We start from the raw sequence: 203483 nt of genomic DNA, 5'->3' as shown, positions 1-203483 counted from the left end.
GTCCCTCCACTGGCTGTGGAATCTGGGCAGGTCACAAAGATAATAGGTTATGGATTTCATAACCGGTTAAGTACCACCGGGGCGGGGGACGGGGGGGAGGGGACGTTGCTGCTACTGCTGCCGCTGCTGTTGCTGCTGCTGCTGCCCTCCAGGTCTCAGTTCCCTGCAGTCCTAAAATAGAGTTCTAACTTCACAACTGTAAACAAGCTCTAGAAACTAAAGCGCCCTCTGCAGATAAAAGCATCTAAGTCGCCGTTTTCCTTTTGTGCCTGGTTACTCAGAGAGAAAGGCTAGGATGCATTCATTTATCATTAAATTTGGTGAGTTATTTTAATCCTTTCAAGCCGAATAAAGAGAAGGGCCGGCGTCTCGTCTCGATTTATATTTCCCTCCAGGGGACAAAAGAGGTGGCCCCAGGAATCCGCCGCCTGTAAAACGCGCTTCGGAAAACAAACCTTCGACGAGCAGAGACTTAACCCCTTACAGTCAGCCGGACTGGACCGACTTTTAAGGGCGTCCTCGTTGCCTCCCTGTCCACTCGTTCCAGTTTACTCTAGTGGCCAGATCCCATCTCTCCCCGTCATCCTCCAGTTCTGGTGTCCCCTCTGGAGTTCCTAGGGGATCGATGCACAGGCTTCCGTGGTGGACCCTGGGCCCCGCTCCCCTAACTTGCGCGGTCCTCCTTAAGGAGCTTTACGGCGGAGAGTAGAGGCGGGTGTTTTGTTCTTATAAGGAGGAAAAGTTTGTGACATCCAGGAAATGAGTAACTCCGAACCTCCTTGAGCCCGGCTGATGGAGGCTAGAAGGCGGGAGCCGGTCGGGGTATCTCCGCCCCCGACCCTCTAATTGTCCAGCCGGAGGGTGCACCGCAGACGCAGCCAAACCGCAGCGTCCGGGCCCTGGGGACTAGCGAGAGCATCCTGGGCCCGCGCGGTCCTCCCCGCGACGGCGAGTGGGGACGAAGGCGAAACGTAAGTGTGGGCTAGTGGCCGCGAGGCTCTGCGTCCTCCTCGTGGGTGGGAAGGTAAAAGGAGGCGATGGACCCGAGGGGCGAGGCGGAGCTGCGCCCGAGATGGCGGCGTGGGGTGGGCGCGCAGGGGCTACAAGGGGGACGAAGGGGCCTCCTCGGGCCCCCAGGTTGGGGCTCACTCTGGAGACCCCTCCTCAGCGCCGGGGCCAAGATGGGGCGCATTGTCATCTGGCTTCCACGCCCGCACTCCACGCTCGGCTCCAGCACTGGCCGCGGGTAGCGCCTCTTCCAGGCGTCCGAATTGGGACCACGTCTTTGTTCCTGCTGCCCCGACGATCCGTTACTTTTCACCGTCTGAGCAGAGTACTCGGACTCAAAGACGGGCCTGAGGTAGTGGGTGGGAGGCCCACCTCTTTATCCAGCTCCCTTCTCGCCTTCCTTCCCCTCCTGGAAGGAGGGAGAAGGGGTGAAGCTTACTTCTTCTTAGTTTAAGGTAGTGAAGCTATGAGGCTGCTGGGGGCGAATAAAGCCCCTGCCGCTTCCTCTTTTGGAACTGTTAGTGGAAGGGACCTGACACTGTGCAAAACTTTCTGTTGGGACTGTAAATCATCCCCGCCCCTGGCCCATAGCTCACTCCATCCCCAGCCATTTCTCAGCGTCTCCATCTTTCCGACTGCCTGCTAAAGGGACTCAGAAGCCCCAGGGCTGGGCTTCCCATTTTAAATGCTCCTTCTCTTACAAAAAAAAAATGCTGCTGCCCAGGAAGGGAAACTATTTTACAGAGCCTCTCAGGGATGGCATTTTGCCTTTTGCCCCTCTGCCTGTTGTGAGAAGGACCCCCCACCCCCACCCCTTCAACACTAGGAGAGCACCAGGTACTGACAGAGCCTGTCTTCTGGATCTGAATCCGTTTCGGAGCTGTATTCAGTTTTCTTGTTCCTTTTAAAACCACTTCTACCTTGGAGAGGCTGCCAGGTGACACTAATCGATAATGGGTGCCCTGTGCAGTCACAGGTCCAGGTTACCCACAAAACAGGCGTGGCACACGTAGGTAGGATTGCTGCCATTCACCCCTTTACTGATAACATAATAGGCTGTGCTTTTGAGTCCTCCTTCCAGCCTACGTGCCTAAGTGGCTTTCATTGTTTGCTAATTCCATGTGTCTGCTGCTGCTCCAGGCCATTCTGCCCTCATATTTTCCACTTGTGGGTAACCGTGAAGTGGTTATACTGACTCTCCTCTCTCTGGTTGGATGGAAAGGCTTTTGTTCAAGTGCCATCCTCCAGCTCCGGAATTGTCAAAGATGCAGCAGTTTCAAGCTCTGTCTTTGCCCCGGGTTGGGGGGGTCAGCGGGGGAGAGGAAGGATCTGAAATTTAACCTGATGCCATCATCCCAGAACTTGTCACTACCAGAAACACGCTCTCAGCTTCTGCAGCACCCATGAGGAAAACAAAGAGGAGGGTGTGTAGGTGACCTTTTTATCTGAAGGCAAGTTCAGGGAGGAATTTCTGAGTAGAGGCTTCTGGTAAAACTGCCCACCTGAGAAGGTATGTCTGGGAGGAACCTGGTGTTGTATTTTGCCCTCTTGAATTCCCTGAGTTCAATAAAGAGAAATAAGGGGGAGGGGTTGTCTCGGATGGAGGATACCCATCTTGGTGGGAGGCCACGTGACAAGCATCCTGGGCACAGAGCCCAGGAAGAGTAGAGCTGGACGGCTGGAGCGCAGAACCCCTTCTTATTGGCTCTTCTTTTCAGGGACACCAGTGCCGAATGGGGTTGTGTCCAGAGGGGAAGGGGTAAAGTGGTATGGAGGCTTTGCAAAGTGCGCTTGTGAGGCAGAGGGGAATGAACCTGCGCTATTTCCCATCAGCATGTGAGGCCTAGCGGCTCGGGGCTGTGGCCTTGAGGAATCTCAAGCATTGTCCCTTGAGAAAAGAAGGCTTGTTCTGCCTGGCCTCCAGAGACTCACTGGTTAGGAGAAGCAGGGAAATGGCTCCTACTCAGAAGTCAGAAGGAACCTGCCAACAGCCAGAGCCCCTCAGTAGGTAATGTGCTGCCCATCAGTCTGCAGAGACAGGTGGCCATCGACACTTACCAAGGAGAGGGTCCTTTCAGATCGGAGGCTGAGACTCTGACGACTCCAGGTCTGGGGCTGAGAGTCTCCTCACTGAGGATGAGGTAGTACTGTTAGCAGATAGAGGCCTGGTCCTCAGTGGGTCTGCCTAGGGCCAGCGGTGCTGTGTGGGTTCTTGATTTCGTGTAAGAACAGGAGTCCAGGTGACTGTGAGGGTATGTTTATTAAAGCTGGGGACAGTAAAACAAGGAAGGGCCTAGCATAGAAGAAGCAACAGGAGAGGCCAGGCCAGGCTGCCCTGGCTCACTGGGAAGTCAGAGAAAAGGGAGCCTTGGAGGCAGCTTCTGGGGATCAGCCTGGACAAGCCGCCAGATGCCCATTGCCTTAGCGTTTAGGAGCCACGTGTCTGTGGAGAAAGAAGTAGAGGAAGAAGAAAGGGGAGGGAGTGGTGAGGGCTGCTCTCCAGAGGGAGACAGCACTGTGTCCTTTGCCTTGAGGCTTTTTTCTCTTTCTTGCGGGTGGGAATCTTAAGGGTGGTCCCTGGGGAGGGTTTCAGTAAAGTATTCATGAGTTTTCCGAGTGTGCCCTCTCAGGGTCACGGTCTCCACTGATTGGTCAGTGCCAGGGCAGGGGTCATGTAGTCATTTAGTTGGCCCCAGTGCCATCCACCTGGTTTTGCTTCTCTTCTTGGCCTGGAGCTGAAACTCAACTGAGGCCTGGATGTTGTCTCTAAGAGGTGACCTTTTGTAACTGGCCATTGTGTTCAGCTTTCTGTCTCAGTTTCACTATTCCAGTTGCCAAGGAATTTTCCTAGTTTCTTACTTCCTGTCTCAGCAGGGCAGCCTGTGGGGCTTTGGAGGAAGGTTCAGAAGTGCTATAGGTGGGGGCAAGTACCCCAGGTGTGCTGGGGAGCTGAGGAGCAAGACCTTACGTATGGCTGAGACCAGTCTATCTTGGACTCCCCTCTAGTCCAGTCTTGCTGGGAAGGAGGACTAGCCAGGAGAATGCTGAGAGCTGATAAGAACAACAGCCCCGGGGCTGCTGCTAGCCTGTTCCATCCTTTGTGTGATTTAGCATAAGGTGCTCCTTCTAGCAGGAAGCTAGCACCTGGGTGCCATTTAGGAAAAGGAGTTTCACCTGGGTGGACATCGACAAGGCACGTAGCTGGGCAAGCGGCATGTAACCTGGATCCATCCTCACCACCACCCCGAGTAGGTGCTCTTGACCAGTCCAACATCTGGACAGCCATACACAGTAGCCTTCATAGCCAACAGTGATTGAGGACTTAACATTCCCCCAAAACCACATCCCCTGTATTAACTCATTTAATCTTCACAGGAGCTCTATGACGTAGGTATTGTTATCCCCATTTTACAGACGAGGAAAGTAAGGCACAGCAAAGTAAAATGTTCAGGAGCCTGGAAGCTGAATCCCAACCCCTGAGAATTCCCAGCACAAGAAGCAAATGAAGCTTAAAAATGTAGCTTGCTCGGGGTCCGTCATGGGAAAGAAGAAAGAGCAATTGCCTTTTTCTTTCTTTGTCAAGGGAAGAAATACCCTCTCTCACTCAGCTCAGATGGAGGAAAAGATGGAAAACTCACCTGGCAGAGAAAGGTGCAGAAAGAAAGGCAGGCCCGGCCTCCATAGCTGACAGGAGGCCAGGCCCAAGCATCAGCTGACGTTCCTTCTCCATAGCTGGGCGGTGTGAGGTGGCAAATCCAGTTTTGGGGCCTGGCAGGAGGGTGATGAGTAAGTGCCACCTGGGTGTGCCCCTCACCTGGGCAGAGAACTCCCCCAGGAGTGGAACAAAGCGGGGACCGTCTGGACATGCTCTTCTGACACGTCCTGCCCCCTGACTCCCCACCCGTGTGTCCAGGGCCTGTTCACCTGCAAACACCCGTCCCAAGCTCCCATTCACAGCTCCGTCTTTATGATCTCTTGTTTCCCATACTGTACATTTCGGCACTTAATTAGCTGGAGCAGAGCACTTTTTACCATGTACCTACATATAGACAGATAAACAGCATTTAAAACAAACCAGGCCTCTCAGCCAACGAGGAATTCTCCGTGCCTCAGTGTCTCCTGGAAAGGGCTGGCTGGCGCCCAGCAGATTTCCCAGACACATTGAGTGGTATTTGCATAAGTTTAACTACTAGACAGGTGGCCTGAAAGGGTCAATGGGAAGCCACGCTCAGAAAAGAGGAACCTGGTTCCTAATCCGCATGGCTGCCTGGGGAAGTGGAAGGGACGGGACAGGCCACCTGCCACCTGCGGCGGCCCCTGTGAGGGTGGGGGTCGGGCACTCCCTGAGGCCAGTGACTGCTTTGGCTCCCTCAGCCACACGGCCTTCCTGGCTGGCCTCTTTGCATTTAAAGGGCTCTCTGTTACCTCTGTCCCTCGTGGTGGGCTTTGGAGGAGGGCAAGCTTGGGTTGCATCTGGGCTCCACTGCCCAGTAGCTGGGTGTTCTCCATATTGGGGTAAGTGCCTTGACTTCCCCAAGCCTTGGTTCCATCATCAGTAAAATGGGGAGAACTTGTCACAGGGCAAGCATGGAAAGAGCTAAGCACAGTGCCTGCACAGACCAGCAGTCTGGCTGATATGAGCTCTTAAAGATGATAGAGGTCGATTGAGAATCTATATTCTCTACCAAATTCTCTGCAAAGGGCAAGGTCGCAGGGCCCCAGGCCGTCCCAGACGGTGAGAAGGAGGTCGACAGTACCCTTGTGTGGAGTGTGTTCTAAGTGAGGGCAAGGCTGCTTGTCCCGCCATTTCAGCCAACTCGGGAAAAGGGAAGGTCAGGTTTGAGGCTTGGCCTTTCACCGGCATCCAGAGGGGAGGGAAGGGTGAGAAAGTGTTCAGGGAGAGAAAGAAGGTCATTTGGGAGTGCCCAAGAGGTCTATAGGATCCTCCCCAGAGTCTTGGGACCTGTGAAATCTTCCCATAGAAAGCACATCCCCCTCCATTCAGGTGGCCCACCCCGTGACATCAGTGGAATGGAAGCACCCTGCAGGTGACATCACTGTTGCCCAGGGCAACACCTCCACCTTAAGGTAGACAGAGAGGAGCAAGAACCTCCTCAACTGTAAGACACAAGTTGCGGGAAGGGGCACAGAAGGCAGAACTTCCACAGGTGTGTTTCTCAGAGGATGGGCAGGAAGAGGGAGGGGCTGCAGGTCCCAGGTCTGGGCCGGGAGGCTGTGGGAGGCTGGTCTGCACTCGTGTTTGGCCCCAGGGAATACAGAGCCTAGTGCTGACAGCTGTGGTCTTGTCTTGTTCTCTGAGCTGTGACGGGGAGCAGAGAGCGTGGTTCCTTCCCCGGGGCTTCTTGCAGCTCCCCTGGCCCTGGGCCTCCCTTCTCCGGCCTGAATCCCAGGAGATCAGAACCGGGGCTTCCCTCTTCTTCACCCTCACTCCCAAAAGAAAGTGAGGAACAAGGGTGTCCACATCTTTACTGTGGGGAGCCTAAGAGGAAACCTTCATTCGGTGATTGGGCGAGTATGTTTTGTGCACCTACTGTAGGCACGGCGCTGTGCTAGGGATTCAGTGGCCGCGGGGAGCATTGTGATCCAGTGCACACGGAGAGGAGGAAGGTCTGGAAGCTGCTGCCCCTGAATAGGAAATAGAAGCGGGATCTCACCAGGCACCGCTCACCCAGCTCCAGCCTGCCCCACAGAATTCCCATGGTTCAGTTAAACCCGTGGAATCCCTTCCCCCGCTGTGGTTCATGCAGGAATTCGGAGGGGTCTGAGATGCCACCTGAGACTTTGGGAGTGGTGATGAGGAGGACAGCCGTGGGTGTCTTCGGTGTCCCGCCCAAGGGATGCCCTGGGCACAGACAGTAGTGTTTGTAAAGCCGAACCCAGTTGGGCATTCTGATGCTCTTCACTTGGTGGCTTGTGGCTTCAGCCGCCTCTCATAAGGTGATGTTTCCCGCTCTCCTTAGGATAGAAGTTCCTAAGTAAGGACTGTTAGATGCCAGCACAAGAAATGAAAATTGCAGGAAAGGAAGAACACTTTGCCTTAAAGAAAGGGTGTCAAACTCACTTTTACCGGAGGCCACATCAGCCTTGTGATTGCCATAGAAGGGCCGAATGTAATTTCAGGACTGTATAAATGTAGCTACTCCTTAACAAGTTAGCAAGAGCTCAGCGCTGCCACCAGGTAGAAACAAGGTGCCGGGCCAGATAAAACATGGTGGAGGGCCGGATTCGGCACATGAGTCTTGTGTTTGCCACCTGTGCCTTAAAGAAAGGTACAAAAAACTAGGTGACATGGTAGCTGTCTAAAGAGGTTTCAGAACAGGGATCTCCTTGTCTTTCAACTTGAAGGTGTCTGATTAGAGTTTTTGCCTTGTACAACTGGCCACAACCTCAGGAGCTCTGACATAGCTGCCCGGACTTCCAGCGCATCAGTGTCTAAAGACATTACCCTAATTTTTTGTATGAATATAGCTTTTTCAGGGTTGTGGATGAAAATTAGAACATCATTAGCAGAGAAAATTATTTGCAAATTGTGGTTAGGAGTCTGGTCCTCAGATCACTTGTCAAGACCTTTTGTTCACAGAAGTTGAGTAGCTTTTTTTAAAAAATGGCTTCATCCACGGAGTGCCTGCTCTGTCTGAGCAAAGCCCCATCTTAGGGGCTTGTGTACATTTATTTCTTTTCTTCACAACAACAGTTCTATAGGTGAAGAAACAGGCTCAGAGAGGCCAAGCTACCTGCCCAGAGTCACAGAGCTGAGAACAGCAGAGGCAGGATTCAAACCCAGATCCCTGCTTCCCAGGGCCTTAGACTCTCCTGCCACCTCAGGCCTCTGCTGGGCATGCCAGCCCGGTGAACGTGAAGGTAGCACGCAGAACCCCAGAGAATGGAAGTGTCAGAGCCGAGAGAACAACAGGCAGATCCCCACTCCAGGTTCCCTCTCGCTGTGCCGTGCTGTGTGATACCAGCTGACAGTGCAGTTTCTTCATCTGTTTAAGGAAAATAGCAGCAGCCAGTATCAGATAGTATTCAGAGCACTTTGAAACCCTCAGATGGCAGTCCCTAGAAAAAAGATAAAGCCCACAATTTTCAAATGACTCACTTCCAGGTGGATACACAGTGGGACACTGGCTACCGGGAGGAGGGCTCCCTTTGAAGCCACCCTGGGCTGCTCCTTCTCCCTCCGGGTCGTCCCTGCCGCGGACGCAGGAGAGTCTCCTGTCAGCCTGGGTCAAACCCAAGGGAGGGCGTTGTCATGATCCTGGCCCTACTTGTTGGTGCAAAACCATGTGCTCATGACAAAGTGTTCTCCTGGGAGCCTATTTCAATAGCCCTCTTAGTAGCAGACAGGGGACCCGCCTGAAGTTCATGAAAGGGTCCTTTGTTTGCTGAGACTTTGTTCCAGAGTCCCTGAGGAGACAGGACCACAGCATGCCTGGGTTGGCGGGCCTGGACGGAGAGTCGGGGACGCCCGACACCCCTGTGAGCTGCTGCAGAATGGCCCCAGCTTCCCTGATGTGGCCCGCCCTGACATGCCACTTCCCTGATGGCCCACCCCAAAACGCACTGCCCGGTGTCAGAAGAGCCTCCCTCCTTTTTCCTAATCCACTGAGGAGAGGGCTTCCCCATCCTTTTGGCTGAAATCCATTTCAAATGCCCAGTCACCCTCCCAGTATCTCTTCATTAAGTCTAACTCCCTGGGTGATGCCTCAGTTTCACCCAAATTGTCACCTGCCTTCCCTTGAACATTACAGGGGAGGAAAGCCCATAGGTGCATGTCTGATGTTGCACGGAAACCAGGTCACGGGGCAGCATCATGGGAAGACTGAAGACTTGAAAGTTAGAGAGTCCTGGGTTCGAATTCTGGCACAACGATGTTGAGTGAGTGGCCTCACGTCTCTGAGCCTTGGTTTCCTTGTCTGTAAAATGGGGATGGTGCCTCCCATAGAGCTTTACTGGGACATAAAGAATCTCCCACAATGCTTAAATCTCAATAAATATGGCACCTTGGTTGCTTTATGCTAAACCCTCCTGTGGGTGACAGGGCCATGCGGTTTGTCGGGTTTTCTCCAAAAAGGGGAACTGCTTATCACTCTGTCTACGGTCGCCTCTCTGCTCCTTCTCTTACCTAAATTGCATCAAACCCTGTAATCTTCCACTTACCTTCCATGTCAAGGAGGTGGGTGCCGGGGAGAGGCAGCTGGGGGTCAGAAAAACTGACCCTGGGGTTCACTCCTGGGTCATTTTCTTGGTAAATGTTGGTGATGAGTCAGTCTGCAGTTAGGCGAAGGCCGTCCAGGCTGTGGTCTGTCTCTGGGGCGGCATCCGGGAGGCTTTCCACTCACATTTCCCAAGACACTTCCCACTGTTGGCACTTTGCTTTTCTGACCACAGGGTGCCTCCTAGGGGAAAAAAGCCTCAGAAGCTACTTCATTCAGAACTTTCCACTCTACTCCCATTTCAGATTCTCAGTCCTGGGAGAGAAGATAGTAAAGTTCTTTCCCAGTCCTGCCTCTGTTCGTTCATTCATTCATTCATTCATTCAGCAAGCATTCACAGAGCGCCTGCACCTTTAATGCCGGGCGTCAGGGACCAGCGCTGGTCGTCCTGCTAGGAGCTCAGAGGAGAGGGGAAGAGGCTGGTCGGTTGGTGCTGCCAGACTCCGAGGGGCAGCTGTGAACGTCCCTGGTGCCAAGCCTCCTGCTCTCCCTCTATGGCAGTCCCTGGGGCCTTTAGAATAATACAAAGAGGTGTAGGGGGGACAATTTAACCATATCCCCAGACTTCTGGAGTTGCTACAAGGATGTTGGTAACCCCCCTCTTTGCACAGGAGCAGGGTTTAACAAATTAAAAGGAGACTTGGCCTAATTACCAGGTCCACAGCCAACAGCAATGCCCTTTACGGGGCACAACCATGTGCCTGCCGTGCCGTGAGTAGGTGCTCTTCCATCCAAGTGGGAGAGCCGGGAGTCAAACACGGGCCTTCTGATTCCAGAGCGTGGCCCCTTGGCTACTACGGGGAAGCCTCTGCAAAGTGTAAGCTCTTCTGAGCTGAAGCGCTTTGGGCTGTTTCTTTCTGGATGGCCTTGGGGCAGGAGTATGCGTCCTGGTGAATTTGACAGTGTGGTGGCTGTTTGCTGTCCACCCCACTGTGTACGTGTTGTTGGTTCAAGGGCACCTGTTATGGGCCACATGCCACCTCTGGCAGAAGCCAGGGCCAAGCGTGGGCATCACTCATCATCACTTCATCCCTGTGGCCGGAGAACGAGACGGTTATAGGTCAGTGTTGTTCCGTGTAATTCTCAGGGAGCGTGACTCTCTGCGGTCAGAGATGATGATCCTGGGCATGAATTTGCTGCTGCACCTGGCCTCCCGGCTGAGGCCTGTGCTTTCCTGGGAGGACACGGACTGGGCTGCTGTGACTGGCGAGGCCCTGCTGCCGGAGGGCAGGCAGACACCGGCTCTGTCGTTCAGCCCCAGGTTCCTGCAGCAGACAGCACAGCCAGGAGGCCAACCACAAGCTCTTAAGTTTTTTTACAACTGGCTTGGCCTCCCCCTTGCCTTTGTGGCTCTTGCTGTTCTCCTTTATTAAGATGAAAGGGGTTTTAGATCTTTGCAGACACAGAGCCTGAGTGTGTGTTTGTGTGCGTGTGCATGCACGCCCGTGTGCAAGTGTGCACAGGAGGCACACAGCACTTCCTCTCCTCCCCACCCCTTTCCCCCTCTCCCCAGCTGCCAGCTGGGGCCCAGGCATTGTGTCAGGTACCACCCAAGTCACAGCGGAGCAGGGCGGGAGAGCAGCCCAGGATTTCTCAGGGTGGGGGCCAGAATCCCTCTGAGCCAGGACGTGAGTAAGAGGTGATAGGGTGGAGGGAGTGGGTGGGGAAACTGGCTTTTCTGTGGCCTCGGAAAAACCCTGGGGGCCCCGTCACCCCACGTTGAGAGGTCAGGTTGCTTCCTGAGCCGGTCTCTTTGTTCTCATCTAGAGATCACAAGGAGTGGGGTTTGCTGGGTACCAGCAGCCTATTTCATTTCATCCATCCCCAGCTCTTCTGTGGGAGGTGGCAGTGAGTATCCAGGGGAGGGCTCCGTGTCTCCTTTGTTGTCCTTTGTATTACGCTCTGGTTCCTGCGCCTCCCCCTCTGATCTCCTCCCCAACAAGCCAGTATGTTTGCTGTTGTCTGGAACCTGCTTTCTGTCACTGCAGCCTGCCCTGCCAGCCCCACAGAGAAAGTGTGGCTGGTTCTGAGCCTTCACTGTTCTGCTTGAGGCTGGGGGTGGGGGTGTGCAGAGAACACAGGGCACAGGGAGAGACGGGGCAAGTTTGGAGTGACCTGGATGCCTGCCCTGAGATGGGTGTTAATGGTCCTTCCTGCAACCTGCAGGCTCTCTTGTGGGGTGCAATGGGTCCCACAGACAGAGGGAAATTGTGAGAACTACAAGCTGAAGCCAGACCAACTGACAGCCTATGAGAGCTGCTTCACCACGGGAAATGGTTAGCACCGTGTTCTATTGTTAGCACACCCTTGTGATTTCAGGTCTAGAAATTTGAGATGGGAATGGGGGAGGGTGGTCAAGGGAGACCCTGCTTAGGAAACTCTCCTTCCTACGGTGGAGCAGTGAGGCAGGCCTCCTTTTGAAAGGGGGTGTGTCCAGCACGCAGGGTGAGCACACTGGTGCGTTCCCAGGATCACACACATCCTCAGTGTCGCGAGCCGGCAGCCCTGCGTCAGCCTCTGCCAGACTCCCTGGGGAACGGCGAGACGAACAAGCCCTGACCAAGGAAGGCGGCGGTGGGGCGACTCAGAACTCAACAGCGCATTCTGATGAAATGGCAGCGTCTGCAGCCTTAGTCCGGGCCTGCCCTGGGTTTCAGCTCTTCCGTTCTCTTCCTGCTTGTGTGGCCTTGAGCCATTGCTCGACCTCTCAGAGCCCTGGGCTCCTGCCTGGGAAATGGATGGGACTGCAGCCCAGGCCAGAGAGCTGAGAATGAGACACTGCCTGCACGGGTGGCTGGCCAGGCGCTGCCTGCACTCACAGGGCTTCCCAAATAGTCCATCTCCCTCCATTGGTTCTTGCATCCCTTTCAAGAAAGATTTGTCTCAGGAGTGTGGGGCAGGGGAGCAGGAAGGAGATCAGGAAGGCTCCTGGAACCAGTTTCTGAGATAGGCTTGCTGTGAGCACCAGTGGGCGGGGTTTCACTGCAGAGACTGGAGGTGTGCACGTGGCAGAAGCAATGGTGGGCAGATAACCTGAAGTGGCCGGGTCAGGCTGCAAGGGAGCCGAGAGGTCCCCTGGAGCTGCCTAGGGCCAGGCCCTGAACATCAGGCTTAAAGCTCAGTCCTGTGCGGCATGGACACAGGAGCCCTCTGAAGTGGGAAGACCTCCAGAGCCAGGGAGGCTACCCAGGGTGGCTGGGATTAGGGACGGGTCGGAGAAGCTGTTTCCAAAGGTCCACACCGGCTAGGCCAGTTAGTGTGGAATCCCCAGGCTTTGGTGCAGAGCAGAGGCTGTGACAGAGGGGGCTGGGGCCCTGGAGGTGCCCAGCAGAGATGTGAGCACTAGTGGGGGGCCGAGGCGGGGAGTGCAGGGTGCACTGAGCTTTGAGACCCAGTTAGTCTCCTGGGGCTGCTGTAACAAAATACCACACACTGGGTGTCTTAGAACAACAGAAGTGTATTCTCTTTCAGTCCTGGAGGCCAGATGTGCGAGAGCAAGGCACCTGTAGTGCCACACTCCCTTCAGATGCTCCAGGGACGAAGCCTTCCTCGCCTCGTCCAGCCCGACCTCTGCCTCCCGCTGCTGTCCCCTTCTCCTCTGGGTCTTTTTTCTCACTTTCTGTCTCTATAAGAACACATTGAGTTTAGGGCCCACCTGGGTACTCCAGAATTATCTCAGCTCAAGATCCTCAGTTTAGTTACATCTGTAAAGACCGTTCCTTCAAATGAAGTCACACAGACTTCTCTTTCTGAGGACCACCATTCCACCTGCTCCAGTGACTGACTGCTGGGCTGCAGGGGACCTGCGGAGGAACTGGGGTGTGGGCCTGGACTCCGGGCTGGCCGGGGAGCCCCTTCCGTGTCTCTGTGACCTGCAGACCTCCCTGTCGTCTCGTAGCCTCCTCCCCTTCCACAGCTCAGCCTAGTGAGCCTGTCAGTCCGTCAGTCAGTCTGTCTGCCCTGAGATGCTGTGATTTTCCGTGACGCCCTGCGGGTCAGGACCTCTGCTGTGTGGAGTCAGCGTGGCCGGGTGGAAGGACGCCATGTCCTTCCTGGGAGATGGATGGCCTCCCTGCCTTCCACATCCTCTGGGACAGGAAGGATGTGGGCTCTCCCACCCACAGCGGGGAAGTCCAGGTTGCTGTCCTTCCTGTGCCTGGACTGGGCAGCCACGTGACCCCAGTCCAGAGGATGGAATTGGCATCCTGGTGGCTTTCCCTTCGTAGAGTATGTCTTGGGGAAACTTAATGCTGGGACAGGTGTGATGGGGCGCCCTCTGCGAACCTGGCCAGTGTGGCCACGTGTGGCGACAGCTGAGCTCACCTTGGTGAGACGGCCGCTCCCCTCACAGTGCATTTCCCAGGCCCTTGTCAGTAGGCCCACCTCGGCCGGGAGTGGGGTGGCAGCCTCTCCCCTCTGCTCACTCATTCTCTCCAGCCCCCCCATACTCACCAGAGCCCAGCCCTGACCCCTGGCTCCTCCTGAGCTCGGGTCTCTGCTGTGTCTGTCTGGGGCCTTCCCTGGGTTTAGTGGGGAGCGGTGGGACTCTGGTCCTCGGGTTGTGGGAACCACAGACTTCAGTCTGTGATACCAAAGCTCCCTAGGGCAAGGTCTCTCTTTCCTGCTAGTCCCTGGGAAGGACAGGGGAAGGCCGTTGCGTAAGCCCCAAACACAGGCCTGGCCCGCGGTCAGCCCTCATAAGTGCTGGTTACGGTTATCCCGAGGGTGGCTGCTGGGGCCAACTGGGAAGCACTGGAAGGAGCCCAGAGGCCAGGAGGGCGGCAGGTCCGAGGAAGCCGAGCCTGGCTAGAGGCCGGGGCAGAGGCCCTGCGCAGCGGGGGAGGAGGAAGGTGACCGAGGGATGCGAGAAGGGTTGCACAGATGCTGAGAAGGGGCAGTGGTGGGGACCCAAAACTGCACCCCTTCCACCCACTTTCTCAATTATTTTTGTTAAGCCTCTTCCTTCCTATTTCCCCACTTCCTTTTTTTGCCCGCCCCTCCCTCTCCTACCACACACGGCTTGAGGCCTGCCAGGACTCAGGACCCAGTCCCCACCCCCAGTGCTGCTCAGCCCCTCTCTGCACCCCCAAATCCTCTCCTCCATCCCTATTTGGGGAGCAAGTGGAAAGAAAGCAGCCAGAGATGCCCCGGCGGTGGCTGTATGACCTTGCCTTTGCTGGGGCATGGGTCAGCTCTGTGGGGACCGCTGTTCTGAAAGGGTGGGAGCCCATCCCATTGATAGCAGCATGTTCAGAGCTCCTCTTATCCAACCACCTGGGCGGGCGGAGTCTGTCTGTCCCCTGGCCTCGAGTTAGGCAGAGGAAGAGGAAGCAGTTTGTGGAGACATGTCACTCCCACAGCCGATCATGCCCTCCCACACTCATGACCAGCCAACAAGCACTGCCATCCTGGGTGCCGGCACTGTGCCCAGCCCTGAGCCCGGCGCCCTGTGGGAGGCAAGGGCACGTCAGCTTCTGGGCCTTGCTGGACCTGTAGGTGGGAAGGCAGGGACCACCTGGTAGGTGAACTGATACAAGTGAAGAGCAGGAAGGTGACCCGACCTGCCGCAGCTCAGACAAGGGCGAGGCAGACAGGCACCGAGGGGCAGGCTCCCCAAACACCGGTGCCCTTGGACTCAGTGGGGAAGCTCAGGCGTGTGGGCTCCGCTACACAGAAGCGTGGAATCATGAGTGAGGCAGATAGGCCAGACCACAGGAGAGCCTCACCAGGGCTTCGGACAGACGGCTCCTGGGGCCCAGACTCCAAGTCCAGACTCAGGGTCAGGCTCGTGCTCTGCATTCAGCCTGTCCTTCCTCACAGTCCTGTTTCTCCAAGCCCTGGGAAGCCTGGGGGACCACCGGCCTGGATGAGTTGGGTGGTCGCCACAGGCAATGTACATCAGGCAGAGGGAGGTAACAGGGCTTTCGTCCCCTAGGGGAATGGAGGGAGAGCACAGAGAGGGGGGCAGACTACAGACAGGGACTCTTAGAAGCCACCCAGTGGATCAGCCTGACCATCAGTCTCTTCATGAGATGAGGATGTTGGCACTGGCCGCTGTTCTGAAAATTAAAGGACGAAGTACATACAAAGTACGTAGCTTCCTAAATGTGGGCCGTTGTTGAAAACATCATCACTTTCACGACTACCGTCTGTGCGGGAACCCCTGTGAGGGCCACAGGGTGGTATCCGCCTGCCTGGACCACCTCTGCCTCCTGCCCTCCCAGTCAAATGCATCTCCTCGCTAGGCCTCTGTTTCCTCATCTGTAAAATGGGCTTAGATTGGTATCCCTAAATCTTGACACTAAATGTGTGGTTTTATTGCCCCCAAACAACCACGTACCTCTTTAGCTGGGACTTGTAAAACTCCAGCACAAGGCCAGGTGCACAGTAGGGGTTTAGCCCAGACTTATCAGCAGTTTGGTCCGCCCTTGGCCCCTTCTTTGTCAGAGGGCCCAGAACCTAAGCAGTGAAAAAATGACCCAAGTCACCCTTGGGGACAAAAAGGGCGCTGCCCTTCCGTCAGCCCACCTCCTGGATTCCGTTTCGCAAGAGAGTACACGTGCTGCTCCCTTGGCTCAGGGGGCGACACCAGGGTGAGGGCTGCCTTTGCTGTTGTAATTAGCAGAGCTAATTGCACCCCACGGGCTGGGTTGGGGGCAAAGCCTTGGAGAGCTCCAAAATCTGGGCTTCGGTCACGCTCAGGAGCCCCACCCTCCTCCTCCCTGGAGGCCTTCCCTGCTTGGGCACGGGAGACCTGAGACGCCAGTGGGCATTGGAACCACCTGGAGGGCTCGTGAACACGCACGTGCTGGGCCCTGGCCCTGCAACTTCTGATCAGCAGGTCTGCAGTTGCACCTGAAAATTTGCGTTTCCACCAAGTTCCCAGGCAATACTGGGGCCGCTGTGCTGGGAACCACATTTTGAGAGCCGCTGTCCCAAGGGGATCGCTGGGCTGCCAAGAATGGGGTCCTGGTCACCCCTACTGTTGAGGCTACAGTCAGCCAGCCCTGGGCACGGGGTAGAAGGCACATGATGAACACATCGTGGGGTGGACCCAGGCTCCCACTGCTCCAGGTTGCTGTAGGGATTCTGTCTGGAAGGAGGCAGGGAGGTGGATATGGAGCTGAGGGGGTTCACACCCTCATCTCCCCAGCAGGCGGGCACAGGGAAGACCTACAGATAAGGGTCCTCGATGAACAGGCATGAAACTCTTCCTCTGCCTTTGCGTGGCCTGTTGCTCACACACCATGTATGCCCACAGCTCATCTGTCCTGTGATCAGCTGGTGGCTGTCTGCTTCCGGATGTGGGCTGTAGTGCTCTTACTGCCGAGGGTCTTTGTGGAACATCCAGCGTGTTCCTTGCGTACAGTAGGTGCTCTGTGAACAAAGAATTGTGGGAAGGACTTGGGCTTTACAGGTAGATGCAGACAGAACGGGCTGGGTCTTAGCCAGACTGTGCCTTTTGTAGCCCTGTGGCAGGAAAAGTACTTCCTCTCTTGGACTCCGGTTAACGCATCTGTTAATAGGGATAACCCACTGCTCGGAAAGTTGCGGGGTCCCTGTGTACAGGACCCAGCACATCACAGTGAGGACCTGATGAATGGCACTCGTGGTGGCATTCGCTGGAGTAAGCTGTGGTGGAGGTGCTGTAGGGCTCTGGGGGGGGATGCAGGAGTGAGGGACCCCAGGGAACGGGGTTGCCCCTTGGGGTTTCACCCCGACGGTCTGGCTGGGCTCGGAGTAACGGTCTGAGTAAAGCACTGGCTCTGGCCAACCACCTGCAGGCCTCTGCCCTTGTGACCCTGGCCCTTTGCCAGGCTAAGTTTAGCTGTGACCTGCACTGGCTGCCATGCTCCGTGGGCAGGGGCTGGGGTGGAGAGGAACTCAGCAGGCTTCCTGCCAGCTTCCTGGCAAGCAGATAGACACAGCCCTGGGGGTGACCCAGGTTTATTTTCAAAGCCAAATCCACCCACTAGGTATCTCAGGTCGCATGTGTGGGGCAGCCTCAGAGGTGAGAGCTCTGTGCAGAGGCGGAGGTGAACCTCCCTGAATTGGGGAAAGGGGTCCTTTGGGAAGGGGGGTGAGAGAGAGAGTTTGTGAGAGGCTCCAGCTACCTGTCCTGTCTCCACAGTCTGGAAAAGTCTAACAGCCCAGATTCCCTCTCCTCACATTTTTAACCCCAAGGCCCCCAGGGCAGTGCTCCCTCCTGTGACTTGGTTGGGGGGGGCGGGTAGCGGAACCTTCCAACTCAGCCCCGTCTAGTACTCAATGAGCCCGCCCATTCCCCCCCACTGGTGCTGGAGGCAGGGTCAGCCGTGGTTAACGAGGAACAGAATGACCAGGGGGATCCCACACTATCCCTGGGAGGATGCTGAAGTTTTAAGTAATCAGTGAGTCAGCGGGAACTCTGCCTCCAGGAGAATCCAAGGCTCGGAAGGCTTCTCCCCTTTGCCGGGGGGCAGGGTGGGTGGACCGGCGTTCCCAGGGACAGCAGTACTGAGGGAGCATTTGTGCTTTCAAAGCGCTTTTGAGCGTGTGTTCCTCCACACCCCTGCGACCCAGGCAGGGCTGGTGTGCTTAACAGATGAGAAAATAGGCTGATGAGGGCGAGATGGGGAGGCGCTGGTGTTGTAAGGGCCCTGCTCTTTGCCAGGCACTGTGCTAAGCCCTCGAGGTAGATCTGTCTCACTTACTAACCCAATCTCCCTGCAACCGAGCAAACTGGGGCCCATCCACATGGCGCCTTGGTGAGTGACCCAACAATTAATGCTGGAAGGAACAGGTCTTTATTTACCATATTCCAGCCTTGGAGGGGCTCACAGCACTTCAGCTTGGAGTCCTCTTCTCCCATGAGACCCAGCACTGCCCTTGCTCCCCAAAAGGCTATAAGCCAAAAGCCCCAAAAGTTCCTCGTCTCCTTATCTGAATTTAAGCCAGCTGCACAAACAGTCTCACAGCAGCTCCCTCTCTCCTTCAGGATCTGGGGTACACTGTCGTCAGCCTCCACGTAATAGTCTAGGAAAGCGTGTGCCGTGGTGCGCAGGATCACGGGGAAGTTCAGGAAAGACGGACCGTATTTGGCTCTGTATAATCTGTTCCCATGTATAATGCGCACCACGTTTTGGTGCGCATTATACTCGGAATTATTATGCCTGTAGTATGTAATCATTATACCCATGTATAATGCACATCCTTATTTTCCCCTCAAAACTTTGGGCAAAAAAGTACGCATTATACGCAGCAAAATACAGTAAGCCCCAGGAGTCCAGACAGAGTCGGGGTTTGCAAGGCTGCAGGTCAGCATCTTGCAAGAGACAGTCTTCGGAGTTGGCTGGAGCGGGCACAATTAGAGCAGAAACATGCCTCCCCCCTCACTGCACCAGGCTGCGTGGCCAGGTCCTGGCCACCAGCTATGTGGTTGCTTGCTCACTTCCCCCTGTCACGTGGCTGCTCCATCACTGCTCCCTCATGGCTCTTCTACTCCCTTCCTGGCAGCATGGCTGAGTCTCCCTCCCCTGCCAGCTGCCCCATGGCTCCTCCTCCTCACTCCTCACTCCCGGCAACACGGCTCCTCTCTTCATGGCTGCCTTCCCTTGCTTTAAATCCCGACCTGGAACCTATCATTGTGATCTCATCTCCAACTCCTCCCACAATAAGCTACAGTGACCAGTTCTCCTGTATCATTTACATTTATTCAGCAGCCATTCCCAATCAGGGCAACAGGGACTCAGTGGTCCAGGGGGAACGCGCCTCCCCTGGCTACTTAAAGGATATGCCCTTAAAGGCACACGCACCTTGCCCTAGGCAGTAGCACGGCTATTAAACTAGCCTGTTATGAAAAGCATCTTAAGCCAGTATAGTCAGCTCCCCCCATCCTCCAACCAAGGACTGTGGGGGTTTTCTATTTTCCCTGGGCACACCCCTCATCCTACACCCCGTTACATCCCTTTGAAGGATCGGCTGTCATTAGCTCCATCTCACATGTAAAGCAGTGGAGCCCCAGAGAAGCCATGTGACTCCCCAAGACCACTCAGTGAGGAGCGGGCCAGTCAGCTCCTACAGCCCGGGCTCCTTCCACTGTGCTTCCCTCGTGCTCCTGTCCAGGTCTTGTGTGTAACCCTACTCGTTCTGACCAGTGTTACTGCGGGCTGCCTGCATCCTGCCAGGGCTCCTTGTAGGGCGCCTGGGCGGCCCACTCCATCTGAACCGCCCACAGGAAGGTTCCTTTGCTATTCCCATCCCTTCACAGCTACTTACTCTTATGAGAAAACTTGCTCAGGGGCAAGCATTTTGCTAAGTACTTTATATGAATTCTCTCCATCAAACTTTACAAGGGAGGGATACGAACAAAGAGGCCGAGGTTCTGAGGAGTTCCGTGATTTGTCCAGGGTCACATCCCTAGTCAGCACAAGTGCTGGGTGTTAACCCAGTCTGTCTCCTCCAGAGGCCATCCTGTTACCTCTTGTACAGGGAGTCAGTCCACTAGTTGGTTTGGAGTTTTGAACCTTGCTGCCCCAGGACGAGGTAGCCCTTGCCACCCTCCACCCTCCTGCAGGCCCAGGGAGCCCTGTGGGAGCCCCCAGGCAGAGGACTTTGTGTAGTTGTCGGGCTTGGCAGGGGCGCCACTCCCCAGTCGGGGCATCCTACCCCGAGCTGGCACGGAGACTGACCTGCTGGACTGGGAGCTGCCAAAAGCTATTACTGTGACTTGCCAGGGCCTGCTGTGTCCGGAGGTGGCTGCCCATAGTACAGAGGCCCTGAAGGGACTCAAACCCTCAAATTATCTCCTACCTGGCTGCTGCCTGGTATTCTAATATTAATACTCCTATAACTTAAAGCTCTGATTCAGCCCTGGCTGGCATAGCTCAGTGGATTGAGCTATGGGCCTGTGAACCAAGGGGTTGCCAGTTCAATTCCCAGTCTAGGGCACATGCCTGGGTTGTAGGCCAGGTCCCCAGTGGGGGGGGGCATGTGAAAAGCAACCCCACATTGATGTTTCTCTCCCTCTCTTTCTCCTTCCTTTCCCCTCTCTCTGAAAATAAATAAATAAAATCTTTAAAAAAACAACAACAACTCTGATCCACATTCGTCAGCCAGTCCCGTGGCTTGTCCTTGGACCACCGTGGCAAAACTTTCCACTGGTGGTTCTCTAATGTCGTAACCAGGGCTGACCTGTTTCTGCAATTATCTAATGAGCTGCTCCTTGTCTTGGGCAAGAAAAGCTGGCTAGCTGCCCCCCTACTTTTTCATCACCCCCACCCCCTTCCAGTCTGACTTCCTTCACTTTCTCCCGTCCTTTCTCCCTTCCTCAGGCAGAAATACACGCTTTTGAATTCACCTGTCTGTGAGGCCCGACCATGTCTGCACACGGAATTCTGCCCCCAATGGCCCTCCCTCCACACCAACCGGTTGGGTTCCTGCTGACACGGCCGTCTGTGTACAGGGCGGAGTCACATCTGGGCAGCAACTCAGGTCATTTACATCCTGGCACTGCCAGGTAGAAACTGCAGAGGTGCCTTTACCTGATGACAAATACCTGCTGCTTGGCACCCCTAGGGTTTGACCCAAAACAGGTGGTTTTCAGGATGCAAACTCAAGATCAGGGAATGGGCTCAGGCTAAACAAGACGCTCCCATCAGTACTGTGGGCCTGCGCCAGGGGGGTGGTGGGAGGAGCCCTCCGTGTTCTCTTTGTTGTTCAACAACAATCTCGTTTGCTTATTTGCTCTCCTAGCTGAGGTCTCAGGCAGGAGGGTGACAGGGCAAGTGTGGGAAAGACCCATTGTTAACTCCCAAGGCTTCTTCCAGGGAGAAAAGCAGGCGCAATGTAAGGCTTACACTGTAAGACAATGCTTCTCAGACTTTGATGTGGACAGTATTGAAATGCAGATTATGGTTCAATAGGTCTGGGGTGGAGCTGAGATTCTGCATTTGTAACAAACTCCCAGAATATATTGCAGCTGCAGAGTGTGAACAGCAGTGATAGTCAAGGGTTAGCTCGTCCCCAAAAGTCCCTTGAGACCTAAAAATTCATTTATCCTGGAGGAACAGAGTATCTCCTTTCACAAATAAGAAGTAGCATTTCGCCCTGGCTGGCATAGCTCAGTGGATTGGCTGTGAACCAAAGTGTCGCAGGTTCGATTCCCAGTCAGGGCACATGCCTGGGTTGCAGGCCACGTCCCCAGCAACCACACATTGATGTTTCTCTCTCTCTCTCTCTCTCTCTCTCTCTCTCTCTCTCTCTCCCTCCCTTCCCTCTCTAAAAATAAATAAATAAAATCTTTAAAAAAAAAAAGAAGTAGCATTTCAAGGTCAGATGACTTGTGGTAGGAAAACCAATGTTTGGTTTGTCTCCAAGATTGTCCTGGGAAAGACCCGGGAGATGAATGTCTGACTTTGGGGTGGGGTCTTCCAGATCAGAAGGAAAAGTTTACTGTAAAGGAAGGTAAGGGCTGAAAACAGCCTCAGAAACATCGCTGTTCAGTGGAAACATGCTGCGCACCGCTCGCTGCTGTGTCTGCAGTCTGCACGGGTCGTCACGTCCATCGATACGAAGTCCCCGTGGGCACTGCGGCTCCCCTGGTGTGCCATGAGGAAACGGGCTCAGAGATGTGAGCTGGCATGCCCAATGTCACAGCGAATCAATGACAGGGCTGGCTTTGGAGCCCAGCCCTCTTATTCTTAACCACTAGGCTCTGCTGCGTTGAGAAAAGATGCGTTTGCCACACATAATTGACTGGGGGAGAAGCAGATGTCTTATTCAAGACTTTTTAGGTTTCAAGTGATGGAAAAACAACTCAAACTGATTTCATCATAAAGCAAAATTTATTGATTTATATGACTAAAAAGTCCAGAGGTAATGGCTTCGGGCATAGCTGGATCCACTTTCCTTTATGTTGGCATCTTAGACAGACCCTGCTTCGAGGTAACTAGAGAACCAACAGCACAAGTAGTCCTGTTCCCATTGGTCCCAACAGATCCTACCTCTGTCTCCCATTGGACCAAATGGAGTCGTGTTCAATCCTGAACTAATCACCGTTGCCTGTTGGGGACTGGGGTTGGGGGGACTAGTCTTGAGCCTGGGCTGTATGCTCCCCTAGAGCTGGGGGTGGGTTCATCTCCACCCAAGCCTTAAGGACTGGCATTAGTAAAGAGTTGGTTCCCAGGGAAAGGGGGGTGTTACTATCAGAAACTGTAAGACATTCCCCAGCTCTTACAGGGCAGGGGTTGGTGGGAGGGTTGAGGGAAGCTTGGTGTGACCGTCAGTCTCTTTGTGTCGCCAGGTCAGCTCCAACCATGGCACTGGGGCTCTTCCGGGTGTGTCTCGTGGTGGTGACAGCCATCATCAACCACCCGCTGCTGTTCCCACGGGAGAACGCCACGGTCCCCGAGAATGAGGAGGAGATCATCCTCAAGATGCAGGAGCACGAGCAGAAGCTGCTGCTGGAGCAGCTGCGCCTGGAGGAGGAACTGCGGCTGGCGGTGGAGACGGAGGCCCCGGAGCAGGTGGCAGAGGAGGGCCAGCAGCAGATGGAGAGCCACACAGCCTGGGACCTGTGGAGCACGCTCTGCATGATCCTCTTCCTAGTGATCGAGTTGTGGCGGCAGGACCACCAGGATGGGCTATCGCCCGAGTGCCTGGGCGGGGATGAGGATGAGCTGCCTGGCCTGGAGGGCGCCCCGCTCCGAGGCCTCACCCTGCCCAACAAGGCCACACTGGACCACTTTTATGAGCGCTGCATCCGGGGGGCCACAGCTGACTCGGCCCGCACCCGGGAGTTCGTGGAAGGCTTTGTGGACGACTTGCTGGAAGCCCTGAGGAGCCTGTGCAACCGGGACAGGGACATGGAGGTGGAGGACTTCATTGGCGTGGACAGCATGTACGAGAACTGGCAGGTGGACAAGCCGCTGCTGTGCCAACTCTTTGTGCCCTTCACCCCCCCTGAGCCCTACCACTTCCGCCCAGAGCTCTGGTGCTCCAGCCGCTCGGTGCCCTTAAACCGCCGGGGGTACGGCCAGATCAAGGTGGCCCGGGCTGACATGGATGCACTGGGCTGTATCTGTGGCAAGACCAAGCTCGGGGAAGACATGCTGTGTCTCCTTCATGGCAAGAACAACTTGGTGCGGCCCAGCAGCGAGGTGGAAGACCTACTGTGTGCCAGAGGCTCCCCGTACCTGGACACGATGCAGGTCATGAAGTGGTTCCAGGTGGCCCTCACCAGAGCCTGGCACCGCATCGCCCACAAGTACGAGTTCGACCTGGCCTTCGGCCAGCTGGACACCCCGGGGTCCCTCAAGATCAAGTTCCGCTCTGGGAAGTTCATGCCCTTCAACTTGATCCCTGCGATCCAGTGTGATGACTCAGACCTCTACTTTGTCTCCCACCTCCCCAGGGAGCCGTCCGGGGAGACCCCGGCATCCAGCACTGACTGGATTCTGTCCTTTGCTGTCTATGAGCGACACTTCCTCAGGATGACAACGAAGACACTGCCCGAGGGCGCCTGCCACCTCAGCTGCCTGCAGATTGCCTCCTTCCTGCTCTCCAAGCAGAGCCGCCTGACCGGCCCCAGCGGGCTGGGCGCCTACCACCTGAAGACAGCGCTCCTGCACCTCCTGCTCTCCCGGGGGGCCACCGACTGGAAGGCCGGGCAGCTGGAAGCTCGTCTGCACGAGCTGCTCTGCTTCCTGGAGAAGAGCCTGCTGGAAAAGAAGCTCCATCACTTCTTCATTGGCAACCGCAAGGTGCCCGAGACCATGGGACTCCCCGAAGCTGTGCACAGGGCGGAGCCTCTCAACCTCTTCCGGCCCTTCGTCCTACAGCGAAGCCTCTACCTGAAGACAGTGGACTCCTTCTATGAGATGCTCAAGAATGCCCCGGCGCTCATTAGCGAGTACTCTCTGCATGTCCCCTTAGACCACGCCAGCCTGCCCCAAAAACCTGTCGTCTTGTAGAGCCACCGGAATCTCGAGGGCCAAGATGCAGGGCATCCCACGTGCCCACCCCACCTCCACAAGAACATCTCAGGCCCTGTCCTGAGGAAACGGCAGGCTTTGTTGGGAGCCGTGGCTAGCCTGCCAGAAGCCGGGCCCTGTAAAGTGGAGGAAACAGAATTCCAAGCTGGAAGGCAGTTTGCTTTCGCACATTGGGGCCGGCCGGTGAAGCTATTATCTGGGTTTGGGGCCTGAGCCTTTGCCGCCTTTACTTTTGGATCATCACGAATGGCCAAGATGATGATGGAACACTCTCTGAACACTGAGTTTGAAATAATGCAACATCACTTAGGTGTAATTCTTTTTACACCGCAGGTCCAGTCTTTACTTGAATATCGGCAGAGAATTGAAGGGATGCTGATAGGGATCCGTGATAAGACTGCACACCCCTATTTCCAGGAACCCTTGGCCCCCGGCGTCTGCCACCAAAGCGCTAATAGGGACAGATGGGGGGATTCACAACCGTCCATTCGCAGCCTGCACAGTAGGGGTCCCACTGCGGCTGACGTGTTTTTGTACTATTCGGAGACAAGACCTAATAGAGAGTCAAGGCCCAAGTGGCTAATGTCTCTGTTGCACAGAAGTGGGTACTTGGTGGCAGAGAGAAGTTGAAGTTGACCACTTTTCCAGCTACACACCTCATTCAGGGTACACCCCCTTCTCCCTGCCCCTTTCCCCAGCTTGGTGCTGTGTCCCTAGCACCATGGATGCCACATACCATGCTGGGTACAAATTCAGTTGTCCCTCACCCCTCCTTTTTCTCTCCACAGCTGGTGTGGGAGGGCAGAGGCCGAAGGTGGAAGCCGATAGAAAAGGAGAGGCACCGGGTGACTGGGGTGAAGGGCAGCCTGGTACCTGGGGTCCAGGGGAAGTTGCAAAGCTGAGAGGTGAGGAGTGCTATTGCCCTGAGTGCTCTTCAGGGCGCCGGCCCTAGAGCAGGGTGTCCTTGGAAGCAAGAGCAACTGCGGAAACCCAGCTCCTGTCTATAAGCCCAAGACCCCCCAGCTATTCACTCCAGCAGTTTCCTCGCTACACAGAACGCCTGTTCTGGGTGGGTCTTGCTGGCCACACAGATGACCAAAACCCCAAGAGCCCAACAGCTCGGCTAACTAGGAACACACAGGGACAGCACTGTGGGCACAGCTCCCAGGCCTCAGAGAGGCCACCTCGCTGCCACCGGGGCTGCGGTCACTTGGCAGGCACCAGAGCCTGTGGTTGGAGCTGGCCCCTGTCTCCAGACCTGGTTCGGAAGGGTTGGGAAGCACTCCCCCTCCACTGTGGCTTCACTGGTCCTTCGGGATTTCCTCTCTCGGCATTGCCTCAGTAACCCTTGCAGAGGGCCGAGGAGGAGGCAAGGATGAGTGTGTGCCTTCCGCAGCACCTGGGTCCTCCCTCCAGCGTGAAAGCGGGTGGAGCCTCCCAGACGGCACACCCCGTTCCACAGGCTGTTAGACTCACTGCCAGCTGAAGAAAGGATATTGTCCCTGCCCCAGGAGTGCCCTCACCTGGCCTCAGAGTGCTCAAGATGGACAGTTTGCCCAACAGGGTTAATTCAGGTTAAGGGGGGGCTCAGCTGCAGTGGGGCACTGAAGCCTGCAGGAAGCCTTCAGTGTGAGCCAGAGTTCAACAGAGCAGTGCTGGGGTCTGCCGCTCCCCAGGCCCACAGTGGCTGGCCTTCCAGGGACCAGTCCTGCCCACGTGGTCTCCAACAATAGCCTCGAGCCCCTCATTCTGCTGGGCTTTGTTTCCAGAGTCGGGGTGAATTTCCTTATTTATTATCCCCTGTGCCTTTCCTTTCCCTTCTTCATCTTTATCTTGTGCTTGGAAGAGACCCCTCTAACCAAGAACCAGCCTGCAGAGGCCAAGACCAAGCCTGACTCTCCCTCAGCTTCCCCTTTGCTTCCAGGAGAAAGTCCAAGGAAAAAATCGCCTTGTTTGTACAGAGAGGACAGAACTCAGCGGGGAAACGGGGATCTTTTATGCACCGAAGCGGCTTCTGAAGCAGCAAGGCTCTTGGTGTTCATGCTGCCTTATTTATATTAAAGGAAGAATTAAATTCCTGCAAAAACTGGTCACAGTGTTTGTTTTTAATCGCTGGGGTTCCCAGGGCAGAGTTGGGAAGGGGGGTGGACTTCCTATTGACAAGCAGACGCTTTCACCCCTTTTTATCTTATGCTTTCAGGAAACTTTTTTTTAAATTAGCAAAATAGAACATCCCTAACCCATCTTTGAGGAAGCCTGCAGAGTTTCAGAAAGGGCCTCAGAAGTACACTGCAGGGTGGGGTCCAGCCCGAGACCTTACTTGACGGAGCTGGATGTGTGCAAAGAGACGCAGGAGCTGGAAGTGTCAGGACGCTCTTGGTTTTTAAGGAGAGAGGTTTTCTTAGGTGGAAGAGTTTGGGCCCTTTGGGACACGTAGGCCTGTCTACTAAGGACAGTCCCGCCGTTCTTCTTTTTCCTTCTCCAGGATGCTCGGCTTTACTCGGCATCTGCTCACTTGCTGTGCAGGACGCTCCCAGGATGCACTTTGCTGAGCCTCCTCATAAGGCTGAAACGAGTAGGGTTGGCCCAAGGCCCGGAGGTTCATTAGGTTGGGGCAGGCCCCACACCCTCCTGTGCCTTGCTGAAGCACAGCCTGGGTTAAGAACCTGGGACCGGGCCCTGGCTGGCATAGCTCAGTGGATGGAGCTCGGGCTGCAAACTAAAGTGTCACAGGTTGGATTCCCAGTCAGGGTACATGCCTGGGTTGCAGGCCATGACCCCCAGCAACCACACATTGATGTTTCTCTCTCTCTCTCCCTCCCTTCCCTCTCTAAAAATAAATAAATAAAATCTTAAAAAAAAAAGAACCTGGGACCAGCACTTTGGTTCATAATTAAGTTATCAGGAACACCTGGAGAGTTTGGTCAAATGCCCACACCCCACCTTGAACCTACATGGTGCCCAGGTAAGGATTTATTTCTAAAGCTCCCCCTAGTAACTGATGACACCCCTAGTTGAGGATGGCTTTTTATGTCCTTTCCAGATAGAACATGGAAGAAAACTCAAGGTCTGCTTCCCTGCAGAGCTTATTGGAAGACAGATCTGGGAGAAGCCAATGAGCCTACTTGGGATCTACCACCCAAGTGGCATCAGCTACAGCACAACTTCCCACGAGTACCCCCACACTCACACCACTGATAGGAGGAGCAGAGAGGATGGGGGGAAGCTGGTGGGCACGTCTTTCTAGCAGGCCATTAATAGTCTGCAATTGCTTATTGGGAGCCTAATATGCATGAGACATTGGGGGAGATAGGAAAGTAGGAACAAGCCTGGACCCTGGGAAGGGCAATAAAGCGGCCTCCCAAATGCTCACCTGTGAAAAGTGCTGCAGGAAAGACGGAGGTGTGCTGCTGGTGGCGTCAGAGGGGAAGCCTAATTAGGGCTGCCTCTCCAGTGTGGCCTCGACTAACCACTGGTTATCACCTGGTGCGGGCTGTCACCTGGAGCCATGCCACAGACGTCAGTGGGAGGCAGGAGTCGGGCTCAAGAATCTGCACCTTGCCAAGTTCCCCCAGTGATTCTGAAAGTTCAAGAACCACTGATGACCTGGAGGGATTAGGGCAGGCCTCAAGGAAGGGTGCCGCCCGATACAGCTTCCGAAAGACGGGCAGCACTGGTCAGGAAAAGCATTCCAGCCAGAACTGTGGAGTGAGGGTGGGAAAGCGTAACTGATACAGGCAGCACTGAAGTAGCATCTACTGTGCGCCAGGCACACTTCTACATGTCTTTTCAAAAAGTCATTTAATTCTTCTTTCAGCCCTGTGATGCGAGGGCTGTTATTTTCCAGATGAGGAAACGGAGGCAGCGAAGGGGGAAGTGGCTTGTCCAGAGTCACACGGTGGTGAGTAACAAAGCCAGGCGTCAGACCCAGGCAGTGCTAAGTGTGTGCTGCTATGTGCTGAGAAATCACAGCAAATCAGTCTGAAAAATGTTGAGTGGGGCTGCCCACGGCCTTGCACCCTATGGTAAATTAGAACCTGATACATTAAGTTATTTCATAATAAAATGCAGACTTAGCGCAATGGTGAACTAGCTCTTGGTGATCTTTGAGTGAGAGAGCAACTCCATTCGCCCCAAACTAGGAAGCCCTGAACTGTGTGCTCGGCCCTGTTGAGGGCCGTGGGGGTCTGTGGCTGGCTGCCCGAGGGGCTGGTGGCAGCTGTGGCAGCAGTCAGTGAATGTCCCAGAAGTCCCAACCAATGTCACTCTGCAGGCTGTGACTGAGAACATCCTCATGCCCCGTCCTGTCTGCACCTCATGGGAGGGAGCTGGAAGGCTGTTTGGTTTGGCCAGTGGACCTCCAGCAGACACAGCCAAGAACCACACAGTGAAGGGAGTGTGTGCCTTTGACTCCTTGAACTTGCCTCACCCCCACCCTCTCCATCCTCTGCCTTGACCCGTTCTACCACTCGGGAGGGGCATCTTTTAGAGGTAATTTTTCTCATTGCTGTCCGAAGATAGCTTGTTTTCCTAACTAGTTTTTTTTTTAATACAAACAATACAGTCATGATAAAAAAAAATGTTGACCAGGGGCAGAAAAATTAAGTAACAGGTAAAAGCGCCCGCTCCTGACTTCTCAGTCCATTTCCTAGCAATCCCCAGTGAGAAGTTTCTCGTCTGTGCTCCCTAAATTTTTCTGTGATGTGTCGCATGTGTGGATACATCGCTTTTGTTCTTGTTTCCATAAATTGCATCGCACCACCTAACTTCCCTTGGACGTCTTTTTTGAACACTTGGTTGTACCATATTCTTTCAAACAGCTGCTTACTATCTCTCTGTATGTACGGATGGCTGTCCCCTAGCTCACCCAGCCTCGCCTACTGAGGAACACTTAAATGCCCCACCCACTCCCCCCTTTTTTTTGCTATTTTAATCAACACTGCAGTGAGCATTGTGCATCGAAGCCTGTTCAGAGTGATTGATCTTCCCTCTCCTGATAATCGGTACACACTGTATCGACAGCACACTGTCCACTGATTCACACCCAAGCACCTGGCCATAAAAATAAACTTGTGCAGGATTTAGTCAGTGCTCATGACGCCGGAGTGAGGAGAAGCCTGTATTTAACCAAATGCGGCTTGTGTCCCACCCCAGCCAGGCCCTGTGTGAACATCAGGAGTGCGAGACAAGGGCTGTGTCCCCGGGGCATCTGGGTCTGTTAGCAAGGGCAGACCAGTGGCCACAACAACATAAGCAGTGAAGGGCGGTGGTGACCGAAGGTGAAACGGGGTGGCTCTGGTCCCCGCGTGGCACGAGGGGAGCAGAAGCCATGTCCGCTGTGGGTTTCAGTTTTAACAGTGTCAGCTCCCTGATATGTGGGAAGATGCGAAGAACCTCCCCAAAGAAAATCCACTTGAGCGAGTTATCCTTCTGCCCCAGATGCTGTGTCTCATTCATCTGGGCCCAGGACCAGTGTGTTGCCTCCTGCACAGCGTGGGGTCCTTGCTCTGTAGGTGAAATGCATTTTCCCATCACTGATGTTCCTCCAAGCCCCACAGAGGACCCAGGAAATAAAAAACTGTCAACAGATTATCTCCTAAGGTGTAACCGCATAAACCTCAAAAACGTTCAAAGATGTGTTTTTCTACTTTTCTTGACAGGAAAACAGGTCTTGAAAGTGGAAGGTGAGATTCGCTGGGCAGGAGTGGGTAGGATCCCATTGGTTTCTTTAAAACCCACCAATCAGTGATACATTAGGTTTCTCTTTGGGTAACTATGTAATACAGAGATAGAAATTAAAGACCCACTTCCTGCCGCTTCTCACAAGCCACCCTTGGGCCTGTCTTCCCAGCTGGCCAGAGATGACTCACCCAGCCCCCATGGCCTCATTGCTCACTTATGCCTGCAGAGTGAACTTAGCTATGCTAGACCCAAGGTCTCTTGAGACAGTGGTTGGACCCCGAAAGGCTGACAGCAGCCTTGGTTCTCAGCCAGAAGGCATAGTTAGTGCTGAATCAGCCCCCCAGGAATTGAACCAGCGGGTCAGCCCTGATATCTCCCAGAGAAGGACATGAGTCAGCCCATATATACTCCTACCCCAGGGAGTCAGTAGCAGAAGCTGAAGTAGAGCCAGATTCAGGGCTGTGGAGGTTGGTGGTGTTCATTCCCTCTGATACATGCAGCTTTGTCTGGAACTATTCTTAAGAAATCCTCTCCACACATTTGTTTCCTCCTTGCAGCCTTTTATAATCCCGCTAAGCAGGGAAGCTACTGAAGCTCCACTAGCCCAGAACGAGACCAGACTTCAAGCAGCAGCTTGCTCAGCCTGGGTGTTGAATGATGCAGAGGGAGAGACAGGAGTAGGTCTCTGCCCTGTCTCCATGTGCCCACTCAAAATGGGGGTCCACGGGGGAGTTTCTGCCCACTAGACTCTCCCGTGACAAAACTGGGCAAAGACCAATGACACTGAGAGTCCAGAAAGTATATGGCTAGGGCGAGGGTCCCAGGTAGGACATCACTTCTCCGGAGACGTGGGTGCCTTCTGGACAGTGAAGAGGGTAAAGAGCTGTGACAGCTGCCTCACGATGAGCTGCCTGGAAGGGGTCCAGGCTTCTGGGTCATCTGTACACCCACTCATTCTGTCATTCATCCAATCATGTATCTGCTTATTCTCAAAACACTTACTGAGTGGCTGCTATGTGCTAGGCACCGTGCCAGGTGCTAGGAAAACAAAGTTCAAGGGAGACACTATTCCTGCCTTGAGGGAGCTCCTAGTCATGAATTGCCAAGGACCACTTAGCTTAGGATGGAATTTTAAAAATACCTCCTGCTCTTACCATTTACAGAGTTCCCCATTATGCCTCTTGGTACCTTCTCCGTATGGCAGAAATGCACAGAAACACACACACACACACACACACACACACACACCTTCCGAGGGTTTTTCTAAACCCCTGAGCATAACCCATATTCCAGGTTTTGCAAAGGCTGCCCCTGCTAAGAGACACCCACCCCCCTCTCTTCCCAGCCCCCCAGTGCTGTGCTGCTGGAAGAGGCTCCCCCGGGTGGGCAGCACTGTCAGAACCTGCCTCAGTTGCTTAGTCCTCCACTGCCTGACAAACCCACAGATGGCTTGTCCCAGCTGGCTCCCAGCCAGGGGGCTGAAGAGTACTCTCCACCAGCGCCCTGGGGAGGGAGGCTGCCTGCCCCTGACCAAGTGGGCCAGGGACCCTTGCATCTGCAAGGCGATTCTTAGTCCTGCTGGATCCTTGGGAGGAAACGACAGGGCAGCGGACCCCACAGCTCTTGTCCAGAGCACATGCGCAATCGTCCTTTCCGAGAGCAGCACGGGCCTGGGGCACTTGTGGGCTCCACGCAGCAGCCACGCTACCCGGTAACCGGGCAGACCTGTGGGCATTTCCAATCCCCTACACGGTAACCCTCCAAAAACAGTTAGTGCTCTCCAAGATGGCAGAAAAGGGACATTCTGCGTACTCCTGCATAACATGGAAGACGACACTGATTTTACCATCATCAAGAACCCAGTAGGATTTCAGGATTCACCCTTTTAAACTGGGGGTGTGAGGAATGGGGAGGGGAGAGGGACAAATGTCCCAGCTTCCAAGAGCTCATGGGTCATTTGAGATTAAATCTCAGCACATGAAACAACCAGAAAAGTCCAAACCGTGAATTAACCTAAGTATAATGTAGTACATTTTATTCCCAGGTGATGGGAGAAGGAGCAGAGTTCAAGTGTGATCATTTTCGGAAGCCTTGTCGCAGTCACAGAGTTGCTCTATGATGGGAATTGAGCACTTCCCCGGCAGGCACTAAGCCCTTACCTGGACAATCCCGTCATTTCTCAACAACCCTCTAAAATAGTCACTCTGTGATCCCATTTTATAGATTAAAAAACAGAGGCTTAGACTGGTTAAGCATCTTACAGAATTGAGTGGCACAGCTAGAATTTGAACCTGGTGTGCCTGAGTACACAGCCCTGCTCTTGTTTACTAGGTGTACCACCTCTTTGCACAACGAATTTTGACCTGAACTTGGCAAGAGAAAAAGCTGGTTGAAAAAACAAATCCGAAAGGCTGCTCTGATGAGGAAGATGAGAGAGTGGAGGAAACAGCATTTGCAAAGCCTCAAGAGCTCTGGCAAGCCACATGGGAGAAAAGGGTTTGAAAAAACCAAATGCCCAGCCTCCCAGGGATTCACGAATGGAAATGTACGAGCGATGGGGCTCCTGAGTGGCAGTGCTCAGTGTGGCAAGGAAAGGGGGCGAGGGGCTGGAGACGACCCCCCGAGAACCCCCGTGGGCTGGATATCTGGTTATTTGTGAAGACTTTAGATAACCAGTGGGACATAAACCACAGGGGGGTCAGGCTTGGTTCTCGAGCTGAGCAGCACAGTCCCCCTCCATCCAGGCCGTTGCCTTTGACAAAGGAAATGCGGATCAAGCAGGACATGAAGCGGAGAGGTGTAAGGGAAAAACTCTCCCCTGCCCCACCCACCACCACAGCTTTCAAGGAGCAACGTGGCCGCACAGGCAGGCAGACCCTGCAGCCCTGAAGGGACCGCTCTAGCTTACACCTGATGATTTGGAGTTAATCCACTTCAACACTCACAGCAGCTCTGTTGCCTGAGATCAGAGAAATTCGGAGCTAAAAGGAATTTCAAGTAACATTTAGTACCATCTCCTCGCCCCACCACCAAGCACCACCACTGGTCACCTCTCCAGGCCACCTTCACACCCCCCGCCCCCCACCAGTCCTGTCAGGATATAACAGGACTCAGTCCGGGTGGCTCCAGTGCAGAACTTCTAGGGAAGGGAGCTCTCTCAGCCTGCTGTGCCCAGGGATTCGGGTGTTCGTATCATCTCTGACAATGAGGCGCTTTCAAGTGCTGTCCTTGGTTGAACCTTAATTCCTTAAATTTAACATGCTTTTGTAAGATATACATCAATTATTAAAGTGCTTCTGAGACATGAGCTGATGGAATACCTCCTGTTCTTTCTCATTGTGTTTTTATTACCCTGATACATTATTGCTGCCACCCCCGCCTCCACCCCCCAATAAAAGAAGTGGTATTTTCAAAAGCTCCTCATGGAGCATTATTTAATTTCCTCTTTTCTCCAGGCTAAATCCAGGATTCACCCAGAGACTGACAGCCCATGTTCTTCTGTGGGTGGCAAAAAAAAAAAATGAGAAGAAAAAGTGGAGGGTGGAGGGCGATGCAGGTGACCCTGGCGAAACGCTGAGAGCACCGCTGGCGGGAAGGCACTCAGATCCCGAACTGGGCTGTGGGCGGCCGGCCGGCACCCTCGCCCACGGGCACTTTCCCCCATGCTTTGTTTCCTGGCTCTCCGAGCTTTCTAAATTACTGTGTGGGGCCCCAGAAGAAAACATCTTTGGTCTTGGCCATCAGAGTCACACCATTATCTGTTGTGCTGACAGCGATTTTGGCCCCACACTCAACACTCGCCAGCACACAGGATTTATACCTGCAAGGACTGATCAGCCCCCTCGTCCCAGGAGACGCCACAGAAGCCAGGCACAGATCCCAGGGAAATGTGATGCACAGACCTCCCTCTGCATTGGCTTGGGCACCATGGCAACAGGATGCCCCATCCTGAGCAGATGGCACAGCAGACGCGGCCCCTGTCCTCGCCCTTGTCACGTGGCACCTGCTACAGCCGACCAGGCCACCTGACCAGGCAGGCTTGCTTCTGTCCAACTGTCATGGAGTCACACTGGTAACTATGCACATGAGTCAAAACCCACGCAGAGGCAGCAGATGGCCCGGCCAGGCTGAGACATGGGGAGGAACGGGGCCGGTTTGGGCTGAGTCAGAGGCGGGGGCAGCAGACAGCTCCCCAGGGGACACCGACAGTTAAAAACATCCCTCCTGCTGCTGCCTGGTCTCTCAGCCTGGCTAGAGGCTGGCAAGAGATCAGGCCTGAACAAAGCTGCAGGGGTCACAGGCTTACCCCTCGACTCTGAGACAAAACGGCATTGGAGAAGCCCGTCCTGCTCCTGAGGCACCGGCCAGCCCACCAGGCCATTCTTCTGGGCCCTCCGACACCTTCCACAGTCGCAGCCAGCAGGGGGCCCTATCGAGCTGGAACAAGCTTCCCCACAGCGAGATGAGCACCTCCAAACCACTAGGTCTAACACTGCGACCAACATGAGTGGAGCCATCAGGGGCTCCTGTGTCTTGGTCATCTTTGTCATCTCTGCCACACAGATGTCCCACGGCGTGGTAAACAGTGGGCGGCCAGAGGCATCTGCTGTGATAAACTGAAAGAGTGTGTGACGCACATCCAACAGAGTGGCCTTTGCCCGTGACTGGGTTTGGGACATGTGTGCTTTTTAAGGCAGGATGTCAACCACAGAACATTTTGTGAGCCACCCTGAGTTCCGACAGCACCGGTAAAATTCTGGCGTCACTGTCCAGGGTGAGGACGGGCGTTTCGTTTCCTGCTTTGGAATTCTTTCAGTCATGAGACCCGTGGTGTCAGCTGGGCCCACAGCCAAAGTGTGAGTGAGAAGGGCACTCATGCACACTCACGCGGACTGAAGCTTTCATTTGCCAAGCAGAGGGAATCTGAACTTGCAGTGTTTTCTTCTTTTTTTTCCTCTCTAGTTTTCCTCCTACCGGGGAAGTCGTGGAGGATGCCAGTCTACAGTGGCAAATGTCAATGGCGGGTAGGCCCTTAACCTCAGCATCAGCATCAACAATCTGGAGGTCAAACTGGGCCAAAGGCCAAGGGGCCAGGTGGCACACAAGCTCCCATAACGTGCTTGGACGTTAGCACTGGGTACCGGATTTCTAAACAGTCCTTAGAACCTGCGGGCTAGAGGAGTCACACAAGCGATTATCAGAAAGAATACCTTACCTTTTCTGTCTCCTTGTTTATTGGGAACTTCAAAGAAAATGAACAAAAACTAATTGATCCACCCAAACACTTCCTGATACAGAATCACAGCATGGCTGAGAATTCTGGGTGGTCACGCTCAGCAACTGAGCCCATAGTCAAAGGCCTCGGGGTGGTTCTGAAAATAGAGGTTCAAGAAGCCCAGGAAAATGTTCTTGTCTATGAGGAGGGCGCACACGGTGGGGTCCCGCTTCATGGCCGCGATCCAGAGCCGCAGAGCCGGGGTGTGGTTCACGCAGCTGCAGGACAGGAAAGAAGCGTTAGCTCACCTGAGGAGGAAGGCGGCAGGAGAAGTGGCAAGGCCTCACTTTTTAGAGTTACAAGATACAAACCATGGGTTTCTTAGGACAGCAAAGTCATCCTACTCACCTTCTTATCAACTGAGCATGATCACTCACCAAAGGAAAATCTGATTTTTGAAATACCTGCATGTGCTTCTGAATTGTATGGGTCACTACTGATTTTGGCAATGCAGTTACAATACTTTCGGGCTGCTTGTTCTGGGGAAGCAAGGTGACCACCCCTCACCGTTCCCCAATGAACTAGACAGCCCCCTGAAAGAGACATCCTTTTGTCATTCTCGGATTGTGCTCTAGGGGGTTTGAAAAAAACAAAAACTAGGCATTTCCAAACTTTTTTTTTAATGAGTAAAACAATCATCAAACTTTGAAATAATGGAGATGACTGGGCTTCATTATTTCAAAGATGGATCAGGAAATCTAGGTCTAGAATATGTCAAGTGACGTGTTCAAGGTGTGCAGACGGTTGGTGGGGGTCCGGGACCAGAGGTGAGGGCTCCCGGTCTGTGGCTCACTGCTCTGTCCCCAGAGGCGGCGGCTCTTCCTGATGTTTGTGTTGAGACAGAGTTTAAAATACCTAACTACGTGAACTTGGACCCTCCGTCCGAGACAGTCACGGGGGAAGTGCACAGGACCGCTGCATCGAGTCAAGCCCGACAAACTCGGCAAACGCATGGGCTTGGTGCAGCTCCGGCTGGGCAGGACCAGGCTCCCAAATGCCAGAACTGCCCCGCACCCACCCGGCGGCTGGCTGGGACTAGAGCAGGTGCCAGCCTGTGTCCTCTCAGCGCTGTGACAGCAAAGCACGTGCTCTGCCCAGGGCCCCTACACGGCCCCCTGAGTCTCCCAGGCAATTTCTTCTACTGGAAATACCCCAGCACTTCCATGGCGGCCATTTCATTTGTCTGTTTTAACATCAAGCATCTGTTGCTCTTAAAATAATTTATTTTTTAAAAATTCCTATCCGGGGAAGATTCCTCAGAACTGAGGTGTGAGTAACGTGTATGGTGTCCACTGGGGGACTCAGGAGGTCTAGGTGCACGGCCACCGAGGGCGCTGAGACAAGTCACCGAAAACCCTGTGACCGGGACTCACCGCCTGCTTTCACCACTGGCCCGCGTCCACATGGGCTGCTGAGGACAGCGACTCCGGAGCTCTACGGAGGCCTTTGGACACAGTGTCCTTCTAGCAGACACATGGGGGAAGCTTGGGCCCACAGACAGTGGCAGAAGAGCACAGACGTGTTTTGGACAAGGAGACAGTTTGAAACCTGATTTCGCTTCACAGGGTCACGAAACACGCCGGAAAGACGGTGAATGGCTCCCAGACCGTTTCAACCGCTGTCACCCAGTCTGCCCCCAGGAACCCGTGACCACACCGTCGAATGTCTTACTCAGCTATTCCATATACATCCAGTCGCTCAAACCAGGGCCAAAAGAGGTAATCAATCATGGATATACAGGGTCCACCGAAGAAGACGGTGTTCTGATAGCTAAGAATCTGAAAGGTGAAACAGAACAAAAGCAAGTTAATTCACTGGCCTGCTGGCAGAGTTAGAGACCCTAAACACAAACATCAAATTAGTTCCCACAGAGGCAGAACTTAGGCTTTGATGCTCCTTCTGATTTGTCAGGTAAGTGTTCTCCTCCCTTCCCTGGAGTTTCCTCCACTCCCTTTAGGGCAGTACTCCTGGCCACACTCAGCCCCCTCCCCGCTCTGAACAAGGCGTTGGTCGTCTGACTGGAGAATCTGGAAGGACACCCCAGGCAGAGGGAGAGCCCAGCCCTTCCCTGTTAGCCTGGAGCGGGCTCCTCGGGGTGCTAAGCTCCCCATGGAGCAGCTCTGCCCCTGGAGAGGGGAGGCCCTGCCTCAGGCCTGTGCCGCCCATGACTGGGACAGAGGAGGGCCACAGTGGGACCTCTACATGCTGCAGCTGTGACCCCCGTCCTCCAGGATCCGCCTTATCTGTGATCAAGGGGATGCTACAGTCTCCGTGTGCCTCCCTCTTTCACCTCAACCATTAAAAACAAAGGCAGGGAAGAGCAGAGCTATTTAATGGGCTCCCTCCCTTTAATTGCAACATTGTCTTTCTACCACATTTTCTTTTTTATTTGAGCTCTTTCACCTTCACATTTGTTGGCCACTCAACATTATCAACCTTTTTTCTAATCCTCACCCAAGGATGTATTTTTGTTACTGACTTGAAAGAGAGAGAGAAGCACTGAAGGGAGAGAGAAGCATCAGTCAGTTGCTGCCCGTACACACCCGGATGTGGATTCCATCCAGGCATGGAATCCACAACCTCTGTATGTGCCCTGACCGGGAATCAAACTCACAACCTTTTGGTGTACGGGATGATGCACCAACGAACTAAGCCACCCAGCATTAAAACATTATCATTAAAATAAAATTTCTCCTTCTCACCTGGGACAAATCTACCCAGACAGAAAACAAACTCTTAACAGACAGATAGCAAAAGTGCTGAGTAGAGATTATTGTTGGGCCAGTTCTTCCCAAAGAGAAAGGTATGGTGTCAGTTACCGACTTAAGTCAATCAGATGCCTCTCTTTGACCCACATAACTCATAATCAAGTAAATACTTCCTACACCTGTAGATCTAGCTTCCTATATTCTTAATCCAGATCTTCATTTTCCTCTCTATATCCATCAGGCTTGATGCTTCGTGCTCCAGACCAGCCGTTGACTCTATGGCATAGTCTAGGTCTGTAGTGAAGAAGGTAAATTCTGGAGCCAGCAGACCTGGTCCCGTGCTGGGCTCTACCTCCAATTCAACACGGAACCCAAGGCGACTTAGGTGCCTCTTCCTCCAGGTCTCAGTTTTCTCATCTGCAGAATGGTGGTGACGTCAGTGCCCACCGTGCACGAATAAACATGAGCTCTTATGATAACAGAGCACAGAAACCTCCGAAGGTTACACCTACAGAAAGTAAATCCACCCCTGATACACAGATCAATGGGATCCCACCATCCTTCTCAGAGGAAAAGCAAATCTCGTGCCCCAAAGTCCAAGTCTCCACTCTGTCCCAGTAGCGCATAGACCAGTCCCCTGCTGGGCGTCCTGAAAGCCTGAAAAACTGCGAGGCAGCATCATGTTGTTCAAAGAAACTAACAGGATGGTCCAAAAACACCAGAATCTGGCCAATCAAAACTCAAAACAGAGGCTATTTTCGGCCACGTATAAACAAGATCGGCCTTACAGAGTAAAGGAACAAAGAGTTCCAGAAAGGCTCGAGCCTTCTTTATGTTCCGGAATAAAAGTAATAACTACCCAAACTTTTATCACTGTCTTTGAAACACACACCTCCAGCTTATTACTGGCTTTCACGGCACAAATCAGAACCACCAAATCCACAGGATCGACTCTGGCATTTCTGTATAACTCCCCTGCTTTCCAGAGCAGAGGTGCTGTGCTTTTGGGAAAATCCTTGTCGAAGCAAGTCACATGGAGATATTTAATGGAACCCACAATAGACCCCTTGGTAAAGTAATAAGCTATTTTGAAAACAAATAACTGCTCAGTAATTAATGTGTATTTAGTATATGTTTTCAAAGCTTTTCATCTACTTGAAGTAGGAGTATGCCTTTAAAATATTTGTGATGTTATAGATATGATCAATTTGTATATAAGCACTCATAAAGTAATTTAAGCCCTATCAAGGTACTTTCTATAATAAAAAGTCAAAATAAATAAGCACACGGATGAAATGAAAGAGGCATCAGTTACCAGCATCTGCCCCACCTCCCAAATACATATACACATTCCCTGGCATTTTTCTTAAATTCAAGTGTGACTTGGGACCATTCACATCAAAATCCTCGGAGTTCTGGATTCTGCTGCAAATTCTTGAGCCCTGCCTCCAACAGGCATTTCTCCACCAGAGTTCTCCCAAGGCAAGTCTAAAGCTCCCAACAGAACATTATCTTCCTGTAAACAAGCACAGCGTGCCAGCTCCTTTACAGACACCGCAGCCCAGTGATGCAGGAGGACACACGGCCAGGCCTCCTCGGAGGTTCACTGAGGCTTTGGGACCTCCAGAAAAGTCTGAATAGGAAAGTTCCCTTCAATGCAAACCTGGTAGCTTCCCAACATGTGAAAGAACCTTTCCCCTTGGGATCACGGAACGTCACGCCAGAAGGGCCTCTGAAGCTCATCTGGTGTGACCTGCCCCCTGCCATCCCTTTTACCATTTTTAATACTATGCTCATCACACAGAAGATTAGAGGTACAGTGTAAAAGAAGTATACAATAAATTATTAAATATGAAAAATAAGAAAATGCTAAGATCTGGGAAAATAAAAGTTAGAACAAAAGGTCAAAACCTTGCCTTGGCCTGTCATTTACACTATTGCCTAGGAAGGAAACGGTATCGAGATATCAAGCCAGGAGTCCTGCAGGGCTCCTGCAGCTTTGAACTTGACCTGTTTCCTGGCTGCCCAAGTGGGGAGGAAAAGACGCTGGAGAGCTGACTCTGGTCTCTCACGTGGAAGCACAAGAGACTCTCACTTTCAAGGAAGGAAACTCAGTCCCCAGGAGGTAAAGGGACCCCCTGCCAGAGCTAAGACAAAAACACCATTCTCATTTTTAGACGAGGGGCCATCCTGGTGTCATTCAGCTTCACAGACATGGATGTATGAAGACTCTGATCACAGAAGCTTCCTCAAGCCTCCTTGCTGTTCTTAAATTTAAGTGATAGAGGGAAGCTTCGAGTCAGCAGATTCTGAAAGCCTCTCCTCCTCTCCAGCCGAGGACTGGCCCAGCTCAGCCACCCAGTGCGAGTTCCTCCTCACCGCTGCCCTTCCTCACCCTCTCTCAACCAAGAGCACCTAGCTGAGCGAGAGGTGAGACTCGCCAACATCCTCCTGGCGGGGGAGCTTGCCCAAATTCTCTCCTTCCTGTTTTATTCCATTGGTAAGAAGGTCCTCAGGCAATGTTACTCAAATAGCTCTTCTGTGTTCTCAGTTTAAACTAGTCCCTTGCTCACAGCCATATAGCACCCCCGACAACTTTTAAGAGAGAAGTAAAATAAACTGGCAGTCTTAATTTCTAATGTCTTATCTTTCTTACGTTTTGTCATCAGAAAGTGAATGGGAAGCTGCTGCTGCTACACCTGGATATATGTTAATATCCAATGTCATTTTTATTTTTATTTTTTATTGATTGATTTTAGAGAGAGAAGAAGGAGAGGGGAGAAGGAGAGAGAGAGAGAGAGAGAGAGAAATAGATCAGTTTGTTCCACTTATTTACACACTTACTGGTTGCCTCTTGTATGTGCCCTGACCCGGGATCAAACCCACAGCCTTGGTGTATCGAGATGACACTCTAACCAACTGAGCTACCCGGCCAGGGCCCTAAGGCCATTTTTTAAAAATTCTGTTTTGGGTTCTTTCTGTCCCCTGCCTGCCACATCTAATGATGTTGGCCATTCTTACTGTTGAACAGCTTCCCTCACAATGGAACCCCTGGCTTCCAGAGCTGTTGTCCCGGGTATCACCAGACAAGGCAAAGGGGCCTGCTTGGAGCAGACGGCTGTTCCCAGGCCCCAGACCAACGGCGCGGGGCCACCCCTGGGGAGGCAGCTGAGGCTCTGGCTTCTAGCCCTCAGGCTTTCCTAAAGTATTAACACATCTTTAATTCAGGGGATAACCCTTTGATGTCCTGGAATAATAGAAAGTATATATTTTTTAAAATTTCTGTTCAACAGTTAACTGAAAAATGACTACAGAGGGCTCTCTTGCTTTAGGCTGCGATAAAGGATAAAGAGTGAGCAAGCAAATGAAGATGATGGGACTGTCTGGTTTGACGAGCGTACACTTCCCACACCCGCTGGAAGGTGAAAACCTGGCAGGCAGGTTCCCTGGTCCTCTGCAAAGGGCTCTCGGGCTCCCCCACGGGGACGGAAAAGAGGTTCGCTCTGGCGCGCAAGTGGAAGGAAAAATAGTGCACTGGGCTCCCCCTTGTGGCCATCTGTGGTGAGGCGCACGGACTGTGGCACCCCCGGGAGGTTCACCAGGGAGGAAGAAGTCTACACGGTTTTTGCAGACAAGCATGATCATAAAGAGAAGAGAATCCCAGACTTTCTCAAACCAGACATTCTAAAAAGCTTCAGTCTGCAGCCCTGGACTCTCGGATTCAGCTTCAATAATTCCCTGCCCGGCACCACCGTCTTTTACACTATTGCCAAGAAATCATCCCCTGGCCTCTAACAAGGACAGACAGCAGGGTGGCTCACAGTGGGCGCTGCTGCTGGGGCTGGAGGAGGAAGAAAGCGGTTTTCCTTGATGGAAAGAGTTCTTAAGAAGCTGAACCTCCACCTGCCAAAAAATCAGCAATTCAGACCCTTATCCAAAAGTGACAGTAGAGTACTCCAGAACAGAAGCCTTTTGAGTTCATAAAAGGGGGTATTCTCAAAATTTTGAATTTCAGGTCCCTGCTACACTGAGATACAGCTGAGGCTGAGCTAATGACAGTGGACCGGTTCCCTGGAAAACAAACCAAGGGTATGGAACAAACAGAGCACAGAAAAAATCATTTCTCCTCGAGAGAGAAGCCTTGGAAGCAGTGTCTGGTAGAACACACACGCAACCTGCAGTCCCCTACTTAGGGCCTACAGTCCCCTGGGAAGAGTCAGAATGCATCCTGCTGACATTTGGGGATTACAGGACTACCCTGAAGTTTCTATCCTGGAATCCTTTTAATGGAATTAATTCTTTGTCAAAGTGTATTTGTAAAATAGTGGGGGGTGAAGGGGATGGCAGAGCTAGTAGACCAATGCTTGACAAGTCAAACATCTTTAAAGTGATGTTTTCATCCACTGAAGAAAAGATAAATGAATATTTACCTAATCTCTGAAGGGGGAAAGTACTTCCTGTGTATAAAAACAGTGGAAGAAATCACAACAGGAAAGACTTATGGCACAGTATGTTTAATGTTATATTTCTATATGTACAAAAAAATAAGCCCAGTAAAAAGTTATAACAAAAGACAACAAAAGTTAAAAACATGCAAATATCCTTTATATATATGAAACTCTTTAAAAGGAAGTTTTTCAATCTGCAAGGAAAATCATTAAGACCTTGGCAGACAGATGGCTAACAGACCATTGTCACAAAAAGAGCACTAAGAGACAGCATAGTTTGGGGTAAACACCCCACTCCACTAGCAATCAAACAAATACACATTACATCAACAATGAGAAACTACTCTTTCTCTCCAAAACAGGCAACTGTCTTTTTAAATGAAATCTGCGGACAGTGAAAAGGGCAGAGAGCACAGGGCATCTTTATATGCCGTTGGTTGGGGGTGAACGGCACAAGTCTCTGGGAAGGATGTACAGCTCCAGCCCGTGAAGTCTCTGTGCCCTTCGACCTGGAAATTCCATTCCTGGGACTTCCACCTAAACACGTTTTCTGCAACAGGGAAAACACTTTTATGCAAAGCAGCTGCTGTTCCCTGCAGCATCATTCATAATGGTAAAAAGGGCTGGATAAATAACTGTATGGTTTATACACATGACAAATTATACAGAATGAAAAGTTATGGTGTTTTCCACTAAAAATTTACACACATGGCCTTCCCATAAGTAGCCTGAAGTGACCTCTAAAAATGGTTCACTACGCACTTGACCCAGAAAACCCCATAAAATCATGCAAATCTAAAGGTTCAAATCTTCATGTCCACTTTAAGACCACTCGTGAAACTGCCCAGGCATATCTGAAAAGCCGCCCAGTATCTGAAGGATGCCACCTTAGAAAAGCAGTGTGTGCCATTCTGTCGTTACAATGGTGGAGTTGGTAGGCATGCCCAGGCCAAACAGTGGGGCTGGACACAGGGTCAGTGGCCCAAAAAGAGTGCTCAAATTTTGCTGCAAGTGCTTTAAAATGCAAAGAGTACTGCTGAACTGAAGGCATGCACATTCTCTGGTCATTGAGCACACCCAGGTGGATAAAGCTCCTGAGATGTGGCAGAACTCACAGAGCTTGTGGGCGGATTAACCCACACATGAGCTCTTGCTGCCACACTGAGATGATCCTCATGGAAAAAGAGCAGACTGTTCCTAAACCAGAAGAGGAGGTTGCACAGAAGAAAAAGTTATCCCAGGAGAAACTGAAGAAACAAAACCTTATGGCCTGGGAGTAAATTCAGCATAAAATAAATGCTAATAAAAGTAAAATAAAAACTTTAGGGACTTCTGGCCAAGATGGAGGCGTAGATAGACACACTGTGTCTCCTCACACAGCCAAAAGGATGACAACTAATTTAAAAAACAAAACACAACCAAAACTGAGAGAACATCAAACTGTATGGAAGTCTAACAACCAAGGAGTTAAAGAAGAAACGTTCATCCAGAACGGTAGGAGGGGTGGAAATGGACAGAGAGGACTCATGGCAAGGCAGCAGCTGGAGGACGGGGTGGTCCCACATTCACATTCAGATAAGCAGGGAGGAACAACTGGGAAGCAAGACAGACCATGCAACCCAGGGTTCCAGCTCAGGGAAATGAAATCTCAAAGCCACTAACTGAAAACTCCTGTGGGGGATGAGGCAGCAGGAGAAACTCCAGCCTCACAGGAGTATCATTGGAGAGACCCACAGGGTTCTAGAATATGCTCAAGCCCACCCACCCAGGAATCAGCACTAGAAGGGCCCACTTTGCTTTTCAGTATTGGGGGAAGTGACTGAAGGCCAGCAGAGAGCTGAGCAAGCAGCATTTTTCCTCTCGGGCCCCTCCCCGCCAGACAGCATCACAACACAGCCACATGGTTACCCACCCTGGTGAACACCTAAGGCTCCACCCCTTACTAAGTACAGGTGCGCCAAGACAAAAAAAAATGGCCAAAATGAAAGAACAGATCAAAGCTCCAGAAAAAAACACAACTGAGCAATGAAGAAATAGCCAATCTATCAGATGCACAGTTAAAAATACTGGTAATCAGGAAGCACACAGAATTGGTTGAGTATGGTCACAAATTAGAGGAAAAAATGAAAGCTATGAAAAGTGAAATAAAGGAAAATGTACAGGGAACCAACAGTAACAGGAAGGAAACTGGGACTCAAATCAAAAGTTTGGAGCAGAAGGAAGAAATAAACATTCAGCCAGAGCAGAATGAAGAAACAAGAATTCAAAAACATGAGGAGAGACTTAGAAACCTCTGGAATAACTTTAAACATAGCAACATCTGAATCATAGGGGTGCCAGAAGGAGAAGAGGAAGACCAAAAAATTGAAAACTTATTTGAAAACATAATGAAGGAGAACTTCCCCAATATGGCAAAGGAAATAGACTTTTAGGAAGTCCAGGAAGCTCAGAGAGTCCCAAAGAAGGTGGACCCAAGGAGGAACACACCAAGGCACATCACAATTACATTAGCCAAGATTAAAGAGAAGGAGAGAATCTTAAAAGCAGCAAGAGAAAAGAAGACAGTTACCTACAAAGGAGTTTCCATAAGACTATCAGCTAATTTCTCAAAAGAAACCTTGCAGACAAGAAGGGGCTGGAAAGAAGTATCTGAAGTCATGAAAGTCAAGGGCCTACATCCAAGATTACTCTATCCAGCAAAGCTATAATTTAGAATGGAAGGGCAAATAAAGTGCTTCTCAGATAAGTTCAAGTTAAAGTTCATCATCACCCAGCCCTTATTATATGAAATGTTAAAGGGACTTATCTAAGAAAAAGAAGACCAAAAAATATGAACAGTAAAATGACAACAAACTCACAGCTATTAACAACTGCACCTAAAAAAATAAAATAAATAACAACTAAGCAAACAACTAGAACAGGAACAGAATCACAGAAATGAAGACCACATGGAGAGTTACCAATAGATGGAAAATATACAGGGGGAGGTTAAGAATAGTATAGGAAATATAGAAGCCAAAGAACTTATATGTATGACCTATGGTCATGAACTAAAGGGGGCAGGGGAATGAGGGTGGGAGGGGGTATGCAGGGCAGAGGGGAATAAAGAGGGGAAATGGGACAACTGTAATAGCATAATCAATAAAATCTATTTTTTAAAAAGTAAAAAAGCACATGTAATAGAAAAATACATTCTTGTTATTTAAAAAAAAACTGAAACACAGAAAACAGTAAAAAAGGCCAATGAGATTTAAGTAGTCATTGGGTAGGACTTCTGGGAAAGACCTTTAAAGGAGCATGGCCTTCTGCCATTTTTTCCCCTTTCTGTTCTCCTTTCTGCAACCTGGAATTTGGATGTGATGGCTGCAGTTCCAGCAGCTATCTTGTCATTTTGAGGACAAAAACTTTGCACTAAAGATGACAGAGAAGAAAAAGTGAAGGAGTCTCAGTCTCTGGTAATTTCATGAAGAAGCTATCAAAATAGACTTGAACTTCCCCTTCCTCTGGCTTTTGTGAAAGAATAAACCCTTATACAACAAATTTATAGTACTTAGGTCCCTTTTACTAGCAGCCAAACACAATCCCTAACCAATATAGACCTTGACCTCAGTGGCCAAAGCTACAGAAGCCATGTAGAGACACTTCAGGTATACGGTGATTCTGAGAAAGGAAGAAATCCATGTGATGAATTTCTTGCCAGACTCCCTTGCCAGATTTTCAAGAATAATTCCAGAATGAGGTAGTAGAGAGCAAGTACCTACAAGTCAAAATCAGATGACGAGTAGCTGAACTTAATCGAAGTCAGGAAGAAAGAAGAAGTCTGTGAAAGCAGAGGGTATCAGGGTGACCAGGTCAGTGACCCTACATCTCTTCTTCCATTGGATCTAAACAGGAGAGGGACCCCTTTTTGTACCTCTTCAAGGTTGCAGAATTCTTCGCGGAGGGCTAGCTTCAGATTAGCGCATTCCTTCCCGCATCTCAGTGCTACCAGACACTCCTTGGTCAGGTGTGGGATCTAATCAGAGGACACAGGTTTCTTAGTGGAGGAGCCTGAGGGAACTCCATGCTCCTGCTCTGCCTAAAAATACAGCCGAACCTTGGTGACTGCAGTGTAACAGGCCAACAACCACACCTCAGCTCCCCAGCTCCCTCTGAGGGGTGTCTCTGCAGTTCCAGGAATCCAGGTGTCATAGCAGCCTGGTAAAACAAGGTGCTTTCGAAAAGGATTCTTGAGTGCTTCTTACTCGATCAGCAACTTTCATGCTGTACAATCTCAGGCAGGCACTTACCCTCTCTAAGCTTGTGTTCTTCTCATCTGAAAAATGGGTACAGCAATAGTACCCACCTTAAAGAGCAGTTGTAAGGGCTACATACGTTAACCTGTATAAGGTAGTTAGGACAGTGCTTGGCACGTCATCAGTGCTTAGCATATGTTGGTTATCTCTATCTCAATTCAAAGACAACTATCTTAAAGTTTCTCCATCATTTTTTCCCTGTTATCAGCGGGTGCTCCTTTGTCTCTCTTCCTTGCATTTCCTGGACTGTTGGGGCTCTTGCTCTGCATAAAGAGCAACCCGCTTCCATGCATTAATGCCTTTTTTACACCCCGACATTTTTGTACCTTAAACCTTAGAAATATTCCTTTTAAAGTATCACCAGTTTTCAGCTCTTTCAATATTCCTATCTTAAGCCACAGTCTTAACTACACCATAATCATACCTCCTGAGACTGCTAGTTCAGATGGCAAAGCACCTGTTGGCGAAGCCTTTAATTTTTAATATCAGAGGTGATGGCTCTAGAGTAGAGACTCTAACTGCACACCAGTCACTCTCCTAATGCACATGTAGTGTCAAACAAAACAAATTCCCCAATGACTTAGCTTTAAAACTGAAGTGTGGGGAAAAAATACAAAGTAAAAAAAGAGTGTAAGTAGCTTTTTAAAAAATTGAGCCTACCTTATAGAATAGCTCCAATAACATCTTTTGGCGAGCTCGCTCGTAAGGGTCAAATGGATAGAGCTTCCTTCCGGGATAAGCATCATCCAGGTACTCACAAGCAATCACAGATTCGTAGATCAGCTGACATTTGCTGTTTTCCAGGACTGGAATTTGGCCAAAAGGGTGCTTTGTGTAGAACCAGTCAGGCTTGTTTCTCAGGTTAATGTTGATAACTTCATGGCTTGAAAAGCACAGGCAAATAAATACGAGACCACAAAAGTGAGAGGCTTGCACAAGTGGGTGCATCTTCGAAGCAGAAGTAATCAATTCATAAGATTTAAGTTTGCAGTACATTTTTCAAAGTTTCGGTCTTTTACAAAGAAAAATATATAATCACATTATTGTCTTCATTCCTACAGTTAGATGTGTTGAATGTTTTCTACGCCTCGTCTCCTTTGCTCTTGGTGGTTCCCAATGCCGGGAGATTATATCTCCTGCCCGGCATCGCTGCTAGGACAGATCAGAGCCGGGACTGGAGCCCAGCAGTCTGACTCGGAGCTCGCCACGCTTAGCCCTCACACAACAGAGTTTCACACATTTTAAAGCTTGAAAATACAAATCTGCTATGGGCAGGTCACAACAGAATGTGGTAAATGTTAGCAGTTACAAGCACAAATTTTGCATCAGACTGTGGGGTCTGGACAGCCTAGCTTGTGACCTTGACTGGATTCTGTAACCTGTCTATGCTTAGTGTCCTTCATTGTAACATGGGGATGATCAATATGCTCATGTCTTGGCATCATTGTGAGGATCAAATAAATAAATATGTGTAGAAGGAAACAAATGAGAATATTCTTTGCTCAGTCAAGCAGATTGTCTTAAACCCCAAAGCAGTGGTTCTCAGCTGGGAGGAACCTTGCCCCATTCCCCAGGGGCACATGGTAATGTCTGGGGACACTTTTTGGTTGTCATACTAGGGGAGAGGCGATTGCCATCTAGTTAGTGGGCAGCGGCCAGGGACACTGCTAAACATTCATTCATAAACTGCCACTTTGTCACTGTGGGCAAACCATTGGGCTACTGTTGTTTCAAATGGGTCAACTAGCAATAGGGCTGATTAGAACCCAGAAAAAGAGGAGAATCCGGAAATAAATGTCATACATCCTCCTGAACAAAGCAGAATTACATAATTTTACTGAAAATGTCTCTGTGTTAGTCTCTGCATTTCTCTGACATAGATCTGAAACTCTAAAGTCGTCCCTAATGATGACTCCAAGACAAGGGTCAAAACTCTTGGAGTAACACATGCTCAGCATTTCATCGGAGCTTGGAGGCCACCGGCATCCTGCAGTCCCCACCCCGGCGAAGGCTCTGCCGTCCAAATCCTGACCAGCAGGACTCAATCCTGCAAAGCTCCTCCTGGGAAGATGTGTGCCCATTTCCTCAGGCATGTTGGAACCTTCAAGACATCTCTTGACAGCAGTTCCTTCTATTTCATTGTTTGGAACTATTTGCTCGTTCATTTGAAAAAATATTTTTAAGCACCTACTATGTGCCAGGCTCTCTCTAGCTCAGGAATGAAAAAGACCAAGACCCTACTCCTCCACAACTTACGTTTGGGGGAAAAGGGTGGAGGAAAGAGAGATAAAAAGATGTTGGATGCATTGTAAGCACAATGAAGACAGAGAACAGGGTTGATTTGAAGCGGGGGGGGGGGGGGGGGGGGGGCAGGGGGGTGTGGCTGCAGTCAGCACAGGCCGGCACTGTGCCCTTCCTTCACCGGTGTTACTGGAGGGAGCCAGCTCACTGGGGCCATCATTCAGTTTACTCTGAGCTGTCCTAAGGTTTCTGCACAGACACAACTGTGCATTCCAGGGCCTCCTGCTGACCTTTGCTAACCCTGCATTGACTTTGCCTCAGAAGAAAAGGATAGGGAGCTCCAGGTTTTACACATCCCCCCCGCGGGGCCTGTAAGGTGCTGACCTTCCATTTCTCACCTGATGCCTTTGGCCTGGAGGACCAAGCGCGTCCTGTGTGCATAAGGACAGAACCTCATGCTGTAGATTCGGATCAAGCCCTCTGGGACCGGCCCTGGGGGGTGACTTCCTGCGGAGGGGGAGGGGGTACCAAGAGGCGGATTAGCCCAGTGGGATGCCGGACTCACTCACCACCAAGACCCCAAGAGGGGTGCCCGCGCTCCGCCTCTGGAGTACCAGACAGGACTTTGGCACGTGGCTTTTGTGCAGAGGAACCGTTCAAGTCCCACCCACCCACCGCGCTGGTCTGGAGGCCAAGGCACAGCGTCTCCATCCCGTGGACAACCGTTGAGAAGACTCACCCTTCCCCAAGGCCCTGCTCGCATCTTCAGCCATGGTTTCCAGGTGTTTGCGCGGCGCCCAATGCTCTCAGGCCGGGGCTCTGGGGTTCGCCGCTGCAGCAGGCTCGAAGCACAGCGATGCTCCCGCGCGCCTCCTGCCCAAAATTCAGCCTTTGAGTGCCTGGGTTCTGGTAGGGCAGAGGGGGAAGTGATCTCCGGCGCGAGCTAGGTAGGATAACTTTAAATAGAGAGACATCGCTCCAGATTTGGGAACCAAAGCAGGAGTGGGCAAAACAAAACAAAAAAACACCTGGGAAGTGCCCTTGCTTTTAACACGTGGATACAGCATTCGGTGGGTCTCTTCTCCACACCGAGAATCGGTGAAGAATGGACATGAAACTCCAGCATGTATTTCAAGGAAGTTTAATAAAAAGTAACCAGAGTAACCGCCAACGTTTTCTTTCCCATTCTAAGCCCTCCCTCCTGCATCTCTAAGACCATTGTCTGTATAATGAGCACTTAAAAAAATAAAGCCAAACTTTTCATGCTATAGCAGATAAAAAGAAAAACTTGGTAGTGTTGAGATGTTGCAAGCCCCTGGGAGTGTACCCTTAAATGTTGTGCCCTAGACACCTCACCGGCCTCACCCTAGTCGCAGACCTACTTGTGACATTGCACGCAAGCTATGAAAGGCTGGTAATGAATTAGACACTAGAGGCAAAGAAAACTCTGTGAGCTCTCCCTATCCCCAGCATGAATTCCGGAGCAGACCCTTCATGACGACCAAGAAGGCTTTGTCAACAGCCGGGCAACGCAGGGGCCGCTTGGGTAGCTCTAGCTCTTTCATCTACATGAGACGAAGGAGGTAGCTGGACTTTGCTCTGCCCTATGAAGCTGAGATCCTGAAATTTAGCAGGTAGAAAGCAAATTCCTTTGACTTTACAGGACTGAGCTGAAATAGTAATTACTTATAAATGCATTTTATGGGGCTCACAGGTAGAGAAGGAAAGAAAAGTTTCATATGCCTCACACTGACTAAACGATTTCTGTAGATCGATCACCTTACTTGACTCCCACAACTACTCAGGTAGGCAACTATTATTTTCCCTGTCTCACAACATAGAAAATATCCTCAGGAAAATTAAAGTATTTGCCCAACGTGACCAGCTAGCAGGGTTGAACTTTGAAAGTCCAAAGCCTGACTCATTGTCTTGGCCTCAAAAACTGGTAGCCGTGTGGAGGGGAAAGGATATAAATCCTGGAAAAAAATATAGTGCATAATTGCGGCTCAACAAATGTTAGCTGAATCTCAATATGTTATACTAAAATGACAGAACCTAATTATATAGCTTATGAACGGTCACCTTTTGTCCTCTGGAATTCCAATCTCTCCAGAAATTCTTGGTTCATAACGTTAACATGTTTTCCTACTCAGTAGGAATCTTTGAAATTCTTCAGAACAGTGACTCAACTACATTTTTTGCTAAGCCATTCAGAGCACTTTCATGCGAGACATGGCAAGTTGCTGCTGACTGATAAGAACTGGGGAGTGGCAAAAATGTTTTAATAAATTTCCTCTGAAAAGAAAATGCATATATGTCAGCAATTTTACATGTTGCAAGATAAAGAGGAAAAACCACTGTTCTGAAACTAACTTTAAGCAAGAAGGACAAACTGAAGGGGAATAGAAGCAAAGAACATAACGATGATATGTGAGAGCTTCTCACAGACGAGGAGATGACTCACGGGCATGAAATGTATCCCTCAAGAAAGAACGCAGATGTTGAATAGCTGCGTGAAAATATACCCAGATTCTAAAAGAATACGAAATTCTCAAAATCACCGTCACAATCAGTTCTTAGTAACATGTATGTGGTACTTATGAGTATTTATTCATTTAATACTTAAGGTGGCCCCATAAAGGTTCTATTATTATTTTATTTTAAAAAATGAGTAAACTGAGACTAGCAAGGTTAAGTGGCTTATCAAAAGCCTCAGAACTAGTAAGAGGAGGAGGGAGGATTATGACCTTTGACTCCTGGGTGAGCTACTCCAAACAGGATCTTAGTCTATACCAGACATACGCAAGCTTGTTCTGGAAAAGTCAAAATAGTAAATATCTTAGGCTTTTTGAGTCATCTTGTCTCAACCACTCAACTCATCCCTTACAGGATGAAAACAGCAATAGATAATATATAAATGAATGGGTTTGGCTGTGTTCCAAGAAAACATTGTTTATCAAGTCTAAATTTGAATTTTGTACATATGTATATATACTCACAATTGTAATTCAAATGAATAATACAATAAATAATACATAATAGTACACGAATACTTCTGTGTTTTGTGTACTCACAACTGCAAATCTGCTTTTTCCAACCCCTGAATTTTAACAGACTTTATGTGTTGAGCAGTTTTATGTTCACAGCAGAACCAAGCACAAGACACAGAGATTGTTCTACCACCACAAATGCACAGCCTCCGCCACCATCCACATCCTGCATCAGTTACATTCTTACAACTGGTGAGCCTACGTTGACATTTCATTATCAAAGTCCAGAGTTTAAATTAAGGTTTACTCGTGGTGAATTTCATATAATTTTCATATATCACAAACCGTGATTCTTCTCTTGATTTTTTCAACCATTTAAAAATGTAAAAATTACCCTTAGCTCTTACACCATACAACAACCAGCAGAGGCCTGGATTTGGTATTCTGGTCTGAGTGTCCTCATTGCTGGAATATCCTGATAATGAATTATTAACAGCCACACTGGGAATTCCATTTGTAAAGTAAAAGTCCCATCTTTCGCTATGCTAGAAAGAATATATTTCCAAGTTGTTGTGTTTTTCCTCATTCCCACCTTTTAAGGGAAATCAACTCTGAGAGTTGGGAAATGCTGTTTATTATATCTGTGTAGGGGAAGTCACACTCTGGAATGCAAATCTATTGGGAGTTGTCAGACAGTAGCAAACAGTTGTTCATTTGAAGGGAAGCAATACAATGTCAAGGTTCTCACTTGGCACTATAGTCAAACCCTGGCTTTGGCACTTAGACAGCTGTCTCTCATCTGGTTAACCCTCATCTTCTTCACCTGTAAAATGAGAATACAACTAGTACCTTCTCAATGGGTTTTCAATAATGAATGAAGTCAGGCAGGCCATCCTCAGTACAGTAAGTGCTCAAAATTAATGACTAATACTAGTAAATAAGAACACATTTTAAATAGCACAGTGCATTCCAATTTTGTATTCATAAAAATGAAATGCACTGCAATTCAGCTTTGCAAAGCATATTGGAATTAGAATTCAACTCGGAATATTTATTTCACCAGTTACCAGTTAAATGCCAGCTGAATGGGGATTGAATGCTGCAGGCTACATTTCAGTAATGTGGTTTTTAATCTTACCACTGAACACTATGTTTCCGCTGGAAAGGTTTTCATTACGACCTTTGAGCTTACCCCTACTTCCTTTTTAAGGTACCTCTCTGAAATAGGTACCTCTTCAGATACAATAGGCACCTCTCTGAAATCCTCTTTGCAAATTTTCCTCCTGTGTTATTATATTATGTTTACACCTCTATTATACTGACTCACTCAAGCAAGAAACAAATGGTAACAAAGCCATATTAAGCCAACTCCAAATTGGTTTCCAGCTACCTGAAATATAATCGGATCAATTTGAAAAGGTGGGGACCTTCAGTCATGGGTAATAATAGCTTAAGCTTTCTAGGAAAAGAATGCCACCACGGAAATAATTTCTTCGCTCTATTTAAATAAGTCTCTGTTTTGAAAATGGAAGTGGAGTTTGCATTTTTCAATATTTCAAATTTTTTTTCTCATACCTGTCTCTGATAGTGGCAGAAACTGGAGGACATTCCTCTTAATATAAATGAAGCCTGCTTAATTTACACGGAAGATTACTGAGTGTTCAGACACTGTTCACCGAGTTCAGAGAGTGAGATGTCAGGAAAAAGGCTCTATTTTCAAATGGACTTAGAATCGGGACCTGTTTCCAGGAAGTTAGGGTCATAGGGAATCCTATGTTCTAATGTCTTTGGGCCATTTTTTTTTCTCAGTTTTGAGATATAATTGACATGCAGCTCTGTATGAGTTTAATGTGCACCACATGATGACTTGACACACATATATTGTGAAATGATTACCACAATAAGTTTAGTTAATATTCATCTTCATATAGTTACAAAAATACATTTTTCTCATGATGAGAACTTTTAGGACCTACTCTTTTAGCAACTTTCAAACACACCATACAGTAGTGTTAATTATAGTCATCTTGTGCATTAGCTCCACAGAACTTTCTTTATAGCTGGAAGTTTGTACTTTTTGACCATCTTCACTCAACTTTCTCCCCACCCCGGCCCCCCAACAATTCTGAAACATATGAAGTAAAGATTATTGCCAACTAAAGCTGTCAGAGGAGAAACTCCATCTTCCCACAGGGGAAAGCAGAATCCAAAGGAGACTTTCTTTTTTAAGTACTTCATTCCACTTTCTTATCTCTTATCTCTTTGCAGCTTAAGGAATCAAAGAAAAAATATTTTTAAAACATTTCAATATCGTTACATTTGAATGAAAAAAGGCAGATTTTCAAGATCTTGAAATCAGCCAAACCAAACATTTGTAAAATCAAACAAAACAGACTGAGTTAGGAAAAGAATAGCAACACTTCCTGCTAAATCTCAGGTATAATCCTGTGTCGAAATGGCGCTTGCTATCCTCTCCTGGCCCAACCTCTCTCAAAGCTAGGAGCTGATAAATCAAGGGACTGGGGCAGAAGTACACCTAAGCTCTTATCTCAAGGGTGGTGTAAATGACTAAGAGTTCAGGCTGGATTTGAATCTTTTCAGCATTTACTAGCTGGCTGACCTTGCCCAACGTCCTTCGCCCTAGGGTTCTCATTTGTAACTCGTAGTTAACGGTACCAACACATCGACAGGTGTTTTGGGAGATTCATTCGGGTGCTGGATGAAAAATGCTTAATGCTTAGCCTTCATCGGTTACCTAGTAGGCATTCAACATTAGCTATTATTTTTATGATTTTTAGAACACGGCAGGGTCACAGAGACATCCCCTGAGACCGAAATCCCCCGCTGCGGTGCCCTCTAATGCAGCTGAACTAGCTAGTGGTGCCCAATTGCAGGGACTAGAATTCGTGATTTGGGGCTGTCTTTACCTGTCTCCAGGCAAATCAGAAAAATAAACAATTTAATGAGGGTTTTTCCCCCCTTTTTGTTTAAAGGTGTTCACTTTAAAGACCTGTTCCTTAATCTTGGATTATATAGCCCTTGCACTTTTTTTTTATGTTAAATTCTTTGATGAAACTTCTGTGAACATCAAGTAGTCGGACTTTCTTTCAACAGTATTAGGCAACATAAAGCATTGGCAATCCTATTCTGGGACCTGAAATTCGTGGAAAATCCTAAAATTCAGAATTGACCTTATACCCCTCTTCCCTGCAAACGCCAAAACTGCCGGAACCAAGCCAGTGGAGGTGGCAGGAGAGACGCCCCCACGAACCTCCCAACGGCGCGATCCCTCCGGATCGCAAACGAACCGGATGTAGAACCATGGTGGAACCCGCCCCCTAGAATGAGATCCTACCCGCTAACTGGCCGCGATGCCCAGAGCTCCAGCCAATCCTAAGAACCTTTGGAGGCACTCCAGCCAATCAGTGTCGAGCTGAGCCAAAGGGCAGCCGCCTTACAGGCGCCAGAGTACCCAAGTAGTGATTCCCCACGAGTGTCTGGGACAGGTAGCGGCTGGCCGTGGCACCTCAGCGCCCGGGTCTGCATCCGACTGAAGCCGCCCCGCAGCCGACCTGAACCTAGAAGGGTGGGGCAGGCCGACGACAGCAGAGATGGGTGTGTCCGGAGCTTGGGCATTGGTGGCCACGAGTGGGCAGCCAGAGGTCGTTTGTGAAGTCAACAGTGGTCACCAGCGTCTCAGGGTGTGGCCCCCAGATCGCCTGCATCACCACGGGGTGATGGGGGACTCCACGGGTGGAGGGGGACTCATTTCAAATGTGGACCGCCTGGCCCACCCCCGACCTACTTACTGAATCACAAATGCAGTGGTGAGCCTGCGGTGATTATTAGGTGCTTTTACTTTTAAGAATGACCACAGGAAACCAGGCTGTATTGGGGCCGGCAGGTTGAAGGCGCACCCCTTAATTCCCATAGTAAGCACAGGGTGCTGGGTGTGTTCTCCAGGTATTTGTGCCAGCATTTTAAGACCTTGATTAACCTTGGGACCTTAGTTGAATCATCTGTGGAATGAAATGATGCCCTACGACCTACCTTTTCATGGAGCTGATGCGATGATAAAAATTAGTGAGAAGCCCAATGGGCTGTGGAAGTGTGTGGAAGATGGCATTGATATTTTTGAATGGGGGTATTGCCTATTACTCCTTCAGCCTTACATAATGCACCGAGGGATGTGGTCTTCATCGTACTTATATGGGATACTTGCTGTGTGCCCAGCATGGGATTTGGTAAGAAGCATTTGAAGGGGAGAGAGATTGGATATTGGAGACCAAGTAACAGGTCACCTAGTCACCTACTTGGCTTTGAGGTGATGCAGGTCTGGTCTTCATTGGTCAGAACAGTTATAAAAGAGGGTGTGAATTCAGTTGATGACGGAAAGAATGAGGAATTGTAAATTCTCAATTCAGAACCTCAAAGACAAACTTGAAAGGGCATCTCTTGAAATGACAACAGGGTATCCAAGTGGAAATGTCTTATGGGCAGTTAGAAATCTAGATTGAAGTCTAACCTCACTAGAGAGGATTTGAGCATCCTGAGCAGGAAATGTGTTTACACTTCTGCAGGAGGGCCTTGAGGAAATACCACAGTTGTGCCATGATGTCAACTCAGAGAAGGTGATCCAAAGAGACATGAGAGCACTTGGCAAAATAAAAGCATGTTATTTTTCATATTAGCGAAGGAAAATATCAGACATATCTTCATTGTTTTAAGATTTGTATTTATTTTTTAGATGGAGGAGAAAGAGAGGGAGAGAAACATCAGTATGTGGCTGCCTCTCACGCTCCCCCTACTGGGGACCTGGCCCTCAACCCAGAAATGTGCCCTGACTGGGATATGAATTTGCGGCCCTTTGGTTTGCAGGCTGGCATTCAATTCACTGAGCCACACCAGCCAGGGCCACATCTTCACTGACTCGCGCCCCCATCATAGCCCATAGTCACAGGCCTCCAAGCTGTTCTGCACGTAGAGATTTAAGAAACCTTGGAAGGTCTTCGTATCGATGAGGAGGGCTGATACAGTGGGATCTTTCCTCATGGCTGCCATCCAAAGCTTAAGTTTGGGAGTGTGGTCCACACACCTGTGGGAGATGGGAAGCATGAAGGAGTGAGCTAGGCAACACAGGAAGGCACTGCAGTCTCCTGTATGTCATCATTATCCCTCCACAGTTTTTGTTCTCCTCTAACCTTTTAAAGTAGTTCGTTAAAAATATTTCTTTAAAATGCATGTAATTATAGAATAAGATATGCCTCCTTTTGTTGTGTTTCTCAGACACTGCATCTTTTACAAATTGTAGGTTTGTGGTAACCCTGCATCGAGCGAGTCTAACCATGCACTCTTCCCAAGAGCATTTGCTTGACTTCATGTCTCTGTGCCACATTTTGATAATTCTCAGAATATTTCAAACTCTGGCCATTATTTTTATATTTGGTACGGAGATCTATGATTACTGACCTTTGATGTTACTAGGGCAAACCTTTGACCAGCAAAAAAATTACTAAAGGCTCAGACAGTGGTTAGCATTTCTTTATGCAAAAAAGCATTTTTAAATTAAGATATTTACATTGTTCTTTTTTAGACATAATGCTATTAAACACTTAACAGACTAAAGTATAGTGTAAACATAATTTTTATATGCACTGGGAAATCAAAATATTCATGGGACTCGCTTTATTGTGATACTTACTTTATTGCAGTGGTCTGAAACTGAACCTGCAATATCTCTGAGGTATGACTGTATTAGTTTTGGAACATATTGTAGAAGTTTTTGTTTTATGGAACAGGAATCTTCCAAAAGGAAATGACTTGCTCATTTGGTGTGAGACTATTCCAAATTGACTGATAACTTTTTAAAGTAAGAACATGAAAAACAACCCACCTATGTCCAGATTGTGACTAAAAAGTGAAGGGATTAAAAGTACATCTTGCCAACCATAAAAACAGTCACAGGGATATAAAGTACAGCACAGGGAATAAAGTTAGTAATGTATCAACTATGTGTGGGATCAGATGGGCACTGCTAGACTTATTGGGATATTCACTTCCTAAGTTATATAAATGTATAATCACTACGTTGTATACCTGAAACTAATATAATAATATTGTATGTCAACTGTAATTGACAAATTTTTTTAAAAAGAGAAAGATCAAACCGATGGATGCCAGAAGGGAAGGGGTGAGGATGGGTGACGGGGATTATAGTTGATAATGTTGTGATTAAGTTTGCATGGTGACAGATGATTAGTACACTTATTGTGTTAATCACATTTTAAGGTACATTAATGCCAAATCATATTGTACACCTGAAACCTAATACTGCATACTGTAAGCATAATAATACATTCAAATCTGTAGAGAATTTTTATGAGTTCATTTGAGCCAAACTGACAATTGCCAGGAAGCAAACCCTCAGCAAGTTGAGAAAATGCTGCAGAAAATGGCAGTTTTGCACCCTGCTTTATACATGACAACCAAAAGAGAAGATGTAAGTGGGTTACATGATATCCATTGGTGAAAGATTAGGGAGGTGGGAGAAAGCAAAGTGGGGAAACTTCTGGGATTGGATAAAAATTAAAATGATAGACACATCTTTTACACAGGTGGATATAGGTTAGTTAACAATCAGCAATTAACATTGACAACAATGACAATGAGAGGACTTTGGTCTCTGGTATGGTGCCCATGCTTTGAGGGATCTGGTAAAAGGGAAATTGCTTTGTTTTTGCAAAAGTATGTTTATCAGGTATATTATCCTTGATAAAAAGGATAACAGACACACTTAGTTAAGCACTGCTAGACTTTACTCTAACAGTGCTTAGTCTAGTCTAGTTTAGCTAAACTAGAATTTTAGTTAAGTTGAAGATGACCTTTATCAGGGAACTTTCTAGCCTAGGACAAACATGACTATCTACCATAAACTGCTTTTTGTTAAAAACCTTTAATTTCAGACCATGCTAAGTGGTAATTTTTGGTCTCTATGAGTTTTTAAGGCCATAACACAGGTCCTCCCTGAGTTTGTCAGGTTAAATATGTGGCCCTTTTTCATCCACATTACCATCTATACTTAAATTTTATTTTAGTTATTTTTTAAATTTTATTTATTTATTTTTAGAGAGAGAGGAAGTGAGGGAGAAAGAGAGGTAAAAATCAGTGTGTGGTTGCCTCTCATGCGCCCACTACTGGGAACCTGGCCCACACAACCCAGGCATGTGCCCTGACTGGGAATCAAACCAGCAACCCTTTGGTTCACAGGCTGGCATTCAATCCACTGAGCCACACCAGCCAGGGCTATACTTAATTTTTTTAAGGTTTTAATAAATTTTTTAAAATTTAAAGGATTTTCTTGAAAGGATATTTTTTTAAAGTAACCCTGAATAGCTCTAAGCTTTAAGAGGGAGTAAGCCAAGGTGGCTGCCAAACTTCAAAGTGTGGAGCTTGGAAACTAGTATGGGACTCTCACTGGTAAATCAGAGGTAGCATTGGTCATAACAATCCTGCATGACAGCCTTATAAAAAGGTTATCCTTAGGGATTTAAAGTTTTTTCAATTACAGTTGGCATTCAATATTATATTCATTTAAGGTGTAGGGCATAGTGCTTAGACATTTATATAACATACAGAGTGATCCCCCAAGAAGTCTAGCACCCATCTGACACCATGCATAGTCATTATGATTTTACTGTCTACATTCTGTATGCTGTACTTTACAACCCTGTGACTATTCTTAATCCCTTCACCTTTTCCACCCAGTGCCCCCACCCAAACCCTCCTTAGGAATGTTCACCCAGGAGGGAAGCAGTAAATTACTTTTAAAGCTTTTTACTACCTGTCACAGAACTGCCACCTGTCGCCCAGGGTGGGAGGCAGCAGTGAGTGTGGGTGTATGACATGCCCAAGCCTCTCCCTCCTGCCTGTTTTTTTCCATTCATAACAGTCGTATAAAATATTTTAATTTTTGTTCAGTAATAAGGTCAGCATATGCTATTCCAATGATCATTCTCCTAAATTAGTCACATAACATTCAAAATTCTTACTCATTTAACTCCAGTGCTTCCAGCCGTTCAAACCAGGGCCAGATGAGGTAATCAATCATAGAAAGTGAACTGCCACCAAAGAAGGTTGTCTTCTTATTGGTCAGAACCTGAACATTAAACAGCATAAGAGTACTTCTTATTTGTGCATCTTGGAAGGCTCATCATCAGAGAGGCAGGTGAGTTAAATAGAGGGGTGAGAGCAGCCCATTTGCTTGACATATCCAAGTTCACTTTCTGTCTATTTCATCAGTTTAAGCTTTAGAATCTATTGGTTTCGGATGAAGCAAAACAATCAGCAAGATAAACTAGAAAATGATGAAAAGTAAAATAAGCAACAGAGCACAAGATCTCTGTAATACAACAAAGGTCTGGTATTCAGACAGAAAGAACTCTTGGGAATCAAGAAAAAAGGCAAACAACCCACTAGAAAATTGGGCAAGACTTGCACTTCACAAAAAAGGATGTCCAAATGGGCAATAACCATTTGAAAAGGCGCTCAACTACATTCAGTATCAGGAAATGCAAATTAGAACCAAAATGTAGTGACACTACGCATCCATAATGGCTAAAATGAACTAGACCGAGTCAGCTAGGATGTGGGACCACTGCTGATACGAATGTAAATCGATACTACAATGTTTTACAGCTGAAAGCATGCATACTTTATAACCCAGTAATTGTACTTGGAAATGTGAGCATATATTCACCAAAAGATACATGCAAGAATGTTCACTGTAGTACTATTTCTAATAGCCCCAAAGTGGAAATGTCTACTGTCCACCAGAAATAAAAGGGACAAAAAGAAACTGTGGCACAGACAGACGCTGGAACACTACAAAGAACAGGAATGAACTACACACAGCAAAGATGAACTTCACAATCTAATACTGTATGAAAGATGCCAGGCCTGAAAGTACATATTATGTTATTCCATTTGTTTAGAGTACAGAAAGTAGCCAAAACTAATACTCTATTTTTTGATATGGGTGCTGGTTCTATGGCTATGTTCACTCTAGAAATTCATCAAGTTACACTATTATTCTTTGGGTACTTTGCAGATAATCCTTCAATAAAACAACTGACCTAAAACATACTGGAAATAACTAGATTAACTATTAAATGAAATTATTTGAAAACAAAGCACAAATAGTATGTTTCTAAAGTTTAAGAGGATGAATTGGTATTATGGTTTTGTCAAAGGCGGGAACTGAGAATATTTGATTAACCAACACCAAACCAACTTACCTTTATAAAACTTCTATAGTTTTTGTCAGGGCCCACATAACATTCTGCACTGTACACTGACTGTTTAAATCTACCTGAGTATTTGGAATGTCTCAAGACCAAGAGGAGACTCGATCTAAAGACACAAAGTGGCAGCTATCCCTCAAAGGAGGTAAAACACATCTGGGCTTTCCCAAGAGTCTGTATGACTCATGGCAAATTCTTTGTAGTGAGAAATGCTTATTATATAATACTAAGTAGAAAAAAGAACACAAAATGGTATCTATGTTCCAATTAGTTATGTTAATAATTTTTTAAAACTATATGGACAAGGATTGGAACTGCATGGAGAAACAACAAAACAGGTAACAGAAATGTTGGTGAATTTCTTTTTTCCCTTGTTATTTTAACATCGGTGCAACAAAATGTTTTAAAAGCAAGCTCATGACAAAATATTTGTAGGCGTTTTGGTTTATATGTTAAACACACCGCTTATGGCAATCTGTTATAAAGTAAAATTTCTTATTTGATATTATTACTAATTGCTATAGAGCGATTTGGGAAATGAGAATATGAACAAAAGAGTAGAAGGAAGAGGGCAGGCATATATCATTTACTCTGATAAAAGCTAAGAGACACAACTGATTACCTCCTCAAGCTTGCTGAATTCTTTACGAAGTTCTTCTTTTATGCCAGGGTGGTCTTCCTTAGTTTTACTTGTAATAAAGCGTCCTATCAAAGATGGTACCTAGACAGAGAATAATTTCTTAGTTTATCAGCGGCAGGCTCAGTATACCGGCCTCACATAAAAACACGACAGAACCCTTCTAGTCCCAGTGTCAGTGTTCTAGAAACTTCAAGGGCACACCCATCCGGTGTTCACAGAGGTCATATGCTGATCCTCAAAACAGTTTTGTGGCCTAAACTGTATTTAAACAGGATTATTAAACAGGATTTTATAAGTTGCAAATAACACAACCCACTTTGGCAAGTTTGAGACCAAAATATCTTTAAAGGACACTGAGTGTCTCAGAACTGTTGGGGGCGCTGAACAAACAGGCTTGGAACGAAGCTGGAACATTCCAAAATCCTGCTCAAGCTGACTTGCTGGAGAGCATCACTGTGACCAGTGAACTGAAACTAAAGGTTTGTGCCACTGCCAGGAATGACTCAGAGGTTAACTAATGCCTCTACGGCCAAAGCCATTGCTACTCTGAAGTTTAATTTGGCAACCACCAGGGATCCTGAAAGCCTGAAGCCATGCCATCAGCCACTCTCACCAGCAGAACCAGAGCCCCACAGCAAGCCTATTTCCTCACAGTGATCGTTTCTGAATTGAACTCTACCATGCATGTATCTGACAGGGAGGGCCTGGGTTGCAGGCCTGGGCCCCAGCTGCAGAGGGAGCCGGGGAAGAGAATTTTTCTGATCTCTTCCTTGCGGAGGACATGAGAAGACTGTTCAAAGGAGAGTGACTGCCTGAAGACCTGGCAGGTGTAGTGCCACATGCTTTAATGCTTGTGGTGGAGGTGTTTGTGTGTTTGGTATCATCTCATTACATGAGACAGAAGTCTACTCATCCCAGTTTAAGTAAACAGGTCCTCTGAAAACACAGGAGAATCCCCTGAAATCCCATGGATGTCAGAACAGCTGGCACTCATTGGAACTGAAGGTTTGCAGGCTGCCCTTCCATCCACATTTCCTGCCTGGTCATTCATCTTTGCATCTCTTTACATGTCTGTTCTATATTATTTTCCATATATAGGTCCCTCTGCAGTATTAATTTTCACTTCCCTATGTGGCTTTGGTTGGTCCAATCTCTAATTTTATACATATATTTTTTTTTCATTTAAAACTTCCCCACTTTTACTGTCTTAGTCTGTCTCAGTTCCAAGTTTCTAGGAGAGAAGATGATGGGGCTGGGGGGCTGGGGGTGCATGTGGGGTCATTTCTAGTTTGCTGAGCTGTTGCCAAGAGGGTGGGGTCATATGCTACCTAAGACCACCTCTTTCCTGAATATGAGCAGAAAAGTAATAGTGGGCATCTCCAGCTTTTAGGCTCATTCTATTTTTAAACAGTACAATGAATCTCTTGTTACGTTTTTTTAAAATTCACCACCTTTCTTGTAAATTTGCCCTATTCTCTGTTCATTGACTTTGATAACAGCCATCTCTATTATTCTTTCCCTTCATCCTGCTAAACCAAACAATTCCTTCTTCCTTCCCCATTGGCTTCCCTTTGCACTGTCTCCTTAAACAATAGGTCTTCCCTATAAGTCCTATCTTCACGGTATTTCTTTAACCATTTTGTCTAGAGATGATATTTCTGTGTATGCTGATCTATGCTGACAGGATAACAGGATTATAGACATATAACCTCATGTTGCTATTCTTGTTGTCTACTATTGGTCATGTCCTTGTTAATATTAACTGCTTGAACTAATTTACACATTGATGCTAATTAAGATACAAACAATTCTTCTACAGGAATGCCATTTACTCAGTCAGCTCTATGCTACTGCCCACACGGAGCAAAGAAGCTCACTGCTAGACATGCTACACCCTGGCTGGAACAGCAAGAACTAACGCTGAGATTTACCATGTCTTGAACTTGGCTCTCAAGTGTTTCCTGTAAACTGATTTTTATCTATGAGGAAGGAACGATTATATTTATTTTACAAATTATGACCTGAGACACAGAGATAAGCAGTAAGTAAGTTAGCGAGTTAAACAACTTGAAAGTGGCAGGGCTGGTCACATACCTAGGCAGTGTGTCAACAGTGACACCCTGGTGCAACACATGCAAGAAGGCAGGCAACCCCCACCAGGGAAGTGTTCGTGCGTGTGGGAACCCAGAGCTGGGCACTCGCCCACTCTGATCAAGCTCCTGGAAGGCAGCCGTGTCTGAGCAGATACATGAAAGAGGACTTGGAGAGAACCAGGCAAAGTGAGAAGGAGGAAGAGTCTGCCAGCAAGAGTGGATAGGTGGTGAGTTTGGGAAAACATGACAGGAGAAGAGTGAAGAGGGATAACTTTGGAGAGGTAAACAGGAACCAATCAAGAAAGGGCTTGTTGGACACATCAGGACAGATGAGTATAATCCTATGTTGTTTTCCTTTCCCAGGTTAATGAACCATAAATGACCACTGATATAGCTTAAAAAAAAAAAACCACAGAAGTTTTTCAAATAGGAACTGACATTTCTTATACACACACCTTAGAAAATAACTCAAAGACCATCTTTTGGCGTGCTTTCTCATAGGGGTCCTCCGGCAACAGCTTCTTCCCTGGATACGCTTCATCCAGGTACTCACAGGTGATGGTAGACTCACAGATCAGCTGACCCTGACTGTTCTCCAGAACTGGCACCAGACCAAAGGGATTCTTCTTAAAGAACCACTCAGGCTTATTTTTCAGGTTGATGTTGATAATTTCATGTCTGAAAGGCAAATCAGAAGACAATGAAGAAAATGAAACATTTTTTGTAACTTCTGAATGAATCCTCACTGGTCCTACCATCCACTTAGCTGATCAGACCCCACATTTAGGAGTCAACTCAGCCTCGATTCTTGCCCCACCCACCCTCCTCCTCAAGTCAAATGGAACACCAAGACCTGTCAGCTAGACCTCCAAATCATACTGACCTTATTCCCTTCTCAGCTTTATCACCACTACCTCATCCAAAACATCACCTGCCACCTGAACCCCTACAACAGTCCCCACCAGCTTCTCGGCTCCCTCCGTGGCCTCCCTACAGTCCATTCTGCACACACGGCCAGGTGGAGCTTTGACAAAAGTAAATTAGATTAGGCCACTCTCCTGCTTATGACCCTCCAATTGCTGCTCACAGCAAAAAGGATAAACTCTAAGTCACATTTCATGATACAGGAGGCACATTTGATTTGTCACACCTGTTTCCTACAACTTTTCTTCTGGTCATTATGATCTGGCCACACTGGCCTTTCTTATATTCCTTGAGTTTGCCATACATGTTCCCAGCTTGGAACATTTACACTTCCTGGTCCTCTGTCTCCTGTGCCCATTTTCCCAGGTCAAACACCACATGCACAAAGAGGCCTCCCCTGACCACCCATTCTGAGGCTGCTGAGGGCCTCCATTATGTGACCATCTTGTTATACTTTCTTCATTGAACTGATACGTGTCTAAAATTACTTTGATCATTATTCATCTGTTTATTACGTCAACTCCCTAGAAAGTAAGCTCCATGAAATCAGGGATCTTATGTGCCTTGTTCATTTTAATAAACACATCAAAGCAAATTTAAAATGGGTTTGAATGCTATGAAGAAGATACAAATAGTTTCAGATAGACACTCAGTAAATATTTGTTGAATGAATAAACAAGTGAAAACCACAATGAGATACCACTTCACACCAGTGAGAATGGCCATCATAAACCAACAAACAAATGTCAGGGAGGTTGTGGAGAAAAGGGAACCCTAGTGCACTGTTGATGGGATTGCAGACTGGTACAACCACTATGGAAAACAGTATGGAATTTTCTCAGAAAACTAAAAATGGATCTACCTTTTGACCTGGCAATTCCACTGCTAGGATTATATCCTAAGAACCCTGAAACACGAACCCAAAAGAACCTATGCACCCCAATGTTCATAGCAGCACAATTTACAATAGCCAAGTGCTGGGAGCAACCTAGGTGCCCATCAGTAAATGAATGGATCAAAAAGCTATGGTACATTTACACAATGGAATTCTATGCAGCAGAAAGAAAGGAGTTCCTACCCTTTGCAACAGCATAGATGGAACTAGAAAGTGTTATGTTGAGTGAAATAAGCCAAGCGGTAAAAGACAAATACTATATGATCTCACCTTTAACAGTAGCCTAAACAACAAAACAAACAAGCAAGCAAAATATAACCAAAGACACTGAAATAGAGGACAGGATGACAGTGACAAGAGGGGGGAGGGCAGCGAATTTCAGGGGAAAAGGGGAAGGATTTACAGGAACAAATATAAAGGACACATGGACAAAAACTAGGGGGGAGTGGAAATGAGAGGGAGGAGGAGAGGGCTGGGTGGGTGGGCTGGGATGGGAGTAAAAGAAAACTGTCCTTGAACAACAATTAAAATAAAATTAAAAAAAAAAAAGAAAATTGTCCAAATCTTACATGTTGAACAGAAAATTATTCTTTAGGCATTGCTCAGTTCAGTCTCTTATTTACATTAATTCATTTCACTTCTACCAATAAATATAAATATTTCTAAGATATAAAGTTGCCTTTAGAATCACCTCTTTCAGTTTTTATGTAATAGAATGTGTGGGAAGCTTAGTTTATGCTGTTTGTTTACTTCACCTTAAACTATGATGTGTTATTTTTAAGAGGCAGTATTAAATATTGGGAAATATAAAGTTATATAATTGTGAATTACATACATTATACATACGCAATTTTTCTTTTTCTATCAGGGTCATCAAATGTCATTAAAAATTAGTGATATGTTCCAAGATAAAGCAAAACTCTTATTATTGCACCATTGTGCCTTAAGACATTTAGGTTAGGTATAAAGGAGGTTTATTTTTGTTGTTATTCTTTTTACCTCAGCATTGTTAAATATTAGAAGGAAGATATTTCTTTCTTTAAAGGTCATTAAAACCCTTCCGTGTGAGGTGATTTGAGAGTCTTCCTGTTGCCTGAAGATACTGGTCAGACTACATGAGTCCTCCGTGCTGTGCCCTGACATTCGATTTATGATTCTGCATTCTGAAGTGCAAAAGCAGTTTGGTATGTTGATGTGCAAATGCTCTGGCTCGAATAAATCACATCAAAGCAAAAAGAAATAAAAATAAAAATAAGCAAGTGACAATGCTTCAAGATTGTCAGCAAAACACTTCATTTTTGAAAAAAAAAAACCCTACAGGTTTAGAGAAAGCCCATCTCTCTTAGATGATTAATAAACCCCAGCAGAACCGAGTAAAGGCAGCCAGTACATGACGCCAAAGCTTCACATGTAGTACTTCAGACCAAAAAAAAATCCACATTATCAATTGTATTGACACTGTTATTAAAATCAATAATATGATCTTAGAAAGACCTTATTATGGTATGACAATGCAAAGTAGACTTCACAAGCAACTAAATACATGTATAAATAAGTCCACTTATTCACTAGGGCACAACTTTTGGACCTAACAGATAAATTTCAAAAACAAAGTTTTAAATTAGAAAAGACAAAAATTTTGAAAGAGCGCCACACAAACCTTTTTGAATGACGTTGACTGACACTGGCTGCGGCTCTGAGTCATCTGACCACCTTTTTCTACATGTCTTTGCTCTTTATGGGATATTTCTCTCAAATGTTAAGTGCAATTGAAGGTTTTGTAAGCCAAATCCTATTTTAAATAGACAGAGCTCACTCTTTAAAAAAAAAACAAAACATTTTATTTTTGGCTAAGAGGCATCTTAATTGTAAATTATATAAGGCGACTACACTGTGTCCACTATCCTCTATATGAGAATCAACATAATCAAATTCAATCCCTTTTGCTAATTTAGACAGAAAGTTCCTTGCTTTTTTACAAAGACATTAAGGAATCAAAAAAATATCCACCTACAAGATAAGCTTTCAGATTAAAGCTTCATATTTTTTTTTAAATGTTGCATGGTAAGTCTACAAAGTTAAACCCAAAAGGAAGAGAACAGGTGAAGTCTGGGGTTATATTCAAATTGTAATTAGATCTAACTTGTTTCTTGCCTGAGAGATTTTAGGGGAAATAAGAGAGAGTCTCACATAATTGCTAAAGCCAGATCTATATAATTATCAAAGCTAGATAATCGTTCAGTAGAACAGACTAGTTACTCAGGAGTAACATACGCCAACACCTTTTGTTTCCTATTTCCCGATCCACCACAGTAGCTAAAATAGCATTTAGTTCGAGGATTTGAATATGTAATCACCCACCCTGATGGGTGTGGCTCAGCTGGTTGGGCATCATCCTCCAAAGGGAAAGGTTACAGGTTCAACTCCCTGTAGGGGGCACATGCCTGGGTTGCAGGTTCAGACGGGTCAGGGAGTGTGCAAGAGGAAGCCAGTCGATGTTTCTCACACCAATTTCTTTCCCTCTTTCCCTCCCTTCCCCTCTAAAACTAAGTAAGTATTTAAAAACAATATGTCATCACCCATGAAAACAAAGGAATAGCCAGATGAAACACTAGTGTGTGGGTGTATATGTTCTTGTTAAAAGGTTCATATGCTGAGGGAACACTCAGATATGAGCCACTGGAAAAAAAACAAGACCCTCCCTCTGTCAAGGTATTACCAACTCTTCTGAAATTTCATACTATAAAAACAAAAGGTATGGCCAAGATAGAGGCACAGGTAGACACACTGTGCCTCCTCGAACAACCAAAAGAAAGACAACAAATTTAAACACAAAAAACAACCAGAACTGATAGAAAATTGAACTATGTGGAAGCCTGACAACCAAGGAGTTGAAGAAACATTCATCCAGACTGGTAGGAGGGGTGGAGATGGGCAGCCAGGGTGGGGAGGACTCGAGGCAAGGTGGCAGCTGGTGGACCCAGTGGTCCCACACTTGCAGGCCGATAAACTGGGAGAAACAACCGGGGAGAGAGACAGACTGCGCAACCCATGGTTCCAGCATGGGGAAATAAAGCCTCAAAACCACAGACTGAAAAAACTTGTGGGGGTTGAGGCAGTGGGAAAAACTTCACATCCCACAGGAGAGTTCGTTGGAGACCCACAGGGTATTAGAATGTACACAAACCCACCCACCTGGGAATCAGCACCAGAAGGGCCCAATTTGATTGTGGGAAGTGGGGGAAGTGACTGAAAGCCAGCAGAGAGCTGAGCAAGTGGCATTGTTTCCTGTAGGACCCCTCCCCCACATACAGCATCACAACGCAGTGGTATGAGTTGTCCTTCCACGGCGAATACCTAAGGCTCTGTCCCTTACTACGTAACAGGCATGCCAAGACCAAAAAATAACCGAAATGAAAGAACAGATCAAAGCTCCAGAAAAAATACAACTAAGCGATGAAGAGATAGCCAACCTATCAGATACAGAGTTCAAAACACTGGTAATCAGGATGCTCACAGAATTGGTTGAGTATTGTCACAAAATAGAGGAAAAAGTGAAGGCTATGCAAAATGAAGTAAAGGAAAATGTACAGGGAACCAACAGTGACAGGAAGGAAACTGGGACTCAAATCAACAGTTTGGAGCAGAAGGAGGAAATAAACATTCAACCAGAGCAGAATGAAGAAACAAGAATTCAAAAACATGAGGAGAGGCTTAGGAACTTCTGGGACAACTTTAAGCATTCCAACATCTGAATCATAAGGCTGCGAGAAGGAGAAGAGGAAAAGCAAGAAATGGAATACTTATTTGAAGACATAATGAAAGAGAACTTCCCCAGTCTAGCAAAGGAAATAGACTTTCAACTTAGATCTTAGGGCCTCAGGTTTTCTGCTTCAACCTTACTTCACTAACTTAAAATATTTAGTGAGCAACTACTGTGCGCCCAACCAGTGTCCTAGGCACTAGACATACAACAATGAACATACAACAATGAAAAGCAAGGACATACAGCCTAGATTACTATATGCAGCAAAGCTATCATTTAGAATGAAAGGAGAGATAAAGTGCTTCCCAGATAAGGTCAAGTTAAAGGAGTTCATCATCATCAATTCCTTCTTATATGAAACGTTAAAGGGACTTATCTAAGAAAAAGAAAATCAAAAATACGAACAGTAAAATAACAACAAACGTAACTATCAACAGTTGAACCTAAACACACACACACATAAAACAAAAACAAAAACTAAGCAAACAACTAGAACAGGAACAGAATCACAGAAATAGAGGTCACATGGAGGGTTATCAGCAAGGAGGGGAAGGGGGGAACATGGGGAGAAAGGTACAGGAATAAGTAGCATAAATGGTAGGTACAAAACAGACAGGGGGAGGTTAAGGATAGTATAGAAAATTTAGAAGCCAAAGAACTTACATGTACAGGCCATGGACATGAACTGCATGGGAGGGAATGCATGGTGGAGAGGAATAAAGGGAGGGAAATGGGACAACTAATAGTATAATCAATAAAATATATTTCAAAAACAAAAGGTAGATCATTTGTGATAAAGAAGGTTCTCAGAACAAAAGCATTTGGTGGTAACCTGGCATTGTGAGTCAACAAGTCAACACACCTGCCACAACAAGTTGGAACATGTACCTTTTAAAGAAAACCGTGCTTTGTTAGGTTATAGCACATGGCAAACATCTAGTAGTATAGCATGTGGTAAAAGAACCCTTCTCTGATGAAAGTCTCCTGGCAAAACAAATCCATGACTGTCAGTACACCCCTATTGTTTGCATTACCTGGCAACTGTCACCACTCTTCGCCCCTCATACACACACTAATAAGGTAATCATTTCAATTTTCCTTTGGAAAACTCCCAGTAAGTAAGGTAGAGTTGTTTTCAAACTAGAATTGCAGAGGGGCGCATAACCCAGGTCTTGGTGCCCTGAATTCAGCTGCATCTTGTTCTTGTATTTGTCAATTATATGAGCACAAGATATGTCTTTTTTCAGTTTGAATTACAGTTCTCCTACTTGCAATGAAAGAATTCTGACTAATATAGCAAATATTATAGTATTTGGATGAAACAGTGTTTTGGAAAAATGTTACTAAATGTTGAGTATTTTGCTGTATGTTCAGAATCAATTCATCCAAATAAGATGCCAATCTTAGTGATGAGGTGAGGGCTAATCCATAAATAATTTGTGTGTGTGTTTTTTTTTAGAATACATCTTATATGACTTTTAGGCAGGAACTGTCTGCCTAATTCTCTCCCTAGGAGACTAAAATACATTTATAAACCCTAAGCACATAGATGGAAAATTTCTTAGAGTGGGGGCCACATTTTAAACTTCCACACCACAGGTATCTAATGTCTGTTTCAGCTATTCCAAAGGTCATTGGAAAGGAGGCGGTTGCAATGGATATTTGACGTCTCAGAAAAACCAAGAGACTACTGCACGATTCCTATGGCTAACCCATGTCAATAACTATGCAACTTTCAATGAGGCTCCGCAAAGGACTGAATTGTTAGGCATAGACCCTTTGACTCGACCAACAACCCAGACTGTAAGGATATGTACTGTATAATTAACTGCACACAGGGCCAGGAGAGTCAAAGTATAAACTCTGTACTGGGTTAATTATTGACTATTTGATGAGGAATGACATACTCAGAATAACAGCAAACAGTATGTCAGATAACCCGAACACGAATGCATTAAGTCAGGTCAAAGGGTAAGGACAGTGGACCAGGAATTAGGGGTCTACAAGAGCTCAAAGAGCTGCTGCCATAAAATGATTAGGTTAATCTAAACGGAGTGTCCTAGACTTCTGGAGTCAATGGCATTTCCCCTCATCTCCGACCCCAGGGAGAGGGTTCATAACTTGCTACGTCCTCCCCAAAAGGCCGAGAATAGTCATTTGTTTTGCAGCAAAGGAAGCTCCAGGGGCCCTATTCGAGATTCCCACCCTCCGCCGCCCGCAGCAGCGGATTCCCGGCTGGCACCGGGAGCGCCTCCGCCCGGGTTCTCACTTGATTCCCTTGGCTGCCAGCACCAGGCGCGTCCTCTGGGCGAATGGGCAGAACCTCATGCTGTACACGCGGATCAGGCCCTCCGGGACGGGCCCTGGGGGCGCGCTGCCTGCGGAGGAGAAGCGGAGGCGGTTACGGACCGGAGAGAGGCCGGGATCCCCAGCCGCCCGCCGCCCCGGGACCGGACGCAGAGAGGTCCGGGGCGCTGCCGCCCCAGCCCGTTCCCCACCGGAGGAGACCCTGCGGAGAGAGGGTCGGCACCAAAGCAGCCGCAACGCGACCTGCGGCCAGGGGTCGCCGAGATCGCCCGGGCTGGCCTTACCCTTCTCCAGGCTCTTCACTGACCCTCCGGACATCTTGGCGCGGCGCAGGCCTAGCTCGCACGGTGGGTGTTCAAGGTTTTCAGGAAGTAGCCGCCCCTCCCTTTCTCCTTTCCTCCCTCCGAAGTGCAAGCTGGGGGCGGGGCTCCGCCTGTTTCCAGGACCAGGCGCAGCCCTGAGCGCTTAGAGTGAGCCCACGCCCAGCGCGACCCCGGAGGGACCCCGAACGCCGCGCCAGGCTCTATTTCCCACCCTCTGCAAGAAGGAATGCGCCACCGTCGTAGCCCTAGCGCTTCGGGGGAAATCGCCGCCCCAACGTCCCTCCGTTGCACCCAGACCCAGAGCTGGTCCTCCTGGTTTTGTGGGGATGGTGCATAAAACCCTGCAGCAGTTGCGCCAACCTGTATCATGCGGGCCGTGAGATGCCCCCACGTCGAGATGCACACAGGCACAGAAAAAAATAAATAAAATAAAACTGGAACCATTTCCTAACCCCTGACGATAGTGGTTTCTCATCTGCCCTCCACGCTGACCCTGACTTCCCATATTCCCGGTCCCTGCTGGGAAACCCACTCCGGCCTCCCTCACGTGGCACGGACCTGCTCATAGTTCCCCCTCTGCTCCAAGGCTTCCCCAACTTCAGGGCCTCTGGCATGGGCCCAGCTTTCGCTCAGGGTTCCAGAACCTGTTCTCCAAAGGTTCCTGTCCTTGGCGCAGTGACAGGTCGCCTAGCCACATGGACAGCCTTTTCCTCCTATCAGTACTAGCTTAATATGACTACTGGGAGGGCCACTGTCCCTACTGTACCCATAGGACACATCCTTTTAATTTTAACCCAAGGGAAACAGCCCAAATCTGGGTATTACTAACCTCAGATGGTGCTGCTTTCAACAATCTATTAAACATGTGGATTTTGAGGCTCTAGGAAGTCTCAGAGTCACGCAGGCAGGCTGAGTAAATTTAGTCCCATAGGTCTGTCAAAAATATCGGGGTCGAGCAGCTGCTCAAACAGCCCCACTTTAACTTAGGGGTTAGGAAAAAGGGATTCCAGGGCACATGGTACAGCTGCGGGAAAAGGGTAGTTGATGTTTTTCTTGTCTGCCTAGATTTGAGAGCTGGTGATGACTGTTGTGTCATTTATTTGCAAGATGGGAAGGGGGGCTGGTCTGTTTTTATCTTGATTTAGCTCTATTATGGGAGAGACAGAAAGTACATGATAAGCACACCTGTCTCAGAGCCTTCCTGCCTGGGTTTGAGCCTTACCCTATCCATGTATTTATGAATTTGCTAGGGCCAGGGCAATTAAGTACCACAAACTGAGTGGCTTAAACAACAGAAGTCTATTGTCACAGTTCTGGAGGTGAGAAACATCAAGGTTTTGGCAGGGTGGGTGTGTTGCCACCGTTCAAGGCCAGGCAGGTTTATGGTATTCATGCAGATGGAAAAATATTCTCAGAGCCATTGGGATGTCTGACATGCCTTTATTCACGGGTGGGCGAGCCACACGCACTTCAGGCTGCGTGTCTATCTGCATGTCTCATGTTGTAGCCCTTGTTCCCCAGCGTGGTACCCATCATGGCACCTGTCCTCTTGTGTGTCTCTCATCATCGCCCCCAGCAGGCAGTCACTACCTGTTCAAGTACTAGAGGGGAACAAAGCCGGCAAGATGCCAGAAATTATATAATGTAACATAATTCTGCGCATGCGAGCTCACTTCATGTTATGGGAACAGTTTATCAGACCCAGTCTCAAGGCTATGAGAACACTAGTTCTCAGGCCCCTCCAGGGCTAGGGGAACACTGCTTCCCTTCGCTACCCAGACACCTGGGGGAGGAAGCCAGACTGCCTCCACTTACCCTACAGTGGGTTCCTTCTGAAGACCGTGAGAGAGAATCTGTTCCATGCCCTTCCCCTAGCTTCTGGTGGTTTGCTGGCAATCTTCCACATTTCTTGGAGCGTAGAAGCATCACCCCATCTTTGCCTTCATCCTCACATGGCATGCTCTTTGTGTGCCTGTGTCCAACTTTCCCCTCATTACAAGAACACATACTGGATTAGGAGTCCAGCCTACTCTAGTGGACCTCATCTTAGTTGAACTAATTACAAGTGCAATGAACGTATTTCCAAATAAAGTCACATTCTAAGATCCTGGAAATTAGAGTTTCGACATATAAATTTATGAATTCATAATCCAACATATGAATTTGTATGAAACTGTATGAATTATAATAATCCCTCATTAACCAGGTGACTGTAGGCAAGTTCCCTCTGTTTCAGTTCCCTCACCTGTAAAATAAGATGGTAAAAACCTAACGGCTCTCTTACAGAATTTGAAGAAAGATTAAAATAGTAAGTATACAGAAAGCACATAGAACAATTCTCGGCACAAAATAAGTGTTAAATAAATGTTTGTTATTATTGCAGATACTCAGTGAAAAAAAAGGTTGAACATATTTCTGCTAAAGCATGGGTCTGGCTTAGCTCTTTTTCAGAAAAGCAACTTTTTAAAAGGTCTCTTAGCACATTAATGTATCATGCAAATTAACCCTGTAAATTTAAATTTGGCCAGGCAAAACCTCTGCCTGGCCAAACTAAAAGTTTCAGGTCAAGGTATTATCTGAGAACTTTTAAGTGGAATGGCCTGTCCCTAATTAGGATGAATAGGGTACTATTTTGTTGTAATGATTTGAAAGATCCAATTCATTAATGAAGTAAAAAGTTAGTTCCTCAAAGAAACACACTGAAACGAAAACACACGCCCCAGGAAACGACTGCGCTGTGAGCACTGCCCTGCATTGTGGTGGACCATCTCCCAGTCTTCGAGGGTGTGTGGTGACATGCGAACATCTGGATACACACTGCTGTCAGCCGCAGGCAAAACCACGGTTTTTCACACCTTTGCAGCTGTAATTTCAGTCATTAGCCTAAGTAGGCTAACCTCAGCTGGTTCTGTGGGTTAAAGATCACAAGTCAGCAGTCCTCGTGAGGAGAAATAGTTTTCTACTTTCTAAGTACCACCTGTCTTTACTGCTGTATACACCCACTTGATACAACATTCATTGACTTTTCGGGAATGTTTCTTGAATAATTTTATACTTTTTAATATATTTACATTTTAGTTGATACTTATATTTTGCAGAGTAAGTTAGGAATATTGAAAGTCACATGAAGTGGTTTGCTATTATTATCTTAATTAATTATATTTAAAATCTCTTTTAAAAACTTAGGGGCCCTTATTTTGGGAATACAAATGTTTCTTTAAAAATTAATATGCTATCATAATCCATAGCAGGGAGAAATAGCCTTCATAAGAAAGTATTAGTAAGGCCCAGAGTGAGGTCAAATGAAAACAAAATTATAATTCTCACAATAAGAAGCCATACAGGAATAAACGGTCCATAACAATAGCAAAAAAATACATGTAGGGGAATATTAAAAGTGCACTGAGAGCAAAATGGATAAATAAATTGTGGTGTATTCATATAATGAACAACTATCCAGCAATGAAAACTAATAAACTACAGCTACAGCTATCAAAATAAATGCATCTCAAAAACTTAAGATTAAGTCATAAAAACAAGTCACAAAACAATATACATGGTATGCTGTATTAACCTTAAAAACATGCAAAATTAAAAAGCATATTGGTTATGGCACATGCATATGTAGTAGAATTGAAAAGCAAGAAGCAATGAACAGACTTCAGGAGAGTTGTTACCTGTGTGGGAAGGAAGAGGAAGAAAAAGGGAGAGAGTAAGGCATGGGCGGGCAGTCTTTGGTACTGGTTACATTGTATTCCTTAAGCTGGAGGGTGGCCTCTGGACAGTGGAATTGGTAGGAAAGGATGAGGTGGAGGCTGCTGTCATTTGAAAACCTTCTTGTAGAATCTAAGTTTTTCCATATGCTATAGTAAAAAATTAAAATTTAAGAAAATGATCTTAAAAAGAACAACAATAACAAAAAAAGAAACCTTACTACTATTAAAAGGGATGAAATAGATCTGTATATACTGATGCAGAAACACATTCAAGTATATTCTTAAATGAAATGTGGTAGAACAGCATAGAGGAAATAATTCCACTGTTGAATGCACACTGCCTGCCAGGCATCTGCTGAGCATTCTACATGAAAAACTTTGAATCTTCACAACGACCGTAAGAATTAAATAAGAAACCCTGTTAATTTTACCATCTCATAGATGAGGAATCTGGAGGAGGGCAATTAAGTGACTTTACCAAGAGGGACATACTTTTGATTGGAGAAGCTAGTTTTTCAACTCTGGACTGACATCAGAGTCCGATCTCTAGCTACTTCCGCATTTCATCAGTTCTAAGCTGTACGCTTCTACAGTTTTGAACACCTTTGAAAACGTGGGGCCGTTGTTTTTAAGATTGTATCTTAAAATCACTGTAGACTGGGTGCAGTCCTGACATAGATGATATTGTTTCTGCTTACATTTGTAGGGTGGATGTCAATGGCTTGGAAGAAGAGCCCAGAAATAGTGAGAGTACTCTTAAATGAAATGCTTTTGTTAGCACATCGCACAAAGCTGGGGTGGAGGATAGAGGGGAAATGAAGGCCTGTGACTCTGATTTGAAAAATAATTTTAAAAAGATGGGTTCTAAAGGTGAAGAAGCTGTAGAAATACCTTAGCTTATGTCACTTATGTTTTCTTTTTTATACTTGCACAAGAGTAATATAAGATAAAAATCTATTTCTCTGTACGTTTGAGTTCTTTTGTGATAAAAGTCTAAGTTTAAAAGCGTTCTTCCAATAAGTATAAAATAAAAATTCTGCGTCATGAGAAAGGATTCTGCTGTAATTTCACTGGTAGATTTTCCCTATTTATCATTTTATCTTAAATTTGATGAAATACAGGAGTATGACTTGTCTCCCTGATCATAATAACCTCTAAAGTATTTGCTGACTTTTTAAAAGGGAAAATTTAATTATCAAGTACAAAAGTACAAATGTACACACCCAGATATCTGAAATATTATTTACCCTTCCCATGTGGGATGCATTGTGAAATTTTCTATTTCATGTTCTTTCATCAAAAAAGACCAAAAAAATGACCGGTTACTTAGGAAACAGATCATACTGAAGCAGGAGACAGCATAGGAAAAACTCTGAAACTGCAGTACTGTCACTGGCCAGCATTTATCACCCTGGTTGCCAGGAAACACCCTTTACCAATTAGGTGGAATAAATAGTAAACCGAGGCAGGGAGGAGGAAGGAGACAAATCTCACACGCTAACTCAGCAGTCCTAAACCTGTTCTGATAATATTGCCAAGTGTTTCAATGTCACAAGAAACACTATATTAGCAGGAAAGAAAGCCTTGAAACTGTGCTTTCATCCCAAGGCCTGAATGTGGGAGAGGGTCCCTGGTGCCCAAAGAAAGAGCCCATAAAACAACTTTGGTTAATTGCCTACCTCTGGTCACTATCTGTTTTAGGAGGGAGTCCCTGATGCTTACAGAAAGAGCTCATAAATAACTTTGGAAAGTGCCTCAACTTTAAATAACTGTCAGGTATTTGTTTTACAACAAGATGACCAGATGGAGTCTGGAGCAAGATAAGAATTTTGGCGGACAGATCCCCATTTATCCATTTATCCCTAAATTTGGGTAGTCACATTTACCCATTAATCAATATGTAACATTTTCCCTCCTATCCCACCAACTATATAAGTCCTGAGAACAAAGGACTCACTCTCTCTCTCTTTCTCTCTCTCTCTAGAGGGTTCAGGGTGCTCTCTCTGTCGGGAGCTCAGGGTGCTCTCGGCTCTTGGGCCACAGGGCCACTGGCCACCCGGCCTCAGGCTGCCCAGGGGCTTGCCACCCTGGTCTTCAGCTGCTCTTGCTTTTCTCACCCTGCTTTGCTCTGAAACTTTCCCTTTACCCCCTACTCTACCCGGTCCTGTTCTCTTCCATGGAAGCGGACCACTAATAAATTGATTACATACTAGTAGATTTGCTGATATGTAATTCTTTACATGCATCAGCAAGAAGAACCAGGTCTCTCCCGTCAATAATACCACTAATGTGTTCCAATCTATAACTGCTCCAGAGCACAAACTTGTGTTACTGATGCTAATTAATAATTTAAGGGAACTCGATCATCTTCCTTCTCAGATTTAACCCACTATAGTTGTCTGCATACTCAGAAAAAAAAAGTTAGCAGTCTTGAGGTCAGGTAGGCAGCCTGAGCATGATGTGTGCCGTCAGTGTGCACATGAAATCAGTCCTTCCCAGGCACAGTAGCCGAAGGAAATGACTGGGAACTATGCAACAGGACCTCGTGTCTGCATTACACATTCTATGCAAAGTTCTTTTTGTATACATTATTTCATTTGATTCTCATAACAACCCTCTGAAGGTAAGCAGGGAAAATGTCGGATTCACTTTACAGATGATGAAGTAGTTACATTGTAGAAAGCTTCAAATTGTAGAAACCTTTCCAGCTATCTCCTACCTACTAAGAAGCAGAGACAGAATAAAAACATGAATTTTTAGGCTGAGGGTTATTTTCTCTAAACCACAGAGCCTTCGAGAGCATAATGTGAACTCAGGTGTTTTCACCACCTCATCTTCATTTTCTTGTGGACTCAAGTTTTTGTCATAGGATAGATACACTGAAATACCTGACTCTTAACTTGCCATGCCAGGTTTCTACCAGTAAAAAACTTGTGGCCACAGGGCGTATATTCTTTTAAAAGCAGTCTCTCTCTCTCTCTCTAGTCTAAGGGAACATAAGTAATATGAAAGACCCTAAAAACAAAGGAAATTGAAGGGTAGTCAGATGAAAGGAAATAAAGTGAAATGTAGTGATGGATTTTAGTGCTTTTAAGCTTTTATTTTTGTGAGAGTTTCAACGGAGAATTTGATGCAGATGAGACAGCTTTCAGAGAGGGTCTTAAGCCTTGATGGGGTTATTCAAATTCACACCTTGAATGTGTAATGATGATAAACCATAGTCTTCAAAAACCTGAACTTAATGCTCTCCTAAAGTTCTGTTTTAAGTGATATCTGTGCCACGACGTATAGTGATTCCTGTTTTTCTCCATTAATGGCTCTTGGATTTCTTTCAATGAAGTCCATGTTAGAGTCCATTGATATTAGGGTTCTGCTAAATCACAGGGGGTCCAAGTTTCCAAGCAACTTCAGAAGTCTCACCCCACCCAACACAATACCTCCATGTCTCGGTACCGCCTGCAGAGGTAACTTTCTGACTTTTTGTTGCATGGTGTGTTGCCACCCTTCAAGGCCAGACAAGTTCATGGTATTTGTGAACATGGAAAAATATTCACAGAGCCGTTGAGATGTCTGGCATGCCTTTATTCACGGGTGGGCAAGCCACGCACGCTTCAAGTTGTGTGTCTATCTGCATGTCTCATGTTGTGGCCCCTGCTTCCCAGCGTGGCACCCATTGTGGCACCTGTCCCCTTGTGTGTCTTTCATCATTGCCCCCAGCAGGGAGTCCCTGCCTGTTGAAGTACTAGAGGGGAACAAAGCTGGAAAACTGCCAGAGCATTACATAACATAACATAATTCTGCGCATGCGAGCTCACTTCATGTTACGGGAACAGTTCGTCAGACCCAGTCTCAAGGCTACGAAAACACTAGCTATCAGGCCCCTCCAAGGCTACGGGAACACCGCTTCCCTTCGCTACCCAGACACCTGGTTGAGGAAGCCAGACTGCCTCCACTTACCCTACATGTGGTAAAGCAATTTTATCAAACTTTTAACAAACTTTATTGTTTCCTCTTTTCAACAGTGCCTACAAAGTTTTCCTTGTATATTATTTATTCTTTCACTATGTGACACAGTGCCACCTACAGACTCGGAAGTATATGCCCTTTCTATGCCCTTCACACCTCATGCCTACCACCCCTCTGTCACATGGGTATGGAGCTCAACATTCCCCCCAGCACCATGGCAACCCTAAAGATCTATGGTTGTGACTAATCCCCTTTCCTGCCTAAGAGAAACACTTCTCCACTTTTGCCCCACATCCCTGAAATGAAAGACTACCTAGTGTCTGAAGAACCTGAGGTTTGTGTGTTACACCTCTATGTAGCCAAAACTGCCAGTAGTACTTTAGCTCACCTTGTCAGGACCATGAAACTGACTCCTAACAGATCTTCTTATTTCTATTCTTCCTACTGTCCTAATTGATAATTCTTCTGTAGCCAGAATACTCTTTTATAACCAAATCTGATCATTTCATCATTTTCCTGTTGAAAACCATGAAATGCCCTTCCATGGCTCTTAGGATAAAGACCGGAATTCTCAACTTGACCTTTACCTGGCCCTTGGCTTCCTCTCCAGCCATTCCTTCAGTATTTTCTACTCATCTCCCTCTGTTCCAGTCACACTGCCCTTCCCAGTTTATCCAATCTGTTGTCCTGCCTTGATACCTTTCCAAAAACTGCACTATGCCCCTTCCCCCCCCCCCCCCCCCCCCCCAGCAATCACTCCTCATCCTTTGACTCTCAGTGAAAACAGCACAGGCTCACACAGAAACCATCTCTGACACTGCCCGTCCAACTAGGTGAGGACCCCAACATAAGCTCTCATATATCATGTTCCCTTTCTTCTTAATTCAAACTGTAATTTTACATTTGTGTAATGAAGTGGATGTCTATGCCACCCACCCCTCACACCCACCAGTCTCTGAGTTCCAAGAAGGAAGGAATTTTACCTGTTTTGATGATTATTTTGTTCCAAGAGACTAGCTCCATGCAAGGGAGATACTCAGCAAATATTTGTGAATGAAATGAAAGAGAGAGGGAGGCAAGACAGGAAGGAGGGACTTAAATAAGGGAAGGAGCAGGCAGGGAAAAGGGGAGGACTGGAGGGGAGGGAAGGCAAAGGAACAGGAGAGAGGGCTAGGAAGGGGCTGGAAGGGAAGGGAGGAAGCACGGACAAGCTGCTGACCCTTTGATCAGGCTATTTTCAGAAGCTATCTGCCTCCTTTAAGTAGCAGAGGGTACCTGTGAAAGTGTAATACAACAATGAAAGGCTTGGAACTGTAGATTTAGATTAGAACTTGCTTCAAATCCTACTAAATTGTGTAGTCTTAAGGAAGTTATTTTTCTTATCGCCACTTTCCTTATCTGTAAAATAGGGTCGATGGGGAATTTGAAGACTAAATAAAATAATGCCTGCATGGAGCTTGTAGCAACGTCTGGCTCGGCCAGCACTCAATATTAGTTTCAGCTATTGACATTTATTAATATTGTAATTATTTGCCGCGTGCTGGGTAGGGCCACTCCAGCAGCTATACTGAGGGACCCCCCTACGCTGCTCTGGTGGCTCGCCCATTGGCTGATACGCTGTAGGGCTTCCACCAATCCGCTCACCTCTAGAGGGAGGAGGCTAGAGGATCAGAGCCAATGGGCGCAGGGATTACGGTCTCCCGACTACGGTACAAACACTGGAGGCTGCGCTGTCCCGGCTGCTGCGGGTTCGGAGTAACCGCTGCAGACGGGAACCCGGGTCTAGCGATTGCTGCCAGGGGTTAGGCTTTGAGGAACACGGGCCATGGCTCAAGGTCGGGAGGTAGACGACAGCCCCTACTCCGTGATCGCCAGCAACGCGTCCCTGTCCGTGAGGTGCGGCATCGCCACCCGGCGACCGACTTCGGTCTCGCGGAAACTCTTCCTCTGACTTTCATCCCTTTCCTACGCTATTCTGCCTCCCATTCTGTAGACCCGGAAACTTTGACCTGAGTCGAACGATTATTCCATGACCCCATCTCCATCTCTTTCCCTGCCCCACCCCCTTTCATTTTCCCCTCCCCTCGCTCGTTTGCCCAGCATCGCTCTCCCGGACTTTCCATTTCTGCCTCCTTTTCCTGGCCCAGCATTGCCTTCAGTGATGCTTTTCCCGACTTTTCATAAATAACCCCCACCCTCTCCATTCCAATGAGAGCCCCACTTCCATACTTGTAGTCTTTGGTGATTTCCCTCCAAACTTAGGGCCGTCCTTCCCTTCCTCCTAATTCCAAACCACTAATTTTGGATTTATTTGCATTTGTAGTGGCCTTTGAAAAGCATAAACTGCTGCACAGATGAAAGGGGTATTTCTTTCCTTCCACATTCCAGAGTGTCTGTTACCTGGAGTCTGTTCCACGCAGCATACTCCCCTGGTCCTGCCTCTTCTCTCCAATCTTTTGAAATTTCTGACCAACCCAGTGTCCTTCTCTTACCTTCACCATCTATCTTTAAGCATATCCTTAATATTTAAATAAAACTAGAATCTCCCCTCATCTCAGACTCCCCTTACTTCTAGCATATACTCACCAGCACTCCGTACTTAAAAATATGTTCCTTTTGTGTTGTAACCTTTCACTCATGTTGGCTTAATTCCTTTTATTTTCTACATTTATCTGTATTTTTAGATCTAAATATGGCTACACATTTCTAGAGAAGAAAATTGCCTACTCTGCTTACAACCACAAAGCAGGATTGTCCTTTTCAAAGTTGTTTTTTTTATAAAGTTTATTTTTAAAATCAAAGATAATCATAAAACAGTGGCCCAGGATACACCCTGTTTTCTGTTAGGATCAAGCTTTTCTTCTCTCTGTTGTTTTCACTGTTTCTTTTTCAAGTATACAAGACTCCAGAAAGTCCTTCTGAGACTTTCTCAGGTTTTGGTCACAGGATTTGCTTCACTGAAAAAGTTCTCTTGAGACCTATGGAATTTTAGGTCTACATTTAAATTTCTATAGTACCTGGACTTAACCTGGCCTCTCAGCCAGCACAAGTGTTCTGTTGTCTTAGAGACTGTTTGGTGCAGAAAGTGGGTGAAAATAGAATAGATGTGTTTCAAGGAGTTTGATTACCTTTTGTTTGCTTTTTCAAATAAAAGAAAGTATTTGGAATGTATTGTATTGATGGTGATATATCTTTTCCCTAAAGATGGGTACAAGGATTCCCTAAGCAGAATGTTCATTTCATCAACGACAGCACCATTTGCTATCCTAGTGGCAATTTCATAATATTTATTAATATTGCAACCAAGAAAAAAACTGTACTCCAGTGTATGAACGGAATTGTGGGCGTCGTGGCAACTAATGTTCCTTATGAAGTTGTGGCTTTTTCTGACCGGAAGCTGAAACCTCTCATCTACATATACAACTTTCCGGGATTGACCAAGAGGATCAAATTAAAAGGTATCCTGCAAGACTCTTTCTCTGCCATAACTGAAGGATTTTGTTATAAGGTATAACTAAACCTAGTTCTTAAAAATGAAGCATTTTTGGAAGATTTTCTCCTTTTTTTGTAATACACATTTTAAAAGGAGTCAGGCTGATCACAGAGGACTTTTAATTAATTGGGCTAGAGCCTTACTACTCCTAGTGTGGCATGCTTACCTTCAACATTGTCATCACCTAGGGTATTGTCATAAATGCAGAAACTCTGCTCCCAGTGCACACTTAACTTAATTAGAATCTGCAGTTTAACAATATTCCCCAGGTGATTCATGTGCACATGAGCTAGAAGACTTATTTATAGCACTAAATGCAGTTTGAAAAAACCCTTTTTCAGAACAATTTTTTAAAAGACTTTATTTATTTATTTATTTATTTATTTTTAGACAGAAGGGAAGGGAGGGAGAGAAGGAAAGAAACATCAATGTGTGGTTTCCTCTCACACACCCCCTACTGGGGACCTGACCTGCAACCCATGCATGTGCCCTGACTGGGAACTGAACCAGCAACCCTTTGAGTTCACAGGCCAGTGCTCAATCCACTGAGCTACACCAGCTAGCACTTCTTTTTCTTTCCTGATAGCTTATTAAAAATCTGGGTGAATTGACGTGGTATAACTTCTAAAGATAAGTCTCTGAGCCTCAATTTCCTTTTCTGTGAAATGGGGATAATGGTAATATATCCTGTTAAGGCTGTGGTGATAATAAGTGAGATTATATGTTATTATATATCATGTGTCATTATATAGGACATATGTCGCATGTATGTCAATCAATGTCATCTACCATTTAAGTTATTACTGACTCATTCTTAGATCCAGTGGACCCAAACCGGGCCGTTGCACATCTGTTGGAGCCCATCTAATGAGCCCCTCATTTAATACGTCATGGACAGAAATCTCAGCAGAGATGAAGGCTGGTCTTAGTTCGATAGCCTTTTGGGTCAAATCAATGTTTGAGTCAAGCCAGGGAACTTCACTGTAATTTGACATTTTATTTGAGGGGAAATTTGTGTTCTCACAGATTTAAACGACTTTTAAAACATAACCCATTCATACACTGGGAACTGTCTATGTGAACTATAACTACCTTTCCTCTTTCAGTTGTGCCCAGCCTGGTGATTTGGTTCTAGTCCAGTCTAAGAAATTGAAAATTAATTCAAACCAATAGCCATCATTCATATTGATTAACAAAACTCCAAAGGTATTCACAATAAAATTAGGAAGGAGTCATCAAAGATACCAGTTGTTACTGTTATTATTTAATATCAACCTAGAAGTTCTAGTCAATGCAACAAAATAGGAAACAAAATTATAGCTATGGGAAAGGAGATCACAGGTAATGCAGTAGTCTACTAGGACCAATAAAAGGGGGCTCGATAAGATGCCGATTTCAAAATGAATACCCATACAATTAGAAGATTTGGATGCTTAGGAATAATCCAAAGAAGAAATGTGATTGACCTTAGTGGAAAAAACTACAAAAGTCACTGATTTAATATATTAAAAGATACAGACACATTCCTAGATGGAAAGTCTGGTTATTATAAATATATTTTTATATTCTTTAAAGAAAGTAATTCATAGGTTTATCATCTGTTTTAGAAAGGCAGGAGTACTTAAATGAAATGGTTCCAAAGTGCATCAGGAAGAACGAAAAGAGAATGGAAATAGTTTGGAAGAGAATGGTGGCAAAGCAGAGGGCCCCTTTAACATCGTGGTGCTCCAGTGGTTAAGGGTGTGGTATTGGTGCAGAGATCACCAACGAAAGAAAGTGTTGAAATCTGGGGACAGGTTATAGAATATCTAAAGCTAAGTATATGATGAAAGACATTCACACACACACACACACACACACACTAGATAATGTGGGCTGCCAACAATGGTGTTAAGGAACTATTTGAACAGAAGTATCAAGTTAGGTACTTATGTTATACTGTTCATCAAAATATGTGTCAGATGAAAATAAGAGTTCAATGTAAACAACAAACCCATTAAAAAGTAGAAGAAAATACAGTAGAACATTGAAATGATTTCAAGATGAGGAAGAACTTTTCACAAAGGAAAAATTAAAAATAGCAAGTGACATACTTGGTTTATATACAAATTTGAAATTCAGAAATATCAAAATTACCATGGAAAGTCAACAGACGAATAATAAACTGAGGAAAATATTTGGAACAAATATGATCAAATATTTTCAGGGCATTAGGAAACAATAAGAAAAAAAGATAAATATTCCATTAGAACAAATGGAAAAGGAACTTGCCCTCATCATGAACTACAAATGATCAAAAATATCAAACAATGTTTCATCTCAATATTTATTTTAAAAAGTGTCATTTAAATCAAGATGAGATTTTTTTGCTTATCAAGGTTACAATATTTTATTCTTTAAAAGATTTTATTTATTTTTAGAGGGGAAAGGAGGGAGAAAGAGAGGGAGAGAAATATCTATGTGTGATTGCGTCTCGTGCGCCCCCTACTGGGAACATGGCCCACAACCCAGGCATGTGCCCTGACTGGGGATCAAACTACCGACCTCTTGGTTCAAAGGCTGGCACTCAATCCTTAGGTTCATAGGCTGGCACTCAATCCACTGAGCCACTCCAACCAGGGCACAATTTTTTTTAAAAACTTGGTAACTGCTAGGCAGAGTGCAGTGAAATTGGTAGCACTCTTTTTTTGCTGAAGGTAGGAGTATAAATTGATAATCTTTCTGGAAGGTAAATATTAAGCTGACTCAGTTAAACTGACTTCAAGAACCAGAATTCACCTTTAAGAAAATAATCAGAAATATGGTCAAAGACGTGTCAAATATGGTGCAAAACACTGTCATAGCAAAAGACTGGAGACAACTTACATCTCTGATAACATGAATGTGGTGAAATAAGTTAAAAGATCCCATAAAGGGATATTATGTGGACATTAAAATTCACATTATTAATTATAAAATGCTCAGTATAAGGGAGACAACAAACTAACAAGAGTAACATTATGTATGATTCAAGTGTTCTTGTAAAAATGAATTATTATGTATAATATTTAATCCATGCTTATTGCAGCTACAAAGTTATATTTAAAGAAAAAAATGTCTATTTCTACAAGTAAACACAGAAGAAAATACCAGAAAGAAATATACCAAATTTGGTAATAGGATTACTAAGGATATATTTTTCCTTTTACGCATTTTTTATATTTTCTTCAAAACCCATGGGGAGGGGTGGGAGGAAGGCAGAAAACTGTACTTGAACAGCAATAAAATTCAAAAGTATTTAATTTTAAAAAATGCATTTTTAAAAATTTAGAATAAATGTAAAAGAAATATAAAATTAATAAGCTTCAGTTTGGGGAGGAAATATTTATATAGCAAGGATAGAAAGTTATTCTAATAAGGCCTCTTTCCCACAGAAAAATTATTTTTATTTTTGTATTGAATGCTTAAAAAATATAAGCTGTTTTCTTTGCCCTGGCTGGCGTAGCTCAGTGGATTGAGCGCGGACTGGGAACCAAAGTGTCCCAGGTTCGATTCCCAGCCAGGGTACATGCCTGGGTTGCAGGCCATAACCCCCAGCAACCGCACATTGATGTTTCTCTCTTTCTCTCTGTCTATCTCCCTCCCTTCCCCTCTAAAAATAAACAAATAAAATCTTTAAAATATATATATATAAGCTGTTTTCTTTATTCACTAGAGTAGGCTAAATAAATTCAGTAAATGACAAAGTTTAGCATTATGTTACGGTCAGTTGAAGTGAGACAGGTGAAAAACAGCAGAACCACTAAAGATACACAGAAGTAGCCATTGAGAGTGAATGTAAAAAATTTTAAAAAGACAGGCATAGGAGAAGGTAGAGCTTTCCCCAATGGAGCCGTGCTGAAGCACAGCAGATACAGAAGGAAGACCAGAGTCTCATCTACAGAGAGGCAGGAGCAGACACTTCTTGTTTCAGCATCCTTATGATGTACATTCCAACGCATTGTTGCTAAGACTTTTAAAGTCAATTTTCGTTTCTTCAACTATAGATACAAATGAGAATATAAATATTTATAGTAGTTCGAAGAACTGGATGATATTAAGCTACGGGCCGGATATGGCCTAAGGTATGGAGATATAGAAGTAAGCTAGAACTATTTCACCTCCCCAAGGTGTGTAAAGTTGCTTGAATAACGTTTTTAATTACAATGTCTCATATATGTGTGGAATATTCTATGGCTCTTGGGTCATTTCAAGCCACAACGGGACACACATGCTGCAGTATCTCAGTTGCCATTGAAGTCTAGGGACACACAGTGGGCTCACGGTCTTAATTCGCTCCAATATCTTTTAAAAATGGATCTTAACTTTGCTCTTAACTTTCTGTTTATTATGTCGGAAATCAGCCAGGAGACTCCTGTTCCAAGAGTTAAATGTTTTCAAATTATGCGAAATTTATTAGAGAAGGAAAATAAATTATAGACTCTAGTTAATCCCAGAATATGGTAATAAAATCCTTGTAATGGATTTTATATTTTAGGCAATGTTCTTCTGGACTATACTTTACTTGCGTTCAGTTACTGTGGCAACTACCTGGCTAGCTACTCTTCTCTCCCAGAATTTGAACTGGCTCTCTGGTAAGTTCCCGCATCCTACAGAATTCCTTTCATTTAACTTGTTAAAGGAATTTACAGAATTCCCTACAAGTTAGGTTACTTATCTTTTTAGATTTTGTCACAAGACATATACATGAAAAAATCTGAAACAAGGAAAAATGGAAGAAGTAAAAGTCCGAATCATAACATATAATATTAGTTACTGCTTTTAGGCATAAAATTTGGTAGGGGAAAAGCTAAATGAGAGCTAAATTAATTATCATATTTCTCTTTCATTTTGTGTTATAATAGTTCCTTTGTCAGGTAAAGAATAGGTTTATAAATGCATAAACTTTCATCTTTTGTTAAAAATGTATCTTTGAGTTGTTTGCATATTTCCCACTAATGTTGAAATTAAGATGGTCTCTACATTAGAGTTCACTTTGAAGTAATAGGTTTTTTAAATTTTATTTATTTATTTATTTTTATAGAGAGAAGGGAAGGAGATAGAGAGAGAGAAACATCAATGTGCGGTTGCTGGGGGTCATGGCCTGCAACCCATGAATGTACCCTGGCTGGGAATTGAACCTGGGACACTTTGGTTCCCAGCCCGCGCTCAATCCACTGAGCTACGCCTGCCAGGGCTTCAGTTAGGATTTAAGTTCAGCTACTGTCACAGAAGCCCAAGTTACCCTTGAAAAATGGCTTAAATAAGACAGAAGTGACTTCCTCTCACATGCAGCCGTCTGGGTACGAGAGCTCAAGGCTGTTATGGGTGGCTCCCCAGAGTACAAGGCCAGCCTGGCACTATCTTGCTCTTCCATTCCTAGGGTGTTGCCCTCATCTCTAGTCTGAAGTGGGGGCACCACCCGTGTATTTTTGAGAGCCAGTGAAAAGGCAAAAGTTTGAGGAAAAGGCACAAATGTTTGTTGGAATGCATAGCCTAGAAGTTGCACGCATCACCAACACTTAGATCCCATTGGCCAGCTTAGTCACAAGCAATGTTGAGCTGCAAGGGAGGCTGGCAAGTGTCCTCATGGTGGGTGACTGTGTGCCTGGCTAAAAACCAGGGGTTCTGTTACTCGGAGGAAGATGTGGAGACTAGATATTGAGGGACACAACATGCCACTGCCACAGGTAACTGGGATGGGAGCTCAGGGTAGAGGGCTGGAAATAAATGTTTGGGAGTTGTTAAATCAGAACAGTAATCAAAGTGCTAAATGAGTAAGAATACCTAAAGAGGAGCTTTGAACAGAACTCAGAGCAACACCAATTAAAAAGGGACTTGAAGAGGAAGAGGAACCTCATTGGAGACCCAGAAGGAGCAGTCACGGAGGAAGGATGGTCCCACAGAAATCAGAGCCCGTGTCAGAGGCTCACCAGCCACTTTAGTAGGGAGTGCAATCTCAAGGAAGAGGCCTGCAGGGAAAGGGGAGGGAGGCAGGGAAGGCGGAGAGCCCTTGTAAGTGCTCATTGCTTTGCTGGCTACCACTTGGTACCAAGTCCAATGCTCTGTCTCACAGGTAGTCTATTGAGAGGCTGTATGGGCTGGGAAGGGGAGAGGAAGAGATGAGATGTTGCTCACCAACTCCTATTATCCCATCAATCAAAGGTCCATTGCACAAGGTATTAACTTCACTACACTTTTAGGTTTATTATGACCTCCTGCATGTCATGCCCAGGGGCATAGGGAATCCCCTGGGCCTGTGGAGCAGACATGAGGTGAGGCACAGGTGGGTATACCCACAGGAAGTTACGCCTACAGAGTTGGACAGCCACCAAGTAAGCTAGTAAGAACAGGTGAGCTAGGCCTTAGAAACAGTGGGAGCCTGAGAGGTATGGGGTATCCATAATAGGTATGTGACAGAGTCCAAGGGTCACTCCAGAAGATTGTCACGACAAGCAGAGTCCAATCCTGCTGAAGGAAAGTTAGCCAGGACTGAGAAGTGCCTGTTGGATTTAGGATGAAGGTGGGTATCAGTGGATCTGGGAGACAGCAGTGTCATTGAAGCACTGGTGACGGGATGCTGATGTCCTGGGATGAGGAACGAACGAGCAGGAGTGAGGAAGAGGAGGCAGTATGTTAAGAACAACCCACTCAGGAAGTTTGGCTTGAAGGGGATGGGAGAGAGACATGAATGCGTGAGACTGAGGGAGGGCTTAAAAAAATGGTACAGATGAACACTTAATGTAAGCGTTGACAGGAAGGAGTTGGGAGAGGGTAGTCCGAAGATGCAGAAGAGAAGGAATAAGGAGAGACTAATGTTTTTAAGAGTGCAAGACTTGTAGGATCCAGAGCACAGGCTGTGAAACTGGCCTTAGGCAGGAGGGACATGCTCTCCATTGTAACAGGAAAGAAGGAAAGAATGATGCAGATCCTGAGGGGCCATTAGGCTCGATAGCAGGAATTTGGCAAAATTCTCAGCTGATGGCCTCTATTTTCTTCATTGAAAACAAAGCCATTTACCAAGAGTAAGGTGGAGAGGTGGAGAGGCTTCAGGAAAACAGAAGATGTTAAAAATGACCTCTTCAGAGAACAGGAGAGAGCACCACCAGGGAAACAGTAGAGTCTGAGGTCACACTGAGGCCCCAGTGGGGGGTGGTGACGAGGAATGTATAATGGCACTAACACGTGTAGTCCTGTGGTCTTTGTTCCTACGTCGCCAGCAGCCTGGGCTTGCAGTTGTACACATCCAGGCATGACAGTTTTTGCTGGGTACCTGAGGCAGAAAGTCAAAAGATCCAAAGAACCAGCAATAGAATGGTTGACATGACGGTCAGGATGTTTGTGACAAGGATGAAAGGAGGGGAGAGCAGGAGGAAGCCAGGCGACCAAGTGAGCTTAATATGCACCGGTTCCACTTGCCCCATCACAACTCCGAACGGAGTGCTGGCTCCTTGTATGAGAGGGTAGCTCACATTAATATTTTTCTCTTTATTTCCTCTAGCAAGGGACCTCACTCATGGTAGGCATTCAAGTAATTCTCTTGAATAAATAAGTGAATACATGAATTAATCAATTTTGAAGAACTAGTACTATAATTTAAAAAACTCAGTGAATGATTGCCCAGACTGGAGTGGCTCAGTTGGTTAGGTGTCGTCCTACAAAATGAAAGGTCACCCATTGATTCCTGGTCAGGGCACAAGCCTGGACTGCAGATTCAGTCCCCGCTGGGGCGCGTATGAGAGGCAACTGATCGATGTTTCTCTCCCTCTCTTTCTCCCTCCCTTCCCCTCTCTATAAAAATAAATAAAATCTTCATACAACCCTCAGTAAATGATCAATCAGCATCAGTATATATAGTATACAAAGAACCATACAGTACTCCTATGTAGTATAGAGATTTAGACATATACACTTATTTTTTGGCAAATGTGATGATATAGTCCATTTTCTAGATTTAGATGAATTAAATGCAAATTTAATGGAGAAGATAAAACAGTCTTGTTGGCATATGAGTAATATTTTAAAAATAGTTCTTTTGCTTTCTTTAACAAATATAGTATAATAATAAGCATAGTAAAAAAGGACATTGTCATAGATTATATAAATTATATAATAAATTGTCTCAATTTATATAAATTATATTCAAATAATTAGATAAATGTTCTCAAGATATGAGATTCAAACTATCTTTTACCAAATGCAATTTTTCTCTAAGGAACTGGGAATTGGGTGTCATTTTGTGTAAGAAGTCACAACCTGGTATGGATGTGAGCCAGATGACTTTTAACCCCATGAACTGGCGCCAGCTGTGTTTGTCAAGTCCAAGTTCAGTGACCGTGTGGACCATTGAAAGAAGTAACCAGGAGCATTATTTCAAAGCAAGGTGAGAGACTTCATTGCAATACAATATAGTGGTGGTCTGCGTTTGCATTCATGTAATGTGATCAGATTAATTTGATGAATTACACTTTACTTTTTTTACTTTTTTATTTATTTATTTTTAGAGAGGAGAAGGGAGAGAGGGAAATATCAGTGTGTGGTTGGCTCTCGCACGCCCCCTACTGGGGACCTGGACTGCAACTCAGGCATGTGCCCTAGACTGGAAATAGAACTGGTGACCCTTTGCTTTGCAGGCTGGCATTCAATTCCCTGAGCCACACCAGCAAAGGCCGATGAATTAAATTTTATATGTATATCTTAAGTTACAACATCTTTCTACATATATAATGATCTTGGGGTGGTTGTTTGCATTTTTAAAATATTCTCCCTGACTTGATTTTCCAATGAGGTTCTTTTGAATATCAAGTCCTCCTAGAGCTTTATTCAACATCATTTAATTTTCCAAAATTTTATTTGCTCTTACTATTTCAAAACAATTTTTTGCTCCTATTACTTTGATACCCAACTGAAATCCCCAAAATAAGAAACTTTTAGGTATGGAAATTTTATATAGATTATAACTTCAGCCACATTATCTATAAATAAAAGGGTAGTTCCAGATACTAGATCACTGGAGTTACTATTTATTAATAAATAGAAGTGATCAAAGAGAAATTCTATGACCAATGCCCTGGTGACAGTTGATGAGAATGGTGTCTTGGGCGAAAAGGGTTCAAAGACTCAGGTGCCCCTGTGCTGACCATACTCTCCCAAGGCAAAGACTAAGGAGATGTCGGCCACGGCATCCTTGAAATTGCAATTTTTGAAACTACCTTCTACAGAGAAATGTAAATCTGGTAAATAAAGTTTTCTAGATGGAGAGCCCTAAGAGAGACACTTCTCTCTGCTCAGCACTGTTCATGGCACAGTTTCATTTTTACAAGGACGCACTGGGTAGCCAGCCCTGTCCCCAAGCAGAGTTGACAACACAAACTTTTTTTTTAAGATTTTATTTACTTATTTTTTAGAGAGGGAAGGGAGGGAGAAAGAGAGAGAAACATCAATGTGCGGTTGCTGGGGGCTGTGGCCTGCAACCCAGGCATGTGCCCTGACTGGGAATCGAACCTGCGATGCTTTGGTTCGCAGCCTGCGCTCAATCCACTGAGCTACACCAGCCAGGGCTGACAACACTAACTTTTCATAAAATGGGTGATGTCTCCAGCAGATCCTTGCCAGGATAGGCAAGTAATTTATTATACCCTTCTCTCTTTTTGCTTCCCTTGAATATTCTCTTTTAAATGCTGAGTTGTGATTTTTCTGTGAACAAAGTGGGAGGCAAAGGGAGTGGACTTTCCAGTTCAGAAAGCAAGCAAGATTTTAAAATACTCAAGCTTTACATTTAAGTAGTAGGTACTAATTTTGCATGGCCATTTTACAAAATTATCCACCATTCATAAAACATAACCAAGAAATTTTTTATGTAATGCATAAAGCCATGAATTCTCCAAATTCATCTTGATAGCTATATTATGAGTTAAAAGTAGATATATGGCAAATTTGAGATGAATTCTTGATACCACAAGTCACAGAAGTAGCTCAATACAACCTACACGTACATTTGTTTTGACCCACAGTGTTTTTTAGTTGAATTGGTTGCCAACACCTAAAATTTGAGAGATTTCTCATGAGTATACAAATTATGTACATTCTCTCGAAATTTTGGGACCAGAATTCCCACATGTCAACAAGCCCCGGTGGCTGGAACTACGTAGTGCCTGCCACCTATAGGAAGGAAAACAATCGCCCATTTGCCACAGTTGCTGCCTTGCCACAGACAACCTGCCTGACCCCATCAGCATTCAGATTTATAATCCTACATTAGATGTTAACTTTGAAAATTTTTGAAAATCCCTGTGTATTTAATTTGCAGCTGTACATTACTTATCTTTTTATGATATATATTTTAAAGTCTAATATTTTGCCCTTATCTATTTTATTTTATTTTTTTATGTTATAACAGCTCCCCACCAGTAAGCAACAGTTACATCAATGACTAGTTTCTGTTAATATGATTATTCTGATGTTTCTTTCTTCTGTAGGCCAGCAAAACTACCTACGGAAGATGGGTCATTTTTTGATGAAAAAGACTTAATATTCCCCAATTCGCTGCCCAAGGATCTCATGTATGGACCTGTCCTCCCACTGTCAGCCATTGCTGGGCTAGTAGGCGAAGAGGCTGAAACTTTCAGGGTAATTGCCTGGCATGTCTTCCTGTTTGCCTTCACACAGTCATCCCATGAGGAGTGCAGGGTAGTGAGAACCATCCTGGTTTCTGATACAGATTAGCCTGGAGACCATGAGAGATGAAGATGCTGGAGTTTTGAGGTTTTGGGTGACTGGGAAGACAATGGCACTGCTAACTGAAAGAGGGAGCCCAGATGTGGTTTCAGTGTTGGAGTATACTGCATTTGGGGTGCTGGGAAGGCCTCCAGGTGGAGATGTGGGGTAGAAGTTGGCAAAGTGACTATTAGGGAAAAGTCAGAGCTGCAGACACAGAATGTCAGAGTCATTCCTGCAGATGGGCAGTGGAAGCCCTGAGGGGAGGGGTGTGATGAAGAGGAGAGAAGGGGGTGTGAGGGAAGACAGCCAAAGGGGAAACTGACTGCCAATGGTGGGTGGGGGCATGTGGTGGGGGAAGATGAGTGAGAAGGAACAGTCACAGAATAGGAGCAAGTCCAGGGAAGAGCCAGACAGTGGAAAACAACAGAAGAAAGTTTCAAAAGGGGGGTTGTCAACAGCTGCACTCTCATTCATTCATTCATTCATCCAACAAATTTGTCAAGCCCCTCCCATGTAGCAGGCACTGTTTTCGGCAGTGGGGTCACATGGTGACCAACTGGGCATCATAATCCCTGCCTGTTGGAGCTTACATTCTCTCAGGAAGACAGAGCAACAACACCCAAAGTCAGGAGATGTGTTACATCATTGCAAAATGTAATTATTTGAGCAGGCTAAATGGGGGATGGAGGTAAGGACAAGATTAACATATGCTGGTCTAGCCTTTGGGGAGATGACACTTAAGGTGAGACTTTAAGGCCTCAGAGGCCATGCTACATACGAGCAGGGTAAAGAGTGTTTAGGAAGAGGGGGAACTGCATGTACAAAGATCCTAGGGGGAGGAAATAATTCAGTGTGTTTGAGGAGCTGAGAACAAAGCCATACAGCTGGAGCACAGTCAGCGAGGGGAGAGTGAAAAGCAGGTGATGTTCGAGAGGGAGGAAAAGAGCAGAGAGCAACAGCACATGCCGTGCCTTTGAGACGAAGGTGAGGAGCTTGATTCCAAGCCTCTCCAACCTGCATTACTCGAGTGCTAAAAATAATCCAATGTGGTAGGTTATTAAAAATAAGCTCTGGCAAGCTTATTTCTGTTTCTTCTAAAGAATGACAGTTACTCACTTTTAGATTACGGAAGATGACTCATTCCTTTCAATAGCACAGACCTGAGCCTTGGGAACCCAACCACACTCACCACGGTGGGGCAGCAAGGAGACACAAATAGATCAGCCATCAGGGTTTACAGCTTAAAAAAAAAGTTTCTGTGTTTAGTATTTGATTCCTAGGACTCCAAACCGTCAACTATCTCAAATCTTTTTTTTCTGGAGGAGCCCTCATCTTTCACATTTTCCACCAACGCGATAAACCCTGCATAAAACATTTACATTTCAGGCAGTTGTCCTTGTCATTTGAAAAATGCTATTGGAATGCCTTCCTTCAATATCTAAATGTGGAGTTACAATTTTAAAAATGCTCATAGTTATATGAGCATTTGACATCTCTAAATCATACAAGGAATAGTAATAAAGTCTTGTACTTTGCATTTAAATAGGAAGTTAACTTTCCCAGTATTTATTTCTTTATTTTATAGATAAAGAAGGTGAGAAAAATGGCTAAAACATTAATTAATGTCTATACAATGAGTGAAAACATAAAATAGAGCTCAAATGTCTTGATTCTATTCATTCCTTTGAATGGCATCTTTTTGCAACCTGGGTACCAGTGGCAAAGAAATCAGTAATGACTCGATCTATATAAGAGTCTTAGAAATTGACAAGCTGTATACTTTTACAAAATTACAAACATTAAATGCTCTCATTATATCTCTTATAGCTAATAATAGAAAGGTCCATTGCAGGCCCTTAAATAGGCCCGCATCATGTTTCACAACCTATTTAGGGCATTACAACTGTATCTAGTAGTAGCATGGGGGAATCAAAGGCAGATGTTATCTGGCCAGAGATTGGATCCCAAATAATTAATTTAATCTCAAGTGTCCATTTCCCTTTTTCCATCTACCTTAAAAACATAAGTTGCTAAATAAGAATCTCTTTTATAAACTCAAGTATTGTGAAACACTTTCAGGTGCTTACATTTTCTAAAGCAAGATTGAGTCGGACTCAAGTTTTCCATGTTTGGTCTTCAAGTGACCAAAGTGTTAGAATCATGATTCCAGAGGATTAAACAAAGAGGTGGTGTTATCAACAAATTTTTAAATACTATCCATGCCTTTTCTTTTACAAGTCTCAAAATTTTCAGAATTAAAAATTGTTTCTACTCACATAATCCACATAATATCACATTTACTTTTTAAATGGCACAGAACAGCTCTGGTGGGTGTGGCTCAGTTGGTTGGAGCATCGTCCACACACAGAGGTCAAGGGTTCAATACTTAGATTGTGGGTTCAATCCCTGGTCATGGCACGTATGGGGGGGCCACCCATCAATGTTCCTCTCTCACACTGATCTTCCTCTCTCTGTCTCTTTCTCTCTCTCTCCCTCCTCCCCTCTCTCCGAAATCAATAAACAAAAAAATATATATGGTTGGCACAGAAAACATTTATTAATGAAAGGAAGAAACAGGAAAACAAGCCGGGATTTATCTTAAAGTAAGAAAAGCCACACATAATACTAGTTTACCATAGCCAGCCAGAAAATTGCAAGTTTTAACCCCCACCTTCTGTTGCATATGCACAGATTCGCTGGTGCTGTGAGGACCAGATACGTGCGTCCTTAATATTTTAAACCCATTGCAATACGAGGTAGAGTCTGTCTTATCGTGATTTATAGTCTAAGGTTATATGTCATTAAGACAACCCAAAAGACTTTTAAATAGTGGTATTCAGAGAGTAATTCTTTTCTATGAGTCAAATCTCACACACCACAAAAATGTCATTAATTAGTAGCAGTTTAATCCATTTGGTTTTGTCCCTTTGTTTGTCCTACTGGATGGCCAGATTGTTATTCAAGTTTTATTTTCAACAATCTAAGGGCATGAGGGCATGAGATAGACCAATTATGCAATCAAAGTCAATCTATTCTTTTAAAAATTATCGTGATTGTTCCTATATATGATTTCTGCCTTGCTCATGTGTCAAGATCCATCCCAAATGAGAATTCTCTTTCTCTACACTTCCTTCACCCCACCCAGAAGAACCAATTGCCTTCTTACGGGTGCCTATGCGATACAGGGTGGGCAAAAAAAAGTTTACAGCTGTTTGTATAGAAAACAACATAAGAATTAACTTAAAATAACACAAGAATAAATGGTTTCATGTACTCACCACTTAACCCTACTTTTGCCCACCCCTGTATTTCCACACACTCCTCCACCATAACCCACCTCATTTTCTGAGTCTCGTGCTTGTTGATGCCGGTTCCTCCCTCAGTAGGAGGCTCTCCTCTCGAGAGGAGGGATTCCCTACGTCTTGGTGCAATGTAACCAAAGCCCAATAGATGTTTGCTGAAATATCAATTGTACAACAAATTTATGTAAGTTGAGAATTTAGTAGAAATAGTTACTTTGACAGTGTCACACCTGCTTTACCTTAAAATGACATGCCTTTCCTAAGTTAAAAGAGCAGCATATGCTATTCTATTCCATTTGAGTATTTATTAGAAAGGTAACTTGCATGCGCTGGGAAGTTCTGAGTAGAAAAATCACCATCTGTGTGGGTGTGAAGTATTCCCCAACTGTGGAGCCAACTCCAGCTCACCCTGCTTCATTTTCCCCACAGCCCTTTGCAACACATAGCAGTCTGTATATTGAACTCATTTATTTCACTCTATTTCCCCTCACCAAGATGTATGACTGCTGGGATTTTTTGTGTGTTTTGTGCATTGCCACATTCCTGTGCTTGGGGTGCCATGAGTATCCAATAAATATCTGTTAGATGAATGAATATATGAATGAAATAAACATGGAACTCTCAAGGAATTTAGCAATTCTGGTAATTTGGCTCATTAAAAATGTTTTCTATTCCTATGGGTGTAAGGATGTCTAAAGAAAACAAAGATATATGTTGTAGCTAATGCAATTCTAAATAATAGTATAGCAAAACAAAAAGCCCAGATAAATACTAAACCTTCTGTTCTCCATACAAGTGAAAACAAACAAACACATTTAAGTCCATATGTTTGATTTATTTAAATAGAAAGGAAGGAATGCCATGTTATGATATCCTGAGTTCACAATCTCAATCAGTCCTGGGGCGGGGGAGGCGGGGGGATGTGCCCAAAACTGCTGTTACAACTACCTTGACCTCCAGGAAAGAGAGCAGGTGGTCCTAGGCTTACAAGGAGACCTGCTCCGTCCATACAAGAAGGGGAGGGGGGCACCCTCTGCTCTGCTGGTCACAAGCATTTAAGGCTGCCGGAGGCATAATACTAGGGTATTACTGTGCAAGGCAGCGATCAACAGGCTATGATGTGCTTTTGTATGGCCCCAAGCTACAAATGTTTTTCATGCTTTTTTAAGGGTTGTTTTCGCCCTGGCTGGCATAGCTCAGTGGATTGAGCACGGGCTGCGAGCCAAAGTGTCGCAGGTTCGATTCCCAGTCAGGGCACAAGCCTCGGTTGCAGGCCACGGCCCCCAGCAACTGCACATTGATGTTACTCTCTCTGTCTCTTTCTCCCTCCCTTCCCTCTCTAAAAATAAATAAATAAAATCTTAAAAAAAAAAAAAGGGTTGTTTTCAAAAGGGGGGGGGGGGGGGGGTATGTGGCAATACAGAGAGCAATGGGGTCCACAAAGCCTAAAACATTCCTTTATAGGGAAAATTTTACCTCACACCCTTGGCCCATATTATTTTCCAGTTTCCAAAGCCAGCTTTTTTTCTAGGTACATCCCATAGATCGTGTGCATTTGACTTTGAGTTTTCCATAAAATCAAAGTCACGTAGGGTGTTTCATGAACCGAACTGGACAGGCCACCAGAATCATACAAGGAGTCGTCTCCTCATTTGCCACGGAAGCTAACTAAGCAGGGCACCAGGGCAGCCTCTCCGCCGCTGCCCCGGGTAAAACCACACCCATGCCCCCTGCAGAAGCAGGAGGGAGGAACGTTATAAAAGTCTTCCTCACAAAGAGAGGTTGTAGCTAGACGATGACTTTCATAGATTCGAGATACAAAAAAAAAAAAAAAATCCACCAGGAAACAGTATAGAAGTTACTAATCAAAACTCATGGAAATCTGTGACACTAGAACTCTGAATGCGTTGGCAAGAATGGCTTATTTTTTTCTAGTGAGTTAAGATGTAGAGAAGTGGAGGAAGAAAGGAGTTCAGTTAGATCTTAGCAAATGGTGGGGCCAATGAATGTACATATGTACATATTTGTTTCTTCTTGGAAATTGTTTTGATGGGTATTTCTCTGGTTTTTGGGCCATAGTTGTTGTCATAATACAAGGTTTCTAATCTTTCCCTGCAGCCCAAAGATGATCTATATCCTTTGCTGCACCCGACTATGCACTGCTGGACTCCAACAAGTGACCTGTACGTTGGCTGTGAAGAGGGTCATCTCCTACTGATTAGTGGAGAAACCTTGAAGGTGACTGTGCTTAATAAGGCAGAAGACATACCTTCAGTGGGTGAGAAACTACTTTGCTTTATATTCCCAAAAGTGTACAACCGTTGGTGATGCACTTGAAGATGAATGTTTCATTTCCTATGTTTCTCTTTCTTACAGACATCTTGGATTCCTTCTTCTCCTTTATCCTGTAGTCCTAGACCTTCTAGCTACCTAATGTTTCTTAAATATTACATGCTCCAGACACTCTGCTAACACTCTCTAATGCAGTAATCCTATAACCTATAGGATTCCTAACAGATTATATAAATCCTAATCTATAATTCATGTAATCCTCAAAACAGCTTTACAAGGAGGTACATTTTTGTCTCCGTGATATAGAGGAGGAAATGGAGGCACTGAGAAGTTAACAGACGTACCTGAATTCCCATAACTAGCAAACTGTGGCGCTGAAACCTGAGCCAGGCTACAAAATGCAGAGTCCACATTCTTAGCTACCGTGCTGCCTCCTTTCCCACACATATGCCCGTTCTGTTTAATAAGCCAATGTGTTCTTTGCTGCCCTCTGTCCTCTCAACCCCTTTCTCTGTGATGGTCTTCTAAGTCCAACTGCCATCTTGAAAGTTACCTTTATGCTAAGTGGTTAGAATTTCCAAGAGAACATGATCAATATTCTCTTTAGGTCTGGTGTCCATTCCTAGTCCCATCAGCTCTGGCCACAGTTAGGCCTGTGACGCAGGAGGGGCTAGGAATAGACCCTTTGAGAAGGGAACTCTGCCAGGGCAAACCCCACACCTGTCCATTGCGCTCTCCATTCCAGTTGCCCTTATTACTTCACACCTTGACTTTTGCAGCGACCTTAGGACTGACTTCATTGACCTCAGTCAACAGCTGGCTCAAGCCAGGCAGCTCATTCCTGCCAAACTGCCCTTGTTGAAGACTGTTTTTAACATGTAACTCAAGGATTACTCCACCTTGCTTTCAAGTCCCCTCTAGTCTGGTCCTACCTGTTCCATTCAGTGTTAATTCCTACTACTCCCCAGGACAAGTCTCCTGTCTAGACATTGGTCCTTCCCATCATTCCACAGACATGCCTTCTGGCTCATTCCCTTGCCACTCTGCTCTCTGAACTCTCCAGTTCCAAGCTCAAACACTACCGCCCACAGCAAGTGCCCACCAGTGGTAGGGTCCCTCATCCACACCCTCTCCCATTCCTGACTCTTACCTCACTGATACAACTGAGACGGTTAGATTCGACTTTCCTTTACTCTCACCTGTACCCTCCCGGCTTTGTTCACTCTCTAATCTCGCATCCACGGTGCCATCCCGCAGCTTTCCAAACAGTGAACCCTTTTTTCTGGCCTGCATTTCCAATGTCACTTACTCCCACTTGAGACTTTTTAGTTCTCATCATTCTTGGGCTCTCCCTAACTTCTGCCTTCTGCTATTTGCAGTGACCTATGTCTAGGATGTCCCTCTCTTCCTTGTTTACCTGGTGAAATTGTCCCCTGTGGAGTCTTCCCTGCTCTCACCCCACCTTCAGGCACAGTTAGGTGCCCGGTCTGGAGTTCCTTCAGACTCAGTGCTTCCTCAGAGCCGCACCCAGTCCCATCGTGATGCCTCACATGCGTGTCTGTCTTCCCCACCAGTCGTCAACTCTCTGAAGCCAGGAATTGTGTGTCACTTGTCCTTTGCCTCCAAAGTTTAATCCCAGAGGTTTCTACACAGTAAATTAGTGCCTGTACGTATGTGTAAAATGAATTATAAAACAATGTTTCTCATTTCCAAATTCCTGTCACACTTGTAGAATATTATACCCAATTTAGGACCTAATCATGTGTAGTTGGACATGTAAGCTATTTCTTCCTGTATATTATTTCTAATCATTTTCATAGTACTTCCAAAATAGATGTTTACCTGATCGCATGTGTAAGCCAAAGCACTAAGCATGAAGCAAGGTGCTTCAGAGTTGACACTGATGGCAAATATTCAATCTCATAATCTCTACTTTCGAGTGATTTCTGTTTTGTTAAAGAGACTATGACAACTAGCCATTTAAATACAATCAGGTAGAATAGGTTGGTTTCCCTAAGGGAGGACTTCACCAAGTTCTGTGGGAATTTGGAGGAGGGAAACGGACCAAGTTAAGTTACTTTGAAGGTGGTATTTGCAATGGCCCTTGAAGGATGGGCTCACAGACAGAGATAAGAGTAGGTAGACTTTTTGGCAATGGTATCTGTGTAGAAAAAAAAGCGTGGGGTAGGTGGAGGTACAAGAAGTGGTACAGTTTGTCTGGAGCATCAGGTTTTACGCAGGGGTAGTGGGGAACGAAAAGTCATCTAGACCACATTTGCCCTTAAATGTAAGCTAACACGTTTATAGTTAATTCAACTGACAGTGGACAGACATCAAACATTCCTGAATGGGGATGTGCCACATCTGGTTTGTGCTTGGGGAGGTTCATTTAGCCTTTGTTCAAGAAAGGAAGATCCTAGAAGCAGGTGGCTATAAGCAACAGGCACCTGGACCAGGGGAGGGGTCGTAAGAAGCTGGACTCTCGAAGCAGCTGGACTGGGAAAGAAGAGACTGCTGGGAGGTAAATAGTCCTTGAAGGAAAGGACAGTATCCTTCTTAGCATCTGGAAAAATGCCAAGCACCTAATACACAGTAAACAAACAATTTGATGGATGCCATCTGAGCTTTTGATCTTGAAGTTCTCATGGTTTCTCTACATAACAAGTAATATGCTTTTGTTATTTTCTCTCAAGGACAATGTATTTTTATTGACATATAATTCGCACATAATATTATATTAGTTTCAAGTAGACAACATCCAAGGCCAATATTTTATTAATAAGTGACGAGAGGGGAGGGGAGAGGGAAGACAGGGAAAGAGGGGGAAGAGTCTGGTCAAGGAACGTGTGTAAGGACCCAGGGCAACGGACACCAGGGTGGGGACTGACTTGGGGGGGGGGGGGGATGGAGGGCAGGGCAGGGGAGGGCAGCGGGGGGAATATTGGGACTTCTGTAGTTAAAGAACAATAAAGAATGCTCTTAGAGAACTTTTTCTTTCTTTTATCAATGTGCTTTATTTACTGAGGTATAAATTTACACACCATAAAATGTTCAGAACTTAAGTATACAGCTTGATGATAATAATATAGTTTTTTCCCTTGGTGTCCTAAAATCTCTGACAATGCTTTCCTAAATATACACACACACACACACTATTACTACAATATATATGTCATAGATCTGATGACACTGACCTTAAAAAAAACTTTTGTGATTTACAGTAGTAATCATGGCTAAGCAGCCTTCATTAGTCATTTCTTGGGAGGCATCATGGCACATATTCTAATATGAAGTTGGTTTTTAGAAAAAAAGGATTACAAAGAAATGAGCAGTGTTCCGAAATCAGATGAGATGAAGCACTCTGTATTGCGTTTTCGTGTCCTCGGTTTCACGTTGTTTTTCTTTTCCGAAAGACGGAAGACATCTCATCAGCCCGATCACCATAGTGTACCAGAAGGGAGGCGTGCTTGCTTCTGGAATAGTAATGTATTTTTTTTCTTCAAAATTAATTGCTTTCAAGAAAATATACAATTGCCATTTGCTGTCATTTATTGTTATGAGCCATCATTTGTGATGTCAGTTTCTGTCAGATTATTAATTAAAATTGTTTCCTTCTTGAATACTGTTATAAAACTTTTTTATGAGAATTTCAAATATATACAAAAATAGTGATCACAGTATCATGAACTACCATCTATCTATCTTATTGCAAAAAGGCATAAATAAAAATTTAAAATCCATGTCTCCTCCAAACACCTAATGTCTGTCACCCAATTTCATTCCTTTTTGTGCAGTTCATGTATTGAGTTTTCAGACACAAACGGGACCTTTCGTCCAAGCTTTAGCTTAGCCTCTTCTGTGTGCCCATTTAGTTTACCTGTATCATACTGTTACTCATGTTATTAATTCATATTAATAGCCAGCATTTACTTGGTGCTTATTTTGTGCCAGACACCATTCCAAGTGTTTTTCCTTGTATTACCTTATCATTTCTATTTTTAAATTTTCCTTTTTATTGTATTTTTATTACCATTTATGTGCCCTCCACCTTCACAACAACCCTACTGAGTAGAAGCTATTAATGAAGGAACCAAGTCCTTCTGAGTTCCCTCGGCCCCAGCAGGTCTGCCAAGGGGTCAGCCCATGTTACTCTCCCGTGCTGTGGTGATCAGTGCTGATAAGGTTTGGAGCTGACCTCAACTAAGATCTCAGGTCTGTCGGTCACTGTCCTGAGACTGCTGTTGGCTTTGGTGTCTTCTGTTGTCACAGATCACATCTCCAGGCCCCTGAGGTAGCTAGTCAGTGTTGCCAGGGTAAGAGATGTAGCTCCACCAATGGGAAACAATCTGGATTTGCAGTGGACTACCCCCACCTCCTACATGTAGTCTGCATTTGTGTGACCCTGGTGTTTTCTGAAAACTAATTTAAAGAAAGGAGTGGAGCATCTGCTCCGGTGCGCAATAGAGAATGAGGATAAGAATGATGAAATCACCTTGCATGTTCCCCCCAGTGTCTGAACCTAGCCCTCTCACAAATGCTTACTCTTAGTTACAATGGGGTCTACTCTAGACATTATGTGTGAGTTTGACCAAAGCCTCTTCGCTATTGTAGAAGTAACTCAAATTCCTCCTGAGAGTAGTTAAACTAAAATAAATCTGTTCATAATCAACCAGCTAACCAACTAGGTCATTTTATTGGATACTTACATTGGAAGAATATAAAGAAAACAAACAGTACCCTCCCTAACATTTGAGCCGTTTAGGAAGACAAGAAATTCTACATAACAATGATTAAAGGGCAGACATTAAGACTGATGTCCTTTGAAATAAGGAGACTGCTATATATACAAACCACACAATCAACTCTGCCTCATTTTCCCCACCTCCCTATAAGAAGGAAGGTAATAAGATAGATGCTAGAAAAGTTCAAAGAAAGGAGAGTTCAGTAAAATTTTAGGTAATTGAAAAATGTGCCACAATGAGAAAAAATTGAAGCTTGACCAGGAAATATGGTTAAAAGTTTTCTAAATAAAGGTGAGAAGACAGGGCATTCTTGATAATGTAAATATAGATAAAGATTCCAAAAAATAAACAGTAGGGGGTAATCAATGACTCTTAGCTTGTCTGATAAGGAAAGTATACCATGCATTGATGAGACTGATTTTCTGCATTTATCTCATTGTTTTTGATCTCTAGGATGGCTTTGTGTATTCTTTTATTATTAAAGATTCAACTTACAGAATAGAGGATTTTCTTGAGGTTGAACAGCCTGTGGAGTGTTTGATGTTTTCTCCCAGTTACAAAATGTTGCTGATTCAAACAGACAAGGTATGCTAGATGGCGATTTCTTGGTATGCAGTTTTCAGATTGTTATCATCATTGCATCACAGGAATGAAGGGCAGGGTAGGTTGCATAATGATACTCTCCAAGTCAGGACTCTTTTAAGTTGTAAATGAAAAAAAAAAACACATTTAAAAGGCTTTACTAACAAAGGGAGTTTTGTTTGTTTTTGTAACTGAAAGGGCAAGGAGTCCATCTGAATCCAAGAGCTCCCCTAAAGCCACTGGCCTTGCTGTTCTGCCATCTCTTGGCTCTGGTTCCTCTCTGCTATCTGTCTCCCTTTCCCTGCAGACTCACCACTATGAAGTTAGAAGAGCCTCCTCTAACTCCAGTTTGTGTTTCTATCTTTTTTGTCGATCATGATGGAAAGATACCAAATAGAAAACAATATCCTTGAATCTAGACTCATTGTACTAATTCAGGTCACCTCTCCCACCATCTGTCAATTACTGTGTCCAGATGGATTTTAAGCTCTGATTGGCCAGGCCTGCCCTTGGACCCTGGGTAGAGTCAACCTACCCAAACATAAACTGAGGTGGAGATCATGAGTGGTTCTCTGAGGAAAACATGGGTTCTGTAAGAAAAGAAGAGAAAGAAAGAAATACAGGGTAACATCAGATTATACTACTCAGTTATACTATTAGAAAGACTCCTAATTAATGGAATGACCTTCAGAGCCCAGGACTAGCAGCAGTTTATATTGTTTGGCAACAATTTTAGACGAATTACAGAGTTCAATAATTTTCTGCTTAAAAGGAGTTTAAATGCAAATATGGAAAGACTGTAGTTCCTGATAATTATCAGAAGTTAAAACAACTGTTCTATTTTAATAAATGACAAGTAAATGACAAACTTAAAATATTTAGAACAGGAAATAATAAGAATACAAAAATAGTATAACAGAAGGTAGAAAGACCCAAATAAAACTTCTAAAAAAGAAAAGTACACTAAAAAAAGTAAAAATTAAATCAATATGTCTAACAGAAATTGGACATAGCCAAAGACAGAATCAATGAACTGGAAAACAGATTAGAAGAAGTTACCCAGAATGTAGCCCAGAGCCACAAGAGGCAGGAAATGCAGAAGGGAGGGTATGATGCATGAGTGATACCATGAAAAGATCTAATATATGTTCGATTAAAATCCCAGAGAGAAGAGAGAGTGGGACAGAGGCAATACTTAGAGAGATATTTTTCAGAACTGATTAAAGACATGAATTTACAGATTCAAGAGACCCAGTAAATCCCAAGCAGGAGACATAAAAAGATACCCACACTGAGATTTAACATAGTGAAATTGTTGAAAAATAAAGACAAAGAGAAAAATCTTAAAAGAAGTCAGAGAGAAAAACAGATTATTTCAAAGGAATTTCAATTAGACAAACAACTGGCTTCTATGTGGTAATATTCTAAGTAAGAAGTAGTGAATATAACTTCCGTGTAGTGCTGGGGTCGGCAAACTATGAATCCTCTAGTAGAACGTAAGCTCCATGAGGACAGGGGATTTTGTCTATTCTGTCCTCTGATGTAGCCCCAGCATCCAGACCAGTGTCTGGCACAGTGTACCCAGGTAATACAGGGTCCGGCAGAAGTAACGCCTGCCTGAGTGTGGTTGGTAGGGTAATAATGTAGGTGTAATAATGTATAGTTTTAATGTGAACATTTCACCTAAAATGTCATATGATGTGCTTGAGTGTGTTATTGTTGTTACAGAGTTACATGCTTATGATTTTGTAATAAAATATTTTTATAATAAAAAGGGGGCATTATTTGTACTGGACCCTGTATTTCTTGAAATAATGAATGAAAGGTACAATCAGTAAATATCTACCAGATTTTAGAGTCTACAAAGAACTTGAAGAACTTGTGATCAGTAGACAGGAGGCTTCTTATTGCGAGTTAAGTGACCATACCATACTATAGTTACTTGGCAGAGATGCATAATTTAAAGGATATGTTTTGGGTTGGTTTTTTTTTTTGAGAAGTGAATTTTGGAGCTGAGAATGATGAAGTCATAAAGTGACAGCTTTGGCCCCATCTTCACAATTTCCACACTTATTAAAAGTTTTTGTTAGCATCCTCCACGATCTAGTGCATGATAAGACTTAGTTCATCTTAACAACTTTCCTGGTTTCCCACATATTTCAAATTTTCTGCATCAATAGGTAGAAAATAAATTTATTTCATTTTATAACTTAAAAAATGAATGCCTGAGGTTGAAGAAAAGAATACCCCATTTATTGATTATCACAAAAGATGAATGATTTTATAACAAACATTAAGCATTTAGATTTTTAAGTTCCTCAAGGTCAAGGCCTTAAGGAGTTGATCTCTAATATCCCATCACCTAGTCTCATTAGTGCCTTGCTCACAGAAGGCATTTAATAAATGTTTGGTGAATTGCTCACATAACAATTGCATTAATTTTTTTCTTTTTTTTTTATTTTGATATATTTAAAGGGATCTGTGTACATTTACACTTTTGGTGAGGAGCCAACCTTGGATAAAGTCCTGGAGGCTTGTGATGGGCAATTTCAGTCAATTGACTTGATCACACCTGGAAACGAATACTGCATAGTAAGGAATATTTTGTTGTGTCACAATAGGGTTTAAAGATGAGATTTGGAAGGTCCACGTGCAACTTGATACAAACAGGAGATAGAGGTTATCCTTGAAGATGAGGTAGAAATGCCAACCACTTTCATCATCAAATGTACTCCCTAATTAGAATGACATTATCATACTGAAATTCCATAATAGTAATTCTCTGTCAGTGGCCAAGGCAATTGAAATTTTAGGAGACATTTTGTTTATATTCACCATACAGGTTTTCCAAGCAAGCCAGACCTTTGAACACACTCATTGCTAATGAGTCATGAACACTCATGAAACTGTTAGTACTTACCACCTGTCAGAGTGATGTAGCCCCACGTGGGGATGAAAATGAAGAAGCGGCCGTGCATGAAATATGAATTCAGTCTAGTCAGAAATAAAAATATCTACCCTTTGCATTTAGAAAAGAATCTTTTTTTTCCAGGCGTTTAACTATTTACCTATTGTTTATCTCAAGAAACGTATTTCACTTTTCCTATGATTTATCAGCAAATCCATTAGGAATTTGGGAGTTATAGCAGATAAAAAGTACATAGATTGTGGAATAGTTACACTTGGGTTTTCTTCTAATCCTGAAATTCTGATTATGTGATTTTTCATCCAGGTATCCTCTGATAAGCATTATGTATATTCTTATGGTTGTTTCAACTCAGTTGAAAATTCCATGCAAGATTTTCACGTGTAGGATTTAGATACTTGACCCACATTTTCATGTTTCCCACTCCCTAGCAGAAAACAGAACTTAAATTGTACAACATTGTAGTTACTTTAAGCTGCTTTCAGTCTTGATCCTGTGAAAGAGTAAAAATTATTTGTTAAAATGAATAACATGAACTGCAGGTTTCCAGTCCAGCATGTAAGGAGACTTAAACAAGAAAAATGCTGCATGTATTTAAAATCAGCAGTTCTTCTTAGACCCACCAGGGAATTGAGGTCACAGGGAAGACCGCTGTCCCCCAAATTACAGACAGGCAGACCCACAGCTTAGGGAGCAGACCCACACCGGAGCCAGTACCTGGTGGGGGCAGGATTGCAACCGAAAAATATGCACGTCTCAGGTCTTATTTAAGAAATCTCATGAAAATTCAGAGAGAGCAGGAGGAAACAAAAACAGGAACACCTGAGGAAGCAACTCAGATGTCCTTCAACAGGAGAGTGAACAAACAAATTGGGGTGCATCCATATAATAGAATAGTATTCATCACTGAAGAGAAATGCGCTATTAAGTTGTGAAAAGACATTGAGGAAACTTAACTGCATATTGTTAAGTGAAAGGAGCCACTTTGGTAAGGCTGCACGATTTCCTCCATACGACATTCCGGAAAAGACAAAACTATGGAGAGCGTAAAAAGGTCAATGGTTTCCAGGGACCCAGTGGGGAGAGAGGGAGGGAAGGACGAGGTGGAGTAGAGGATTTTCAGGTTGACAAATGTACCACATTAATACAAGATGTCAATAATATGGAAATTGTATGTATGGGAGAGGAGGGAGGTCTATGTGCTTTCTGTTCACATTTTCTTTTATCCTAAAATGACTCTTAAAAACAAAGTCTATTAATCAAATAAACAATGATGTGTAATTTCCTATTTCTAGGTTTGTTCTCTAGGCAATAATCTACTGAATTTTCAAGTAATTTTTATTTCAATTATGTTACTAAGAAAATAATCTTATTTCACATTTGTAAGCCTAATTAATTTTTATGTTACTTAAGTTACGTTAAAAATAGTTAATATGTGTTAACATCAAAAGTATTGATGCTGAGATTGTGAAATAATTATAATCCACATGAAAAGAATAAAATTTTATGCTAAATAACCAGAGCGATAGATGTACTAGAAAGGGACTTAGAACATCCTTCCAAAGCAGAGTCCTGTTTTCCACTCAGAGTTTTGTGCCTCTCGCTTTCACAGACACTCACATATTCGGGGGAAGCTTGTATTTGGTGTTTAGAGGATGGAGCTTTTGTCAGCAGGATTAATCTGAACACCCCAGTAAGTACACCTTACAAATGGATTTCAAAAAAAATCGAATTTTAATCTAATCTACTTTTGCATGTTCACCTGTCAATAGTCTGGGGCAATACTTGTTACAGATGCTTTATTGCTATTTTACCTTGTATATTTAGAGTAATTCTTGTGTGTAAAGTATATTCCACAGCCCAGAGGATGGAACCTCAGGTACTCCACTGTATAGAGCAAAGGACAAGTGTTTCTGTGCTTGCAGTCATTTCTGAAATTCTAGCAGCTTATCTCTCATCCATGCGGTAACTTCACTGCAGATCGGCAGCATCTCTGCTCCTCTCCGTCTCTCAGGGAGACGGGCTGCTGGAGGCTCCCCCAGCTGGTGACTCCGCAGTGCCAGGGCTATGGGAACAGAGTGCTAGAGGGTCTTGAATTAGCAGTTAAGTGCTTTTACTCAGAAACAAAATATCCCCTTGGTAATAACTAGCTAAATAGCCCCATCTAACCTCAATGGGATTAGTTAGCAATGAAAGAAAATTGCCATTGTAAGCAGCTTGAGTCAAAAATTTAAAAGTAGAGTTATTGGGTCAATCAACTATAATGTATAGAACTTGTCTGGCCTCAGGTGGAGCTCAACCCACCTGCGTACTATATTTAGTTTCATCTTTAGTTTCATTTAGTGGTGCTCAAGTGCCACAGGTGCCAAGCTCACATCAGGCCATCAGGAAAGAGTGCCTACTACAGTGGGAAGAGGGAGGGAAAAGAAGTTTCTCCCTGTTAGAAGTCTCATTAAATATCTTCTAATGTCTTAATAACACCTCTGAACTGTGGACAAGGGGATGAGAAATGCTAATTGGCTTAAATTCAGCCCTGGAAATGGGATTCAGGTCTGTTTCACTCAACCCTGAAAATAGGAGAGAGATGGATCCTCAGTGGGTATTCAAAAATACCCTAGTAGTTGTGGGAAGGTGAAGTACAGTATAGGGAATATATTTTTAAAAATGTTGTAATAACTATGTATGGTGCCAGGTGTATACTTGAAATATTGGAGGAACACACTGTAAGGTATATGAGTTTTTAACCACTATGCTTTACACCTGAAACTAATACACAATAGTGTTGGCTGTAGACTGTAATTGAAAAATAAAATTTTAAAAAATTTTAGAAGGAGGGAGGCTATATGAATCATGATTGGCAAACCATAATTCCTCATCATAACGCCGGCCAGAAGGTGATACCATTTTTTCTATGTTCACAGTTCACTGTGCCTTTTACATAATAGAATTTTAAAAATGTAAAAGGACCAAGGAACAATGATAATTGTCTCTTCTTAAATTGTCATCATTTGCTATATTACACAGTTTTAGATGAAATATGGATTTGGGCAGTAGGTAGGAAAATTACAGTGTTTCCCATTATAAAATTAAAATCTCAATTATAAAACAAGGTGAAGCCTTATACTGCACATAAGAAGATTATAAAATAAAAGGACACATAATTCAATGGGATAACTAAAACTCACCCCAAAAGGTAAAGATAAAAATTCTTACCTAAAAGACTGAAATATGAGTAGACTCCATAATCTGTGACAAAGGCTTGTATGTATTTGTTTCTATTAGAATTACTAGAACTAGAAAAGATCTTAAAGTTCCTCTGATCACATCTCCTTTCACAGAAGAGAGATGTATGGATTTGACAACCTACCCAAGGGGCTGCATAATCAGGACTTACCTTCTTCTTGACTAAGGAGGGAAATAGGCACCATCAGATGGCCTGCTTTCTGCTTTAGACAGCTTCCCTTCACCTTCACCTTCACCTTCACCTTCACCTTCACCTTCACCTGACTAGAGGGGGAACTTTCACAGTGAATTCATCAAATCTTCCGTGAGCTTCAAACCAGGCATAGTACACACATGTGGTTCAGCCCTCACTGGGGAGATCTGGCAGTTCTTCCTTGGTGGAAGATACTGCTGCCCTGGGGGGAATTGATAGGTTGGGCCAGATCTCCCTGCCTATGCTCACGACCATGTTCCCATGAATGTTTCAGGCAGTGACCCTCAGAAAACCCAGCCCAGCACCATGCTAGCAGGATACAGACACTACCAGTAGCTTCCCTTGATGTCACCTGCAAGGGCGAATAAACCCAGCCCAGCACCATGCTAGCAGGATACAGACACTACCAGTAGCTTCCCTTGATGTCACCTGCAAGGGCGAATAAGACCCCTCTGGATATTGCTGTACCTTTTCAGCCTAGCCCACTATTGCCCTAGAATGGAGAATAATTTCAACTGATTACGTTGAGAACTCACACCACACATGCATGCACACATACACACACTGAGAGTTCCCATAAAGCCTTTCGGTTTAAAAAAGGAAGAAGAAACCTCACTATTTTGCTTCTGGTTTCACACTTAGATACCACTGAAGACTCAGCCAGAATCAACTGGAAAATTCACCTTTAAAACTAGAATTAAAACCTGCTTATTCGAGAAACTGTGCATTTTAATGGGTCGGGGCACCCGAGTTCTCACCTGAGCTTTGTCACCAGCTATGAGATCCCAGGGCACATGGCTGCCCTTTTCCTGGCCTCTGTTTTCTATTGTGCAGGAATGATTATCTCCTGAGATCTTTTCTACTTCTAATATTCTATCACTTCACTCAAAACAACCTACAAAGTTTAATTGATAGAGAAATGGATCTGATTTCTCGAGGGTCACAAAAGCAGACTTGTCCTCTTAGACATTCTGTAAGTCGTCATGAGGAAAGCAGGGGTCTGTGCTGCGTTCTCTGGGGACCGCACACGTAACACTTGGTGATGATGGTTACTTTCCGGGGTCATCTGCTGTCATCCCAGCACCCCAGGGTCTGCCATCACCCACCAGACGAATGATGACTTTAAAAAATCTGTAACATTCTATAAAGATATCCAAAAGGTGCTCGGAATTTAGTTTTAATTTCTTATTTTATTTTTCACAATTACTGGTGTAATTTTATAATCATTTAGGGGTAAAAATAGAGCCATGGCTTAAAGTTCAGTAAATGTCTTTAGCTTTTATCATCTTAACATTAGGATAAAAGAATAAGATGTACAAATTCCCTTGACTTATTATGTAATCGGTTAGCTCAGGAATGTCGAATGTGTAGCTTGTCACGCCACACAGCACTAGCCACTCTTCTCGAATTCTGCAGGCTTTTCAAATAAACTGTAGAAATCCGATGTGTAGGAGAGCCAGCTTCGTGTGTGTGTGTGTGTGTGTGTGTGTGTGTGTACTCTTGCTTTTGGCACAGTGAAGTTAAGCATCTGGGGGTTTATTTTTAACAGACGACAGTTCTGGCTTGTTCTCCCTCCTCCCTGTCTGTGGCAGTGGGGACTGTGGCTGGCTCTGTCCACTTCTTTGACATCCAGGACGCCAAATCCCCTCAGGAGGTTCACAAGGCCTTTCTCTCGGAATCCTCCGTCCAGCTCCTCGTGTACGTACTGTCTGCTTCTGGCAGCCACTTCGTCGGACCTGTGTGTTGGGAATTCCAGTGAAGCCATGGTTCCTTTACATTTTAAGTTTTACATGTTTTGTTTTGGAGATTAATATATTGACTTGGTTCAGTGTTCAAAAGGTACAAAAGGGCCTGTAGTGACAGGCGTTCAGCCCTTGTCCCTGAACACCCAGTTCTTCTCCCTGGAGGCAGCCTGTTACCAACTTCTTGCGTCTTTTTTCAGAGGTGTTTATCCATAAACAAGCAAAAGGATAAGTATTTCCCTTTATTGACACAAGTAATTACCAAACACTTAGAGTGTGCCAGGCACTTCTACTGTATTAACTTTATGAGTAGAGATTTGCAATGTCTCTACTTTACAAATGGGAAAGATGAGGCACAAAGAGTTTAAATAACTTGCTTAATATCACACAGATGCAGATGGGAAATGCCAGGATTTGAACCCAGGCAGTTGAGCTCCAGAGTCAGTGCCTTTGCTCTGAAGGGAGCTAACCATGTACAGTGTTCTGCATTTCCTTTTTTTCACTTAATAATGTATCTGGGAAGATGGTTTCTATCCACACATGATAATCTTCCTCGTGCTTTTTTACAGCTACATGGTATTTTTTTAAAAGACAGTATATTAGTGGGCATTTAGATGATTTTAAATGTTTTGAAGCAAGACTTTTAGGAAGGCAGCATAGAGACATTGTGTTTGGACTCATGCGTTACTATTTGTTCTTTTGTTAATGTATCATAATCATAAGTATTAATGAAGAACTGACATTTGGGTCCTGTCACACACTGTAGCATTGAATGTGGTCCTTGCCCCACCAGTCAGGAAGGTGTTATGCTCGTACCTCTTCCACGAATGAGGGAATTCAGGTTCAGAGAGGTTAAGAGACGGGCTTGTGGGGCGATGACCCAGCTAGCGCCCGGAGGAGCTGGTTTCCTGCCCGGGCTGTCCAGCAACCTCTGCTGCCCCCCACCCAGCTCAGTGGGGAAGGACCTGTAACCTCCCTCCAGTCACACCCAGCTCCTCTGTACCACAGCTTTTGATGGTACATAGCTTCTTTCTCAGATCCTTCTCGCTTATCCTGATTTGCATTTCCCCACTTTTCCTAATTTGATGAAGGTGTAGAAACATTCCACCACACTTTTCCTCCTCTAGCTAGGTACTGGTCCTGAAGGGTACTGAAATGTACTCAATGCTAACTTGAGAATTGCTTATTTCCACTGGAAATATCTAGAAAGCTCTATTGTCATCTTTCATTTGCTTATTAAGAAATAGTTGCCCATCTTTAGTAAATCTTGGCTGTTTTGCAATTTGGAAATAACATTAGCCTAGAATGTAATGAGTACATTTATATGTAATCACTTGGCTTTTATAAGGTCAGATAATATTGAAAATCACAGACCATAAGAATGACTGGTTTTGAATGGATCTCTGTGCTGTTATTTAATAAATGTTTCCCATTTTATCAGTGGAACAAGTGAAATCAGACTTCTTCTTTTCCAGGTACGACCAGCGAGGGTTGTATCTGTTAGCTGGAACTCCCGAAGGATACATCTTCGTCATCAATGCCAAACCCTCAAGCTCATTTGAGGTTCTTGGATTCGTAGGTACTACACAAAATGCTTATTAATTTCAAATATCGGTCACTTTGTCCCAGAGAGTTTAAGGTGATGAAAGTGGGGAGATAATAAGCGAGATCATTTTTGTGGCATATTTTCTAAAAGAGAAATATTTAACAACTCTTAAAAGTTACTTTGGAGAATTCCCATACTGGGCAGAGCTGGGCAAAGTGGGTAAAATTGGAACAACTATAATAGCTTAATCAATAAAATATATTTTTTTAAAAAAAGAGAATTCCCATATCATATTTAGAAGTTTTTGGTGCATCTGCTTGTTGCATAGTTGATACTGATACATTTTCTCAAGTCAGTCATGAATGAATTAATGAAGTAGCTAAATATACCTAATATTATCACAGAGAGAAGTTGGGTTGTTTATCCCTGAGATATTTTTAAAGGTAATATTTGATCTCTATTTATACTTACCTAAAGAAAGTGTTATGATATGAATCTTTCCTCTTTAAACAAAATGATACCTAGCTTTCCAGTACTGTTTATTTAAATGCCCAGGTAAACTACAGATCTGGTGGGTAAAATGGCACTTTTATGGTAAATAGTAAGAACTAATACATTTCTCTCTGACTGTAAGTACTAAATGTGTATGTCTATTTATCCCAAATATATATTTTTAAATCCATTATTGATTTTTAAAAATTATCGAGTACCTATTAGGTGTAAAATGCTGAGTCTAGGTCCTGCGGGGCACGGAGAGGTCAAGGACACAGTTTAGTGGAGGAGTAATAAGCAGAGTGCTGTGCAGGCTCAAAGGAAGAAGCAATTAATTCTGCCAGGGGTGAGGAAAGGAATGGAGGTAAAGGGGGCATTAATTGAGGGGTGCAGAGGATAGGGAAGAGTTTTCTGAGGATTTGAAGCAGTGGAGGACAGGCCATGTTAGTATTTCATCTCGAGATAAAAGTTGGAGCAAAAGCCCTTGGAATGGTAAGAAGCCTGGTGCAATAGGTACACAGAAGGGTTTATTAGATGGTGATTATGGTGATGAAGTCTGAAAGAAGACAAAGGGTCTGGAGTATCATTCCAAGGAGTCCAGACTTGGTTCTGTGGTTAAAGGAATATCCTCAGGTTTTCAGACGGGACTAGTGTGATTTCACTTGGTTTTTCTGAGGATGACTCTGGCACAAGGACAGAGGGGCAAGAGAATGGAATAAAAGAGGTGAGTTAGGGAACTATTCTAGTAGTCCAGGCTTGAGGCAATATTAATCATGACAAAAGCTAACATTTATTGAGGGATTTCGATGTTCTTAAGCACTTGCATGTGTTAATTTATTTAATTCATTTTTTTTTCAAGATTTTATTTATTTATTTTTAGGGAAGGGAGGGAGAAAGGGAGGGAAAAAAGACATTGGTGTGAGAGAGAAGCATCAATTGGTTGCTTTTCCCATGCACCATAACCAGGGACCAAACCCATAATCCAGGCAGGTGCCCTAACCAGGTCCCAAACTGGCAACCTTTCGCTTTATAGGACGACACCCAACCATCCGAGCCACACCAGTCTGGGCAATTTATTTAATTCCTCCTGACAACTCTTATGAGGTGGGGACTGTTGTTACACTCATTCACGGATGAAGCAGTGGAGGCAAAATGAGGTCAAGTCCTGCCCGGAGTCATGCAGCTACAGGCCACAGTGGGGCTTGGGCTCCTGCTCTCACTCCGCGTACACAGGCCCTTGCAGCAGTCACGGAGAGAAAAAGGAGGGAACGGTCGTGAGTGACAGGATGGATAGGATTCGGTATTGGAAAGCAGGAATGGCTCTGACATTTCTAGGCTGGATGGTGGAAGTTTTTGAGGTCATCAACTGAAGTAAAAACTCAAGAAAAAAGGAAGTTATGAAGGTTGAGGAATAGGGTAAGCTGAGGAGCTTAGTAAATTTGAAGCCCATAAGCTCTTCATTTGGGGATCTTCAGTGTGAGTTTGGAGATGGAGATCTGTAGTTCACAGCTTAAGGACAGACTTCTGATCTTGAAATCATGGACGCTTTTGAGAAGGCTTGAGAAGACAGAGTGGACGCAAACCCAGTTGTTTAATGAGACCAAACAGGTAACCTTAATATGTAAATTAGGTGACATAGAGTGTGCTAGGACCTATGGCTAACCTCAGAGTGGATGCAAGTTCTGCCTAAATATTCCATTTTTAACATATCTGGTCGGTCAGAGTATGAGATGGGAAAAACTATATCCATGGGAGTTGTGGACAGAGAAAGACAAGGCAGTGAAGAAAACTGAGGACCAGCCAGAGCGAGGAGAAAACTGGGAGCCGCCTGCCCTAGAAAGAGCTTGGAGGAGAAGGCTGGGTGAGGGGTACACTGTGGCAGAAGCATGAGTGGGGTGAGTCCTGGGAGGAGGCCCTCGAGTATTTGCCCATCAGGAGTGACCCCTGGGAGAGTCACTTTTTGGGGGTGGAGAGACAAAGAGGTCAGGGAGGGATGAGAGATTGGAAAATGAAGTCAGTAAGTGACAACTCTTATTTTAAGAAGTTTGGCCCTGGCTGGTTTGGCTCAGTGGACTGAGTACCAGCCCACAAACTGAAAGGTCGCCAGTTTGATTCCCAGTCAGGGCACATGTCTGGGTTTCGGGCTAGGTCCCCCGTGGGGGGGTGTTTGAGAAGCAACCAATCAATGTGTCTCTCACATATCAATGTTTCTCTCCCTTTCTCCCTCCCTTCCTCTCTCTCTAAGATAAGTAAATGAAAAAATCTTTTAAAAAATTTTTTAAAAGAAGTTTGCAATAGAGAAAAGAGAATTGGATGGTAACTGTTGTGGGGAAACAGGGTTGAAGGAAGGCCCTGCTTTGAATACAGGGGCTTCTTGAGGGCCAAACAGAAGAAATCCTAAAAGACACAAGAAAACAAAAAGAAGTAACTGACAGCACATGGTCTAACAGGACATTGGGGGCATGAGCTCAAAATCACAGATGGAAGGCATTTCATTTTGTCCCTACAGAAATGTCAGGAAGATGGGAACAGTGTAAAATTTGGTGAGAAAGTTGAGGTCAAGTTTGTATCACATGTTCTCAGTCTTCCCCCCTAAGAGGAAAGGTCATCCACTGAACACCCGAGGGGAGGGGCTGGTGTTGGGGGCCTGAGAAAGTGGGCACATGCCAAACAGCATGGTGCCCACAGACACCAGGAGCAGGGAGTCTGGAGAGAACCATGGTGGGTCCCAGGCACAGTCTCGCAGAGGTCGGATTGCTTAGGTCCCTGGAAGACAAACTCAAGTCCTGCATATTTTCACCACATCCTCAACACCTTGACTACAGATGCAAAAAACACTAAAGGCTGAGTTTGCCCAATATTAGGAATGGACAAACCAGCTTGAGTGGACATTCAAGGGGCCAAAGCAGGCAGGTGATGCAAGAGGGATGGGCACGGAGGCCTCCCCACCCGGGAAAGAGGCTGAGTCCCTCCAGGCTGGGTTGAAAAGACCAACAGACATCTTACCTGGAGACTCCTCTATCTGTGCATCAAAAATGTCCCTGTCACTTAGGTTGAAAGGTCACTTTAACTATCTAGTAAATAAATTTGGATCTAAAGATTTAGTGAAGGCAGTTCTATAATGTGATGTCTTTTTTTTTATGACACATGGACATGAACTAAAGGGGGGAAATGTGGGTGGGAGAGGGTGTGCAGGGTGGAGGGGAGTGAAGTGGGGGAAATGGGACAACTGTAATAGCATAGTCAATAAAATATATTAAAATATATATAGTGTGATATCTTGCTTGGGAAGATAAAAGATTCTTTAAACTTATCGATGACCACCAATGGTGGTGTGTTGATTTCCGTTTTCTTTCAGAGGTGCACAAAGGCATTTTACAGATATCCACGGTGTCTGTTTTGGAAACAGACATAGTGGAAGTGATGGTGCTATCCTCACTTCCGGAAACAGAAAGAAGTAGTCTGGAAATATTTACTCTGCCTATAATACTGCCTCAAGGTAAAAAAAAAAAAAAAGACAAGCAAGCAGTTTTGTCCGGGGCTCAGACAAGTAGTTGCTATAACTTTTTTTTTCCTGGTGATGGCATGTTTTTTTCTCTTAACACATGAAGAGGTAAAATGGCTATCTTTTGTATATGTTACAAAGTGAAACTTAGTGCGGCTGCTAAATAATGTGAAACTAGTGAACTTTCTTATAGGCCTTGTCATTCATATGAATCTGTCCACTTACTGGAAAGAAACTGGATTGACTGGCACTTTTGTCAGATTGATTTGTCATTTTGTGATGTCTCTTTTTTTGTACTTGTAGATGTACATAGTCAAATTCATACAGGTTACTATATAGTTACTTGCACTGATAAAATTCTGAAGAAAACTTTCTGGCTAGAGGTCTGATAAAACACACACTCTGTTTTAGGTAACTAATATCTGGGTAGCTATTTTGCAAATATATACTTGTAGAGTATAAGATAACCAAAGCCTCGAAGTACTTTTATATTTTATTAACGATGTTTTAATTAAAGGCCATCATGAGTATCTTTTAATACGTCTCTATTTAATTGATGTAATTAACCAAGGCCTTATAAAAGATTTTATTCACTATCAATTATTTAATACTCAAGTAATTCCAATGGAGCCCAGTTGTTTTTAAGTCATTTTTATCACCTACTAGCCTCTGCATTATTAATAGAGCATTTAAAATTTTTATTTCACTTTTTATAGTTGTTCATAACAATTAAAGAATAAAATCAATATATGGTGTAAGTGATCTCTCTTCTTCCTGAAATCTTACAGTTTCTGCAAAGTGTGTCAATCAAAGAGGGAGCATGAGAAGCGAATTCATCCACAAGTTCCTGTATGAGACAGAGCACAGCCTGTCCTCGGCAGTGTTGAGCTTCCAGAGCGACCGCATATACGGCTTCTGTAGCGAAGTGCCATATATCTGCAGCTACCTTATTCCTAAAAATGTAGGCCAGAACTTAAGCTTGCCATCATTTATCTTAGCAATCAAGACTGACACACTGTACTAATTAGACGTGACCCATGCATGCTTTAACATTACAGCCCAGTTAACAAATGGTTTTACTGTTGTAACGTGATTTCCTTGAATGAGATATATGTTAATCCATCAAACTATGTCTGAGCAACCTCACACGGGTGCTACATCTGTCACGATTGTCAGATAAACATGCAGGTGACACAATATTAGTTGAGTGCCCTGAAAAAAACAATCTAACACTAGAAAATCTACCCCACAGGTGTGAGGAGCTACAGGGCTGACGACTTTCAGTGGAAATTTGCACCTAACCCCTAAGCAAAATTGCAAAAAGTAGTTAAACTGTGCTTCTGGCATCCTTTCATTGTACTCTTTTCAAACTTCTCCCATGTCGTATCACCTCCAGACACATACTCTGACCCAGATTGTCTACCACCCCTCCTCCCTAAACCCTTCAGTCAAAGCCCTTCTCTCCCAGAGCAGCCAATGCCAGCAAAGAATGAGACCAAGAAATTCAGAGAAAGAAGAAATGGCTAGTGATAAGGAAGAGTCAAGAAAAGCTTCATGGAGGAAGTAACATTTGAACTGAACTTTGAAGAATAGGTCAGTATAGGCAGGGATCTTTAATGATAACGAGCATATACTTTTCTTAGTTAGCCAAACAAACTTTTACACCTTCAAACAAGGATGAAACAATGTGACACAAACGTAGGTGACCACTTTGTCATGTATTGGTTTATTTCCAGTGACAGTTTGCAAACTCGAGTCTGACTGCCCTGAGATGCCGCTCCCCTGATCTTCTCTGTGATGCAGTCCTTTTCTCTGGTTGGCAGGAACATCACGGTGTCTGCGTTCTTCAGCCCCACCACAAAGTGCAGAGCAAACAGTATGGCCCTGGAGCGCTCTCCCTGTCCCCGCACGGACTGTGGCTCATAACAAAAGCTAAATGTGGAACCGTGTGTATACGAGACATTCACACTTTGGTAAACTTTGTTTTCTAAAAAATTATGGGATGTATATCTTGATTTCATTTAAGGAGCAAAAAGCCCTTAGGAAAGGAATTGGAATTCTTTATTAGGTAGATTGAGTCATAACTTATTTACCACTGATGGTGTTATTGACTTTAACATTAGGTGTATTTATGTGCCTCAGAAATGTGCGTCTCTGAGGGAGGAACCAGCAACCAGGGACAGAGATCTGCAAAGAAAAAGGCTGGGCAGGGCTGCCATCAGTGAGCTCCAGCCCAGCTCTTCCACCGTGTGTGTGTGTGTGTGTGTGTGTGTGTGCGCACACGCCCGCGCACCACAGAAACTCACTGAGCTTCAGATGCTCCCCTGTAATATTTGGAAAGCCTTGCTTGCTCTCATCCTGTGGGATTCTGGCAAGAGCCAATGAGAGGATAGATGCAAAAGTGCTTTGGAAATAGTGAACCGCTGTGCAAATTTAGGGATTATCATTGCCATCCGCCTGGCCTGAAGGGCCTGTGGGCTGGTTGCTGCTGCCCCCACCTGACTCTTTGTGCGATGCTGGACCCGAGTTATACTGGTCATCAGTATAATTTAATGCAGTCAGTGATTCTTACCCAGTGTTCAGATACCCCATATCTGAATCGTCACAATGACCCACATGACACGTGCCTGCAGGTCCACATCAGCTGGGCCCTGTTTCTGCCCATCCAGCTGTCCTTGCTCACATCTGCAAGAAAGCATATTTGAAACACAGTTGGGCAAAAGTGATACTATTATTATATAGAAAACACCTTAAATCCCTTAGAGATTTTTTGTGAATGAGCAATTTGTAAACTCTGTTACAGTGGCTCTTATTTAAATGATTTGTAAGATACACTACTGATAGTAGCGTGGTATGGCAAGACATCAAAGTTTTGGGGGCAGAGTTATTCTATGCAAAGCACATAATGTAGGGGTTGTCTATGGCAGCACTGTTTGTAAAGCAACCTATTGTCCATCAACAGAGGACTGGATAAATAAATAAGGGTGCATAAAAATATATAAGTAAAATATGGAATGTTGTGCAGCTGTGATGCAGAATGGGGAAACCTTCATGCAACAATATGGAAGGAACCCCAAGACATTGTTAGGAAGGAAAAAGCAAGGAGCATAATATCGGTATTATTACTGCATTACAATTTATGTTGAAATTTGTGCAAAAATTTATGTATATGCATAAAAATATCTGAAAGGATATGGAAGGATACTGAGAGGTGGTTGGGGAATGGTGATAGGAAGATTTCACCGCATTCATTTCTATAGTTTTCTAATTTTGAACCATTTACATGTATTACCTATTCAAAGGTTTGACAAAAATTAAGCCATCAAGCTGGAGAACCAGTGTGACACAGAAATCCCAGTGTTTAGTTAAGGGGCCAAAACAATCTCCCTGTGTACCAAATTAGTGGTTTTATTTGAGTTCCAATCAAATGGCTTTAATTAACATTCTCCACATAGGGCACATTCTTCTTCTTTCTCCACAGTGCCTGTCACCCTCTCATCACCCTCCGCCTCTTCACCCATGGGTGGAACCTGCCTCCTTCTTGAGGTCATCTGAATTTGCCCCCTCTGCTTGTTCAAGGCCCCTCACTTAACTTCAGAGCCTTCAGCCAGTTCATCCGGTTCTCTGTGTCTGATATTCCTGTTATAGATTGATGATGATAATCCCTCTCCTTCCACACGAACACAGATGGGGGAATGAATCAGTATTGGTGCAATGTTTTGAGCTAAGAATTTTCAGTGCTCTGTATTACCCAAAGGCTACTTCCATACCAACTAAAATGCTGTTGACAAACAGAAAAAGATTTATCAACAAGTATATGTATCCCCCTTAGAAAAACCATGTGATAGAACAGTGTTTGTAATTTTTGCACTTTGTTCCTAAAACTATTGAGGAAACATTTGTTCGGTGCCGGAGCCATTCTCACCAGGGGCACGGAATCCAGTCGGTGAGCATTTCAATGGATGGACAAAACATCCTGGTGAACGGGAAAGGTGATGGCACCCTTGTCTGCCTAAGGTGGAGGTATGTATGGTGAACAGTAAGCAGCCTCACATGGTATGGTGTTTTAAAATAAAGATTTTGTTAGTATTAGGCACAGCAAGGCCAACATGACAGGAGACAACTGTCATTGAAAAGATTGTTATGCTCACAGATCCCAAGAGGAGGGGGCATGCCTGGCTCCTGGAGGCCACATGGGGAAGAACCAGGGTGAGTAAGGAGGCAGAGGAGGCAGGAAAACCATGGGCAACAGCCTTGATTGTGGTTTCCATGCGAAGGAGCAGGCAGATTTAGAATTGGCTCGTTTAAGCGCAGTGGAGGAGATAGTTGGGTGAAGGTTCTGGATTAGTTGGTGTACATTTGAAAGGTGGTCTCCAAAGTGAATTGTTTACGGTTTTTAGGCATTGGCTAGCCCTGGGAGAGGAGTCCCTCCAGAGTGAGCATGACCCCAGATGTCAAAGCATCAAAACTACAAAAACAGAAAAGACATATTTAATACATATGAGATGATCAGTCCTCTTGTTCATAACACCTGTAGGAGAAGTACAAGAAATGAAGACAAGTCTATGAAGCAGACATCTTTAAAAACTTCCGTTTGTCCCTAAAAATCCTTACACAGACATGTATGTATGTGTGTACACATACAGACTGACTTGTCTAATTAGACTTTGCTTAAGCAATATTAATTTATTTAGACTTTGATTGTACTAAACATGAAATTCTAGATAAACAAATACTACTGAGCATACAGGTGATGGCCAGGGGGCAGAGAGCAGGAAGGGGACAACCAGGACTTGCAATGTTCCCTCTTCGACCTGCCAGTGGACATCACTAGTCAGTGTGCAGTCCGTTCCCACAAAAGCGGTACCTCACAGTGCCTCACGTGACCAAACCCATCATAAACCATGGCCTTTCTCCGTGACATTTGAAAATGTTAAATATTGTAGAGATTTTGTATCATAACAATTTTGGTAGCCATTTAGTTCAAAGGCTATTTGAAGACTGCACCATCATGCCCATTTTGTACATGAACTCTTAATTAACTTGTATTTCATATATGTCTTAACGTATGCTTTATAATCAGTGAACAAGTAGCATCTTAGGCAACAACAAGCAAGTGCTGAAGCCGTATTTTTGGAAATAAAGACATTTTCACCCATAGTAGTTAATCATGTGGGCTTGTGACTCAAAACAAAGTTGACTTCAGAACCCTAGTCCAGGACTTACCAGCTTGTACCCTCCGGCCCATGATAACCCTTCTAAATCGTCTATAACAGCGTTGCTCAAGGTGGGGCCTGCAGCACCTGTGAGCTTGTTAGGCAGGCATGTTCTTGGGCCCCACCCCGACTTTCTGAATCAGAGTCTCTGTGGGTGAGGTCCAGGAATTTGTTCTAATAATCCTGCCAGGTTTGTTAGATGTTCCCAAAGTTCTGAGATGTTCTGGTGCATTGAGTGCAGATGGGGACTAAGAGGGTTGAATGGGATAATGTGATAATGTACGAGCCGGATGTGTATGCAAAGCAGTGCAGCACCTAGTACACTTGAAGGGCTCAACCAGAGTAGTGGCTCTCCTGTGCCATGGCCAAGGCAGGCGTAGAGCACATGTAGGGTAAGGGTATGGGGACAGCGTGAGGATAGGGTCACCCAAATAGATGAAGGGGCTTGTTGTATTCTGATGTCCACGAACGGGCTCTCCTCTAAGAAGCAGAACCCTCATAACTGCAGGGCAGTGCAGAGAATTGTCCACATATTTCTTTGTGTAGAAGTGGTTGCATATCTGGAGATAATACCACTGAATGTGACTTCTTAAAATTGTGGTTCTATAGCCCGTGCGTTTTCTTTTTTTAATACAGGAAGTTTGGAGGAAGCTTAGCCAGTGACATTCTTGAATACAGCCAGCAACATTTAACTTCTCTGAGCACCACCATGGAGGAGGAGAATGCTCATTTAAGAAGAAGACAAAGCGAGTTCTCGGAATCAGAACATGAACACACAGTTGAGTTCCAATATCGTTTTCTTCTCCTTATGTCAACGCAAGAAATGTCCAAATCTGCAAAGAATTTTTATTAGAGTTTATTTGAGCCAAACTGACAATTGCCAGGAAGCCAGATGCTCCACAGATGACAGTTGCACAGTTTATTTTATGTGTCGTTGTGAATTAGGGAGGGGACTAAGGAAGGTCACGTGAAAGTGAGAGAAAGCAAGGCAGGGACTGGATTACAGAATAATTGGCAAGACTGTGTGCTCTGCTGAGGGTGGTTACTCGTATTTCAAAAGTGTGTTGACCTAGACTCACAAAAACTATGAACAGGGCTTGCTTAAGACGAAGATAATTTTTTTTACTAAAAAAGTTATATGCCTGGGACGTGACTACCGACCATAACCTGCCCATTTAGGAATTTATGATCACATCTCCCTGTGAGGTTACTTTCCATGCAACTCCTTTTTTATCCCACTTCCTTTTTTTCTTTTTGAATCAGCTGTCAGTTTGCAGTGTTCTTTAAGCGGATATTCAATAATTTTTCTCTTTATTTCTCAAAAAAGGGCATGAGCTACATCTGAGAGAAAATATTCAGCCTTTCTCTAAGCAATGGCAAATAATACACCTCAGATCTTATTTAATCCATAATACAAGATTCAGGCTTGCCTGGAAAAAAATCTTACTACCAATTGTGGTGCTTGGTCAAAGTAGTCTCTCTTTTGTACTTTTATGTCACTTACACTATTTAGGAAGTGCCTAGCCAGAGAATAACATTCATTCATTCATTCAATCATTTAACAAACATTTATCAAGCACCTGCAGAATGCTAGGCTGTGGGTAGTGTAGGAATGAACAAGATAGAAAAAGTTTCTGCTTTCATGAAGCTTGCATTCTAATTGAGGACTGGCAGTGAGCAGAGAGAGAGCTAAATAAGCAAATAAATAAGAAAAATAGAGAGTAACAAGATCTATCTAGTGAATAAAAATGGCTTGGTATGATAGTGTGTCTCTGGAATAGCCTCTCCAAGGAGATGATGTTTAAGCTGAGACCTGAATTAAAAAAGGATGCCAGCATGCAGCATGGGGCAGAAGTACTCAGGGCGGAGGGAGAAAAGAGCTCCACATGTCTGAGGACCTAAAAAAGGCTTGCACAGTGAAAGGAAGCAAGAGAGTAGTGGGAGATGAGGTCCTCAAGGTAGAAAAAGGCTTTGTAAACCGGGGAGAGTTTAGATTTGATTTTACATTTAATGAGAACCTACTAAAGTGGTGTGAAGAGAGGATTTATAAGATCTTATTTATATGTTTGAAATGATTATTCCTGGTGTATGGAGAATGCTTCTGTAGGGGATAAGAGCTGAAGCAGGGAGGTTAGTTACGAGTCTATGGCAGAGGTCCAGGTAACAAGGGTGGAGGTGGAGGAGTGTTGTGGAGAGGAGGAGGTAGACTCCAGGTAGGTTTCCGAGTTAGAGTTAACAGACCTCACTGGTGGATTAGAGAGAGAGAGTCTTCTAGAGTTTTTACTTGAACAGCTGTGCAGAAGTTGATAGTATTCGTGAAGATGGGGAAGACTGGGCTGGGGAGCCACTGTGGGGAGAAGGAAGAGAACCTGAAATCCGTTACTCATGCCAACCTTGAGAGGCCAAGAGAAGATACCAGGTAGGCCACTGGATAGATGGGCCTTGATTTCTGGGACAGGCCGGGACTGGAAATGCTGATTCAAGAGTCAGGGCATGGGGATGGAGTTTAAGGCCATAAAACCAGGTGCAGTCATCATGGAAAAGTGAATGGTAAGAAAGAGAGGGGCCCAGGACAGAGCATCTTCTAGAGATCCAGGAGAAGAATTTGGGAAGGCAGAGGAGACTGAGAAGGGGTGGCCCGTGAGGTTGTGGGGAGCCAGGAGAGTGTGACATCCCAAATTCTCAAGATGTTTTGCTGCAAAGAGGGAACAGAAAAGGGGTAGTAGGTGAGGGGGATGTGGTCAGGAGTCAGTGGAGAGTAGCTTTCCTAGGACAGGAGATACCAGCACACATTTGGGAAAGATTCAGTAGAAGGGAGGAATGGATGATGCAGAAAGGCAATGAGATTTTTTTTTAAGTGGAAAGGCCTTGAGAAGGTAGAAAAAATTAAGATCCTAAGTACAGGCCTTGATAGGCAGGAGTTTTCAATCTATAGAAACAGAAAGGCAGAGAGTGATTTGGTGAACATATGACCTATCTGATCACTTTTTTATCAGGGAAAAGTGTGGCTGACGTAAAGACCAACTGGTAGATATTAAATTAATAAAATGTTACACCTTGGACAGGCAAAATGTTTGGTATTATTTTTTAAAAAATACAAGAAGTTCAAAGGGATTCAAAGCAATTATGTAAAGTAGCATGGGAGAGAAACCTGATGAATTTTAAATTTAAGAAATATCTGTCTTTTTCTAAGATAAATGAGAATACGAAGTTAAGCATTGACTCATCACAAGAGGAATTAGCCCAAGCTAATAATATGAAGGAAATTCCCTGGATACAACAAAAAAGCCAAGAGGTATTTATAAAACATGGGAGAGGTTTGAAATAAGGCTTTGTAGGTGTGCCAGATAGATTAGTTTCCTATGAAACCTGCTGGAAAGTTAGAAAGTAGCACGAGATACTACTTGGCAGAGGATTCCATTGTACAAGTGTAACTTTTCTGAAGCCAACAAACACCAAAATATAGCCCAGGCTTTTAGATTAAGTTATATGAGCTTTAAGATCTGTACTTAAGCTAATATGAAACCCAGCCAAGCTGTTCACATACGCTAAAGCAAAGAATGAATTGCAATACCTCATGTTGGAGGCAGTTGGCAGGTGTGGGGGTGCTGCAGTTGATGGAAGAAAAGGTGGGCCAGGAGAAGGGACATCCTGGCTTCTGATGTGTAGAAAGGTGACAAAGGTAGTATTATAGTAGCTCCTGTCTGGATTTAGCCTGCTCATGCAGTCTCACTCAAGTACCCAGTAAAACAGCGGACTGATTTTCTCCTGTCAACTATTCTCCATTTAATTTTTTACTACTTAATTATTTTCATCCCACTGGCCTTATACTTGACTAAAACTACTATGTTGCTTCAGTCAACCTAATAGCGATCAAGTAAGGTATTTCACTGGTGTTAGAAAATTTTGTTTCTGAAAAAGTGCTTTCCATTATGTATCTATGTGTATATGTGTATGTACGGGTGTAGGTACGTGTGTGGGGGTCACAGGCCTCTCTATCGTTTCTCTTGCCTGTTTAAGTGAAATACTTGTCCCATTTCAGGCCATCGAAAAGGAGGTTAAACTGTTTTCCAGCAAAAGGAGAGAGATAAAAAGACAAATCAAAGCACTTGCTAAAACTGTAAGTGTCGTGATTTCGTATACTAATACATTTGACCCTCCATTTAAAATGACTTTTTTGAGCTTTACTTTGTTCAATATGGCATAAGAAGCTATACCCATCTTCCTGCTGCCTGTATGCGGGCTCATTTCTCTGGGGTCCTTCAACAAGGTAGAATTGTTACCGCATCACGCTGCATATAAACAGCCATTTTTCTTCTCTATGTCTTCTCCAAATACTGTCTTATTTTTTATAATTATTTTAATTAAAGTTATATGTTTACAATTTTACAAATCAAATAATGAGTTACATAATTAAAAATAGTATTTTAAAGCAACACCTCCCCTGATTTTTTTTTTCATTATGATTCCTGTACTCTGAAGGTAACTGTTTTCAATTCTTTTAGTTTTCCTGTTTGGCTATTTACTTCCACCTTTCTAAGTAGTTTTCTTGATACTGCTATCTCTTGATATTTCTCTTTTGATATGAACTATGGGCTTCCAACTATTGAAGATGAGTTTTTAGGTTCTTTTACATGCCCACCTTATCACTACAGCATATACATAAATTCATACTTAATATGCACATTACTGTAGTTATCTAAATATTCTTCAAAGTTGAGTCACATGGTGTATTATAATTCCATTTCCGTTTTTACAATTTTATTTGTCCTGGAATTGATGATTGCCTTTGTTTTGGGTTGCCTAGTCAAACTCTGAAAATGCTTAAAAAAAAAAACTTCTCGATATGAATATCTGAGGAAATCAGACTGTCAGAACTTTTTTTAAAATTTTATTTTGTGACCTCCCTTTTAAAATTTTCCACCTTCCAGCTTGAGTCTAAGCACCCTGCTCTCTAGACCAGGCACACAGTTGCTGTCCTAGGGACTTCTCTTGTCCATCCTTCCAGGAAATCTTCTCTCCTGCCTCCTGAGTTGGAACCCCTGTTTTGGGGGTCTCATGGATTTTCCTTTGTTTTTGTGTGTGTGTGTGTGTGTGTGTGTGTGTGTGTACTTCCAGTAGCTTCCTGAGAAGGACTGCTGTGTTGTCCCGTGTTTGGGAGCACTGTTTATCACTTGGCTGTGCTTCCAGCCTACCATTTCAATGTAATACAGTGTGAATGGCACCTGCCCCTAGAGTTGTACATTGCTTTGGTTCTTGAGAAAGAGTACACAGGAGCTACAGTTTTTGAGACTTGGTTTTTCTTCAAACGTCTTTATCCCACTCACACACTCATTTGAGAGCTTGCTCCAATGTTTTCTAGCTTTTGGTATTTGCTGTAAAGAATGCAGTACTTTCCGATTCCCAGTTCTTTGTAGATAACCAGATTTTTCTCTCTGGAAACTTACAGGATCCTTCCTTAATTCCTGCCATTTGGAAATTTCACAATCATGCACCTTTAGGTGTCCGACGGATACTCTTGGTTTGCTGGTACGGACATGCTCTCCACCTTTTTCCCCCTGTTCTGAGCCTGACCTTTGTGCGTGGCATTGGTGTCCTCTCTTGCCTCTGGCTTCTGTCTGGGTTTAGCCACTGGGTGGGGTCCGAGGAGATCAGAGGGCAGGAGCCGACTAGGGTCAGGGTTTTCATTCCTCCAGAGTGCTGTCTGTGGTGTTGTGAGCTGGCAGCAACTGCCAGCCCTCTCCTATAGCTACAGACCTCTTTAGGTTTCGGTAACCACTCCCGACCCTTGCCCTTCAGACCTGGCAGTGGTGTCAGTCCCCTGTGTTTGCTAGCCTGAGACGCTTCATCATGCCTTGCAGTTTCCCTTACCCTGCCGACGCTCTTTTTTTGAAGTTTCTCTCCCCAATTACCCCACTTGAGTATGCTGTCTGTTTCCTACCAGGACCCTAATCCTTAAAAATTTATTTATTTTGAAAGACAGAGAGAGAAATATCAGTTGTTGTTTCAGTTATTTATGCTTTATAGGTTGCTTCTTATATGTGTCCTGACTGGTGGTTGAATCTGCAATTTGGTATATCAGGGCAACGCTCTAACCAACTGAACTACTCAGCCAGGCCAAGGACCCTAGTTTGTATGTTTGGGGTTTTTTTTCTCTTTTATGTGCTGGGCATTGGTGAGCACTTTCATTAAGAAACCTGTCTTTCAGTTCTGGTTGTTCTTAAAGTTTTCTTTGTTAATTTCCTCCCCTTTGTTTTATCTTCCTGATCATTAATGAAGTTGAACATCTTTTTATAACTCTAAAGACTATTTGTATTTCCATTTCTGTGAATTCCCTGTTCATATCCTCTGCCTATTTTTTCTATTGTGTTGTTAGTCCTTTTCTTTTTTATTGTAGGAGTTCTTTATTTTCATTATTAACATACTGACTTTTGATAATTAGGGTTAGTGAAGCTGCGATAATAACTAAACTCCAAAAAACATAATGGCATAGAGATGAGAAATTTCTTTTTTTTTTCTCAAAAAGCAGTCCTGGGTGGTTGTTCAAGTCAGCAGCTGCCCTGTTCCGTGCAGTCATTCAGAGACCCAGGCTGCTGGCAGCTCTGCTAACTTCCCCACGTGGCTGCCGGGGTTGTGTTGCTAATCTCATCCCAGGCACCTGGAAGAGGGAAAGATCAGGGAGCTGTGCTTCAGACAAACCTGGAGGCGGCCCTTATTACTTGATTGAATCACGTGAAATTGCTGTTTTATGTGGTTCAGCCTAATACACTACAAGTATTTTCCGTCTTCTCTCAGCTTTTATAATGTGCGTTGTTAAATGCAGACTTGAACACTTATGACCCAAGTGTATTGATCATTTTATTTGTAGCTTTTGTTCTTGTGTCTGATTTTAAAAGAGCTTCCAAAGTCTTGCATATTTTCTTCTAATACTCCTTTATTTCACCTGTAATTTATTTTCATGAATGATATGAGGTGTGGATCCAATGTCCTTTTTTTCAAATAAATAGCCCATTTCGTCATGCTTTCTATTGACTATGTCATCCTGTCTGCACTGATTTGCAGCTCCTCCTCTGTCAGCCCCTGGAATCCCGCGTACACAAGGCTGTTTCTGGACTCTCTGCTCTGAAATTGAGTATTGATCTTTTCCTGAGCTAATTCCAGACTATTTCTATTGTTATAGCTTTATAAAAGATTTTTATATCTTGAAACAAATTCTCCCTTTGCTCTTCTTTTACAAAAAAAGTTGGATTTTTATGCACGGTTTTTCATTTGAATTTTAAAGTCAGCTTGTCATGTTCCATGAAAAACTCTGATTTGATTTTAATTGAGAATATATTGTTTATAATATGATTAGGGGATGAATTTATATAATGTACACTCATACATTTAATATATATATTTATAATATAAATTTTATACAACATGCATTATATAAATATGTAAGCATGTATCTATTCAATCTTTAAAAAATATTTTTCAGTAAAGTTTTGTAGTCTCAAAGTGACTATAATTTTAGGTTATTCTAGGTATCTTATAGTTTGTTTTGCTTTTGTGAAAGGAATATTTTTCTATTACATTTTCTAATTGGCTACTACTAGTTTATATGAATATTGCTCATTTTATATACGATCACCTTGCTGAATTCTCTTTCTAGTTCTACTGTTTTATCAGTTGATTTTCTTGGATTGTCTAGATACACTGTTGTACGTTCTGAAAATCACAAGTCTCTTCCTTATCAATCTTTATACTTCATTTCTTTTTCTTGTCAAACGGCAAGGGCTTCTAATATAACAGCGGTCACGGCAGTGGCCATGTTTGTCTTCTTCCTAACCTTCACAGGGATGCTACTAACTGCTCAGTGTGATGCTTGCTGCAGCATCTGCCCCTTGTGACCCAAGAGTTCTTATTGTGAATTTGATTTTGGAACTGGTCAGATGCCTCGTATTCCTCAGATGGACATTTGTCATTTTAAGCAGTACACCAGATACCATTTGCTAATATTTTACTTAGGACTTTTGTATCTCTATGTATAAGTAGTATTGGTCTAATTTCCTTGTACTTTCTTTGTCTAATTATGGTATCAGAATATACTAGCCTTATCAAGTGATTTGAGTAGTTTTCTACATTTTTCCCCATTCTCTGGTACAGTGTGTGTAAAACAGGCATTCTGCTTTCTGTAATATTTGACTAAAAATAAACAACCCATACCCCCCTACACATATATAAACCATCTGGGCCTAATAGCTATACAGGAGTTGATTCTTTCCTACTGTTTTAAGTTCTTCTGTGGTCATTAGTCTTACCAGGTTTTCTATTTGTTTTTTTTTAATATCTTTTTTTAAAGATTTTATTTATTTATTTTTAGAGAGGGAAGGGAGGGAGATAGAGAGAGAGAAAAACATCAATGTGTGGTTGCTGGGGGTTATAGCCTGAAACCCAGGCACGTGCCCTGGCTGGGAATCGAACCTGCGACACTTTGGTTTGCAGCCCGCACTCAATCCACTGAGCTATGCCAGCCAGGGCTGTTTTTCTTTTTTCAATATATAGTTTATCAATTATATTTTCTTAGAAAAGTATCCATCTTACCTAGATTTCTAAATATATGACATAAAATTATGTAATCTGATTTCAAGTCTCTTAATTTTTGTTATAGCTTTCTCTTTATTCCCAATGTTGTATATGTATGCTTTTTATGTTTTTCTTGATCATACTTTTCAATGGCATTTCTATTTTATTAATATAGTATGGTTTTTATTTATTTGACTCTAATAGTATAAAAACATTATATATAATTTATACTTATACATTTAATTAATTTAGGATTTTACCAATTTAGAATTTTATTAATTTTTTCCTACATTGTTCAGATTTATTTGTCTTCATTTTGTTATTTTTTATTGAAAACTTGGTTTATTTCCTATTGTTTTTTATTAGGCATGTCAGGCTATAAATATTCCTCTGGGTACCACTTGAACTACATTGCATTGATTTTAATATGCAATTTTCTCATTATCACTTTTCTCATAAGCTTGTTGAGGTTGTCTTGAGTCTAGTCAATTTTGGTGAATGTTCCATGTGTGTTTGTAAAGAATGATATCTTATACACCTAAATATCAGTAATTACTCTATATCATTCCATGAAGTGATGAATTTATACATTTTGTTGTTGTTTATAGATGAATGAACTTTTAAAGATTAAGCCTTTAAAACTTAAATAATCATGATAAGCACATAACCTAGTTCTTTATTGTGTATATTTAAATAAATATGACATCTTTTTTATTGATTTCTATCTAAGAGTTGGAAAACCATGTCTTTAAAGTTTAAGTCTTCACATGTGAGCATCCTTTCCTATTTTAAAATTCAGGTTATAAGTATGATGGAAGAAAATGAAACAGTAGATAACATTGCAAAACTAGAGCAACAGGAATTTGGCCTGGATCTTGAGGAACTGGAAAGGCTGCAAAATGAAAGTGAGGAAGAAGTGACAAAGGTGTGGAAAACCCTGATTTAAGCACCATAATGAAGGAAGAAAAGAGAAAATAGGAAAGAAAACTTTTCCAGCACAATGTGAACAAAGCACACCCAGTGTGTGTGTGAGTGGGATGAGTCAGAGAACTGCTGAATCGGGGGTTCAGGGAAAGAAGAGCATCCAGGTCAGCCCGACATCGGATGTTTGTCTTTCCCGCGTGATGTTCATGCCACACATCTCCCACCACACGTTTAAACATTTTTAGAAATCCCCTCAGCCACCTCACGTCAACTGTGGACACTGGGGTTTAATAATCTCTTAATTAGAGTGGAAATCGTCCTCCCTCTGCTCACTGATTATTCTGTTCTTTGAGTACTGTCCACCCTATGGCCGCTCTGGAAAGGGTTAGGGAAGACTGGCAACTGCCATGTGTATCTTCTCCTGTCTCAGCTAACTTTCCCAGCTCCTATGATCATCATGTGATGTAGTTTCAATAGCTTCATCATCATCACACAGTTTTTTTTATATCTGAGTCTGGCACCCACGACAGAGCCCCAATTATTATCTGTCCAGTTTACAGAAAAGCATAAACTGAACCCTCTGCATTAATAGATACTATACATGTACTATTCAGCCTTTGCATCTTTTTGTGGCAGGCACATCACATTGTTTACTCATAGTGATTTTATTTTTGGTAAAACCCCTAATTGTGTTTTATACAGGAGGTTCTTAAGCTACCTCTTTCTCAACATGCACAGTACATTGAATTTTTGAGTGTGCATGTATAAGCACATTTCCCCCCTCTGAACAAGAAAATGAAATATAGCTGGATTCAAGGACAATTAAGTGAATAGTAGTTGGTTAAACAACTACACGAAAGGAGACTCTTTGATATCTCTAGGAGAGAAGTTTCCAATGATACACATCAGGACTCTGTCCTGTTAAATATGTTTATTAACAACTGGAGTGAAGATGTAGAAATGAGGTACATTTGTTGTCTAACTGGTGATATAAGGCTGAGAATGAAAGGAAATATATTGGATAATAGAATCAGGACCCAAAGGACCTCAACAGGCTGACTCAGGAGATAAAATTTACCTAAATTATCATGCATCTATCCATCAATTCGTTCTGCAACAGTTGTTGCATACCTATTACATGCCAGACACTATTATAGGTGCTGGGAATACAGTGAATAAAATAGGTAGCCCCTGCCCTGGCTGGTGTGACTCGCTTAGTGAGAGCATCATCCTGTAAACCAAAAGATCGCAGGTTTGATTTCTGGTCAGGGCATATACCTAGGTTTCAGGTTCGTCCCCGGTTATGGAGCATGTGTATCATGCTCCATACCAATGTTTTTTTCCCTCTCTTTCTCCCTCTGTTCCCCTCTCTCTAAAATCAATACGCATGTCCACAGGTGAGGATTAAAAAGAAAAAAAAAAAACAGGTCCCACCTACATGGGGCTAATCTAGTGGAGAAGACAGATCATAAATAAACAAATCTTTATATTGTGTGAGTGAAACGAACTGGATGCCTTGATAGATGTGGAAGATCTACTTCAGTGGTCAAAGAAGATCACTTTCAAGGGGTGTCCTTTCGGCTGGGAACTAAAATAAGAGACGGAGCTGGCTATGTAAAGTTCTAGGGAAGAGAACATCAGGGCGATGGGAACAGCAAGAGCAAAGGCCCTGAGGCAGAGGTGGCTCTGAGTGTTGCAGGAAGAGAAAGGCCAGAAAGGCTGTAACACAGTGGACAGGGGAGAGCCTCACTGAATGATGTGGGAGAGGTGGGCAGAGGCCAGCTCTCAGTCCTCGTATGTCACAGGAAAGAAGTTGGCTTTTGTTATTAAAAACACAATGGGAAGCTATTAGAAATGATCCCATTTTTATTATAACAAATAAGCACCAATTTTGGGGTGTTTTGAATGTTATTTTTTGTTGTAGCAATCCAAAAAGGTAGGATTTTTTTTTTCACCACTTGCAGAAACCGAGGCTTCAGACCTAGCGCCATTTGGCTAAGATCCCACGACTTGGATCTGAGCCCGGAAGTGCCAGTCTGCCCACCAGGCTCCACTCGGGCTCTTCCTCCCAGCCCCGGCTTCACTCAGGCCTGGAATGCGCCTTCCTGTTCTGGCCCCAGATTCTCCCAGACCTTTCAGCTGGACCACTCTGCACTGAGTCTGGGTTGGGTGCCCATTTCCGTCCTCACTCTGGCATTGCTTCTGTCTCCAAACCCACATCTGACAACCTGGCCCCATGAACCTGATCCTCTGGCCTGCTGACCTACTGACCACTGATGAGCCCACCCTGCTCACCAAACCCTGTGCCTCTGCAGCACATTCCCCCCGACCCCTCCCTTGCTGCTTATCAAATTCCTGCACGTCTCTCATGAAGCTTCCTGATCCTCTGGGGCAGCTGCGGTGCAGAGAAGGGCTCTCCACATGCTCATTTCCCTCATGCTGTTTCCTTCTCCTGAGCAATGGGGTTTTGAAGAGATATCAGCCCCAAAATGGATGTGAGAACAGAACCAGATGGCCCGGCACAGAACAGTGTTAGCAGATGGCACCATAAACCCAGCTGGCTTTTAGCACATTTGGGAGGAGAATACTGGTCTGTAGGAAGAGTTAGTGGCACCTACCAGCCAGGGATCCCAGTCCTAAAGGGACCGAGCTACTAGCCATCCTAGGCCATGATCCCAACAACATGGGAAAAACCGAAGCCCAGGCAGTGGACAACCTGAACGCAGTACTGGGGACGGAGTCTGGAGGGGCAGATCCAGGAGCCTCAGCAGTGGAGAGGGGAGGGCTGGGAATCAGGCAGGTTCTGACAATGGATATGCCAAAACTGCTGTTTCTTTAAAACTTATCATTTAAAATAATTTAAAACAGTATAAGCTATTATCGATGGATAAAAGTAAAAAAGTGAAATGCAAATTAAGCAAAGTATTTGTTCAGACAGCAAATAAGTTAAACATAAATAAATGAATAAGTGAATGAATAAATAATAAGACATTTTCTAATCTGGTGGTGGGAGAGAAGTATTAATTTTAGCTAGTTTGCTAATAATTCTGCCAACAAAGTTAAATGCACAAAAGGCTCTGAAGAGAATACTAAGGGCTGAAGATTGTTGGGTCTCACTTCCATACCAGCTCTTTGGCAAATTTTATTAAAATAAGAGTACTTAATCACTTAAATATTAACTAATAGCATTACTTAAAGCAGATGAAACTAATTGAAGTAACACATATGTTTCTAAACAGGAAAAGGTAAATTGCATGATCCCCAAGAGTAGTAGAGTTAAATAGTAGAAGAATTAAATCAATAAAGATCCCCAAGACAGAGGTCACAAACTATCACTTTAAATATGCATTGACAAGAATTTAACCAACATTTAGCTATCTGGCAGTTTCACAACATTACAAATTTCATACTTTTTTAAAAAAAAGACTCTATTTCTTTTTAGACAGAAGTGAAGGGAAGGAGAAAGAGAGGGAGTGAAACACCAATGTATGGTTGCCTCCCGTGCACCCAGCACCTGGGACCTGGCCTGCAACTCAGGCATGTGCCCTGACTGGGAATTGAACCAGTGACCTTTTGGTTTACAGGCCAGCACTCAGTCCACTGAGCCACACCAGCCAGGGCTCATACTTTTCTAACAAATCAGGGAGACTTAACACAGTGCTTTTGCTTCCCCACCCTGCACCAACTGGCCAGATTCTGGGACAATGTCCATGTGAGCTTTCCAACCCACCACAGCTGTACAACTGTCCGCACACCCACCTGGGCACATGTGTAGGGCCTGCTTGCCTTTAGAGGTGTTGCGTCGACACCTTTGTCCTCGAGGAAGGGAGTCCTGGGCCTCCAGGCTAAACTTCAGGAAAGGTTCCCAAAGACGGGGAAGTACTCCCACCAAAGTGCATCTCAGTGCAGAGCCGCACTATGTGTTGGGGAAAGAAGATCAAACTCTTACCACTAAATGTGCAGACTGGCTAGGGAATTTAGAAATGAGATTTTCTTAAGAGGCCACATTTTCATTTTTATTCTTCCCTTCATCTATGTCCTTCCAGATAAGGAAAGACGTGGAGATGCATAACCTAGCCAAGAGTTATTTGAGTGAAATCATTAAAGAGGAGTGCTGGAATTCAATGGCTGTGAAAGGACGATCTCTTAAGGTAACAGACAGATGCAGCTCCTGATGGGAGGCACCACACCTGAATTTCAGCCAATGAGACTTTGTGTTGAAAGCCTCGTGGCAGAAAAATTTTTTAAATATTTTTAAGAAAATATATATACAAAAAGGCCTTCAAAGCATACCTTGCCCCTTCCCGTGCTGAATTCTGCCTAGACGTGTCACTTTTTCTTGTCTCATCCTTCCCTCTCTGCTCAGTCCCTGTGTCCTTCTAACTAGCATCTCTTAAGGTCTATCTTAACGCCTCTTTCCCCTGTGACACCACCTGCACCTGGGGCTTACTATCTGTTTCAAAAGGCTGCTCACTATCCACACAGATTGAAAACTAAACATAATACTCTTCACATTTCTACCTGTGCCTGCCTTCACGTTGTCCAAAGGACTGTTTGCCATGCTTTTTCACTGAGATTCCTCCCAACACCATTCCCCGCTTTGTGCAAGGCGACCAGAAGTCCCAGTTTATACCTGTGATCCTAGAGTAACTACTAACAGCACCCTCTTCCCTGATAAATATGCCCCTTACCCCATTTGGATAATAAAGTACCTGGTCAAACTACATTTATGGGATTGTGTATTACTTAAACTCAGAGTTTTTCAAGGGTGGCACGTTTGGGGCTGGAGAATTCTTTGTTGTGGGGGCTGTCCCATGGAACGTAGGGTGTTTTGCAACACCCCTGGCCTCTCTCTACTAGACCCCAGCTGCATCCAATATCCCCATTAGTAAAAATCAGAAATCTCTCTAGGCATTGCCAGTTGTCCCTGAGGACCTGGGTGGGGGCAGGGGGAAGGGCAGGCAAAATCACTCCTAGTTGAGAACCACTACTCTAGATGTAAATTCTTCACAAAAGCACAGCATTTTGGTACAAAGTTTATACCAGTGCTAATGGAATATGTTGTTTTATTTTAAAGAAAGATTCCATTTTCAATATTACTCATTCATGATAACCTATGAATTCACTGTGATCAGGAAAAACCTCCCCCACCCCATTCCAGATACACACACTTGTACTAAAAATGCACCGATTTTGTGTTTTTTCCAACAAGGGCTTTCACATCCCCTATGTGGTTGAGAACTTCCCAATGAAAGAACGCACGGATGAAGAGCTGGAAGAAGTGAATAGAGTTTTGCAGCAAAAGAAGATTGAAACAGAGTGTCTGAAGGTACAATTTTAACTTTGAAACAGAGCATTTATATATGTGACGTGCTTTATTTCAAGGTCTCCTTCACACAGGTTTGACTTGGGATACAATTTAGGACAAGTTTAGATATCGTTTGCATCTACCTTTCCATTGCTTGTTAATCTGCAGAACATATCCTAATGAATATGGCGACCAAACCCGCACAGTCAAGGGGCCTAGGCCCTCCACAGCAGTTGCTGGCCTTTACGTAGGAGGGTATGCTCTAGAAAATGAGTTCTGGGGTTTTGTTCTTGTCCTACTCAGAAGTTGTCTCCATCCACCGATACTCTCTTTTATGGTCTCTTATCTCTTGAGAGATTGTATGTTAAGATAATGAGCAAAGATGAAGTAGTGTCTGTTTTGATGGAATTACACTTTGATGGAATTTCCTCAAGAAATTCCAGCTTTTTAAAAAGCAGCAGCCTCCCTCAGACCGCTGAAAAACAGTGCCCCGCTGTGGCAGTTTCATTGTGGCCAGAACCCTGCATGCATTCTTCTTCTGAAACTTACAGTGAAGGTACAGTTTATCCTTCTTAATCTACCCCCACCGGTCTGATGTGAACAAGTGTCTTTGTAAAATATGAAGACAAGTTATGTTTTTTAATGCTTAAGTTCCAACAAAGACTCGACATCTTTACCAAGTTGTCACCCTGACAGCAAAATACTAACGAGGACAATTTTTACCTTTCTGACTTACCCACAGTTTATCCGTTTCCGAGGCTTTCATCTCCTCCACAGCGGTTTCAAGATCTAGTCATCCCTTTGAATTCTGTTGTTGACAAGACAGTTTATCACTTTAAAGCGATGGTTGAAATAATTAAGTTGTCACAAAATCCCCCTTTACAGAATTCTTATTACTGCATAACTTCCATGTAATCTTTTTCTATATTTAGCTACGGAAAGAAATTATAGAGGTTCAGTCTGCTATGACCTTGGTTAAAAAGCATCATGAAGAGGAAGAGGAAGAGGAGGAAGAAGATGTGGCAGTAAGACACACCAGCTTGCCCAATTACCTGTTTGGCAGTCTGAGTCCTGATTTTGGGATACCCACCTCTTTGTTGTCAAGCCAACTGGAACTTCATTCCAGAGAGGAGAAAATCAACCAAATAATATTACTGAAAGTGGGTGAATTTTTTTTCTTTATCCCTGAAAATCTCTAAATATCCCCATGAGGTGTGTTGCAGAGGCTCAAAGTGAATCTCGTGCCAGTCAAACGATGTCTTTGTAGCACACAGAGAAGGACCCAGATGGCTAGCGTCCCTGCTGTTTAAGCAGAGCCTGTGTATAGGAGTTGCTTCCATCCATTTGGATCGGGTTCTGTCCTAACAGGTTTTCTAAACACCCTGCCCTGGCTGATGCCCCAAAACAAACCATTCTTCTACTTGGGTCTCCAGTAAGCTCAACGATAAAAGAAATCCTTGAATGCCGTCTTTCGGGAAACCCCAATGTCCATTAGGACCTTCTCGTACAATGGAGGTGTGATTGCCTGTCCATGCCCTTAACCCGGGGAAGTACACTTTCCTCTCTAAGACTTGTGTACTTTCTGGGGCTCAGGGGTACAGGCAGCGCCCCTCAGGCTCTAAGCTTATACTCCTTACTTTCCACCACACGAGCCAGTCTCAGAACACGCCTGTGCATGCCTACTGAAGGTTTTTGGAAATGCAGTGACAGAGACTACACCAGTACGTGAATGGTCTGAATTTCACGTTGGACATCCCTGGTCCTGAAAGTCCTCCAGCCAGGTCTGCAGTTTGAGAGCTAACCTCCTGCCACACTGCTCTGCCCTCTCTTCCTCTCTTTTTCTCTTGTTCTCCCCCAACCCCTGAAACTCCTGTGCATCTATACTAAGAACTGTTTAGTTATCGCCTTTGCTGCTCAGCTTCTGCTGAACAATGCCCTCAAGGTCTCACTTGCCTGCTGCTTTATTAACCCATCTTCCTACAAAAAGGTCATTTCAGCCCAAGAGAAATTCTGGTGCCTGTAGTTAAGGTCATTGTCCCACCCTGCTTTACTGGTTTCATCTTCAGTAGGACAGATAAATAGACTGAACCCCGGTGGTAACATAAAGGCCACTTAGAGTTGACCCACTGTCCCCAGCAGAGATGGAAACAATCCATTTCGATCCACTGTTGCCTTGGTAATTAGCCAGCTTGCACCCTCTTCCTACCTGAGAATAACTTGACTGGATATAGGAACAATATTGTGTGTGGTTGTACCTTCTGGTAGATTCTCCAAAAGCCACTGTTCATTACCCACCTGAGCATTTATCAACATAACTGCATGCTGCGTTATAACTTTCATTTTAGGAAGTAGGTCGTGGAATAAGAGTTGTAGCCTTACTCCTACATATGGTGGAATGACACTGGAGGTGACAGAACCAAGATGTGGCTTCATATACACAGCATTTTAGAAAGATTAATTTTCTGAATCTTGTAAAATGATTTTGGAGGGAAAGTAAAACTGTGGGATCATGTTGCCAGCAAAGATATGTGTTGTGTATTCAGTAACACATTAATGTTTCAGGATATCATTTACAAGGTAAAAACTGTTTTCAATAATGAGTTTGATGCTGCCTATAAACAAAAAGAATTTGAAATTGCACGTGTGAAGGAAAGAAATGTAAGAATTCAAGAAATTATTTTAGATCTGGAATTGGAAGAATCAGTCTGGCAACCGGACTTTGAGGACTGTGAGAAGCCAGAGAAAACCCTCGTGGTGGAAGACAATGAGGTACGGGCAAGCGACGCTACCCTCATTTCTCGTGGTGTTTTCCCAGCCTCTCATTTACTCATCTTGTTTGCACTGCTGGAAGTGACTGTGTTCGGTAGCATCCTCAGTTACAAGTATCAGAAACAGCTGGCATACCCTCAGCAATGACGAGAATTTCTTTTATGAATCCCAGGGAGTTCAGGGAAGCTTTGGATACCAAGCCTAGAAAGAAGCAGGATGGTCAGACTGGAGCCTTGTGAGGAGCCTAGAAGTTGTTCTTCACCTCTTAGCTCACTGCTCTCTGCATTTCAGCTTCCTCTGGCACTTTCTACCTTACATCTCCTACACTCAAGAGAACAGCTGGTCTAAACTGGAATCCCTTTGTCCCAATTCCCCAAGGGAAGGGGCTCCTTAGCATGGCTCCACTCCAGTGCCTGTACACAGGGAGGTGGGGTCATGTCGCGGGAGGGAGGCTGACAGAGCCACAGTAATTATCTAGGTCGTGAGGGCACATGGGTCCCAGAGAAAGGGGGCTTGCTGGGCGGCCTTCTTACAAGGCGTTTAGCACGGAGGCGGTTACAAGAAGATGAATGCTTAAAGAAAACAATAAAAATATAACCATATTTCATTTCTAAAAAGTAAAAAATGCTACAGAATACTCAAAGAAAGCCCCTTGCTCACAGGAAACCAGCTAGATTACTGAGGGGGTGGCAGGAGGCTGGCAGGGGAGGTAACAGTGTTGCTTAAAAGTAATAACAAACACAGTCCTGGGTAAAAGCCAGGCACCTAAGTGTCCTAGATAGACTGAGACTAATTTGTCACTGTAGGACTTATAACATAGGCACCACTGTTACCTCCATTTTACAGAAGAGGAAACTAAGGCGCAGAGAGGCTAAGGAGCTTGACCACAGTTTCAAAGCTAGAAAGTAACAGAGTTGGGTCTGAACGCAGTCGTTATACTTCAGAGGAGTTCCTCTTAACTTCCGCGCTCTGCTGTATTTGTTTAAGGAAGTCGTTTCTTCCGGAGCCAGCCTCTCGCCATAGGCCCTGAGACTCAAGGACCCCACTCTGCTGTCTCACCAAGGCCCTGCTCTGTGTGCCCAGCTAACTCCACCCACTCCCTTCCTCTCATCCGCTAATCACCTCTGCATTTCAGAGAGTGATCTTGTAAACCAAACATTGTGCCCTTCTCCTGCTTAACCCCTGCAGCCGCTGCTCACTTCACTCTGGGTAACACCCACAGTCCCTGTCTGACTGCCCCCCCCCCCCCCCCCCCCCCTCCCGGGCCCCCTTCACTCCGCTACTCTCCCAGCCTTGCTCGGCTGTGGCCACGCTTGCGTTCTCACAGTTCCTTGAGTGTCCCAGACTCTGACCTCTCAGGCCTCCATCCTGCAGGATTTGGCTTAGATGACGCTTCTTTGGGCCCTTTCCCTTCGAATATCAGTTAGGTCCCCTGTCATAATTTCTTTAGGGACAGATGAATTTAGAGAGCTAATAGAGAAGTAACAATCTATTTTTTCCAACCCTCTCATTTGAAAAGTAGGAAACTGTAAAATCTGGGCATACCCTTTATCCCCCTGAGACCCTCTGACCTTCTCTTGGTGTGTGGCAGGGAAGGTTGGTTGAATTTTGTAGGAATAACAGCGGGAAACTATATATTTTCTTTCAGATTACAGTTCAAAAACATCTTAAACCATGGCAAAAAGCCAAAACAGAATTGATCACGACCCAGAAAACGGACCAATGGCTTCAGTCGCAGGTATGCAGTTTCGCTCAGTGCCCAAGGCCCTCTTTCCTTTAGGGATACCTGTTCCTAACTTGGCTGAACAGTCTTGCACTTGGACTGCACCACGGAAACACATCACCACATTAGTCATGGTCAGAGGTCCCTAGAATCTCAGTGGCCTCTGTCCCCTCTCCCCTGCAGGGCACCGTTCACCCTCCCTGATCCCAAGTGCAGTCGTTCTAACACTGAGTGGGAAGCTGCCCCCAGTGGTACCACCAGAGCATCCCATGCCGGAGTCAGCTGCCCTCACTGACCCCCACTCTTTCCCAGGCCTCCGAAACCAGACACCGCGCCCTGATGGACATGATGGGAGGAGTCCTGGAAGTCAAGAAGGAAGACATTTTGAGGATGGTGAGATTTCTGGACATCCTTATGGAAGGTGGCATGGGATGAAAAGAACTACTTAAATTTGACCATTTTTGCCTTTGTGAATTCGAGTTTCAGAAATTCCACAGCAACAAAAACACAACCTCCAGTACCTTATGAACATACCACATAAGGCAAATGAGGAATTGGAAACCCCAGACACACCTTCTGAACACAAACAAGCAACCACAGTGGTTTCCGTCTCTACCGAAGGGAGAGGTGCAGGGATAATGCTGCACCTGCTATTCTCTCGAGAAAAATTCCCTTGAATACCTGACACAGGTGTCCCTGGAGCTCGTGTGCAGTTCCGGCTGTGGAGATGTCAACACAAACCTCCAACCCTGTCACCTTAGAGTCTGGGTGCAGCCCAGACTGCCCCACGTCATTTACGTGACAGAAGAACAGCGGTCACATTTTTTCTTGGACGTTGGTCAAAGTGTCAGGCCAGTCTTGCCAATGTGAAGAAAGACGCCATGTTAAAGGGCTCTCGTTTTCAGCTGTAACAATAACTCTGCGCTTCTGTTGTACTCCTGCATGTGTCATGTGTAGGTTTGAGCTGCAATATATGCTTTGCTTTGTATCTTCAGGTGATCCCTCAGCCTGCTTTCATGGCGAAACCAGACACTGTATGGACTGAAGAGGAAAGGAGACAATTCAGAGACTATGAGAAGAAAGTCAAGGAGTTAAATGAAGAAAGAGATAAGTACAGAAAGGTCAGAAGAGCAAGGGATTAATATACCCTACCGTATCCAAGGTTTTGTTTCAACATATTTTCAAATTGTTCTTGATTTTGTCATTGTCTAGTAGTTTAAGGATAGTGTTTCAAATGAAATTTTCAAGAGAATTTGGAGAAGTGAGTGGAGATAAAGTTAAAAAGTTAGAATAATTTTCTAAAGAGTGTATTTGTCTTTTAAAGTTCTTATCGATGTCAGTGTGCCCCACATCACTGCAAGGTCTGGTGAGCGCCGGTCAGGGTGTGCGCAAGGCGCCGCTCTGTGTGGTCTGCGTCCACGTGAGTCCGGCAGTGCTCTGCGTGATCCGTTCTCGGTCACCAGGACAGGACTTGAGAGAAGAACACAGTCAGTGTGGTACATACGCTACCGTTCTAATTTGAGATTTTTGCAAAGCACTTCTCCTACCTTTATCTTCTTTCATCACAAAGAAACGTTCCCACGTTAAAATCACTTACAACTATAATGGAGATATAAAAACAGCTGGTATACAACCAAATAAATAATGTTTATTCCTCTGTGATGCAAGTAAAGTTGTCACATCACTTGAGGCAGGACAGTCGGTCAGCTTTATAGCAGCCGCGTCTCTCGAATGGTTTGTTTGAACCTCTGGTTAACCTGTCCTGTTCTCATCCACTGCCATCCTCTAACAGTGTCCTGCATTTTACCCCAAGACAGCACTTGCCTGAGAGCCAAAATGAAGAGTTTTGAATGCAGCAGAGATTTCAGGGAGTTGGGAGACATAAATAAGGGGTGGCACTTACTCCGTGGCCTTGCACTCTGAGGAGGTGCACGGCCCACACCCTCCCCTCTCTGCTCCGTGGCCTTGCTCCCTGGCAAACCCCAGCTTGTTTGAGCCCAGCGCTTGGCCTTCTGTGCACCTGCACCTGCAGTGGGTGAGGGAAAAACACTGACTGGCTTCACCCTCGTGGCCTTAATCATTTTTCCCTATTTTTTCACTAGTTATTTTTATTGAATTATTGGGGTGACACTGGTTAACAAAATTACACAGGTTTCAGGTGCACAATTCCACAAAACACCGTGTGTACACTGTCTTGTGTGTTCACCACCAAGTCTCCTTCCATCACCACTTATCCCCCTCCCCCCATACTTTCCTCCACCTCCCTTTAATCTTCATTAGGTCCTGAGAGCTGCCCAGAGACACTATTGGATTTCCCAGCTAGCTTAGTCCTCCGCACCTTGGGGATCTTGTTAAAAATGCAGGTTTGGACTCCATCTTTCTGAGGAGATGGAAGCAGCCTCACGTTTCTAACAAGCGACCAGGTGGTGCAGCTGATGCTAGTGAGCCGACTCCACTCTGAGTAGCCAGGTCCTAGAGGACCACTTCACATATTCTCTGTCCTCAAGCTTCCAATACCAAACCCCCAGTAACCTTATTTTCTGTTTCAATTGGAGAAGAGAAGCAACTAAAAAATTTTTCTTACTCTTCCACCACCACTATGTCTGGCACCCTGCACCGAATCCACAGAATCCCCCTGTCTTGCTGTCTCTTATGGATGAAATGGCCTCGCACCTGCTCAAGCCCGGTCCTCCACTGGAGCACCAATACCGTCCCATCTCACCCATTCAGCATCGTTACTACAGCAATCTGCCCCCTTCTCCTATAGCGTCAGTTTTCCCCTCTCTACTGGGTTTTTCCCACAAACGTAAACACGTGGTGTAACCTTTTACATTGTATACGTCTCTCATCTTATACAAAAGAAGAAGAAATGGGATTCCCTTGAAGGGGATTCTGGAGTTCTCTCTACTATTCTTGTTACTCTTATATTAGTCTGAAATTGTTTCAAAATAAAGAGTTGAAGAATAAAACTCCCTTAATCCCACTTTCCTCTCGATGCACTAATCAGTGTCTCCTGAAAAAACTCCAGAAGTCATCTGTGTTCAGTCCAATTGCTCTCTCCTCAATCTTTAAAAGGGGGATAGATATTGAGCAAGTGATAAAGCCAATCAGGCAGAATATTATATGATTAAATTGATTAAAAGATTATGAGAATTGCTTGTATTATTCTTGTAACTTTTCTGTAAATTTGAAGTCATATCAAAACTTAAAAGCTACAAAAATTTTAAAGATAAAAATTATTTGTAAATATGTCTAGAATTGAGCTGCAGATGTTGTTTTCTTTATAAATATAACTTCATAGCTTTTCACCTACCTCCTGTGTGCTTAGCTCTCTATCCTGGTGGAGTTTTTTTAAAAAACAGGTGGAATTTTTTTTTCTCCTGATAAGGATAAAGCATACAAAACAAAACAAAGCCAAGAGAGAATGTACACACACACATACACACTCACTTCTTATTTCTTTAAAATCTAAAAGGTTACATGAAGAAGTATTTATAGCTTTTAGAAAAGTCAAGATTTCTTTCCAGGCCTGATTGTGTGCCTGGAAATTTCTGTTCTATAGAGTCAGCATTTTCTGGAAAGATTTGCTGCGGTTTGTTTTACTAGGCCTACGGCAGCAGGCTCCCAAGACTGCTTCATTAGTAACAATCAGTGATTTTACCTATTTTTTTCCAGTGTAATCTTTTTAAAGCAAAAATCCTGGACTCACAATATATTGAGTAAATCCAGGTGGAACACCTCTGATTGAAGGGGGCCAGAGGGCCAGAACACCTCACAAGACCTGCCCACCACCTGCCCTGCCCTTGTGGCAAAATGTGAACCCCACTTCTAGGAGCATTTGATGTTCCTGTGCTAACCTGCTGTTGACTTCCTTTTAGTCCTTAGAAGCAGAATTGAAGAAACTTCAAAACTCAATTCATGAAACCACACAGAATTTTGACGAACATTTAAAAAAACTCTTTGAAAGGAGAGTGAAAGCAGAAATGGTTGTCAACCAGGTAAATGAAAGTTTCCTCATATAACTTTCTTTTTTAAGGAGCTTCCAGGTCTTCTCAGTGTTCTTGGGATAAAGACCAACACCCTTTCTAGAGCCAGGGTCCTGCAGGCTCTGGGCCTAGTTCGCGCTCTGGCCTCGCTTGTGCCACACTCCCCCTCACTCGCCACACTCTCTCCTCTGGTGTCTTGAACACACCACTTTGTCCTTCCTCCTGGCTCTGCCCACTGCTCTGCATCCTGGCCTGCATCTGTTCATCTGTCAGATCCCAGTGTAAAAGCCAATTCCTCAAACCATGTAAGCTCTTCTGTTATATCCTTTGTTCTTTTACTTTCTGTCACTTACTATACAACTGAGTTTTAATTTATGCAAGATTACTTTTTAATGCTCCCAAGACTGTAATCTCCATGAGGGTAGTGTCTGGGTCTTTCTTGTCCATCCCCGTATCTCCATCAACTAGCAAAGGGCTAGGCTCATCTATATGCTAAATGAAGGAATACTCCACATGTGCAAAAGATCAGACAGAGAATCTGGCTTAATTCGATTCAGCAGTAGCAAGATCAGTGAAATGTGCAGTAACTAGAAGCAAGAAGATGAAGGAGTGAAACCTTCAGGTTCTGAGGGACAATTATTCCTGACATTGGATTCATATGTAAGAGAAGAAGATGATTTTGAGAAATGCAAGGTCTCAAAAATGTATATGCATCTCTTCTCAGGGAGAAATGGGAAGATGTGTCTCACCAAAGCAAGGGGACCAACCAAAAAAGATGAGGGTAGTTAAAGGGACCTTCAGGAAGATGTCTGTATCCTCAGCATCCCAACAAAATGGTATCCTGAAAGGATTTCCTCTAAGAGAGTTTAATTCAGGGATTCTTTACTGAGGTTTAGACAGGGTTAAGGGAAACAGCAAGGATCGGTGAAACACACAGAGACTAGAAACAATGGGAAACCGGTATCATTTCTAGAGCTAAAGAGGCAAGGGAAGGAAGCTATTACCAGGGCCCAGCAAGACCTGTAGGCCTGGGGGAGGGCTGCTCCTCAGCAGTCGTGGCTGTAGACAGAACACAGTGACTTCCCAGCAGGAAGGGAGTGTGTGTGTGTGGTAGTTAGGTGGGGGAAGATCGGAAGTGAATACCACAGCTTTAGTCATAGGAGTAGCGTTAGTCATAATGGCCGAAAAACTAAAAATAATCCAAATGTCCAACAATTATGACTGGGTAAGTAAAATATGCCTTAGCCATGTAAGAGAATATTATTCAGCAATAAAAATAGTACGTGCTACAACATGGATGAACCTTGAAAACCTGCTAAGTGAAAGACGCTAGACACCCAAGGCCACATATTGAATAATTCAATTGATATGAAATGTCCAGAATAGGCAAATCCGTAGAGACTGACAGTTAACTAGTGGTTGCCTTGGGGCTGGGGCAGGGGGGCCTCTTGGGGATGAGCTGTGGAAAGAAAAGGGAAATGGCTGCTGAAGGATTTCTTTTCAGAGTGATGAAATATTCAAAAGTGATTATGGTGAAGGTTGTCCAACTCCACGAATATACAAACAACCATGCGGTTATACACTTCAAATAAATGAATTGTATGGATTGGGAAGCACATCTTTAAAAAGCTATAATTTTAAAAAAGATAATACTTAGAACATCTTTCATACATGATAAGGAGGAAACTATCAAAGATTACTAGGTAATGTCAAGAGGACTCAGGAGCCAACTTTAAAAGCTCCCCTAAATGGCTCTGGCCAAGCAGCTCTGTTGGTTAGAGCATCATCCCAGTACACCAAGGCTACAAGTTTGATCCCTAGTCAGGGCACATACAAGACTCAACTGATGAATGCATAAGTAGGTGGAACAGCAAATTGATCTCTCTCTCTATCTCTCTTTAAAATCAGTAAATAAAAATTAAAATAAGATAAAATTTCCCATAAATGGAACAATTTATGATTTAACAATAATAATTGCAATTGACTGAAACCCATCAAATTTGCATAAAGTTATGAATTTGTGATATTTTTTAAAAATGCTAATTGTTCACTTTCAGAGGATAACAGCTAATTTGTTATATAAAAATTGATAAAGTATCAAGTATTTATTCTGCTTTTCTATGTGAACTGTACCATTAAGTAATGAAAAAGTAGATAAGGAGAAACATCTCTTTATAAAATAATTTCAACTAGTAAGTAAAAAAAGAATAATAGAAATAGGCTATTACCATTTTGCAACTCTGAATGCATTAACAGGCCTGGGAATTGAACATTCATAGCCGCTAACCTTGGGAAAAGAAAGACAACCTGATACTGCAGGCATTGTATGTCTCCTGGTGAGACACAGTATCCCCTGCAGTCTTGCCAATGGGACCCACTGTGGGTCTCAGCAGGCCTCTGATCCAGCGGCCGACTTTCAAGAAATACATGGGATGAGGGACCCTGATAAGTTCACATAAAGATGCAGTTGTTGAACCCAGACTAGGTGAAACTGCAAATAACTACAACTAAGTGTAAGGAAAAGAAAGGGACAGAAGGGAACCCATAGGGTATAAGAGACTTTTAAAAGGTGATAATTTTGTAAATGAACAAGTTTTACTCTAGTGCTTGGAGACACGTACTTGGGCAATAAAGAACTACAAGGACACACAGGAAAGAGATCACTGTAAATTGGGACAGGGGTCACTGGGATCAAGATTATGCTGGGGACACATGGAAGGGACTCTGGACGGTGGTGAAGTTCTATTTCTGGACCTGGGTGGTGACTCCAGGAGTTTCTGCCTTTCTAATAACTTGTCAAACTCCACCTTTGTTTTATATGTTTTTCTGTATGTATGTTTTATCTCACAATGAAAAGATGAAAAGTGCGAAACAAATGAGTAGTTATTGTAGCAGTTTATATTCCCATTTTCTTAAAAGGCATTTCCCTTCCTAGTGTGTCATAAACTTGCTTGATAAGTGCCAAGTCTCTGATGCTCAGTAGAAAATACTGTCTTGGGTAGAAGTATTGACCACCACTCCCCTTTTAAATATTTCTACAGGAGGAATTGAAAATAAATAACCTTGTTTTTTCTTTACTGTTGGATGAAGAAATAAACTCCAGAGAAACATTCCTAAACAACTATCTTGTAAGAAAGCAGGAAGAGAGAGTAAGTATAGGATAGGATATCCGAGTACAGCATTTCTGATAGACATGGTCCTTGCCAACAAGAGTACACACACACCTAGACCCTTCCTTCTTTCCATACTTCTGACTCCACTGTGTGTGTTCCCTGGCTCTTTGTCTGGGACTTTGTTCCAGGGCTGGTGAAAGCATACACTCCTATTTGTTAGTAAAGTTATGTGATTCTGCATTTGCAATCATTTAGTCAAAGGAAACATATACTTTTTTACATGACATATGGTTTCTAAATGAGGCCATATATCTTCATGATTGAAAAGAGCTGCTTTTAATCACTGGCTGGCTATGGGAATTCAGGCAAGACTTTTAGCCTTTTAAGCTATTTACAGTCTCTTCACTAGGGAATATTGTTCTGTCTGGACCATTTGCATCCTAGGTTTTACTAATCATGTAAGCAATGGATTATCTTACAAAATAAAAAGATGTCATAATCTGAAAAACTCTATCTAATAAATAGAAGCACAAATAGATGTGTTTCATTAAAGAGACAATGAAAGAAAAATGCTTAATCACATAATTTTCAAAATGTCAGCTTTTATCGATAATGTTAATAAAAGACATTTATGAATGAATAAATTATCATGTGTGATATATGTACTTACTTTTTGCTCAGTCTGTTAAGTAGCATGTACAAGGCCCCTTGTAAATACAACCCGACTCATAACGGCACTACAGGGTTTTGGAGCTCCTTCACAGACGTGGAGGCCGTCTCAGAGAGACGGGCAGCATGCCTGAGTCACCCAGTAGTATGCAACACTACTAGTTCCAGCGGGAGCTGGAACTGTGGAAACAAACGAAGACCACCCAAATGAGAATGCGTGAACTATATATCCAGAGCTTGGTATAGAAAGGGAATCAGCTACCATCATTTGTTTTTGGCAGACGCTCAAAGACAGGCAGAGGGATGGGAAAGCATTTAATGAGTAAAGGAGAGGCCTTCAGATGCCCTCTGATCTGAAGTTTGGGGCATGAGGACTCTGGGGGCAAGTTAATTAGAAATCTTGTAACCTGTGTGATTAGTTTGGGGAGTATATTGACTTTCTCTAGTTAATTGCAACTTGGAAATTGTGGCAAAAATTAAGAAATCCGAATGTTATTTTCTAAGTCTTGGCAGTTTAGGGCCAATTGCTGCACAGGTTGTGAGTTAGAGTTCTATTTCCACGTGCGGTTTGGCCATTGTCCTTTTATCTATTCTGTCTCTCAGAACCCAGGTCCAGGCAACTCCCAAGCCTGTGAGATTTTAGCATCCATGTGCCTCCCCAAGAGTGTAGCTAGTTCTGCAGTCACTTCCACACTCACACACAGAGCTAGCTGGACTCAGACACAGGTGATTGGATGTTCCTTCTTTCAAAGTCTCCGGTTGGTTTATTTTCCTCTATAATTGTTGTCTGCAATGAATATTTTACCGACACATTTATCTCGTACTAGGAAATTCCTTGTTCTTTTTAGTACCTCCAGTATTTTTGTTTCTTCTGAAAAAATATACAGTCACAACTGGCCATTCCCAATGTTATTACAGAGAAAGACTTCAGAAGCCGTCCGGAAATCTAAAGAAAACCTGGACATGTACAAGGAACACTATGACAACTTACTGGCGGAAGACAAGGTGAGAGCCGCCGTCTTACCCACTTGCCAGTGCCGTAAAGTGCGGCTGCCAGGATTTGAGGGGAGATTAGAAGGAAAATAATTTAATTTCCTCATAGATTTTTCTCCTACTATAATTCTCAGTTATGGGTGACCCTCATTCTATGCCATTGTAGATTTCTAAGAATTGCTGTGTAAAATAAATTTTTGTAAACATCTCTGGTTTAAGCTTGTCACAAATGAGAAAGACCATCTGCACTTTAGGGCTTTTGCAACTTCAGGTTGTGGGCCCCATTAGGCAGTCATGCTGTCAATTTAGTAGACTATGATCAGCAGTTTTAGAATGAAAAATAAAAGCGTATAAAGAAGAATGGAATGGAATGGAATGGAATAAGAATAGATTAGAGTACCTTGAATGTTTCACAGGTAAATATCATCTTGTGAAATTTCAGTTCTGAATGATTTCTAAAACCTCTTATATGAAGTAATATTTTTAATTCACTGATGTGCTTCCTATTCAAAATAAATATTTAAGAAATCCTTGTGCAGCAAGTAGTCACTCCCTAGCAAGCCTACTTTATAATCCGAGTTTACATGGATTTTTAAAATTGAAGTGACATAACCCTATATTTTAAAGGGTATTGTCAACAAATAAAATGTTTCTGAAAAAAATGCACTTCTGGCAATGATCTGTTTGTGCTTAGATTCTCGATCGCAGCTTTAAAAAGGAGTTTTCTGAAATTCCCAGTCATCAGGTGGATGTACTCTACAGACTGTTTAAACGCCGACCAAGGTTTGTTTCTGCTTTGCTATCACGTTTCTGAGGAGTAATTTGTAAATGAGCAGGAACGTTATTAGATTCCAGCTTTTTCTCCTAATTAGATGGAAATATTCAGTCTAACATTGTTTACGTGAAAATGTTCATGTCTTTATTAGAACTCCATTTTTTATATTATTCTTATACCTTAAGGTAGGCAATGAAGAATAATCATTTCTTTTAATTATTTAAAAGTTGTTAAGTAAGTAAACATAGTAAAATTATAGGTTCTATTTTATACAAGAAGGTAGTTCCTCTTAAATCATAGATGGTATACAGATTTATAAACATTCTTTCCTAAGATAAGTTTGGGGAAAACACCAGGTCAAAAAAAAAGCTAAGCAGTTTCCTTTACAAGAACTTCTCAGAACTTGTTTCTAGCCTTTGGGTCTCCAAGTACAAGAAATAGAGTACGTGGAGTTTTCCAAACTTATTTGACCACAAATTATTTGATCACTTTTTCTCAGAGCATCTCATGTGACTGCGTTCAAGACAGTTTGAAAAATGCCAGTATAAATGGTTGAAAATAACTGTTATCAAAAGAGTTCTATCCCTGGCCGGTCCTATACACCAAAAGGTTGTGTGTTCGATCCCCAGCCAGGGCACCTCTGGGTTGCAGTTTCAGTCCCCAGTCGGAGAGCATGCAGGAGGCAACCAATCAGTGTTTCCATCACATACTGATGTCCCTCTCTCTCTCTCCCTCCCTCCCTCTCTCTCTCCCCCTTGCTCTCTCTCTAAAAGCAATGAAAAGATTTACTCAGGTGAGGATTACAAAAAGTTCTAAAAATATCGATTTTTATACTGAGAGTAGTGTTAGAATCACATTCCTGTGTATTCCCAAATTTTTATAAATTCATATTTCCATAATTTTCAGAGGTAATCTCGAAATGCCACAAAGGTATAGGCTCATCTGTGTCTGAGATACAAACTCATTCTCTCAGCTTTGAGAGGTTATATGCAACCTGAAAACTCAACTTAGAACATACCTCATATCTTGAATACCTATTTTCAAAGTAATGAGTTAAAATAAGCCTTGTTAAGAAAGGATTGAGACCTCTCATATATTGGGAGGTGGCAGTGGAAAAAGCATAAGTTTTATGTCAAACATAATTAGCTTTAAATCCTAACTTTGCCATCAGACCTGTGACCTTGGACCAATAGCTTCTCTCAGAGCCTCACTTTCCTCATCTATTGAAAGAGGATAGCAAGTCACTTTGCAGTGTATTATGAAGCATTTGATAGTGAATTCCCTTCCCAGCCATAGCCCAGCCATAGCCCAGGGAAACAAAACTGATGTATGAATGCAGATAAAAGAAACACTTTCTCAAGTCGTGTATGTATCTGAATCCAGTCCAAGCTACTCACCGGCTAAAAGGATACCAGTAGAGGATGTGGGACAGGACAAGGAAACATCACTCTTGTCTTGGGCATGTACTTGCTCCCTTAAAATACACAGAAGGGTGTATTTTTTAATTCTTATGTTTCCTTATTTCTGGTCATGGCCTTTCCTTTACTGCTTAAAGAAGATTCTTTAACATTCCTTGTAAAGCCAGTTTAATGGTGATGAATTCCTGTGGTTTGGTTTTGGTTTTGGTTTGGTTTTGCTCATCTGGGAAGCTCTTTATCTCTCTTTTAAGAAGGAAGACATTTTCTAATCCAGGTAAATTTGTCAGTGCTGACAGTAGTTAGGGACATCTTATAGTCCAGCCAAGGTCACATCTGGGGATCCAGAGACCATGGAAGCAGGTCAAAATAACTGCTTTTCTCTCAAGGGCTCTCAAGCGCCAAAGGAAAGTGTTATGCAATGTCATACCTATGCTAAGGGTTATATTATTTAACACCGATTTTTGTATGTATGAGAATATGAAATGTTGATGGGCTGTTATTGATAATACCAGGATCCACAGACAGAAACCGCACGCAGATATCACTAGTATTGTGCCTTTTGGAGAGCGGCCAGGATCTGGGAAATTGAGTGCAGATGCCTTTGCCCAGTTAATGAAGGCCATGGATGACCTGGACAACGTTAACAACATGCCAGAAGGCTTGAATCCCTTGGTCTGGAATCATTTCTGTGCGACCAGACGAGCGAAGGTGGAAAACGAACAGAAAGTATATAATAACATTTTATTTCATTTAGTTCCATTTAATGTACTAATATAAAATATATGGCTTCTGGTGGTCAATACTTACAGAAAATCTAATTATTTACATTTTCCTGCTAGAGTACAATTTAGTAATATTAAGAATAATGATGAAATAAAATATTAACGTTAGTGCTACTGAGGTCTAAGTGTAGGTCTCCGCATGTGTAGACCCACACTGTCCGAAAGGGCGGTCACTCGCTACACCAGTCAGTGCTCACTCAAAAGACGTATGGCTAGTCCTCGCTGAGACGTGCTGTGAGGGAAAATACACAAGATTGAGAAGACGTAAAAAGTAATGAAAAAAGAATAGAAAAGAATAGAAAAGAATGTCTCAATATTTTTATATTTATTACAAGTTGGAATGATAATGTTTTAGATATGTTGTGTTAAATAAAATACCTTAGTAAAATTCATTTCACCTGTTTAATTGCGCTTTTTATAATGTGGCTACTACAAAGTTTAAAATCACATACATGGCTTCCACTTATGGCTCACATTACATTTCTCTTGGATGCCACTGTTGTACACACGGCTTCCCTTTCCTCTCTGCCTTGGCCTTGAGTAGTCTTCATCTCCTTCTGCAAGGATTAGAATTATGTTTCACCAGAAACAACTTTATAGTTTTGCTAGAATATTTTTTAAATGTAGCAAAGGATAACAAGTTTAGAGTGTGTTTAATTGGAAAGAGAATCCTTCCTCTTATTGCTTCTTGACCATCCCTGCCTCCCCTCCCCAAATTCCCGGAATTCAGTGCCACAGACATTAGGTTTGCATATTTTTGATAAGGTATATATGATTTTATAATTTTATCTAGTGTGAAGAGAACAAATTTTAAAAGAAGATGTAAGAAAAATTCTAGTTGCTTGCATATTTGATTTTCAGCAAGAAGAAAATTTGATACTTTTCAAATTATTCATGGGAGATAACACATAAGTTTTATATATCTTGTATTATTACATAATGGCAGGGATTTAAATTTTTACTAAACTCTTAGAAAGATGAGGTTGTTAAGGTTTTGTAACAAAGTTAAGAAAAGTGTGTTTTCTAAAGTTCTTTTAAAATTGGTTTGCTTTTACTTCTAAAGCTCCATATGCTCTGAGATGTTTGTGGTTTGGTTTCTTCAGGTAAAGCAGAAAGCAGCTGGCTTAATGGAAGTGGTGGCTTTCCACCGGAGGAGAGGTGACGAGGATGAGAAGGTGCAACGGGAAATTGAAAGAGTGTCCCAGGAACTCATTCTGTAAATCTAACCTTTCATTCATGTTCATCTATTCAAAGTCTAAGCAAGGGCTAGGTTAGCTTGTGTTACCATGGGGGAAGAAGGCCTACACTCCGACTTACAGCTACCAGAGACCTCTCTATCTCTCTGGACTTTAAAGTGCCCCTTGTTACAGAACACCGTATTTCCAAATGGAACTTGCCTACATGTTCCATTGCTATTATAGTAAATAGGTAACTTTTGGAAAAATCTTAGTATTTTTTCATCTGCCTCTTCCCCATAAGACTATTCTATACTGAGAATTTGTTTCTGCTCATGAGTACTTTTGGGCTCAAGCCATACGAACAACTGTGTGGAAAATTAAGCAAGTATCCAAGAAATTTCCATTTAGATACATAACCAGCCAATATCTTTTTATTTAGGGGGGCTTGTTGTACTTTGCTGGGTAACAGGGATACTATTTTGTCCTTGCTTTACTTTGGGCTATATTTGTTGCCACATTGATAAATACTTTCCTGATATCTCCAAACTAAAAATTATATATCATTTTCAGATCTAGGCTATACAGAGATATATAAATTACCCAGAAATAGTTTTGATAAATAGCATATCGAATATTGTTAATATAATGTCAAAAGTCAATACATAGGACTTCAATATATTTGTTTTTTGATAGCATCTTTATTTTCTTCTACTTAATGATCACAATTATATTAATCTTTTTAAGTCATAAAGTGAAACTTTATACATGTATTTCTGTCCCTACCATGCTTTGAGCAGCCCAATAAGAAGAGGCATCATGGAGATCTCTGGGAAAGCTCATCATTGGGAAAATATTTTCCACACTGATTTCCAGCAACTTTTCCTTCAACTAGAAGAAATTTAAGTTTGGATTTATATCCTCAGATAATAGGTGAAATTTAAAATATAAATATATTGCAGCTACTTACCAGGAAGTCTTTTTTAATTTAGGTTACAGGAACAGAAAGTGAAATTCCAATTGAATTTGACAATCCAAATTCTCCTTAAACAAGGACAAGTAGAAGTGGAAAATTTCCAGTTATTGCTGGATTATTCTGATGCAATTCTCATCAACAGGAACATAATTGAAGACCTGAATTCTGTGATTCGGGTAATTATCACTTTTTAAAGAGAAAAAACAACCATGTATATACTTGCTGTATCAAATACTTTTTATTCTTCCATTTTCATGACAAAGTTGTCCATTTTCTTCTGGCTTACCGAGTTTCTGACATGATGCCCACTACATTTTTTAAAAAACTTTTGTTCCCCTTAATGTAATGTGTCTGCCTTTGAGACTTTAATTTGCAGTTAAAGTTTATCTGGAGTTCCAGGAAGCAGGCCTGCAAATGCATACAGATCGGAAGGTGGGCGATTGGTCTGCCTAATCACCAGCATGTAAATTGGCTACGCCATTCACATTTATCTTATAGTTCCTTCTGTTCAGCAACTATCATGCTTTATAGTGACCAGATTTTGCCCAAGAAGTAATTTAAAAATATTTGCTATATTCTTAAGCAAAAAAAAACTTATCTCTGTGATCCAAGTGTTTTCTAATTATAGGATACAATTTCAAATATTCTCTATTCTTTGTTCAGAATCATATTATAGAAATATCAAAATGTACCTTTTTTTAAAGGCTCAAGGACAAAAGAAAGTTACTAGCATGATGGAAACTAAAGATATCCACAAAGGAATATTTCAGATTGAATGGGAACATAAGAAAATGGAGATGGAAATGGAAGATCTAAATCAGAAGGCTTGGGATATTCAGATGCTGTTTTTTTCAAGAGAACGTCAGAAAGTAAGTTCTCCCTGCCCCACTATATAATTTTAATTTTATTCATGAATGCATTTATTTATTTCACCATATTTACTAAGAAGCCTCTGTGATATCAAGCATATTCTGAGCCAGTAGTATTTCATAGTGTGTCTATGAACTCTGTCTTTTTCTTCCAGTAATTTACATTTGCTGCCTTGGGTTCTTTGTGACCCATTCAGTTCTACAGTTCTATTTTGCAGTTCACTGAGGATTTCCTAATTGTCAGATCCAGTAGTCACTTTCTCGGTCATCACCATCCTTCATCTCTCTGTAGCATTTGACCATCTTAATTGCCCATTCCTTTAGCTTTTTTAAAAAAATATATTTTATTTATTTATTTCTAGAGAAAGAGGAAGAGAGGCAGAAAGAGCAGGAGAGAAACATCAATGTGTGGTTGCTTCTCACACACCCCTACCTCGGGGGACCTGGCCTGCATCCCAGGCCTGTGCCGTGACTGGGAGTCGAACCAGCGACCCTTTGGTTCACAGGCCAGCGCCCAATCCACTGAGCTACACAGCCAGGGCCCATTCCTTTAGCTTTTATCATCCCTGTTTTCTCCTTTTTTTCTTCCAACATGTCATACCACTGTCTCTTTTACTGACTTCTCTTTTGCTTCTAATTCTTAAATATACCTATTTTTTGAGACTTTACCCTTAACTCTGCTTGTGTTTCTTTCCATGCCCTCTCCTTTTATGATCTCTGTTTTTCTAACTTCAGTGATCACTTTTAAAAGACTAATCCAAGCTCTCTGGATTCCAATTCAATTTTAATTCCAGTCCAAGCTCTCTGGCCCTGACCTCCAGAGCCCTATTTCTATATTCCCCACCTACCAATAGCAAATCTTCTTAATTTACTTATTTCTGTTCTTTTCAGCCGCACACCCAGGCTTACTGTTGTGGTCATCTGTGAGTACCCTCTTTGTCTTGCCTTCCATGTCTTGCCTTGTTTATCTCTGCATTCCCTCGTTCTCTATCCCCACTGCCTTTACCCTCACTCGGGACTTCCTTTCCAATGATTTAGACTATTTTATAATAATCTCCTAGCTGGTCTCTTGACTTTGGCTCTTTCTCTTATCTAGCTATACTATATACTATTGTCAGATCAATATTCACATTCAGCTTTAATAGCATTACTACTCTGCTCAAACATTTTAAACTTTCACTTCTTACCTGGCAAATGAATTATGAAATCCTTAAGTGGGTGTTCAGCGTTCCTCAACCTAACTTTTCAAATTCATTCCCACTGTTCCTCTGTCCCACTGATCTCACATCAGTATTCTCACCCAAATGACTACTGTTGTCTAGGATTCTATCTCTGTGCCTTTGCTCATGGCCAGTTCTTCTCCCTAAAATATCTTTCCTCATTTTTTTTCACATCCCAAATCTATTTTTCAAAGTCTAGCTAAAATGCCATCTCCTTTATAAAACCTTTTGATTTCCCCCAATCCAGAGAAACCACATCCCCTCTCAACCTTTGAAATTTGCATGTCATTTTACATATTTTCTGGTGAATAATCAATTCTACATGCTCTCTTTTTTTGACAGTGGGTCATGTGACTTATCTTTGTGTCTTCTTCAGTGTTTGTAACTGGCACACTGTTAATGTGGGACTCGAATGGGACAGGAAATATTTGGTGACTTGAGTGAATGAATGAGAAAACTCTAGGAATTTGTAATTATTAGCATATAGGCGAGCGTTTCAGTGGCTAAATACAGTATAGCACCAAAGTCAGATGAATCTTAACTTAGATGTATAGTTTTTATAAAAATAGGATCTTTCAAAACTAAGATAATCTTTATAAAGTTTTCTGTGGAAAGGAATAGCGATGTGAAAAGGAAAAGGAATGTTTATATATGTATTGAGAGTTTTTTCTTCTCTCAAAGTTCCTAAATGAACCAAACTATGAGACTGTGATTGCTGTTCAGATTGGAATAATGGAACAAACCATTGCTGTTTTAGATAAGGTAAGCCTCATAGATATTGACCATTACAATGTCAACAGGTGCGATCATTTATACAAGGTAATGGTGTTCCAAATCATGAACTCAACAAGAACCTAACAAAGTTGAGATCCTTTATTAATATTCAGGATGTAATCAGAGGTCCCTGAATAGTGTTTGCAACCATAACAAGTCTGGTAGGCTGGAGCACTTCTTTGAATATTAGGATTAACCTGTTGGGAGACATCTGAGTGTACATGAATTTCCTGTTTCACATTAGGTTATAATTTGTGTAATCAAAATGTTGATAGTCTTTCCTTGGCATTGTAAAGGCTTTATATTTTTTATAACTGCTTAACAAATGCTCAGATTTGATTGTGTAGTATATGTAAAGTGAAAACAAAGTAATCTCAAGGCTATGTGTTTTAATCTTCTCCCATGTTTAAGAATATACAAGATTTTTTTCTGAAATGTGGTATTATCATACCATTCCATCTTTCAACAAATAATTTAGGTACCTACTATGTGCAGGCATTATGTTAGGCACTAGGGATATGGTGATAAGATGGTTTCTTAATGATGATAATAAATTTAAGTTTTAAGAATAATCTCTTTATAAAATATATTTTTTCAAAATTATTTTTGTGGGTTGTCACGGGAACAAAAATTTCAGACCCACAAAAAGAATGTGGAAAACTGCAAAAAACTACTTAAAAAACTGGAAAAGATCAGCAATCAAAAAGATATAGCAAATTATACTCTAAGCTGCAACTTACGAGAAGAGTTGGTGGCTGTCTCAGAGAGAAAAGACATCTGTAACACCATAGGTAAGCTTTTTTTTTTCTTTACTCAACTGTAGGTTCTTTAAATGTAATCAGTGTTCCTGAAATCTGTACAATTGTTATAAAGCTACCAGCATGTCTTCCCCATGTTTCATTTATTCTGAATGCTATTTCTATATTGAAAAGTTTAGAAAATAATCCAACTAATTCCCTTATTCTTCATTTTGGGGACAGGGTCTATATTGACTTGTGAAAAAATTGCCAAAGAACGATATGAGAACATGATGCAACAACAGAAGTTAAGAAATACTTCAAAAGAACAAGCCAAACAGATTTCAATCCTGGAGGCTGAAGTGGAACGATTAAAGATGAAAACGTTTCCTGCTCTTGTCCCCCTGTGAAAACACTGGCGGGAAACACAAAGCCAAATCGATCCTTTAAAAAACAATTTGATTAAAATGATGTTTTGTTTTTTCATAGAAATTTAAGTAGAACTTCTTCTCAGTTGCATATTTGAATAGCAAACTATTTCATTTTAGCTTTAATCACAATGTTTGTCCTGCATAAATAAGTATATAAAATATCATGAATTATTATTTTCAAGAATGAACAAGACTAACTCAGAAAGTATTCAAGATCTATTTTATTTCATCTTAATTTGATCAAAAATTATTTTCACAGTAATAGTATAGACAGTCTTAAAGACAAAAAGAAATTATTCTTCACCTTGAGGGACATTTCCAATTTCATAAATTACCTGAAGTTATGAGACAATGGATGATTTTTATACTTTTCTATATTTCCTAAGTTTTCTTCAATAAACATTTATTCTATTGTATAATCAGGAAAAAATTACCAGGATATTTAAGAATACTCCTTGTTCTAGCAATGAGAATATGGTGAACTCTTTACTCTTGCTAAGCCCTAAATCATTTATAAATTATGACATATTTTCTTCTACACAAACATAACATAATCCTCTACATGTCATATTCATTGTAACAGAATTCAATTTTGTGTCCTACCCAGGAAGGTTTAGCAAACAGTAAAAAAAAAAGTTTTCTGATTTCCATGAAAAGTTTATTGCTGTATTCATGCAGATGAGGATTAAATCATGAGGTTCACCAGTCAGAAAACTGCTTTGCCCTTCAATAGCCTGTGGATAGAGTGCTGCATTCCAAAGTGACACCATTGGGATCACTGACCACAATCTTCAAGTGATGTCAATGTCTCATTGCTCTGCAATTTGTGAATTAATTGTCAAGTTTAATCTGCAACATCATGTTCAAGGTACATGGATATAGGTAAAGCAAGAGAGCTACTATAAAACCTTCTACTTAGAAAAAATATTTAGGAGATTTAAAATCTATTTAGAAATTGCCGGGATAATACCATTACTGATTGCCCATACCAGTGTATGGATGGGAATAGTAAGAGAAATAATAGGACCAACATTTTTGATGCTTTCCCTCCATAGTACTAGAATGACTCCCGAAGTGCTCAGTTTTGCTGATTCAGCGGGGAAGTGCCTATTGATAACAGTTCCTACATCTAAGGTCCTTCAAAATTACCTGACAAGGGGATTTTGGGGGGCTGGGAGGATGGACCCAAGGGTAGACAACAGTGTGAGGAGTACAGATACTTTGTACATCAGATAGGATTGTCAGAATTTCTCTGTCCTGTCAGATGTAGTCAACCACCAATATGGGGCTTTCCCCCTGGTGATATGAATTCCATGTCACCCAAATTAGCTGCCTAGAGGCTCCTTTTGCTAGTAGTCTGTGCCATAAAATTCACTGGTTCATGCTCTGTGGATTCCCAGGTCTTAGCAAATCAAACAGCCTGTGTGACTTTTACCTCTTAGTAGCCACCCTGGGTGACTCTGGCAATGCTCTTTGCTCGAATGTCACAGCTTCGAGGCGTGTATAGAGTGGAGGTTAGCAGGAACCCCTTGTCCCTAGACTATACTCTAATAGCAGCACTTCTCAACAGGAGGTATCCTCTGGTTTGAGGGTTGGCTGTGGTAGGGCATATGGATCATGCACCCTAACCTACTTTTGATACTGTCCATGGTACTGACTGCTCTCACCTGCTGAACTAACAGCAAGTATATTCATATTATATACCCCTTTAAAATATTATCTGTATTATTTCAAAGTAATATAACTAACTGTGTCAAGCATAGCATATCTTCAAGCATAGGGCTTAAGAGTAGGGCTCTGAAGCTGGGGTGCCTGGTTCCATTCTTGACTGGAAGTCTAGTTTTTAAATAACTACTTTATCTTAAGTTTCCTCATCTTGGAAATTGTGATGTTGATAATTGTAATACTTAAATGAGTTAACATACTTTTGAAACACAAAGCAAATGCTAAGTGGTAGCTTCCATTTTTAAGAATAAAAACTTTGTCCTGTGGTTTTTGATGCGACATCCCTTATTTTATTGCACTTTGCTTTAGTGTGCTTCAGACACTGTTTTTTCACAAAGCGAAGGTCTGTGGCAACACTGCTTCAAGCAAGTCTATAGGTGCCACGTTTCCAACAGCATTTGCTAGGTTCACATCTCTGTATCACATTTTAGTACTTCTCATATTTCAAACTTTTTCATTATAACATACTTGTTATGGTATGTGATCAGTGATCTTTGATGATACTACTGTAATTATCTGGGGGTGCCACAAACCATGCCCATATAAGATGAACTTGATGGATAAATGTTGTGTGTGTTCTAAGTGCTCCACCCTTTGCCGTTCCTCTCCTTGGGCCTCCCTATTCCCTGAGACACAACGTCGAAAGTAGACCAACTTATAATCCTAAAATGGGCTCTAAGTGTTAAGTGAAGTCACAAAATTCTCACTTTAAGTCAAAAGCTAGAAATAATTAAGTTTAGTAAGCAAGACACGTCAAAAGCTGAGATGGGCCCAAAACTAGGCCTCTTGGACTAAAATTAGCTAAGTTGCACTGGGCAATCGAAAAGTTCACGTGACTCCCCTTATTGCAGTGTTCTGGAAGTGAGCTCTTCGCAATAGCTCTGAGGTATACCTGTATATGTACCCTATTAAATGGAGGTAAAACTCAACAGAAATGATTTTTTTAAGGGACCTCCTCATGGGCATCCCTATGCCCCACTCTCCCATAAGCCTGATCCATATTCCATGACCTTACCTCCTATTACTGGAGTACCCACTATGCTATTGGATCTCTCAGCACCCAGACATTCCTGTGACCCACCTCTGCTTTCACTGTCCCAGAACCAGACTCCCACTGATACTATAGTTCCCCCCAAGTAATTATGTAACAGTGACTCCAGGGGTTGTGTTAAGTCAGCAGTGGGCAGCTGCAGCCAAATGCCAGCACCCTCGGCAGCTAAACCACTTCCCCCGCCACATTTAGACCCTCTGGCTGAGCAGTAGTTGATGGAGGCTGGTAGGCACAAAATAGCAGTCTCACAGGGGAGCCCACATAGGAATCCCAGGCCCAGGGGAGGCCCATGTGAGGCCAGTGCTCTTGGATTCACAGAAGCCAATCACAATGGCAATGTCCAAAAGGCAGGAATTTGTGTGTGGGAACGGCTGTGGGTGATGGGGTAGGAAAGTGGCAGTTTACTGTCATGGCCACTAACAGTTAGAATGGATGCCAAGAGTAGAGTCTTTGGGTTTCCTGCTATGCCAAATATTTGTATTTATTGATTTTTTTTGAGAGAAGGGAAAGGAGGGAGAGAAACATCAATCAGTTGCCTCTCCCACACCCCCAACCAAGGACCTGGCCCACAATCCAGGCATGTGCTTTGACTGGGTATCGAACCAGCAACCTTTGTTTGCTGGCCTGCACTCATCCCACTAAGCCACACCAGCCAGGGCTGCTATACCAAATATTAACAGTTTGTTAGATCTTGGGGAGGGAAGTGGGCTGAAAGTGGGGTACACTTGGAGGAGGGGGCCTATGAGTACAGAAGTACTTTTGTGCTTTTTTAAAGAAAAACTAAGTAAAGCTGTTTTCGACCTTAAAAGGATCTAAAAGCAGAAACCCGGAAAGCCCTCAGGAAGGATTTCTGGAAGTACACCAGCTCTTCTGCTTCCAAGTTTACATACAACAGTTTCAGCCACAAAAAGAGATAGGCTTTCTCTTCCTGAGCACAATTCCAAATTCTCAGAGACTGGGCCAGCTTGGGTCACACTTCTGTATATGGCCAGGACAGGTAACATTGGACAACAGGGCAGCCAGAAACACAATTGTATGAAGGTGGGTTTCTGGCTCAGAAGTAACTGTGAACAAAGTGAACACTCTAAGCCTAATATATTTCAAGCCGAGATATGAAAGACCTCGTAAGCCATGATGTCTTGAAGAAGGAAATGAGAATACGTGTTTTTCTAAGAGAAAGACAGTCATTTCACCAAATGAGATGAGGAACACAAGAAACAAATCTGAAGAGACAGGAAGAATATAATTTTGGACCTATGAGTTTAATTACTCAAGAGACCATCCAGATGGAAATATGTGGTAAATGGATGGAAACAAAGTTCATAAACTTAGGAGAAAGGCAGGCATTTTTAGACCAATTTAGGTTTAGACATTCACCTGATTGGCTATTTTTTAACATTTAATAAAAAAAACTACTTTTACCATAATAAACAAAATAATGTATTACAACTGACTTCCAGAACTGAACTATGTTTTAAAACATGAGTAAAAGTTTTTCACGTTTCTTTAAATGTCAAATTTTCTTTGGCAAATTTATCCAAAATATTAAATTTTCATTTTAGAATTTATATTTTATCTAACAGAATGCCCTAAATTGATGTTCACCAAATACCTTTCTTTAAGCCCTAATGGTTCATATTCTCCTTAAAATGTATAAGTATTTTTTAAGATGTAAGTGTCAAAGATATTCTGGAGAAGAAATTATGAATTAAACACCTACAAATTCTTCTTCATTTCTGTTATAGTGTAGCAATTTATCATCCAATCCATAGTGGTCTATCAACTGAGTAAGGCTGAGTTTCTTGTTCTCCTCAGACATAGCTGACTGCAACTCATAAAGCAACAGTTGGCTACAGCGTCTCCATTTCTTTATTAACAGCTGTAACTGAGACAGGTCATTCTGCAACAGAAAAAAAGTAAATGTATGTTAATAGCTAGACAGGCATCCTATTTAACTTACTTAATGAAAGTTGTTAAATCAGTCAAGGGTAGGTTTAAAGGGTACCAACACACTTGGGCATGAATGAACCTTCCACCCAGGAAAAAGGATAGGTGGTTTCTATGATGACACCAAAATTGAATTTTATGGCTCTTTTGTTTGGTATGAGCGCTGGGCCTTCCTTACCCTCAGGAAAAAAATAAAATCATTAAGTAGGGCAATGAAGAGAAGCAACAATATAGGTTTATACAAATCTACTTTTTCTATTACAGCTATACTTTTAAAAATGAGAATATTCAAATTAAAATTTTTCAGCATTCACTATCTTATAAAACTTGCACAGTTATAATTTAAAAAATCCTAAAATTTCAAGACAGCGAGTAAGATGTACTATTACATCATTTATTCCACATTGCTAGGAAGGAGTAATGGCATATATGTGAATGAGCCAGGGAAATAAAGGTTATCTTCTTCAGAGTGCCTAAGTTCTTTTTAATTCAATCTATCTGGGTTGAAATATAAAACCTAATCTATATTTGTTGTCCTTTCAAATAAAATACCTGGACATATTAATAATTTGGATTTTTAGATCACTACTAAAAATCCTTTTTATTATACTCTGTAGCCGAGTTTAACTTTTTTAATCATCCACTGTCAGCTGTCACTTCTGTTTTCATTGTACCTGCATCTAACATTTGATACTTCTAATACTGCTCCAACGACATATTAAACAAGAGCTGGGACTTTTAAAAAGTCGAATCTGATATTTGAGGCTTATCTACTCCACTCTAAATCTGACATATTTGAGTTAAAAGTTGTTGGAAGCCAGGTTTCTAGACACTGTGTTATTGCTTATTTTGCTAAAAATAATTTTCTTTTTCAATGATTTTTCCTATCATTTATCTAAAAATAAAAAATAAATTTAACAATTTAAAAATAATTATGCAGTAATTCTGAAATTATTCTCACCTTTGATCTATACATTTTAACTAGTTTTAGCCTCCGAAGAAGGTCTTCTTTTTCCCGAACCTGCCTCACCAATTTTGCCTTTTCTTCATTTAATCCTTTTTTGGGAAGATTCTCATCAAAATCATTTTGCAGACCACTGCAAGATTCAGTATCAAGTGACTTAGATTCACATGCATTGATATTCTTAAAGGTATTTTTCAAATATGAACTTTCTTCAAATTCACTGTCTATGTGTTTAAAATTATCTTGAAATTCCAAACAGCTTTCTTCTGTTGAAGATGGTTTCTCTGAAAAGGTCTGATCGTTTTCCTCATTCTCCACTTTAAGACGTTTTACCACACTGTAACAGGAATTAAATGAAGATCTAGTTTTCCTTAACCGTTCTCTAAGTGTTGCACTCATAGGCTGTAAAAGGCATAAACATTAATAATGTTAATCAAGAGAAACATTCTTGATGCAAATAAACCTACTGGAAATAAAGATACACACCACTAGATGGCTTTCTGTCTCCATATATCTTCAGTAACCATCACAAAATGTCTTAAATTCCTAGAAGCTCCATTAGTTTTATTTGATTTTAGCAACATCAGCACTATTCTACAGCAATGTTGAGACACTTACCCCAGTAATCACAAACATTTGTTCAGCAACTTAGCACATGCCTGACGCTGCTCTAGGTGCTTCAGAGTTACAAATTTTGGGAAAGACCTAGATCCTGCCACCAAAGACCTTCATGACACTGCAGATTCAAACTTCTTCCATTTGCAATGTTATAAATACCTGATGTGAAACTAAATAATACAGAATGAAATTTCGGGGGTGGGGAAAAGTCAAATACATCATCATAGGAGAAAGATCTAAAATTACTTAATACATTTATTAATGCTACACATTACGTTCATTAACAATCTTCAATAGATTTAAAACCACCACTGCTACAATAGCCAGAAATACACAATTGATCCATTGAAAGAACTAAGATTTTCCTACTTGTTTTCTTGAACTACTTGTGTGGGGAGATGGTACACTGGCACAGCCTTGTGGAGTGCCAGGTGGAATCACAGCTGGGTCTGAGGGACTTTCCATCTTGAATATGAAGTCTCGGTTTACCTCTAAAAAACAAAAGATAATCACAAAATGGAAATCGAATTAACCCACACCTCTATATATCCCTCACTTTTTATCAAAGAATTGTTTTATTGCGGGCAACATCAACAAGTAAGCCAGCATCTTCCTCTTTCATTTAGCTGTGATTCATTCTTGCTTTTTGCTGTCGTTTCCCATTTACCCTCCTAAATAAGGCTGTGGCGGTCCACATGGTTAACTACTAGTTTTTCCATGGCAGACTAGCTGGCCTCGCATATAAAGACCCTCCATTTGTTTTCATCAAGATACCTTCAAAACCTGCCGGAGGGGGGTCGAGGAGAAGAAAAACGTTGGATAGTTAAGAACGCTTTCATTTCGTTTCGCCAGCTTCAGAATGAAAGGAAATATAACTGAAATCTTGACGCGCAGGACATGAGTTTTCGCACTACCCTAAACCGTGAGGGCTGGGTGATTAGAAGCAATGACCCTCCGGGCCTGAGGGATAAGGAGCACAACTGCAGATGAATGTTACAGTCTGTCCGTACCGTTTTCTTTTATTTTAAGTAGCGAGAAAACCCTGAGAAGCAGAGTCGACTCAAGTTTGTTTCCTGAAACAAAGGCATCAACTTTCCCGGGGTGGGGGGGGTCGGGGGGGGGGGAAGAAGCCCTCCCTCCCCTCCCTCCCCTCCCACCCCTGCAGAAAACCGCACCAGCCCTGGAGACGCCAGGCCGGGGTGCAGTTGAGAGGTCCCCTGACCACGGAAAGAGATCGCTATTCAACTGCACCGCAGACCCCGAGGCAATTCAGCTCCCACACTTTCAGTCGCCAGCCCTTACGCTACCTCCCTCCGCCATCCCCAGAGCGCAGAAAACCCGCCCCGCCGCTCCCGTTCCAGCGGCAGAGCTTCGGGAGAGACGGAAGCAGCTCGCGATTGGCCGGATTGACTGACGGATTGACTGACGCTGGGAGCGCCGCATCACTCAGCGCCCCAAAGCGGCGGGACTGCGCACGCGCGCACGCGCGGCCTGGTGCCTTCGCGAGCCAGCGCGGGCGGGGAGGGGCAACGTAGGAGACGGTAGAGACTTGTGATTGGTCAGATTGAGTGACGCGCGCGTCTCTGGGGCGCCGGGCGCTCTGGAGCCCCGGGGCTGAGCGCGCGCAGCCGCGAGCCTCAGCAGGCGTCCTCGCGGTCTGGCTCATCTTCTCTGAGATTGATTCCAAGGGAGCGCGCTTTTATTCACGGCTTCCCCTCCCTCCTCTTTCCCTGCAAAACCCTTCTCCCTGCCACTTTGTTTTTGTGTTGATGAAGTGTGTCTGAGAATGCGCCTCCCATTCTCTTGGCTCCCATTTTTCTCACGTCTTCTCTCGTCACAGCCCCGGGACTTTCCTCAGAATTGACAGCACCAGGAGTGCTGTGTGCGAGAAGGGCCGTGTGTTCAAGTTACAGCCTGTAAACTCTCCGGCTAGGAGAGCAGCGCTAGGTTAAACGGCCTGTTGAGACTGCGACTCGTTAGCCACCTCCCGAAGAGCCCCGGCGAACGCAGTCGAGCTCCTTTCTAGCCTTGGCTGCCGCCGTGGCGGCGGCCCGGCCACAGGTGTTCTACCGCGTTTACCTCAAAGTTTAGATCTCCTCAGCTGGGCTTCGAGTCTGAGGGAAAATGTGGCCCAGAGGGATTTGCTGCGGTGCAGCACAGGGAGCGGAACAATCCCTGAAGAAGATGACGTCGTTCCCGAATGCAGACGTCTGAAGCACGCACGGCCCTTGCTGAACACGGGGCAGGGACATCCTTAGTCTAAACTGCCCCCTCGGTTTCCCGACGTCCCGTTGCCGAGCAACGGCAACGTTACCTAAACTGGGTGGGGCACTGCGTTGGGGGGAAGACGGTGTGAGTCATTCCTGAGTCACGAGGAAGCGGGGAATGTGAGGGGTCCAGCGTTTCCAGTGCTAGTGAATGGCCATTTTAAACATTGACACACCCTCTTTACTAAAATCTTTGTGATCTCGACTTAGAAGTAGCCGAGACTCGGGAGGGTTTAACTCTGACCGAAGCAGTCAGATATAACTTTAAATCCAGAATCTGAAGCCCTGGCCTGTGTGTCGCTCGGTTGGTTGGATCTTGGCTGTCTCGTGCAGGGTTGCGAGTGCGATTCCCGTTCTCCCTCCCTCTCTCCCTTCTCTCTTTTCTCTCTCTTTTTCATGAAAAAAAAAAAAAAATGACCTTGGGTGAGGATAAAAATAAAATAAAACAAAACAGAATCTGAAGACAACCTAACACCGTGACGAAAGACTTAAATGTGGGAGTCAGATGGTGTAGGTTCAAATCCCGGCACCATTACTTTACGCGCTTGGTAATGTACTGTCTCTGTGCCTTGGTTTTGTGGTGGGTAAAAGGGGATTGCAATATCGACCTCCTAGGTATTGGGAGACTAAATGAGAATTCATTACAGGCAATGCGAACAGTGCTAGGTATCCAGAAAGCACTGAATAGTTGTTATTTTGTATAGCAACTATACTCACCATTCCCCAATTGATTTAAAGAAATGTGTCATAATTCTTCCATCCCTCCGCTTACCTTTCCAAAAAAGGCCACAGGTGGTTGTTGTTTTTTTAACGGAGCTGTGATCTGTGAGATCTCTCACAATTTAAGCCATAAATAGCAGAAAACTTGGAACCTCCCCCCAAATAATTAAAATGTACTCTAAGTTTTTCAAAAATTATATAAATTAACCTCAAGGAATTTACAAAGCGAAAGAGAACTCATGATTTTGTGATTCGGGTGTTATTCACCTAACTAAGCCACAGGTCTCAGTCTGTGCTTTTATTTCTCCCTTTACTCATCCATTGGCATCAGTTACTTACACTGGAAAAAAAAAAAAGCGGAATGATTTATCCTGAAACTAGAAGTACAATGCAGACTCAGCATATTCTTTACACTTTGGGGCATAGGTTGGGTTGTTTTTATGATCCCTAAAATCAGCTGCTCCAAAATCCTTTTATCATTACAACCTAAGCTTAGAGCTGTTTTTACTGGCTGCGTGAAGGAAAACATCTTGCCTTGCAAATGTTCTGACTTGCTTATTTATGTGAACCGGTATATTAAAATGGAATTGTTTTGGCCAGACTTTTAAAGAGCTTCAGAATAAGTGCTCAGAAAAACCTGTTTTTCAGAAATGTGCATTTGTTGACCTACATCTCTGACTTACGTGTGTTGTTAGAATTGAATGAGCTCCCCATATGTATTTGTATTTTATTGTACTTCCTCCCATCACATACCAAAATGGAGACATACAATGCACTCTCAATTTAGTGTAAGGGATCTGGGATATAGCCCCTATAGTTTTACTGTACCTTTATAGTTAAAGTCTAGCAAACATTTTCATGTCTGTAGGACCCTGAAATCTATTGACCTTTAGGGAGTTTGATGTTTCCTATTAAATTTTCAGGCAGGGAAAAATACTACCCCAGAGAGCCAGAAGGCGAAGACTCCTTACACCATGGAAAACAATTTGAGCAGCATAATTCAATGATAATAGTAATTAATACCAACCTAAGGCAGCCTTTCTCATTTAAATTTCCTCAGTACCCAAGGCTACTGTTAGTCACTTTGTTATTCATCAAGGAGTGGTAAAAAGTGTCTTCTGTTCTTCTCTGTGATTATTGTTGGTGGGATGATTACATAGACCTAAAACATCTTTATGAGGTTTTCTATTCTGTTTTAATAGCAAGAAGAGAATAGTGAATAGTGTCTCTCTCTCCCCCTACCCTTTCTGTTTCTCTAGGCAAACACACACACACACACTTTTAAGCCAGAATTTAAAATTTTATTTCAGTATGTAAATTTAAAAAATGTTTTGTGTTATCTTTAGTGTTATTTTTAAAATCTTAATAGTAATCTCAGGATGAGTTAAAGTCCATCCCATTGACTTTTCTCTGTTGACAAAAAAAAAATTGTCATGTAGACATAGCTAGCATGCATAGGTATTTTTTAAACAATTAAAAACATAAATATACATTTTTAAAACCAGGTTTAAATCCACTTAGTGAGGAATTATGCATAATACACATGATAGAGCTGGCTTATAATGCCCATTATGACAAGTTAAACAAACTAAAAATAATAGAGACTTTATAACACAAGAAAATCTACTAAATTCTCTTAATTGGCTTTCAATATGTATTATGACATTTGTATATAACTTGAAAATTGCCCTCAAAAATTCTCCTCTAGATTTCTCTTGCCATGAATTCAAGTATCATCTTATTAGACCTATCCATGGCAAAGAAGAGTGTTTTATTTAGTACGCTATCATGTCATAAATTTCCCTTTGAGAACATTTGACAAACTATTTCTTTTTTCTATTACCTAAAGACCTCATAGGAACTTTTATAATATATAATGATTCACTTGTAGAAACTGTTGAAGATTTTGTTATCAAAGTCTCATGGGTAAACTTTAATATTCTTTAGCCAAGTTAAGAAAGAAAAGATGAAGGAGGCTTTGACTTAGCTATAGGCATACCTGAAAGGTTGCTTCACTGTAGGATGTCTACTGAGAGCATGGAAATATGGGGATGGTCAATTGTATTATTAGGTAGAAAAAAAATCAAAACCTGTCCACCACCAGGCAACTAGAAAATTTATCTGGTAAATAATATATTTTTTAAGATTTTATTTATTTATTTCTAGAGAGGGAAGGGAGGGAGAGAGAGAGAGAGAGAGAGAGAGAGAGAAACATCAATGTGCGGTTGCTGGGGGTCATGGCCTGCAACCCAGGCATGTACCCTGACTGGGAATCGAACCTGCAACACTTTGGTTCAAAGCCCGCACTCAATCCATTGAGCTGGTAAATAATATTGAGGGTAACATTGTACTAGAACCTAAAGAGCTCCTTTCACCTGAAGTTCCTTTCCTTTTATTCTCTCAGATATGGCATTTTGTCAAGTCCATTAAAGACCAGAGAAGCAGTGTCTATGACTCACTGCTATTACTGGGGTGTGTTCTCTTGGAGAAGAATGGAGTGATTCAAGTTAGAATAATAACGGTGAGGAAGGGGGTAGGGTGTATGTGGGTGGGAGGGTCGTGGCAGAGGAGTTAGACTGTGGAAAAGTAATGTTAATAAAAGTATTGCTCAGGGCCACGTCTTTCTCAGATCCTTTATTAACTCAGAAATGTCACCACTGCATTTGTTTGGAGGAAAAAAAATGTCATTAGAAGTCAGGTAATTTTTAAGCAACAGAACATGTCTTTTAATCATTTTTAACTACCTGGAGTTTGAGGGATAACTCTCAAGATAATTTCATAGTATTGAAATCTGTTTGAAGTGCCAGCAAAGAAGTCAACTCAGTTTTCTACCCTGGCCTCTCATTTTTGTTCCAGTCTTGAGAGTATAAAAGGCTTCATCCCAGTGATGTTTTTTAGATGCGAAGCAAGAGGATCAATGGTACCAGGAAAAGAAGGAATTAGGAGACCATTCCACCATGTTCTATGACCCTTTTGATCTTTTTGCTTCTGCTTTTCCACCCCTTAGCAAACTTTGATGATAAGTATAGTAGTAGAGAAAATCTGTGAATTAGCCAGACCCAGGAATTTTCTGATCCAATTCAGGACCCGGGAGTTAGACTGAAATTTAATCCCTTCCCACCACTCCCAAAAGTAACATAAAATGTCTTTGATTTTCATCATGGATCTTTATGAGCGGTACCAAACCCACTGAATGCAGAGGCCCTGACCGGCAGGTCTGGTACACCGGGGAGTATCCTTGTGACAGGCATCAAAGGTGGGGGAAATGGCATGAGCAAAGGCATCTCTTCCTTGATCCTCTCCCTTCCACCTTCAAAGTTGCGCCTAGTGCCTGTGTCCCCCATGTCATCTTTAAGTCACACAGTTCATCAGTGACATCAACATACCCAGAGATCTACCTTTATAACTACCAAAAAAAATTGTGTGAAGTTTAATAATGCTGGTGACCCTCAATTGGCAAACGATATTACTATTTTTATAGTGAAAATATATCTTTCCCACAGATAAGATCTTGGAAAAAAGCATAGAATACAGCTACATTCACCCAGACATGCTCCTCCAAGAGTTTACCAAGCTATTTAGCCTGTCTTAATCTTAACATAAGATTAAGACAGATAATAGTTTTCCTTCAACTGTGTGTACCTTCAAGTGAGACTCTTCCCAACGCTCCCACCTCCCCAAATTTCCCTTGTGTACCACTCAGGTTATTATTATAGTAGCTATCACTTAATATAAGTGGCCCTGAGTCAAATTATCCTTTTCTTACTTTTCTCATTTTTTTAATCGTGAAGTTACTTAATTGTTTTCCAATACTTCATAGTACATGGGAATGATGTGTCTTAGTCTATCTCCAATGAACTGTTTACTCTCTTCCTTACACTCTGTTATAACTTATGAATCTATGCCTTTCTATGAATGTTGGATATTGAAAATTCAAAGATCTATTGTGAGTGAAATTCATACCAAATGCAGGGATAATACCCACCAGCAAAGATGGTCTCAGACTTTTTAAAGTCTGTCATTTGGCAGATACCATCCCATGATACCAAAGTACAAAGGCTTGGGTTTTGGAGGGCAGGTAACTAATCACGACTAAATTTGTTAAGCAAATTCTTTTGAAACTATAGATTATCAGCTGCCCATAGGTGTAAAATAAAGAAGAAGAAATAACAAGCATTACTACAGGTAATTATCTTACCTGAAATGCTTTCCTAGCCTAACTCTAAGCCACTGAAATAAGGTATTTTGAACCTGCACATACAAGTTTAAGATTTTTGTGAAGCTCCCAAATCTTTGATATAACAATAATTAGCATAAAGCTTGTGCAATCAAGCTGCTCTGAAAGGAACAAGTTTGAGTCTTTGGCAAGATGTTCCTCTTTTTAAAAAAGCAGTTTTGTCAGTATATATTATTTTCCCTCAGAGCTGTTTTCTTCAAGTTTGGAAAGTATTTAAAGCTGACTTTCATTCCAATAATTGTCCAGAGAGATAGTGATTTATTTTCAGTCACTAGGTACCAGGATGACTCAATCAACCACTTTTAGCCACCAATACACCCCGTCTGCTACGGAAGCTTTCCATTTTTATAGTCTAAAAGAATCAGACGTACTGCTCCCTTCAACCTAGATAGAATTCTTCTGTGCTCAGAATGGGAGTAAGTTCTCAAAATAAACTCTAGGAAGGAAATTTATTCAGAAAAATAAATTCATGGATATCAAACAGTAGATGCAGTGAGTCAGTACCCGAAATGATTTGACTTTAAGGAGTGAAAATAGCATGTTATCACAAATTTGAAAGACCACAGATAAGAATTATGTGGACTAATGAGAGTACTTAGAATGCTGAAATTGAACATTTGAATACTAATTAGTAGCTCTCAAGGCAAGCTTTACAAACCCATCGCCTTCCAATCAATAACTGCTTAAGCTAAGACTACAGAAAGCTTTCCTGGACCACTACATTCATAACAGAAGTTGTCCTCAAGAGTTCAGAGTTCAATGTGAAGAATTTTGTAGGAGGAGAGGAAAGGAAGGGGAAAGGGAGGGAGGGTACAAAAGGGAGAGGAAAAGGGAGGGAAGGAGGGAAACATCTTTACTACATTATTTCTTGTCCTTAACCAGATCAAAATTCTTGTGTTTAAAACACTATTTGTTATAAAAGATTATTGATTACTAGGCTTGTTTACTTCATACTATAAATTATTCTGTAGATTTAACCTAGGTTTTAAATTCCAAATAGTAGATCAAACACCTCAAAACCTGGGCATATTTAATTGGGGCCATATTCTGTGAACTGAGAAAGCATACTTTTTGTTATCAAGGACTTTTGATAAAATTAAATAAAAAGAATTATGGAAGTGCAAGATTTTATAATTAATAAATATGTTAACATGCATTATAGATATGCATGTACTTTCATAGGACTGATGGCATAATAGGTTAAACAAGATTATATCTTGTAAATTACATAAACCACGTTTTGCAGTAGGTGAAATTTTAAATGAGTAAGGCTGTAAGCCACAGACCTTACTTACTTGCATCCTCTTTAGCATACTGAAATTTTTCTTTGTTGATTTTTGTTGCTGGATGCAGTGAATTGGGATGAAATGGGCTGTGGTCACAAACTGTGAAGAAGAGATTGCTTAAAATTGTACTAAACATGACATAATCATGGGTTTTCAGTTTAAATTGGGGAAACCGGGGAAGCCACTTGGGATTTGTGTTTGAATACAAGTTTTGGTGAATACAAATGACACAATTGATGTTTACAACTCTTTTTCTCTGATTCATTCACTCTGATGGAAATATGGCCGCAGCAGGGGTTAGGACTGAATCAGAATAGCTGAGTTCTTTATCAACCCTGCCGCTAACTAGCTATGGGACTTTGGCAGATTCAGTGAAGTTCTGTGGTCTCAGTTTTCTCACATATGAGTTGTAGAGAGAAAGCTGATCTTTCCCAGCTCTGGGTTTCTCAGTTTTGGTTTTGGTATATTTTGGTAAACCTGAAATTACCAGTTTCCAATATTGCTTAGTTCACAGAGACATAAAGTTACAGATAAAATTCCCTATAGAAACAACCATTATGATGATTATGGAAGTACATTAAGGAAGATGTTCTAGGTGCTGAAGATGGAAAAGGTATATTTATTATCACATAGATTCAATCAGCACCAGCCCTGGGGGAATAATTCACTATATAGACGATTTTTTTCTTCCTCTTAGGGGCCCTCCCACAACATCTGAGTCCCAGTGTCCCAAGCCCAGGACTTCAGGCTACGTCCCATCACCCCGCACTTGCCATTACAGGAAATGCTCCTGGCTACTCTGGTTATGGTCACTTTTACTGTCACCTTCTGGAACCCATGCCTTTGCCTGTGTTAACACTTAATGCTTGCCACAGGACTCAATAAATGTGTTTTGAATGAATAAATGTGAGAATGAACAAATTAGTTACTGAATCACTAATTCAAAATGTGAGAATTCCAAAGAGGTAAGAAGAGAGAGCGACAGTGTAGCAGTCTGATAGAGGAAGGGACAGGGGAATATGAATGGCAGCTAGAAGTTTCACTGTGCCCTTCAAATTACTGATAAATTGCTCACTTTATCCATCTTTGAATAAAAAATAAATGATAAAACATAAACCAAATATAGTCAATACAAGCAAAGAGTCTAGTGAATTTAATGGCATGGTGAATAAAGAGTGAATAACCCCCACCCCCTCCAGGCAAAATCCTGTTTTTAAAAATCTCTTGCATTGCTGGTGGGAGTGTAAAATACTATAGCCACTAAAATTATACAAGAAAACAGTATGGTGCTTCTTCCCCAAAAAAACTCAACAAAATTACCACATTGTAAGACAATAAACTATACACATATATACATGTATATGTGTATATATGTGTGTGTATATATGTATATATACATATATGCACACACACACATGAGTACACTTGTCTCTGCCTCTCCCACCCCCCAGTTCCTGGAACAGCGCTCCTGAAACCCTAGGTTCCTGGCTGATAAGAGCACTAGGACCGTCCTTAGTTTAAATTTCGGTCTTTGATCCTAGTGTCTGACACAGGGCTCCTAAATCCCTTGGAATGCTCTGGGTGATAAGAGTGTCTTTCCTTCTAATGAGGTGACTCTGGGTGGGTCCAGGATGCCTCCTGGATGGGGACTACTCAGCAGGAAAACCAAGCTTGGAATTTTCAGCCGCACTCCTACCACCCCTGCTTCTCTGGAGAGGGGCTGAAAATACAGTCAATGATTGATAATGCCTACCTGAGGAAACCTCCATAAAATCCCAATAGTATGGGAACTGGATAACTTCCAGGATGGTGACTTCCAGGATGGTCACCTTCCCATGTGCACGGACTGGGAGGGTGATTCACCTCAAGTCCATGAAGACAGAAGCTCTTGGGATCAGGACCCTCCCAGATCTCGCCCTCTGTATCCCTTCATCTTGCTGTTCATCTGTGTCTTTTATCATATCCTTTGATAAACTGGTAAACATGTTTCCCAAAGTTCTGTGAGATGCTCTCGCAAATAAATCCAAGGGGAAGAGGGCCATAGGAACCTCCAATTTGCAGCCAAAAGGACAGAAGTTGTGGATAACCTGGGGGCCTACTGCTTGTGATTGGTATCTGAAGTAGAGGCCAGTCTCGTAGGACTGGGCCTTACCCTGACAGAGTTGATGCTACCTAGGTGGATGATGTCAGAATTGAGTTAAATTGTAGGACAGCCAGCTGATATCACAGAGAATTGCTTGGTGTGGGAAAAAATGCACACATTTGCTGACCAAAAGTGTCAGAAGTAGTATGAAAGTAAAGGAGAGACACACAGGAGGAAAAAGTGTTTGTTTTCCTAATACACACAATCCCCGTAGTGGAATACACAATTCCACTTCTTAGTATATACCCAAAAGAATTGAAATCAGGGACTCAGATATTTGTACACCAAAGCTCACAGCAACATTATTCACATAACCAAAAGGTGGAAACAACCCAAATATCCATCAACAGATTAATGGATAAACAAAGTGTTGTAACATACATATAATGGAATGTTACTCATCCTTACAAGGTATGAAGTCTGATCTATTTTACAGTGTGGATGAATCTTGACAAACATCATGGTTAGTGAAGTAAGTAAACTGGACACAAAAGGACAAATATTGTCTGACTCCACTTACATGAGGTACCTAGAGTGGTTAAATTAATAGAAACAGAAAGTGGAATAGTGGTTATCTGGTGCCAGGGAAAGAGGAGACTAGAGAGTTTTTGCTTAATGGGTAGGTTTTTGGTTTGGGGTAATGAAAACGTTCTGGAGTTGGATGGTGATGTGGTGATGGTTTTATGTACTCAATGCTGCAGAAATATACACTTAAAATGGTTAAAATGGCTGAGATACCATCAACATCTCAAAAAAATCTCTAGGGAAGAATATTCTTTGGCATAACTGATATCCACACTGAACAGCTTCTCTGAGGGGGAAGCTGTTCCTCAAATCTAATCTAAACCTTTCAGCTGTATGTCTTACCTTATGGTTGCTTCTGTTACTGGGCCAAGGAATCATAGGAATATTCATGGAAGATATGGTTCCTTTCTGGATGATGCAACCAGCTCTCCTAGAAGTGGTGCCTTTTAAGTTGCTTTGTTCACAATGGTATGGGTTTTAACAGGTTTATCTTTTCTGCCCTTGACCCAGTCCTCTTGTGAGAGGCAGCGTGATTTGCAGTCTGCGTAGCCGGGGAAGGGAGTAAAAGCAAGGCCAGTTCATGAAAAGCAACCGTAACTTCAGCTTGAGGAAAACAAAGCAGATGGTGCATCAAAGAGTAAATATACATTGGGCTTCATGCAAAGAACACTAATTCAATTAACACTGCTAACTGTGCTATAAATCAGTAGTACAAACTCAGGAAAAGATAGAGAAATGTGAATGTTTTCAGGGATAATATAAAAAGGTAAGTAAGTTGCACTTATCTGAAAAGCTAAGATCAATGTTTTATTTTGCCCCATTTCTTCATTTTATGTGCCTACATGTGTCTTGTCTCGCACCCCTCTTCAACATCACTGCTGCTGCCTGAGCTCAGGTCTGGCCTGGATGCCTGCCTGCCTGCAGGAGCTTCCTGACTGGCCTCCTGGCTTCTGGACTTGCACACCCCTTTCCCTATGCCGTCTCATTTCCCACGCCCTTCCGTTCTCCACACAGCTGCCAGGTTGATCTTTCTAAAGATTTTAAGATCTTTCAGTGACACCCAATCCTTGTCAGGATAAAATCCAAACTCTTCACCAAATCACTCATACATACCTTCCCAGCTTCATCTTGTGCCATTTCTCAGCCCACGCCCCGCATACAAGCCTTCTCACATTATGTACTTTTAGTTCCCATGACAGGCCAGGCTCCTCTCCTTATCATCTTGCTCGTGGCTTCTGCCTACAAAAACACACCGGTGCTTGTGCACACACACTGACACACATACACACCTCCTCCTTCTGCCTAAATCCTGCTCCCAGCCTCAGGCTAAGACTGAGGGTCAAAATCCCCACTCCCTCACCCCACTGGTCCGCATGCTCCTTTCCTCCTCTGTCCTAGGTCTTATACAGCTAGAGTTAGATGCCTCTCCTTTCCCGAAGCACCCTGTAGGTACCACCTGGAGCTATTTGACAGCAGGGACTGGGTCTTTGATCTTTGTATTCCCAGTAACCCACAAAAGGCTTAGCAGATTTTCAGAGGGTTCAGTCAGAGGTAACAAGCTAAGGAAAGTACTGAGAAGTACTTTCAGTACTAAGGGAGTTCTGAGAAGGTTGAGTCAAGGAAAACTTTATGGGGGAAAAGGAGTGGTGTTTGAGCTATATTTTATTGTCTTTCCAACAATCTTGATAGAATCTTCTTTCTTGCTTTTCAATCAACAGCTAATTTTGTAAAAAATATTCTGACTACAGGAGACAGGTAGACTATGAGTAATTTAGTGATAAAATTATGATTAAGAAGTTTTTTAACATCTGATTAAAGGGGGTTCTTGACAGACTTCCAAAACATAATGAGTTGTTATTTTCCAATCTTGTTGCTGTGCATTGAGTCATTAAGAAGGAAGTAGAGGACAACAGTTAAGAGAATGGACAGTGGAGTCGGATATACCAGGATTTAAATCTCAACTCTGTCCTTCTAAGCTACATTAAGGACAATTGTACTAAGTTTTCTCATATGTAGAATGGGGCAATAATACCTACCCCATTCAATACGAATAAAGTGTTTGCTGTGGAGTTTGGCAGATAGTCACACTTGGCAGAATGGGAGTGAAGATGGTGATGCCGGTGCTGATGACTTAAAGCCAAGGATGGAAGCAGGTGGCAGGGACAGAATAAGAAAGCTGCTTGATGAGGGAACTTTACTCATATCTTTCATTTAGCCACATTTCCTCAAATTTTGCTCCAGTAGAACAATGGTGTTCTGTGAGCTGGTCTAAGGTGTTTCTCAGGTAAAATTAAAATTAGGGTGCTCTTTTCCAAATTCATAGAAAAAATAAAATAAGAAGTAGAGTGCTTCCAGCTATAATTTTTCCCTATACAGTTACTCTTCTTAAAAGTGTCTTAATGGATGACAGATGGAATGAATAGGTAGCAAATGAATATTATGAGAAAACATCAGTAAACTGATGAATTCAAATGTTTATTCAATATTGAACAACAATTTGTTTTTATTAAAAGGGATATTTTTGGTAAAGACTTTCAAACATGTAGTTTCGCCACACTTTTGCTAGTATTATTGTTCCTTGTTCATATGACAAAATTAAATATGGCTTGATTTCATGCTGTTCCGCAAAAAGCACCAAATCAATACCCACGTGCAGAAGCACATTGTCTGTTATCGCCAGCATCCTGTTGTCTGAAGCTTCAGAGCCCTGGTTATTACAGCCCCTTTAAGACTTTACTGAAATACTCATAGAGTGTCCAACCGCTCATCTCCTAATGCACTTTTACATCAGGAGAGGACTGCATTACAAATACAGAATTTTTTTTAAAAAGGCCAAAGTCTTGGTTGCTACACACTTGTTCTTTATGGCACATACTCTGAATAAATTAGTACATCTATACCCCCTCCTGGAGTTACTGTAAATGAGGACATGCTAAAGAGTGGGAGTTAAAAGACACGGAAAACATGCCCTGCTTAGCCCATGCTCAACACCAGTCACCCTCAAGAAGGGAGAACCACGCTGTTCACAGCTGAGGCTTAAACAGGCAGCAGCTCAAACTTTGAAAGACACAAATGGTTCAATCTTGATTCATCTTCTCAGAAATCCTCTGAGGCTCAGAGCAACTTCTCATTGCTTATTCTTGATAAGTAGATGAGTCTAGCACATTCCTAGGTGTTGAGTGGCACGGCTGATCCCTGAGGACTGCAAGAAGCCAATCTGCTGAATGGCTTTAGGCTCACGGTGCGGCTCAGTGTTACTTAGTCCATGGTCGTTCTAGTAAGTCTGCTATGTTTATTTGGAAGCATGGTAGAAAAGGATTTGGAAACCACCTTACCCAGACACAAAACAACTGGCTCAAAGAACATGGCATGACTTTGGAAACTCAAGTCCAGCTTTTCCAGGTGGTCCCAGACTACTGAGGGCTGGATGAACATTTCTGTTTGAGTCAAGTTTGATTTTTGCCACTAATGCTTCACATTCAAAGACCTACCATAATCATAAATTTAATTATTTGTATTTTTGTTAATTGCTTGTCTCGAGTGTTGGCTTTATTGCTGTGAAGTGAATCTGACCTGTTAACAAAAATTAGGAATAGCAATCTCTCATCTTAAGGCTTCTATAAATCCAGACCACAGTTGGATTTATAAGGAAAAGTTGATGGTTAGCTTTAGTTTTAAAAAAGGAGAATACAAAACCCTCTTGGAAAAATTTCCTAGGAAACTCTTTCTTATTATAGCTATGCGAGCCCTGATATTGCTAAATATACCATAAACAAATCCTTACCTCCATAAACTCTTTTCTACACTGATAAAAGCATTTGATAAAGTTCAACATGGATTTATACTGAAAAAGTAAATCACTAGTTAAAAAGAAACTGCTTTACCTAATAGAGGATTTAACTTTTAAAACTGTGATAAATACAAAGTGAAATGTTGAAAACTTTTTCTTTAAAATGGCTGCCTGCTATTATCACTTCTAATTATTTTTGTACTGAATGATTATGTAGTTCTTGTTACAAAGTGTAATAAGGCAAAAAAGAGATGTACAAGGATTGGAAAGAAAAAATAAAACATTATGTGCAGATGATATGATTGTGTATGCAGAAAATCCAAAAGAATATACAAATAAATTATTCAAAATGATATGTGAATATAGCAAGATAACTACCCATAAGGTCAATATATAGAAATAATTTATTAGACTCCTATTAGAAAATGAAATTTTAAAAGACACTTCAAATGGAATAAAAAACCTAGGAGAGACATAAAACCTCTACACAGAAAACTAAGAAATGTATAAACTATAAAAATATGGGACACATAAACCATGCGTTTATTAAACATAAAACCATATAAAGTATAAATATTAAAACATAAGAACACTATGTTTACAAAGCACATAAATTATAACATACATGCAACTAAAAAGCATTCCAAGAAATTACAGACCTAAATAAATGGAGGCATAGACAGGGCTCACGAATTGGAAAACTACATTTTAAAGGGGTTGATTTCCCTCAAATTAGTATGTGGATTTTGTTTCAGTTTCAATTTTTAAAAAATTCTTGGTGTGTGTGTGTGTGTGTGTGTGTGTGTGTGTGTTGTGTTTGACAGGCTGATTCTACAGTTTACCTGGAAATGTAAAGACCCAAGAACCACCAAGATGTGCTGGGAAAACAAGAACAAAAAGGAGCAACTTTCTCTACTGAATATCTTGATACTTAGGTAGTGCAGAATTGGAAAAAGGATAGATAAATACCGGTGAAACAGAGCCCAACAAATACCCATGCAAAGATGGAGGCTTGACTTATGACAAAGATGCCACCACTACAGAGAAGCGCTGAAAACAATTGTCTTTTTAATAAGTGGTACTAGAGTGTTTGGGTAGCCAAATGGGGAAAAAATTAAACAACTCCTAACTCAAACCATCCACAAAAATCAGTTTGAAGATTAAGAGCCAAATGTGAAAGTTTAAAAAATGACAACTTAGGAGACTTATAGGACAGAATGTTTTCATGACCTCAGGGAATGGAAAGGTTTCTCAGATAAGACATAAAACACACTGACCATTAAGGAAAAGAGTAAATGTTCTGTTTATAAAACACATTTAAGAGAGTTCTAAAGGGTGCCACAGACTGGGAGAAGGTATTTACAACATATACAACTAACAAGGGAAATGAATAAAGAAAAGAAAAATAATCCTAATTTATTTTATTTTTTTCTACTTTTTCCTTCCATTTTCCCATTACCACTTCCCCCCACCCCACCCACCCCCACCTCCCACCTTCAATCACAATCCTAATTTTAAAATGGTCATGAAATTTGAACAAATATTTCCCAAAAGGGTATATTCAGATGGCCCTTAATATATAAAAAGGTAGAAAATCTCATTAAATAAGGGACATTCAAATTACAGCTGTAATGAGATACCAATACAGACCCACCAAACTGGTAAAAGTGAAAAAGACTGACCATACCAAATGTCAGTGTGGATATAGGGCTTAAACACTGCTAATGGGAACGTAAATTTGTGTAACTCCTATGGAATATCTGGCATTAGTTACTGAAGTTAAACATGTACATACCTATTATCCAGAAAACACACTCCCAGGTATAGATCCAGCAGGAACTTTGTGCACATGGTCAACAAAAGACATATACAAGAATGTTTGTAACAGCATTTTTCATAATAGGCAAAGTCTGAAAATATTGAAATGCCAACAAACATATATAAATAACATGTAATATATTCATACAATGAAAAACTATATGGTAATAAAAATTAATTACACACAATAAGGATAAGTCTAATAAGCATAATGTTGAACAAAAGAAGCCAGACACAAAAGATCACATAATTTATAATTCCATTTTATTAATTTCAAAAACAAACAAAATTAATTTATGGCACTAAGAGCTCCCGAAAAGTAGAGTTTCTGAGGTGGTGGTGATGTTCTATTTCTTGCCCTAGATGTTGGTTATGTGGGCATGTTCACCTCGTGGTTATTTATTATGCTGTATATTTATGATTGGTGTACCTTTCTGTGTGTGTATTTTTTTTCAAAAATCAATAAAAATAAAAGACAAGCAGTCCATGAATCAAGAACTTTCTCTACATGTTTCAAGTTTTGCTCCATTTCTGAGTTCAGGAGTTTTGAGGCAGCATCAAGCATTTCTATATATCAGCTACATTACTGAATTTTTAAAAATCTTTTTATTAATAGAATTTTTATAGCATTTTTAGGTTTACAGAAAAATTGAACAAAAAGTACAAAGAGTTCCCATATACCCTCTTACTTCCTCTCTCCACAAACCAAGTTCCTCTATTAGCATGTCACAATTGGTGAGCCAATATTGATGCATTATTATCTAAAGTCCACAGTTTACATTAGAGTTGGCACATATTTGATCTCTTAGCTTTGTTTTTTCTTTTCTTTAAGGTCTTTTTTTTTTATTTATCTTTAGAGGGGAGGAGAAGGAGAGAGGAAGAGAAACATCAATGTGTGGTTGCCTCTCGTGCGTCCCCTGCTGGGAACTGGGCTGCAACCCAGGCATGTGCCCTGACTGGGAATCGAACCTCGATCCTTTGGTTCTCAAGCCCATGCTCAATCCACTGAGCTACACCAGCCAGGGCTGATCTCTTAGCTTTGTACAGTTTCCATAAAAATTACTATTTACCATTGCTGATTGATTTTGTCTTCTTTATAACTATAGGTATTTCCCAGAGAGGGTGTACATTTCTTTTTGTGCCATTAGCCAATGGTTTAAGTTAAATACTATCAAGTTAAGGATTTAGGGCCAAGTGTCAGGGTAAGTGAATTGGCTTTCCAGGCCTAAAATGTCAAGGTTAGCCTACCTTTGGTGGTTAGAAGATGTATCAACATTCTGGTAAAAAAAACTCTATTAATAGTGTTTCAGGAAGGACTTGCCATCGGCCATTCTACCCTCAGCACCAATACTGACGACTGCTGAGTCACGCTCTGAATCAACAAAAGACTCAGGACAGGATGTGGAAGCTCTTACTCCTGGTGCAGTCATCGAAAAAAAGTCAGTACACCTTAAAACGTGAATGTGGACCACACTCAGCCTGGAGAAGAGTCTGGACAGCAGATTTCTGCTCGGGGCCTCCCTTGGCATTCCTCAGCCAGCACCTCAGAAATGACTAACGTTATGATGGGGTGGGAAGATAACTGTGCTCACCTGCCTTAGTTTACGAAGAGCAAGCAGGTAGTGGGGGTATCTATAAGGACTCAGGACTGACAGGGAAAATCTAACTGCATTTGAGTCTTAGTCTCTAGCTCTGTTGGATTTGTAATTATGAGCACTGGATTAAAGATAAATCCACTTTTTAGTCATTGGAAAGAACAACATACTGGGAGTGTTGAATGAATATACATATATTCATTCATATATATTCATATATATTCATATATATATTCATATATACATATGAAGATAAAGCAGATATACTCAAATGTGTTCAAAAACAACCCAAAAACTTGTCTTATAAACACAACCCATAAGGAGAACTAATGAATCCAAAGTCAAGAATCACATCAAAGGCAGCGTAAAGTTTTCATGAGACAGGATGGGTTTACTAACACATTAAGTCAGATAATATCAATATTACCACTACTATAGTCTCATTATAATACCAATTTTACTAAATCAAAGCATTGGGAAGGATTAGATTGACATCAAATGACCCTAGGCTTAATGAACTTATTCTTCATGAAAAATATTAATAATATTTGAGGGAATTATTTAGAACTCTAAGAAGATAAAACTATTGTTAAAACTTTAATATCTATTTGTGTACCTCCAATCATGACAATGCTTACCTTGTCAATGAAACAGTGCTTTCAACAGTTACAACAAAGCAGTATGTGACCTGACTTTGAGTTACTACAATGGGAGAAGTGAACTCATTACATTCATTAATTCAGGTTTTCTCCTATATCATACTCCTTTGCATGAAGACAATGGAAATTCCCAAACTAGCCTGAATTATATTTTCTTTACCACCCATCTTTGTTGTTACTTAGAAATTTTCATCCACTAGATCATAAATCTTGTTTACAAATAACAAATATAATAACAAATATATAGACTTTTTTTCTGATAACATTCTTACCCAAAGAAACATCGTGACCTGTGGTACTGGTGCAGCTAGAAAGGTCTCTGAGATACCAATAGGTGTCCTCATTGTGAGGCCAAGTCTGTCTTCTGACAAATGCCATTAGCTGCTTTCCGAAAGCACAAGGTTCTCAGATGTGTCTAGGTAAACATACCTGCACAAATATAAATAGTGGTGGTGGAATGCAGAGTTCATCCATGGTTTAGTAACCTGTAGAATATTGGGACCCATCTGAAAATGAGCTGTGCTCATTTCATTTGCTGTGTGGTGGATGTCATTTGCCTTATTAAGAATGAATGTGCTGCTATTCTGACATGAAAATTATTCTTGCCCATGAACTCCAATTGTTTAGGACAACCATTTGAGTTGTATGGGGGTTGTACTGAGCCCTAATCTAGACCATTGTCTAATTTCCTGGTGAGCACCATGGCCGAAGACAACAGGCTGACTTGTGTTTTCAATATTCATTTACATTACAAACCTACAGAAAACTCTTAATGGAGTTTGTACCCTGTAAATAATTTACTTCTATGAGTATTGGTACTGTTTTATTTAAAAGCTGGCAAAAAAAAGAATATGCTTCAAGTCTCTAGGCCAGGGACTTCAACAGGAAGAGACCTCTTGTTTTTGGTTTTCACGTCCTGCCTCATGTGCTGACTGAAGGAGTTAGTTCACACACTCCTGCCCATTTAAATTTCAGTACAATTCTCCATTCCAATAGAAAACCTTTTCTCAGGGATGCCAGGAATCTGGGGTGCATAGATTTACACTCAGCATGTGAGGACAGCTACCTTAGGAATAGGAGGTGTTTTCACCTGTTTAAAAAAAAAAGCACGAGTCCTTTAAGCCTGTTCTATGGAATAAGTGTTGAAAAAGCAATATATCAAGAAAATGCTTTTCATAGATCTAAGCACCCTTGAAAACTTCCAGATGTCAGCATGATTTTATCAAGTCCCTTGAAATGACGGAATACATCTTACACATTTCCCCGGGGGCTATAATGTACCTCTCACAAATAAAATCAAGGTGTGCCTGTATCTTGCCTTTACCTGAAAATGTCTTGGGGTTACAGTTATGACATGCCATCACTTAAAGAGATTAGTGCACCTGACTTAAAATAATCTGGCAACAGAACCCAAAAAGAAAACATACAATAAGTTACACGACTGTAAAAACTCCAGGACCAGGAGAGCAAGCAAGATCTTGTCCCTTTACCTACGTAAGGCAAAATAGGGAATCATTCCCCATGGGGAAAACAAATGAACCCCAACCCCAGATCTTCATTTCACGTAGTTCATCCTGAGAACTGTGGGGTTTAAAAATGAGGAGTCGAATCACACTGTTAATGTTTGCCAACTGTTACATACAAACATGCTCCGTAGTGGAAAGTAGCCCGGCTTCTGATACCTGCGTATGCAGGAACAGCTGCAGAGGTGGAGACGTGCCCTCAAGTCCCTTCCTTCATCACACTCATAAACATTGAGAGTCCAGCCCAAACTGGAAGCCGTTAAGAAAACACTGGAAGGGAAGTGGAGAACATGGGAAAGTGTTCTAGTTCTTCTTTCACGGGCCCTGGGTGCACTCTGTGTCCGCTGATTTGAGAAAAAACTACTTAAAATGTCTTTCTCACCCTCCTCTCCACCCTCCTCCTCTCCTCTTCCTTTTTTTCTCTTTATTGCCTAGTAAGTCCCTTCTTTATTTTACCATTGTTTCTCATACCTCTTTCCTTTTCTCTCTTTTTCCTCACTTCTCATTCCACTTTGAGTGAATGTTTTCTGAATACTTGCTGTGAGCCTGACACAGACCAGGCCCTGTGGACGTGCAGATGGGCACAACACCAGGGGCACGATGAGGAGCAGGGAAAGGGGAGGAGAGGAACAAGTCTGGCTTTTACTATGTTGAGTTTGGAGTGTCAGCAGGGTGTCCAAGGGGGTAAACGGTAATAGTTGGAAATACCAATCAGGAGCTCGGGAGAGAAGACGTTTTACTGAATACCTCTTGTACTAGAGGCGCTGTGTTTGGTGTGGGGCATAAGGTGAAAAGATAAAACCCAGCCCATTTCTCCAAGGACTTCAAGAACACAAACAAGTGTACTCAACGGTTAGAGGCACGGAGGTAACAGAACCAGCAGGTGCTGAGGAGATGCAAAGAACAAGTGCTCAGATGTATCCCAGATATGGGGAATGGGGTGGTCAGCCCCTCAGTTTCATTGAGCACATCAGCCAGGGTGGTCTCCATAAGCATTAAATTTGGGGTTGGCTCTTGAAGCCCTATTGATACCAAATTGTTCCAGCCACTCTCACCTCTGGGATGTTTCTAACTTGATACTGGTCTCCCAGCACCAGAACAGTCTCCATTTCTACACAGGAAAGGAAATCTATGGTACCTGGAGAGGATTCTTCCCAAGTTGTTACCAGAAGCCTGAACTTTTTAGCTTTATTGTTAGGCTTAACACTATGGTGAATTTCAAAACAGTGAGTGATCTCTCATATTTCTTCCAATGTATTTCCTGGGCCCTTGAACAAGCCCGAGGGTATTCCGGGGTGAGTACACAGACTAATAAACCTGCCAGTCTGATGAGCTGCAAGAACTTCCTGGAGCTTCTCTGTCTATGAGATCTGATGAAATTAGCCTTCTGTTTCTGAAACCTTCCCAGCTTTTGTGATAAAGTCCCTTTGGCTATCTGCTTCACAGATCTTAGAACTAGTGGAAATTCCCTCCCATCCCGCACGACCCTACCCCCAATCCCATTTGTGTGATCAACAGGAAAAACCCTCTACTCTTCCATCAGTCACTCATCGTGTCTATCTCCCCTAACCCAAAAAATCTCTGTAGGCTGATTAAGTAAGTTAAGGTTTACATAAACAACTTAATTCTCCCAGTGTGTTCTCGGATGCCTGGGTTAACCCAGACAAACCAAAAATGGAAACCCAAAGGTCACATGCCTGCTTTATTTTTATCTCTTTAAAGGAAGAGTCTCCTTTTGTGCTTTTCCTGTGCCAAGAACATTGCTGTCTAGCCACAAGTAACCGCTAAGGACACAGGCAGCCTTGACGACTGGTGTGGGGTTCTATATACCGTACATCAATATGGCTGCCATCGACTAGGATATTTCTTCTCAGTGATGTCTGGACTTGTTTTTCCAGGTTTTCAATTCAGATTGTTGACTTCCTTCCAAAATTACCTATTGAAATGTTATTTAAATCATGATGATATGTCATTAACTAATCATTTCTTGAAACTTATTTATGATACTCTTATAAGTTATACAGAATTACTATGAAATACTTATATTGAAAATGAAGCTGCTTCTTGTTAGTTTTGGGGAAAGGGAAGGGCTGCTTATTGACTCTATGTGTCAATGAAGGAAGTCACAAGGGAAATTAGAAGATAAATCAAATGAGAGTTAAAACACAGCATATCAAAATTTATGGGATGCGGCTAAAGCAATGCTTAGGAAGAAATTTATAGCAGAAAATGTTAGAAAGGAAGAAAGATTTAAAGTCAATTTTCTAAGCTTCCATCTTAAGAAATAATAAAGTTAGAAACAAGCAGAAGGGGGACATAATAAAGTAAAAACAGAAATCAATGAAATCGAAAACATGAAACAACGGTGACTTCCAGCTTCCGGTTCCACAAGTGAGAAGCTTGGAAGTTGTCACTCCATCGTAACAAGTAAAAACATAAACAGACTGAAAAGGCAACAGTTCTCCTTGGGTCCCTCAAACAGGGGAGAACAAAGGGCAAGCCACTGTCCCCAAGACTAGAGGCCGATACCAATACAGAGAACAGAGACTTAACGGAGCAGAGGCTCACCAACGGAAACAGCACAGAAGCCAGAGCTGGGAAGGAAGACTTGAACTGCACCTGACAAACTGCTGGAGGCTCATGGGAGACAATTCTGAGGCTTAAAAATTCCAGGGGACCCAGTCATAGGGGTCCCCACACTACTGTGAGATTTACCTCCAAGAGTTTAACCACATTCCCACAGAAAATATTGGGGAAAAAATCCTCTTTGGCTTCTGGCAGGAGGCAGACAAAAGAAGTCTGTCAAAATACAATAGAGCACTTTGTTCTTCACAACGTCTGCACTTAGGGAAAATTTGTTGACTAGAATGTAACCAGCTGGAGCATTATTATGAGCCTAACTAACCTGTGGGAAGGAAAATACCCAATTCTAGCTATCCTTTCCCACCTAATGAGGGGAGAAAAAGCTGAGAAGCATTTCTGACACTCAGAGTGCAGAGGCACAGGCTCACTAAAAGACTGAGATGTAAACACAGCACTACAGGAGGCTTCCCTCTGCCCACATCTTACCACCACATTACTGAAGGCCTATTGACAGATGTTCCTTTTAGCCAAGAAATCATGTCCAACTATCAGGAAGAAATTACAGTGCATACTGAAAGGCCAAAAACAGTTTGAATAATCAAACAAACATCAGAACCAGAGATATCGGTATTCTCGACTGGGAATTTAAAACAAGTATCTAAGTATAGCATATAAGAGCAGAATTTAAAACAACTCTAATGGATAAAGTAGACAATATATAAGAACAGGTGGGCAATATAGGCAGAGAGATGAAAATCCTAAGAAAGAACTAAAAAGAAATTCTAAAGATAAGACACATAGAACAGAAATGAAGAATGCCTTTGATGGACCCAGATGAAGGAAGAAAATCTCTGAACTAGAGGATATGGCAATATGCTCCTCAAAACTTGGGAAGCAGATCAACATCTCTCATGAGCATAGATGCAAAAATCCTTCACAAATACTAGCAAATCAAATTCAACAATGTTCACCAAAAAGAATCGTACATGATGACCAAGTGGGATTTGTCCCAGGTATGCAAGGCTGGCACAACACTGAAAATCATTAATGTAATCCATCACATCAATAGGCTAAAAAAAAAGAAAAATCCCATGATCATATAAATAAGTGCAAACTCATAGACCAATGAAACATAACAGAGAGCTTAGAAATGGACCCATACTTTTATGAGTAGTTGATTTTTGACAAATTTACAAAGTTGATTCAATGAAGAAAGGATGATCTTTTCAACATATGGTGTTGGAACAACTGAACATCTTTATGTTAAAAAAAGAAACTTAATCCATACCTGTCACCTCATATAAGAATTAACTCAGACTTCTGGCAAGATGGAGGGATAGGTGGATGCACCGTACCTCCATGCACAACCAAGATTAGAACAATTCAGAGGCAGAATAACACCCAGAACTGACAGAGAATTTATCTGAATGGAAATCGGACAGCCAAGAAGTTGAAATAGACTCATTCATCCAGACCGGTAGGAGGGACAGAGACGAGCACGGGTTGCAGTGGGCGGACTGCGGGGAGAGCTGGGCGCCTAAGGCAACCAGGAGCATGTAAGCCATCCCGGGCGCACAGCGGGTGGACCCTGAGTACGCTAGCGGCAACTGGCGGACCCAGTGAGGCTGCTATTGTGGACCAGAGCAGAGCGCACAGCCCAGGAGCCCAGGGAAGGGACTGAGATCCCAGGAGAGTGGGGCTGCCACCATTGCCCCCCCCCCCCACATACAACGTCACAATCTAGCGACTGGGCTGCCCAGCCCCAGTGAACACCTAAGGCTCTGCCCCTCACCGTAGCAGGAGCAACCAAACCAAAAAAAAAAAAAAAAGAGAGAGAGAGAGAAAGAGAGAGAGAGATGGCTCAAATAGAAGAACAAATCAGTGCCCCAGAACTCATCCTTTTGAGCGACCAAGAAATAGCTAACCTATCAGATGCACAGTTCAAAACACTGGTGATTAGGAAGCTCACAGGATTGGTTGATTTTGGGCGCAAATTACATGAAAAAATGCAGGTTACCATAAAAGAGATGAAGGAAGATGCACAGAGAACCAACAGTGATGAGAAGGAAACTGGGACTCAAAACAACAGAGTGGACCAGAAGGAAGAAAAAACAAACAAACAGCAAACAATAAAGAAATAAGAATTCAAAAAAATGAGGAGAAGCTTAGGAACCTACAGGACATCTTTAAATGTTCCAACATCCAAAGTATAGGGGTACCAGAAGGGGAAGAGGGAAAGCAACAGATTGAGCACGTATTTGAACAAATAATAAAGGAGAACTTCCCCATTCTGGCAAAGGAAATAGGCTTCCAGGAAATCCAGGAAGCTCAGAGAGCCCCAAAGAAGTTGGACCCAAGAAGAAACACATCAAGCCACATCATTATTACATTAGCCAAGGTAAAAATGAAGGAGAGAATTCTAGAAGCAGCAAGAGATAAGGGGGCAGTAACCTACAAAGGAGTTCCCATCAGACTGTCAGCTGATTTCTCAAAAGAGACCTTACAGGCAAGAAGGGGCTGGAAAGAAATATTCCAAGTCATGAAAGACAAGGACCTATATCCCAGATTACTCTATCCAACAAAGCTTTCATTTAGAATGGAAGGGCAGATAAAGTGCTTCTCAGATAAGGTCAAGTTAAAGGAGTTCATCATCACCAAGCCCTTATTTTATGAAATGTTAAAGGGACTTATCTAAGAAAAGAAGATAAAGAAAAAACATGTATAGTAAAAGGACAGCAAACTCACAATTATTAACAACCACACCTAAAGCAAAACCAAAAGAAACTAAGCAAACAACTAGAACAGGAACAGAACCACAGAAATGGAGATCACATGGAGGGTTAGCAACAGGAGAGTGGGAGGAGGAGAGAGGGGGAAAAGGTACAGAGAATAAGTAGCATAGAATGTAGGTTGAAAATAGATAGGGGGAGAGTAAGAATAGTATGGAAAATGTAGAAGCTAAAGAACTTATAAGTATGACACATGAACATGAACTAAAGGGGGGGATGTGGGTAGGAGAGGGTGTACAGGGTGGAGGGGAGTGAAGGGGGGAAAATGGGACAACTGTAATAGCATAATCAATAAAATATATTAAAAAAGGAAGAAAAGAATTAACTCAAAATGATTCATAGTTATAAATGTAAAGCTGAAAAATAATAAAATATTTAGAAAAATATATGAGATAATATAAAGAAATATTAATATTCAATAATAAGAATCAACCAACTTGTAAATGAGTAAAGATTTAAATGGACACTTTACCAAAGAAGATATGTGAATGGCAAACAAATACACGAAAAGATAACCTCCTTTATTAGTCACCAGAGAAATGCAAATTAAAACCATAATGTGATACCACTCCACACTCACTAAAATGCCTAAAATCAGACAAATGGACAATGCTGATAGCTGATGAGGATGCAGAACAACACACACACACTGCTGGTGAGAATGCAAAATGGTATAAACATTTCAAAAAATAATTTTCTAGTATCTTATCAAGTTAAATGTATGTTTACCTAGGCCAGCATTCCACTCCTAGGTATTCACCCAAGAGAAATAAAAACTTAGGTTCATACAAAATCAACATTATATACATGATGTTTATAGCACCTTTATTCATAATTGACAAAAACTGGACACAATCAAATGTTCATCAACATTTGAATGCATAAAATTAAATATCCAGCCCTGGCTGGCATAGCTCAATGGATTGAGCAGGGGCTGCGAACCAGGCATCGCAGGTTCGATTCCCAGTCAGGGCACATGCCTAGGTTGCAGGCCATGGCCCCCAGCAACCGCACATTGATGTTTCTCTCTCTCTCTCTCTCTCTCTCTCTCTCTCTCCCTCTCTCTCTCTCTTTCTCTCTCCCTTCCCTCTCTAAAAAAAAAGTAAAAAATAAAATAAAATAAAAAAAGGATAGTGTGGTGCAGATTGGCTTGGCTCTCAGCTTTTAAACAAAAAAAAAATTAAATATCCAAACAATGGAATATTACTTTGTAATAAAAAGGGACAAACTAATGATACACATAATGGCATGGCAGAATCTCAAATGTTAAGTCAGAAAAGCCAAATTCAAGTGACTATCTACTGTATAATTCTATTACATGAAATTCAGGAAAAGGCAAAACTATAGGGATTGAAATCAGGTTAGTAGCTGCCAGGGTCTGGAGATGAGTCTTTTTAAGACTCACACTTAAAAAGGCAAATTTTACAGATTTTAAACTAGCTGATTTACATGTGATTCTGGCGAATGGCTCTCACGGGCATAGCAATAGTTGAGAAATTCTTAGATGAGTTATCCTCAGTGGAATGTTGAGTCAATGAGGATGTCAGGCAACAAGACCTGATTTTCAGCATGAGCCTAGGCACTGGAGATATACTTGTGAGGAAAACAGTGCTAACCACAAACCATATAATAGGGTGCGGTCTTCATCTTAATGAAGATAGTCCTTGTGTGGACATGTTTTGTGAGAACCAAGCCTGTCTTCTGAATCATGGCCTACGGTACAGGAGAATGCTCATCACCTGACACAGACTTTTCAGATCTTTGGGCTAAATACCATTAAAATCCAGTGATAAAACCATCTGTCATATAGCTTCCTACTGTTTTGTTGAATTGTTTTTCCTTGCTCCCCAGTAAGGATCAAGCTTTAAACACACTTTAAACAACTGGTCTATTTATATTAAATAACTCACTTTTGAGAACACATCTTTTTTCTATGAGCGGTATTTAACTTTTCATCTCTGATGCTTCTGACATCCTTCCCCTGTCATTTCTAAGCAAATAAAGGGCAAATAGCTCAGCTTGCCCCAGTTCTTAGAGAGGCTTAACACTGCCAGGGTGGTCAGGTAAACATTGCCCAATGGGAGGCTAGAAATGACTTCCCTCTCAGACAGGAGGATTTTCATTTCTTCCATGAATGGGGAATCTTTTGGAATCCAAGGGATATTTTTTCTCTGATTATAAAAGAGTAGAAACTGGTAAGACAAACACTTCACATATCTTTCTGTGGCTCACTGCTGTTTTTTGATAAAACTAATCTATAAATGTTAAATGGTTAGAAACAAGTTACAGATAACTTAGTAGGGCATGTGTTAGGAAACAATGGTTTTAAACTAATAAATGTATCACCTACAGATGATATATCCTAATATTGTCCTATTATCTTCATACCTAAATTCTCCAAGACATAAAATAAAGCATTTTCTAAACCTCACGTCTGTAGCATGTTAGGTAAAGAACAGGACAAAAGGGAGTGGGGAATGTTGGTGGCGAGATGGTCCCAAGTGTTAGACCAGTGGAGTCAGGCCGGACCTTGGTTCAGCAACTTTGGTACTTGAGTTCTAGCTAAGAAAAAATTCAGAGGCAAGACTCAAACTATGAGAGAAAGTTTATTCAGCTAGCAAAGTGAAAGTACATGCAAAAGAAGATTTCAGGCAGGCAGCCCAGAGAGTTACTGGGGGTGTTGGCAAGGGTTACTTTGAATCCCTGGAGTATGTTAACTACTCCCTTCTCTAAGATAACCTATCAGGACCTGTCCTGCCATCTCTCATCCTTGTATGGAAATCATATGGGGCTTTTCTCCAGCGTCTTGTTTCTTCTCTAGGGGGCGTCGACTGCATGACCAGCTACATACCAGGGGAGAAAAGTCAGGGAAGGGTCTGACCTGTATGACCAGAGACAAGCTAGAGGAGGAAGGGGTGACTCAGGGGCAAAGTCCTAACTTACAGTACTTATTTCCAAAGCTTGCTCTCCCAGTTCTGCCTGTTGCGAGGTGCCCTGGACTTTCTTCCCTGGTAATTCTCCATACCTGACCTACTGTCCTGCTCTGCTCATGCTTGTCTGTCTACCACAGGGACAAGTTCAAACCAAGGGGATTTAATCCTCCACAGAAATGTAAGCTCTAACAGGTGGACCATTGAAGAAGTTAACTTGGCAGAGAAGAGGAAGGAAGTCGTAGTCAGGGGTTGGCTCAGAAAATCTCCCTGTGATCCTCAGGCCCTGCACTCTCTCTCATCACAGAATGCCTTATCTCTGCCCAGCCTCACTGATATTGCCCCCTGATTCCTTTCCTTTTTCATTCTTGCCTTGCTGAACTTTGGGCCTGTATTATCTTGTACCAGAACTACTCTCATTGGGTCCTGATCAGTCTCACTCTCTCACTTCTCTTCTGCTCCACTATCTACATTGTCACCAAATTAATCTTTGTCCGGCCCAGCTCTTATCATTTCATTTTTTTTCATTTTCCCATAAATTCCCCTCACCCACAGAATGACATAGACACTTGTCAGGCTGGCATTTCAGTCTCCTGTGGTCTAACTGGCACATTGTACACTTCCAACCTCCCCGCATCTATGCTGTGTTCACTGTGTTTCTCCATTCTCCACCTGAGCCTTACTTTTTCCTGCATCTGTGCCTCTCACGCTGGACTCCCTGCTTGAAAGTCCAGCTCCACCTCAGCTTGCACCGTCTTTCAAAGTGCAGCTCAGATGGTGCTTCTTTCAGGAAGCGTTGGCTGGTGCCCACAGCTGGAAGTGGGTTTCCATGGTTCCTAAATCTCTAACGGTTTACATTTTTCTTTATGTTGTAATTACTTGTATATGTGGTGAATAAACCTGTGTATCATTTTTTACATTGTTAACTTTTTAAAGGCATAATTTTACCTCTCATCCTTACTTGTATCTGTATACCCAGTGCTTTGTTCATGGTAGACCACCAATAGCTATTTGTTAACTCATTCAATGAACGTGTGTGAATTTTGAGTGGATAAATGAATAGATTTGAAACTGGAAATGGAAGAAAGGAAACCAGAGTGCTCTGTTATTATAATAAAGGCAGCAGGAACAATTCAAGAACCATTACAGATAAGAAAAGCAGATGAAAAGCTTAAGCCCATGTATGAAGTTCAGGATTTGATACTGTTTCTCAACTGCAGCTTTCCAAAAGCCCAATGCTCTATAAACTGTGACATTTGCTTTTGTCATAATTCTTTACAGGGAAACCTTATTATCCAGGAGTACATGCTGACCAAAGAGAAAGCTAGTCAGAAATATGGTCCTCTAGTCTTAGAAATGTAGCAGCAACCTGCAACAAATAATCATATTATCTTTATTTTAATATATACGAATTCATTTTTAAAAATCAGTGGATTTGCTGTTCAACAAAAAAAGCTGAATCAATGATTACAAATAGTAGAAATATCTCACTAAATATAACATTATTTTTCTCCTTTAGGAAACTTCACTTGTTATTGTTTCTGAAGAATGCAAAGCAAATGTGTCTCGAAGCTTTAGGATCCCTGGATGAAAATATGATTAAAAAACATATCGCTATCATGTGGTACTCTGTGGTAGGAGGGTCACAGAGTAGGTAGAAACCCATCTTCAGGGTACATTCCTTTAAACCAAATAAATACAGAAAAATCTGTGTTCAGCCCTGGCTGGTGTGGCTCAGTGGATTGAGTGCTGGCCATCACCAGTTCGATTCTCGGTGTGGGGCACATGCCTGGGTTGCAGGCCAGAGTTGTGCAAGAAGCAACCACACATTAATGGTTTTCTCTCTCCCTTTCTGCCTCCCTTCTCCTCTCTAAAAATAAATAAATAAAATATTTTTTAAAAGAAAAATCTGTCTTCACAACATCCACCCTAGTCACTCAAAACTGGATCTGCATGTCACTTTTCAGAGTAGCATGTAAATGAGCCACAGGAAATGGGGTACACCTGTACTCATTCACGTTGCTCAGCAAGCATGAGAGTCTGGTCACCAGGTGCCAATCTGGGCTACATGTAAACAGACACCTTTTCTCCCCAAACTGGTTAAAAGTCAGTAGATGATTTTGGGAGGATGAGCATTTTTCTGGTTGCCACTTAAGGAAATTTTCTTTCTGGTTCATCAAAAATTGGTTAAATGTGACTCATTGAACACAGCTCCAATGGAGCAGGGAACAAAAAAACACCTTTCCGGTGCCTTAGTCACTGCTGTCTCCTAAATCTGACTCTGTTCCTTAATTTTAGCAAGAATTTTGTTGCTTTCTGGCTAATTTGAAACATTTAAAAGACAATTCCTTTAGTACCAGGATATAGTAAGAAGTTAACATATGAACGTTGAATGAACACAAGGTTTCTTTCACTCCATGTACCAAGACAAGTCATATTATTATAAAACATTTTGCCAAGCACAATAAACTGTGCACCTTGAGTAACTAGAATATAAACTCTTAGTCTTCTAATTTTCTTCATCCCCAAAGGGCCTAATAATACAGGATGCTTAAACAGTACCCACATGCACGTAGAAACACGTGGGAGTGTGCACACAACACAGAGACTTATTAGCTATTGAGTTGCCTTAGAGGATCCTGGATGAATTACTTTGGGGTGTATCTATTTTGGGCCTGAGTTTTCCATTGTCCCTGGGGAATACCGGTTATTACAGGACCCTAACAGGAAGAAAAAACCAGCCACGCTGATTCCAATGGTTGGTTAGCATGCCTGGCTCTATGTAGTAGATGTATAAATTGAATATATGGTTGCCAACTCCTAATACAGATTTTTATCTAAAATCATCAATAAATCATACTAACACCATAATGCTGTTGACTCAAAATATCTCCACTGTTCATATGGTTTTTGTTCTTATTGAAATTGTCTTTTGCCCTCATCCTGTTCTGTTTTGCTATTGCCTATTTCCTTTCAGCTCAAAGCTATGGACATACTTAAACCTTAATAACACACAGGCAGTGGCAAACGAGGGTTCAAGAGTCAAGTGGAATATAGGCTCTGCACTGTGTAGAAAAACGTCTCCGGTCCTCCTCTTGTGTCTTTTTTTGCTTTCACACTACTGCCACACTCACAATACTTCTGACACCAGATATGGGGGAAGGGGTTTCCACAATGTGACACCAAGCAATTCTCTGTGACACTAGTTAGGTGTCCTTTAATTTAACTTAATTCTGACACTCTCTACCTGGAGATAACATCAGGTCCCACAGATTTAGGGCTCAGTCCCGTGAGATTGCCCTCTCCCCTACTTAGGGGCCAATCACAGCGGTAGGCCCCTAGGCTACCCACAACTTCTGTCCAATTTGACTGTAAATTGGAGCCTCCCGTGACCCTCTATCCCTTGGATTCCATTATTTGCTAGAACAGCTCACAGAACTCAGGAAAACACTTACTTACATTTAGCAGTTTATTAAAGGATGTGATAAAGGATTCAGGTGAACGGCCAGATGAAAAGATATGGAGGTCCTGAGTGCAGAGCTTCGGTCCTCGTGGAGTGGGGGGTGTCACCCTCTCAGTATGCGGATGCGTTCGCCAGCCTGGGAGCTCTCTGAATTACATACTGTTGGGATTTTTATGGAGGCTTCATCATGTAGGAATGATCGATCATTTAACTCCCGTCCGGTCCCTCTCCCCTCTCTGGAGCCACCTATCAGATGTAAGACCTTGGCCTGGTTACTCAGTTTCTCCGAATTCCACTTTTCTCAGTTATAAAATAAAGATAATGCACACCTCTTAGAGCTTCTGTAGGGATTAAATAAGGTAATGTATTATGTAAAATATCTGACACATAGTAGACTTTAGAAAACCTTAGTTCTGATCTCTCTTCTTTTTTAATAATCCAAACATTCCTACAATGCCTACATAGAGTTGTTCCCAAATGTCAATTTAAGAACATTTGCCAAGTGCCAGAAACCACCTCCCTACCGTGGCCTATGAGACCTTGTGTCATCCAGCCCCTGCCTAGCTCCAGCTTTTCTTCCAACACCTCCCCCTTCATTTGGTGCCCTGCAATGTATGGGCATCACTGTTCTTCAAACTCACCATGCTTCTTCCACTTTAGAACCTTCTCAAATATCCTTTTCCCTGTCTAGACTCTAGAATGCGCTCAACCCCTCCTTTCACCTGTGTACTCTCTATTCAACCTTCATCTACCTTTTTAAATGTCACTTTCTTAGCAGAACTTTCCCTTACATACCTCCTCAAGATGTGTCCTCTCCTGCTCTCTCGTAGTATCTAGAATTTATTCTTCATAATAGTTTTCACATTCTTACTTGCATATTGATACATAATTATTCATTGTGTACATAATTTGTTATAAATTGTGTCCCCTCCAAAATTCAAATGTTGAAGCCCAACCCCCAGTACATTAGAATGTGACAGTATTTGGAGATATGGCCCTTAAAGAAGTAATTAAGTTACTGTGAGGCTTTTAAGATGGGCCCTAATCCAATCTGACTGGTGTCCTTATAAAAACAGGAGATTAGGATATGTGGAGAGAGAGAACTAGGGGTGCACACAGACACCAGAAAAGGCCAGGTGGGGCCCTGGCTGGTATGGCTCAGTTGGTTGGGTATTGTCCTGCAAAGCAAAAGGTCGCTGGTTCAATTCCTGGTCAGGCACATGCCTGGGTTGCAGATCAGGTCCCCAGAGGAGGTCATGAGAGAGGCAACCAATCAATATTCCAGAACATCAATGTTTCTCTCTCCCTGTCTTTCTCCTTCCCTTCTCCATTCTCTAAAAATAAATAAATAAATAGTGAGAGAGAGACAGAGAGACAGAGAGAGGAAGGAAGGAAGGGAGGAAGGAAGGAAGGAAGGAAGGAAGGAAGGAAGGAAGGAAGGAAGGGAGGGAGGGAGGGAGGGAGGGAGGGAGGGAGGGAGGGAGGGAAGGAAGGAAGGAAGGAAGGAAGGAAGGAAGGAAGGAAGGAAGGAAGGAAGGAAGGAAGGAAGGAAGGAAGGAAGGAAAGAGCTATGTGAGAATTCAGTAAGAAGATAGCCATCTGTAAGCTGAACAGAGAGACCTGGGGAGAAATGAAACCTGCTGACACCTTGACCATGGACTTCCAACCTCCAGAACTGTGAGAAAAATAATTTCTGTTGTTTAAGCCACCAGAATTTTGTTATGGCAGTCCCAGCAGAGTATTACATTGTTTAGGGCCTATCTTACCCCCCTAGACTGTGAACTCCCTCAGGACAGAGGATGTGTCTTTATTTCACCACTGAACTCTCAGCATATAGTTCAATGTCTGGCTCCAAGCAAGAGCTGTATTTTTGTTTCGTTTATGAATTACTGAATGAGTGAATGAATGATGCTCATTTGTGTCAATTTCATGCTATGTGTCTTTCAGATTTTTCAATGCTCTTCTCCTAGGAGACTGACAGCAGACATGCTGATAAGCATTTATTTGGGGAAGGCAGGAACATCCCAGAAAACAAGAATCCAACAACATCACATTCTAGGACAGTGAAAGCATTCTGAAATGTGTGACCCCAAGCAGAATATTGGGAGCTTTGTCATGAGAACCCCATAGCTGGTGCTCAGACCCTTCCATGTAGTTTGAGTACCCACAAGAGCAGCATGCAGACATTGGTGCTCTCCTAGAGGAAGTCCATGGCTCCCTCCGGGGTCTTGGAATAATGCCTCAGAACCGGGAATCCAAAGCTGAGAATGGCTCCAGATAAAGACTTCCCACATTATCTACACCAAGAGTCTCAAGCTAGTCTTTTTTTTTAATTATATTTTATTGATTATGCTATTACAGTTGTCCTTATCTTTGCCTCTTTGCCCCGCTCCACCCAGTGCCCCCTACTCCCTCAGGGCAATCTCCCCACCATTATTCTTGTCCAAGGGTCTTGCGTATAAGTTCTTTGGCTACTCCATTTCCTATACTATAGTTTATATCCCCGTGGCTATTCTGTAACTACCTATTTGTACTTCTTAATTCCCTTACCTCTTCACCCATTCTCCCCCTCCCCCCTCCTATCTGGCAACCTTCCAGTAACTAAGTTCTCTTGCTTTTGAGAATCTCTCTTTATCTTTAAACTTTGGACTTTTAATAAAGATGTGTCTTAGAGTGGGCCTCTTTACATCTATCATAATGGGACTTTCTGTGCTTCCTGGACTTGCATGACTGTTTCCTTCACCAAATTAGGGAAGTTTTCTTTCACTGTTTTTTCAAATAGATTTCCAGTTTCTTGCTCTTTCTGTTCTCCTTCTGGCACCTCTATGAGGCAAATGTTGGACCTCTTAAAGTTGTCCCAGAGGCTGTTAATGCTATCCTCATTTTTTGGATTCTTTTTTCTTCTTGTTCCACATGGTTGTTTCTTGCTTCCTTATGTTCTGAATCATTGATTTGATTCTTGGCTTTATCCATTCTACTGTTGTTTCCCTGTAAATTGTTCTTTATTTCAATTAGTGTATCTTTCATTTCTGACTGGGTCTTTTTCATGCTGCTGAGGTCCTCACTAAGTTCCTTGAGCATCCTTATAACCAGTGTTTTGAAGTCTGCATCTGATAGATTGCTTATCTCCATTTCATTTAGGTCTTTTTCTGGAGTTATGATCTGTTCTTTCATTTGGGCCATGTTTCTTTGTCTCCTTGTTTTGGCAGCCTCCCTGTGTTTGTTTATATGAGTTAGGTAGAGCTGCTTTGACTCTGTGTCTTGGTAGTGTGGCCTAATGTAGTAGATGTCCTGTAAGGTCCAGTGGCACAGCCTCCCCTATCACTCAAGCTGGGTAGTCAAGGTGTGCCCTTTGTGGGGGCTGAGTACACCCTCCTCTTATAGTTGATCCTTGGTTGCTGTTGGCAGATCAATAGGAGGGATTTACCCACACCAGTCAGCTGCAAGGACAGGCTCTGATCACTGACCACCAGCCTCCACCTTCGTGGAGGATCAGCCCCCATGTGTAGGGCAGGCTGGTGGTGCTCCCACGTGGTTCTATAACTGTTCCTTGAGTGCACTGGCCCTGGGGTGTCCTGGGGGGTGTAGTCCAAGGTCAGTCCTCACCTGCATTTTGCCTGGAACACCCTGTCTGAGCTGTAAGGCGATCTGAGATAGCTGCTACTTGTGCTGGGTTTGGAGATTCCCAGCTGAAGCCAAGCTGTGACTCTAACACGGCCACTGGTAGGACCCAATAAAGCCAGCTATTCCTTGTTTGATAGGATTTAGGAGCCAAGACAAGACATTCATATGGGAAAGCTGCTTGGGTGGGCCCATAAATTGGGTGGGGTAGAGCTTCTGTGGA

General features: G+C 43.3%; 5 protein-coding genes and 1 pseudogene across 13 annotated transcripts; 3 read left to right on the top strand and 3 right to left on the bottom strand.

The window, feature by feature from the left end:
* The first annotated feature begins 402 nt into the window (after positions 1-402).
* Positions 403-26303, top strand: LOC114497556 (inositol 1,4,5-trisphosphate receptor interacting protein). Of its 2 annotated transcripts, none has more exons than XM_028513361.2 (2): positions 403-971; positions 22528-26303. In XM_028513361.2, the coding sequence occupies exon 2, from the start codon at positions 22541-22543 to the stop codon at positions 24194-24196; it is 1656 nt and encodes a 551-aa protein (XP_028369162.1). In that variant the 5' UTR covers positions 403-971; positions 22528-22540; the 3' UTR covers positions 24197-26303. The 2 variants fall into 2 exon arrangements, with proteins under 2 accessions (XP_028369162.1, XP_035883160.1); XM_036027267.1 differs by lacking the exon at positions 403-971 and adding an exon at positions 9801-10873.
* A 6430-nt stretch (positions 26304-32733) lies between these two features.
* GSTO2 (glutathione S-transferase omega 2) lies at positions 32734-49775 on the bottom strand. The gene is made up of 6 exons (XM_028513254.2): positions 49606-49775; positions 49265-49373; positions 47286-47508; positions 46244-46345; positions 36846-36952; positions 32734-35392 (listed from the first exon to the last, which is right to left on the bottom strand). The coding sequence occupies exons 1-6, from the start codon at positions 49637-49639 to the stop codon at positions 35233-35235; spliced, it is 735 nt and encodes a 244-aa protein (XP_028369055.1). The 5' UTR covers positions 49640-49775; the 3' UTR covers positions 32734-35232.
* Positions 42983-43644, top strand: LOC114497485 (annotated as a pseudogene).
* A 6806-nt stretch (positions 49776-56581) lies between the features above and the next one.
* GSTO1 (glutathione S-transferase omega 1) lies at positions 56582-72225 on the bottom strand. The gene is made up of 6 exons (XM_028512436.2): positions 72065-72225; positions 71743-71851; positions 64344-64566; positions 61778-61876; positions 59905-60011; positions 56582-56951 (listed from the first exon to the last, which is right to left on the bottom strand). Exons 1-6 carry the CDS (start codon positions 72096-72098, stop codon positions 56798-56800), a joined length of 726 nt encoding a protein of 241 aa, XP_028368237.1. The 5' UTR covers positions 72099-72225; the 3' UTR covers positions 56582-56797.
* A 9254-nt stretch (positions 72226-81479) lies between these two features.
* Positions 81480-163000, top strand: CFAP43 (cilia and flagella associated protein 43). 3 transcript variants are annotated; one of them, XM_028512855.2, is made up of 38 exons: positions 81480-81681; positions 82990-83243; positions 87795-87891; positions 91512-91679; positions 93775-93925; positions 99436-99595; positions 103023-103090; positions 104805-104936; positions 107409-107525; positions 109472-109552; positions 112845-112993; positions 114513-114616; positions 118434-118574; positions 119369-119541; positions 120404-120553; positions 122473-122603; positions 124433-124574; positions 126990-127091; positions 127839-127916; positions 133164-133289; positions 137335-137439; positions 138501-138617; positions 139529-139756; positions 141159-141365; positions 143014-143103; positions 143401-143481; positions 144084-144209; positions 146967-147086; positions 150116-150223; positions 151775-151861; positions 152544-152632; positions 154555-154768; positions 155928-156040; positions 156992-157151; positions 157680-157844; positions 159746-159826; positions 160476-160629; positions 160819-163000. In XM_028512855.2, the coding sequence occupies exons 1-38, from the start codon at positions 81611-81613 to the stop codon at positions 160983-160985; spliced, it is 5007 nt and encodes a 1668-aa protein (XP_028368656.1). In that variant the 5' UTR covers positions 81480-81610; the 3' UTR covers positions 160986-163000. The 3 variants fall into 3 exon arrangements, with proteins under 3 accessions (XP_028368656.1, XP_035883153.1, XP_035883154.1); XM_036027260.1 differs by having other exon boundaries at positions 81496-81681; positions 120404-120526; XM_036027261.1 differs by lacking the exon at positions 91512-91679 and having other exon boundaries at positions 81496-81681.
* A 2006-nt stretch (positions 163001-165006) lies between these two features.
* SFR1 (SWI5 dependent homologous recombination repair protein 1) lies at positions 165007-168724 on the bottom strand. Of its 6 annotated transcripts, none has more exons than XM_036027263.1 (5): positions 168619-168721; positions 168086-168094; positions 167684-167802; positions 166691-167095; positions 165007-165682 (listed from the first exon to the last, which is right to left on the bottom strand). In XM_036027263.1, the coding sequence occupies exons 1-5, from the start codon at positions 168629-168631 to the stop codon at positions 165491-165493; spliced, it is 738 nt and encodes a 245-aa protein (XP_035883156.1). In that variant the 5' UTR covers positions 168632-168721; the 3' UTR covers positions 165007-165490. The 6 variants fall into 6 exon arrangements, with proteins under 6 accessions (XP_035883156.1, XP_035883155.1, XP_028368088.1 ...); XM_036027262.1 differs by having other exon boundaries at positions 167681-167802; positions 168619-168720; XM_028512287.2 differs by lacking the exon at positions 168086-168094 and having other exon boundaries at positions 167681-167802; positions 168619-168724.
* Between the last annotated feature and the right edge of the window lie 34759 nt (positions 168725-203483).

This window comes from Phyllostomus discolor, chromosome 5 (genome assembly GCF_004126475.2).
Source record: "Phyllostomus discolor isolate MPI-MPIP mPhyDis1 chromosome 5, mPhyDis1.pri.v3, whole genome shotgun sequence".
NCBI classification, from domain to species: Eukaryota; Metazoa; Chordata; class Mammalia; order Chiroptera; family Phyllostomidae; genus Phyllostomus; species Phyllostomus discolor.
Note: the sequence above shows the minus strand (reverse complement) of the source record. Positions and strands in the feature narration are given on the sequence as shown.

Bases quoted from the DNA above. Each gene is read 5' to 3' on its own strand.
- GSTO2 (XM_028513254.2), bottom strand. From the start codon at position 49,639: ATGGCTGAAGATGCGAGCAGGGCCTTGGGGAAGG. The intron at 46,346-47,285 runs GTAGGCTCAATT...TCCTCTGATTAG, and splicing joins TATTGGAGCTATTCTATAAG to ATCCCACACCTGACCAAGGA. The intron at 36,953-46,243 runs GTACAAAAAGGG...TTCACCTTTCAG, and splicing joins AATTCTGCAACCTTGAAGAG to ATTCTTAGCTATCAGAACAC.
- LOC114497556 (XM_028513361.2), top strand. From the start codon at position 22,541: ATGGCACTGGGGCTCTTCCGGGTGTGTCTCGTGGTGGTGACAGCCATC.
- SFR1 (XM_036027262.1), bottom strand. The intron at 167,096-167,680 runs GTAGGAAAATCT...TGCCTTTTACAG, and splicing joins CAAGTAGTTCAAGAAAACAA to CCTATGAGTGCAACACTTAG. The intron at 165,683-166,690 runs GTGAGAATAATT...TTTCTGTTGCAG, and splicing joins TTAAAATGTATAGATCAAAG to AATGACCTGTCTCAGTTACA.
- CFAP43 (XM_028512855.2), top strand. From the start codon at position 81,611: ATGGCTCAAGGTCGGGAGGTAGACGACAGCCCCTACTCCGTGATCGCC. The intron at 104,937-107,408 runs GTATGCTAGATG...ATATATTTAAAG, and splicing joins TGCTGATTCAAACAGACAAG to GGATCTGTGTACATTTACAC. The intron at 127,917-133,163 runs GTAAGTGTCGTG...TTTAAAATTCAG, and splicing joins TCAAAGCACTTGCTAAAACT to GTTATAAGTATGATGGAAGA.
- GSTO1 (XM_028512436.2), bottom strand. From the start codon at position 72,098: ATGTCCGGAGGGTCAGTGAAGAGCCTGGAGAAGG. The intron at 60,012-61,777 runs GTAATCAGTTGT...TTTAATGTTCAG, and splicing joins AATTCAGCAAGCTTGAGGAG to GTTCTGACCAATAAGAAGAC. The intron at 56,952-59,904 runs GTAAGAATTTTG...CATCTCCCACAG, and splicing joins GAAGCACTGGAGTTAAATGA to GTGTGTGGACCACACTCCCA.